The 250320-nt window shown below is 58.7% G+C and overlaps 16 protein-coding genes across 20 annotated transcripts; 8 read left to right on the top strand and 8 right to left on the bottom strand.

Annotated features, from left to right (window-relative positions):
* Positions 1-4164: 4164 nt before the first annotated feature.
* ADAM11 (ADAM metallopeptidase domain 11) lies at positions 4165-14257 on the top strand. Of its 4 annotated transcripts, none has more exons than XM_086626725.1 (26): positions 4165-4222; positions 5419-5606; positions 6984-7060; positions 7520-7586; positions 8161-8246; positions 8329-8395; positions 8563-8611; positions 8723-8790; positions 9164-9238; positions 9338-9409; positions 9816-9982; positions 10058-10142; positions 10232-10322; positions 10429-10480; positions 10899-10998; positions 11308-11379; positions 11484-11576; positions 11695-11775; positions 11862-11912; positions 12491-12554; positions 12647-12746; positions 12825-12944; positions 13030-13198; positions 13281-13395; positions 13649-13739; positions 14212-14257. In XM_086626725.1, exons 1-26 carry the CDS (start codon positions 4165-4167, stop codon positions 14255-14257), a joined length of 2304 nt encoding a protein of 767 aa, XP_086482851.1. The 4 variants fall into 4 exon arrangements, with proteins under 4 accessions (XP_086482851.1, XP_086482849.1, XP_086482850.1 ...); XM_086626723.1 differs by having other exon boundaries at positions 7520-7601; positions 8158-8246; XM_086626724.1 differs by having other exon boundaries at positions 5419-5607; positions 6970-7060.
* Positions 14258-32462: 18205 nt separating this feature from the next.
* Positions 32463-33644, bottom strand: GJC1 (gap junction protein gamma 1). The gene has a single exon (XM_009986394.2). The coding sequence runs from the start codon at positions 33642-33644 to the stop codon at positions 32463-32465; it is 1182 nt and encodes a 393-aa protein (XP_009984696.1).
* A 25908-nt stretch (positions 33645-59552) lies between these two features.
* On the bottom strand, positions 59553-83133 carry EFTUD2 (elongation factor Tu GTP binding domain containing 2). The gene is made up of 28 exons (XM_086626736.1): positions 83110-83133; positions 82639-82744; positions 81639-81804; positions 81006-81084; positions 77605-77680; positions 77317-77382; positions 77030-77065; positions 75860-75950; positions 74655-74737; positions 74008-74174; positions 72785-72909; positions 71079-71142; positions 70610-70700; positions 70061-70196; positions 69641-69768; positions 67852-68045; positions 67597-67708; positions 67244-67384; positions 66753-66854; positions 66156-66238; positions 64929-65015; positions 64513-64639; positions 63960-64047; positions 63328-63446; positions 62753-62847; positions 61814-61967; positions 60723-60830; positions 59553-60055 (listed from the first exon to the last, which is right to left on the bottom strand). The coding sequence occupies exons 2-28, from the start codon at positions 82741-82743 to the stop codon at positions 59960-59962; spliced, it is 2919 nt and encodes a 972-aa protein (XP_086482862.1). The 5' UTR covers position 82744; positions 83110-83133; the 3' UTR covers positions 59553-59959.
* Positions 83134-84022: 889 nt separating this feature from the next.
* On the top strand, positions 84023-87837 carry DNAAF19 (dynein axonemal assembly factor 19). The gene is made up of 3 exons (XM_086626679.1): positions 84023-84165; positions 85431-85563; positions 87367-87837. The coding sequence occupies exons 1-3, from the start codon at positions 84023-84025 to the stop codon at positions 87835-87837; spliced, it is 747 nt and encodes a 248-aa protein (XP_086482805.1).
* A 2205-nt stretch (positions 87838-90042) lies between these two features.
* Positions 90043-91287, top strand: FAM187A (family with sequence similarity 187 member A). The gene has a single exon (XM_009992066.2). The coding sequence runs from the start codon at positions 90043-90045 to the stop codon at positions 91285-91287; it is 1245 nt and encodes a 414-aa protein (XP_009990368.2).
* A 3042-nt stretch (positions 91288-94329) lies between these two features.
* On the bottom strand, positions 94330-98794 carry GFAP (glial fibrillary acidic protein). Its single transcript, XM_086626336.1, has 9 exons — positions 98328-98794; positions 97799-97859; positions 97065-97160; positions 96840-97001; positions 96049-96174; positions 95616-95836; positions 95360-95403; positions 94670-94755; positions 94330-94371 (listed from the first exon to the last, which is right to left on the bottom strand). The coding sequence occupies exons 1-9, from the start codon at positions 98792-98794 to the stop codon at positions 94330-94332; spliced, it is 1305 nt and encodes a 434-aa protein (XP_086482462.1).
* A 3443-nt stretch (positions 98795-102237) lies between these two features.
* Positions 102238-112193, bottom strand: KIF18B (kinesin family member 18B). Its single transcript, XM_009989848.2, has 16 exons — positions 111878-112193; positions 110609-110766; positions 110029-110133; positions 109642-109752; positions 107954-108151; positions 107567-107743; positions 107121-107195; positions 106884-106996; positions 106440-106560; positions 106070-106185; positions 105114-105328; positions 103816-104341; positions 103652-103723; positions 102956-103051; positions 102672-102763; positions 102238-102338 (listed from the first exon to the last, which is right to left on the bottom strand). Exons 1-16 carry the CDS (start codon positions 112191-112193, stop codon positions 102238-102240), a joined length of 2592 nt encoding a protein of 863 aa, XP_009988150.2.
* A 2312-nt stretch (positions 112194-114505) lies between these two features.
* Positions 114506-120464, bottom strand: C1QL1 (complement C1q like 1). Its single transcript, XM_086626619.1, has 2 exons — positions 119895-120464; positions 114506-114685 (listed from the first exon to the last, which is right to left on the bottom strand). Exons 1-2 carry the CDS (start codon positions 120462-120464, stop codon positions 114506-114508), a joined length of 750 nt encoding a protein of 249 aa, XP_086482745.1.
* A 10200-nt stretch (positions 120465-130664) lies between these two features.
* DCAKD (dephospho-CoA kinase domain containing) lies at positions 130665-139439 on the bottom strand. 2 transcript variants are annotated; one of them, XM_086626589.1, is made up of 5 exons: positions 139388-139439; positions 136472-136589; positions 133787-133990; positions 131830-131917; positions 130665-130867 (listed from the first exon to the last, which is right to left on the bottom strand). In XM_086626589.1, exons 2-5 carry the CDS (start codon positions 136581-136583, stop codon positions 130705-130707), a joined length of 567 nt encoding a protein of 188 aa, XP_086482715.1. In that variant the 5' UTR covers positions 136584-136589; positions 139388-139439; the 3' UTR covers positions 130665-130704. The 2 variants fall into 2 exon arrangements, with proteins under 2 accessions (XP_086482715.1, XP_086482714.1); XM_086626588.1 differs by having other exon boundaries at positions 130827-131349.
* A 742-nt stretch (positions 139440-140181) lies between these two features.
* NMT1 (N-myristoyltransferase 1) lies at positions 140182-157858 on the top strand. Its single transcript, XM_086626516.1, has 12 exons — positions 140182-140324; positions 147515-147626; positions 148946-149090; positions 151419-151537; positions 152100-152191; positions 152847-152963; positions 153431-153601; positions 153973-154081; positions 155138-155308; positions 155599-155766; positions 156179-156316; positions 157801-157858. The coding sequence occupies exons 1-12, from the start codon at positions 140197-140199 to the stop codon at positions 157819-157821; spliced, it is 1491 nt and encodes a 496-aa protein (XP_086482642.1). The 5' UTR covers positions 140182-140196; the 3' UTR covers positions 157822-157858.
* A 2264-nt stretch (positions 157859-160122) lies between these two features.
* Positions 160123-171287, bottom strand: PLCD3 (phospholipase C delta 3). Its single transcript, XM_086626518.1, has 16 exons — positions 171185-171287; positions 168321-168482; positions 167267-167495; positions 167049-167178; positions 166315-166540; positions 165247-165448; positions 165003-165147; positions 164777-164929; positions 164552-164701; positions 164254-164286; positions 163473-163632; positions 162437-162553; positions 162200-162348; positions 161378-161513; positions 160287-160436; positions 160123-160211 (listed from the first exon to the last, which is right to left on the bottom strand). The coding sequence occupies exons 1-16, from the start codon at positions 171285-171287 to the stop codon at positions 160123-160125; spliced, it is 2334 nt and encodes a 777-aa protein (XP_086482644.1).
* Positions 171288-177171: 5884 nt separating this feature from the next.
* On the top strand, positions 177172-185555 carry ACBD4 (acyl-CoA binding domain containing 4). Its single transcript, XM_086626624.1, has 10 exons — positions 177172-177241; positions 177350-177470; positions 177549-177633; positions 177708-177832; positions 180292-180401; positions 181614-181720; positions 182502-182652; positions 184492-184661; positions 185032-185076; positions 185331-185555. The coding sequence occupies exons 1-10, from the start codon at positions 177172-177174 to the stop codon at positions 185439-185441; spliced, it is 1095 nt and encodes a 364-aa protein (XP_086482750.1). The 3' UTR covers positions 185442-185555.
* Positions 185556-187880: 2325 nt separating this feature from the next.
* Positions 187881-188833, top strand: HEXIM1 (HEXIM P-TEFb complex subunit 1). The gene has a single exon (XM_086626651.1). It carries the CDS (start codon positions 187881-187883, stop codon positions 188805-188807), a length of 927 nt encoding a protein of 308 aa, XP_086482777.1. The 3' UTR covers positions 188808-188833.
* A 14561-nt stretch (positions 188834-203394) lies between these two features.
* LOC147526970 (myosin light chain kinase, smooth muscle-like) lies at positions 203395-206655 on the top strand. Its single transcript, XM_086626335.1, has 9 exons — positions 203395-203410; positions 203808-203898; positions 204024-204227; positions 204669-204886; positions 205261-205384; positions 205463-205615; positions 205805-205925; positions 206003-206093; positions 206504-206655. The coding sequence occupies exons 1-9, from the start codon at positions 203395-203397 to the stop codon at positions 206653-206655; spliced, it is 1170 nt and encodes a 389-aa protein (XP_086482461.1).
* Positions 206656-213027: 6372 nt separating this feature from the next.
* FMNL1 (formin like 1) lies at positions 213028-232394 on the top strand. Its single transcript, XM_086626334.1, has 29 exons — positions 213028-213192; positions 218569-218652; positions 218909-218992; positions 219073-219146; positions 219727-219810; positions 220033-220158; positions 220854-220979; positions 221253-221361; positions 221590-221666; positions 221752-221845; positions 222170-222244; positions 222563-222673; positions 222776-222925; positions 223019-223120; positions 223224-223443; positions 223670-223972; positions 224081-224202; positions 224660-224862; positions 225142-225376; positions 225516-225584; positions 225721-225801; positions 226566-226695; positions 226782-226945; positions 227204-227305; positions 227527-227619; positions 227800-227923; positions 228197-228284; positions 228646-228781; positions 232275-232394. The coding sequence occupies exons 1-29, from the start codon at positions 213028-213030 to the stop codon at positions 232392-232394; spliced, it is 3651 nt and encodes a 1216-aa protein (XP_086482460.1).
* A 1344-nt stretch (positions 232395-233738) lies between these two features.
* Positions 233739-250047, bottom strand: MAP3K14 (mitogen-activated protein kinase kinase kinase 14). Its single transcript, XM_086626662.1, has 15 exons — positions 249786-250047; positions 249144-249213; positions 247113-247323; positions 246382-246990; positions 245178-245315; positions 242918-243047; positions 242077-242208; positions 241539-241643; positions 240658-240821; positions 240146-240296; positions 239160-239510; positions 237901-238007; positions 236374-236518; positions 235708-235808; positions 233739-234823 (listed from the first exon to the last, which is right to left on the bottom strand). The coding sequence occupies exons 1-15, from the start codon at positions 250036-250038 to the stop codon at positions 234659-234661; spliced, it is 2832 nt and encodes a 943-aa protein (XP_086482788.1). The 5' UTR covers positions 250039-250047; the 3' UTR covers positions 233739-234658.
* Positions 250048-250320: the final 273 nt, after the last annotated feature.

Raw genomic sequence — 250320 nt, 5'->3', positions numbered from 1 at the left:
CACCAGGCTGAACATGGGGCAGCGGTGGCTCTGGTCCCATAACATCACCCCGTACGTGGTTTGCCCTGGGAATGTGGTCAGCAGGCTCTGGGAAGCTGTGGGACCCAGCGCAGGGATGGCCCCAGGTAAAGAGGGACGCGGAGAGACTGGACAGTAGTTGGTGGAGACTATCGACCTCACCTGGACACAGGGCCAAGGAGAGGAGGTCGACGCTGGGCTGGGTTTGTCTTGCCAAGAGGAGGCTGAGGGGTGTCTAAAAGCAGCCTGTGACTTCCTGAAGGGCGGTTCCAAGTAAGATGGAGCCAACCTTTCCGTCGGTGCCAAACGTCCCAAGTTAGGGCTTCCAAGGTGCAGGCTGGGAAAAGCCTCTCTGCCCAGTCAGCCCTGGGCCAGGCACCCGGAGCGGTGGGATCTGTCTGTCTCTGGAGATTTTCAAGCCTTGAGTGAAGGGCAACCACCCTCCTTCACTCAAGGCTTGAAGTGAAGCCCTGAGCAGCTGGATCAGGCTGCTTTGCTGTGAGCAGGAGGCTGGACTAGAGGCTTGAGAGGTTCCTCCTGGGCTAAATCATTCTCCAGGGCAACAGCCCAACTCTGGCTTTCTTTACGTCTTCATTGATGCTGGACAGGTTCCAAAGGGCTGAGCAAAGCTGCTGTAAGAGCTGAACCCCACCAGGCATGGGGCTCTGCTGTGGACGTGTCTCTGGAGCTGCTTGCTGTCCCAGCTGAAGGATAATCCCTGGAAGAGAGGTAGAAACAGGCTTGGGGCACCAACTGGCCAGCGTCTTGGCATGCTCAGTCTCCTGGGTGGAGTGGCCAGCTGCGTGCCCCTCAGACAGCAGAGGGGAGACCCGGCCCACAGGGTGAGCCAGGAATGGGTCCCTCCAGTGTGCTGGCTGTGACCAGAACTCAGAGGTCAGTTGCCCCCTGTGGGGACTGGGTTACCCCACGCAGCTCAGTGGAGGGGGCCATGAGCTCCCCTGGGGCACTGGCAGTGGCCTTGGGAGATCCGCTGCAGGGTGAGGAGGGTTCTCCTTCACCGAGCTCGGCCCTTCCAGGGAGGGGAAAGGGAGCTGGGATTGCTGCCTGCCCCTTCCCAGTGCTGACCAGTGACCTACATCATGGGGTTCCCTGATCTGGGAGGCTGTAGGAGCAGCGTGGTGCACCCTCAGGAGCCGTTCAGGCCTCAGAGCGGATGCTCTTGCTGGAGATATGCGTGATCTGGTGTAGAACCCCTCCTGTGAAGCACCTGTCCCCTTTGTCACTGTGGTCCTGAGGACCACCAGGAGGGTGCTGGTGACCTTGCAGCCTCCCTGGGGCAGAGCAGGTGCTGGATCAGCTCCTGGTGCAGGTTCCTCACCTCGTTGGCGGCTAATTATTGCATGGAGGAAGATGAAGGCCTGAGGGCAGCAGGTTACACCTTCAAAGCCGTGCGGTGCCGAGCTCCGGGATGGAGCTGCAGGGCTGACCCAGGCATGGTCACCATGGCACGGCCAAGGAGACAATCGGCGTTTCCTGGAGCCTCTTTTCCCCCGCGCAGCCGTCTGACCAAACCACCGTGGGAGATGCTCCCCACGCGCACTCGTGGCAGTGCCCGTGCCCAGGGGGGATGCTGCGAGGGGGGTGGGAGCCCCCCTGAGCCCAGTGGTGACCCCTCAGCAGCTCCTTTCTGCTAAAACCCACCTGAGCTGAACCTGCCTCCTCTGTGCTGGGGCTGCCGCGGGTTTCGGTTCGTTAAGGCCTCTGCGGTGGGGTAACGCGGGGAGGGGAGGGGAGGGGAGCGGAGGGGAGGGGAGGAAGGCTGAGGCTTATCCCCCTCCCCGCTCGCTGTCCTGCCTTCCCCTCCACCTCGAAATGCTCCTGCCCCCCCCGCCCTGCACACAAGGGGTGAAAACCAAAGTGGCTGCTGTTAACGGGGGTGTCAGAGGTGGGTTTCGGCGTGGGTGGGGAGGGGGCCCCTGGCACCGCCGTGACTCGCTGCTTCACACCCTCAGCGAGCTTCCCGGGAAGGCGAGGCCGGCGCTTCGGCGGGTGGCTCGGGGCTGCCCCGGGGGCCCCAAAGGCTTTTGGCACCAGCGGGCGCGGGAGTCCTGCGGAGAGAAGGGACGGGCGTGGGGGGCTGGAGGAAGGTGCTCAGGAAAGAGAGGGGTCCAGGGGGAGGGGGCATGTGCCAGCGTGGCATCAAGGATGATGCCCTGTGGACAGGGATTCCCTGGATTCGTCCCAGTGGCCGTGGGTGGTGCTGGGAGGAGGAAGTGGGGTGCGGCGATGCTCTGGGAGATGTGGGGAACCCCCCCCCCCAGCTCGGGGTGCAGGCTGCTCTGCGGAGGGGGCTGGAGCCTGATCCGAGGTGGCACAGGAGGGCTTGAGCTGGGGTGGTAACGCAAAATGGGTCAAGAAGGTTTGAAGATGGGATGAGTCCCTCTGGGGGAGGACGAGGGATGTGAACTGGGGGTTCAGCAGTCTTTTCAGGGGGCTCCGGGGCCTTCCTGGGTCAGGCAGCCTCTGGGATGGGCTGGAGGACACCAAGGTGCCTCAATTCCCCTGAGGAATTGTTCTGGGGCACGGAGCCAAGCCCCCTGTCCCCTGGTCAAACATGGGCGGGGGCTGCCTGTCACTGTCCATGGGGACCCCCCAGCACCTGCCTGGGTACGGCTCCCCCCGGGAGCAGGGGCAGGGGCTGACGGTCTCCAGGAGGTCTCTGTCCCACCTCCAGCATCATCTCTGCAATGGAGGGATGAATCCCACCCCCTCCCCACACTGGTCGGGGTGTAGAGTCCCCCTGTGCCCCCCAGGACAGACCCTCCTGTGGTGCATCCCCCCACGGGCCTGGGCATCACCTGGGCATGATCCTGGACCCCCCCCACATCCTGCAGTTGTGTCCCGCTGCAGGATCAGCGAGGGGTTTTTTGGGTTGGGTTATTTTTTTCCCCCAAAAAAGATTGTTCTGGTATCCCTGGGTGGGGAGTGTGGCCTTGCAACACCCCCCAAAACTGGGACAGCCCAAGGAGGAGGGGGTCCTTCTTTCCAGTACTTGCTGAGGGTGGTGCCTGGCAGTGGGTGGGGACCCCACAGCCCCCCCGGGCAACAGCACCCACCTGCTGGTAACAGTCCAGCACTGACCCGCTTCCGCGAGTGCTGGGGGTGCCAGCACCCCCAGTTTCAGCATCCTTCCCCAGGACCCCTGGCTCCGTCCAGAGCTGCGGTCCCACACTGGCACCGGCTGGGGACCCAGGACCAGTTAGGGACTAAGGACCAGCTGGGGGGGGCTCAGTACTGGTTGGGGGGGCTGCAGTCCCAGCTGTGGCTCCCAGTACTGGTTGGGGTCTCAGCACCAGCTGGGGGCCTGGTACCGCCTGGGGGTTCCAGTGCTGGTGCCGGGGACCAGTCGGGCTTGGGACCAGTTAGGGACTCAGTACCAGCTGGGGGGGGGTTTGGTATGGGCTGGGGGGGGCTTCAGTCCCAGCTGGAGGGGACCCAGTACTGGTGTGGGAGGGTTTGGTAGCAGCTGGGTGGGCCAGGACTGGCTGGGAGGGGCTGGTACTGATGAGGGGGGTCCGGTACTGGTTGAGGGGTCCGGTACTGATGGGGGGGATCCGATACTGGTTGGGGGGGTCCGGTACTGGTGAGGGGGACCGGTACTGGTTGGGCCACTCCAGTCCCAGCTAGGGGGAGGCTGGGAACTGGTGGGGGCTCCAGTAGCAGGTTGGGAGCCCGGTAAGGGACTGGCGGGGCTCCGGTACCGGCTCGGGATATGGTACCGGCGGGGGCGGGGGGGCTTCTGTGCCGGGGGAGAGGAGGGTCCAGGTGGTACCGGCCGTGGGGTGCCGGTACCGGCCGAGAGCCCGGTGCTGCAATGCCGCGGGGGTGCCAGCGGCGCTGCGGCAGCCGGGGCGGGGGGGCCCGGGCGGGGCGGGGCGGGCCCGGGGCGGGCGCTGCCGGTGCCGCTGCCGGCGCCGGTGCCGGTAGCGGCGGGCGGCGGGGGGGGGGTGGGGGGGTTGGGGGGCGGCGGGCCCGGTGCCGTGCGCGCGTGCAGGGGGCGGGGGCGGCGCTCCCGGCCCGGCGGCCGCTCCCTGCCCGGCCCGGGGCGGAGGGACGGGCGGGACGGGCAGGACGGTCCCCGGCTCGGCGGGCCCGGCGCGGCCGCGCTCGGATTATGAGGGAGCCATGAGCCCGCTGCGGGGCTGGCTGCTCGCCGCGCTCCTCTCGCTCACCCCGCGGGCAGGTAGGTCCCGGCCTCGGCCCTGGCATCGCTCCGGCCCCGGCATCGCCCCGGCCCCGGCATCGCTCCGGTCCGGCGGTCCCGGCATCGCCCCGGTCCCGGCATCGCCCCGGCCCGACATCCCCCCGGTCCCGACATCTCCCCGGTCTCGGCATCGCCCCGGCCCCGGCATCGCTCCGGTCCCGGCCCCGCCGCCGCCGCTGCGGCTTTTTCGCTGCATCGACACATTTTTCCGCAGCGCCGCCCCGCAGCGCCCCGGGAGGGGCCGGGCCCTCGCCCACCCCCCCGCAGCCGCCCGGCCCCGCACCTGCCGCCCCGCTGCCCCCGCCGGCCCCACACCCCCGCGCCCCGGGTGGCCCCTCCGGCCGTGTCCCCGCAGCAGCTCCTCGTGTCCCCTCCGGGATGTGTCCCCATAGTGGCTTCCCCGTCCCCCAGGTGCCCCCCTAGAAGGCGGCCCTGTCGCGGCCCCCCGTGTCCCCACACCAGCCCTGGGTGGCCCCTCGGACATGTCCCTGCACCGGCCCCCCTGTCCTCTCCGTGTCCTCCCTGGAGGTGCCCCCACAACAGCCCTCCGTGTCCCCTTGGGATATGTCTCCATACCGGCCTCCCGTGTCCCCTGGGTGTCCCCTCGGGACGTGTCCCTGTCCCAGCCCTCCTGGTCCCGTGGAAGTCCCCTCCAGGATGTGCTGCTGTGCCCCCCTCCCCCCCCCACCTTCCTCCAGGTGTGATGGCGTTCCTGGGTCCCCCCACATCCCCTGGGTGCACCTCTCTGGGATGAGCCGCTTTAGCAGCCACCCGTGTCCCCTGGGTGTCCCCTGTAGGACGTGCCCCTGATCTGAGGCCCCCTGAGCTTCCCCTCCCCGAAGTGTCCCCGTGCTGGTCCCCTGCATCCCCTGGGCACCCCTCGGCCTGTGCTCCCTGGATGTCCCCTCCTGGACACGCCACCAGACCTGGGTGTCCCCCGTCACGTTCCCCAGCCTTCGCTCCAGGACATGTCCCCACAGTCACCCTCTGCGTCCCCTGAGCATCCCCTCTGGGACATGGGTGGCACCTTTGGGATGTAGTACCACCCTTGGGTCACCCCCAGAGCATGTCCCCATCCCCATCTCTCCTTGTCCCCAGCCCTCCCCGTGTCCCCAGTCCCCCCCCGTGTCCCCAGCCCTCTCCGGGTCACTGCGACTGGCTCCCCTTGCCCGCAGGTCCCGCCGCGCAGGCCGGCTCGCTGCAGCGGAGGCTCCCCCGGGCTGGATGGCAGGACGGGCGGGTGGTCTCCCAAATCACCCACCCCAGCAGGCTGGTGGGGCAGAGCTCAGGAGGAGAAGTCCAGAAGCATCAGCTGGACACCAGGGTCAGGAGTGAGCCTGGAGGAGGAGGAGGAGGAGGCCCTGTAAGTGAACTGCAACCCCCCTATCCGCTCTTTTTCTGGGGTCCCCGGGTGGGTGGGCAGGCAGGTTCCCAGGCAGCTGCCATCGCTGGCCTGGCCGCACCCTGGCACGTGTGTGGCCACCGGCATCCCAAACCGGAGCCTTCATCCCCCCGGGGAACTGTGCTGCTGCTGTGTGCCACGAAATCCCATTAAATCTGGGTACCGGCGCGCGGGCGTTGGGAGAGATGAAATGGGAGCGGGCAGGCAGCGGGCAGAGCTCCCGCAGAACGAACGGGCTCACGGCTCCGGCGCCGGCGAGGATGGATCGGGGCCACGTGGGAGCAGCCCCACACGTCCCACTCGGTGCCAACCCCCAAACCGCAGCCGTTTTCCACCCCCGCCGGATTTGGTGCATCCGCACCATCCAGCGACCTTCACCCCGGGGCCAGCAGCTGGTTTATCCGGCGTTTCGGGGAGCCGGCACACGCGGCCCATCCGGCACAGGGAGGGGGGTGATGCTTTCAAGGCGGCGGCTGCGGAGGCCAACGCGCATCGATCGCCCCGTCCTCGCCGGATAAAAGGCGAAATAACGAGCTGCAATAACCGCCAAGGTGATTTAAACCCGGCGTTAAGTAAAACCACCGGACGCCGGGAAATGCCGGGGGGGCAGCCGGGCTGCCGCTGGCGCTGGACGGTTTTTAGGGAGGTGTTAAGCCCGGGCAGCGCGAGGGGATGGAGCGGCTGTGGGATCCGGGGTTGGGTACCAGCAGCGGCACCGGCAAAGCTCCGCTGAGCCTCTCCCGGCTGCGCTGCCCGGCCTGGTGGACGCGGTCTTGGCCGGGGACCCCCGTCCCTGGGTGGGAAATGGGTCTGCATCCCCACATCACCATCCTGGCAGGTGGCAGCTGGGGGACACGGCACCCCAGGAGAGGGTTGGCTTCTCCCGGCCACCGTTTTCCGCGGGGCTCTCGAGGGACACGCCGGTGGTGACGGAGCCGCACTCGTGCGGCGAGTTTGCCGGGTCTCGGGCAGGCGCTGCGGAGCGAAGCTCCCGCTGCCGCCAGCAGGAATTAGGTCAGGAGCGCCGGGCGCCGCAGGGCGGGTGAAGCGCCGGCTCCGCCACGGCCGAGCCAGGTCTGCTGGGGGGGGGATGCTCCAGCAGCCCCCACCCAAATCCGGCCCCCGAGGCAGTGGGCGATGGGACGCGGGGGTGATGATTTTGGGGCAAAACCCAGCATTTTCCTTATGATGAAATTTGCGGGGTTAAAAATAAAAGTGCATCTGTAGCGGCTGCATATTTGGGTTGGATTCTTTTTTATTATTTTATCTTTTGATTTTCTCGGGGAGGGGGGACGGTGCGGGGGCGGGTGGGGGCTGACGGCTCCGGCTCTCTCGCAGGGGCTGCACCTGGCACGGGTGAGCTTCGTGGTGCGCGCCTTCGGCTCGGCCTTCACCCTCGACCTCCGGCTGAACCAGTGAGCGACCCTGGGGGGCGGCGGGGTGGGGGACACCTGCCATGGGGTGGGGGACACCTGGCCATGGGGTGGGGGACACCCATTGTGGGGCTGGGGACACCCACCATTGGGCAAGGGACACCCACCGTGGGGCTGGGGACACCCGCCATGGGACTGCTGCTGCCCCCTGGCAGGAGGGAGGGGGTGGAGAAGTTGGGGGTCCTTGGGGACGGGGGGGGTGGGTTGTCCCAGCTCCAGTACTGGGGGATATAAGGGGGGGAAGAGGGGCCCGCGGGGTGCCAGCACCCTCCCAAAGTGAGGGATCCTGTGCCAGCGTGATGCCACGTGCATGGGTGGTGAGTGCGGGCACGGTGAGGGTGCTGCCAGCAGGGCCACGGCTGCTGTTGTCTCCCTCCTCTTCCTCTTCTTCTTCTTCTTCCCCACCACTGCTGCCTCTCATCCCCCACCCGCTTCCTGCAGCCACCTCCTTGCCTCCCACTACGTGGAGCGACATGTCGGCACAGGTGGCAACGGCAGCCACAGCACGGTAAGCTGCCACGCTGTGCCACGCTGTGCCACGCTGTGCCGTGTACCACACCGTGCTGTGCCATGCCCATGCCATGCCATACCACACTGTGCCATGCCATGCCATGTTGTGCCACACTGTATCACACTGTGCCATGCCATCCTGTGCCATACCGTGCCGTGCTGTGCCATCCCGTGCCGTGCCAGCTCTGGGGTCATGGTGACAGGTTTATAAACCCAGCAGAAGTCCAGGAGTGGCCACCAGCAGCTCAGCACCTCATCCTGGCTGGTCTCAGGGTGCCCCCCTGCCCCTGGGGTGCCCCCCGCCCCTGGGGTGCCCAGCCCGTGCATGGGGGTGCTGCCCCAGTGGGTGACGGTGGCGGTGGGGGATGCACCTCACATGGGTGCTGGGTGCCCTCCTGGGTGCTGTGGGCACCAGGCACACCCCAAGGGTGACGGACAGTGAATCCCAGTGCCACCAGCCTGGGGGTGGGGGGCTCCCAGGGATGCTGGGGGGAGGGGGGGCACAGCACCGGGCAGGGTAGACCCCGGGGCAGGGTCTGGGGGGGCTCAGGCACCTCTCCCCACTCCAGCAGGGCGCGGGGGAGCACTGCTACTACCAGGGCCGGGTCCGGGGGCAGCCCCTCTCCTTCGTGGCTCTCTCCAGCTGCCAGGGCCTGCGGTGAGTACCCCCCGCTGCCGGGGCGGCCGAAAGTGGGGGCGGGGCGGGGGCCGCACCCCGTCACCCCCATCTCTCTCTGCAGTGGGGTCTTCTCGGACGGCCGAGCCACCTACCTGATCGAGCCCCAGCTGGGCGCTGAGCACGGCCAGGTGAGCGGTGGCACCGCGACCCGCCGTGTGCCTGCCTCAGTTTCCCCGCTGCAGCGTTACGGGGCTGGCTGCGGCTCGGGGCCAGCCGTGGGGACACGGGGACGTGGTGGGTGCCCTCCACACTGCCACATCCCCGCCTGGCCGTGACACTCGTCCCCCCACGGCAGGGCCTTCGACCACACGTCGTCCAGCGCATCCCCGGCTGCGCCCGACCAGGTGAGCCTCCACACGGAGCCGGCGCTCGGCCCCGACGACTGGTGACGGTGGCCCTGGTGGCCCTGGTGGCCCCGTGTCCTGTGTCCCACCAGCCCTGCCCCTTCCTTCCAGGCTGCCTCTTCCCCGCGCTGAGCCGGCACTTCGCGGGCGGGTTACCAAAGCTGCGGCGGCGGCGGCAGGTTGGTGGGGACAGTGGGGGGCACTGGGCAGGGGACAGGGGATGTGCGGCAGGGGACAAGGACGCGTAACCCCCAGGTGGTCTCCAGCCTCACCGAGGTGGCCAGCGGTGGCCAGTGGTGGCCATCTACTCACCCATGGCACAGCTCTGCCACGGGTGCAACCGGGCTGGGCCACGGGTGCGGGGCACGTGTTTGCAGGATGCATGGGGACACCCTGGGCACCCACTGGCAATGCCACAGCCGGAGGGGATCCATCCCCGCACCCACCCAGGCGGCTTCGCCCCTCTGTGTGCCCCACATCCCCGTGGTGGGCAGCGGGGCTCAGCGGGCGCATCCTGCTGGAGCCGGCTCAGCCGTGGGTGCCCGCCGGCAGGTTCGCCGAGCCCAGCACACGGTTCACAGCGAGACCAAGTACATCGAGCTGGCGGTGGTGAACGACCACCAGCTGGTAAGTGCTGGCAACTGGAGGTCCTGGGGCAAGCGAGATGGGGGAGTGGGGGCAGGGTGCCCCCACCCCCAGCCCAACCTGGTCCCTGGTGCCCCCCAGTTCCTGCAGCTGCGCAAGTCCGTGGTTCTCACCAGCAACTTCGCCAAGTCTGTGGTCAACCTGGCCGACATGGTGAGAGGGTTCGGCTCCAGGGAGCTGGTGCCCGAGGGGGGGTGTCCCTGGGGGGGTTATCCCTGGGGGGAGTGTCCCTGGGGGGGGGTGTTGCCCCCCAGGGGGTTGGTCCCCAGCACCTGGTGCGTTTGTCCCTGGGGGAACTGTCCTCCCAGGGTTTGTCCCCAGTGGCTGGGGGTGGTTGGTCCAACTGGGGGTTTGTACCACGGGGGGGTCAATCTCTGGGGGGGGAAAAGGGTCAGTCCCCAGCACCTGGGGGGTTGGTCCCTTGGGGGTTTGTCCCTGGGAGGGTTGTCCCCACGTGAGACTGTCCCCAGAGGGCTGGTGCCTGGCACCTGGGGGGTTTGTCCCGGGGGGTTTGTCCCGGGGGGTTTTCACCCCCAGCACCATCCTCTCGCCCCCACAGATCTACAAGGAGCAGCTCAACACCCGCATCGTGCTGGTGGCCATGGAGACGTGGGCCTCGGAGGACCGGATCCGGATGGGGGAAGACTCTCTGGAGACTCTCAACGAGTTCGTGAAGTACCGGCGCGAGGGGCCGGCGGAGCAGAGCGACACCGTCCACCTCTTCTCGTGAGCGCCGCGGCCACAGCAACTGCCCGGGCCAGGAGCCACCGGCCCCCGGCCCCACCATCCTCTTCCTCGCAGGGGTCGGACCTTTCAGAGCAGCCGCAGCGGCACCGCCTTTGTGGGGGGCATCTGCTCACCCGCCCGTGCTGGGGGCGTCAATGAGGTGGGTGCAGCAAGACCCCTCTGCTGCCAGGAGCAGGTTGGGGGTGGTGGGGAGGGTCCCCCGGTGACTCCTTCGTCCCTCCGGTGCAGTATGGCAACGTGGCGGCCATGGCGGTGACGCTGGCGCAGACGCTGGGGCAGAACGTGGGCATGATGTGGAACAAGCACCGCGCGGCCGCAGGTACCCGCCACCCTCCCTGGGATGGAGACAGGGCAGGGGGACACTGCGGTGCCACCCAGGCAGCGGTGGGATGGTGGCACCCCCAGCCCCTCTCCTCTCCTCCCAGGGGACTGCCGGTGTCCGGACTCGTGGCTGGGCTGCATCATGGAGGACACAGGGTGGGTGCCCGGTGCTCGGGGTGGCACTGCCACTGTCCCCCATGTGACTTGGGTCACCGCTCCTGGCAGGGGCATCGCCGAGGGTCCTGCCACAGTTTGGGTGACCAGTCGTGTGCAGTGACAGCACCTGCGTGGCACAGGGGGGTGATGGTGGCACCCACGTGGCACAGGGGGTCACGGTGGCACTGCATGGCACAGGGGGTGATGGCAGTACCCGTGTGGCGCAGGGGGGGCATGGTGGCACCTGCAAGGCACAGGGGGTGACAGTGGCACCAGGGTGATGGTGGTACCCACGTGGCGCAGGGGGTGATGGTGGCACCTGCGTGGCGCAGGGGGTGATGGTGGCACCTGTGTGGCACAGGGGGGTGACGGTGGCACCCATGTGGCACAGAGGGTGATGGTGGCCCCCACCCCGCAGGTACTACCTCCCGCGCAAGTTCTCCCGCTGCAGCATCGACGAGTACAACCAGTTCCTGCAGGACGGCGGCGGCAGCTGCCTCTTCAACAAACCCCTGAAGGTACCAGCCCCCCCTGACCCCCCGGGCCCGGGGCGGCCATCGTGAGGCGCGGGGGGCAATGCCCCAGGGTGGCTCTGAGGGTCCCTGGGGCCTCGCGGGCTCCCCCCGCCCCTGCCACGTCCACGGTGACAGCGCTGGCACCGAACCCGGGGTCCCCAGTGGGGGACGGAGCTGGACCCTCGCACCTGCTGGCAAAAAGCAGGTGGTCCAGGGTCCTGCCGTCCCCCCTTTTCGGGGGCTCGTGGCAGCGCTCGCCATGGGGACCCCCCCAGCAGCTCTTGCTCCAGGCTCCCTCGTTGGTCCCGGCAGCTCCTGGACCCTCCGGAGTGCGGCAACGGCTTCGTGGAGGCGGGAGAGGAGTGCGACTGCGGCTCGCTGGCGGTGAGTGGGGAGCGGGGGCCGCTCGCCGTGGCCATGCTGGGGCACCCGGCTTTGCCACGGGGCTGACGTGCCATGCCGTGCCACGCCGGCCACTGTCCCGGCAGGAGTGTGCCAAGAGCGGTGGCAACTGCTGCAAGAAGTGCACGCTGACCCACGACGCCATGTGCAGCGACGGGCTCTGCTGCAAAGGCTGCAAGGTGCGGGGTCGGGGGCGGGGGGGGCCGGATCCGGCATCCCGCGTGGCCGGAGCCGGAGAGCTGCCGGGGTTCTGGTGCCGCGGGCTCCTGACACGGCGGCTTCATCGCCCGGGTGCAGTACGAGCCGCGCGGCGTGTCGTGCCGGGAGGCCGTGAACGAGTGTGACATCCCCGAGAGCTGCACCGGTGACTCCAGCCAGGTGAGCCGGGCTGGGGAGGGCACACGGCACCGCGGGACACGCTGCGGAGCCGCGCGGCATCACCCGTCGTCTCTGTGCCCCTCCAGTGCCCCCCCAACCTCCACAAGCTGGACGGCTACTTCTGCGAAAACGAGCAGGTGGGTCCAGCGCGGCATGGTGGGACACGGCCGTGGGGCTCCAGCGTGTCCCGTGGGGCTCCAGCACATCCCTGTGGGCTCGAGCTTGTCCCCATGGGCTCTGGCACGTCCTGTGAGCTCAGGCACGATCCGTGGGGCTCTGGCACATTCCGTGGGGTCAGACACATCCTTTGGGCTCTGGCATCCTGGTGCTTGGGCACGCCAACAGCTGCAGCCACGGCTGAGCCACGCGTACCTGCACGGCTGGGGGGTCGGGATGAGCCGGCTCCCGCGGCAGTCGGGGTGGCCGGGGTGTGCGAGCCGGGGCCGCGGTCCCTGTGCCACACGCTTTCCCTGCACGTGTGGCCATGGCCCCCGAGCCCGGTAATTTTCCCCATCCATGCGCTGCTTCCCCGTGCACGTGCGCCCGCAGCGCCAGGCTGCACCAGCCTCCCTCGGCCATGTGCACCCGCAGCCGTGGGCTGTGCAAACCTTCTGGGCGCGCCCGTGTGGGGGTCCTGCACCCCGAACACCATCCCATGGCTCTCCGGACCACACGGACCCTCTGCAGCCCCGTGACCCCTCTCCCCGCTCCCCAGGGACGATGCTACGGTGGGCGCTGCAAAACCAGAGACCGGCAGTGCAACGCGCTGTGGGGCCGCGGTAAGCGCCAGTGCCAGGGTGGCTTTGCCAGGGCAAGGCTGGGGTGGGGGTGGACAGCGGGGGACACGCGGGTGACACTTCTCTTCCTCCAGGCTCGGCCGAGCGCTTCTGCTACGAGAAGCTCAACGTGGAGGGCACTGAGAGGGGCAACTGCGGGCGCGAGGGCGCGGGCTGGCTGCAGTGCAACAAGCAGTGAGTGAGCCCCGTGCCCCCTGTGTCCCCCGCCCGGTGCCACCCGCCCACCCCGGTGATGCCACCGGTGCCTCGCAGGGACGTGCTCTGCGGCTTCCTCCTGTGTGCCAACATCTCGGGCACGCCGCGGCTGGGCGAGCTGAGCGGTGAGATCGCCGCCACCACCTTCTTCCACCAAAACCGCTACGTGGACTGCAGGTGGGTGCCACCGCCGCGGGGCCGGGGGGTCCCGGGGGGCGGAGGGGGTGTCCCGGCATCACCCGCTTGCACCGTCCCGGCGCAGGGGAGGCCACGTGCAGCTGGTGGACGGCTCGGACCTGAGCTACGTGGAGGACGGGACGCCGTGCGGGCCCGGCATGCTGTGTCTCGACCGCAAATGCCTTCCAGCCACCGCCTTTAACTTCAGCTCCTGCCCCGGGAGCTGGGACGGGAAGATCTGCTTCGACCATGGGGTGAGGGACGTGGCCAGGGGGTGACACGGGGGAGCCGGGGCGGGCGTCGCGGCAGCGGGAGGGTGACGCCGTCCCCGCGCAGGTGTGCAGTAACGAGGGCAAGTGCATCTGCCGGGCGGAGTGGACGGGGAAGGACTGCAGCGTCTACGACCCCATCCCCGAGCCGAAGCCGACGGGGGAGACGGAGCGATATAAGGGTCCGTGCGCCCTGCGGAGGGGGTGGGACGGGCTCCCCGTGGCCCCGCAGGTTGGGGTGTCCTGCGCTGCCCCCAGCCACCCCCCGGGGTCCAGCATCACCATCCTCCCGGGTGCCCCGGCTTCACGGTGCCCCGGCTCCGCGCTCCTGGCCCATTCCCAGGTCCCCGCGGCACTGGGGCTGCCCTGGGGCTGTGTCTCCCCCTCCCGCTGACATGTGTCCCCGTCCCCTCCTCCCTGTCCCCTCTGTCACAGGTCCCAGTGGCACCAATATCATTATCGGCTCCATCGCGGGGGCCGTGCTGGTGGCCGCCATCGTCCTGGGGGGCACAGGCTGGGGATTTAAGTAAGCAGCCACTGCATGGCACGTCCCCTCTGCTGCTGGCACTGGCACCAGCCCCCCGCCCCATGCACAGGCACCGTGCCGGGACCGGGCCCCTGCCCTCCTGGGGACACTGTGGGCACCCTTCGGTGGGGGCACTGCCCATCCCCCCCAGCTGGGCATCAGCCTGGTCCCCTGGCCCTGTCTGCATGTGTCACTTGGGGGGGTCACTGGCACCCTGACCCCTGACCCCTTGCTCGGTCCTGGCCATGGCTGTCCCCATGCATGGGGTGCTGGGGGGGGGGCAGGGGGGCTGTGTCGGTGCCCCCTGTGTGTGTGTGCACGCTCCTGCCTGGCACTGGGGCACATCTGCTGCCTGTGGGACCAGGGCCACTGGGGGGGGTGGCAGGAGGCAGATCATATGGCACTGTGGGGACAGTGGGGACACGGGGGTGGCACTAATGCTCCTCTCCTCTCCCCCCCGCCACCCCCCAAGGAACATCCGCCGCGGAAGGTACGACCCAGCGCAGCAGGGAGTGTAACCGTGTCCCCCCCCATAGTCTGCTCCTCGTCACCGTCACTGTCACCGTCACCGTCCGGCAGCCTGACGGCGTGGGAGCCCCCCCGGGCCCGTCTGTCCGTGTCGCTGTGTGTCCGGCCGTGCTGTCTCCATCTCTGTGCCCCCCCACAGCTGAAAAGAGATGGTGGTTGGGGGTGGGGGGGCCTGGCAGCAGCCCCCCCTCACCCCCCCCACCCGGGTGCTGGCTCTTTTCTGCTCAGTGTCCCCCCGTGTGTCCCTCCCCGTGTCACACCCCCCCACTAAACACACCCCACTTCTGTGTTGCAGGTCCGGGGGGGCCTGAGCGGGGCTGCTCTGCTCCCCCCCCAGCGCCTCATTAACAGCAATTAAACGGGGCGCTGCTGCCGCGAGTCGAGAGGCCGAGGAGGAGAGCGGGGGGGGGCACCTGGGACCACCACCAGGCCCCCCCTGACCCCCACCACACCGCCACGAATGTATGGGCTCCCCCCAGCCCCTGCCCTGGGGCTGGCAGCACTCCTGGCACCGGGATGAATGTACCTGCGGGGGCGAGCAGGGCCCCCCTCCCACCCCCAGCCCCACATCTCCTCCTCTGCCCCCCCACCCATCAGCATCTTCCAGCTTTGGGGCCTGGCCCCCCACCAAATGGCAGGCCAGCGTACCCCAGGATGAGGCCAGTATACCCCAGCACCCCCCCAGTGCCAGGTCTGGGGTGGGGGCTCCCTGGGGGCTGGGTCTGCACCCCAGATGTCTGTGTCGCCCCCCCTAAAAGTGGCTCAGCAACCCCCAGTGTGGGGCAAGTCCCCCAACTCCCTCCCCACCCCCTTGCAAATGTCACGGGTGCAGCCACCCGGCCACGGGACCCCGGGGTCCCCAGTGGTGGGGACTGGCACCCGTTAGGGCAGGGGTGTCCCCCCACCCTTCCCCAGCTCGGGCAGGTGAACCCCAAACTGGTGGCACTGGGGTTGGGGGGGGGGACACAGGTAACAGCAGGACCCACCCTGGGGGGCTGCAGTACAGGGTGAGCCCTGGGCCAGTAGCACGAGGGGCTGCTTGGTGGGTGGCACATGTCACCCCATCCCCATGGCACATGTCACCCCACGTGGGGTGGCCCCATGGGGCCACCCGACCCACAGAGCACCGGGGCCATGTCAGCCTCTGCCACCACTGGTGACACTCAGCGTCGGGGAGGGGGGGGACACACACGACACTCCTGGTGACACTCAGTGGGCGGGCAAGGGAGGATGACACCCCACACCCGCGGCAAGGTGGGGTGTCCCCTCCATGTCCGCTCTCACCCAGCATCCCTGCCCACTGCCATGGAGGCAGGGGGTGACCAGGGGTGTCCCCAAGCTCAGCCATGGCCAAGGCACACGGTGGCCTCTGGTGGGGTGTGACAGCACCTGTGAGTGCCCCCAGCACCCACGAGTGCCCCCAGCACCCAGGAGTGCCCAGAGCACCCAGGAGTGTCCACAGCACCTGTGAGTGCCTTGGCTATGGTGGCATCATTTGGGGACAGGGCACCGCTATGACAGGGTGGTGGCAGGTGACAGCATCGGGGTGGCTGGACGCTCCCCAGGCTCGGCTTCGGTGGTGGCTCCTCGCGTGACGTCTCAGTGACGGGCTGGGGGATGTGGGGGCTCAGAGCCACCATGGGCACAGGGGGCTCTCCACCAACAACCCCCCCCCCCATCACCGGCACCACAGTGTCCCCTCAGCTGTCACAGCCACAGTGCCGGGGTGGTCCCTGCAGCAGCGGGACACCCCTATTTCAGAGCAAGAAGCCACCATTGTCACTGGGGTTGGGGACACTAATATATATATATATATATATATAAAAAATATTGGGGTTTTTTTCTTAATGGTTTTAATGCTCTAAGGTCACGCGGTGCTGCTGGTGCCACCGCACACACCAGGGAGGGGCCGCGGCTGGGATGGGGGGTGCACCCGGTGCTTCCAGAGCTGAGAGAGCAAAACCACCACCCCCCAGACCCCCCCAGACCCCCTCCAGCAGGCTGAGCCGATGGGCCCCGTCCCGTCCCGCGGCAGGGGACAAGCACACCGGGGCGGTGGTACCCCCCCCGCCCCGCCAACTCACCGCCAGCCGCACCGCCGTCCCGCACCGCCTCGCTCCGCGCTACCGCCTGCAGCCGGGATGGGGGTCCGGGCGGTGGGGTGGGGGGCTCCGCGGCCCCCCTCGCACGCCCGCGCCTCGTCTCGCGCTCCCGCTTTGCACGCGCTGGGGAGCTGCCGTCGCCGGAGCTGCTGTCGCCGGAGTGGCCGCGTGCTCCTCGCTCGGCCCCGGCTCTGGCGCCCGGGAAGCCTCCTGCAATGTCGCAGAATTTATTTACAATAAAGATTTGGAAAATTACGGGGGTTCTGGTTTTCACCGGCGCTGGGCGTGGTGGGAAATGCAGTGCCAGGGAGGCACGAGCTGCCCCAAATTTCAGCCGTGAGGATGTTCCGGTCCCTGGTCCCCTCCGCCTCATCCCACTGGTGTCCTCCTTGTGTCCCACACTCCACCCTGGCCCGTGCCCAGGGGTTGGCACTGGCCCAGCCTTCATGTCTGAGCCAGGGGTCCCATCATACGGTGATGATGGCACACGGCAAGCGCCACCAAGCTCCCTCTCTCCAAGCCTTTGCCCGGCTAGGGACCCTGTCCCGGCACAGGGACATGTGGCTGCTCCCAGTCCCACCTTGTGCCTGTACGAGGACACGGCTCCATCCCTGTCCCGCCACATGTACCAATCGCTGTCCCTGCACGGGGACCTGTCCCATGCACGGCTCTGGGACACAAAAGCTGTTCGCCGTCCCATCGCAGGGACACACGGGCAGGATCCTGTCCCCTCCCAGACGTCCTCACCCACCCTGCAGGGAGCCGGGGATGGGTCCCCAACGCCCAGAGGGACCCAGAGAGACAGAGCATCCTCCCGTGGGACCAGCCCAGGCAATGCCCCACCAGGGCTGGCGTGGCAAAGCTGAGCACAGCCGGAATGACCGGCACAACTGGAGTCTGGCTCGGCACAGCCCGACTGTTCGGCACAGCCCGACTGTTCAGCACAGCCGGACTGTTTGGCACAACCCGACTCCTGCACATCGACCAGGAGAGGGCTCCCCCAGTCCAGTCCATGGACTGGAAGGCGCAGGAGACGCTCTGACATCCCCGAGATGCTCCGGGACCACACGTGTCCCTGCGGCCCCCAACCCCGAGCTGGGAGGACGAAGCCTGAGGACAAAGGCACAGCTGGGGAGGGGGCTGTAACACGTCCCCCCTGTTTGGGGTCCCTGATGATAACATCGGTGGCAGATGGGAGACACCACACGGGCGCTGCTGCCAGCCCCGGTGGCCCTGGCAGTGGGGGGGGAGAGGCCTGGTGGCACCTGACATCCCCCCGCCCGTGGCGGGTCACTTCCCTGGGGGACCCCTCCTCCATCAGCCTGGGACGAGGGGCGGGTGCAGGATGATGCATGCTGCAACAACTCACCACGGAGGGGGCTGAGCCCCCACCCAGTGGGGCTGGGGGTGCCCCTCGCCCTGCAGAGCCCAGGAGGGACCCGCTCTGCCGTCCCCCCACGAGCGTGGCACGAGAACGCACCCGGATTCAGCACCTCACGGCGAGATGCTGAGCACCGGGGCCCGCGCACACGATCCAGGGTGCCGGGGTGGGCGAGGACACGCGCTGTCTCCCTTGCGGTGCTGGGGGTGCCTGAGAGCATCTTGGGGTGTTCCTTGGGGTGCTGCCTCCCTCAGGGGCAGACCCAGCCCCGGTGGGGGGCTTCTCTCCTGGTTTCGGGAGGCTCAAGCCCATCTTATTAAAGCAATCACCATCATCCGCTCGCCTGTCCCCCTCAGCTACGGCCTCGCAGGAGGCGGCGTGGGGTGAGGAAGACAGTGGAGAAGCCTCCAGTTGTGGCAGGGAGCGCAGGGCGAGCACCCGGCTGAGCTGGGGGGGGGGTCTGTGCCAGGAGCCACCTCCCCATCCTCGCTGCCTCCTCGGTCACAGGGTGCTCTCCTGCCAGGGCAAGGCTCGGAGCACACCGTGATGCTGCTCCCCGCTCCGCCGGGAGCCCACCGCAGCGCAGGCGTCTTTACACCCCGCTCGGATTTCAGCTGCATTCGCTGCCGGCCCCGACTGAGACGGGTCTCGGCGAGGAGCTATTTTGGGCCAGTGGTTAGAGAGCAGCGCGACGAGTGAGCCAGAAATGTTCCAGATGCACAGACCGTTTCTGAATCGGGAGTTTCTCGGGGCCTTCAGGGTCAGGGGGGCAAAACCCATGACTTAAAGTCAGCCCAGCTCATGGGCAGCCCCACAGGGTCACGCAGCACCTACGCCACTTGCTCAGGGCAGAGTCCTGCTCACCAGCACTGACGTACGTGCCGGGGAGCGTGGCCAGCAGCTCGAGGGGATTCTGCCCCTCTGCTCTGCTCTCCTGAGACCCCCCTGCAGTGCTGCCTTCAGCTCTGGGGCCCCCAGCACAAGAAGGACATGGAGCTGTTGGAGCGGGGCCAGAGGAGGCCATGGAGATGATGCAAGGGCTGGAGCACCTCTGCTATGGAGACAGGCTGAGAGAGTTGGGGCTGTTGAGCCTGGAGAAGAGAAGGCTCCAGGGAGACCTTCCAGCACCTTCCAGTGCCTAAAGGGGCTACAGGAAAGCTGGAGAGGGGCTTTGGACAAGGGTGTGTAGTAACAGGACACGGGGCAATGGCTTTGAACTGAAAGATGGGAGATTTTGATGGGATCTAAGGAAGAAATTCTTCCCTCTGAGGGTGCTGAGGCACTGGAACAGGTTGCCCAGAGAAGCTGTGGCTGCCCCATCCCTGGCAGTGTTCAAGGCCAGGTTGGATGGGGCTTTGGGCAACCTGGTGTAGTGGAAGGCGTCCCTGCCCATGGCAGGGGGGTTGACACTGGATGGTCTGTGAGGTCCCTTCCCACCCAAACCATCCTGTGATTCTATGACACTGCAGTGGGGTTGGATGTGCCCGACACAAGGGAGATGTTCTTTGGCCAACTCCTCAGAACCACAAAACCTACGAGAGGCTGCAGGGTCCAGCGCCCAGCAGTGCCCAACACCCATCCTGCCACTCCTCTCCATCACAAACCTCTGCAGCTCCTTTCCAGCTTCCTCCACTGCATCACCCAGCTCCCCCACCTTGGAGAGGAGCTGCCCCAAAACATGCAGCGCAGACCGGCCAGATGCTGCAGCACTCCTGCCTGTCCTTGAGCTCCTTCTTCTCCTGACTCACCACTTTTATGTTAGAAACCAGCCCCCACACTCCTCATGTGCCGCTGCCAGATTCTAATGGCACTTGCTAAGGGTTAGCCACGTCGCCCAAGGCAGAAGCCACAGTCTCCCATTTCCGTGCCGGGTGCCGAGATGCTCCTCTGATGAAGGCTGAGAGGTCAGCAGCAGCTTTTCGGTTCCTGCGAGGTGCCTTGCAGAGCTCTCCCTAATCCCGGTGTGATACATCCCCCAGCACGGTGTACTGGGAAGGAGCCGCAGGGAGCAGCGGCTCGGCAGCCTGGGATGTGTCTGTCGGAGGAGCCGTGGCTTACAAGGATAAAATTAAAGACTTCTCTGCCTCTCTTTTTGCTGAAAACGCCACCGAGCCTCTAAAGGTGGATCCTGCCAACCTCAAAATCCTGCCATGTGCAAACCCCCCCAGCAAATCCCTCATTATTAGTAAAACCAAAGAAATAAGAAACCAGCTCTTCCAGAGCCACCTCTGCGTCTGCGCCGTTACGTAACGGGAAACCCCTGAACCCAAAACATCTCCGCTCCTTCGGTCACCCAAGCTGACGATTGACCATCTGGTCGCGATTTTTCGGCTCTAATCTAACGAGACAGGCCTTGCTTTTAGGGTGCAGGCAGGAAGAAAATCCTGCAGGACTCCCTGGGAATGTGGTCGTGGTGTGGGGGGGCCGCCGCGGGAGCAGCAGCTGGTGTGAGCGGGGGGGGCTGTGATTTTTCGTGCTCATGAGAAAGCCCAGACGTTCCGGTCAGCTGTTGGGAGCAGAGGGAGACGTCGGATGGTCAGGAGGCAACGCTGGCACGTGAAGTGAGACGGGGAAATGTCGTCCTGGAGGGAGTTTTCCTTGGGGGATAAGTGACAGGTGAGAGGAAGGCACACTCCAAACACCGGCTTCACAGCACCGCTTAAAAAAACCCCACGTCCTCATATCCCATGCAAATAAATACGGAGCCCGAACTGAACTCCGACCACAAACCAGGACAAGTGTTTTTCCAGCCGGGAAGCTCTCGGAAGGCTGACACGCCGGCGTGGCACAGAAGCTGTCTGTCCGTCCCTTCCCTGTTCGGAGCACTCCGGTCACCCACCCACGCCCTCGAGCAACAGGCGCTTTCTACTCCAGGGATGATGCTGGAAGACAGCGTGACTCCTTTCGGCTGCGCCACCCTCTGTTCCTGGTGGGAAACAGGTCTGGAGATGGAGAGAGGAGGAGGAGGAGGATGGGAAGCGTAGAGCTCCAAAGTCCCCCGGCACACGGTGCGGCCTGTGATGGAGCAAGACCAAAGCAAGTCCTTGCTGTGGCTCTCCGAGTCCGGGCTCTTGTTTGGTACACGGAGATTTTAGGGAAATTCACCTTTTTGTCACCATGGAGAAGCTCTGCAGGTAAACAGCTGAGAAACGGGTCAAAAGGAGTGTGAGCACTTCAAGGAAAAGCAGATCCCAGCTCTGTCTCACCCACTATGGGAATACTGGTATTTAGGCTCCAGCTGGAAACAAGAAACAAATCAGCGCGTGGAAAAGAGGCAGTTCCGGGGAAAGCAGCGAGCGCCTCCGAGCAGCTTGGGCTCCGCACGTCTTACACAACGCTGTCAGCCCAAATGGCACCACGGCGCGCTGATCAGGAACCAGGCGCTCCGGGGGGAAGGGGAGCGCCAGCGCTTCCAGCTGCCAAGGGTTTGCCAAGCACAACACTTCTGCAGTGGAGGCAACTCGAGCTTCGGATGGACCAGGAGGAGCTGGGCAGGCTGAGCTGAAACGGATGGGTCAGGGCAATGCCAAGCACAAGGACAGGCTGGGTGGAGAATGGATGGAGAGCAGCCCTGAGGAGAAGGACTTGGGGGTGTTGGGTGATGAGAAGCTCAACATGAGCCGGCACCGTGCGCTGGCAGCCCAGAAAGCCAACCGTGTCCTGGGCTGCATCCAGAGCAGCGTGGGCAGCAGGGCGAGGGAGGGAATTCTGCCCCTCTGCTCTGCTCTCCTGAGACCCCCCTGCAGTGCTGCCTTCAGCTCTGGGGGCCCCAACAGCAGAAGGACATGGAGCTGCTGGAGCGGGGCCAGAGGAAGCCACGGAGATGATGCGAGGGCTGAAGCACCTCTGCTATGGAGACAGGCTGAGAGAGTTGGAGCTGTTCAGCCTGGAGAAGAGAAGGCTCCGGGGAGACCTTCCAGCACCTTCCAGTACCTAAAGGGGCTACAAGAAAGCTGGAGAGGAGCTTCTGACAAGGGCATGGAGTGACAGGACAAGGGGCAATGGCTTTAAACTGACAGAGGGGAGATTTCCATGAGATCTGAGGAAGAAATTGTTCCCTCTGAGGGTGCTGAGGCACTGGAGCAGGTTGCCCAGAGAACCTGTGGCTGCCCCATCCCTGGCAGTGTTCAAGGCCAGGTTGAATGGGGCTTTGAGCAACCTGGTGTAGTGGAGGGTGTCCCTGCCCATGGCAGGGGGTTGGACAGGGTGATCTTTCAAGGTCTCTTCCAACCCAAACCATTCTGTGATTAGACTGAATAGTCACAGGAATTTTGGCAAACGTTTGTCGCAGCTCTGCAAACACAACAGGTTGTGGTGACCGCACTCACCTCCCAGGCTTCCTCCTGCAGCGGGGCTACCAAGCCAGCACATTAAGCTTTTTCACAGCTACTTACAGGGGCTGTTTCTGCAGCCCCTCCCACAAACCCAGCACACCCCCTACACTGTAATAGCACTGGACCCTCAAAGTCAAGGGAAAAAAGAAAAAAGAAAAGAGGAGCTGAGCCTCCAAGGTCAGCTCAGCAGGTGAGAGCAGCCCTACGGCACCAGAGGCAACAGCCGAAGTCCAGATGGGAATAAGAGGGAGCCGCTCGCAGTCAGGGGTTGCTGCCGGGCACGGCCATGCCCGGGGTGACGGGGCGGTCTGTGTGCCACAGCGCGGCCGCATCAGCAGCTGTTCGCCCGAGAGCCCCACGGGCCGGAGGCGCAGCCCTGAGCAGCCCCGGCCAACAACGGGAAGGGACGGATTTTTGTTAGCCCAGAAGCCAGCCAGTGGCCTGAAAACGTGACGGAAGGCTTCGGTGAGCTTGAACTTCAGCTGCGCAGCTGCCAGCTCCCGGGGGAGGGTGAGAATATCCTGGGGGAAACGGGGGAAACCCAATTCCTTGAGTCTGTTATGACTGAAGCGTACAACAAATTTCCAAACGCCCTTTAAGAAGCGATCTGCTGGCCAGGACGCTGGCCACACTGCCTCCTAGGCCTTTTCCAGCTCAAAGACTGTGTCATGCCAGGCGTGGGCCAGCCTTGCCCAACGGAACGCTTGAGTTCACATGTCTGCCGCCGGTGAGCTTTAACCCCCGAGCAGCCGAGGCAGAGCCTGGCCTGACTCAAAAGCGACAGCTGGTCGCTGCTGGGATGGCGCAAGGTAGGGGCAGCCCGTTTCACAGCTCCGCAGTTCAAACCCCGGTCAGCAGGATCTAACGGAGAATCCCCAGTGGGCCCGTTTCTCCTTGCTGGTGCAGTCGGGGCGGAGATGGATGGCAGCTGCTGAACTCGCCGCTCCGCGGGCGCCGCCGTCACCCGTCCCTGCGCGGCGCACGGCGGAGCGGGACCCGCATCTCGCCGGCCCTGCCTGTGGTTGCAAGCGGGACGTTAAGCCCTCGTTAGCTTACGTTAAACTGCAAGGAGCTGGGGATCAGAGATGGGTGAGTTACACTGGCATCTGACAAAGAAAAGGCTCCGTTTTCCTACTTTCCTGAGCTTTTCTTCTTCTGAACAATTTCGATTCGTAACTACAAAACAGCAATTTATTAAATTAGCTTTGAAGTCCCTCAAGATCTCAGCTCTCCTCTCCGGGATATCTGCCGTACCGCGGCACTCCGTGTCAGACCAGTTTATGTAATGATCTCCTTACGCCTGCACTGGCTACTGTGGTTTTTCTGGGATCTCCTCTCTTCACAAGAATCTTTCCTTTCCTTACTGGCCATCAAAATACTCATACAAATAGGAAATGTAAAAAAAAAAAAACCCTAGCATTGCAGAGGATCGTAACTTACCTTTTTGTTAAAAAACCAACCAGGTTGTTACGCAACACTGCCGCTCCAACCAGCTGGACAGCAAGAAAAGGCAATAGGTGGTAAGAAACCAGATTTTGGAGCCACCAATTAAACCAGAATTTCATTTCATAGCCTGGTGGTGTACTCTGAGCTCGTCCCCTCCGTGATGGTCCAGCAAGGAACTGCCCTCCCTCTGATCCCTGAAAACCGTTGGGTAACACCTCCCCAGCACGCAGGGGAGAAATGCTGAGGGACACTGTGATCTGACGGACACGCTGACACAGGAAACCTCGGGGCAGCCTCAGTTTTCTTGGAAACACCACGTTCCGGGTGAACCCCGGGGTAAAGCTTTCCCACGTCTTGCTCCGTGCTTCCAACGCTTAGGGCAAGGCGGCTGGTTTTATACCTACAGAGCGGCGTGGTCCCCAGCTCGCCCTGAGGCATCCAGGAGCCATCACGCCACACGCAGCAGCACGGACTTCCCTCGGACCGCAGCGCCAGGCACCGCACGGCATCACACTGTGCCGGGTGGATCGCGCGCCCTCCGCGGAGGCAGAACATCATCTATAGACCCTTCATTTAATAAACTCATTTTCTGCTCGGTACAACGGCATCTCTCTCCTTCATTTAAAAGTTCCTTCCTGCTGCAAGGCTCCTGGCCACGCGTCCTCCACCGCGCCGTCCCCCAGCAGGCTGCAGGTCCCGCTGCGTGATCCGGCAGCTGCCCAGCCACACTACGGAACTCCTCAATAATGCATATTCTTACCTGTTTTCAACAGAAGCACTTCTGGCCATTCCCTTTTTATGGGACTGGAAATGTTCGGACCTTCCCTTTAACTTGCTCGAAGTCAGCCAGCACCTGCAGGAGGGCTCAAGAGAGATGTCCATCAACGGGGCGCTGCGCTGAAAAGCAGTTCTGCTGGCAGCGGAGGAACACTGCACGCCACGTCTGCAGCACTGACAACAGCAGTTCCTGTCTCCAAAGCTCCACCAGCTTTGCCAAACGTCTCTCAGTTCCATGCTACATGCAAATTCCATTAGTGCATTTGACACTGGGGGGGGGGGGCCAAAATCCATGGAAATATTAAAATACCAAAAGTTACATTTTGATATCTTGGTCTTTAAACCAAGAGCACAGCTCCTTCTCCTCCAGACTGCCAATTCCCCCTTCTCCCTGCTGTGCTCCCACCACCTACGGCACTGAGTGCGCTCACCTGGCTGTAACAATAACCCACGTTACCGGCCGAGCAAACTCTTACGTGGCACCGTAAGAAACCAGTGACTGGTGTCCGGAACATTGACATTTAGTGGTTTTCTTCTCTGAATCGTGTATCTCATGACAAAGCTTACCACATCAATCCAGCCCTAATTTTCGGAGATCCTTGCTGTACATTTCCACATCTCGCATGAGAATGGATGGAGAGCAGCCCTGAGGAGAAGGACTTGGGGTGTTGAGTGATGAGAAGCTCAACATGAGCCGGCACCGTGCGCTGGCAGCCCAGAAAGCCAACCGTGTCCTGGGCTGCATCCAAAGCAGCGTGGGCAGCAGGTCGAGGGAGGGGATTCTGCCCCTCTGCTCTGCTCTCCTGAGACCCCCCTGCAGTGCTGCGTTCAGCTCTGGGGGCCCCAGCACGAGAAGGACATGGAGCTGTTGGAGTGGGGCCAGAGGAGGACACAGAGATGATGCGAGGGCTGGAGCACCTCTGCTCTGGAGACAGGCTGAGAGAGTTGGGGCTGTTCAGCCTGGAGAAGAGAAGGCTCCAGGGAGACCTTCCAGCACCTTCCAGTACCTAAAGGGGCTACAAGAAAGCTGAAGAGGGACTTTGGACAAGGCTGTGGAGTGACAAGACAAGGGGCAATGGCTTTACACTGAAAGAGGGGAGATTTCGATGGGATCTAAGGAAGAAATTCTTCCCTCTGAGGGTGCTGAGGCACTCGACCAGGTTGCCCAGAAAGGCTGTGGCTGCCCCATCCCTGGAAGTGTTCCAGGCCAGGCTGGATGGGGCTTTGAGCAACCTGATGTAGTGGAAGGTGTCCCTGCCCATGGCAGGGGGGTTGAAACTGGATGATCTTTGAGGTCCCTCCAACCCAAACCATTCTGTGATTCTATGATCTCTTTCTACCTCGTTTTAAGAGTGTCTCTATAATATTGCATATACAACATATTGCACATGTTTATATAATCAAGGTTATCTATTTTTCTCGTGCAGAATACGGAAAATACTCTCCCAGGGCACCTATGTGTTAATCTCACAGGCTGACCACGTTCCAGTGACAAGCCCACAGAATTCTGCATGCAGCTGATGTAATGAAACGGACTTTTCAACAGGTCCCTCACAGACCTTTCGAAACATGAACAAGTTTCCTACCAAATACAGCTGGCGAATCAGCCACATGTTCTGACTCACGCTTTACATGTCAGACCACGGGCTCTGGCTGGGCTGGAAGGTCACACCAGCTCCTTCCAAAGGGCTGCACCTCCTACGGGGGCTCAGAGTCTATGAAACATGCAGCACACCTGGGAACAGACCGCCGGCCTTCAATTAGCGCTGGAACCAGTTAACGAAACGCGGTGCTTTGCTCAGCAAACTCCAGGAAAGTTGATTCCTGTCCCGGCGCTCCTCGTCCTGCTCTGGGCAGGTACTCTAGATGGAGCCAAGATGGGCGACGGGTATGGTGCTTTTGGGGGTCTGTTGCTTCCATTAAAAACCATTAAAACCCACAAACTTGTCTTTGTAACGTCATATTTTCACAGGCTTTTTCACCAGCGCACCCCAGTGGGGCCCACTGTGGTCCGAGGTGTAATTCCAGCTACCGCAGACACTCAAAGGACAGGATGCAAACACACAGCGCAGCTCGACGGCGCGCTGAGTCTTAAATTCTCGTACAGGACGCAAGAATATACGCAGCGCTGAATCGCTCAACGTCGTAACAGCAGCTTCAGAGGGAAAAAATGAAATATTGCCACCAGCAATATGAAGGGAGATCATATATATATATACACAATATAATTTTGTTTCAGCCATCACATTTAAATTCAGGTATCACGGGTCAAATCTCCTCACCTTCTTCCCTGCACAAAAAGTTGGGGGAACAAGAGCCGAAGGCGACGAGGTGGCTCCAAAACTACTGAAGCACACGTACATACTGACACCCGCTAACATCAACGTCTCGCCAAAAATGGTTTCCATACAGAACAGGCTTTTTGAAAGCTTTCTGAGAGTGGATTTCAAGTCTGTGGAAAAAAAAATAAAAAGCCTGGCAAACATTCATTAACGGGAATAGCGAATTTCTGGGGACAAGAAGTACTCAGAGGGGGAAAAAAGTAACTCACTTGAGTCACAACATGTCTTTAAACGAGGGCAAGGTGAAAGCTAAGGAGTTGGTGGGATGCTTCCCAGCACTCACAACAAAGCTAAAATACATCACCGCTCGTGCGCCGACTTCTGCTCGGCCAGACCGCGTTTCGCACCGAGGAAATCCGGGGCACAAGCAGCAGGTCACAGCCTCGAGCAAGGTCACGTGTAAAACTCCCGGGGCACAACAACTGCACTTGGACGCAGCCGCAGGGGCCTCAGTTCTGATCCCGGGGAAGCAGCAGGCTCGGGCCCGCCAACGGGCGACACATCCTGCACCAAAGAGTAACTGGAGCATCCTGTTCAATCAAAAAATAAAAGGGAGGAGGACAGCAAAACCTGACCTGTACAGCAACTATTCCACAGCACCGACGAGCACTGACCGGATGCCTTTACACCCCCCTTCTAGGGCATTTTTCCCCAGCTATCAACACAGGGCTTACACGGCAACGATAATGTCACGCCGTAGAAAACAAAATGTCATTCTCCAAGCAATGAAGAACTGATATTTGAAGTCTCCTCTGATATGGAGAAAACGAGTGGCAAGCCCCGGAGCAGCGGGATTCGCTGAGCTCCCTTCCACGCTGCCGCAGAAAGGTGGGTTACGTCTACTTGCATCGTTAACAGCCGACCGTAATTTAACGGATCCGTCTTTCAGGAGCCGTTTTGCGGTGACTGCACAAAGGCAAAGCACGGCACGTCGGATTCGCAGGAATCAGGCACGCCGCAAACGCCCCAAGAGCAGCCGTGCACGTCTCGATAAACAGCTGCTTTTGCAAGGAACCTCAGAGGTGGCAAAACATGCGCCCGGTATCAAGAATTCCTGAATTATTAACAAATCGAGCTACAAGAAGAATAATTGCCACAAGGCTGTAGGTAAACTACAGGCAGGAACGTTTCATGCCAACAGTACCGAACCCCTAACCGACGCTTCCAACGGGAAAATTACTCTGCAGAGAGGCTCTAATTTACACTTGCAATGCCTGCTGCAAAATAAGTCACATTATCCTCACTTACAGCAGAGGAAAACAAGGTGGAGCCGTCAGCTGGGCTGCCCAGAGGCACAACGGATCAGTCGGGATCACGTCCAGGCGCACGGTGCTGTCGGAGAGGTCCTCGGGCACCCGAGGCATCGGCACGGGGCTGGCAGATGTGACACAGGACCCCTGGGAGACACGTCCTCCCAGAGCAGCAGCTGGAGGCCACGCGGAACACCCAGGGGCATCGCAGACAGCACCCTGCGCCTGCACGGAGCGACTGAACCGAGCCCGGGGTGACTGCGCACAATCCCAGCTTTGACCCCGGGCTTTTCCACTCCTGGCCCGTTTCTAAGCACAGCATCAAACGCAGCCATCACACAAGGACTTCCACTAGACGATTTCCCAGGAAACGTGCCGTTAGGCGAAGAGCGCTGCAGCCCGCTCGTCTGTGTGAGTTACGGTTAAACGCCTGAAGCGTTCCAGAATTTCTGGCTGCAAACTCGTCGTTAAACGAAGGCTCCTGCCCTTCGAAGCACTGCAGCACATGCTCAGCTGGATGCCTGGCGCTGGCAGCGTTGACTCACACGGAGATAATCACATGCCTGAAGATAACGGGGGAGGTTAAGTGTCCTTCTAGAGCAGCAGAGGTGACCCAGCAGCAGCCCCGGCCCCACCGCACCTCCTCGGTTAGCCGTGCACTTGAACCCGTGCTGCACGCCTCGATCCGGCGTTACCCTGCCCCGGCACGGAGCTGGCAACGGCGTCAGGGCTGAGCCTCGCTCCGCGGGCATCTCCCAGGCTGTGGAGCCTGTGGGATGCCCAGGTAACCTGGCAGTTCAAAAATCCACATGCAATTATTACAGCGGGATCCAGCCTCAGCCGCCATCCCCGACTCCCGCCGCTGCGGCTCGTGCCGAGGCTCAGGACACGGCGCGCTCCGCGAGCGGGAGCAGCGCTGTCCTTGTCTACACGGCCGCTTTTCCCTTTAGCTCCGAACAAACAGCTTTTCATCCCAAGCCCACACCACGGAACCCATCTCACTCCTGGCTTTCTCGCAGCTGCGTGACACGGCCAACCACTTCATGCCTCCGCAGACACATTTCCGATTTCCAGGCCAAACTTGCAGCGAGGGGAAAGCACGGGACACTTCCAAAAGCCATCTTTTGTGCCGGCCAAACAGACGGGCATTCAGCTGCAGTTTCTGAAAGGAGCTGGGCAGCCAGCGCCCGCATGTTCCGTCAAAAATCGCAGCGAAATTAGGCCAGCTAATGCTGCACAGTTCACTGGACAGTGTCCGCCTGCTCATCCATATGTATAAATGCAGATTTGCATGTTTTCGTAAGTGGTACCCTTTGCAAGGTCTGACTGCCAAAGTTTCTAGATTTATTTTTTCCTTTTTTTTAATGCATTTATTGTCACCAAAGAGCAATTCACATGCAGAAAGGCACGGTTAGTTTCTAACCACCTCTTTTATTACACTAAACGAGGTCAAATATATAAAAATTCCAAGTTGTGGCTCTAAGACAAATCATTAAAACATCCCTCTCTCTCACTCACGTATTTGGAACATATTCTATTGCTGGAAAAAAGCAGCTATCTCACTCAGACTGGAGTAATCCACTGGATTTAATAGATTTTTTTTTTTCCAAACCACATCCAGAACCAGAGAATGACAACACGAACCCAAGTTACGTTCAGAACTTTTTTGGTCCAAAAGTCTCTTCTGAACGTTTATTTCAGAATGGCCTACATTAAGCCAAAGAAAAGAGAGCATTTTAAAGTAATGCATGTATCATTTCTTCAAAAGGAAAAATGAAGCCTGATACTTTGAAACTGAATACAGTCACAGACATGAACACTTAGAGCTTTAACAGACATCCTCTACTAGGAACAAACACTCAGTTTCAAAGAACATGTGCACTTTATACACAATTCAAATGAAAACAAAAAACCAGTAACAGAAACAGCTCCATTACTTTGCATTTTCGGAATGAATTCAGTGCTGGGATTGGAATATTCTGTACACTCTGCTCACTAACAGGAGTTATTTCTCGGTGTGGACGAACGCTCACAGGACTGGCCTGAGATGGTGGCTCTACTCGGGTAACGGTTCAGATCATTAATTGGGGAAGGGCTAACACAAACAACGGCGGAAGCAGCTGCCAGGAACTGGTTTTATTGTCAGCCATCCATAAGGAATGGCTGCAGTTTGTGTAGAGAGCAGCGAGGGGAAAGGATTTTCACTTCTTGCCATTTGGCTGGTGAAAAGGCTGTTCCGAAAGCACCACAAAGGGTTAAGAGCATCATAACCCTTTTGGGAAGCTGAGAACAACCCCAGCATAGGGGGATAACCAGTGGGGTCGTGGCCAGGCATCGGTTTATCTCCAGGCTCCAAATGTCTTTCCCTAGTGCTTTCAGACAAGACGTTTTCCACCCAGCTTCTCCATCACACTCACGTCGGATTCGTGACGGATTCTGCTGGCAGAGCCCCTCTGCCCATCTCCGGGCAGCGTGCTTCCCTTCACACTCCTGTTCCATTAGAGGAGCACTTAACCTCCCTCTCGCCCCACACAGCCAGTCCCACCTCACCGGCGAGCTGTCCCTGCCCGCAGGCCCACTTCAGCTTTTGGAAACTGCTATGTACTTATGGTATTCACACTTACTCAAAAGACATGACCCTGGAACTTTTCTGCATAAAACTCAGAGGTTGCTCCTTTCCTGGAGCAGCGGCCAGGAGCTGCTGCTAAACAAAAAGCCAGAAAGCAAGTTTGCTCCCCGATGTCTCTGCTGGAGGTGAGCTGGAGAAGCTCTCGCTGACCTCGTGGCAGAGGGATGTGCCGGCTCCGGGCACACTTACGTCTCCCTAAAGCAGAGCTGAGAGACAGCTGGGATCTACGCTCGGCTGCCTGGTGTCCCAGAGTGAAAACAGGCTGAAAATAATTCAGCCAAATACCTGTTTTCAGCAAACGTTTGGGTAGAAGATAACTCCAAGCATGTGCTCACATCCCCTTGGTTTAAACTCAAGCCCACGCTCAGACGTTCTGCGGGACAGGAACGGAGTACAGGTTTGCCCTTGTCTTCCACGGAGCGTCACTTCTCAATCCTGCTCCTGGCCAGGCTGGAACGAGGGCACTAGGGACTGAGGTAGCCTGGAAACAGAACAGTCCCGCTTGAAACAGGCTCCAAAAACACATCAAACCGCACGAAACCCCAGCAGAGACAAGAGCGCGGCGCGCGGCCCTGAGTGCATTATAAATAGCAGCAAAAAGCAAACACACACCCCAGCGTCTCCCCAACACCACCGCGCGCCGCCGCCACGGAGACACCGCCAAAGGCAGCGAGCGCCGCGCTCCCCTTTTCCCAATTATAAATTCAAGTTTAATGCCAAACCCACAGAATGCCAAACCCGACTGGTCTCTCAAGCAGAAATCTGAATTACACACACTGCTCCGTCTGAGCTCCGTTCCTCAGACACAACGGAGGGAAGAGGGGTCTGGAATAAGGCAACATCACTGATATTCGGGAAGGGTTTGTAAAAACTCTTGCAGACAGCTCGTGTGTCCTGGCTGGGGGGAGGAAGGTTATTCCTCGAGTGTCACGCACGGAGAAACAAAATCACCGTGACTCCATCTGACCGGATTACTTTGGAGAAGACAGAAATCTTATCCAAAAGGTATCGGAAGCGTTTCATACCCCTGGGGAGCAGCGCGTTACGTAACAACAGACCTCGAACCCATCCGTTCCCATAGACATCACATAAATATGCAGAATTACTAAGTCCAGTAATTTCTATTCACTTTTTTCTCTTTTTTTGGATGTTTTACAAGAGTTTGAAGTCTCCCTTCTCTCCTTTTGCATAAAGCTCACAGGGAGGTCTGAGCCCTCTTCATACTCCGAATGCAAGTACTCTCCCACACGTACATTTTCCCTGTAAGTAATTTTCCATAGGGTGAAAAAAACCCTGTAGCACATAACAGCTGTAGTATGACAGTTCCATTTCCTACTTAGCACATCATTTTCGTAAAAGACAGAGTCAGGAGCACTATTAGCAGATGTTTTCCAAACCTTTCACCGCTCTGCCGCTGCGACGGGCACCCGTGGGCTGCCTAGATAGCCGGAGGCTCCTCTGTGCTGTGGGCACGTCCAAGGCACTTTCGAAACGCAGCATAGAAAGTTTTACGTCTAAAACAAGGAAGAACGACGACGGAACTGCGGACCACGGTAACAAAACTAGTAAAATGCTGAGAGCTACCCATTGCTTTCTCCTCGTTAATATAAAAAAGTGTAACGTCAGAGATCCAGTGTACAAATACAAAAAATTGTGCATAATAAATGTACTGAAATACTGTACATACAGCATAAACCCTTCAATGAGAACGATTTAAATACACCTATTGGTCTCCTGACTCGGAAGACAGAAGAATAAAGTTCTCTAATCCTAGAATTTGTGTATAAACCCTTTCTGAGAGGTTGAATCACTAGCCGACGGTATCCCTGAAAATAAACAGAGTCAAATGTTTACTTAGTGGAAGCCATTATTCAAGGGGTTGCTGGTTATGATAAACTAGGAAAAAAACCCACAATATATAAACTCAGCCAACGTTAAATCCAGACAGAGTTCTTCCCATCTCCTGACTTGCTACTGGCACTGCTTTTGTTTGAGCCTGCTTTGGATTTCTTCTCTCTGGAACTGCCGGGGTTGTTTTGGTTGTTGTAAGCCTGGATCGCCAGGTCCAGGTGCTCCTGAGCCACTTTAATTTCCCTCTGCAGGTTTTCCAGGTCGGCGGGAATGTTTTCTTCGTTACTTCCATACTGCTGTTCCTGAGCTATGTTGGCTTTGTTCTGTTTGTAGGCCATTTTGGCATTGGACAGTTCGGTATATTGCATCTGCTCCGGCTTGACCGCGATGTTGTAGCCAGGAGGAGCAGACGGCGTATTCCAAGTAAACGGGTAGTTATAGGTACCAGAGTCTTCCAGCTCTTTCCTCTTGTTGTTCAACGTGTCCCGGATCGTGCCAAATCCCAAGTGGAGCATCTCCCAGACATTCAAAAGTAAACACATGCAGCTCACCCCGTACATTATTAGCAGGAAAATGGTCTTTTCGGTTGGCCTTGAAATGAAACAGTCGATCTCGTGCGGGCACGGCTTCCTGCTGCACACAAATGTGGGGCGGACCTCAAAGCCATACAGCAAATACTGACCCACCAGAAAGCCGATTTCAAACGTAGTCCTCGCCAGAAGCTGCAGGACGTAAATCTTCATCAGTCCATCTTCACGGATTCGCCGCCTGCCGTCGTGCTTACCTTTGGCAGGGACCTGCTGCTCTTTATTCTCCCGCTCGTTTTCCAGCTCCATTTCTGGGTACATCATCGGGTCTTCCTCGTGGTCCTCCTCGGTCTCCTCTAAGCCACGGTGTTGCTTCCAGCGCATGGAAAAGCTTTTGCCTCTGATTCTTCTGTCGGCTTCGCTGTGTTCCACCATCCGGGCGATTTTATGAATCGCGTAGCCCAAATACATCACAGAGGGAGTGGCAACGAGAATGATCTGAAAGACCCAAAACCTCACGTGGGAAAGAGGAGCGAAAGCGTCGTAACAAACGTTCTCGCAGCCAGGCTGCTCCGTGTTGCACACAAACTTGCTCTGTTCGTCGTAATAAATGGACTCTCCTCCCACGGCAGTTAGGACAATCCGAAATACAATCAACACTGTCAGCCAGATTTTGCCAACAAAGGTTGAGTGATTGTGGATCTCCTCTAACAGACGGGTCAGAAAACTCCAACTCATGGTGGTCAAATAATTTTATCTAAAAAACAAACAAAATCCCCAAGTATTTATGAGTTTATCAGCTTGAGTCTAAACAGTGCAAACATTCAATCGAGGCAGTGAGAAAACTCTAGAATTTTACAACCAACACGCACGTTTGCAGCATCACCTGCTATCGGAAAACTCCAGCTGCCAGAATTTGCTTGAAGATCCTACGTCTCCTCCACAGGCTTTTGAGAAGTCTGCTACAAAAAAAAAGTAGCCGTTAACTGCCATTTCACAAACCAAAGTGCTCCCAAAGCTACTCCCCAGCTGAAGAGAAAGACACAGCTGCTCCGCATTTCAAATGTTAACGAAAACATTTACACTTGAGGCTGAGGTCTCCAAAACACAACGCTAAGCTCCTGTGAAGTTTTATGGGCGCTGTTGGCTACCTCCCGCCGCTAACAGGAAGATTTATTTGAGCTGCACGGAGGTGGCCAAGCCTTGTTAAAGCCTGACCTAGCGACCTCGGCCTCCAGCATGGCCCACGGAGAGAAGCTGTTCTCTCCACGGGGCAATGTCTGTCGTCTTCAGACAGAAATGAAGTACCCAGACCAAACCTGAGAAGCAGGCAACTGCTGCTATCTTGGGTTTAAAGGCAGGACAACATGACAGACTTGAGCAGTGCTACCCTGCAGGTCTAGAGACAGGGTTTGACCTAAGGAACATCTGATTTCTAACCTGATGCTCAAACTACTCTATGGATTTAGGTTCAGGCCCTTAGGGAGGTTAAAAATCTCCCTTCCAGGGCTGGAAAATACTTTTGTATGTATTTTGTAGTGGTTTTTTTGGGAAGAGTAGGAGGAAAAACTAGTTAAAAAAAGTTATCTGTCAAAAATTTTAGCAGAGATATTAGATAGAAACCAATCTAAACTTGTAATCATAACAGTAAAAAAAAAAAATCACAGCTGGCGACACTACAGGCCACCTGGAGCTCCAAGTAGTAAAATTGGTAAAATACTGAGCACAGGAAGAACTGTTTGACGTTGCTATAGCACAGGGATAAGACATCTTGCAGTCCTCCCATGATGTCAAACATTAGCTTGTCAAACATTATTAAAAGCAATTTTGACATTAGAACAACATTTGGTGAAAGATCCTAAAACCAGAATTGGACAAATCTCTGGCACTCTGATCTTAAAAGTGATTTATTCTGAACCTGGAGAAATTCCAGAGAACTGGAAGAAAACTAGTATTTGTAACTATTCAACTTCTTCCATACAACTACAGAGTTGTTCACAGGCAAAATAATGAAATTTGAGGGGATGTAATCAATATAGAATTAAAGGATATAAATGTAATCCCCTTCTGGTGGAATCCAATGTCTCATTGAAAAAGCAACAGCACAGATATAACGCGGATAGGCTGTGTAAGACATTTGATTTATTACTTCACGACAGTATGAGGAAAAAACCAGAGCAATACAGCATTAAAAAAAGCCCCAATTAAGTGGATTAAAAGTAACAAAGATCTTGACAAACGTTTCCCACATTAGAACCAAGATCAATTGCATGTAATCACAGCAGGTTCTGCAAAGACCAGGAACAGGCCTGGCAGTCAGGCTGGATTTTCCCCAGCCTCAACCAGAAAACAGCTGCTGACGAAACCTGCAAACAGCAGAGAAGTTTGCAGGCTGACAAATAAAGACAAGCGTCAGCAGCAATGCAGAAAAACACAGATTGCCCGAGAGGTCAGGTCCACTGAAACAAAACCACCGCTTAACCAAGCTCAACGCGAAGACATACAGCTACAAAAAAGAACAGCAGCCTTTTTTTGAAAGGAGAGAACAGTTCCTCTGGAGCTCGGATAACAGGGAAGGGAGCGAGGGTGCTAATGGATGAGCATCTTGACGAGAGCTGGTGATACAGCAGAGATGATTAATGCAACTCTTGGCTGTGTCACGTGCAAACAGGAGCGAGGAGGGTGATCTTCCGAGGGCTGGAGCACCTCTGCTATGGAGACAGGCTGAGAGAGCTGGGGCTGTTCAGCCTGGAGAAGAGAAGGCTCCGGGGTGATCTTATCGCAGCCTTCCAGTACTTAAAGGGGGCTACAGGAAAGCTGGAGAGGGACTTTTTACAAGGGCGTGTAGTGATAGGACAAGGGGCAATGGCTTTAAACTGAAAGAGGGCAGATTTAGATTGGATCTAAGGAAGAAATTCTTCCCTCTGAGGGTGCTGAGGCACTGGACCAGGTTGCCCAGAGAAGTTGTGGCTGCCCCATCCCTGGAAGTGTTCAAGGCCAGGCTGGATGAGACTTTGGGCAACCTGATGTAGTGGAGGGTGTCCCTGCCCATGGCAGGGGGGTTGGAACTGGATGATCTTTGAGGTTCCTTCCAACCCAAACCATCCTGTGATTCTATGATTCTATGATCTTACCTCCTTGTTAGCAAGACAGCACTCGATGCCTGTGTCTGCATCCTTCAAAAGTTGCTTAAACATCAGAGAGCGAACGTGTTAGTCTTGAAACCAGCTGAAGAACGGGGAAGATGCCTAAAAGTGAAAGATTTAGAGAGTTCAATTTGTTTAGCTGGGAAACATGGGAAGAAAACAAAGGATTACTGGTGAATCACTTCACCTAGTGGCTGTCAACTGAGCACGCCATCAATCCAAGGCTTACAATCAATGCTCTTCCTTCTATGCAACCATGCTACCATTACGTAGACGGAAGTCGCTGAAAACACACGTTTTTAACAGGAAAAAAGACCAGAGGGTTCCGGTCCCAGTGCACCATCATACTGCAGCAGGTGGCTTCCTGCTCTGAACCCCCATGTCAGAAAGGCACCTGAGAACAGCTCTGCAACCCCGAGGTCTGCGTTACAGTGAGCGGAGGGACAGTGCTTCCGGCACCCGCGCGATTGGCATTTCTGCCCAGCTCACTCCGATCAGGAGTCAAAAATGGGCGGCAGAGCAAGCCTGGGGGTACTCCATGCACCTGAAGAGTCTCCGATACCGTGAACAGAAAAGGCAGAAGAAACCCACATCTGGAACTGGGGATGACAGAGCCACAGCACCCACATTCACACCAAGCTGCACCGCCAGTCCAGTCGCCAAGCACGGACGTGTACCGGGACAGACATGATGCTAGCTGACACGCCGTTACTTGTCAATTAAAAAGGAGACAAAATGAGTTTAAGAAGGGGTTAATTTTCACTCACTGGAAATGTTAAGGCCAAACTCTTTTAGAAAAAGTAAACTATGGAGTAAATCAGAAAGTAATTAAATACTGTTGCCAGTGCAGATGTGGAATAAAAGCACGAAGCAGCCTTTACATTCTCAGGTACCGCCCACGTTTATCCATCAGCAGTTAACAAGGGACAAGTTCGAAATTAGCGCCGGTTCCAACACGAGAGGGGACACAGAACCTCCACTTTTGACGAGCTGTTACCTTGACATTTAATTAAATCCTGCGAGGTATTTATCAGCTTTCCACTGTGCGTTTCCCAGCTGCAGACCACACACCTGTGGCTGGCTCGTATCGTACCTCGCCAGCCCGAGTGACGGTGAGCCGGGCGGCTCGCGCCTCGGCCGTGGCGCGGAGCTGTGCTGCCGCTGGGAGCGGGACATAGCCACCGCAGGGCACGACACGTCTGGCCAGCTTTAGAACTTGCTTCAGGAGAAAGACAGGGATTCACGGCCCAGATCCCACCGTGGCATCAATGAGCAGCGTTGACAGACCCACAGACAGACACTGACCGTGCAGACTGGTACAATGAGGCTGACCGCGGCCCTCGGATGCGGCAGACGGGTTATCCGTGGTTAATGACCAAGACTTCTGTCGATCAGAGAGTTGTGGCTGCGGAAATGTAAAGTTGCTGAAGAGCTCTGGCTCTCCTCAACAAGAAAGCATCACTTATTCTAAATTTAGTTGTAGTCCAGAGCAGAGCTACAGATACAAATATGGGAAAATCCATCAGCAGGCAAAGAGCTTCTTTGTCTTTAAGGAAACATTCTGGTTCAGGAGAAATGACCTGTCATTAAACCTTTCTTTCACTGGAAACGTTCAGCCCATTCAAATTAAACATAGTAGGAAAGCAAAAATCTCCAGGCAGAATGACAGCATCTGAAATGGTGGCATCCTTCAGTTTCGTGAGAGCAGCCAAGGTCAGCGACTGCCCGTTCCTGCCCTTACACCAGGACCCGACTACGCTGCAGCAACCTTCACCCAACGCACGCTTGGCGCCTCTCGGATCTCTTGTTCTGGCAACATTTAACTCAATAAGTTTCCATTGTTTGAAATAAAAGTCTATGGACACTGACACGCATCTGAAAAAGGCAAAACATCAGCAATTTCAGCTAATTTAAGTCATGCCAGAAAGTGCATTTGAGAGAGACTTTCATTCCCTGTATTTGTCATAGGCTCATTCCAGCACGTCCAGAGGACGAGGCTCCTCAGAGCAGGCAGGATACGCGACGCAAATAACACGACGCTTATCTCTGACAGCAAGCTGGCTCCTGTGAATTGAAGTTTTGCAGACACTGACATCTAGAAAGAATAAAAAAAGAATATGGAGCGGGTAGATGGGAAAAAAGAAATCAGCGTTAGGTTAAGAGATTCACTGCAGGAAATCTCCGGAGTTATTTTAACACAGCTATTGTTCAGACACAGACACAGAGAGAGAACGGCCCCTCGCGTGGAGCTTCCCCCACCCGGCCCATGCGCGGGTTTGAATATAAATTTAAATATGAGATAAACTTCATCCCGTTCCAGCTTTCCTGTCTAACGGTGATGGCCTCCCACCAGGCAGGCAGGGAAGAACTGCACCTCGGAGGAGCAGTTTTCTGCAGCAGCCTTAAAAATCTGTCTTTGGATGAGACAGTTGAGGAGTGGCAGGGTTGAACAGCGGGAGAGGCAGCATGGAGGCAGCTGGAATGGCGGTTACTCCGGTGAAACGCTCCCTGGAATGCCGCCGTGCCCCAAGACGTACGGCACCGTCAGGCGGCGCAGCCTGCGATGGCCAACGCCTTCGTAACACACGGCAGCAGCACTCAGTCGTGTCATTCCATCAGTGACGGACAGCGGGATCGAGCGCACCCCCAGCAGGTCTGCAGAGGACACCGAGCCAAGGGGTGCAGCTGGAACTCCTGAGGGAAGGGGTGTAATTCAGAGGGACCCTGGCAGGCTGAGGAGCAGGTCCAAGTGAACTTCATGGAGCTCAACAAGGCCAAGTGCAAGGTCCCGCACCTGTGGTGGGACAATCCCCAATATAAGTACGGACTTGGAGATGAAGGGAACGAGAGTGGCCCTCTGGAGAAGGACTTGGGGGTACTGGTGGGTGACAAACTGGCACCGTGCACTGGCAGCCCAGAAAGCCAACCGTGTCCTGGGCTGCATCCAAAGCAGCGTGGGCAGCAGGGCGAGGGAGGGGATTCTGCCCCTCTGCTCTGCTCTCCTGAGACCCCCCTGCAGTGCTGCGTTCAGCTCTGGGGGCCCCAACACAAGAAGGACACGGAGCTGTTGGAGCGGGGCCAGAGGAGGCCACCAAGATGCTCCGAGGGCTGGAGCACCTCTGCTATGGAGACAGGCTGGGAGAGTTGGGGCTGTTCAGCCTGGAGAAGAGAAGGCTCCGGGGAGACCTTCCAGCACCTTCCAGTACCTAAAGGGGCTACAAGAAAGCTGGAGAGGGACTTTGGACAAGGGTGTGTAGTGACAGCACAAGGGGCGATGGCTTTGAACTGACAGAGGGAGGGGTCAGATTGAATATAAATAGGAAATGTTTTACTATGAGGGTGGTGACACACTGGAAGAGGTTATCCAGAGAAGTTGCAGATGGTCCAACCCTAGAAATGTTCAAGGCCAGGTTGGATGGGGCTTTGAGCAACCTGACCTAGGAGAGATGTCCCTGCCCATGGCAGAGGTGTTGGACAGGGTGATCTTTCAAGGTCCCTTCCAACCCAAACCATCCTGGGACTCTGACTCTGGCTGGAAGGACTCTACAACCGACTTCTCCACCACGGCTGACCAGCACTGCCATGAAGGCACACAGGCCAACCCACCCTTCCTAGCCCAGCTCGCCATCCCATCACAGCTGGGGACATCCCCTCCCCTGGCTAAGTCCACACCTGGGTACAGGCTTCAGCTCACAAGCTGAAGAACAGAGGGGAAGCGTGGCGCAGGAGCACACCTTTCAGCCGTGAGACACAGCTCCCAGCGGGAACAGGGAGCCGAAGCTCTCGGGTCTCTGAATTTCAACAGTTCACCAGCACCTCCCCGGACAAGGTCTGTCTTAAACAGCACACGTAGGAGAAAGACTTTGTGGCCAAAAGGCAGCCATGAAGGGGAAGGTACTTACAGGAAGGCTTTTTTTCCCTTAAAATGTATCTTACCATGTCATGCTAATGAAATTTGATTAATTTATTAATGATATATTTGCTTTGTTTTGTTTTTAAGCAGTTTAGAAAGATGTGCGCTGAGAAGAAGAAAAAATTCAAGAATAAATGCATGGCAATTCTCTTGATAATCAAAAGAGGTTTCATGGTGCATGAAAGTGAAATTGGGCCCACAGGCTAATTAAAATAGGATTTAAATTAGGATGAATGAATAATTAGCATTATTCATTCAAATCTCATTTACATTGAAATGTAAGAAACTGCATGATTTACAGTTATTTTGCAGGAAGCACGAGGGTTCTTGGTTTTGAAAAAGCTACAACGTCAACGTCAATTTGGAAGCAATTTCTGAACGGTGCCTTCAAATCCCAGGCACATTCACAAGGTTCTGCCGATCCCCAGACCAATCCCCTCCAGTCTAAAAAACCCCTCGTTGAATTGTGAGACTGCAGATCCTACGCAGGGCACAAATATAACACTAAAATCTGGGTAAGAGGTAGAGATATAATAAGATTCCTGTGCTGTCAAAAAAATAAAGATGTCAAAAATGTATCTTTTTGAAAATCAACATACATATATGCACCCGAGCATTCAGCTTAGAGATAAACCGGAATTTGCAGATAAGACATGAACCCCCAGCAGCCTCGGCGTGCCCTCTAGGTAACGCTGACATGGAAAGCCAAGTGACAATTTTAGCAACACTCCCCCGCAGTGACACGATGCCAACGGAACCGCTGTGTGTCTCATGTTGGCCAGAACCAGCGTTCACTTCACCTACAGCAGCCACGCTCCTCCAGGCAGCAGCGTTGCCAGGGCAGACACCCCAGAGCACGCGAGATCCCGACGTCGGAAGAGCGGCGTCCGTCGGGGCAGCCTGTGCACCCTGTGCTGCAGCACGAGGACGTGACGAGCTGCAAGCCTGACCCCAGTTCATCTGAGAGCAGAAGCCTGCCGTGACAACAGGCTTCGTCGAAAATGGAGGCTGGGCTGTGGAGTCTCTCATGAGATTTTTGGAGGCCTGTTTTGGGGTCTGTGTCAGCCTGAACCCCTTTACACGCTCAGCATTAGTGTCCCTTCCGAACAATGGGAATGAGGTGAACCAGCTCAGAGACTGGTACAGCCAGCTCCCAAATTTGGCATTTCCGCAGCAACAGAGGACAGAGTTGTCAGAAGCTCAGCAACCTGAGCAGACCGCGCTTCGGCTCTGCCCTACAGGCTGGAGGTATCACGAAGCAGAAGCAAGCCCCCAGTGATGCCCGCACTCCGGCGACGTGAAACATAATAATGGAGAAAACAAGGCAGGCAGCAGATCGCACGGCGGGACGCGCCGTGCTGTTGGACAGACTTTGCAAGGAAATACTGGATCCTCAGGGCAAGGAGCCACTGCCGAACCGGCACGGCATGGCGCCAAGCCTTGGTCGCACCAGCACAGCACTGGGGCTGAAGCTCGCGGGCAAACAAGCTCCCTCCCCTCACAACACAGCTCGTGGATTCGGGATAACCCAACGAGTGGAGAGCTGCTACACTGGGAGTTCTCCACGGCCTTCCCTCTCTGGTCTCACTCATCGCTTTTCTAGAGTCTTACATGCATTTCAAGGCGTTTCTCTACAAGATAGTTTAACCCTGCTATGCCCAGGCGGTTCTGAGTAGCTCCCACACGAGCTGGCCTCATTCAGCGCTGGCAGGTCCAGCACGACGTACCGACACAGGCTCTGCACTGCTCTTGGCCTCAGCGGTGCTGCGCTCGTTCCTCACCACGTAGGAGCCAACACCGTACGGCACAACTCTTTCCCTGCATAATGTAGCTGGATGTCGAAAACAAGGAATTGCAGAGTAGGTAAAGGGCAATTTACTCTTTTTTTTTTTTCCTGCAAAGAGTTTGAATCTGAAGCTCAAGCACACTAGAGGAAACACCCAACACTGCTGCTTTGAGATCAAGGCCAAGTGTTTAACCAAAAGCTGAGCTCTTGGATTGCCAGCCCAGGCTGTCTGCAGGCAACGTGGCCAGGGACCGCTACTGGTACCCTTAAACTCCAGAGATCAGGAGGGTATCCTCAAGAAAGACTGTTCCTATCAACTGAAATGACCATCAGACTGGGTGAGCATGGTCTCAGTCAGTGTTTTGTGGACCTTAATCCAGACTCTGAGCTGCCAATTCCCTTTCTTCCACACCAAGTGGATCCTGCAGGCTTTTCCACGAGATGAGCATATATACACAGCACTCATCTCCCAAACACCAGGAAGTTCTCTCTAGGAACTGCTCCCAGACTAGATATCCATTTGATAAGGTACCACGTGCTTCTTAGTTCAGGGCTACTAAACCATGGTTCAGACACATGAAGCGTTACTGCTTGCCAAAATACTTTAGAGATCAAACATTACCCTAAGAAACATAGAATATTCCACCAACTGGTAGTTTAAACTCCCAGGTCTATCTCCCGAAGCAGGGTCAACCAGAGCAGGTCAGCAGGTCCACATCCAGCCAGGTTTTAAATACCTCCAAGGATGGAGATTCCACAAGCTCTCCAGGCAACCTGTTCCTACGTCTGACCACAGTCACAGTAAAAACAGCTTTTCTTACGTTTAAGTTCTTATCTCCATCACTATTTCCTGGGTCTCACTGAGAAGGGCCTGGGACAGCAGAAGCAAAGCAATTTTTCCTGTAAAAACGAGTATAACAGAGGGGGGGGGACAAGGTACAGGGACTTGAAATACACTGCAGCCTCAGATCCTTCCCGTTCACCGTGCGGGATAAGTGCCCAAAGCAGCACCGTGGCTGCTGTGTAGTGCCCCCCGGCATGCCCTGTGCAGTTCCACTACCATCGGCGCGACACAATCACAACACGTTCCCAAAACATTACAGATATTGTACTGTCGACTGTTGCACCAACGTTCTCAGCAGTTATTGTACCAAATGTGGGCAACGGAAGGGTAAAGATGGAAAAAATGCAGTGGGGTGATGACACAAAGCAGGTATTAAGTGACCAACAGCACTCCACGGCGACAGAACACGACAGACACCAGAGCTGGGGTCACTGCACACACCTGCCAGCGCACCCCACAGGTTCAGCTCGTTCCAGGACGAGCTTGTGAGCAGCAGAGGGAAAGAAACCGCAGGACAGTGTCCTGCTTCGAAACCTGCCACGGCCCCGCGCGGGCAGGCCGGGCACCGTCACGCAGCGCTGCACCCAGAGACACGCGGGGGCAGAGCGGAGCCCAGGCGAGGCAAAACGACTGGTGCGCTCACAGGAAACGGGAGCGCGATGCCCTGCCTGACACCGCGCACCCACGGCCGGGCATTTCCGCACCCACGGCCGGGCATTTCCGCACCGAGACGCAGAGCCCTGCAGCAAGGAAAGAAGGGAAAAATCGCAGTTTCTGAGACAGACCCGACAGGTGTCTGGTCTGAACCGAAGAACACACATGTACTGTTGTGCGCTACATCCACAGCAAGGCCGCGGAGGGACACGTGCTGCCCGAGAGCGGCAGGCCCTCGGTGGGCTGGAGCGTTCGTGCGCTTACCCGGGCTCCTCCATCCCTCCCGCAGCCAGGTCTGGGTAAGGCCATCCTCATCCACCACTTCCGTCAGGCGTCGGAGAGATTCCCCTGTCTTGACGTGACCAGCGATCCGAACAACCGCAACACCGCCTTAACTACCCCTGATTTCACCGCAGCCAACAGCACCACAGCGCTTCCCCACCGGGCTCCTCCTGCACGCTCAGAGGGATGAGTGTCAAAAGAAAATGACACTCTCGAGGCAGCTGACCCAAATATCGCTCTCACGGCCATTTTGGGCATGAAGAGAGAAGCCAAAAGAGAGCAATTCTGTCGGCTCCTGTACGTCAAAAGGCTCTCACTCGCCTGAGCTGGATGCAATCGCATGCAGATGAACACCTAATTCATCCACCACCATATTACGGCAGTCAGAAGAAGCTATGATAGTGTTTGCTTCACAGACAAGCCTCAAAAACTCGCATGAATGGCTTGTAAATAAAATAGATGCCACACACACACTGTGCCACAACGTCTCCGATCAGCCATTCTGCAACACTGAAGGATGGCAGTTGTTTCACTGTGACCCAAATCAAAATAAAAAAGATTTTTCTTTCCCGGCTCTGTCATCTAGTCTAGCATGAGACGTCGCCTCACCCTCCAACCGTACCAAAGTCATCTAACATTTTCTTCACCAGCAGCTTTGCGACTGAGCTTTACAGGAGAAGGAAGGACGTTCGGAAGGCAGACGAGGACATGGCAGAGGGCGTTGCAAACGCTCACCACCGACCGCTTTACAAGACACCCAGCGCTTGGAACGGCTCTGCTAAATGTGGTCAGGACTTTCCGCTTGCTGAGACATGGAGGACCAGAAAGCTTTGCAGACCCCTGTGACTTCACAAGTGTTTAAGTGTTCAAGGCCAGGTTGGATGAGGCTTTGGGCAACCTGGTGTAGTGGAAGGTGTCCCTGCCCATGGCAGGGGGGTTGGAACTGGATGATCTTTGAGGTCCCTTCCAACCCTAACGATTCTATGATTCTATTCTATGATTCTATGATTCACACAACTGGACATCCGCTTAGGTGGAGAGCACTAAGCCCACGAGGATGGTAGCCAGCCACACCAGAAGGCCACCTTCTCATCATCAGCTACATGTACACCACAGCAATCGGTGAGGATGGTGCTGGGAACACCTACGGCCAAGGACAGAACGACAGCGCCTCGCCATCAAAACCACTCTGCATAGTGCCGCGGTGCCCAGCACGGCTGGGCACTGCACAGGGCAGATGCTCCTTCCGGAGTGCCATGCGGAGAGCAAGGGCACCACTACGAGAAGACTGCAGGGAAAACACAAGCTTGCCAGGCAAGCTCGCTCGCTGGCTCTCCTGCCAAACGCTGGCCTGCTGCTTCAACCTCTCTCAAACGCTGCTGAACTGCAGAAGTAATTGAAGTGTTTCATTTCAGTAAATTGGTTTTAAGTACAATTTGTTTGGAGAAAAGGAGCGTAGCAAATCAGAGCAGACTGCTATACTGGCATTAAAGTGTTACTCCAGCTTGAGTTCAACAGGAGTCTTAACAGCTTTATTTTGCCAAAGATAGAGTTTAGAAAATAAATACGCACAGGAATTCACTAAGTGAATTACTAATTGAAAAAAAAAGTTATTTCCTGTAGTGAAATAAGAAACCCAAAATTGTCATTTTCTGGAAGACTTGAATACTTTTCTAGACCCCCTCAGGAAGAGACCTAAAGCACTCACTGATTGAACTCCCCGTGCTCCATCACACCAGCTGGGAGAACACACATATCAACTGGTTTGGGTTTTTTCCCTCTCAGAACAGCCACAAACAACTTCTATCTTATGAGAGGAGCTTGGAGCCGTTTTCCCACCATGCCCCACGCCAAAGAGAAAGGTTCACTTCACCAAGCACAAAGCAGCAGGCGGGTCATTTTCTGCAACCTGACTGCTTTGCATGGCCATGTATTTTATCAGCCTTATTATCAACACAGATTATGACAATTAGCAGCAAATTTAAAGCCTCCCAAATGCATGGAAGCTGTTTAGGCCGGGCACGTGACTCAACATGAGAGTGCAAACAGGACGAGGCTATGGTATATCCTGCTTTTTGGTCCTGCTGGAGATGGAAAATAGCAAACAAGTGCAAGGTCCTGCACGTGGGTCGGGGCAATCCCAAGCACAAGGACAGGCTGGGTGGAGAATGGATTGAGAGCAGCACGGAGGAAAAGGACTTGGGAGTGCTGGTGGATGAGAAGCTCAACATGAGCCGGCAATGTGCGCTGGCAGCCCAGAAAGCCAACCGTGTCCTGGGCTGTATCAAAAGGAGCGTGGGCAGCAGGGCGAGGGAGGGGATTCTGCCCCTCTGCTCTGCTCTCCTGAGACCCCACCTGGAATACTGTGTTCAGATCTGGAGTCCCCAACACAAGAAGGACATGGAGCTACTGGAACGAGTCCAGAGGAGGGCCACAAAGATGATCAGAGGGCTGAAGCACCTCTGCTATGGAGACAGGCTGAGAGAGTTGGAGCTGTTCAGCCTGGAGAAGAGAAGGCTCCGGGGTGATCTTATAGCAGCCTTTCAGTACCTAAAGGAGCCCTACAGGAAAGCTGGAGAGGGACTTTTTACAAGGGCGTGTAGTGATAGGACACGGGGCAATGGATTTAAACTGAAAGAGGGCAGATTTAGGTTAGATCTAAGAAAGAAATTCTTTACATTGAGGGTGGTGAGGTACTGGAACAGGTTGCCCAGAGAAGTTGTGGATGCCCCATCCCTGGAGGTGTTCAAGGCCAGGTTGGATGGGGCTTTGGGCAACCAGGTGTAGTGGAGGGTGTCCCTGCCCATGGCAGGGGGGTTGGAACTAGATGATCTTTGAGGTCCCTTCCAACCCAAACCATTCTATCATTCAAACTGAGACACTACAGGCACAATTGTGGGCAACGCGACAGTGCCAAGCTTCCCCCAGTTTCTTATTTCCAAGCTTTCAAGATTTTAGGAAGGCGGTCACACCTTGATACAACCTTCATAGTCACTGAATGAACTTCGTGCTTCTTCTGTACTTGTTCTCTTCAAGCTCCAACCAGGAGACAGCAGACCACCACCATATCACGGAGAAATCCTGACTCGCTGTCTCGACACGAAGTGGGCGTCAGTGTGAACAGGACTAGAAAGCACTGGCCAGGGCAGCAGTCTGTCCTTGAAAGATCTTTCTTAGAAAAATACCTAGAACACCAAAGATGGTAAAAAAACTTACTTTTTTTCCTAACTAAAAGGCAATAAGACAAGTATGTAACAAAAGAACCTGTACCAACAAGAGAATCTCCTTTTAGAAAGCAACTAGTGGCCTCTGCAGTCTTTGGACCACCTGGTTCACTCCCAGGCCTGGCTAAGGCCGTGCTGCACGTCTGGATACCAGTAATTTCCCATCTGTATTACGGAACAAAACATCCACAGGAAAACACGAAGTAGAGACAAAGCCCACTGCTGTAGTGCTGACTGCAGACACGGCCTTACTGCTCCGTTTAGCACACACGTGATGATCCATCAGCAACCACGCCAGCTACGGTTTTACCAGTTCTCTGAAGGTCTGAAGCACAGGTATGTGCAAGGTCCCAGCCATTTCCTAATGGAGAGGTGAGTAGGTCCGGTTGGAAAAATATTCTTAACACAAAGGATACTTGAGCATCTGCTGAATCTCCTCATTTACTGAAAGAAAAGGGGGATGAGCTGCAAGCGAGGTAATTGCTAACACGGATCCACAAATTATTTGGTGGATTCTCTCACTAAGGCAACTCGTACCTACTCTGCCAAGATCACAGTCACAGAATGGTTGGGGTTGGAAGGGACCTCCGAGATCATCCAGTTTCAACCCCCCTGCCATGGACAGGGACACCTTCCACTACACCACGTTGCTCAAAGCCTCATCCAACCTGGCCTTGAACACTTCCAGGGATGGGGCAGCCACAGCTTCTCTGGGCAACCTGCTCCAGTGCCTCACCACCCTCAGAGGGAAGAATTTCTTCCTTAGATCTCATGGAAATCTCCCCTCTTTCAGTGTAAAACCATTGCCCCTTGTCCTGTCACTACACGCCCCCATCCAAAGCCCCTCTCCAGCTTTCTTGTAGCCCCTTTAGGCACTGGAAGGCGCTGGAAGGTCTCCCCGGCGCGTTCTCTTCTCCAGGCTGAACAACCCCATCTCCCTCAGCCTCTCTCCGTAGCAGAGCTGTTCCGCCCCTCTGACCATTATGTGGCTTCCTCCAGACCTGCTCTGCCAACTCCATGTCTGTCTTGTGCTGGGGACCCCAAAGCTGGTCGCAGTGCCCCAGGGTGGTCTCACCAGAGTGAAGCAGAAGGGGAGCATCCCCTCCCTTGACCTCCTGGCCATATTGCTGTCATCCATCCTATGACTAAAATAGTTTCTCCCCCATCGCTCTGCTACCGGTTCAGATATTGATCCACATCTTGAGGGGCCCTCCCTGCAGAAAGTCACTGCCAGGAACAGGTTAATTTCTTAATGCTACTAAAAGAGACGACAACACTGCACACAAAAAACCAAGTGACTGCTTCACACATCTAATCACAGAACTCGAGACAGACCCAGCCTCCTCGCCGGCCCCATTCCTCCGGGGACTCTGTGGGAAACCAGCTCCCGCCGAAGTGACTGGAGAGGAAGTTACAGAATAAAGAGCCCAAAGGAAGAGTAACGGGTGGGGAGGACAGGGGGGCATTCACCCAAGAGGTTAACGGAGCTCAGAGCTGGAACAGCTGACCTGGTTACAACCCTTCTGAAAATCACCTTGGTACGTGGAGGGTTGCAAAGAAAATCCTGGTGAACTGCAGGTCTCCAAACCCGACACTCGTACAGGACTAGTTAGACAATTAATTACTAAATTACTAGTTAGACAGTACAGACTAGGAGTAGTGGGCAGTTGCTACATCTGTATAAACACGACACACCAGGGGAAAAGTCAGAGTGGTGTCTGTACAGAGACTTCCAGCCTTACAAAAGGTGCCAGGCTACCTGGATTTTTAAGATCAGCAGGTCTCTCTCATCAAACGCTTCTCGTAGGGACACCAGAAGGTCCCACCGGAAAAGGGACTGTCCCTGTGCAGATAAACAACTGGGTGAAAGATAAAAAGAGTAGGAGTCGACAGTCATTTCCTGCAAGGGAGGGAGGTCATGGCGGAGTCTCACAGGGAGAGAGGCTGGGACTTGTGCTGGACGAGTAAAATGCACCAGGGAGGCGCGTGGGACGTGAGCAAGGATCCTGGTGGTAATTCTCAAGGCAAAGAAGATAAGCAACCTTGAAGAAGAGCAGAAGGACCTTGTGACTCTAAGTAACCTGGTAATAAAATGGCAGATGAAATTCCATGTAGGTAAAGTGATGGATACATTAAATTAAAAAAAAGATATCTCAATTTCGCAGCAAAAGATAAGCCTTGAGATGGCCTCAGCAAGCAGGAGAGAGATCCTGGGGCTGTCAGGCTGCTCCATGAAAGCTCCGGCACTGCTCAGCACAGTCCAGAAACCCAACAGGGTTTTACCAGCGTTAGAGAAGGACAAGCTGCTATGTCACCCTGAGCGCCCGTGGCTCACCCACACCCTGGCTGCGGCACATGGGCCGGTCACTCCCAGCCCCCGTCACGGAAACAGAGAACAGGAACAACTTGGGAGAAGAGGTACGGACCAGCTGGTGTAGGAAGAACAGCGGTAAAAGGAGAAGGCTGAGGGGGAAAGAGGGCAGGGAGCTGCAAAATCTGGAGTACCCCGGAGAAGGAACGTCCCTTAAAAACTTAAAAAAAAGAGACAGTGCTTCACACAACGGGTGGTTTCAGACATGCTTCTCCCATGCTTTTGCTGCAGCCTCTGCTTGGGCCAGTGTCAGAAACAGGACTCCGGACCGGGCTGACATCCAGTCCGACCCAGTGCGGCTGTTCCACACCAGCCAGGAGCGAGCGTCTCCCCAGGGGGCTGTGGGAAGGGCACCTCAACGAATCAGCTGAAAGCCAAAGGAAAACAAATTGGTACCTCAGGTTATCAATCACAGCCGACTGGAATTCAGTCTGTGCTTGTCGGACAAATCTCACGCAACCGGCACACTTGAAGGGCAGCAACGATTTATTTCTGTCAATAACTCTCCAGCACAATCCTCCAGGGAATCGGGTTTTGCAGGCACCCAGATCGATAAGGTTTTGCCCCAGACTGCAGGCTGAGGAATACAAATCGAGCTGGGTATTGCCTCAGAGGTGGGCGTTCCCAGTAAACAGGCCAGAAGCAGCGAACCGGGGACATAACGTGAACTTTAAATGAACCAGGGAATGAAGATCAGTTCCATATGGCTGTATGGAAGATCACTATGTACTTCCTCCCAAACACTTCAGTTTTATTATTTTTAATATCCCAGGAATCACAGTTTCCACTATCAAAACTCTTCTCCTTTTGAAAATTGTTCCACTGTGTATTTGAATACCAGCTAAGGAACTCTTGTGAATGAATACCTGCTGTAACTAAAACATCATCACTTCTCGACTACCTAAAAACGTTTACCATGAAAATCAGGAGATTTTTCGGTGGAGACACAGGTGTGCTGTCACATGTGCAGCAAGGCACACATTAAGAACCTTAATTGTTTTATTTTTATGCTGTTTAAAAACGTATTAACACCGGGGCCAAGCCCACGTGCACAACCCAGCACCCAGCCCCTCGCCTGCCCACAGACGTCGGATTACGCAGCACGACGCGTTCAGCTCGGTCACTCAATCCGTAACGGGGCACGACCCCCAGGAGTTAACGAGGAGTCAGAAACCCACCCTCACGGCAGCACAGAAACCATCCACACACAAGAAACACACCACCCTTCCAGGCTCTCGACTATTTTAAGCACGAGAAGGAGACGGAACTTTACAGACGCCGCCGTGTTACACACGAGTGCGGCACCGCTCACGAGTGTCCGACACCGGGATGTCACCGCGGGCAGGAGCCGACACTCCCGGGGCCACGACCATCATCCCTCATCCCGTAAGCCCTGTATTCCCGAGGCGCACCACAGCTAGACCCAGCCTGAGACCCAAAAGTCATTTTTCCACCCTCCTCCATCGGTTTAGCTCGATCGGAGAAGCAAAGTGGCAACAACCGGCTCCACCGTGCCGCATTTTTCAGGGTGGGCTTCCGGAATTTTTAGAAGAGAGGGAGCACCACACACCTACAGGCAAATAGAACAGCCCTGGGAAAGCGGATTGACGGCTGAGCGGCACACAGCAATAGGTGCTCAGAGGAAAATAATAAAATGTGACGGCCAGCCACCTCTCCAGCAGCCCCAGTATCGGTACTCGAAAGAACAGCAGGCACGATCTGCTGCTCATCCGTACGGACGTCTTCGCTCAGTGCTCCAGCAGGATCTCAAACGAGGTCAGGCACACACACTCAGAACTGTTTGCTGACAAATTTGTAACTCAAAAGGTGGAACTAATATCCCTAAGAGCCGAAAGCTGGTATCATGTCCTTATTTAGGCAAAAAAGCTGGCTGACTCCAATGGTTTTCATCTAAGCAAGGTAATCGGGAGAAATCCTTCACTCAGTGTAAAAATGTAAATCCCAGGTCAGCGAGTCATTTAAACACGTGCCTAAATAAAGCCTGAAAGAATCCTGCTGATCACCGGGCTGCTGGCATATTTAGTTAAGTACCTGGATGATCTGGAAAATACCCCGCAGCCCCCGGAAAAGAGACTAACCCAGGCTGGTTCATTAATTAATCACAGTGGTATGAACAGAACTGCTAATATTAAACTGGGATGGGATTGTGTGTTTGTGTGTGTCACAGCATCTGTTCAAGTTTAGGCATAGAAAACATTTTTCAGCCCAATGACTCCACAGGGAAATGCCTCGTACATCAGCTCATCCGACTCAATTTTTCCATCACATTTCCCTTAATACAATTTTGTCCATAAATACACTATTTGTTTTTTCCAAATATAGCTTTTTATTTATAGAGTTAGAAAACCCTGTAACTCGTGCTATTACTTAAAGCCCTGAGTTCTTCTTTGAAATGTAACCATTAAGGAACGATTAGTCAGTACTGAGGTACGAAACTAAGTCATGGAGGTTTGCAGAAGGAAAAGGGATTTCTTTTTGCTACAAGGGTCACCATTCTCAGCATTCCCTTCCCCAGGAAACACCCAGCCGTAGGTGGCCATGTGGCAATTAAGCCCATAGCCCACCTGAGAACTTTCACCTTAAATCTTGTTTCTACACAAAAGAAAGCCAAGTTTTTAAAAAATCCCCACCGGATCTTCCAGACAGTCCACAGTCTGGGGAGAACCGTGCGTCACTACCCAAGCAGCGATAACGGTTCGTATTTATGGCATGAGGAGGTCAGAAAAGGAAATCTGACATTGCCTGCTTTCCCTCCAAGGAGCATTTGGAAGATAAATTCTTTTTTGTGGCTTTTAACAGAAAGCGAACAGCCTACCGAAACCACGACGAAGAATGGTCAGTGAAGAGATATTTTAAACGTTTGAAAAGTATGAGTCTTTCTCAGAGGCAGAATTTAGCCACTGAGCACTGGGCAAGTGCGATGTGATTTAATCAGATTGGACCATTATTAACCACCAAAAAAAAAAGGCGCAGCACGTTACACGGCACAAGCACAGGACAGCAGAATTCCACTCCCGCTGCTGGCGGGAAGTGCAAAGACCAGCCGGGACGACCGATAACGACGCGGGGTTCTGCAACAAAACATGCGTTGGCAAAGCTTTCCCGCACGGAGGTGGCGGCGCAGCCGTCCTCAAGGGACTGACCAGGCTGTGGTCCAGCAGTGTCAAAGCAGAGCCAGCATAAAAACTAGGGAATATTAATGGAACTTTATTCATGGGGATAACTGACTTCCTATTAACTGGATTAAAAATCAATAAATCTGGAGCACAAACTCCATAAAGCACTTTGCTGAGTGGCAGAACAAAACCCAAAAGTTGGAAAGAGGGTAGGAAGAAAGGATCACCCTCTCCTAACGAGCCAGCAGCGCCCATCCTCTGCGGTGGAGGCCAGGCAACAAAGGGGTCCATTATCTGCACGGGCTTTTACTCCAGCCCTTTAACAGTCGTCACCGCCGTCCCAGTTTGTGCCGCTCTCCAGAGGACCCTGCCCGAGCAGTAAGGCTGAGGCACAAACAAGGTACCTGCCGCGACTCGCTCTGCGTCGCTGGTCTTGAAAAAAGAGGTGGTGAAAACCTGAAGCCTCGTTAGGGAAGAGTCACCAAATTGCCTCCCTCTGCCTGGCCCGATGCCACAAGTGAGGCTACAGTCCGATTTCATGACTCCTCTCAGCCACGCGGCACCTTGCGGGTACTAACGGTCGCAAGGGGAACCCTGGCAAATCCCCAAAATTCAACCTGATGAGCACAGTCTGCCCGGGTTCCCCACCGCCGGGTCACACGCGCCCTGCTGTGCTTCAGCAGCTCTGGGTTGAAAGCTCACTGCGATACAAGTCCTGGCTGTCCGGCATCGCGGCTCGGACAAAAAAATGAGTGTCAGCTGCACCACCGGCACCTGCTCCCCAGCGGAAGCACCTGAGGCTCAGCGACCCCGTCCGTAACGCGCCCAGCAGCACGGGCGCTTTCGGCATCAAACCACTCCCGACAGCGTCCTCCCAGGTCGCTCTGTCGATCGAGCACCTGTGTACCACTGCAGGCGCAACTGCACTGGATCCCATCCTTTGTTTGGCAAATGTAATGTTTTAGGAGAGTCTGGCGTTTTTTTGGACTTGCAGAAGTTCTTGGCGTTTGGTAAATTAATCAGTCAATAAGTCTGTGTTAAAATTCATCGCAAACTCTCCATCAGCGATTAGATTTCATCAGTGATTTGTTAGAATTCTGCTCTTGAATCCTGTCAGCTATAAAACCATATAAAACCAGAAAAGACCTTTTAAGAGAAAAGTTTCACCTATGCAACATAATTCCCAAACCAATTACCTTTTAAACCACAGAAAATTCTTCAGAAAAACTTTGTCTAAAATTAAAACTCTTCAGTGTATCCTGAAGTCTTCGCTAAATGCTTAGAATTGCTCTAAACTTGCCTAGCATCCGATCACTGCCTCGCCAGCCCTTCGTCCCCACAGACGCACCCCGAAACTGGTATCGAGTTTCCTTTCCACCCTCCCTTTGTGAGGGGACGGACGGGACCGCCGGAACTCCTCACTGGCAGCACGTTTTCGAACCCTTTTGGGGCTTTTCTCCAACTCGTTCAAAGCGAACCACCATGCCCTGCCTGTGATTCTGATTTCTCGTTTTTTTGCTGATATTTGCATCACTTGCAAGTTATCTGCGATGACTTTGTTCGCTTCAAAGTAACAGGCAAAAATAATCACCAATGAAGGGCTAAGAACAGGAATCCCTCTAGAAGAGATACTTCCCGACAATTTCTCATTTACAATCATGTATTCAGACCTGCGAGTTGCTTAAAAAAACTCACCACCTTAATGTTGTTGCATCAATTAAAAAAAATGCTCAGAACTAGTTTTTTTTTAAAAGAAAATGTTGTCTACTACCAATAATTCAAAGCCCACCACATCAGTGATAACACAATCTTGCAATTCTAGTCTTAAAAGTACTAAAGGTAGTTCGTTTGATAAGGGTACATCTGGTCATTAGGATTTTTTTAATAACTTTTCACAATTTAAACTGATCTGAAACTTGACAAAGCCAGTTTTAAAAGTCACCACAAGGATGAGAGGAGCTGGGTGATGAACTCGAGGAGCCACAACGAGTATCAGCTGCACACGTTTGCAACAGAGTTGAAAAAATGGAGATGGTCTTGCAAAACAAGTTTCACTTTGACCTGAAACACAAACCTTCAAACACCTGTGTCAAACGTTCCTTGCTCCGTCTCGCCCCATCCTTTGCCATTTCAATTCAGGAGTGCCAGTCAAGTTACCAGTTTTCAAGAAGCACACTGCAAACGGATCATTTTCTTACAATGAGCCACAGAAACACTCTCCAGGGCAGACACCCGCGCTCAGCAAGACCAACCTGGAGCAGGCAGCCCCGCTGCCCGCTCTCAGCACGCCACCAAGCCCAGCTCACCCGAGTTTTTGCTCCGAACCCCCTCTTACCTCGCTCCCTCCTCAGCTGCAGACATGGTCAGAAGCCCCCGGCCACAAAGGCTCCCCGGCTGCACCGTCGCACGGGAAATCCCTCCAGTCAAACCACTCTGCCCTGGCTTCCAACGTCAGCACCGTCCATTCACTCGCTAGAAGCGTTCACCGCTGACCAGAGAGAGCAGCAGGACGGACGCCGAGCCGCCTGCGCGTTCGTCAGACACAGAGAATATGTAACGGTTCACCCCACCCACCGCCAAGCCCTCCAGATCCGCTCCAGTCACCAGCGTGACATGAGAGGGAAAACAAACGTCGTCCCCTCCTGCCTTTCCAGAACTGCAGCAACGCCAGAGTTAATTTTGGGATTGGTGGAAATACAGGACTTTCAGCTGTCTGCAGTCATATGGAGAGCATAAGGAATGGTACAATAAGGCTCCAATTACCTGTGTGTTTGCATACTCGTTTTCTTTAAAAAATTCTTACATCTCTCACTTCATATAACGGAGTGGAGCTTACTTGTTGCCCCAAAAAAGCAGAAGCATAACTTTAGAATGTACCTGGAAAGAGTCAAAAACACAGAGGAGGACACCTTTCATTTTCCTAATCGTAAGCCTTGACAGAGAACGACAGTTTTCCCCTTTCAAATGACCTGAAGAAAGGTGAGTTTTGGGAACCGGACTGACAGCTGGTTTGCTGAACATCACCGTGAAACAGAGAGGGACCAACTGGTTTTCTACCCATTACCCTTGACTAACAGTGGGCAGAAGACATGGAAATAATAACAAGAATAATCAATTGTCTATCAAATGCAAGGTTTTTGTTCTTCCTCTTTATTTCTAAACACGAACTAAACGCCCAATGAAAAAACCGACCATGGCGTTACCAACTGTTGCTCGAGAATCCATACTGTACATCCATGCCCTAATTAAATCTCTATGCACTATCTCCTATTTGTAATCAATTTGACGGTGGAACAGAATTAGCCCTTCCCTGGGAAGCAAGGTCGCAATGACCAGAAAGAGTCAGAACTAACTCCTCCCAGTAAAAAAGAGAAATGGATAAAAACCTCAGTAAAAATAACTGTACAAATGTCATTCTTGTGAAATTTTACCACGACGGGTGAAAGTTAGGCTGAACAGAGGCCAAAACTTTCATTATCCGAGATAGGGGGCGGATTTTTCTCCTCATACTCTGTGCTCAGATGGAGCACAGAGAAATGTCAAACCACACGGCTGGAGACCCAGTTAGCTCAGGCTGTCAACAAAATTATAAATATCTATCCAGCCAAAGCGAGCAAGGAGCTGCTGATTTCTTAGCTCGTACTGGTGCTACAACAGCATCTGCGGCCGCGGACTGAACACTCAGGGCTGTGCTGAGCACCGTCCTGCCAGGCTGAGGATGTCCAACGAGAAGAGTTCACCAGCGAGGTGACAGCTAGTGTCTTAAAATGAAAACGAAATACCTGTTACTTGGAACTGAAAATGCAAAATTTGCCGCTGAAGGTGGCAGGAACCCCTGGCAGGCTGTGCACGACCAGCCAGCACCTCCTCCTTAAGGGCAGAAAGCCGGGGCGAGGCTCTGCACTTCTCCGCCCGGGAAAGCCACGGTAGACACGCCCGGCCCGGACGGGACCGCCGGCGGGGCCGCAGCCCGCGGGGGAAGCTCGGAGGGCCGGAGCCGACGGCGCCAGCGGCGGGGACGCGCGGGCTCGCCCGGCCCGCGGGGGTACGACCGGCACCTCGCACCGGCGGAGGAGGGCGCGGCGGCTCCTGGCGGGCCCTCGCCCACCTCAGAGCGCCCGGCTCCCGTCCGAGCGCCCGGCTCGGTCCCCTCCGGCTCCCGCCTCCCCTCCGAGCGCCCCGCTCCCCTCAGAGCCCGCGGCTCGGTCCCCCCCGGCTCCCGCCTCCCCTCAGCTCCCCAACAGCTCGGTCCCCTCGGAGCCCGCGGCTCCCGCCAGCGCGCCCGCCTCCCCCGGCCCCGCGGCTGCTCGGTCCCTCCCGCCTCCCCCGGCCCCGCGGCTGCTCGGTCCCTCCCGCCTCCCCCGGCCCCGCGGCTGCTCGGTCCCTCCCGCCTCCCCCGGCCCCGCGGGCACTCGCCGCTCCCCTCAGAGCCGCCCCCAACTCACTGCCGCCGCCGCCCCGCGCCGCTCCAGCCCATGGTCGCGGCGGGACCCCTCAGCCGCCCCCACGCGCCGCCGCGGCGGGCCCGCCAAGGCCGGGCGGGGGGCGCTGGGCGCATGCGCGCAGCCCCCTCCTCCGCCCCGCGAGCCCCCCCCCCCCCCCCCCAAACTCGCCCGGCCCCGCCGCCGCGTGCCGCCGGGCGCGCGCCCTCGTGGGCAGCGGCGCGTGTGCACGGCGGGCGGGGGGGGGGGGGGGGGCTGCGCGGGGGCTGTCACGCGTGGGAGGCCCCGAAATGGCGGGGGGTGCTGGGAGCGGGGTCCGCTCCGGAACGGGGACACTGGGAGGGGGTTCGGGATGGGGACAGCGGGAGCAGGACAGGGGCAGGGTGGGGACAGGGACACCGAGAGCAGGGAGGGGATGGGGTCAGTGGGGACAGGACGGGGACAAGGACACGGAGCAGGACAGGGATGGGGACAGTAGGCACGGGATGGGGCACTGGGAGGGGCTGAGGACATGGGGAACAGGACCAGTACAGGGGCACTGGGTGATGGGGACACAGAGCAGGACGGGGACAGGGACACGGGGAGCGGGGTGGGGGCACTGCGAGCAGGACAGGCATGAGGACACTGGGAGCAGGATGGGGACAGGGACACTGGGAGCCGGTTGCTCCGGGCGGTGCGTCCTCTCCGGGGACCTGACGAGTCACTGGGAATGGGGGACAAACAGGGACGACTGAGGGGGTCGGCACAGCGCCACTCGTCGCCGATGCCCTCGCTGCGGGTGGGGGTACTGGTGGGTCCCGGTGCTGACCCCTGGTGAGCTCGTGCCGAGGATGGAGCCCCCCAGCGCCTGCTGGCAGTTCTGCAGGCTGGCGTGCCTCAGTTTACCCGCTCCACGGCCCCAGGCGGGCACATCCCTACGGCACCCTATCCCGGGCAAAGCTCCTTTACTGCGAAGGGGAAAATTCCAACCGCTCGGAAGGGGCCGGGGGTCAGGGTCCGGCCGTGCACTGCCCCCGTTCCCAGGGGAGAGCCGTTTCCGCGGAAAATTCCCAGCCCGCGCACGCGGGGCCGGGTTTTCGGCGGCGAGAGCTCACGCGGCCGCTCGGGCCCCGCTGCGGGTCAGCGTTTTCCAGCCGCTGGGAAGAGCCTGTGTGAGAACCGGCTCCTTCCCACGCCTGCCCGGCCGTATCCTGCCACCCCTCCGGGGCTGAAAGCCGGGGCGATGCTCAGATCCAGAGGGACCAGTTGGGCATCGGGTCTCCGAAGGACAGGGGTGCCCGGCACCAGTGCCCATTGGTGTACGGTTCACCCCCGTAGGATCCTCCTGGAGAGCCCGGGGTTGGGGTCAGAGCCACCCCGGGGGATGACGGCTGTCCCCTTCCTGTGACAAAACCCCTCACCAGGGTGGGACTTGGCTCCGGAGCCAGGGTCACATTCCCCGAGCCCTGGGACGTGCTGTGCAGCACCGAGCGCACTGCCGGCCCCACCGGCACCAATCCTGCTGCAGCCCTGGAGCAAGCAATTCGGGGCTTCCACAGCTCCGGGACACACCAGGCCTGGTCCCCAGGAACCCAGTTTGGTGCTGGGCTGTACTGGGAAGTGGGAAGCATCCCCAGCGAGGCCGTGGAGGGTTGGCCCGGGTGGAAGGCAGGTCTTGCCTGCACCAGGCAGGGCTTGAGCAGAGGGGGAAGGCACCAGCGAGCCCACAGTGCCGGGACAGATGCGGGAGGCGATGGGGAACCTCCGGGCACTGCCCAGCAGGAAAGACCGAGCCCAGCGATAGTGCCGGAGCCCCCGGCACCACGCGCCCTCCCGCCAGGCGGATGGGATGGGGCAGCACACACGGGCGATGCTGCTGTTGGCAGCGGCAGGAAATCCTTCCCCTTCCCGGTTTCCAAGTCCCGCTGGCGAGTGGTGGCCCTGAATGATCCCCTGTGACAGCCAGTTTCTGTAGAGACCCGGCATGCTGCGGGAGAGCTGGACATTTTTTCCCAGTGCTGCTTCCTATCTCCCATGCCTACGTAAGCCCAGCATCTCCCAGCTTCCACCAGCAGCTGGGAGAAGGTCTGGGAGCGGCAGGGATAACGCCCTTGGCTTTACTTTCTGCTCCTGGGGTGCTGCGTGCCCCCACGAGCTGTCCCGAGCCCCTCCGAGCATGGGGATGCTCCGGGGCAGGTTCCCAAAGGTGAAGCTGGGGCCGGATCAGGCTGCCAGGGCTGAATTCGGCACGGTGGCATCAGGGTGATCCCGGGCAAGGCGCAGTCTGGGGGGGCAGCCCCTCCAGCAGGGCAGGGCCAAGAGCCAGAGAGGGCGTAAATGTCCCCAGGAGATGTAAACCAGCCCAAGTTTCACAGCACGTGCTCAGGAGCGGACGCGGGTCAGCGTCCGGAGGCAGAGCCAGGAGAGGAACGGGAGCACTAAAAACCTTTCGGAGCATGAGCAGCCAACGGGATCCCCCGAAAACACAGCAGGAGCCCAAGACCCAGGGAGGAAGGGAGAAAATCTTGGCGTGGGGCAGGACTGTCCTGGGCTGGCCGGTGTCAGCCACTGCTGGCAGGACCAGGGTGGGGTACACGGAGCCCCTGGGGGTGACACAGCACTGAGGACACGCGGAACGGGCTGAAAATGGGGGAAAATTGGGGCAGCGCGTGCTCCAAGCACCGGCAAAGGCAGAGCCTCTCCCAGCGCTGCCTTCTCTTGGCACAGACTAAGCTCCGCCTGGAAGTTTGTATTAAACGTTTACGAGGGTTCAAAAAAAGGTGTACAAAAAAAGGGAAAAAAGCCACACCTGCCTCTTCTCCTGGGGGGGCTGGTAGAAGCAACCTGCCCCCCCAGCACCCCCCATGCCCTGCCCCACGATGAGCTTTGCCCACGGGAAAACACCCCCGGCAGCCAGGACAGGGTTAGAAGGAAGCTCAAAGGCTCCGCACGCACCTTTACGCTCAGTCCTTAATCTCGACGTTGTATTCGTGCTGGGATAACCCGTGAGCCTGGAGAGAGCTTATCCAAAGGGAAAAAGCTCCTGGCTGGAGGCTCACAACTAATACAAAAATAAAGCATCAGCGCTTGGGGCTGCTCCCTACACGGGACCGGCCCCAAGTGCATAGTCCACGAATGCCCAGGGAGACTTCTCCAGCTGTGAGAGCCACCTGCGGAGCGGTTCCCTACGTGCCTCCAGCATCCAGGAGCCAGGACCGGGCAAGCAGGGATGGGGAAGGACAGACAGACGCAGCCCTCACGCTGCAGGAGCACGTTCACATGGGGTAGTTGAGAACGACGTCTTGTTTGGCCAGCTCCAGCAACATGGGGTCGTCGAAGAACTTGCTGATGCTCACATCCTCGCTCAGGCCCTGCAGGGTAACCGCGAAGCCAGAGGTTATTCCTCCACCAGCCTCACACCGCCACGCCGGCAGAGAGCCCACCAAAAAGCCCCGGTGTCCCTGCACTATGATAAATTTTTGGGCTCCAGAGGAGGCAGGAGAATTTGCAGGGATCAAGCGTTGCTCAGCAGCTCACAGACATCTAACAGCCTCTCGGGAAGCTGCAAGTGTGTGGTTGCTGCTGCTGAGCGTAACTACCAGCTCACTGCCCTCCCAAAGGGGACCTTGATTCCCTCCGCGGCCCCAGGAGCCCCTCCAACCCCTCAGTCCAGCTCACTACACCAGCACAGGAACCAGTTGTTGCTTTTTCTGCTGGATAAACGGGCTGAATCAGGCCACCAAGGGGTCAGATGGGCTGGGGAGGGAGCGGGGCTCAGCGCATGCCGCAGAACCTTGCTTTTGGGGGGAGCTGCTGCCAGATGAGCGGCTCATGAGACCATCACAGGCACTGGGACGACCACAGGCACCAATGGGCAGCATGAGGGATCAAGTGTGAGGGAAGTCCAAGGCACAAAGGACATCGTTCTGCTCTGGGCACACAGAGGGGACGTGGCAAGCCCACAGGACACCACCACAACAGCTCAGCTGCTGGCACAGATGGACTGATGGACGGTACGGGGATTACTCCCAGATGTACCTTCCTACGCCTGGTCTTGATCATGAACTCTCTGGCCAGGTGCGGGGCTGGCTGCGGCTCCAGGGGTCGGATGACGATGCTTTTGTCCAAGGGGTCACCAGGCACAATCTGAAACACAGGGCCAGGTCATAAGAGCAACACTGGGGCTGGTTCCACCTCCAGGAGAGCCTGAACTACAGCGGGAAACACTCCTGTGGACACCCTCAGCCTTGGTGTGACAGCCCAACACCCCATCTGTTCTCCTGGCACAGAAAAACTGTCACATCACTACTGGTGATCATTCCTGCCAGAAGTCGCTAATACAGTGTTGCTAACTCAAGCCAAGAGCACGTCCCACCTTCCCCACCCGCCGGCGTACTCTAAGACCTCTAGAAACCTGCTAAGCAGAACAACCCACGTGGGTCCCAGTCAGCACAACCCTCTCCAGAAACCAGGCACATTTATTCTCTCCAGAGCCAAGCCTCAGGCTTTCACATCTTGACCTTTAAGCCAGCTCTTGGGGCTCAGACTGCTGCTGCTCCCACCTGGCTGCACCACCAGTAGCTGTGCATCTCACAGGCTCGTGAGAGCAGCTCCCACCAGACCCGATTTGCCCCAGACAGGGAAGTGGCCAGGGGCCAGTATTTTGTCCCAGGCCCTGTTTGCCATAGGTTTAAACAGCCTTCTCCGAGAGGCAGAGCCAAAGCGTGGCAACCCGTGTCTTACAGCAGACCAACACGCCCGAGCCCTGCTCCAAGCCCTCTGCTCCCCAAGCTGCAGAGCCCCGTGTGCACCCTAACAGCTTCCCTGCTCCTGGATGAGGGTGTCCTCTCTCCGGGCACAGAAGGGCCATTATGCTCAGCAAGCAGCCGCATTGAGCGCTCCCTCGACAGGGCAAAGGGTGACGTGACTTGGAAAAAAGCTGTTGACTTCTGGCAGACACTAAACTGCTGGGGTGCAAAGCCTCCCCAACTTGAGATCCTTTGAGGATGTTCTCCAGAGAAGTTGTCCTACCCTGTGTTGGCCATAGCACCAAGCTTTACTGAGAGCACCTACCTGGTGCCTGATCCTACCAGGTTCCTCTTCCCCATCTCACCAGGTCTTGGACTCACCTGCCAGTGGTGGAAGACAGAGAGCGAGAAGGCTTGTCCCTGTGTGTGGGTCCTCAAGTCTGTCTCAAACCCAAATGAATCAATGGCTGGGATGAAGGCTTTGATGGTGTAGAGAGGGGAGCCTGGGATCGGAGCATCTTGCGTCACGTGGCCTCTGCAACACATCAAAAAATCAGTCTTCCTGTATGTCACAGAACCATAGAACGGTTTGGGTTGGAAGGGATCTTCAAGACCATCCAGTTCCAACCCCCCTGCCATGGGCAGGGACACCTTCCACTACACCAGGTTGCTCAACCTGGCCTTGAACACTTCCAGGGATGGGGCAGCCACAGCTTCTCTGAGCAACCTGTGCCAGTGCCTCAGCACCCTCAGAGGGAAGAATTTCTTCCTTAGATCCCATCGAAATCTCCCCTCTTTCAGATTAAAACTGTTGCCCCTCATCCTATCACAATAAAGATTTCTTCCTAATCTTTCCTGGAGGCCCCCTTTAAGAACTGGAGGCCGCTAGAAGGTCTCCCCGGACCCTTCTCTTCTCCAGGTTGAACAGCCCCAACTCTCTCAGCCTGTCTCCATAGCAGAGGTGCTCCAGGCCCCTGATCACCTTCGTGGCCTCCTCTGGACCTGCTTGAGCAGGTCCCTGTCTGTCTTACGCTGACCACAGTACTGCAGGTGTGGTCTCATGTCCCTGTACATCACCTCCTCTCTGACACTCAGGAAACACGAGGCACAAACCAAAGGCTGTGTGTGATCCTGGGTGTCTCCTCCCCACACAGCACAGGGGCTGGGATGAGTCAAGGAAGCTTTCAGCTGTCACGTCACACAGATTTCACCCTCTCTCCTCACTTTACAAGCGGAGAACATCTCTAGCAACCCAGATCTCAAGCGAGCAGTTGCTGCTTTGCAATCCTAAGGTGATGGCAGCTGGTCAGAGCAGCTCACCTTCGCCTGGCCAGGACCGTGTACACCGCAGACACGCAGTCGGCAGGAGCCTGCACCTCCACGAAGTAGTAGGGCTCCATCAAGCGAGGGGTGGCCTGTGAGGAGAAGGGGACAGAAGCCACTGAGCCTCCAGCAATGCCAACACAATTCGGTTCAAGAGTCAGGGACTGGCACGCTTTGGTCAGACAGCACCTGCCTGGGGATGAAAGGGTTCCTGCTGCCCCACGGCTGCCCACACCAACGTCAACCAGACACTGAAAGGAGCTTTTCTGCTTCTGCCATGAGTCATATGCTTCTCTCCTCCACGCCCACCCTTCCCAGCAAGCCAAACGCCAGCAAAAAGGGGAGACAGAGCAGATGCACGCAAGTTTCCAGCCAGACTGGAACGTGATCGCTTGTGAAACCCGTCTGCCAGCCCATGAGGGTGCTGGAAACATTAATGGATGAATGAGTCAGTTTAAACCAACATCCCTGGGGCAGATACCGCAGCACACACGCAACTCGCGCTCCTCGGAGCCCACAGGAGCTGGCACAGAGCAAAGTTCAGTCTTTGTCACGCTCGGCATAGTCCTCACCATCAGGAAAGCAGAATACACCACTCTCCGGGCTGTCGGGATGATCTGTCCTCCACCCCGGTGCAAGGGCTCCTGAGCAATCACTGCATCCAGGATCTTAAACTTCACGTTGCGGATCACTGAGGAAGGGCAGAAATGACAGCAAGTGACTCGAGGGGGATGTTCTCTGCCCTCCCAGCACCAGCTGTGCATCCCCAGGGACCCTGAGCACATAACTAACATCCAGATGAAGACCTAAAGCCACCAGAGGTAGTTATCCCAAATTTAACTCCAGCAGGGAAGTTGTGACCATGTCCTAACCCTGCACATCGAACACCACCAATTCAGCAGGTGACGTTGCAGGGTGCTCAGCGGTCTGCACCTGAACAATACAAGCAGAGCCAAGGGCTGGGAGAGCCAGCTTGCCAGCTACCAAGCTCTGGTTTGTGCCAGTGCCTGGGTGGCATCAGCAGCCAGGAAAAAGAGGAAGATTCCGTTATCTCCCTTGTCACCCATCCCCAGAGCTGTTCCCAGCTGCAGCGTGAGAAGGAAATGGGTCACTGAGGGACTGCACCAGCAAAATCACTTGAATTCTTAGATATGGCAGAATTTAACCGATTTACTCACTCTGCTGTTCCACAGGTCCTACTTACATTCATCACAGAGAGGCCCTTCCCTGGTGCCCCACTGAAATCCCTGCACAATGCTGTCCTTCACAGAGCCCAGCAGCGACTTGTCCACCTACAGACAGACAGACAGGCTGCTTCAGAGCCCAAATCTGCACCACCAGGCAGTAACAGACAGACCCCAGTGTTTAAAAGCCAGTTCCTAGAAGAGCAGTAACGTCCCCCTGATATCCCTAATGTCCCTCCCTCGCTGTCACAGCTCAGGAGCATCATCTTCAGAGTCTGGCATCTAGAGCTGTAAATTAAAAGAGGCTGTATTTTGGTAATCCTGAAAGGCAGGCCAGTTAGTTGCCAATTTTGAGGATGTTGGCCCAAATAGCAACACCTGAAAAATAACAGATGATGTGCTAGCCAGTGTAGGAGTATGGCAGAGAAAATACAGCAGATCTGGGATCCGGCAAAGCCATGAGCGCTCCAACACCACTAGCACCCTGCTGCAGGCTCTGGAAGGAGCGGTCACCTCTTGGCACCACCGGACAAATGTCTCACCGCAACGTAACCCCCTGCCTGTGTTTCTCACCTCTGAGGGCAGCGTATCATCTACTAGGATGTTCGGGCCGGTGGCGTCTGGCCCAAAGGCCCAGATGGAACGGGCAGCCAGCAAATCCCAGTCGTATTTGGTCTGGAAGAATTCACCCAGCTTTTTTCTGATAGAAGAAGAATGGAAGAAAGTTTAGGAAACAAGTATCCGACTGTACTCACGACAGATTTATGAACTTGCTCCCTTCAGGCACAAAATGGTTTCAGCTTTTTACCTGGAGCAACTCTATTGCTGGAGGAGGGATGCTCACGGACTAACTGGTAGCAATACTGAAGCCAGGGCCCCTGCCTAGAGGCTGCTGGCCGGTAACGTGGACCTTGCAGATCCCAGCATTCCCTTTTTTCCCCAATTATTTGCTTCTAGAAGGATTGCTGCTCTCCCTAGATCAGTCATACCTGTTCCACGTTATCTGGACCACTTCATTTTCAATGTCCTCTGCGAGTCCCTTCTCCAGAGGCTCGGCAATCATCGTGATCTTGTTCCTGAGAAGAGAGACAGTTGCAATTAGTCCACGGAATGATGGAAACGGGAGTAATTGGCAGGACCTCAGGGACCGTGCGCTCCCTCAAACATGGCTAGGGAGATGAAGCCATCTGTGTCCTTCAGTGTTACTGTCTTGCTTTTAAAGACAGCCCATGCACTGAACTTCTCTCCGAAGCCTGTTCAACTCCAGAAGCAGTTTGCTAAGGGGCAGTGTGACTCCATCCCTCCTGCCAGGTGCCCAGCACTCGTCCGGGCTGCAGAAGGCAGGCCATGGCCAGGCAATATGCCTCTGTAAGAGCCAGCACTCACTGTGTCCAACGCACGGGATGTTGCCGTGGAGAACCTCCCAACGCCAGTAACCTGCCCCCAGAGCAGGTCACTCCGCATGCCCAGCAGTTCAAAGACTGACCTAAAACTGGAACTTTTCTGTTCCCAAAAGTAAGGCTGCCAACCATGGAGAGACTATACCAGAATAAAGGAGGGCAAGAAGAACCAGAAACCAGAGGACAACACAGGAAAGCCATCTTCAGCATATGACAGATCATGATTTCCCTGAAAATTCCAGCACTAAAACGTCCTATGCTCCTAGATTTCATCCTGGTTATTCAGCCTATGTTCCCTCTCAGGTCTCCCTCTTCCAAACACGCGCATCTCATAATGCACTGCTGGAGGAGGAAGATGAAATGAGGCTGCAAGGCTCCAGTGCATCACCAGGAAGGAAAAAAATCCATTTCAAGATGAAGAATGAGTAAGAGAAGACAAAGCTTTCGTTCAGGAAACGTTTGGGGAGCTGCTGAAGGCAGCACTGGGCTCTTTGGCACCTGCTCTAGGATCCCAATACATCCAGTCTTGGAGAACTGCTGACTGTGAAATGTAGCTAAAAGAAAGGAGAACATGGATCTGTCTTTATTCCTTCTGTTCTGAGAGTTCCTACAAAACACAGAAACCTCCCTGTGACTCGAGGGCGTTACTGGAGAGCTCAGCAGAGCTGCAACAACGGCAGGCACCGACCCAGGCACGCGCCACGTGTCAGAACAACAGCCACCGAGAACAGACCCCTCGGAAGGGACGAAGTCTGGTCTCCAGGGAACCCCTGCACCTGCCCTTCTCCCATGCCCAGCTCGCCCATGGGCTCTTACTTCTTGTTGGGTGTCTCAGCAAAGCACTTCAGGGAGGACGTTTCCACCACTGTCTCGCAGAATGTCACGACTGGGTCGGCGACCTGCAATTACGACAACAAGCTTGTAAGATTTTCAAGTACTTTTTTGTTTATTAAGAGACTTTTTGAAACTTTTGACCACCTACAAGAAAAATCTCGTTCATCTGCCAGTGTTTTCATCAGCATTGTGTAGGAACCACTGAGGCCTGCACAGACAGCTTTACTAATTCCTTCGTTCAAACAAGACAGGAACATTTAAACCTAGGTCCACATATGAAAAATTCCGCTCAAATTATTTATTTGATGCTAGTCAGGCATGGCTGAAGTACAGGAAGAGGCTGGAGCATGGTCCCACATCTCCCTCCAAGCCAATTTTCAGGCTCTCAATCACAAAGGTGTGACACAGTCAGGCTGCAAGAGTTACTTTGGCATCCTAACAGCTCTTTTTTTCCCCCCTTTTAAAAGGACCTGACCAAATCCATGCTGTACATTCAGCTTGGTTTATCTTCCCGTTCTTCTGAGACAGGGGGACAAAACCCCCTCCCCAGTGGGGAAAACCCCTCCCTCATTTCATCACCTTGATATCAATCTCGGAATACATCTTCCGTAGGTCATGCATCACGCAATCCAGGTAGAGCTCCCCCGTCCCCAGGATCACATGTTCCCCAGACTCTTCCACCTGGAAAATAAAGCCAGAGGTTCGACCGACAGCGTTACTGCGCACAGGCCCTTCCCTTCCAGGTTCCTACACAAGCCTGAGGAAGTATCAGCTTTAAATAAATTGGTCAGGATCAGAGCACCCCAAGGAAAGCTCCCCCAGCCCTTTCTAGCAGAAAATGCTGACGTGCTCTGCAGAAAGCTGCTTCCCTGGCACAGCAAGGTGTGTGTTTTTCTGCTGGATTTACAGTTTTTTGCTATTCCCACATAATTTATGAGATCGACTGCAACAGCACGGAAAGAAAAACCCACAACAAAGGAAACGGCCCACAGCAAAAAAATAATTTAAGATCAGGCTACAAGGTGGCCCACAGCATGAGCTGAAAACAGTCAAGCATACACCAGAAATACCTTAGTAGTAAGCGAGGGGTAACTCTTGTTGACTTTGCGAAGACCATCTAACATTTTGGGGAGCTCCGAGGGGTTGACTGGCTCTACAGCTATTTTGATGACAGACGTGGTGTTGAACTTCAAAGGACGGAAGATCTGAGCCTGAAACCAGATATGGACAAAGAGCTGAAGGTCCACATCATTAGGTGGCCACTGGAGCTACACGCAGCGTTTGATGCTGTTCTCCTTCCCTTACTGGCTCTTGTGCCCTGGCTCCTTGGCAGAGGTTTCAACCTCACCACCGAAGCTTTTTCAGATGTGCTCCACGCCCCTGACTCCCTGTAAGGCCGAGCGATACCAGCTAGGCACAGTACCTCCTCATTGCCCCGCGGCTCCGTGACAGTTGCAGTCTTCACTATGGGCTGGTCCACTCCTTCTATCAGCACCCAGTTGCCAGCAGGAACCCGGTTGACCTCAATGTGGTACCTAAAAGGCAGTGGAGCATCACTGCAGTGCCCACTGCTGCCAGCCCCAGGCCCCTTGCAGCACTGTCCTCCTCCTCGTCCCTGGCACCAACAACTCCACGTAAGTCCTCCCCCAGATGAACACACTGCCCGAGCTTTCCATACCTCGCAACCGAGATCCAGAGGCGTCCGACAGTGCAGATTTGGGAATCCTCCTCATCTTCCAGGGTATAGTTTTCTCCAAGGACCTTCACAGGCTGCCCAGCGTGGATGGTACCACTGAGCACTCTGCCAAAGGCATGGAACTGAACACCATCATCCGTGCTGTACATTTTCGTCGTGTGACACATCAGTGGACCCTTCCCGAGAGACAGAGAGAGAGAAATGAGCCTCTTTCAAAAAACAGTCAAGAAACAGACACAGACCTGGTAGGACTCATGGATACAAAGGGATTAATGGGCTGCACTTTAGAAATACTTCTTTTGACTTGTCAAGTCCTTTATTTCCTTCCACTGGGAGTCTTGTATCTCCTTGCCTTGTATGGAGATGCCCCAAATGACTTTGGTGGTCCTTTCTGGAGCTCTCCTTCCTCCTCTTGTGGAACAGTTGCCCAGAGAAGCTGTGGCTGCCCCATCCCTGGAAGTGTTCAAGGCCAGGTTGGATGGGGCTTTGAGCAACCTGGACTAGTGGAAGGTGTCCCTGCCCATGGCAGGGGTTTAGAACTGGATGATCTTGAAGGTCCCTTCCAACCCAAACCATTCTATGGTTCTACAATAGCAAACAGTAGTCGGGACAAGGCCATGAGAAGAAATGTCATCTGCTGGCCTGCAAACCAGCTCAGGGCAGAGCACCCGAGTATCCACAGATCACAAGTCATTCCACAACCAGTGATCTGGTGAGAGCCACCACTCTACAGTTTTATGTCGGTAATCACAACTCACTAAAATAAGAGATTTATTTTCTCTCTAGACATTAGAGCAAAATTTCATAGATTTCATTTCATAGATTTCTAGGTTGGAAAAGACCTTAGAGATCATCCAATCCAACCGTCCCTAATCCCCATTAAACCATTTTCCTAAGTAGATCATCCACCCTGTTCTTAAACACACCCAGGGATGGGGACTCAACTGCCCACCTCCCTGGGCAGCCTATTCCAGTGGCTGACAACCCTTTCGAGAAGAAATACTTCCTAACATCCAACCTGAATCTCCCCTGACTAAGCTTATACCCATTTCCTCTTGTTCTATCACCCATCACTAATGTAAAGAGCCCTTCCCCCACCTCCCCACCATCCCTTCTCAAGTATTTGTAGGCCGTAATCAGGTCTCCCCTCAGCCTCCTCTTCTCCAGGCTAAACAGCCCCAACTCCCTCAGCCGCTCCTCATAAGTTTTATTTTCCAGCCCCTTGACCAGTTTAGTCGCCAAAAAAAAGTCACGGACAACTTCCTCACTGAGCTGCTGGCTGGCGTTGGTGGCTCTCGAGAACTCTGCATGACAGCTCAGTACGAGCTGGTTGAGGAGGAAGGTTTTTGCGAGGCTTTGAGAGGAAAGGTGCTGACTAACTGATGCAGGGTTATTTTTATCAGCACAGTTCAGATCAGTTTTCTCAGAGATTGGAGAGAAAATCAAACGTCCAAGGAAAAGGGAGAAAAAGGCAGCAAAAGGACACAAAATCACCCTGCCGTTCCCACGTGCTTCTGAAGTCCTGACCTAGTCCTGCTCTCCTCTGAACACTGTCAAACAATTCTTCCTCTCAAGGGCTGCCCTGGCAGGCAGCTAAAGTTTCTCCGAGTGAAGAGACTTGTTTCAGTATCGGATGAGAGGTTTCGAAACGCTGCAAGTCAAATCTGTGCAGATGGCTGTCTAGGAGGCAGCTGCCCTGCCAAGGCAGTCACAGGAGGGCATATCTGCCACGCTCTCGGACGCTCCGAGCAAAGCCAAAGAGTTTCCTTACGTCAGGGTCGCATTCACTCATGGCCTCCCCCAGGTCAGAGTCGACACCACCGGTGTAGGTATGTTCGATTTTCGTCTTGGCTCCCACCTTCGGGGAGGGGATGTGCTGCACACACATGTCCACGAAGCCTGGAAAAGTAACACTCCGTGAGAACACGATCAAGCAGTGCAGAGGAAAGAAACGGACTCCAATGAACACAAGGCAAAGCCATTCTGACTGCAGGGCACCCACAGCAATGGGGAAGATGCGAGCGGCGTCTCGAGGTGTCCTTTGGGCAAATGGCTTAATATTTTATGTTTGGAAAGCCAAGAAGGGATCTGTGCAAGCGAGCACTCCATGGCTGTAACACAGCCCTTAACTCTGCTGAGGTCAGACCAGGGTATTGGGAAGACTGTGGAGGGGAAGGCAAACAGCGTTTACCTGTGAATTCCCCAAAGAACTTCTTGCAGACAAGCCGCAGGAGGGGCCGAATGTTCAATTTCAATTCCTCTTTGGTCAGGTGGATCCCAAGTTCATCCAGAGTCCTGGGCAGAGTCGTGTCCACGTCTCCCACCACCTGCAAGACAACGAGCACCACTCTCAGCTCTACTGCAGGGGCCCAAGCCAGTAACTCCCAGGTGCAGCTTCACACACCAGCCATCCCCCTCAGGGCTCTCGACCTGCTCTGGTTTGGAGCTCAAACGAGAACGGGCCAGCAGGTTCAAATTATCACTTGGCTGGTATCAGAGCACACTAGAAGGAGCAAAGGCAGTTCTCTTAACTGGGCAAATATCGGACTATATTTGCAAGGAGCAACTGTTAAGGAGTTGCTCCCCATTGCTCTGCTCCCCCAAACCCAGAGATCTGTGAAGATCCCACTGTGTAAGGGGACGGGTGAGCCCCTCAGGCACCAGGGACACCACCACCCAGTGTCCAGCCCTTGGCCACTCTGATCTGGAACTGTGGGAAGGAGAATGAACCGCCACATACCTGAGCCAAGATCTTGTACAGCGGCTCCAGAATGAACTCCACAAAGCTGCGCTGGGAACTGCTGGTTGGAGCCTTTTTAGTGAACTTGCGGCTGTTGGGAGACCAAAGGAGAGATGAGGAGCAAGCGCTCTGCAGCCTGCAAGCACCCCTACTGCAAACACAGCCTCTGCTCTTCCCACCTGATCTTCTTCTCCCTCCCAGTCCTCCTGGGAAGCTGTCAGGGACACAGGAGTCATGCTTACTCCAAGCAAAGGCCAGAAGAGGCTCTCTGCTCCTACTTATGGGATTCAGGAGGACCACATGGATTCACACCAAGCAGGAGGCCTGACTCAACCCTTCCCAGATACTACTCCATCGCAGGACAACTCGGGCTGTAAGGGACCTTGTGTGGTCATCTAGTCTGCGTTTTACACGGAAAGGAGGGAAAAACCCAGCAATAAACTAACAGACATTTAAACAGGCTTCTTACGTCTTCGGGTTGAAGTAGATGTCACCCCACAGCCGCTTTGCAAACTCCTGATAATTGATGTCTCCTGAAGGGGAAAAGCAAACGGCAAAAGTCTCTCAGAATACACTGTATTTCTCTCATCTTGGAAATCTTTGAGTTTTGGCTTTTAAACTAGCCCTGAGGATTAAATTTAATGGACCGATGCTGGCGAGTGAACGCTTGGTTCCGATTCGGAAAAAACGATTACGCTCTGACCTGGGCAGACCAGGCAGAGAGGCGGACAGAAAACAGTCGACCGAAGACAACAGTGTGGGTTCACACACCTTCCTTCTCAGGGACATTTCAACTCTCTCAATTACACACAAGGTTAGAGTGGAGAAGAGCTGCCCTGCCAGGCGCCACGCTGCAGGAACCCGCTTACATCTGCTTCATTTTCCAAACGTTAACACCACAACCTGACGCTGTAGTGTCAAGGTGCTGGGATGGCTTACGCCCCATCCGCCCCGCGGGCTTATCGCAAGCATTTTCTGCCTTGCTGAACATCTCCAGGTTCTCCTCTCTTTTTCAGCTGATGCACTGAGTGCACAGGCAAAACACCCAAGTGCTAAAGGAACGGTGTAGTGCTCGGCTGTCATGGTAGATTTGCAAATAATAAGACAGCGGTGATAATTTACAGCAGTTTCCAAACAAGCTTTTGCTGTGGGCAGATGTGCAAGCATAAGAAATTTCATGGTGGCTGCGGTTTTGACAGTTAAACTACTGTAACTCATGTTAGTTGAAGTGTGGTGGCTGCACATAAAATCCCTGATGGCAACAATTGAGTGTTACTGACTTCAAGCACCCGTTCAGCTCATGTCTGCCCCACACAGATGACATCTACCGATCTTTATTGGTGCCCCAAAGAAGGGGTATCACCCTAGCAGGCATTGAGTTAATGCTGTGACACCCAGGGAGCTCATTTATTTCTCCAAACTCACGAGGACACACGCTAGTCCTGGCACGTCAGTCCCTGACCTCTACAACCTCACCCTTCCTCAGGCTAACTTCTTTGCAAGAGCTCGGCCAGCTGCTTTACAACATCCTTCTTCCTCTGCTCACGGCTCTTACAGATCACCCCGAAATCCCCAGTGTGAGACTTCAAAACCCTGGCTGTACAGCTGGCTAACGCGAGCAAAAGCCCCACTTTTACACGTGGCAGATTGCCCTGAGCGGGCACCTGGGGAACAGAAAATTAAATCAAAGCCAGAAAAAGACAGTTTCTTTAAAAAGAAAGAGGGCAAGAGTGCAAAACCTTGTGGGCCAAGCTTGCACCCGGCTGCAGCTGAGTCTCAGACTCTGGAGCCTTTTGTGAAAAGACGGGCAGAACTTAACTGCTTCGCTTCTGAGCTGTTCCGAGGAGGAGGGAAAGCACCACTCACACACTCGCCTTCAACTGTCATGGTGGGACTTGGTTTTTTCTCCTTAAGGCTATCTATAAAATATTGGCTTCTGACTCAAGAAACATTTATCAGGAGAAACTATTCAGCTAAAACCAAGTTAGAACTGTATTTTTGCTCTTTACCACCCAGGGCTCAGGCCTGCAGTACCTCTCAACTCCTAGAAATTCAACAACATATATACTGGTCATACAGGTGCAGTGAACGTCAAAGCTGAACGGCTTTGAACCTCAACAAAAAAGGTGAGGAAATGAGATGTTCAAGTGTACAAGGTTTCTGGATAATCCTCACCATATGTGTCTGCATAAATCTTTGCAAAAGATCCCAGCGTGAAGCAGATGCTGTACTGTGAACTGGAGAAGCACACGTTCCCCAGAAGGGGAGACAGAACGAGGTTCTCATCGGTGGAATACATGCTGAGAGGAAGAGAGTTTTTAGAGACAAGAAAAAAAAATTGAAAATCAATGTTATGAACCAAGGAAGACACTTAAACCCACTTCCCACACCAAACAGCAGTATGTGACAGGCAAGGATCCTGCATTGCCAAACAGCATCTTACAAGAAGCTGCAGCACGCTTGCCATCGGAACGTCAGGTCAGTGTCATTTTATGACTACAAACTTCAAAGCATTACTGTGCGAGGAAATATTTAAAGCCAGGAACTAAAAAATCACCAGAACAAGCGCTTTATATTTTTTGTCAGGTCCTAGTTTTTCCTGCCCTAAAAAGAGGCAGCAAAGCTGGTCACCCAAGAAAGGGGGAAAAGCTAATGCAAGGGAAAAGCTAATCCAAGGCCAATAACAGGGACAGAACTGAACCAGAACAGTTTCGATGAGCTCACAAGCGTGCCAGACAGGATAAACTACCCTGCTCCGAGCGGCTGGATGCCAGCAGCAATGGAACAGAGACACACGCAAGTGAGCTCGTGTGCAAACCCAGCCTGGGGCTGTACAGGCCACGGTGCAGACACACACACGCCAAGGGAAGAACGCTGTTCAGCAAACCACCCGCACGCAGAAGAACCCGCAGAAACGATGCGTTGCTACGGTGAAAGCTAGAGAAGATGCGCCCCCTTCTCTGAGCAGGGTCTTCCGAGGAGATGTGACCACAGCAGGATCACAGTCTCTGTTTTGGGGCTGGGACAGTGAGTTCCTGTCAGTTTAGTAACAAGTTCAGGAGCTTTGAGACGTTTCAGCCTACAACTTGGGATACGGCCTGGACAACCTCAGTGTATCTGAGACATTTGGGAGCACGGGAGTTCCCTGCTTTAGTCATATGTGCACTTATGGGGGAAAAAGAGCTTGTCAGAATTCAGGCAGGATTGGCCCCTCCTATATAATTCAATATATCAACTGAGATGAATTTCTAGTGCTTCTTCCTGCCTCGTTTTCTACAATTCAACACATATAGAGAAACTGGTGAGTTTTTAGGCGCACGCAGGGCTCACAGAGAAAAGCACCCGCGGTGGCGAGGGGACAGCAAGCCCGAACGACGCGCCGTCCCGAACACCCGTACCTGATCAGACCATTCACCTCGTCCACGATGTGCCTGAGTTTGTAGTACGCATCCGTAGGGGGCAACTTCAGCTCCAGGATCAGCCGGTCGATCTTGTTGATGCACACGGTCACCGCCAGCCTTTCCTGCACCGCGTGCTTGATCAGCCTCTCCGTGTTGAGCATCACCTGCAGGGGATCACGAGCACAAACGCCCTCAGCAAACGCCCTCCACGGAATGCTATCTAGGGCGTGACGGGCAAAGCAGCGACCCTCACCAGCGGCGCTGCAAGTCTGTAGAAAAGCCTCAACTCAGCCGCCAGCCAGCAGCTAATCTTCCGGAAATGTCAAAGTAGGTGCTAACCCAACCGAATTCCTTGAATCCCACCCCCTGGACATGTCTGATATAAATAACCTGCTCTGTTTTAGGTATCGTGGGGATGGAGATGCGAACAAGTTGGATAATCAGCCTACAGGTCACATGTATCACATCAGCCCTGGACACAGAAGGCAGAGGCTTGACTCCCTGTTTTGGATGGAAAATATTCTTGCTTCCCAAACTGTCCTCCAAAAACCCCTCACCTGGAAAGCTGAACCCATCCCAGGCAGGATCCAAAACTCCAGCAGAAGAGATTTTGAAATTAACCCGCAGGAGAACCTGGCACTCACCCCCTCAGCCGCATCAATGAAGAGCACAACGCCGTCCGAAATGCGAAGGCCGGCTGTCACCTCGTCAGAAAAATTGACGTGACCTTCAAGAACACAAAACGGTGGTGAGGACCAGGCTGAGCCCTGACGCCAGCAGCGCAGAGGGTGGAAAGTCATCCTTCTGCTCTGCAGCATGCTCTGGTCACTGGTACCCAGTGAGGCAGAACACAGATGGCTTCATCCTCAGACAGGGACCCGGGAGCTCCGCACAGGGATTCGCTTCAGCTTTAACACTATTTTTTGAGAATAAACACAACAACTTGTTTAACAGGCACTTTTCCTCACATTTGTTACTGTTTTTCTCACAGCTCCCTGCAAGTACTTTAGGAGAAGAAGGAAGATTACTTCTCACCAAAGAACAACAGATGCCTCTCCCTCCAGCCTCCTCCTGCGCTCTAACCTCCCTCATCTCGAGCTGTAACTCAACAGATGTGTCCCGAGACCCTCCTTCCTAAAGTTTGGCCTTGGTTTCTTACAAGAAGTTGATCTGTGGTTATATTCCTCCTGCAGGAGCTTGTCAGAGGCTCAAGGGAACTTGCTCGGAGTCTCGCTGTGGGGCAAAAGCATTGGAGAAAAGCACGGTCCCCACTGCGCACGGTGATACCTGGAAAATCCAACTCTACGTGTGCTTCTCGTACCTGACCAAAACATATTTCCAGCCCCATTCGCCCTCCATTAGGCCTGCTGATCAGAAACAACAGCCTAGCTAAAAGCCAGCGCCACAGTCGTTACTGCTGGAAGTGATTTCAGAAGACTGAACTCAGCTAAAGGCTCAAGACCAGGCTGGAATCACCTACAAGAAACCACAAAACCAAACACGAGTTTCTGTCTGTCAGAGAAAACTTCCCAGGGTTTCACGGCACCGAAGCAGCATTTCCAGGCGAATCAGTGAGGTTTCAGGGTACAGATCCTTTCTTTGTGTTTCTGGTAGCCAACGCTACAGAATCCCACCACTACCCAACACAAAAGGTCTTCAAAGGCCCTCACTAACCCTCACTGTACGTGCTTTTACTGCTCCACTCCCATCAACAGCACTCTCCAGAGAATCCAAGAGGTTTACTAATGAGAAGAACTTTGGTTCAAATGGTTCGGGTATCTGCTCCACACGTCAAGCTGCCTTCAGCTAAGAGCATCCCAAACCAGAATTTTCAGGATAACACAATCACCTGGGGTGTCGATGATGTTGAAGAGGAAAGACTTTCCTTTGGTGTCCGGCAGAACAATAGTCACTGGTGTGCTCTTGATCCCTACTCCCCTCTGAAAAACAGGAAACCAGGATTATCAGTTAAAAGAAAAAAAAACAAACAAATATACGTCACCATAGAAAGATGTAAAAGATGACCAAAGAAAAATCAGAAAGCTGGAAAGGAGGGTCCATCCAGGACATCCTGTTATTCCCAGGGAGAGAGTAACAACCTCGGATTGGTGCAGTATTCAGCCCAGTCCATCCATACTGGCTTAGACTGCCTCACTGCAGCCAGGCAAGTATAACATGCAACACCAGCGACAGAAGATGCACATTCTTCTGTGCTCTCGCCTTCTGCTGCCACCAAGCTATACCTCAAAGCGTAAGATTTGATCACCCAGGGCATAAAGTAGAGCATGAAGATGAGGAGAAAGAAATGCTGCACAGGATTCTTCTCGTCATGACAGTATTTAGCGAGTAACAAAACAAGATTCCCATTCACACCCAACCACATGGAATCAGAGCACTCAGCTAAGAGTTCCCATCAATGGGAAACGAGGAGAAATATGTTTATTTTGAAATTGCGGTTTTTCTCCTCATCCACCACTGCAGCGAACCCCTTCCACTCCTTTCTCTCAAAGAAAACAGGAGTTACCCATATGCTGGTGTTTTTTACATGGAGGGTGCTGAGGCCCTGGAGCAGGTTGCCCAGTGAAGTTGTGGCTGCCCCATCCCTGGAAGTGTTCAAGGCCAGGTTGGATGAGGCTTTGAGCAACCTGGTGTAGTGGAGGGTGTCCCTGCCCATGGCAGGGGGGTTGCAACTGGATGATCTTTGAGGTCCCTTCCCACCCAAACCATTCCATGATTCTATGGGATAAGGCTGCTATCAAGATAACACAGGTTATCATCTCAGATAAGTAAAATCATACATGGAGATGATGGCTGCAGGAAATGGAAGTAAGTCAGACCAGGGATCTTACTGAGGCAAACAAGAAGAGCAGATCATTTTATTGATAAAGAAAGTAATCAAAATGTGGGAGGCACAAGAAGATGTTAAAATGGAAGAGGAAACTGCCTATAGTAAACAACTGTGAGAAAAGCATCAGACAACTGGATAAAAATCACTGTCTGTTCCAGAAGACTCACTCACCTCTTGCTCTGTGAACAATATGTCAGTGTAGCAAAGCTGCAAGGACAAAACAGAAGTCAGAATATCACATTTTGGTACCAAATGTTGAGTTTGAGGCAGGACACAGTAACTCTTTATGGAGGGTTAAGGTGGCAAGGGAGAGAGACAGAATTAGGACTGAGCTCTGGCTTTCCAGCCTCACGTTCTAACCACCAAGCCACGTTTTCCCCACATCCGGTCACGCTCCCTCTGAGTGTAAAAGCCACCCCGCGTTCCCCGGGGCAGGAACACCCCAAAAGCTCACTTACGTCCTGGTCGTAGCGCTTCCGGATTTCTGGGTGCGTCTGTTCTATCAGGCAGTCCACAAAACAAGTCTGAAAAACATCAGCCCGCCAGAGAAAGGAGGTGACCATGTTCAGACAGATAATTACGAGTGCAATCCCACCCCTTGCCGTAGCAGCACAGAGAACGTGTGCTACAAACCTACAAATAACGGCATGGGCAAGAGGAGCAAGAGACCGAGGGGTCGGGAGCAGAGGTGAAAGTCAGCAACAAACAGTCATTACTGCCCGGTGTACGTCGGATATTCACACTACCTTGCCGTGGTGAAGGTGCCCACAGAGAGTCACATTTCGGATCAGCTCCGAGTTGTCCATCAGATCTGCCAGGAAACTGGAGGAATGAAACACAAAAGACCATTGGAGGCTTCTGCTGTGCCTAAGAAAAGCAGGTGCCATTTCAGCTACACTTTCTATCCAAGGTGCCCCCTGAATCCTTTCCAAACTTTCACGCTGCCAATGCCCTGCGGAGGAAGAATCCCACTTCCCAGATGGGAAGGACAAGAGAGTTGGAGTCCTAGACAGATGGCAGTGGGTGGGAAGCTACGGAGCTGGTAAAACTGCCAGCGATGGAATATTATTGAGTAGTTTTCTTCTTTTCTAGTCAGCGTTAGAGCAAAAGTCACACCCATGTACCCAGCTGGTGAAATACGTCCCCTCAGACAGTGGCGGGCACTCGGGTACACCGCGGGCACCCCATGCTGTTTTAAAAGGTGGCCACGGGGCTCCACGCACCGTTAATTCTGCTTTTCAGGTCTTGAACCCCTGATGTTCCCAGGGACTCAAGGAAACAGAAAATGGAATTTAAATCTTTTTAGAATCAGCAGCTGAGTTGGGTAACGACAGGTTGGTCACTTCTGCACGGGTCCTGGCCAAAATATAACCGAGATCCTAAATTACCAACTTCTCTGAAAAATAACAGGAGGTTATAAAACACACATCCATTGCTGGGGGTCTGGAGAAAATAAGTGCTGCCAGACAATCTTCTTTCTAAAAAGATTTCATTTTCCCTGATGCGTAGGCTTCTTAACACACAACAATTTGATTAAGAGCTAAAAACCCCCAAAATCAATAGTAACACTGATTAAAAGCTTGCTTATTGGTCGTAAAACAAGGCTAAATGGGAAATCGATACCAAGCTTGCAGGTTTCTGGCTAAGTCCCACCAGGAATTTCGTATCAAGGAAGAGGACGAAGAGGAATTCACTACAGACGGGACGCGCAGCGGACACGGGGACCGGCAAAGCGGGAGGTGACGGAGAGTGCGGGTCACCGACTAAGCGCCCAGCAGGCTCCTTGGTTTGCACCCAGCCAGATCAAAACTCTCTCCGGTAACCGAACACAGCCCCACCGCCAGCAGCAGGGCACAGCCCGGGGAAACAGCCGTTCCAAAAAGGTCCTCAGCAGCCCAGTAACCAACTGACTGAACACCAATTCCAACAAAATTCTTGTCGCTGGAAAACAGCAGGGTCCTTGATGAGGGACTGCACATGGTGGGGTCTGTCTGGCACACTGGGAACTACTGGTTCTGGGATCTACACTCGAAGATGACTACTAAAAATTGGGAAAAAGCTCTGATAGCCATGAAGTGGTGTATGGAAAGCTGAGCCTGACACGACAGCTCAATCTGTTCGTACTCATACGGAAGACGACACATGGAAACACCGGCCCCGCAGGATGCCGAGCCCTCTGCTCCCCCACAAAACACCAACGTCGATGCCAGGGCGGTATTTTTAACAGAGACAGCAAACCATCGGCTTTATTCCTTACCATGGTGGCGGGAAGTACCACATCTCGACTCTGAAATGGGGTTGGAATTTTTCCCAGGAGGTTTTCTCCCAGCCCTGGTGACCCTGGGGCTGCTTCGCAGGGTCCAGCCAGCAGACACCAGCGAGTGCAGCGCACTGCAGCGTCGCGCTGACCGACGCGCTACCAGCAGCACAAAACTTCCACCTGGAAACTTCCCCAGGAGAGACGGGAATTAATTTGAGATGGAAGCAGGCCAATGATCAACAGGATCAACCCAAAACGTCCCAGTATCAGGTGTGCCACTCACTGGCCATGTAAATATTTCCTGAGCCAGTCAAGAAAGCTTGCCCTCAGCAAATGTGCACTGGGGTTCCGAGTCTCAAGCTCTGTCTCAGCGGTCGAGGTAGGATTCACTTTCTATTTCAGAAAACTCTGCCCCGTGCTGCATACTGCAGAGGGAAAAGTCTGTACAATGGTTAGTCTTTGTGACGGTTTGATGGGGGGGGGTTCTGGTGGCAGGAGCTGGCCACCAGATCGGACTCCCATCCCCCTCGGGGTTGAGCCAATCATCGGCACCTCTGCGAATTGCCTTATTCAAGTTGGGACAAAGGAACCAGAAAGGCGTGCCTTTGCCCAGGAGCGAGGAGAGGGGAGAAGGGCGCTGCCCCCGCTCCCTGGCCCCCAGCCAGGCGGCTGCCCATGCCAGGCCGGCACCACGCGCTCAAGATGGCAGTGGCGGAGCCGCTTGGGGAACTCAGGGAGCACCCTGCTCCCGGGGTGCCCGCTGGGCTGAGTTCACCCAGAGAGGACTGAGATCTGAGAGAAATGGCCACACTGACACCGGGTCAGTGAAGATGGAGTGGGAGGAGGTGTGCCGGAGCTGAGTTTCCCCTGCAACTGGTGGCGAGATGGCAGGCGGCCCCCCTGCAGCCAGGACGGACTCAGTGGAGCAGAGACCCACTCGCAGCCCCTGGAGAAGCCCACGTCAGGGAAGAGATGCCTGAGCCTGAGAGAGGTCGTGGAGCATGGGATGCACAACGAGTAACTGTTAATAATGGAGCATGGGATGCACGACAAGGTCGTGAGGCATCTAGAGTCCGTGGGATGACCCACGCTGAAGCGAGTGGCCACAACTCCCTAAGAATCCGAGACTGTGGTAAAGCCCACACTGGAGCAATCCGATGGGGAAGGATTGCCTCCTGCGGGTAGGACTCACGCTGGAGAAGTTTGTGGATTTTTCCTCGTGAGTAGGGGATCCACTGGAGCAAGAGAAAAGGGTGTAAGGACTCCTCCTCCTTTAAGAAAGGAGCGGCAGTAACAACATGGATGAACTGACCTGCACTGCCCCATTCCCTGTCCCCCTGCGCCGCTGGGGGGGAGGTAGAGCCGGGAACAAAAGGAAAGGGGGATGGGGAGGTGTTGTTTTAAGACCTGGCCTTGTTTTCTCTTTATCCTCTCAAGTAACTGGCTTTGTTTCCCTTTGGTTTTTTTTAAGCAACTGTTAATAAATTGTTTTGCTTTAAGAAAGCCAAGTCTGTTTTGCCCAGGACCATGGTTGGTGGGTGCTCTCTCTGTTCTTGTCTCGACCCTCAGTCCTTTTATTATATATTTCTCCTCTCCATTTCACTGGAGAAGGAGTGAGAGAGCAGTCGTGTGGAGTTTAGTTGCCTAAAACCATGACAGTCTTGTACTTTCTTCCTCTTGATTTTGGTTCCAAACCTGGGAAACGGCTGCACTTTTTTCTGTTGCTGGTGTCAGTAAGAAACCAAGCCAATGCCCCCGAAATCCGCCTCCTCCACACCGTACACACCACTTTTCCTCCCTACCTCTGCCTGCCAGCAACAAAAAGGGAGGAAATCAGAGCACAGGTGGCTTGAGCCAGAGCACAGGCTTAAAACCCGACACACTTACTCCATCTCATAGACAGTGACCGGCAAGGTCTGCTCCATCAGAGAGAATTTCTTGGTCTTCACAGGTTTAATAATAGGCTCTGAAAACAAGAGAAAAACCAACAAAACATTGTTAGCAGAGACCCTGAACCCCGCAGGCTCACACACAGCCACGGGGAACAGGGACTTTGGCAGACAAACCCACGGTTTTCAAGCTGCCAGATTCCCTTTGCTTTTTACAAAAGCAGTTGATGATCTAGATGACCATGTAGCTCCCTAGATGACCGTGTAGCTCCCTAGATGATCGTGTAGCTCCCTAGATGACTGTTGTAGCCCTCTCCCAACTGAACTGCTCTATTCTGTTACAAAAGGATCAAATGAGAGCACTTAAATGCATTTTCATTTCTCAAGCCTCTTTCCAGTGTCTGTTCTTCAAAAGCCAGTTTGCTTGGCATTTGCAATAACCCCACGTGCCAAAAGCTGCACACCACTGGACAAACAAGAGTCTATGTGTTCCTGGGGCCGAGAGGGAATCCGAAAAGGGCACTGAAACCGACGGGGAGAACAGAAGGGAATATTATTTCCCCTTTTCTAAGGATTCATTAAGAGTTTTCTCCTCCCTCGGTACCCACCTCGCTGCTTTCTCGCCACTTACCAGTGAGAGGCTGCGTGTCTTCCTCTTGTACTATCGTCTCTACTTCGGGCCCGTAGACCTCCTCGGCGGTGGGATAGTATTTCTTATCCTCATGCAGCACCACCTCCATGCCAGGGTGGTCCTCGTCATGGTCCCCCATATCGTCATCATCGTCATCATCCTCGAGCTGCAAACACCAGTTTAGCTTTGCAAACACCAGTCACCCCAGAAGGCACAGGCTTGGCACCATACGGCAACGGGGAGCCACGAGCCAGCCAGGGAGCCGCCAGCGCGGCACGGGCACCCCCCAGAGCAGCTTGCAGGGTGCCCTCTGCGAGCAACACATCTCTTCCCGCTGGAAATCAGCGGCACCTTGGTAATTAACAGCGAGAGGACTTGGCACAGGCAGCGACTCCCACCCCTCGCTCACGCCCAACAGAACCGCGCTCGTGCACGACGTGACTCCGGTCACACGCGGCACCGCTTCCCAGTGAACCACAGGAACGGGAGACAGGAAGGAGCAACTTTGGTCCTCGGATGCCTTCCCCATCGTGGCACAGCCTCCCTGCCCCGTCTGTGGATCCTGCTCTGCCTCCACTACCGCGGAACTGAGCTCCTTGCAACGCTGCTGCAGCATCAGCAAGTTACTCAAGGCCGTGCCGCTGAGCGGATACGGATCCTCCGTTTGCTTGGACACAAACAAAAACGCCAAATGTGGCTCGAGCTACAGATGCTCCCGGTTCCAGCCGCCACTCATGCAAAACCTTTGTCTTTCCCTTTCCGAGAGGAACAGGAGTTGCTGCATCCTTTAAAACCCAAATCCACTCTGATCCTCAGGAGCCCAACCCCATCACTGAACAAAGTCTCCCAGCAGAACCCGAGCCCAGCACAGGGCAGGAATCACTGGCAACTTGGGAAGCCCGCGGCGCTCATGCCCTGCGTCCATGGGGGTACGGGGCAGGATGAGGCCCGTGCCAGGCTCCCACGGGACACCGATCCTCCGCCCACGCCCCCCGCTCACCTCGTCCAGATCCTTAGACTCTCTGCCCAGCTCATCGTCGTCATCGTCCGAGTCCAGCTCCGGCCCGATGTAGTTCCCAAACTCGTCGTACAGGTCGGTGTCCATGCTGGGGGCGGGGCGGGGGTCACAGGGGGGTCCCGGGTCGTGCCCCGGGCACCCACGACTCCCTGCCCAGCCATGGCCATGACCATGACCCTGATCCTGACCCCGACCCCGACCCCGGCCCCGGCCCCGGCCCCGGCCCCGGCCCCGGCCCCGGCCCGCACCGCGCGCGCCCCCCCCAGGCCCTCCCGCCCCTCACGGAGCCCCGCACCGGGACGGCCGCGGCCTGCCCGCCGAGCGCCCTCCGCCTTCACCGCGCCCTCGCCGGGTGCCTCCCCCCGCCTCCTCCCCAGGTCCCCCGGCACTCCCGGGCCCGCCCGCCCCCGCTCCGGGCCCACCCGGCCCGGCCCGGCCCGGCCCCGCTCTCACCCGCCGCGCTGCTCCCGCCGCCGGCGCCGCCGCCACCGCCGCGGAAGGCCCCCGGGCTGCCCGGGCCGCCTGTCTCGACGGAGCTCCCCCGCGCCGGCCGCCGGCGCCGAGCCCGCGGGAGAAGGGGCAGGCGGGGCGGGAGAAGCCGAGAGCGGTCTCGCCGGAGTCCCGGTGGCCTCGAGCCGGGCCGGGCCGCTCGGGGCAGCGGGGCCGTTTCAGTCAGGCGCGGCGCGGGCAGCCCCACCGGGGCCTCGCGTCGCGCCGCTCGGTCGCTATAGCGACGGGAGGGGAGCGCGCGCGGCGGCGGGAATTCGTCTGGGGCCGGTGGGGCTGTCGCGATAGAGTGAGGGTCCCCAGGGGCCGGTGGTGTGCGTGACCCGGCGGGGCTGTCGCGACAGAGGGAGAGTTCCCAGGGGCCGGAGGTCTATCGGGCCTGGCAGGGCTGTCGCGATAGGAGCGGGGTTCCCAGTTGCCATCCACGTGCACGACCCGGCAGGGCTGTCGCGACAGGAGTGAGGGTCTTGGAGGCTGGTGATCTGTGCGGCCTGGCAGGGCTGTCGCAATAAGAGTGGGGTCCCCAAGGGCATCCCTGGCAGGACTATCAAGATACGAGTGAGGTCCTCACGATAGGAGTGGATAGCCGGGGCCAGCCCTGGCAGGACTATCACGATACGAGTGAGGTTGTCACGATAGGAGCAGGATAGCTGGGACCAGCCCTGGCAGGACTGTTGTGACAGGACTGGGGTCTCAGGCCAGCCCTGGCAGGGCTGTCACGACAGGAGCGGGGTGCCCAAGGCCGGCCTTGGTGGGACCATCACGACAGGAGCGGGTGTCCCTGTGCACCCGGAGGTGACCCAGTGCCCCGTGTGCCCCGTCCCCGCAGGTCCCCGGACCCCTGCCCGGGGTTCCCAGCATGGAGGCAGACGGAGCCCTGGACTCCGCGGCGCTGGAGCGGGAGCTGCAGGCAGCGGTGGCGGCCGACGAGAGGCGGGCGAGGGAGAACGCGGCCAAGCTGCGGGCCATGCACCAGCGCGTGCCCTCCTACGAGGAGTTCAGGTGTGGGGGGGACACCGGGCAGCGGGGCGGGTTCGGGTGCTCCCCCACCCCAAAGGGCTCCGTTGATGCCATCACCGAAGCTTCGCCCGCGGCCGGGTGCTCCTGCCGCGGCGCCGACCCGAGCGCACGGCCCTGCGGCACGACGCCCTGGTCAGGCAGAGACTCAGCCTTGTCCCAGATATCATCAGGGTGGTGTTTGTGGGGTAAGATCTCAGCTGTTCCTGCCCGGAACTGCCAGCTTCAGGGCACGTCCTCATGGTGGCCAAGCTGCAGACCAGCGCTGGGATGACATGTTGTCCCCTCCCCACCGCGCCGCTCTCTTGCCATCTTCCTGGGTGCAGCACCCACCGAGGTGCTGCCAGCCTGCCCTGCCCTCCCGTTCCTCCTCATACATCCCGTGCCATGGTGGTGATGCAGAAGAAGAGGGTGACATGTGTCCCCCTGCACCCTGCTCAGCATGTTCATGCTCCCAGTCACCGCATTGTCCGAGGTGGTTTGGGTGGTGTGTGGCCCCAGGATGGCAGGGATGCTCCGCAGAGGCAGCACAGGGCACTCCCCACTCCCACTAAAGTCCTGGATCCCACTAAAGACCTATAGATCCAGCCGGGGAAGTCCCTGTCCCTTGCCATCCACAGATGGACGTGTAGGTGGATCCAGGACTTTGACCACCCTTTGGTAGACTTCTACAGGACCAGCTGAAATTCCATGCACAGCTTCATCTCTCTCAGCCTGGCTCCATAGCAGAGGTGTTCCAGCCCTCACATCATCTCTGTGGCCTCCTCTGGCCCCGCTCCAACAGCTCCGTGTCCTTCTGATGTTGGGGGCCCCAGAGCTGAACGCAGCACTGCAGGGGGGTCTCAGGAGAGCAGAGCAGAGGGGCAGAATCCCCTCCCTCGCCCTGCTGCCCACGCTGCTTTGGATGCAGCCCAGGGCACGGTTGGCTTTCTGGGCTGCTGGCGCACGGTGCCGGCTCATGTCCAGTTTGTCACCCACCAGTACCCTTAAGTCCTTCTCCGGATGGCCGCTCTCAATCCCTTCATCTTCAAATCTGTACTGATACTGGGGATTGCCCCACCACAGGTGCAGGACCTTGCACTTGGCCTTGTTGAAGTTCATGAGGCTCACGTGGCCTCGCTCCTCAGCCTGCCGAGGTCCCTCTGGATGATCCATACTGCCCAAACTCAGAAGTTCCCTCCCAGAAGAAGCTCAAAGCCTCAGAGTGTTGGATCTGACTGACTGTCCCATCCCCTTCTTGTTGCATGCAGAAACATTGTGCTGGGGTCACACCTGAAGCCCCTGGAGAAAAAGGACAAGATGGGTGAGAGGAGGAAGGTGCTGTGGAACCCCTGCGCAGCCCGCGCCAAGGCCCCGCAGACCGCCAGTGTGGAGCTACCCCAGGTGAGGGAGACGCTTTCCAGGACTTTATCCACATCTAAAAATTACGTCAGAGTAATTTAGGGATTATTTTAAGTGTGAGAGTTATTCAGAAACATATCTACATGTCCTCGAAGTCCTCGGGAACTCTGGTGGTAGACAACTACGGGCTTCTTGGCCCCTGCTTGCTGTTTGCTGAGGGCTTGCACCAGCTGCTCCCAGAAGAGTCTGCTTCAGCCTTGTGAGAACGTCAGACCAGCTGCACAGCCTCCGACCAGAGCTCCCAGTGCCCTCCTCTGATGATGGCCAGTAACAGGTTCTTGCAGAAGAGTGCCCTCCCTTGACCGTACTCTTCCAGCTGGCTGCAGTTCAGCGACCACGAGCCCGGAGCGTGCGTCAGGACCACCATGTTTGGTAACCAGGGACCACAGATCCGTGAAGGTGGCCGGTTCTTCTCCACCCTGCGGCTCAGTGATGCACGACACGGAAAAGTGCTGGATGTTTAAACCTGCTGCCCGATGAGCTCACTGGGTGCTCCTTAGTTCTCCGGTTGCAGGAGACAGCGACTAAACATTTTCCATCCGGGTTCGAAGGACGTCCATCCCACCCGCTCCGATGGACCTGCTGGAGGGCCCTGCTCACTGGACATGCAGCCAAGGATGTTTCCCGTGGATTATTTTGGCACTGAATTTCATTTCCCTGTTTATTCTGAGGTCTTTTTGCAACTCCTCTAGGCAGCTTCGTGTTTTCCTGAACTGAGCACTGATCTCCCCAGAGCGAATCCCGTTCCTAATCCTGTTAGCACCTGGGCTCCGATCTCTGGGGCTTCTCCGCTTTGTGTTTGGACGCGGCCCAGTGTTTCTGTGCCTCGTTCTTCTTGTACAAAAGCCTGAACATTTGAACCCTCCGTCAGCCTGCGTGGCGGTTAGGTCAGCGGTGACGAGTTCAGCAGTGCGATGACACGTTGTGGAACACAGGATTTCCTTTTACCCGGAGATGCCACACGGAGCTTGGCGCTCCCTTTCAGCGCGCGCTCTGCCGCAGACCCGGACGAGCGCAGCGTGTTACGAGACGGGGTGGTGGGGCCATCTGCGTGTTTTCTGGGTGGTACATCTCATCTCTCTTGTCTCCTCCCTCCTTTGGTTTGCTTCACGGTGCTTGAGGTGGAGCGGAGGTTTTTACTGAACTGCCCCCATCTCCAGGAGGTCCCTTCCCGAGTGGTGATGGTGGATCCAGACTGGGCAACGTGTCTGGTTTTGGTTGAATTACTCCACTACTGATCTGTGTTCATCCACGCTGGGTTTCATGGCTCATCCGTTCCTCCGTTGTTTTCCCCTGAAGTTCTCTGGTTTCTATGGGGCTTGAGGCCTTGGTGTAGTGACAGGACAAGGGGCAATGGCTTTAAACTGACAGAGGGGAGATTTCCATGAGATCTGAGGAAGAAATTCTTCCCTCTGAGGATGGTGAGGCACTGGAGCAGGTTGCCCAGAGAAGCTGTGGCTGCCCCATCCCTGGAAGTGTTCAAGGCCACGTTGGATGAGGCTTTGGGCAACCTGGTGTAGTGGAAGGTGTCCCTGCCCATGGCAGGGGGGTTGGAACTGGATGGTCTTGGAGGTCCCTTCCAACCCAAACCATTCCATGATCCCATGATTCCTTGTCTTTCTCTATATTTTGCCACCTCACAGGCTTTGTGCAGCCCTTAGTGCTATCAGAGCCTGTGTTAAAACCACCTTGGCCATCCGCGGGTCGATCGGGAAGGGGTGGGAGATAAAAACCTTTGAGAGAGAGCGAAACAAAAGGAACTGGCTAACTATTTTTTTCCTTCAGGAACTCGACCAACTGCCCAGAACCTCTGCCGAATTTTACAGGGATTGGCGCAGATGCTTAAAAAGCGGAAAAGAAAAATACCAGCTTTTGCTCGAGCTCGGAGGGGCGGCCTTGGGCAGAATCTTTCAGGCAGACTTGGGCTGTGGCCTCCTGGGCGAATTCCTTACGGCGCTGGCGGAGAACGTCTGCCATGGAGACAGAGATGCCGTTCTTCAGATCTTACAGAGCCTGTCGGGCACCAAGCGCTTCGGGTTAAACGTGGATCTTCTGAGCGACTCGGAGAAGGAGAGCAGCAGGGATTTGTTTAGGAAGCTGCAAAGCATGAGCCGGGATTCTCGGGCCGCTGGCCATCCCAGCGGCCCGGCTGGCTATGGAGCAGGGAAGGAAGTCCACCTCATGGGCACCAGCTTGCAAAAAGAAGCCGAGGAAAGGATAATGATGGAGCTGATGAAATGTTACCAGGTCAACTGAAGGAGCAAAAGCACCAGGGTCATGCGGAATCAGAAAAGAGGCTCAAAGCTCAGCTGTCATGTGAGACAGATAAATCTGGTACTTCTGGGGTGTTGCCGTACGTTCCCCTGTACCCGGGAGGCACCCGGGGCAACAGTTCTGCGCAAATAAAGGGTAGTTACCGAGAGGACTGTGTTGTGCTCTCTGGGCAGGGTGTCCTCACCAATCAGCTCCCTCAGAATCTCATAGCTGAGCAGAACAAGTGAGGGAAAGAAAAACTCAGCTGGTATTTTTGAAAGAGGAACCAAAAAAATAGTCCTTTCCTGTTTCATCTCGGCCCGTTGCCGTGATGGGGTTTAAGAAATGTCATCAATGATGCTTCATGTTTAACTGGGCGGCCACTGAAGGTAGAATGGGCTGGTGGAGGTGGAAATGCTGGGCGGGGTGGTATAGCTGGGACTGATCCAAGCAGCTGTTTTGTTATTGTTCTACCCAACCAGCAAGGCGTGGGGTACACCTCAGAGATCCTGTCACCTCATGGTCCTGTGATCTCAGACGCTTCTCTGACTTGAGGAAATTCCACATAAATCAAAATTTAGAAGGAACTGACAGGCATCAGTCCAACAAAGAGACTCTCCAGGACTGCCTAATACTGCGCCTAAGTTGCGCAGCCTTTCTGGTTTGGCTGCAGACTTCAGAGAGGCCCTCCTGGGATGCAGCTCAGCACCTTCCCACCGAGCTCTCTGGCAGTTCTGCTCTGGGAGGATCCTCGAGCTTCTCCCAAGTGTGCTGAGGAGCCCAGTGTATGGTACAGTGCTCACACTCCCTGGAATTCAGCTCAAAAACAACTGTCAGGTCTGATTTGTTGCAAAATCCAGCTGGAGGAGCAAAAGGTAGAGTCACCCGGACAGACTATAACCATCCCTCTCCCACCTTCTCTGCAGAAACCACTGGGCACCTCCTTGATTATTCTCTTGAATGTTGGGCTTTGTGGCATCCACCGTGGGGACATCCATGTCCCTGGAATGTTGTGGGTACCGTTCCTCTCACTTTTGCATAACACGTGCAAACCTGAGGACGAGCGGGAAGCTGAGAGCTGAAGTCTTAAACAAGACAACAAAGATCCTGGAGTTTCCCAAGGTCAGGACGGAGGATGTCGATGCAGGAACAGTCCTGGCACGACAGTTACAGGTCTGATGGGAACAGCCACAGCGCTTTCAAGCTTTTCACAATGTTCAGGGCTTGCACTTGTATCCAATGCCAACGATGGGAGCAGCCTGTGACATCCCCATTGCTTGGGGAAGGGCAAAATCCCCATGGTTTGGTGAGAAGACTCAGGAGAAATGAAGTACAGGAGAGGTGGTGTGAACGTTTATGGGAGGACAGGCTGTTAGACCAGCTGGGATTATTTTCCCAGTCACGTCAGTTCACGGTCTGATCTGAGCATCTGCTCAAGAAATGCCAAAAGCTGAGCTGGAAGTCCAGCCAGAGTCGGTGGGGAGCAGATAGCCCACCCTCACCGCAGGACAGATGCATTTAAGGCCTCCAGGGCTGGTTCCAGCATCACCAGGCAAGGGTGATGGGAACAAAAAGCCTCACTCCCTCACTCAGAGAGGGGGAATCTCAAACGTTACCTGTGCCGAGGGGCTTCAGCACACAAACCCTTGGAAAGCCAACGGGGGGGATGTAGAAGTCTCAATACCATGTTTGAAACCTCAGCTGGGCTGCAGAGGTCAGCTGCCATCACAGGAGGGTCTTCTCCAGGTTCCTTGTGCGCAGAGGGATGAGAGAAACAACATTTATTGCACGTGAGCGTTTCAAAGAGATGCCGGTGGTTCCCCCATTCCCACCGCACCTTCCATCGCTGTGTCTTCCCTCTGCGGCTGTGCTGCACACACGACCTGCTCGCTCGTGGTCACAGACAACGTTCTAGAGCAGCTGGAGAGGTTCTGGAATCCGTGTCCCAGGGAACAGCCTGCCGGGGGAGGACGGAGTGCTTCCCAGGAGGTGTTCGACTCGGATGGGACATTCCAGCCGCTGTTCGATCGCTGCTGCCCGCCCCGTGCGTTGCAGGTGGGGGGCCGTTTGCCAAACCCAGCTTGGGCGAGTGAGCTGGTGCGTCCCTGCCCAGTGCTGGCACTGGGAACCCCGTGCGGGCTCCTGCCTTCCTCGCTGAGGCCACAGTGGCCGGGTTGGTTCTGCTGGCTGCAGAGACTGCCCAGTGCAATGGCAGTGAGGGTGCTGGGGGCCACCGTCCTCCTCTGCATGGTAGATGTTCTCCAGGCCTTTGCGATTGAAGAAAAAGGAGATGTGTTCAAGAGGATGGCTTGTCCTGCATTCCTGATCTTTGACAATGCCGCGTACTTGGCTGACATGACCTTCGAGCTCCCCTGCAACTGCAAGCCCGAAGAGGTCTCCTCTGTCGTCTGGTACTTCCAGAAGAACATGGGCAGCCACAAAACCACAGTGCTGACGGACTTTGCCGGCACCGTAGTTGTCGACTCGGGCCACATTCGTGCGGGCAGCGACGTGCTGAAGCGTTTCAGTATCCGGATGTTCAGTCTTATTGTCTTCCGAGCCCAGGTGTCGGACTCGGGCCACTATCTATGCGGCACTAAGAACGGGGACTTCTTCTATGGCTACGACGTGGACGTGCAGCCCACCAAGCACATCACGGTGGCTCTTATGGACAAAGGCCAGCACGTCCAGGGCGACTTCACCCTGAAGCACTTCAGCCTCTTCACCACCTTCTGGGACTGGAGCAGGTGTGACCGCTGCGGGGTGAGAGGCGAGCAGCGGCGCATCGGGCTCTGCTACCTGCGCAGCACCGAGCTGCACCCTCGCTATCGCACCGCCGTGCCCAACGTCACGTCCTGCGGCTCCAAGGCTGTCCCCGCGCGCTTCAAGCGTCCCAGCCGCCTCCGGAGACCCGAGGTGGCCATCCGGAGCTGCCTGACCCCTTGCCTGGAGGAAGAGCTCCCCAAGGAAGGCATGCAGGCCATCTCCAATCTCATTGCCAAGCTGGGTGAGAAGCCCTGGCTGCCCCGCGTCCCCACGCAGTTTCACAAGCAGCCCGCTGGCAGTGACCTGATCATCGCGTGCCCGGGAGCCCGCCCGGAGCACGCCGTGGCCTGGGACAAAGAGAGCGTCCGGCTCTACCGCTCCCGCTACCTCATCGGTGTCAACAGGAGCATGCGGGTCTTCATCGACCACGGAAACCACCTGCACATCCAGCGGGTCCAGGTCAGCGACAGGGGCACCTACTTCTGCTGGCGGGAGGGCAGGATGGTGGCCGGCTTCCGGCTCAGTGTGATCTACCAGCACCGGCGTGGGCGGACGCTCAACGATCCCGAGACGATCTACGCCGCCAAGGCCATCGGCATGAGTTACGTCATCATCAGCATCATCTTCATTGTCATCCACATGTGCCGCTGCTGCCCACGGGCGTTCAGGTGCCTGGCCAGGATGTAGCATCCCCACCACGGCCCCCACGGGTCACTCCTATACCTCAGACCATCTTCCCAGTAGAAATTTCCAATGTTCTCACCGTTGGAAATCAAACCCTCGCCAGTGCCCACTCATCCTCCCTTTTGGGTCAAGAGTGTGACAACAAGGACCGCTGTGGAAAACTCTCCGTGCCGAAGATTGGACGGCTCGGTGGGGACAGGCAGGGATTTCTCACCGTCGCCGTTGGTTCCCGACCCTGCTGCTGGCTCGTGGTGGGGTTTGGAGCTCAGTATAGTCCTTTTTAAAAGAAGGACTTCGTTTTTTTGCGAAGGACTTGGCTTGGAGCTGTGGCAGGAATTTCTGGCCAAGCTCAGCAGAGTCCTCGAACCACATCCGTGATTTATTAGAGCTGTTTTTCTAAGAGGCTGCTAAAAAGATCCACCGAACTATTTGAATCCAATTAATTCTTGCTTTTGTTACCCTTTTTTTTTTTTAACTTGTTTTCGTTGCTGAGAACTTTGAGTGCCAATGTTGCAAAATGTTCACTGTTCCTTTGAGCTCCTTAGCTGGAGCAAACCCATTATTTTAAATTTTGGATTAAAATTTCCTCATTTTTGAAGGAAAAAAAGTAATTCATATTACCCTAGTGATTTTTTTCTGAAATTTCGCTGGTTTTTGGTCAGTGTTTTTGGCTCACCCCACTCAGCACTGGCTTGTGAGTCAATATTTATGCCTGACAGAATCATTACGCGTGTCCTCCAAAGAGAATGGCATCTCTGCAGTGTGTAGGTGACCACTTGCTTGCTCCTCAGCATGGAGAAGGAATTCCCTACGGGGCTCATCTCTGCTCCTTTCAAGGATGTGACTTGAGGATTTCAGCTTTCCCAAGAGAAATCCCGCTGTCCAGGAGGGAAGCCTTGAGGGTCCCAGCGACACTCAGCCGTTGAACCATGGAGATGATGTACCAGATCTCAAATCCCCCAACAGTCCTGACCCCGGAGCTCCCCAGGAGCTCCAGACGGGGTTTGTGTGGGGAAGGAGCTGGGTTTGAGGTTGAAGAACCCCGAGCAGATCCCTGCTTCTCCTCCCTCAATCCCGGGAAGGGGATCTCTCCCACCCCACCGCCTGGATGCAGCCCCTTATGGATGTTGACCCACGAAGCCTTGGCCATGCCTTGGTGTTCAGCACTGAGCTCTTCCAGCGAGTTTGAGCTCCTGAAGGGCTTCCCCACCCCAGCTAATCCCAAAGAACCCGCAGCACTGGTCACGGAGAGGCAGATCGCAGGCACGACCATGGAAGGATGGCGCTTACGTTTTAGCTTTATTTCTCATCTCAAGCTGCCGCGGGCGTTAGGGGGTTAATTCAGTAGCGACGTGAGCTGCAAAGTTCCAGCCGGAGGCTGCTCCTGGCGGGCAGAGTCCCCCCCCACCCCGTCCCCCCCCCCCCCCCCCCCCCGCCGGAGCCACCGCCATCCCACCCTGGGTGCCAGACCTGGACAGCATCCAGGTCTCCTATAACATCTCCTGCCCCTGGGAATGGCATTTCTGGAGTCGGTACCTGCAGAGTGCTCAGCTCCTAAGCCAGGGGCCAAGGGGGGACAGAGGGGACAAGGGGGGGTGGCATCCAAGTGACATCCTGAGTGGCATCCCGTGTCCTCATCCCAAAGGGCTTACAGGGTTCGAGAAGTGCCAGTGGGTCGTCACTCTTATGTTAGGTGGCATCTGGGCAGGTTTCGCTTGTGGTCAGTAGCTATATCGAAGGTGGGGACGGGGGCTGCGGGCGAGCACTGGGCTGGGCGATGACCTTGGGAGGTCTGGTGGCATGTGCTGGTCCGGGGGAGCATGGGAGGACAGATGGGGGGACAGGGCTCCCTGTAGCCCAGGGATAAGGGATTTCTTCCATCCCATCTTGATTGCCCATGCAGGGGTGGGCTTGGGCTCCACGAATGGCAGGACTGTGACCAGGGTCCCCCCAGTCCCTGGTCCCTCCGGCTCCGGGTGTGACCCCGGGTGGGACAGGCAGGACAAGGATGGCTCCGTTTGTCCTCCCCCATCGCTCCTGGCTCACAGGAGACACCTCCTACTGCGAGAGCACCCATGGGTGCCCCGACACCCTCCTCCTCTTCCTCTGCACTCCCCTCCTCACCATTTTCACCTGCATGGGACCCCCCCAAGGTGAGGGGGGCCACAGGTCACCCCTCACCACGAGCACCCCAGGACTGTTTTCCTCACCACAGCGATGGGGACACCTTGGTGGCGGGCACCCGGTGGGGGTCAGGACAGCCCCATGGCTCTGTGCCAGGAGAAGCCCTTGAAGCCACCCAACCTGCTGTGCCCACCGCTGCTCTGGCCTCACAAACCACCTCGAACAGCCCAGTGTCCCCAGGAACCCCTTGTTATCCCCATTTCATCACTCTTTGACACCATCCTGACACCACCCTGCATCTCCATCCTCCTCTTTCTCCTGCCTGTGCCTCTTGGCCAAGCCCACCCAATGCGTGGTGATGGGGAAATGTCCCTCACCAGCTGGTACCTTGCACCCTGCAGCACCCCCCACCCCAAGGGTGCTCAGGGCCGGGGTGCACTGGGGAGATTCGGGGTGGCCTCCCGGACCAGAGAGTGGGCAGCGAGGTGGGACGCAGGGCGAGATGCTCTTGGCACCATCATCTTGTCCGGCAACAAGACAGACTCTCTCCCTGGACATCGGAGAAGTGGAGACCCAGGGTGGACATGGGCACGGCCCCAAAGTCACCATCCCCTCCATGCCATGGGAACGCAGCAGCATCCTGGCAGGAGAACTCGGCTCTGCCTGGTACCCCTGGCTTTCCCCGGGTATCGCCCGCTGGACGGGTGCTTTGCCAACAGCCAGCCCTGAACAGGGTGTCGGTGGTCCCTGGGGCACAGGGTGACATGGGAGAGGCGAGGGATGGGTGGGAGGGAGACGCCTCCCACCAAAGCACCACCGGTTCCTCCCATGACCCGTGCCCAGCCGCGGGGCTCCCTCGCAGCGCCGGATGGGACCTACGGAGCTACGGCTACAAGCGTGCGGCTGCTGCAGCGCGCCGCCCTACGCCATCTCCTTGTGCTCCTGCTTGGACTCCTTGATCACCTGGAAGCAGAGGGAGAGGGACCATCACCCCGGGCTTGGGTGCTCCTCCCGACTGAGCCTGCCTGCGCTCTGAACGAGCTTGGGGCAGGGATGGGGAGGGGGACAGGGATGGTCCAGAGCCAGCTCGTGCCGTGCTCTCAGGGCGCTGGGATCACTGGCTCCCTGCCTGGGCTGCTCCCGAGGCTGAGGGATGGTGGCCCCATGTGCACAACGAGTGACCCCCCACCTTGGGGACACTCCGTGGGGAGGTGGGGGTGGAGGGGAGACAGCATGGGTGACACAGATGAGGACTTGCTACCTCTCCATCTCTGGTCTCCACAGTTTTGACCACGATGCTCCTCTTCAGATGGGCTTCTGACACTGATTTAGTGTCCAGGCTGGTCTCTAGGAGACATGGACAGGACATGGTGGTGACCCAGTGCCCGGAGCATGGCCCCTCCATCCACGCTCAAGTGGAGAGGCCCAAAGGAAACAGGCTGGGCTGAAAAACCCTGAACCACTGGAGATTGTGGTCCCGGGGACATGACCAGCCTCAGGGACATGGTTGGCCTTGGAGATGCGGTTGGCCTTGGGGATGTGGTTGGCTTTGGGATTGGCCTTGGGGACACAATTGGCACTGGGGACATGATTGGCCATGGGGCTATGGGTGGCTTTGGGATGCGGTTGGGCTTGGGGACAGGGCTGTCCTTGGGCACACAGTTGGCCTTGGAGATGTCCTTGGCTTTGGGGATGTGGTCAGTCAGTCTTAGGGACAACATCGGCCTTGGGGACACGCTTAGCTTTGCGGGTGTGGCCATGGCACACTCCTCCCACCATCTTGGGAGAACCCAGGAGTCCTGGTTCCATGAGATTCACAGGAAAACCTCCTGGTCCTGCTGGATCGGGTGGGAACAGCTGAGACAGCGTCTCCTCCCATGGAGCCCCAGAAGTCCCTCCTGCTCGTGCCACCATCCCAGCTCCCCCGCCCCACACATGGCCATGGCCTCACCTCGGATCTGCAGGTTGGAGAAGCTCTGCACAGGGATGGTGATCCTGCGGGAGTGATGGAGGGTGTTGGGAAGAGCATGGGGTCCTGCTGCCCACCACCCACCAGCTTCACCCTGCCCAGAACTGGGGCAGGAAGGCTGGAGGATGGTCTCCAAGCAGGTCGGACGCCCCAGAGGGACCATAAGGTCTTGGGCTTGGTTTGGGGCATGGCTGGAAATGGGGAGAGGGACAGGACGGAGCCCCTGCTCTGCTGTCACCTGCTCTCCTCGCCCTCCAGCAGCTTGCGGTACGTGGCAATCTCGATGTCGAGGGCCAGCTTGATGTTGAGCAGATCCTGGTACTCCTGCAGGTGCCGGGCCATCTCCTCCTTCAGGCTGCGGATGTCCTCCTCCAGCCGCACCACCGTGTCCTGGTAGCCGGCTGTCTCCAAGGCATAGCGCTCCTCCAGCTCCCGCAGCTGCCTCTCTAGGGACTCATTCTGGGGGGCCACGAGGGGACGTGACACCTTCCATGGCCACCTTCTCCCAGGAGCCAGGGGCTCTCTGCGGTGCCCATCCATCTCCCACCCTTGGGGACCAGCCATTCCCCCAGCTCTGGTTGGTGGTCCTCATCACTGTGCCAGGGATCCCCGTGGTGGTGGCCGCTCCCCAAGGCCGTGTCCTCCCCTTGGACCTCACAGCCAGCACCTACCGAGCCCCGCAGAGCCTCCAGGTCGCAGGTGAGGGCCTGGAGCTGACGCCGGTACTCGTTGGCCTCCTGCTTGGCCGCGCGCAGGGCCTCCGCGTGCCGGGCGGCCGCGTCCGTCAGGTCTGCGAACTGGTGGGGAGACGCGCCATGGGATGGGACCACTCAGCAGGGATGCGTCCCGGTAGCATGTGGCATGGAGACACGACCCTGCTCTGCTCCACGGGAAGGACGTGGCCCTGGGAGCATGTGGCATGAGGGAACGTCCCTGATCCTGCAGGGGGGTGGGATGGTGCACACCGGATGTGCCCCCAATGGCACGTGGCACTGGGGACGTGTCCGTGCTCTCGTGGGTGGAAGGGACAGTGCGCATGGGGCATGTGGCTGATGGCACGTGTCTTGGAGGGATGTTGCTTGGGGTGATGGGACAGTGGACACAGGACACATCCCTCTTGGCCAAGGGGCACGTTCCTGCTTTGTGAGTGGGAGGGATGGTGCTGTGGGACGTCACTGGGGACATATCCCTGCTCCTGTGGGACGATGGACGTGGGCCATGTCGCTGTGAACACAACTCCTTGGGGACCGTGCCTACGTGACCCACCACAGGGGCACATCCCGGCTCCCCATGGGGACCAAACTAGGACACTGGACACGAGTGGGGACAGCGGGGATGCCAAACGCCATGTGCCACCACCAAGAAGAACCACGCAACGCTGGGGTGGTCAACCAGGAGAAGGTGACATCCCAGGAGGGGCCAGCCAGGCCACCCATCCGTCGGGTGACATCTCCCCCCGCACCTTGGACTTGTACCACTCCTCAGTCTCCTGGACGTTGCTGGCGGCCATGGCCTCGTACTGGCTGCGGATGTCGCGCAGGGCGGCCGTCAGGTCCGGCTTGCTGGCGTCCACCTCCACGTGCACCCGCTGCCGGGCCAGCTGCTCCTGCAGCTCCCGCAGCTCCTGTGGGGAAAGCGGGCGTCACCCCGGCCCCCCGTGAGCCCCGGACCCCCCGAGCGGGGTTACCTCCTCGTGGACCTTGCGGAGGAAGGCGATCTCGTCCTGCAGGGTCTCCACCCGCCGCTCCAGGTCCAGGCGAGCCAAGGCGGCGGCGTCCACATCCTGCCACCGCAGGGGACAGGAGGGATGGTCCCCAGGGTTGGCCCAGGGGCCGTGCTGCCTGCTGAGCTGCCTGATCCTGCCTGCTCTGCCCAGCACTACCCTGTCCTTGCCCATCCCTGCCCATCCCTCGCCCCATCCCCGCCCATCCTTGCCTCTTTCTGCCCATCTCTGCCCACTCCTGCCCATCCCTGCCAATCCCTGCCCATCCCTGCCTCATCCCTGCCCCATCCCTGCCTCTTTCTGCCCATTCCTGCTCCATCCCTGACCAACCCTGCCCATCCCTGCCCCATCTCTGTCCAACTCTGCCCATCCCTGCTTCATCCCTGCCCCATCCCCACCTCTTTCTGCTCATTCCTGCTCCATCCCTGCTCCATCTCTGCCCATCCTGCCCATCCCTGCCCATCCCTGCCCACCTGTGCCCCATCACTGCCCATTCCTACCTATTTCTGCCCATCTCTGCCCCTCTCAGACCCATCCCTGCCCATCTCTGCCCCTCTCAACCCATCCCTGCTCATCCCTGAATCCCTGCCCCATCCCTGCCCCATCCCTGCCCCATCCCTGCAGGGCAGCTGAGCTGGGGGCTGAGCTTCCGTCACCGCTGCGGGATGGGGGGTGCAGGATCCGGCCCCTGCCCTCACCTGCCTGTAGGCTGCCAGGTTGCTCTCGGCCTCCAGCCGCAGGGTCACCTCGTCCTGCAGCCTGTGCCGGAGCAGAGGCACCGTCACTCCTTCGCCATCGTTACCCGTTCAGCATCGGCACTCGTTACCCTCAGCCGCACGGACAGACCCTCCGAGTCGACACAGCCCCACACAGGGTCACCCTCATCCTGGTGGCCACCCTGGTTCCAGTTCCAGTGGCCACTCTGATCCCTGGGGACACCCTGGTCCCCATCCTGGTCCTGGGCTCACCCTGGTCCTTGCCACCACCATGGTCTCCATCACCACCCTGGTCCCCAGGACAATCCTGATGACCATCCTGGTGGCCACCTTGGTCTCTGCTGCCTCTCTGGCCCCAGTGGCCACCCTGGTCCCCATTCCAATAGCCACGCTGGTCCTGGTAGTCACCCTGATAACCATCCCAGGGACCTTCATTCCCATCCTGGTGACCACCCTGGTCCCCATCACCACCCTGGTCCCCAGGACTACCCCAAGCAGGGCAACACCTTACTTCTGCTGGAGGCTACCAAGGTCCTCTGCAAGATTGTCCCTCTCGATCTCCAGACGGGCCTTGGCGGTGGTCAACTGCTCCACGTGGCGCCGCAGGTCACGCAGCTCCTCCTGGTAGATGTCGGCCAGCCGCGAGGGCTCCTGGTCCCGCGCTTGGTTCAGCTCCACCACCAGCACCTTGTTCTGCTGCTCCAGGAGCCGGACCTTCTCGATGTAGCTGGCGAAGCGGTCGTTGAGCTCCATCATCTCCACCTTCTCGTTGGTGCGTGTCTCTCGGAACTCCGAGTTGAGCGCCGCGGCCAGTGAGAAGTCCATCTTGCCCGACCCCAAGCGGGCACCCACGCGGGGACCCGGCTGGGTGCTACGGGGGACCCGGAGCCGGGCTGGGGGGCTGGCGGGGAGCACCCGGTACATGGGGGTAGCGGGGCCGAAGCGGCGGCTGTAGGAGGACAGTCGCTGGCTCCCCATGCCGAAGGGGTGGGCGCGATGTGCCTGGCCCAGGGGGTTTTATGGAGCCCAAGGGGCTCCCGGCCCCGCCAGCCGCCCCGGCGCTGGCCACTGGCCAGGCAGCCAGCGGGCCGGCACAAAAACCCGCCTTTGTGGTGCCCGGTGGGGGCGGAGGAGCCCTGGCACCCAGCCCTGGCGCCGCGGCACGGCCCCCTGCCCACTGCCTGCCCCCCTGACAGTGCTGCCAGGGCTCGGGGGGGTCCCGGGGCAAGTGCCAAGGCGGGAGGTAGTGCGGTGGCCACGGGCACCCACGGGTGTTGTGGGGTGCCTCTCGCAAGGGCCTGGGCTGCGCCCACTCCCCAGGGGTCCGTCCCCACGACACCCCCGGCCCAGCAACGTCTCGAGGCGCTCAGGGCAGAGACACCCTGGGCAGGCACGGGTGCACGGCCACCCCTCCGTGCACACACACCAACACGCGTGCGCGCGTGCCCCGCTGTGCACAGGGCTGGTACGGATCCATGCATGCACACACCCCCCGTCCTGCGCACGGATCCATAAAGAGGCATCCACACATGTGCACGCACGTGCACACACACACCTAGAGGTGCACATACGTGTCTACCCGTGTCCACATGCACACACCTGCCACGTGTAACACACACACGCCACGTGTAACACGCACACGCATGTCTACCCCTGCGTGTACACATCTAAACACACGTGTAACATGCACAGATACGCACACGCGTGCCGCCTTCCCTGAACATGCGTGTGCACACACCTGCACGTGCGCACTGACCCTTCTGCGTATCCACGGCGTGCACCGCCATACGCACACACGTGCACACCCACACGTGCACACACACATGCATGCACACCCACACATGTGCACACCTATGCATGCACACCCACACACGTGCACTCCCACACGTATGCAGACCCACACGTGCACACCCACCCGCGCTCCTCGTGTCACGTGCCCCCCCGGGACGAGCCCCGGCACGCGCAGCTCAGCACCGGCCGCTGCAGCCCCGTCTCCCCAGCGCGGGCAGGCTGCTGATTAAGGCGGGCTGCTAATTAAGGCAGGCTGCTAATTAAATGGCTGAAGCCTCCCAGGCCCGTTCCACCCCAGCGGGTCTGTAAAGCTCTGCTCGGGGCTCAGGACACCGGGTCCCCTTCCCAGCCCGGAGGGGGGGCCCAATCCTGCCGCGGCTGCAGCTGTGTCTGCGTGGCCACGTCACCGGTCACACGTGCACTGAGTTTGGGGGGTCTTTGCGCCGCGTTGCTCCATGGAGGTGGGGAAAGTGAGGGCTGGGACCCCTGCCCGAGCGGTGCCCGGCTGCCAGGGGCTTTCCCCAGGCAGCTGAAAGGGGCTTTGTGCGGGGCTGGAGCCGGCGCTGCCCGGCACAGCCGTGGGGTGCCTTTGTGCCAGTGCCGGGAAACTCGGCAGGACGGATCCAGGGACGGCGGCGGTGATGGGCACCGGGCCACCGCCAGCCCTGTTCCCTCCAGGCTGTGGCATCACGGCCACAAATTGGGGCACGGCCAGGCTGCGGGGACACCCCAGGCAGGGGATGGGGGTGTGTGGGGGATGTGAAGACATAAGGGACACGTGGTGGCATCGAGTTGGGTGCCCAGAGAGGCCGGGACAAAGCCAGGGGCCAGGGGTGCTGGTGGGGATGGGGACAGGGACAGGCCCGGAGGGCTGGCAGCTAGATGGCAGCCGATGGTCGGGAAAGGCTGCTCGGGGACAGGGCCATGTGGCCAGGCCCCGCGAGGCCACGGCCACCATCGCTGGGCCACCAGCAGTGGCAGCCAGGGAGGGCTGCGGCGATGGCTGTGCCTGTGGGTGCCAATCTGCCAGGACCCAGCAGCACCGGGACTGGTGGCACTGGGGCAGCGCTCAGGGACAGCTCCTTGTCCCCATGCTGGGCAGCTCCACGTCTCTCCAGCTGTCCCGGGCCAGTGTCACCAGTGACAAACTGGGGTTTTGTCCACAGAAACGCCCAGTTTGGGGCACCATGTGCCCCACACACGCTGCTTGGCAGCCCCAGCCTGCCCAAACGGTGACATCCGTGGGGACACGCACCGCGTGACAGCCCGTGGTGCCAGGGGACCTCCATCCCTTTCCGAAGTCCCCGAGGGACGCGGGCCAGGCGGAGGGCAGGGCACAGCGCGGGGGCTTCGGGGCGCTGCGCGAGCCCCTGCGCCGCTCCCCAGGGATTTATTTTCTCCCGGCTCCTACGCAGGCGGGATCAAAGCAGGGAAAGCTGTCACTCCCGGCGGCTGCGGGGAAGGCAGAGCTGGGCTCTCCCCCCTCCTCCTCCTCCTCCTCCCTGGCTCCCCCCTTAATGAGACAAACGAACTGGGAGCGAGCTGGAAGTTTTAATTAGAAGCTTCCAGCCTTTGAGAAGACAAAGGCGAGATCTGCCGCTGCCAGGCAGGAAAGTAGGGCAAGAGAAGCCGGTGACCCCGGTCCCCGTGGGACAGCAGCGCGCCTGGAGCTGGGTCCACCCTCCCTGTCCTGCTCCTGCCACGCTTGGTCACCTCTGAGGGTGGGAACACGGAGCTGGTGCAGGCAGGCAGGCGCATTATGGTGCCCAGATGTGCCCCAGCACCCAGATGCGCCCCAGCATGGCAGGAAAAGGGGGCCACAGGGGTGTCAGGGGACAGGCACGGGACCCAGGTGGGGACACTCAGAGCTCGCTGCCCCAGGACAGGGGGTTCAGAGGCAGCTGAAGTGGGGAGCCCAGGGGGACAAGGAGGCGGGGGGGCAGCGACAGGGTTTTAGCAGGGGGAAACAGCGCAGAAACACTCTCCCCCCTCTCCAAGCAAAGCAGCAGGAGCCAGGAGGGCTCCACCACCACTCCCCTGCACTCTGCGACAGTGGGCGAGTGTCCCAGACCCCCCCCAGGCACAGCAAAGGGGCCACAGGGCACCCACGGGGCCCCTACGATGATGGGAGATGAGGAGCAAAGAGGGGAAGCCACGAGTGAGCCCACCCCCAGGAGCAAGGGCCTTTTCCAGGCCCGCTCAGACAGGAGCCGCCCCCCAACCCCAGCTCTCCGCGCGAGGAGGCGGCGAGAAGAAACAGCCGCACGTCTCCCCTCGCCCCTCTGGTTTCAAACGAACAGGGTTTATTAAAAGCGCGTGTTATTTCTTAACATCACCCATCTGTTAGCGCTCGACACCCGGCGCGGAGTAGAGAGGGGCTGAGAGGGAACAACAATAACCCATCTGCTGCAAAAATATACAAGGCTGAGCCGAACGGGGGGATAACGCAACGGGGGAAGCAACTGGGAGTGACCCGAGGGGCAGAAGAAGGGCTGGAGGGGATCCTTGTAACGCTGGGAAAAGGAGGGGCTGGGGCTACCAGGGGGAACAACAACAACTTTGGCACCCGGGATTAGACAAGGGGAGGGATCCTGGGGACGGTGGAGCCAGCGGGGTAAGGATGGCATTGACTAAAAGGTGGAAGTAGAGGGGCCACTTCTGGGTGCCGCCAACGCTTTAGTGGTCCTCTTGCTGCCTTTCCAGGCAGCACTGCTGGAAGGACGTTTTGAGGCTGGAAAGAAGAGAGAAGCAGGTGAGGCAGCTCCGGGTTCAAAGCAGCCAAGCCAGGTCCTCTCCTGCCAGAGATCTGGGCACTGCCAGCTCCCTCCTCCTTCCCGCCCCTCTCCGAGCACCCGCTGCCCTTCCCCAAGGCTGTGGAAGCAGCAAACCCCAAACAGCCTCTTCTCCCAGCACCAAACTTCCTGATTCCAGGTATTTTCCCTACTCTGAACTGGAAGCAGTTTGCTGCCTGCCCCCAGGCACGGATCGATCGCTCAGCCCATCGTGCCGCAGGGAGGGGGGTTCCCCGGGCACGTGGCCGGGCACAGAGGGGCATAAGGCTCACCTGGGATGTGGGAGAGCTCCGCAGGTCTCTGTCTGCTGCTTGGGAGTTGGACAGTTCGTCTCTGGAGCCCACCCAGAGAGGAGGAATTGGTGCTGTGAAAGAGAAAGGGGCCGTTTTAAACCCCAGAGGCTCAGGGCAGAGACCCCCCCCTTGTCGCCAGATGTCCCAGGATGTGACATTCCCTGTCCCGGGCAGAGATGGGGGCTTGAGCCCCAGAGCAGAGCACAGGCAGGAGCTGCCAGCACAGAGTGCTCTGGGGCACGGGCTGCTGGTGGCCATCTCACCTCTTCACTCGCCTCCGCTTCTCCGCAGGCGGTTTGGAGATCAAGGAGGTGCTGGGCATGGAGGAAATCCTCTTGACAGACACCGGGAAGTAGGATCTGCAGCCAAGGAAAAGAGGGTTAGTGCCAGGGCCAGGTCCTCACCGCCCGCTCTGACAAGTTTGGGGGAGACCGGGCCAACGCCATCCATCCACCTGCAAGGAGCGTTTCACAGGAAACCTGCCTGGTTTTGTAGGGGAAAATGGTTCAAATAGGGATAAATCCTCAGGAGATATGAGCAGGTGGCAGCCCCCCATGTACTGCTGCTCCCTAAGGTGGTCGGGCCGTTCCCCTGTACCTCAGTTTCCCCAGTTACCCACTACAGGAACTAGAGCTATAGGAGGAGACAGGGAGATCTACGAGTGTCCTGCATTCCCAAAGGCGTTCCAATCTCTGGGTTTAGGTGGTTACAAAAATTCATGCAGCTCTGTAAAAGCCAGAGCCTCTTCGAAACACCAGTAATTAAAAAAAAAACAAACCCCAAAAACTTCCACACTGGCCAGTCCTGACCCCCACTCCAGCCTCTCCAGGAGCAGAGGTGATGCCCCACACACTCCTCAACCAGCACTTAGGGCTCCAGAAGCCATCCAGAGGATGCTCCTCCATGTCCAAAGGGAAAAGGAGAAGGAGAAATAGATTTTCTTGAAATGGTTTTTATACCTTTTCCAGCGGTTCACACAAGCTTGGCCCCCTGGCTGAGCGTCTTCTGCCTTGTCTCCACTCTTAGCTGAGCTGCAGGGATCAACAAAGGGTTCACCCAGTCAGCAAGATCGTGGAGGGCAGATCCCCAAAACCACGGGTAACCCGCCCAGGGCAGCACTTACTTGGGCATGACGGGGCCATCCTGCTTGTTCAGGCTCTGGACATTCTCCGGGACAGAGAATTCGGGCAGGACGACAGCTGGCAGGGTCGGGTCAGGAGAAGTAACGTTCTCGCGCACCACGAAAGTCACGTTCAGGTTGCGGACAGGCAGGGCAGGCTCGCTGGAGTCGTGTGGGGCAGTCGACATGGCCAGGGGCACGTGGCTTTTGGCGACTGTCAGCAGGCAACACAACGGCAGCTGGCAGACGGCAGGTGCTGCCTGGGGTGTTGCTTTGAGGCAGGAGGTGTCTGGGCTCTGCAGCACGCTGGGAGTCTCTGCTTCTTTCCCACTTCCCTGCTGCCATTTCATCTGTGTTTTGAGGCTGCAGGGAGTTTCCAATTGGGAACCGTAGTTCATCTCAGTCCTCCTCCTCTTCCTAATGGGGCTGGGAGCCACGGATGTGGGACTGCAGAATGGAAGGATCTTCTCCAAGCACTGCAGAGTGGGACTCACCATGGGGGCACCGGGCACAGCGACAGATGCCTCTGCTAAAGGAACAGAGAAGAAACAGGCTCACCTCCCTGTCTGCAGTTCCCAGGCACCCCCAGACCCTGGGGCACCCCTCTCTGCCCCCCCGCCTCAGCTCAGCAGAGATGTGCCCAGCAAGCTCTACAGCAGCCATTTGCCAGCGGGTGTTTCCATCAAACCGCATTAAACCCAGAGGAGAAGAGCCAGCACAAATAATCCTGTGCCTTGCCAGCCTAAAGGCACCAGAGTTGTCCCAAAGCAAGTGCCCTGTGGCAATGCCCAGTCTGTCCCCAGAAAATGGGGACCACAGAGGCCACAGCTTTGCTGTCGGGTTCGTGCGTTGGCACTGAGGATGAGGAGGAAGAGCTGAGCCCTGGTCAGATGCAGCTGGGGAGGCTACAGCTGGGCTGACTTGGGCAGATGTACCATGGAGGAGTAAACAAGAGAAATAAAAATTCGGATCAGAACTGCTGCTTTGGTCTCCTGGAGCAGAACTATCACTCACTTTTAAGCTGATTTGCACACACATGCGGAGCTCCCTGGAGACGAGGGCTGCTCACGGCTCCTGCCGTGCCCCGGGCTGCCGGATACGCCGGCTAGCCCGAATCGCTCCTCACAGCCGGGCTGGAGCCGCTCTCGGCATAACCCGCTAGGCACCACGTCAGGAGAAACTCATCTCCCTGCCCTGTGACCACGGCTGCGAGCTGCCCCCCACCATCACCAGCCCCTCCAGCACACGCCAAAGGAGAGGGGACGGCACCGACTGTCCCAAATCCAAATCCAGATCCTCACCATCACAGTCCAGCTGCCTCTTCCAGACTGAAGTGGACTCCCTGACCTCCACAGGTCTGTTCACAGACGTGGCTTGCTCCAGGCTTACACCAGTCTCCTGATGGACCAGGCGCTCCAGCTCCTCAAATTCAGAGACCATGTCAGGAGTAAGGAGGCTGGCATCCTTCAGGAGGGAATGCTGCTTTCGGGCAACGCGCAGGACAGCAGCTACAAGCCTGGGACAGAGAGAGAGACCCAAGAACCAGCTAGCAGGTGAGCTTGAGCCAGCATCACCAGTAATAGAGGCTCAGCACCACCAGCGTCACCTCTGAGACATCTCCTCAGGTGGGGCAAAACCTGTTAGCAGAGTTTTGGGTGGAAAGAGGCAAATTTCGAAGCTTTGAGATACCCAAGCTGTAAATCTCTCATTGGAGAACCTGAGCTGTGAGTTGTGTGTTCACCTGTTGGTTACCACGGCATGCACAGACTTTTTGTCGGGCTTCACATACTCGTTAGCTTGGCTAGAGGCAGACAGAGATCCAGGCACACGTCAAGGCCAGCCTCCCTCAAGAGATCTTTCTAAAGAGGTTCATTCTGCCAAGGTGCTTTGGGCAGAGACATCAGCAGATGGTGCCATGGGAGCCCTGCCAGGGCAGGACCTGGGGGAGCCGAGGCAGAAGGAATGACTTCACGGAGGTAGTTTCAGGACTAACAACGCTCACTTAAGGCTCACGCGGTTGCTGTGCCTGGAAACCTTCACTGTTGGCATTTCCAGGAGAGATTATCCCATGGGATTAGATCCCCAGGAGCCAAATCCCTTGTTTTACAGTGCAGACAGTCATCTGCAAGCGAAGACCTGATCCCATGTCCATCTACACCATCCCTAGGACAACTATGTACCATAGGAGGGTGGACAATCCATCCTCCACAGGCAAACCAGAGAAAGCGGCACGTGGGGAGGGCGTAAGGACACTCACGTCTCTGTCCGGCTGCCGGACAATCCCTGTAGAAGGCAGCTTGGTTTCTTGGGTTCCAGCTGGAGATCTGTCTGGTGGGTCGCTCTGCTGCTGCTGGGAGGCATTTCCTCTAGATCCTGGAGCAACCACCCAAAAGCCCAGGATTAACCCATGTCTGAGCTGAGTTCAGTCCCCAAACTCCCTGTTAGCTGGGAAATTAAGGGGTTCCGCTAGCAATCCCCAGCCCAGCACATGCTGAGCCACAACCCCACGGACCGGCTGAGCTCCCAGCATGCCCATTGTATCCCACGAGGATATTTGAGCCCCTCAGCTTCTTCTGGGCCCTGCTCGTCATGCCAAGCCCTCCTGTGCTGCCCATCCCTTCTCTCACCTCCTCCTTCAATTCCAGCTGCAGCTGAACAGGCCACTCAGCTTTCAGCTCCTGCTGCTCTCCACCACTCTCCCTCTGACCATCCAGGGCCAAGCATGTCTTTGGGACAGCTTCCTCCGACCTACAGAAGCCAGAGAAGAAGCCACTGAGCCAGAGGAGACCCTCTGGGGAAGCCGTCATTTTGCGTAACAAGTTTTGGGATGGATGGGACAGAAGACTTGGCCTTTGCAGCCCAGCTGCCCTGGGTGCTTGCGTGCTGTGGTCCGTCAGGTTCACCAGTACACCCGACCGCAGTCGAGATGATGGTGCACACCAGCAGAGCACCTCATCCGCTTTCTGACAGACACCAAGGCTCCAACCAGCACTAAAACCCTGCAGGCTCCTTGACCCAGGGGACACCAGGAGGTCACACCAAGCTCTGTCCCTGCTCCCCACCAGCCTCACCTGGGCAGCCCCACTTGGCTCGAGTTGAGGGGAGCCGGCAGTGCCGGCGCCTGGTTCTTTGCTTCCAAGGCAGCGTCCTCGTAGGCACGGAGCTTTGCCTGCAGATTTGCCACCTGCGAGGAAGGTTCATCTGTTGCTCAGACAGTTTCACGACCCCTGGGAGCTCAGAGGTCCGTGTCCCAAGCAAATTACAGCTAAAGACAAAGCCCTCTCCTCTCCTCCTCGCCAGCATCTCACCTCTGCTTTCAGCTGCTCGCGCATTGCGGCACATGCACCGCTGTGGCAATCCACGTTGAGCACATTCCTCTTCAGCTGCAGAGACAGGGATGAGGGAGAGGTTAAAGAAACACTGGGGCAGCACATACCCTTCTCCCAGTGTTGGAGCAGGGCAGCTACTTGGCCTCCTCCAGGTTCCAAGGTCCCCAGGGCGGCTGCAGCGGACATAATTGTACTCAGGGGCCTGCTGTCCCAGCCACAAGCCTTTCTGGGATCTGAGCTGAGAGGCTTTAGCAGAAGACCAGTGTGCAGCTTCACCAGCTTCTTTCTGCCCAGGGCTGGAAAACTCAAGCTGGAGAAGGAAGGCACCCACTAACCTACACCCACCATGCGCCAGGCTCCTTGCCGCCCATCCCCAGCAGCTCCCAAGCATGCAGCAGATCACCACTGCAACGTGAGGTTCTCACCAACATCTTGATCTCCTTGGCCCGGTTGGCATACTTGAGCGTGTTGTAGGTGTCCTCGTAGGCTGGCAGAGAGGGACTCACGGCAGCAATCATGACGGTGCGGCAGTTGCCACCGATGGAGTCCTTCAGCAAGTGCGTGAGCTTGCTGTCCCGGTACGGGATGTGGGTTTTCTTGCTCTGTACCAAGAGATCAAGGGTCTGCTCAGCTTCTGGCCCTTGGACTCTCAGTCCCAAGTTGTGCATCGCAAGTGGATGGCAGCGTCCATCCCACGGCACCTCTCATAGCCATCCTTGCTGCACCAGTGGGACCATTGCTCAGGGACACCCCTCCTGTTCACCACCCCAGAGAGCCAGAGCCCAGCAGGGCCACAGGAGGAACAGTGTTACCTTTGTGTCAGCCAGCGCGTTGATGACGTTGATGAGGGCCAGCAGCGAGCGGTTGATGTTGGCACCCTCCCGCAGCCGCTCTCCCTTGGCGTTGGTGACCGAAGCTCGCTCCGAGCCTGCCAAGTCGATCAAGCTCATCTTGGCCACTTGCAGTTTCCCAGCGAGGTCACCAACGCGGTCCTGCTGCTTCACGTAGATCTGGGAGGACAGAGACGGGTGAGGCTGCAGCTCTACAAGGCACGCGGGGTTGCTGGTTGGAGCCAGCATCACCAGTTTCAATGTTTATAAAAGGATGGCAAAGTGGATCAAGCACGTTGTGAGATTGGGCAGGGGGAAGAGAAGAGCCTGGCACACTGAGAAGACACGCCAAAAACTCGGCGATGATACAAGTAGCAAAGCCACAGAAGGGATCTCGCAAGAAATGACGGAGCTACAGAAAATAAGCAGCATCTCCAGTGCCTTGGGAGCAAGCTGGGTCCAGCTGGTCAGGTCCCCAAAGGGCAACACACCAACCCAGAGCCCCGGCGTGACCCGGGAAGTGCTCACACATTGTGGCAGCTCCAGCCCACACTCTGACTGTGGGTTTTGCCAGCAAACCCAGGCCCCAATGGGGGCTACAAGCCCCCAGACAGAGCCTCGCAGTGCCCCCGGGGCAGCATCCAGCCAGGGCTTTTGGTGTCCAGCTGAGTTCCCAGCTGGCGCGGATGAGGAGGGACACAGCCACCAAGACTCACTTGACAGCATCACTCTGTGACTTCCCCTTCTGCATCCCTAAAGATGTCCCGAGAGACGCAAACACTTCCCTGACACCTGTTATAACACACTCAGCCCCCCAGCAGCAACTCCTGCACGGACTGGAGGTGCCATGGAGATGCTGGAGGCCGGTAACTGGTCCTGCATCCTCACCAGACTGCGGTTTGCCTGCTGAGAGGCAGAGCCGGCAGCGGGAAGGGCACATTTCCAGCACAGCTAATGGATTCGTGGCAGGCAGGAATCCAGCAGCCACCGACAAGCCCAGCTGGGAAGCCGGCTGGGAAAGCATCCAGACACCTGGACTTTCCCCCTGCGAGCAACAACGGGCAAGGCAGGTTCAGACTGAGACTAAAGTCAGAGCCCTCTGTCTCCCCACACAGCCATGACCGCCCTGCTAATTCGGGGAAGGGCCTGGCTGGAATTGAAATCAACTGGCTGGTTTGCCTAGGAAAGCACCGAGAAACCAGGGAGCAAATCCGCCGAGTCCTCAGAGGAGCGTAATTCCTGGCTCAGTGCAGAGGGGGACACGACAAGGAGACAGCCTGCCCACGGCACCCGGGGGGAGACACCAGCACGAGCCAGACAGGATCGGGCCCTCTGCTCTGGGTCAGGTTTAGGTACGGCTCCCACATGCCAAGTTGATGAGAGTCGAAAGCACAAAGTGAAATTGCAGCCCCTGGGAGATGTAACACGAAACTGGGAGTACCGGGCTGTCCAGAAGATGTGGCCACCACCATGACCAGTATGTGCTGTCCTGCTGCAGCACTGGCTAGCGGCCTGCCCAGACCCTTACCCCTCTTTTTGCTGCCACAACCACTCTGATTTTCCTCGTGGCACATCAGGAACAGTGGCAGGAACGCCACGATGCGGGTCCTTTGCTCCCTAGCCCCTTTCTGACGCAAACCCTGAGCAACATCGCGACCACCAGCTCTCACCTGGAAGATGGCGTGCGAGCGGGAGGAGGTGGCATTGGCATCGGTGGGATGCTGCGTCCGGTTTTTGTTGCCGTTGGCCAACATCTCCAGGAGCTGCTCTGCCGACTTGGGCTGAGAGAGAACGGGCAGAGAGCTGGTATCAGCGTGGCTGGCACACAGGCACCACGACAACCCCGCGCCGAGCCGCTGCGGTGACTCAGGCTGAGGCACCCCGCAGCGCTGCAGGTCTCATTGCAGCTCGGGGTCACGTTTGCTGCCAGGCTGGAGCCGTGCAGATGGCACCTCTGTATCTTCACACCCCACCCTGTGCCCTCAGGACACGCGTTCACTTTCAGAACTGGTGTAGGTGTAGCGTTGCCCAGACCCTGTGCCTGGTTTTATACTCACCTGGTGGAAGGAGAGGCCCTGAACCACGACTCCTTTCTCGGGATCCTCACGGATAGCCAGTGGGCCCCGGGGCTCCAGCAGGTCATAAATCTGCTCATTGTACACCTGGCGCAGAGAACATGATGTAAGGCTGAGGTCTGGTTCCCCGGCAGCGAGCAGGGAGAGGAGGGTCACACACAACCTGGTGTCCCCACCACAACACCTCTCTGGGACCTCGTTACACCAAGAGCAGCCGATGGTGCTCCCCAAGTGCAGAGGACAGCTCGGGAGGGGGTGACCAGCATGTCACTGGGCACCGCTCCTCGAAAGCCCTTTCAGTCAGGAAGCCTTCATCACTGCGTGGACCACAGCAAGGGAGAGAAAGTCCCCTGACTCCAGATGTGAGAAACCAGCAGCACTGGTTCAAACTGGGTGGGTGAGGCTGGTTCCAGTCGGGCTCTAGGGCTGCCCTGGGAACACCAGGCACAGCTGGCAGCACAGCAGCCTCCCCAAGCTTGGCGATACAGCATCCAGATCAATCCCAAATCCTAGAGAAGGTGACCCAGAGGTTGAAGGGGAACGTGGCTCAGCCCCCGCATACCTCCTGGTAGGTGATCAGGACCTCGCAGCTCTTCTCGTCCTTTCTGGCCTCGATCATCCTGTACAGCTCCACCATGGTGAGGTACATGATGCCGGGGCTTTTCTCCGAGCCCAGCATGGTGTAGGTTTTCCCTGCTCCAGTCGCGCCATAGGCAAACACTGGGAGGAGAAAGAGCAGACAGTTGAAATGATCATTAATTAACGGAAGCGGCATAACTGCCCGCTCCTGGCTGGAGAGCTTCCCGCAGCAACCCCTGCGGCGGGGGTCGCTTGCAGGCTTCATGGAGACGAGGCAAAGATAATTGTCCTCCCTGCTCGCCACGCTGTCCTGCAGTGCAATTTCCCCCCCCCCCCATTTCAGCCTCTCTAATTTAGCAGGCAGAGACAGAACAAGCCCCCAGACCATCACCTGCTCAGGTGATGGAGTCACCCCTGAACCTTCAGCCCTGTTCCCCCGCCTCTCACCAGAAGGTGTTTCTTCTTCCAGACCTTGTAATTCACCCCATTTTGCCCCCACCATCTTTCAACACCCTCTTTGAAGCATCGTCATCAGAGCAGGACTAATGCAGAGAGCCTCAGCCCTTCTCCCCATTAGCAGCACTGGGTGCCTCGCCACTCTCTCGTTTGAGGATCCTGGAGTTATTTTATGCAGATAGAGACACGAGACGTGCCTGCCAGGTGGGCACGGTGACAGAGGCAGCCTTCAGCAGCTCGCAGAGCATGCCGGAGAGCCAGGAATAGCATCCTCCGGTCCCAGTGCCCGGCCCGGCACACGATTCGACAGGAGAGCGGTCGTCTCCTGCTCGGTGCCGGCCTCGCAGCAGCGATGTGCTCGTTAAGCCGCTCGTCTGCTGACAGCCCGCGAACAGCACCGGGGTCTGCGGCGTCAGGAGAGGAGCTTTCAAACCCAGCAAGGAGCTTTATGGAGCTGCCAGCCTGGGAGATGCTCACGAGGGGCACGGCAGTCCCCAGAACACCCCAAGACGTGCCTGCTTTACCCCAGATCCCACTCCAAAGCTCGGCATCCTCCCAGAGCTCTGGCTGGGAAGCGATGGTGAAACCAAGGTGTTCTTTATGCCACGGACCCACCTGATTTCTTCCCATCCTTCCCACCCCAGCAGAGCAGACAGCAATGTTTTTGCATTGCTGTTGTGCCCCTCCCATCTCCCCAACTACTCAGGGGCTTCCAAAATAAATCCATGGCTCTGCTGAGCCCACCCAGCCCAGGAGCGGACGGGGCAGGCGCCCCTGCAAGGATCAAAGGTCTTACCAGAGCAGTTGTAGCCATCGAAGATGCTGTCCAGCATGCCAAGGGTGGTGTGCTGGAACACCTCTTCCTGCGTGGCCGTCTCCCCAAAAACCCGGTCGAAGAAGAACTTCAGGTTTTTGCCCTGGTGCCTGGGCCGAGAGGTGGGCAGCAGGCTGTCGAAGGGGTCGCTGGGCTCCTCGGGGTCGAAGACGACCACTTGCCGGTCGACGACACACAGGATGGGATGCTCGGCCCGCCCTCGCTCGCCAGGGGCGAGCGGCCGCACGCGCACCACAACGGCCACGGTGCCCTCCTCAGGTGGGGCGCCCGTTGCCATGGGAACAGCGGGCAGCTGGGGGGGGGCCATGCTGCTGGCTGGGGGATACAGCTCTGGGCTCGCACGTCCTGTGGGTCTCACACACACTGCGGGGGGGACGGGTCAGCCAGGGGGAGCCCGAGGCTGGGCAACGCCTCACACCTCACCCCCCCATCCGAACCCCTGTCAGTGCCCCTATAGCTGCCCTAACACTCCCCCCAGCCCTGCACCCCCCGACCTCCCCAACGACCCTACACCCCCCTCGGGGCACCCACAGCCCCTTTCCACAGCCCTGCTCCATCTCGCCTTCAGGCCCCCCCGGGCCCCTATAGCCCCCCCCAGCCTCACCCCCCCCCCCCCGGGCCCCTATAGCCCCCCCCAGCCTCACCCCCCCCCCCCCCGGCCCCTATAGCCCCCCCGAGCCCCTATAGCCCCCCAAGCCTCACATCCCCCCCCAGGCCCCTATAGCCCCCCCCAGCCTCACACCCGTCCCGGGCCCCTATAGCCCCCCCCAGCCCAACATCCCCCCCAGGCCCCTATAGCCCCCCCCCAGCCCCACACCCCCCCCGGGCGCCCATAGCGCCCCCCAGCCCCCTATAGCCCCGCCCCCTCCCCCTCGCCCCCCGGCCCCTCCCGCCCCCACAGACACGCCCCTCTCCCGCACCGCCCCACGGGCCGCCCCCCCCGCCCCTCTCCGCCCCCTTAACCCGCCCCCCTGACGCCGCTCCCCGCCCCCGGCCATACTGGGCGCTTCCGCCGCTCCGCTGCCAAAGCACCGGTAAACGGTCCAGCGCGCGCTCCCTCCTGATTGGCCGCTCTTCCCGCCGCCCCGCCCATTGGCTCCGCCCTGCCCCGCGCTCGCCGCGCCCCCCGCAATGCCCCACGGGAGTTGTAGTCCCGCCGGGACCCGGCCCGGCCGCCATATTGCTGCCCCATCCTCCTGCTTGCCGCGGTCAGCGGGCCGGGGCGGCGGCTGAGGGGCGGGGAACCGGCGGGGAACCGGCGGCACAAGCGCTGTGTGGCGGAGAGAGCGCAGTGACAGGCGCGGGGCCCTCTCCGGGTGCCCGCTGGGGCGGTGGCTGCGGCCACTGCGGGCCCTAATGGCGGCCTTGTCCTCAGAGCCCGGGGCTGGCAGCCCCGGCCCCACCGAGCCGCGCTGCCCACTGCCCGCTGCCGCCTCATCCCGTTAATTAGTGCTGAGAGACGAGCCCCGCGGGCTGCCAGGGCCCAAGGGGACACTGGCCCTTCGCCCCATGCCCAGGGCCACCCACGCGTCCCAGTGGCTCCTGTCCTCCAACCCCGCTGCAGCCGCTCGGGAGGCGGCCAGTGGCCCCCGGCACCGCTGTCACCTCTAATTGGGCCACGTCCTGCCCGCGCCGCGGTGGCGGTGACGGGTGAGCATGCCGGAGGGTCCCCACGGCTCTGCCCGCGTCCTGCCCCTCGCAGTGGGGACGCCGTGTCCCGGGGAGGACACCCCCTCCATGGCGACACCGGGGCTCTGGGCACAGGGACGTGGCGGTGGCACCCTCAGCGTCCCCACCGGAGGTGGCAGAGGGGACACTGGCGCTTGGGGACGGTCGAGCCCATCCTGGTACGCCCCGGCTGGGCTGATCTGGGGTCGATCGGGGAGCGGGCGGCAGGAGGACCCTGTCCCCAGGGTGGAGGCCGTCGGCTCAGCCCCAGCGCGGGGACACAGACAGCAGACGGGGAGAGGTCACAGCTCTGCTTTACCAGGGAGTCGCCCCGGGGTCGGGCAGCAAGACGGCTCCCTGCCCCCAGCACGGCCCCCCAGCACGGGGCCGGGGCACCTGTATCGAGACATCTGCGCGTCCTGTACATATATACACGCTGGCGGGGACCCCCCGGCGTCACCCCGGCTGTGGGGAGGCAGCAGGCAGTGGGGTGCCGTGGGGCTAAGCGGGGTGCAGAGCCAGGGGATGGGGGTGCAGTGGGGCAGCGCAGGGGGGACCCCCAGCCTCTTGCTGGCCCCCAGCCCCATGCAGCCCCCCCAGCCCCGAATTAGTGAGGGGGGTCTGGGGCATCGTAGATGGCCTGGACAACCGTAGGGGGATGCCGTGGGGCTGGACAGTAGCAGGTAGGCTATGGGGCTGGAGAGCAGTGGGAGGGGATGCTGTGGGTCTGGACAGTGGGCGGGGGGATGCTGTGGTGCTGGACAGCAGCGGGGGGATGCCGTGGGGCTGGGTGGTCACTGGGGGATGCTGTGAGCGGACGCCATGGGGCTGGGTGTCTGCAGGGGGATGCCGTGGGGCTGGACAGCAGCAGGGGGATGCTGTGGGGCTGGGGGGCCATGGGGCGATGCCGTGGGTCCAGGCTCAGTCCGAGTAGATGATGAAGCCGGAGAAGGTGCTGTACTTGTTGTTGTTGCCCCCGTGGGCTTTGCCCCCGTCCAGCTTGATGAAGACCTCGTCCCCCGCGTCCAGGTGCAGGATGACGCTGTTGCTGGCGTAGTCGTAGTTCTGGTCGGCGTCCTGCGCGATGGCGCTGGCCCGCACCTGCGCAGGGGACACCGCGTTACCCAGCTCTGGGGGCAGCTCAGCCCTCGGATCCCACGGGACACCCAGGGTCCCCGCTCACCCGCAGCCAGGGAGGCTGTCCGCCAGCTCCGGGGTGGCGTGGGGTCCCCACCCGCGGCTGAACGGCTCCCGGATGGAGGTGGCTTCTCAGGGCATCACCCAGAGCTCTTGCCTGAGCTGACAGGCTCAGACGTGGGACCATGGCTCTGGGTTTGGATGTGGGACCACGGCTCAGATGTGGGACCATGGCTCTGGGTTTGGATGTGGGACCACAGCTGAGACACGGGGCCCACCTCTTGATCCAGATGCATGATGATGGCTCAGATATAGGACCCTGTCTCCCAGTTTGCATGCAGGACCACAGCTCAGACACGGGACCACAGCTCTGAATTCAGACACGGGACCACAGCTCAGGCACAAAAGCCCATCTCCAGATTCAGATGTGGGACCACAGCTCCGACGTGGCACCCCGACTCCAAGCTTGGATGCAGAACCACAGCTCAGACATGAGACCTCATCTCTGGATTTGGCTACAGGACCATGGCTCAGACACTGGACCCTGAGTTGGTTCAGATACAGGACCATGGCTCAGACATGGGATCTTGAGTCGGGATTCAGATGCGGGACCACCGCTCAGCTGCAGAACCCCGGCTCTAGGTTCGGGTGTGGGACCACCGCTCAGACCCAGGATTCCGAGTCCAGATTCAGATGCAAGACCACAGCTCTGATATGGGACCATGGCTCAGCCCCAGGACCCCAACTCCCCATTTGGATGCAGGACCATGGCTCAGCTCCAGGACCCCTTATCCCAGCCCAGCCCAGCCCCGAACCAACGTGACAAACTGGGCGCATCCCCTCACATCTTCCCACAAGCTTCGCAGAGCCCACGAACGTGGGGCGAGGGCTGAGCTCAAATCCCCCCCAAACAGCTTCGCTGCTCACCCGGATCCCAGCCCGCCGCGGGGCGGGATGCTCCCCCCAGTAAATATTTCCTCGGTGCCGGAAAACAAGGCCGGGAGACACTGGCAGAGCCGGAGGTACCGTAACCGCCGGGAAGAGAGGCTCCGTGGCTGGAGCCCGCTGCCGCTGCGGAATGATGTGGGTAATGAAATCTGCGCCGGCACCTCACAGGGAGATCGCGCGGCGCCGGGTGACAGTGACAAGCCAGCAGGTAGAAGCCCAAGTGAAATGTGAGAGCGATGCACCAGGGAGAAGATGCTCCTAATTACAGCCGACAAGAACGGGCTCTTAATTGGCTCACGCCTGGTGAGGAGGCACCGCCGAGTGGCTGCAGGGTCTCAGAGCCAGCAGAGGAAGGAGGAATGTCCCCATGGATTGCTGTCCTTTGCCCCCAGGACAGGGCTCCCAGGGGTCTTCTCCTCCTTGGGAACCCAGCTGCATCTCCCCGAGCCCACAGGCAGCCTGCGATGGCATGGGCAGACACTGTTAACTCTGGAACCTACTGATGGCCCAGCAGGTGGTCCCATAGGGCTTGCTGTCACCCACGCAGCCACATTCCTTGTGCCATCACCAACACTGTCACCCTGTTAAAAGTCACCCTGCTCTACCCCGCCACCAGGAGGGTCCCCGTCCCCAGGAGGGAACACGGTGAATCTCAGTCAGCCCCAATCTCCAGCGGATGCTGCCTCACCTGGGGTCGTGCTGAGGAAGAGGAGGGGGGGGAAGAAGCAGGGGGGAAGGAGAACCAGGAAAAGCCACTTGGCGCTAGGCTTTGCCACCATCATCTCCCTGTGCTGCAGCCAGAGCCACCCGGTGCCATCCGTCTTCCCTCGTTAAGGAGCCGCCTCGTCACCGTGCGCCCGCCAGCCCTTCACGCTAACCAGGGAAGATAAATGGCAGCGCGGGGACCGGGCTCAGCCACTCCCGGCACCGCGGCGGCAGAGGAGGTGGGGGCTGCCACCACGTCCCTCCCGCCATCGCCTCATCCCCCTCATCCTGCTCCATGCCTCAGTTTCCCCATGCCACAGCCAGGCGCAGCCCCCAGAGGTGGGAGCCACAGGGGGGAGGGACACAGGCCCCGGCCCCAGCAGCTGGCTCTGCTGCAGCCACTGTCACTGGCTGCGGTGACACCGCTCGGGGGGGTGTCGCTGGCCCCGGTGACACCGCTCAGGGGGGGTCACTGGCCCAGGCGACGCCGTGGGATGGTCCCCAATGTGGCCACCTGCACCCAAGGGCCCTGGGCTGTTGGGGGGATGCGGGCAGCGGGGTGCCAAGCCACTCGCGGTGACGCCCAGTGCCTTGGGGCCACGGCCACCGTGGCCACGACGGCCCAGGACCCCCAAGGCCCCTCAAGTGCGGTGGCGGGTGCCCCCCCAGGATCCTTGGGCACGGCAGTGGGTGCCCACCAGAACCCCCTGGCAGGTCCCTGTGTCCCCACAGCCGGGGTCGCTCGGGGACCTCCCTGCGGCTGTGGCCCTCTTCAAGCCGTGGCACGGCCACACGCCCCCTGGGCTACTCGGGGCGGCCGGGACGGCCCTCACCCCCCATGGGGACCCCAAATCCACCCACTTTCAACCCCCACCCTGTCCATCCGTCCATCCAGCATCTCCACTTTCCCCCCAGTCCCACTGCCCTCGCTACAGGCTAATACAAATAAGAATAATTAATGCTAATTAACCACCAGGAGCAGCTCCGGGCTCCCCTGGCTCTCATTAACTCCAGCCCTGACGCAGGGGTGACGGCCTGCGCCCAAAACCCGCAGTGCCCAGAGGAAAGTGGGGGGTCAGAGGGGCACCCCGAAGTTCTAATTCCCTCGCAGGATGCCGGGATCGATCCTTTTCCACCAGGAAATCCCTCAGCCCCCCCCCAGCCCTGCCAGGGATGGGGGATTTTTGGGGACAAACCCCTAATTAACCCCATTTTTTAATTTTTGGGGGTATTTTGGGGGTACCTTTTTTTAAACGCTCCCGCCGGTGCCAGCTCGCCAAAGCGCTCCCCCGCCTCCTGAACCGCTTCGTTATAAACACGGGAGCAGCGATCCCTCGTTAGTAATTAACAAGCGGTTAATTAAGCTGCATCGCGCGCCCGACCGAGCGCGGTCCCTCTCGACGAGGGGCTCCGTAGCTTCTGGAAATTCATCCAATAGCGCCCAGGTGCATCGATCCCCCGCCAAGCTGGGGGGGTCAGAGCTTGGTGGGGGGTGGGTGGAGGTGGGAAGCTGGGGGGGGGTCCCAAAAATATTTTGGGGGTGGAATTTTGGGGGAGGAAAAAGGGGGTGAGGTGGTTTTTTGGGGATGCTCAGTCCAGAGTTACATGGATGTTGCTTGGGAGAAAGAGCCGGTGGTGCCAAGCATCGCCAGGACCCCCTAAAATTTGGGGCTGGAGTTGGGGGAGAGACAATAAAAACCAAAAAAGAAGAAAATTTAAACTGTTTGGATGGAGAAAAAATGCTGAGCGGCTTCTGCTCCCGCTGCGCTCCCGGCTCGGAGGGTTTCAGAGCCGAGGGGTGAAGCGCGGTGGCCGTGTCAGGGCTCCCGCTCCCCCCACACCCCGGGCTGTTTTTGGGGGTTGATAACTCAGTTTTGGGTTAATTCGGTGTCGCACGTCCTCGGGACGGGGATGGACCGCAGGGCTCGGTGCTGGGAGAAAACGATGGGAAGCGGGAGCAGGGTGGGATGAATCCCGGTGAGGATGACAGCTGCGGTGACACCTGAGGGAGTTGAGCTTGGGTGACATTTCGGGGGTCACGGCCATGTCTTGTGCCTCGAGTTGTCACTGCTGGGGGGACATGGTGTGGGAAAGGGGCAGCGTTTCGGGCATCGCCCGAAAACCACGGGGAGGGAGGGGCTGCAACTTGGGATCCGGAGGATTTTCGGATGGATGGGGTTCAGGCGGCGGATGCTGGAGCGGGGTAGGGGGACAAGGATGGAGCCAGCCTCGGGGTGTCCCCCCCTGTGGTGTCTCCACGCAGCCCAGCTGGGGATGGGGACATCTGTCCTGACACAGCAGCAGCAAAACCAGCTCCGGGCTGAGGGTGCAGCACCCCAAAATTGGGGCAGGTGCTGCCCCCCTCTAGGCCACTGCAGACACTGTCCCCTGCAGACCAGCCCTGTCCCCCCCAGGGGGTCCCAGCAGGGATGATGGCACGGCCAGGGAGGGCAGGGCACCCTGGGGACACAGCGGGGACACCCCAACGCACCCCAAAAGCATAGCGGGGCACGCCTCTGGAGCCAAGGAAAGGACCGAGGGGACCCTTGGGGACACATCAGGCAGCACAGTGACAGCTGCCGAGCGTGTCCCCAGCACTGGGAGAGGGACAGGGCACCCGGGGGAGCATCTCCAGGGATGGGAGAAGGATGGGCACCCCGGGGATGTACCCGGAGCCCATCGCTGCCACTGGGAGAAGGATGTGGCATCGCGGGGGGGGGCATCTTGGGGGCTGGGAGCAGGACAGGCCACCCCGGGGGTGCACCCAGAGCCCCTCATCGCTACTGGGAGAAGGATGGAACATCCTGAGGGTGCATCTCCAGGGCTGGGAGAAAGACAGAACATCCCGAGGATGCATCTCTCGAGCTGGGAGCAGGACAGGGTACCCCAAGGGTGCAAATGGAGCCCGTCATGTCACTGGGAGGGGGACAGAGCACCCCAGGGGTGCATCTCCACAGCTGGGAGAAGGACAGAGCATCCTGGGGATGCACCCAGAGCCCATCATTGCCACCGTGAGAGGGACAGAGCACCCCGGGGGTGCGTCTCTCCAGCTGGGAGAAGGACGAAGCATCCTGGGAGTATATCCCTGGGGCTGAGAAAAGGATGGGGCACCCCAGGGATGCACCCAGAGCCCACCATCGCCAGTGGGAGAAGGACAGAGCACCCTGGGGTGCATCTCCAGAGCTGAGGGAAGGACAAGGCACCCCAAGGGTGCATTTCGGCGGCCAGGGGAGAAGGATGTGGCACCCCAGGGATGCACCCAGAGCTCATCACCACCACCAAGAACAGGATGGAGCACCCTGGGGTGAGACCGAGCAAAGGACGGAGCACCCCGAGGAAGCACCCAGAGCCCAGCATCACCACTGGGAGAAGGATGTGGCACCCTGAGGATGCATCCCTGGGGTTAGGAAAAGGACGGGGCATCCTGAGGACGCACCCAGAGCCGTTCTCCGGGGCACGAGGGGCAGTGACAGCTCCTGTCCCCGCGGCGGGGCTCGTAGCTGGACGGGCCAGCCCTTACCTGACCGTTCTTGCAGAGGTCGGCCCACATGCTGGTGCCATCGCCGCCGCGCATGAGGACGTGGTAGGTGAAGAAGTAGGTGCCGGGGATGGCGCAGGTGAACTTGCCGGAGGTGGCGTCGTAGCTGTTGCCCAGGTTGGTGACCACGTCGTCGAACTTCAGGACCTCGTAGCCCTCGTGGGGGTTCTTGAGGCCGGCGTAGAAGGCGACGCGCGGTACCGTGCTGTAGGTAGCCGCGCTCACCGCACCCGTAGCGCCCGGTCCTGGTAATCCCGGGGGTCCCGGTCGTCCCACTTCACCCCGCGCCCCCGCCGGTCCAGGCGGTCCCGGTTCTCCCGGCGGTCCCGGTGGTCCCGGTTTCCCCGGTCGCCCCGGTTTGCCTTGGGGACCTTGCACCAGGGTGGAGGGCGGTGGAAGGGGTCCGCGGTCAGCCGGTTGCGGCGGGGGAGCGGCGGCGGCGGGGCCGTAGGGCTCGCAGACCATACGGCAGGTCCCCAGCATCTCGTACCGGCCGTCGGTACCGGCCGAGCTCACCAGTACCGGGATGAGCACCACCAGCACCAGCACCATCACCACCCCCGCCGCGGCCGCCAGTAAAGTTTTCCGGCCCAGGCTGAGCCGCCGCCCGGCCGGGGCGCGCTGTCGCCCGGGGGTGGGAATGGTGCCGGTGGGGGGGAGCAGGGCGGCGGCGGCGGGGGGGCGGGGGGGGCTCGGGGGTGGCGGCGGCGGTGGCCGCTCCGCTCCGCTGCGCTCCGCTGGCTCCGGTGCGCCCCGCGCCCGCCCAGGCCACGCCCACGCCCTCGGACCCCGCCCACCGCCACGCCCAGTCCCGCCCCGGCCACGCCCCGTCCCGAGCGGGACACGCCCCCTCCGCCACGCCCCCCCCTGCGGCCCCCCCCGGCGGTGCCGCCCGCGCCCTCCCCACCCGTGACCGCCGGTTTCTGCGTGGGATCCCGGCCCCGCCGGCCCCCCCCCCCCCCGCCGGGGACCCCTCCTCTGCCCCGGCCCCGCGCGGACCGTCCTCCCCCCGGCGTGGTCTCCCCCCGCCCCCGCCGCCCCCGAGCACCCAGCGGCCGCGTCCCCCCCGGGTCCGGGAGCTGGGGCCGCCACCGGGACCCGTCACCTGCGCCCCCCCGGGGGCGAACCCGCGCGGGACGGTCCCCAGAGCATCCCCAGAGCCCGTCCCGCCTCTCTGCCTCAGTTTCCCCTCCCACGGGGGCTCAGAGGACCCACAGTTTGGGACACCCCAGCTGGCACCCGCCTGGCCAAGCACCCACCACCCAGGAGCACCCATGGGGGTCAACCACGGGCTGGCGGGACGGGATGCCACCGCCAGTGGCGAAGGGCGCAGTGACAACAGGGCACCCACGGGTGCCACCGTGGGCACAGCTCCACCCAGGGCCACGCGAAAGAGCTGTCCCCGGGGGGCCGAGCACCCGCGGGCTCGTGGCACAGGGCCACGCGGCTGCGCCCGCTCCGTCGCCCGCCATCTCCGTCAGCCTCGGTGGGGACAGCAGGACGCGATGGCAAGTGACAGCCGCCGCCAGCGCTGGGGTGAGCGAAGGACGCAAGGCCGGCGGGGGGGACACGCAGCGGGGACAGGGACGGGGGGACACACAGGCATAGAGCAGCCCGGGGGTGCCGCTCCCGGTGCCACCCGCTGCGGGGGTTCGGTGGCCCCAGGTGCCACGGCCGAGGTGGCATCAACCCCAGTGGCACCCACGGGTGAGCTTCCCAGCAGGGCGCATCCTCATCGTCACCCCCTCCTCCCCAAAAACACCCACCCGCCTCGGGTGCCACTAGGGGACACGTAGGGGACGGACCTCAGCCCCCCCGACCACAAAGGGGGGGACACGGGGGACACTCGGCAGCCCATCGATTGCCCCCACGTCCCCCCCCAGCTCCTGCAGAGGCTTTAATTTAATCAGCGTGTAAAAATCAATTAGTCAGCTTTAAGGAGGCAATTATTCCTGGGGGCTTAACGAGGCTTGGGGGGGGCTGATTATTTGCGGGTGGGTGTGCTGCCAGCCCCGCGTCACCCCCCCAGCTGTCACCGTCATGTCACCAGCAACTTCCCCGGTTCTTTTCTCCGTCGCTGTGTGTCCCCCCTCCCCGTTCCTTCCTCGTTATCCTTCTTTTTTAACGAGCGCCTAAAAATACGCCTTGCCGAGGTCGCGGGCTGCGTGAGTCACCCACCGGCACGGGGCTGCGGTGGCCCCGGTGGGCAGGGGGCTCTGCGTGGGGCCAGGGTGGCCACCGTGGGGACACAGGTGGGTCCTGGTTGCATCAGGGCACCCGTCTCAGCTGGAGGGTCAGGGGACGTCCCTGGTCCTGGCCACCATGTTCTCGTGGTGGGGCTACAGCCCCAGGTCACCTTATTGCCATGGGCTACTGTGTCCCCGTGGCATGGCCACCACCTTGGGACACTGTGTCCCAGTCCCAGGTCACCTCGTTGCCACGGGCCATTGTATCTCCGTGCTGCAGCCACCACCCCAAGCCACCTCACCACCACGGGCCACCATGTCCCTGTGCCATGGTCACCACCCCAAGCCACTTCACCGCCATGGACCACCATGCCATGGCCACCACCCCAGGCCACCAAGTCCTCATTCCAAGCCACCTCACTACCATAGGTCACCGTGTCCCCATGGCATAGCCATCATGCTGTGCCACCATATCCCCATCCCAGGCCACCTCACTACCACAGGCCACCATGTCCCCATGCCATAACCACCACCCCAGGGCCACCCTGTCCCCATGACACAGCCACCACCGCGGCCCACCACGTCCCCAGGCTGTAGGGACACCGCAGAGCCAGGATGGCTTCAACGCCACCCTGGGGCAGCAGCACCCTAAGGATGGGGACAATCCCCCAGGTGACCCTGGCTGGTGTCCCCGGGGTGCTCCCTATCCCCGTCCGCAGTGCAGCCCCCCCCATTCCAGCTCCATCCACCTGGGGACAACCTCCAAGGGCCACGTTTGGGAGCGCAGGAGGGGAAAAAGGGACAAAGGCGGGAGGTGGCGGCGGTGACAACGGTGGCAGCGGTGACAACGGTGGCTGCGGCGGCTGCAGCGGCTGCGGCGGCAGCTCTGCTCGACGCCGGCCGCCGCCGCTCCTCTGCAAAGGTTAAGCAAACAGCAGCTCCGGCAGAATCGATGCGCGGCCGAGCCCGCGGCTGTTTGCTTTGGCAGCGTGACGCGGGCAGGTGGGTGGGTGACGCCGAGGGGACGCCGGTGCTGGGGTGGGGGGGGTGAGGGTTCAGCCAAGGGGGGTGGCCGTGTCCCCCCAGCACTGGCTCATTAAGAAGGATTTGGGGAAGGGCGAGGGGGGTCAGGGCAGGATGGGGGTGTTTGTGGGGTGGACGTGGTGCCCGTGCCTCAGTTTCCCCTCCCGGCACTGTGGCCAGGCAGGAGTCACCGCCACTGCTGCTGCCTGTAGGACCACGCGTGGCCAGGTTGGACACGGGCACTGCGCCCACATGGCACCATGGCACCCGCAGCCTGGTCCCACCGCCATGGGTTAGCCCGGGGCGGGGAAGGGGGTGCTGATGGCTCAGCAGTAATTAGGACTCAGAGCCAGAAATAACTAACGACCCCGATGTCAGCCCACGCCAATGATTTTGGGTGCTGTCCCCCAAAATCATGTTGTGTCCCCAGGATGGGGCCTGGGAGGGGCCATGGGAGGGTGGGGGCACTCGGCTGTGGGCAGCGAGGGCAGAGCTGGGCCCTTGGTCCCCCCTAGCTGGGGTGGGCAGGACACCCTGGGGTAGTGGGAGCCTGGTCTGCACGGGCTGGAGCAGAGCTGGGAATATGGCCAGGGCTCCTGAGTTCCCACTTGGGGCTTCTGCTGCTGGTTCCCACCACCCTGGGGGCATCCATCCATCCATCCATCCATCCATCCATCCATCCATCCATCCATCCATCCATCCATCCATCCATTCTTCACCCATCCTTCATCCATCTGTCCATCCATCCATCCATCCATCCTTCATCCATCCGTCCATCCACACATCCATGCAGTCATCTGCACATTGCTCCTTCTACTCATGTACTTCCATCCGTCTTCACATCCATCTATCTACACATTCATCCACCTGTGCATCTACACATCCATCTGCCCACACATCCCTCCCTCCCTCCCTCCCTCATCCATCCATCCATCCATCCATCCATCCATCCATCCATCCATCCATCCATCCATCCATCCATCCACCCCGCCGTGTCCACACATCCATCCATGCATCCTGCCACCCACAGGAGAAGGGCTGGAAGACCAGGCTGGGATCTCCTCTCCCGCTGTCCCTTGGTCCCAAGGAGGGACACCACTCGCCAGACCTGCATCACCTCCGTCTCGGAGAAGACACAACAGCCTCGTTGCGAGGCAGAGATGACTAAAAGTAGGAATTAATGAGTTTCCCAGGCTGTGGATGCCGGGGGAGATATGGCACCAGCATGGATCAACACAGGAGCAGGGAAAAGCCCCCCGCAACAATCCTGAGGTGGAGATGATCCTGGCAGGAGCCAACGCTCACCTCTTGGTGCCAGGCTGGGGAGAAAACGGGCTTAAAAACCCCAGGGCTGGAGGTGCCTCTGGTCAAGGGTGGGCTGGGAGGTGTCCAGTGCCCACGTGCTGTGATGTGTGCCAGAGCTCAGCGGGGCAGCAGGGAGGTGACCGGCATGGGCACCCGGAGGTGTCCCCACCCAACATGCAGCCCAGGAGAGGAGGGACACGCAGGGACAGGGCTGCAGGACGGAGGCGAGGGCAAGGCAGGTCCCAGTGCCTGGCTGGACCTGGGCAGATGGTGCTCCTGGTTGGCTGCCTGCCTGCTGGCTGGTGGCCAGATGGCTAGCTGGCTGGTCAGTCACATGGATGACTCATTGGCTGGTTGCACGCTTGTCTAGAGACCTGGCCATTTGGCTACCTGGCTAGCTGCACGGCTAGATGGCTGGTTGGCTGGCTGGCAGGCAGATGACTGGCCAACTGCTTGGCTGGTTGGTTGGCCAGCTGGCTGGTTGGTTTGGAGGCCAACTAGATGGCTGACTGGCTAGCTAGCTGGTCAGTTGGCTGGCTGGGTGGTTGGTAGCTGATTGGCTAGCTGGCAGGTGGCTAGCTGGTTGACCAACTAACTGGTTGGCTGGTCAGTAGATGGCTAGGTGGTGGGTTGGCTGGCTGGCCAGTTGGCTGGTTGATTGCCTGGCTGGCTGGCTGGCTAGATGGCTGGCTGGTTGCCTGGCCTGTTGACCAACAGGCTGGTTGGCTGGTCAGTTGACCAACAGGCTCTTTGCCTAGCTGGCTGGGTGGCTGGCCAGTTGACCAGTTGGCTGGTTGGCTGGTCAGTTGACCAACAGGCTCTTTGGCTAGCTGTCTGGGTGGCTGGCCAGTTGACCAGTTGGCTGGTTGACCAGTTGGCTGGTTGGCTGGCCAGTTGACCAACAGGCTGGTTGGCTAGCTGGCTGGTTGGCTGGCCAGTTGACCACCAGGCTGGTTGGCTACCAGGCTGGTTGACTAGCCAGTTGACCAACAGGCTGTTTGGCTAGCTGGCTGGTTGGCTGGCCAGTTGACCACCAGGCTGGTTGGCTACCAGGCTGGTTGACTAGCCAGTTGACCAACAGGCTGTTTGGCTAGCTGGCGTTTTGGGTGGCCAGTTGACCAACAGGCTATTTGGCTAGCGGCTGGTTGGCTGGCCAGTTGACCACCAGGCTGGTTGGCTACCAGGCTGGTTGGCTGGCCAATTGACCAACGGGCTGGTTGGCTACCAGGCTGGTTGGCCAGCTAATTGACCAACAGACTGTTCGGCTAGCTGGCTGGCCAGTTGACCAGTTGGCTGGCCAGATGACCCAAGGGACTTGGTGGCTGGCCAGCAGCAGGCTGATTGGCTAGCCGGTTGGCCAGTTGACCAGTTGGCTGGCCAGATGACCCAAGGGACTTGGTGGCTGGCCAGCAGCAGGCTGATTGGCTAGCCAGTTGGCTACTTTAGCCCTGACCACGCAGACATGCCAGCACGTCATATCCCAACGCTGGGCACCGTCCCTCGCCCAACGCAGGGAGCCCAGCTGCAGGCGGGGGGGCAAGGTGGGGGTGCCACATCCCCCCATCTCTGTCCCCGTCACACTGCCTCTCATGACAGGCGCGGTGGGGACTGTCACCCTCCCACCACGCGGCAATTAAGGGCTGCCAGCCCCGCTAATTAATTACGTTGATTGGGCCAGCCAGTGAGTGATGGGATACGGCTGCTCACCTGGCAGCAGAGCTGGGTGGCAGGAGAGGACAGGCTCGGGGACGTGTCCGCCCAGGAGGACGTGGGGTTGGGAGCAGCGGGGACTTGGGCTGCGGTCCCCAGGGTGCCCCATGGGCAGGGGGCCGGGGCGTGACACGGTTGGGGGGTGCGCAGTGACACGGGGCGGCATGCCATGGGACGCGCAAGTGGCGGCACTGGGGGGTATCGGTGTGCGACACCCCGGGGCGTGCAGTGACGGTGACACCGGGTGACACCCCGTGGGCCACACGGTGCCAGCGACACTGGGTGATGCACTGCGGGATGGCAGTGACAGTGACACCGGGTGACACCCCGTGGGCCATGCAGTGACATAGCGCTGTGTGACATCCCATGCACCGGGCACTGACGGTGACTCCGGGTGACAACCCACGGGAGCTGCAGTGACAGTGCGTGGCAGCCGGCGGCCCTGCGGTGACAGTGACACCCCGCACGCTGCGCAGTGACAGTGACACTGTGTGACACCCCAGGGAGCGACGGCGACGCTGTGCCACACCGCGGAGCTGTGCAGCACGAGTGGGACTGTGCAGCCACGGTGACACGGTGTGACAGCCCGGGGGCCGATCAGTGGCAGTGACACTGTGCCACAGCCCAGGGGCCACGCAGGGACGGTGACACCTGTGACACCTGCAGCCGTGCAGTGATGGTGACAGTGCCACAGCCCAGGGGCCACGCAGGGACTGTGACACCCGTGACACCCCAGGGACCACACGGGGATGGTGACACCCGTGATACCTGCAGCCATGCAGTGATGGTGACACCGTGCCACACCTCAGGGGCCACGCAGGGACTGTGACGCCCGTGACACCTGCAGCCATGCAGTGATGGTGACAGTGCCACAGCCCAGGGGCTATGCAGAGACAGTGACATCTGTGACACCTGGAGACATGCAGTGACAGTGACACCGTGCCACACCCCAGGACCACACCAGGATGGTGACACCCATGACACTGGGGGCCACGCAGGGACAGTGACACAGTGCCACACTCCAGGGACCACGCAGGGACAGTGACACCCATGACACCCCAGGGACCACACATGGACAGTGACACCTGTGACACTGGGGGCCATGCAGGGACACTGGTGACACCACACTCAGCCCGTGTGCCTGTCCCCCAGGGGACCCCTCCTTCCTGGGTACTGGGGCCCCCACCCAGCCCACGCCTGGAGACAGTCCCCACCAGGTGATGTCACCGTGTCCCTACAGCCCCAGGGAGGGCGGACACACCTGCCAGCTCCGGGATGTCCACCCTGACCCCACCTACATGGTGGGTGCCCCATGATGGGTGCTGGGGTGCTCTGGGGAAGGGGTGCTCCAGGTGCAGGGTGCTCCAGGAACGGGGTGCACTGGGGAGGGGTTACTCTGGGGACAAGGTGCTCCAGGGAAAGGGTGCATCAGAGAAGGGGTGCAGCAAGGAGCAGGGTGCACCAGGGAGGGGGGTGCTCCAGGGAGGGGGTGCTCTGAGGAAGGGGTGCTCCAGGAGTGGGGTGCACTGTGAAGGGGGTACATTGGGGACAGGGTGCTCCAAGGCAAGGGGGTGCACCAGGGAAGTGGGTGCTCTGGGGAAGTGGGTGCTCCAGCAGGGAGGGGGGCTCTGGGGAAAGGGTGCACTGGGATGAGGTGCTCCAAAGAGGGAGTGCTCTGAGGAAGGGGTGCAGTGAAGGAGGGGGTGCTCTGGGGAAGGGATGCCCCAAGAATAGGGTGCTCTGAAGAAGGGGTGCCCCAGGAAAGGGGGGCACTGGGATGGGGTGCATCAGGGAGGGGGTGCACTCAGAAAGGAGTGCTCTGGGGAAGGGGTGCTCCAGGAACGGGGTGCTCTGAGGAAGGGGTGCAGCAGGGAGGGGGTGTTCTGGGGAAGGGGTGCCCTGAGGAAGGGGTGCAGCAGGGAGGGGGTGTTCTGGGGAAGGGGTGCCCTGAGGAAGGGGTGCTTTGGAGAAGGGGTACAGCAGGGAGGGGGTGCAGCGGGAAGGGGTGCAGCAGGGAGAGGTTGCCCCAGGGAAGGTGTGCAGCGGGGAGGAGTTGCACCAGGAGGGGGTGCAGGGGGGGGGGTGCAGCAGAAGGGGGTGCAGGGGGGGTGCAGAAGGAGGGGGTGCAGTGGGGGGGGTTGCAGCAGGAGGGGGTGCAGTGGGAGGGGGTGCAGCAGGGGCGTGAAGCAGAAGGGGGTGCAGGGGGGGGTGCAGAAGGAGGGGGTGCAGCGGGAGAGGGTGCAGCAGGAGGGGGTGCAGGGGGGGGGTGCAGCGGGAGCGGGTGCAGCAGGAGGGGGTGCAGGGGGGGGGTGCAGCGGGAGCGGGTGCAGCAGGAGGGGGTGCAGGGGGGGGGTGCAGCGGGAGCGGGTGCAGCAGGAGGGGCGGCCGTCTGTCATGATCGCCCCGACAGCCGCAGCGCGATTGATCCAGCCGCCAATTTGCAGCAGTCAAATATTTGGTGTGCTGGCAGCGCAGCGCCCGGCTCCCTCCGCAAACAGCCCCCGGTGCCAGGGGCCGGACTGGCCGCGGCCCGATCGATGGTGGGAGGTGCAGCGAGTTGGGGCGGCCTCAGCGCAGGGGGTCGGGGGGCCATGCTGGCGTTAGGGGACACGGTGCAGCACCCCCGGGCCTCTGCCAGCACCCGTGTCACGAGCACAGGGGTCTCAGCTGGGGCGTCTCCCCTCCCAGCTGGACACGCGTTGCCCTTTGGGCCCCCTCCACGGCCACCGGTTGAGCTGTCGGTGCCACCCAGCAGCCCACGGAGCCGAGCCATGTCACCGGCAGGGGACAGCTGTGGGCTGGGCCGTACGGCCATGGGGGTGGACACGGGGTGTCCCGTCAGCTCGTCCCCACGGCAGGTTCGCCCGGGAGCGGGACCCAGATGGGTCTGCGGATGCCAGGGTGATGCCAGGGCAGCTGCCACAGCTGGGTACCACACGGCACCCACCCATGGGAGGCTCAGGAGCCCTTCCTTGGTGGGTGTCAATGCCTGGGGACACAGCCCACCCAGGGAGCTCAACCCCCAGCTCAGCCGACACCCTCAAACCAGGCACCCCACGGCCACGCCAGCCCCAGCGGGCACCGTGGGGCCCCCCCTGCGACCGCTCGGCTCCCTCGGCCCCGCTAAACGCGTTAGCAGCTGGCAAACGTCAGCAGGGCAGGAGCGAAGCGCCAAATGCGATTACAGACCTGTCTCGTTTTCTCTTTCCCACCCCCCGGCCTCGTCGCAGCCCCATTTATCGCGGAGGCGGCGTGCCGGGGGGGCAAAGCAATCGGAGCTTATCGCGGGCTCAGCCCGTCCTGCTTCAGCCCTGATTTATGGCTGCTGCAAGGGGCTCCTGGCATCGCCACCGCAATTAGAGAGAATTAAAAAGCAGAGGAAGGGACTGGCAGAGGGTTATCGCTTGCGTACGGCTGCCCCCCAGCACGGCTCGAAAAGCTGGGGTACCTGGGATGGGTGCCCCAGTTTGGGGGTGCTCAAGCTTTGTAGCTGCACAAGGTCTCCCAGGCGAGCGAGACGCGGGACCTTTGGGTGCAGGGCCTGGCTCAGAGGAGGGTGGAGGGGGTGGGAAGGGTGCCCAGCCCTGGAAAGGGGCACGTGCTGGTTGGGGAGGGCTGTGACGCCCTGGGAAAGGGGCCTGTGCCCAAAAGCTGGCGCTGGGGACAGGGAGGACGCTGCCTCACTCTGCTGTGGCCCGGCATGCTGGGCCAACCAGCCCAGGCAGGAGTGTGGGGAGGGGGAACGGGAGCTCAGGTGGCCCGGAGGGTCTTGGGGAGGCAGGCAGGAGGTGGGCAGGGGCTGGCAGCACCCACCTTTCTCAAAATGCTGGGACAGGGGAGTGGCAGCAGGACAGGGCTGACCATGGAAGACCACAGCAAGTCCCAGGATTGCATCCCAAGAAGCCAGACCCGCACCGTGGGGTGTCTGGAGCTGACACAAAGCCCTGGTGCCCCAACGCCAAGGAAGCTCCCGGCAGAAGCCGACGCTCCGAGAAGCTCCCTGGGACTGCCACAGGGATGTGTAGCAGGGCAAAAAGCACGAGCGCGCACGTCAGCTCCGCTTGCGCGCGGTGAACTTTACAGAGCGCAGCCGTGCCCGGGCATAGGAACGATCTGGGAACGGGAAAAGAGCAGCGCTGGCAGCCGCAGGTAGCAGCGCCGCGGGGAGCCCGCTGCTGTTTAGCACTTTATTAAAACAAACGCGAAGAACCAGCACCCGCTTCGCCCGGGCTCCTGCGCTCCCGCGGGGAAAGTGCTGCCGAAGGAAAACTCAAACAGCAGTAAATGAGTTTCGACGAGGCAGGTCCTGGGGCTCGGCGCGCTCCGGGGATGGATCAGCCCCTTGGATCCAATCCCAAGGGTGAGCCACAAGTGATGATGGCAGAAATAGGGGGCAGGAGGGAGGGCGAGCAGCCGGCTGAACACCTAACCCATGTGAAATGAGGTGCTGTCTGTCCCCCTCCCTGGAATATTTAACATGTTTCCATGAAATCAACGTGAAAGAAGGGGTAATCCCTAAATTCAGATTAGCTGGGGCTGCGAGCGAGGAGGGGATCAGAAACAGGAGCTTAGAGGCCACCACCAGCTAAGAGATTGTCCTGGAAGACACTAAAGTGCCTAAATTCACCGTACAGATCCATGGGGGAACAACGAGGGTCTCGGCCCCTCCACGGGCCGCAGCCGCGCAAGGGGAGCGCTCCCATCCCACAGGCACAGCTGGAGGGCAAGAACCTGAGCAGGAAGAAAGGAGAGGGAAGACGGTGCAGAGGAAAAAAACCCGTTAAGTTCACCTTGGGAAGTCTGCAAGGAGACGCCTCACCCCACTGTCTGCATTCTGCTGGCACAGCTCATTAGAAGAGGTGGCCTTTCCCTGCCCTTTTCAAACCTGGAAATTCAGACCTCTTCCGCGACAAAAAGAAAAGGTGAATTAAGAGCTGAAATGCCGGAGGAACAGATACACCAGCCCTCCAAGCCCGGCGACAGCCGTGCCCACCGCCAGCCGTGCCCAGAGGAAAGCCAGGGAATCCTCCAGGCGGGCGTGAAGCCCCAGGACCTGCCGGCGCGTGCTCTCCCGGTCCCCGGAGTTGTCGATGACGTGACTCGCTAACTTGAGCTTCTCATCCAGAGGCAGCTGAGAGGCGACGCGAGCTTCTGCCTCCGCCTGGGACAGCCCGTTCCTCTTCATCAGCCGGGAGAGCTGCGTCGGCGGGTCGCTGCCGGGGCGGGAGGGTGGTTCTGAGATGGGGGGGGGCGGGAGGGAAGAGGGGGTTTGCCTGCCTTCCTCTGCACGAGGGGGAAAAACTGGGGTAAAGCGTGGGGGAGAGACGCTCCCCGCTTCATTCTGGAGCTGGTGCAGGCATCCTGTGCTCAGAGCCATGGAGCCAGCACCTGCAGCACTGCCCAGGCTGACCCCACTGCGGGATTTCGGCATTCCACTGCCCGGAACGCCAAGGCAGCACCCCAAACCCTGCCCCAGCCAGGGGAGTGGAGGTTGTGGAAGGCCCAAAGACAGAGATTTCCCCCGTACGGTGGTGCCAGGTTTTGGGAAAACCCCAGTAAGAAGCCCCTCGGACACTAGGACAAAGGAAGGTGTCGCTTCTCACGCCTTCAGAAAAGCTAAATCCTCACCGGAGCGAGAGGGACGTGACGGGCCCCTCCAGCATCCCAGTCCTCGTGGCTCACATGGCACTTACCAATACACCAAGACCGTGTATTTCATAAACTTGGTCAATCTGTCGGTCTCGAAGAGCAGAGGGATGTCGAGGATCACGTAGCGGTACCCTGCAGGAATGACAACACCCCCTCAAAAAAAGGGAAGAGCGTTACTTGGATTCCCAAATCCCTCGTGCTGCACACGCGCCGTGGCCATGGCTGCCCCAGCAAAGCAAGCGGAGAGCTCTGCAGCTCCGCGATCACAGCCGAGAGGAGAGCAGAGCCGGCTGCCCTCCTCCCTCCCAGAGGGAGGAAATGGTTTCGTTCCAAGTTTCCAGAGGAAAAAAAAAAAAAAAACAACAAACCCTAACCTGGATGATCTCAGACCAAAGGTGAAGCTGCAGAAATATAATGAGGAGCTGAAACGAGAGGCTCGGATGGAAGCGGCTGTGCCTGGCTGGCGAGGGCGGCAGCCGCGCCGTCGCTGCTGGCCTCTCCAGGGAAGCAGTGCCCACAGCAGAATGTGCTCCTCTCTTTCACATGTCCAAGACTTGGCCAGGCTGCGGTCCTTTGAGCCGGTGTTTCCCAGCTCAGTGTTCTTCCCTTTTTGGAAAGCTTTGGTTAAGCTGTTCCATTTTTCCAAGGGGAGCAAGGCAATCCTTGCAGACCTCTCACAGCCGTGACACTGAAACACAGGGATGCCTCCGGGCACCGCCCCAGGGCTCAAAACCTCACCAAAACTGGTCAGTTTGGTTTAAAACCACCAGCACCACACAGAGCAGCCGGTGGAGGGGAGCTGGTGACTGCCAGCCACGGTTGTCCCGGACCCTGGCAGCCCACCCCAGGCTCTCCACATGCCTCTGCCCTTCCGAAGTGCCGATTCTCCGGCAGACGGCAGCATGTGGGGACGTCGGAGTACGAGCTGCAAGTCAGGACCTCGCTCCCCCACGTGTGTCCCAGACGCAGGGACATTTCCAGTTTGGCTGGTGTCCCCTCTTTACAACCCAAACGCCCTAACCGAGCCGGTCACGGCAACAAAAGCCTGGACAAAGACATCATCATCCAATAAGCCACCATTTTACCAGCATCTCCGCCCGGAGAGACTTCTTGCTGCCCTACAGCTTGATCGATAAGAGCTTTCCTTACCCAGCGATCCTCAGGGACAACATCCAGCTATCCCAAATCATTAAAACCTGACTAATGAGGACAAAGCAGCCTGCTGGAGACACGCCGTGCTCTCGCCGAGAGGCAGGACAGCATCCGCCTCCTGAGCCTGCAGCCCCGGGTTCAAGACTCCATCTCTGGCTCCCGGCTTTCCGGCCTGTTGCCTCCTTCATGCTTTCTCCTCCTCCTCCTCCTCGTCGCCCCGCAGCAGAGCGCGGCCCCTGCGGTGCCCCTGGCACCGGCCTATTCAGCTGTCACAGGGCTCGGCTTTGATAAGCGCCGCAGAACCAGACTGACTCTATTAAGACATCCTCCTGTCTACACGGAGACCTCCCAAACAGCTGGTGATCTTATCTGGCGTTTGATTAGACCGAGTTTGACAGCTGTATTTGTTAGATTTATCAGGGGAAAAGAGCGGGACTTTGGAAACCACAGCTGTCAGCCCGTTTCTCACCTTATCTAAACCAAAAGGGCTCCGCAGCTTTCGGCGAAGCCCAGGGAGGTTGGGGGCAGGGAAGAACGTTTGGCCATTTCGGAAGGTGTGACATTATCCAGCAAGTAATCTCCGGAGAGGCCTCACAATGCTTTTCTCTGGCCCTGCAGATGTACCTTCAGCCATAGAAGAGGAAGAAGGTGAAGGGCAGCAGTGAAAGGCAGGAAGGAACCCTCCGAACGCCGATGCGAAAGGCCACCAGTGGCAGAGCACAAAGGCTGTCACTCAACGTCCGTTCCCTTTCTCCTTCCCAGTCCCTCTCCCCACTTCAAAACCAACGGCAGAGCAAACAGGGACAGCTCCTGCCTGGGCAGGAGTCCCGGGGCGCTGGCACCTCTTACCTAGCACAAAGTACTTCAGGATTTGCTTCAGCATCTCCTTCTGGATCGCTGGGTGGGTGATGGAGTTGAGCAGCTGCCGTTTCTCCGGGTGGGAGAAGATGATGTTTCCCAGAGCCTGGCGATTTATCTCTCCGTTCTCCAGGAGGATCTCAGGGCCAAAGCAGCGCACTATCTGCCGATGGGCCGCGAAGTGGGGCTGCACCACTGACAACACCAAACAGCCGGAGGTTAGAGCCGGTTGTATGGCACAGTTGGTGTCTGCACCAGCCCCAAACGAGATTTGTTCATTAAATAACCCAGCTCGTTCCCCTCGGTGGGCAGCACACCCACCCGCCAGCATGCGCCGAACCGAGCCTGGCGTGGCTCAGCACTGCAGCCTGGCAGGCACCTGGCATCGGTGCCGCAGGAAAGTGTCTGCAAAAAAAGCCCTCTCAGCCCAAGGTCCCTTTGAGGGCTGACACCCGAGAGATCGAAGCGTCTCACAAAACATTAATTCAGCGCCACAACCCTCCCGTGGGCGTGCTGCTGCTTGGGGTCAGAGGGCAGCAGGGCGGGAGGACTCGCGGACGGCTACCAGCCACGGAACGGGCAGCAATGGGGCTGAGCCGATTCCCACTGCCTGCAGGACGAGGAGATGAGCAGGGAGATCCTACAGGGACCAGGACCAGCATCAGGTTTATTTTAGCTGAAAACTTCAGCGCTAGGTGACCACAGCGCTGACCCCATGTTGCTGCCCTACTATGTCTGCCCCTCTGCTCTGCTCTCGTGAGACCCCCCTGCAGTGCTGCCTTCAGCTCTGGGGTCCCCAACATCAGAAGGACATGGAGCTGCTGGAGCGGGGCCAGAGGAGGCCATGGAGATGATGCGAGGGCTGGAGCACCTCTGCTATGGAGCCAGGCTGAGAGAGTTGGGGCTCTTCAGCCTGGAGAAGAGAAGACTCCGGGGAGACCTTCCAGCACCTTCCAGTACCTAAAGGGGCTACAAGAAAGCTGGAGAGGGGCTTTGGACAAGGGTGTGTAGTGACAGGACACGGGACAATGGCTTTAAACTGAAAGAGGGGAGATTTTGATGGGATCTAAGGAAGAAATTCTTCCCTCTGAGGGTGCTGAGGCACTGGAGCAGGTTGCCCAGAGAAGCTGTGGCTGCCCCATCCCTAGAAGTGTTCAAGGCCAGGTTGGATGAGGCTTTGAGCAACGTGGTGTAGCGGAAGGTGTCCCTGCCCCTGGCAGAGGGGGTTGGAACTGGATGATCTTTGAGGTCCCTTCCAACCCAAACCATTCCATGATTCCATGATTCTACAGCCTGGCTGCTACAAGTTGGCTCTGGCCGCCACTAACGGTTTTTACTACCTTTTGCCTCAGTCACCAAATCCTTCGTGAGAATGAACACAGAAACCTTCCAAGAGATCAGGTCCCCACAGGTATTTGCAGGGACTCTGACGTTACACGAGTGTGTAATTTTAAAGCCACCAAAAAATCACCAACAGAAAGGACGCAGTAATAAAACCATAATTAAGATCAAGCTGAGGCTAACCACAGAGAACGACAGACCGTATATAATTTCCTCTCCCAAATCCAGGAACGTTGCCACAGGTTGTAACCTCAGGCCAAGCTAATAAAAGTCTTTAAGACCAATTTCTCTCTCCCATGGAATTTCACTTGGAGGCAGTTTCAGGATGGGTGAAGTCCATATAGTCAACAAACACATATAAAAAAGGAATTAGAGAAGAATGAAGCGACTGGCAGAAAACCGACACCGACTATCTGTAGTGTTGTCCCATCGTCTCCCAGGGCTTTTAGCACCTCCAGCACATTTTCTGCACCTCGAGGGGAATCCCGGTGCAATAAAACACTAAGAGCGTCGCGGCTTTGCGCGGCGGCACGGTAAGTCCTTCACCAAACAGAACAGCGCCGGCACTTCAGAACGACACCGCCTGCACCACCGCAGACCCGAAACCCTCCGCCTGCGGGATCGGCGGCCCTTCCCGAGCGACTGCTCGCCTGGTCATCTCGTGGGACGGAGGGATTGGCATCCTGCCCTGCGGCACGCAGCTCAGCGGGAGAGCAGGGGCTGCTCCAGTGCTGCCGGGACAACACAGCTGGAGTTCTGGGTCTTTTCTGCAGCTGGAAGAGCGCACTGGGAGAGCAGGTGGGCAGTGCACAGGCACAGACTGAGTTCCCTTTGGTCTGGGATACTTGGAGCCTCTTTTTTTTTTTTTTTTTTGAGAGCATGAAGGCACAAGTAATTTTGTGGACTGATCCCTCGTATTGCCAAACAAGTGACACCCAGCACAAAGGGAAATTCCCACCTAAGTAACCGAGGTACGGGCTGGGTGTGCTGGGGCACGCCAGGTTAGCTGAGGGAATCGGCTTTACAGAGAACCCTGTTTATTTCACCCGGAGTCGACTTTCAAAGCTGGGAAGCATCACACTCCAGGAGAGGGAAACTCGGGGCAAGATCTCCCCACAGTGTTTGTTATCAGGACAAGATCTTAATTTTTTTTTAATTCATTAAAAATGTATCCTAATTCCAATCCCCCTGAGACAGCTGCTCCACGAAGCCTTATCGACATGGGAGGAAAACACTTCTCTAACGTAGCCAGAGCACCCTCTGCTGTCTGCGCTTCCCCCATCGATCCCAGTCGTCAGGGGAACCTCGGAGAGAGATCAGCTATGCCAAACTCACCCTCTCTGGCAATAACATCGGCATCAATCACGGCACAGCCCAGTTCCCGGAGTATGGCCACCACCGTGCTCTTCCCTGAGGCGATTCCACCCGAGAGTCCGACCAGGAACATTGTGCTCTGAAATGGAAAGAAAAGAGCTTAACATCACACCAGGACAGGGCCGTTTTGTTCATGCTGTGCACATCAAATACTCATCCCAAACATTCAAAGCTCATTTTCCTACGTTCTCAGGGCGTCCCTGAGACATCAGCACAATTTTGGCACCCCCCTCAGTTGTGCACCCCTGTTGTACAGGCTGAAGAACAGTGTTGGGTTCAATCAGGTTTCCCTGGACCCTCCTAACTCTGGATGTGCAACCTGAGCCAGCCCTAAGCTCCTCCAGCTGGTTTATCCGCAGCTCCATGCAACTCATTCCGCTTTAGCACCCGCACCCATCGAGCCACAGCCTCACCTACAGCACCCGAAATCAAGAGGAAATTTCTGGCAGGGTTAAGGGCGACTCAGGATCAGTGACAAAGGGGAAGAATTCAGACAACATCTCAGCCGGGACCGGGAAATGTGAGGACTACGAGGGAGAGCCTTGCTTGATCTCGACAGGGGAAGAGGAGAGAAGCCACCTCCAACAGTCGGGACACAAAGCACACAAGCCAGCGAGTAAATCGCATCCCCACGCTACCCAGGAGCCAGCTCGGTCACCGGCAGCCCAAAGGACCCAAGAAATCCCGGCTCCGAGCAGCAAACATGTGTCTGTGAGCTTGCAAACATGGCACTAACCACAGAGTTGGCACTCGCTGCCAGCCCTGGGGCTGGGAGGGAGCCAGTAACCCCTCGGCCGACTTCTCTCTGTTTCTGCACCGAGATCCCTCCCCACTCAATCCAAACCCTGCGACCCTCTCTGCGACCCTCTCAGTCTTGCTTGCGCCCTTTCCCAACCAAAAGGCTCAGCGATGCAGAGGCAGCTGCGGGCGGGAGCGGGGACTCTGGTAAGCAAGGTGCTCTGCACCCCCAAAAAGGCAACAGCCACAGCAGGGTTAGAACAGACCCCAGTGCCCCCTCTGCAGCCCCCATGGACCAACACCAGCCCCAGCCAAGGGCATTTAGGGCTTTGTGCAGCCAAGTCCTGCAAATCCCAAAGAACAGAGGCCCCAACTTTGCTGTCACCTTGTTCGGGGTGATGCCACACTCACAGGCAAGGAGCCTGAATCTCCCAAATCCCAGCTTAGGGCTGTTGCCTCTTGCATCTGAGAAGAAAAAGGCTCCATCATCTTTGGCCAGGAGCCACAGGCTGCTGGTAGGCACCACTCAGCTTCGTCTTGCCCAGAGGAAGGGAGACTCAGCTCCCACCACCTCTCCCAGTGAGCCACATACCCCAAAACCCAACGATCTCTGCCCAACCTGGTTCCTGTGTCACTTCTCCATCCAGACACCAGAGCTGCCAGCCTCAAAAAACTCTGTACATACAGCACGTGGGTACCGACTGCCTGCACCGTCCCCCACGAACAGGGACCACGCCGCTTGGCACCCAAGGGCAGCTGTTAGATGCTGCAGGGTGGCTGAAGATGGGTAAAAACACAGCACCGCTTCCTTTTTGCTAGAAAAAAAAAAGCCACTTTTTTCCTAACTCAATCCTGCCAAAAAAAGCCACTTTTTTCCTAACTCAATCCTGCCAACAGGACCCAGACCCACAGTCTGGGGCACAGGGAGGAGGAGGTGGACGAGTCCTGTGGCAGCTGGAGGCAGTTCAGTACAGGGAGGAAGCAGGAGTTAGAGCAAAAGCCAGCAGCACCTGCCAGCGGCGTCGCAAAGCGCCTTCGCTTCGTGGCTGCCGAGAGCCACGGCCGGCCCGCAGCAGCACGACGTGCTCTCTTCCCTTCCAAGACACCAGACAAACAGATGGGGTTAATTGGAGCAATGAGGACGGGGAATTCAAAGGGAATCAGAAAGGGCACTTGTAATAAACATCGGAGCTTTGCAAGAGGCTGATTTAAATCCCAGGCTCTGGAGCCTTTCCTGGTGTTAGGGTGGGCTCGGCGCAACAGAGGGGCTGTTGCTCTATTTATCACAGCAGGTTAACATCCTGCCTTCCTTGCCAAGGTTTTATACGTCCTCTGCAAGAGCCTGCAAGGAGGAGAATCAGGCCTTTGGTGCAGGGGTGGAGGCTCCACTCACACGTTTCCTTAAAAATACATAAAATCCTCTCCTGCCCATGTAGAGTAAATACCGGGCTTTAACTGCAGTAACCCTGACGCTCTGGCCCTCCCCTCAGCTGGGACTTGCTCCCGAAATCCCTGCTATTTCTGTCCCTCCATCACATACCTCGGCAGGCAGGCGGCTGCTGCGAGAATTACTGCAGGGGTGGAGGAGCGTTTGGAAGGGTTACTCTAGAAACCACGGCCAAACGGGGTTTGAGAACACTTGCGCTGCCACAGGGCCTGTGCAGATGTAAGACCCACGGTACGAGGTATAAATATTTCACGAGCTTGGGTTTGAACTACACACAAGGGGAGAGAGTCCAGCCCGCTCCTGCAGATGTTACAGGCAGGAGCCAGAACGAGTTTTTCCCAAAATACACCATTTTTTGGTGTATTTGGTCTGCGCAAACTAAATCAAATGGAGCGAAACCCGAAACGTGAGCCATGGGGGGCTAGTCAGACTGGAAAACTGGGCGAGTTATTCCTGCTGCGAGGATGGTCCCCTGGGAGATGTAACCCAGAACCCTGAGGAAGACTGAGGTGCCCAAGTTTTCCCCGTGTCTCGACTCCTGGGGTTTTTGAGCATGGCACGAGTGGCTCGCCTCGAGCCACCCAGCCAGCACAGCACGGGGTTGAGGACGGAGCCCAGAGGCACCACGCGACAGCCAACCCTCCTCCTGCTCCCGTCCTCCGCTCCGACCGGGGGCTGGCGCAGTGACAGACCTGGCGCTTGGCTGGAAGAGGCTGCGATAAAGAGGAAAAATCAGAAACTGCATCATTGTCTCGGTGTGGAAACACCCATCCCCCCGTCTGCCGCCATGAACCACCCCCCAGGCCCTCTGGGGCTGAATCGAGCCCCACGTGCTGACGGCTTTCACCGGACACGGCCTGACTGCAACAGCGGCGCTTCCCCGGTTGTCCCGAGCCCGGCCCCGGGCCGTGGCCACCGCCGCGGCTCCTGCCCGGGGCCCGGCGCACGGCTGAGGGGGGCGGGCCGGGCCGCGGGGCCGCTCGGGGAGCGGAAGGGCCGCCCGCAGCGAGCCGGGCCCGGCCGCCGCCCGCGGGCTGCGAGGGCCGGAGCGGGTCCCCTCACGGCGCCCTCACCCACTCACCCTCTGCCCGGCTTCACGCGCGGAGCAGTGTCCCGCGCGCCTATTGGCTGACGGGAAGCGAGGGCCCTCTCCTAGCCAATCGGCGCCGCCCTCATTGGACTCGGCCCGCCCCCTCAAGCGGGAAGCGGGTAGGGGAGCGGATACCGCGGCCTCGGCGAGGGACGGGCGGGACAGTCCACGGCTCTCCGCCACGGCGGGTGGCTCCGCGCCGCCGCCCCGGTGTGAGCGAGCCCTCCCGCTCGCGGAGCCCCGCCCCGGGGTGCCCGCAAAGGCCGACGGGAACTGTAGGCCCGGCACCGGCGCGGCCCGGCCCCCGCATGTCCGCACAGACTACCGATCCCGGCATGCCCCGCTGCCCGCCGCCCAATCGCAGCGCGCTTTGTTTCGGGGGTGCGGCAGGCGCCGAGGCCCCGTTTCAAGATGGCGGACGACAGTGAGACAGCAGTGAGGCGGCCACCGGCGAGGCCTTCGCGGCCGTCGGCGGAGGAGAACGACCACGAGCACTGCAGCGACTGCGAGAACGAGGCGGAGCACGGCTCCAACCGGGGGTGAGCGGCGGCCGGGGCCGCGCGCCGCGGCGGCGGCCGGGCCCATTGAGGAGGGCAGCGGCCGGGAAGTGAGCGGCGTCCCGCCCTTCAGGCACGCTGATTGGCCGCCAAGCAGCATCTCGCGCTGCGATTGGTCGAGCTGCCCGTCAGTCTGGCTAGGGGGGACGGGCCCGCTGGCTCCCATTCACGCCTGGTGTGGGAGCGTGTCCTGAAGCTAAGCTTGGTCGGGCCCGTCCGTGGCTGGATGGGTGACGGCCAGCGCGGTGTCTGCGGGGCAGTCAGAAAGGGGCTTCGAGTGCCTTTTTTTTTCAGAAATGAGCCCAATTCGCAGCTTTTCGTGTCCGGGCGTTAGGGTGTGTCTTCCCACGTTCCCGCTGACCTGCAGCACAAGTCCCGTCCCCCTCCCAGCACAGCCAGCACCGTGGTGGCACCCAGGGTGGTGGCACGGTCGGGCGCATTATCTCACTCCCCGGAGCCTGTGGCCTCCCGCGGCCACCCCTGCACCCTGGACAGAGCCCAGGCTTCTGCACACCCGTCCCATTGTTATCCTAAACACCACCCAGGGTTTTGCAAAGCTCAGCTGATGTCATCTCGTGGCTCGAGGAGCGTGGCATCCAGAGGTAGGAAATGGTGAAATAGCAGCAGTTAGGCTGGGAGCGGGTGTACGTGGCGAGGCAGGGCCTTATCCGGGTAGGAATGATGTAAAATCCCTCATGTAGGAGCTGCGTTACTCGCTGCCTTAATTAGTGAGGCGCAGAGCTGCCTCGCCATGCCTGTGGTTTGCAGGAGAGGCTTCGTCCTCGTTCCCGCTGGCTTTGCACGCGGCAGGGCACGTCATTGTGTGTTTAATACCTCATCACGTGTTTCCAGAGATTTCCAGAGGTTTCACGCCTCGTGCTTCACGCACCTGAGCCTCTCCGGGCTCCTATTCCTGCTCGCCCAGTGCCCCAGCAGCCACTTTTCCAGCCCTGTGACACGGGGACCTTCATCTTGAAGAGCTCTTCTCCCTCCGTCGGCAGCTTTCCGTAGGCAATCCCACCTGTCTGGTAACCGAAGTGAATAAAAGGTCACGCAAGAAATATCACAGAGGCTTTTTTTTATGACAGCACAGATGCCCACTTATATTTTATTTGCCTCCTGGGTGTGGCACCATGTCTCACTTTAATAGGTTTAGCCATGCTGGGGGAGATTTTTCTTTGCTTTCCCTTTGACGTGATTAGGTTTGCAGAAACCAGAGCCAAGCAGAGAGGAGATGTGGTGCTTCATCACCGTTATTTCCCAGCCCGGCCGGCCGGCCTGCCCTGTGCCAGGAAAAGGTGTGTTCTTGGGCCCCTTAGCACGGGCATCACACCTCCTGCAACCCCGAGGAGGTAAAATACCATTACCTGCCCCAGCTGGGGCGAGTGTGGAAGTGCAACAGGCTGAGCCTGGGAAATGTCCGGTAGCAAATATACTGTAAGAGTTCGGATCGCTCGGGAGATAACGTTAAAAGCATTTCCGACGGGCACAGCGATAACGAGCGCAAGCCAGGGAGGCTTTGGGGCTCTCCAACAAATTTCCTGTCCTCCCCCAAAACCTAATGGGGGATCCAGCTAGGAGAGAGAAGAGCAAGTGGTAGGAAAAGCGGTGGTTTTCTTTCTTGGTGCACATGGGTGCCTCTGATTTCGTACCGTCGCGTTACGCCGGGGTGCGGGAGCGTTTCTGGTCACCCCAGCTGAACGCCGTTCCCGAAAAACGGGGCAAGGGGGTGCTTTGAGGCGCTGGGCGCGGCGCTCGGAGTCCTGCCTCTGCCCAGGGCGCCTTGAGAGTCGCTGGATCTTGGCTCTGAGATGTAAAACATAAAAAATATTCCTTCGCAAGAGTGATACTTCCTTTCCTTTTAAGGACAGGAAAGAGGAATTGAGTTTCCTCCGCCTCAGTCCCGTGTCAGCACTGGGAAGTGGCTGCACCGCTCTCCGCTGCGGCTGTCCAAGTTGGTTTCCAAAAGGGAAAAAAAAAAAAAATCTCACTTTGGTATTTGTCGCGCTTTCCTTTGTGCTGAGAGGGCTTCCGTTGTGTCTCTGGTGTCTGCGAAGGGTTCATTCCTGTTGTAGATAAAAGACACTGGAAAGGCAGGACACCGGCACAGGCTCTGCTCCCGGAGCTGCCGCGAGCCCGCTGGGATTTGTCAGTTCACCGGGATTTGAGTGCCCCAGCCCCAGGAATGGGTCTGTTGTTGGCAAAACCACATGGAGAGGCTGTTTTGGGTGGGAAAAGTTCAGGGATGATCCTGCGGCACGAACTGGGCTGTTGCTGGATGGGACGGGGGGAAAGCAAAGGGGCTTTTCTTGGTGGGACGGCGGGCAGGTGCCTGGTGTGGCAATCCCTGCCTGCGCTTGCCCTGCGAGAGGGTGTTCCTGGGGCAGCTGGGTGTGTTCTGACATGGAAATTTAGTTTTCGGGGTTGTATGGAGCGCAGCAACGGTGCGCTCTGCGTCGGGACCTGCACTCTGCCATCTGCAGAGCCGCGCTGCCCGCTCCGGCCCTGATGAGATTACAGCCTAAGCATCGCCCCAGCTTAGCCCCAGCAGGATTTTCCAGCACCTAAATACGGAGCAGATATCTACTGCTCCTCATCTGACGCCGTTCGGGGTAGGAAGCGGGGCTGTGCGGTGGAGGAATGGCCAACAGCACAAGCCCCGCTCCAAGCCTGCCTTTCCAGTGAGTTTTGAGGAAGAACCAGCAGCTTTTGGCACCGAGACAGTCCGGGAGCCGCAGGGAGCTGCTCACTGCCGGAGTTGTCTTCCCTTGTGCTTCCTTCTCCCACTTTGCAAAAATAAAGCTCTTAGATCTGGGAATATAGCAGGAGGGCGCATGGATCCAGGCGGTGGATAAGTGGGTGCCGAGCACCAGTTCATTACTGGGTGCGTCTGGTGTTTCCCAGCCTCCAGTCTGAGTGTGTCTCGCCCTGAACAATCCCAACCATTTATTTAGGTGCTTCCAAAAGTCTGTTCTCGAGATTGCTCTGGTTATGGGAATTATTTTCTGTGCCGTGGTGTGTGCCGGCTCCTTTCTCCCAAACTCCAGAAGCCATCCGGTAGTGGGGACGGGAGGCTGTGGTGATAGATAGTGGCCATGACGGCGGCGGTGCCTTTCCCAGGAGAAGGGAAAAGCGTTTTCCTTCCTCAGAAGATGAACTGTCACGGATAATCGGAAGACGTTTTGCGTAGCGCAGCCAGCGTGCCCTTCTCTGCCCGCTTTATCTCTCAGAGCAGCTCGGGCTGGAGAGGAGATACTGGAGGAAAAAAGGGAGGAAAAAAGGCTGTGGGCTGTGGGAGAGGAGCTGGCCTCAAAGTTAACCCCTCCTGGGGTGAAACCGGCTTCAGCCCTCGCAGCATCGGCTGCGGCAGGTGGGATTTTGGACAGTGGTGGCTCATCCCAAGACATTGGTGGGATGTTGCCGTTATGTGGGGAGCGTCCGAGGGGCTGCAGCTACACTGGAGCATAAAGAAGATATTTTTTCCTATCGCTTTCCTACATTTCCTTTGGTGGTGACTCCTCTGCCAGGTTGGTTTTCGTCTCCAGGCTGGAGTGGAGCCCTTTACACCACGGCACCTGGGAATGCAGAACCTCATCCCGCTTTATGCCATCCTGATTTCTTCCAGGTCACGCCGGCTTGGCTCATAAATCAGGGGGATTTTTCTCGGCGCGTTTGCCTGAGCCCGGCGTGGGGCTGAGGCGATATTGGCTGGGCTGAACTCATTAGCGGCAAGTTGGGAGTTGGCAGCTCTGATTTATGAAGCCAAGCGACGCCGACGGAATACACAGGGACAGGGAGGGTTTTGGTTGTCACATCTGACACCCGCAGCATCCCAACACAGAGGTGACCCGAGAAAATGTGTCTGTCTCCTTTGGAAGGGGCGGTGTCCAGCGTCTGCCCTCGGACGTGCTCGCAAAACCCCCTCGTGCCGTCAGTTTGTGGTGGTAAGATCGGTAAGAAATCAGTTGGATGCGTTTGTTGCAGCTCCACGGTGGATAGTTTGGCTCATCCCAGGGCCTGGATGTGGCTGTCCGGGCTGGCTGGGGATCCGCCAGGTCTCATCCGCACTCCTTCGCGAGGAGTTAAAAAAATAAACCCCTCCAGCCCCTGGCCCGTTTGTCACCGAGATCAACAGCGGTGTCAGCACCGCTTTGCTGGGATTACTGGTGCTGTCGTGGCCGAGCGTGCGTCTCCTGGAGTGGAGACAAAGCCCGTTCCCGGCAGTGGGAGGGAAGGTGAGGTGTGCTGAGATGTCCTCCCGGGCCATTCCCGCTGGGAGGGAAGGTGAGATGTGCTGAGATGTCCCTTCCCGGGCCATTCCCACTGGGAGGGAAGGTGAGGTGTGCTGAGATGTCCCCTCCCGGGCCATTCCTGGTGGGAGGGAAGGTGAAATGTCCCTTCCCGGGGACGGTTCCGCAGTGCTGTGGGATGCTGATCCCTGCAGAGCCACGGTTTCGCAGCTGCTGCTCTCTCTGCTCCGCTGCAAGTGCCGGCAGCGCTTCTGGAGAAGAGGAGGGAGCTTTTGATCGAGCCCCCTTTTACGGAGCAGCTCAGCCTACGTGGCTGTGTGTTCCAAACACTTCCCGGCTCCTGGTGTTTCACGTGGGGCTCTGCTGATAGCCAGGAAGCTTTTCTCCCCAGAAATGCCATCTGCAGAGGCTCTGCTGCTGCTTTGTCCGGAGGAAAGCCTTCCCCGGCTCAGCTGCTCCGTGCCCTGCGAGCCAGACGTCTCTGCTCCGCGTGGCGACGGCTGCCCGTCGCCTCGGGCGTCAGCGGCTCAGCACCCAGCCCTCCCGGCTTCACCCTCAAAAACATTTCTCTATCCGCTTTTCCCTGGTTTCAAAACTCGCTTGCTGCTCAGCCCAGGGATTTTTTAAAACCTTATTCCCCTCCTGACTCTCTCCTTTTCCTGGCCTTGCCGAAATAAATAGTTGGATGTTGCTCCAACATATTTTTCGGGATATTTCTTCTTTGCTTTTTCTGCTCCACCCTCTTCACCGCGATCTTGTGTTTGGTGAAGATATTAAGCTGGTCCGGGATCGAGCGGCACTCGGGGGATGTTTCCAGGCTGGCCGGTGCCTTCGGTTCACCGTTGGCCTCTGGGCAGGTCAGAGCCGTGCGGCTGTTCCCGCTGGGAAAGCGGGGTGCAAGGGGGGAGCCGCCTCTGCATCACAGAGTAAGAAAAATATACTGGCTTGGACCCCTGAGCTGAGATTGGTGGAAAGAAGAGGATGACGTCTCCAGGCGCAGGAGAGCGGGGACACACGTCTCGTGCTGTCCAGGCTGGCTGGGGTTCCTGCGGCAGGTGGGGCAGACCCAGTCCCACAGAGCTTGTACTGGTTTCCAGCCAGCCCTGCTCCGGTGCTGTGGATGTGCCGCTTGATGCAACAAGCAGCTCCCACCCAGGGGTCCTCATGGCTCTGTCATCTCCCGTAGAGCCAGACGCAGGCTGTTGTCATAGAATCATGGAATCACAGAATGGTTTGGGTGAGAAGGGACCTTCAAGATTATCTAGTTCCAACTCCCCTGCCATGGGCAGGGACACCCTCCACTACACCAGGTTGCTCAAAGCCCCATCCAGCCTGGCCTTGAACACTTCCAGGGATGGGGCAGCCGCAACTTCTCTGGGCAACCTGGTCCAGTGCCTCAGCACCCTCGGAGGGAAGAATTTCTTCCTTATATCTAATCTAAATCTGCCCTCTTTCAGTTTAAAGCCATTGCCCCGTGTCCTGTCACTCCACGCCCTTGTCTAAAGCCCCTCTCGAGCTTTCTTGTAGCCCCTTTAGGCACTGGAAGGTGCTGGAAGGTCTCCCGGGAGCCTTCTCCAGGCTGAACAGCCCCAACTCTCCCAGCCTGTCTCCATAGCAGAGGTGCTCCAGCCCTCGCGTCATCTTGGAGGCCTCCTCTGCACTTCCCCTCCCTGCTCCGGGGGCAAGGCTCACCAGAGCAGAGCAGAGGGGCAGAATCCCCTTCCTCGACCTGCTGCCCACGCTGCTTTTTGTCCTCGGTGAAAACAGAAGAGGAAAGATGTGCGGTTTTCCTGCAAAATGAACTTGCCACCATCAACAGGGATGGGGCAGAGCTGAGCGACGCTGGTGGTGTGCGCACCATCCCCCAGCTCACTTTGCAGAAGACCCCTCGTACATGTCGGCCGCTGGCAAAGCACCCTTGACCCGGTGTCCCCCTCTCATCCCTCTGCTTGGTCCCACTCCAGCCATCTGTGGGGTTGAATTTCCACCTGACCCGTGACCCTCTCAGAGACCGTAACCTTGTTTCAGGGCCCGTTGGCACTGGGCACACGGCTCAGGGTGCCCCAGCTCCACGGTGGTAACGTCGCCTGTCCCACGTTGGGATACCTCACGCGGGGTGAGATCACACACTCGGTGCTGGGGGCGGGCGCCTCTCCTGCGTTGTGCCATCAGGTCCCTGCCAGTCCTGCCCGTCGGCGAGACCGGGCGCAGCGCGGGGTTTCACGGCTGCGGCTGCTTCGGGGTGATCATCGTCTGGACGTCCAGGGCTGCCACACATCCCTGGACGGGGAGAAGCGATGCCCTGGTGCAGGCGCTTCCCACCCTGCGCTCCCAGAGATTTGCTGCCCGGTCTCAGTTTTCCAGCTCCAGCATAACAATATAATGATTTTCCGATGTAACAGGTACCCGTCTCCCTGGATCATCACCTCTGCAGGTGAGGTGATGTTTGGTGCAGTGTCCTTGGCCACCGGCCCCTCCATGGTGCCTGGACCTGCTGTGGTGCCTTATCTCCAAGGCTGGACCAGCGTTCGCTGCTCCCATGTCCATCCTCGGGCTCGGAAAGGAGAAAAAACCCTAAATTGGGCATTTCTAGTACTCCATGGACTGGATTTGGGCCCGTGAGGCTGAGCGGGGTGATGTGACAGCAAAGATGTGGTCACCTGCAGTGCGGGCTCACTCCTCACCGCCGAGCAAACCTGCGGGGTGGGAGATGTTGGTGCTGGTCCCCTTTTCGGGAACTCACTGCTGGGAGGGATGCCTGGGAGAGGACGCGTGGCTGCACCCCCCGTGCACTGGGTGTTCCTTCTCCTGGAGATCTGGATTCTGAGCAGGGAGCTTGTATGTTCTTTAGAGAGCTTCAGAAACCCTATAAACGTCCTCCAATAAAAGAAAGGCTTCAATGATGTTTCTTTTGTTCCCCAGCGGCTTCAGTCCAGCAAATGACAGCGGAGCCAAAAAGAAGAAAAAGAAACCGAAACGGAAGAAAGAGAAAGGAGGAGATCAGCCCGACCAGGCGCAGGACCAGGCGGTGAAGGTGACCGAGCCCTTCCCGGAGTCGCGGCCCCGCACAGCAGCCAGCTCCATCCTGAACCTTTCCCATGTAGCTTAGGGCAAGGAAAGAGTCTCCCAGTCCTGGTTTTAGGCACTTGGCAGCTTGAAAATCTTAAGGTTTTGAGTAATTTCCCAGCCTGGCTCCATGCGTGGGAATTCCCGGTGCTGCGGGAGGTGTTTGTGGAGCGCTCCAGGCTAAACAGGGTCCTTGGCTGGATATCCCAGCCAGTTCCAGCGCTGCGGTGAAAGGGTCAGACTGGCGCCGCCGAGCAATTCTTTCCGGGCACCAGCCACCTCCTCACAGGCAGGGAACCGCCACGCTGCCACCTGCCAGCTTCCTCTCGTGCCCGCAGCCAGCACAAGGAATGTGTTCTCCTACTTCTTGGACGAAGGCTGATGATTTTTTTCCCTGATTAACACAAGAACAGGAGCAGAGTCTGTCTTACCCCTCTGGACTTTGCCCGATCCTCACTAGCAGCTGGTGCTTGGCGAAGGAGCATGGCACACGCAGCGTTTGTCCCTCCTAGCGCTGGAGTCACCACTTTTGTCCCCTCTGGTCCCGCGACAGGACACACACACAGATCTGCACGTCAACAGAGGCTGTTTTCTGCCCAATGCTCAGTTCCCATCCAAATATTTCTGCTGTTTTGTCCTTCTGACCGTGCAGAGCATTACATTGGGGCTTTTGGGTGTTTTAAACTAACTTCACCAGGAATTAAGGAGGAGTTGGGGTTGGGAATTCAACACAGAGCTGACCACCTTGCCAAAGTCTGCCTGGCTAGGAGGAAGAGGAAAGTGTCTTTCACCTTGACTCAGCCTCTCTGCCTTGTCCTGGGCCATGGTGCCCAGGGACTCCTCTGGAAGCTGCAGTTTGGAGATACAGATCCAGCTTAGATGGAGGAGGCTGAAGCAGAGACAAAAGCCACCACAAGAAGCCCAAACGCTGGGTGTGGGTTGAGCCAGGATGTCTCTGCGTGGATGTCAGCCAAGGTGAGGCAGGGAGGTTTGCTCTTGGCGTTCCCAGCGCCCTCCTGAACTGAAGCGTAAAGCACTTGAAGGTATCTCTCCCCTTTGACCCAGGAGTGCCTAGGAACCAGTCTAGGTGTGTGGTAGGTGTCTAGTAAAAGGGTTCATCCATCTCATAGAGGTTTACAGGAGGATCTAGTCTGGGAAGTGAGTCTTCTCCTTGCTTTCCCCTTCCTGGCCGGGTCAGCTCCAGGTTTCCCTAATGAGGAGCTGAAATACAGACCTGGTGGCTCAGCTTACTCATTTTGTCTTTCCACTCTCCTTTTCTGCCCTCAGGTGAACTCTTTACCTGCTGAGAGGATCCAGGAGATTCAAAAAGCCATCGAGCTCTTCTCTGTAGGTCAGGGCCCTGCCAAAACCATGGAGGAAGCCAGCAAAAGGAGCTACCAGTTCTGGGACACGCAGCCGGTGCCCAAGCTAGGTACGTACAGCCCTTTGATGTTTCATGCTCCTTGGGAGAAGCCTTGTGGTCGCCAGGCTGCTCAAAGAAGCCCAGAGAAGCTGGTGTCTGGCCAGTGAGTGAGTCCCTGGATGGCCCCTCACTGCTGTCCTACCTGGGCTTCAGAGGCATCAGTGACACTTGTCCACTGTTGGGCATCATGGACCGAGCAGCCAGCGCTGCCGCCGGAGAGCTGTGCAGGTGGCTGGGGGGGTCAAAAGGGATGAGGAGCCATTTCAGACATGTGATTTGATGCCTTCTGCTTTTGAGCATCCCTTAATCTCAGTCTTCAGCCCTCGAACTGGGTCTCCCCAGCCCTCTGTACCCAAGTTCCATGCAGGCTGTTGCCAGCCTTCCTCTTGCCAAGTCCTCAGGGACTGGGAGATAACCAGCTCTCCTCTTCCTGGGGGTTGAAGATTCCCAGCAAAGGATCCTTGGTGGGGAATGTAACTCGGGATGAGATGGATCCAGCTGATGATGGGAGCTGCTCAGGGAAGCAGATCCATATGCTGAGCTGCTGCATCGTTGGTTTGGGGGGCTCTCGTCAGCCTCTGGCACGGGCAGGCACTGAGGCTGAGCCAGGAGAGCTGGGAGAGGGAAGGCACAAACCTCACAAGCATCTGCACCCCCAAACTGCTGTGCCCGTCTAAAGACGGGCAATCCCGTCTCTTCGTTCCCTGTTCCCCCTGCGAGCGGCCCGGCTGTGCTTCCCAGCTCTAGTCCTTGCTCCAGCCCGTTCTCCAGTTTGCTCCTGACACGGTCAGCCTGCGTCAGAAGCGATCTGCCGTCGGTAACGGGGCGTTTCTCGGCGTGGCAGGAGCGCTCAGCAGCGGAGCAGCTCGGAAAGGCAGAGGGATGTGCTGCTGCAGAGCTGCGGGGATGGAAGGTGCTCCTTCCTGAGCTGATGAGGAAACCTGCAGCGCTCCCGGGGTGCCTGGGATTGCTTCTCTTCTTCTCTCCGCCCCTGCATCCACCATCAAAATCCGTGCAGAGCTCAGGAGATCTGGAGAATGAGTCCAAGCCCAGAGTTTCTGGATTTACCCAAGTCTTGTCATGGCTGCAGGTTGGCTGCTCATCAGTAATTTCCTTCATGGGGTGGTGTCCGACCCCTCTTGCAGCAAACACTGTGTCTGCTTCCCTTTTCCTGTTGTCAGCACCCGGCTGAGGCTTGCTTTGGCCTCAAAGACCATTTACTGGGAGCAATGGTCTCTGCTTTGTGCAGGGAAAATCACAGTGAGGTGGCACAGCAAAGCCTGATCTTGCATTTGCCCATTTTCCCAGAAGATCCTGGATGTGGCAAACAATTTCTGCTTGGGTAGACCCTGGAGGAAGGGTGGAAGATGTCTTCTGGGGAAGGAGAGGCACAAAACAGCCTGTTCCTCCATGCACCAAATTGCTGGCTGTGCCCTGGCTGCCAACTGCCCTCTGGGTCCCAGCATCTTGTGGTCCTCGCTCCAGAGCACGCGCTGGCACACAGCGTTATGTACTCGAGGCTATTTAGGGTCGGGTACCAAAAGTGCTGTGGGATTTTGGGGCTGGATTTCAGAGCCGTTCAGCACCTGCTCAAAACAGAGAGGACAGCCAGGGGTGAGCGTTTCTGGAAGCCGCCCTGGATGGGTGTGATGGGGGCAGCTCTTGCTCTGGGCTTTTCTTTACCTCCCCATTGCCTGGAAACCTTTTCAGTCCCTTTTTAAGGGAATTCCTAATTAGTGCAGCTTGCTTCTCTTGGCAGCACTGAAGCGATGCCGCTGTGTTGACATCCCCGAGAAAGCCAGTGCTTGAACCATCGTCTCTTGGCTGAATCGGAGGCTTTAGGAGTCAGTGGTTTCTCAACAAAAGTTGTCTTGTTCACCACAGCTCTTCTTTGAGCGCAGTGGGAAGGAAACCCTGGTCCTTGGCAAACGGCAGAGGCCGGAGCTGGCAGGGCCAGAGCCGCTGTCTGATGGAGCGGCTCATGGGAAAGTGCTGGCCGAGGCTGGGACTGTGCGGATGGGGAAGGATAAGGCATCACGTGTGGACCTGGAGGACGGAGCTCTGGAGCTCTGCTTGGTTTGGTCACCTCCTCTCTGCTGCCCGATCAGCTCCGCCATCACCCCTGAAACAGAAGTTTTGGTTCTCTGGCCCCTCTGCCATGTGGCACATCCCAAACCGGGTGGGTGAAATGATGATCCCTGGCTGCCCGCACCAGGGACCGGAGCTGGGAGATCACTCTGGGGAAGTGGGGCATGTTGGCCACCGGATTGAGGTGTCATGGAGACTCTGCCTTGAACAGCAGAGAGCATCTTCATGACTCTGCTCTCTCTCTTACAGGAGAAGTGGTGAACACCCATGGTCCTGTTGAGCCAGACAAAGACAACATCCGTCAGGAGCCATACACCTTGCCCCAGGGCTTCACCTGGGACGCCCTGGACCTGGGGGATAGAGGCGTGGTGAGTACAGGCAGCTCGGCACACACGTGTTGGGAGGGCATCTCCATTGCAGTTAGCAGTTCCATGCTTGGATTGCCGAAGATAGTTTTGGGGATGGGAGCAGATCTTTCACCACACCAAGCAGCTCTCCAGCTCAGTGATCATGCCATGGAGTTAGACGGGTCTGACTTCCCTCACCATGCAGTTACCTCTCACCCATCCTGTGTTGGCCTGGTTTCCTCATGGGTTAGAACGGGGGCTTCTCCACGTGCTCTTTAAGCATAAGGATGCCTGAAGCCAGGAGTTTTCCTTTAGGGAAACCGTCCAGACTGTGCCCCACCTGTCTGGGAGATGACCCAAGGGCAGCAGGACTTAGCTGTGTGTCCTGCAGCTTCCCCTGCCCTGCAGTAGCACTGGTTTGGGAGCCCGGAGCCAGGAGCACGGAGCAGGGGACGTGCCGGGAGCAGGGACATGGCTGCACGCAGCTCCTGTCGCTGCGGCCACGCAGAAAGCGTTCAGGGTTCCGTCTCGGGGCGCGTGATGGCCGAGTAACTCTTGACCTGCTCGGTCGCTCCTGCTTTAGCTGAAGGAGCTCTACACGCTTCTGAACGAGAACTACGTGGAGGACGACGACAACATGTTCCGCTTCGATTATTCTCCTGAGTTCCTGCTGTGGTGAGTGGCACCGCGGCGCGGAGCAGAGGGGGCTGGATGCTGCCAGGCCTGATCCCGGTGACAGCGCTGCAGCTGCCTTTGCTTATCCCGTCTCACTTCTTCCCGAAATCTCCCTTCCCCATCTGCCACCGTGCGCGTGTGCGGCGTCGCAGGTTCACTGCGAGAGGGGTGTCTCTCCCAGCCCTGCCTGCCTCCGGCTTCTTTTTGTGGGAGCCTAAACATGGATTTTTTTCCTCTTTGATCCCTTGAGTGTTGGTAAAAATCCCAGTAGCTGAGGCGCTTCCCAGTGCCCTGGAGCTGTAGGTTGAAGGCGGCTGCCAAGTAATGCTGCCAGCAATAACGCTTGGAGACCTGTTGCAGCAGAGCTGCTGTTTCCTCGAGGTGTTCACGAATTGAGGAACATGGCTTTCCTCCTGTGTCGCCAGCAAGAACTTGACCTGGCCACGGAGAGCAGGAATTGCCCTAGATCCCGGCGGTCCTGCCTTGTCACATCACTGTCACCCTCTCATCCTCCTGCCTGCAAACCCGCGGCTGTGTTGGGCAGCTGGAGCAGGACACGGGGCATCCCAGGGCAGCGTGGGGAGGCGGGAGGCAGGAGCAGGTTCACAGGGGACCTTTGATGGGACGTGACTTCTGAAGCGTCTCTCATCTCCAGGGCGCTGCGTCCTCCAGGCTGGTTGCCCCAGTGGCACTGTGGAGTCAGGGTTGTCTCCAGCAAGAAGCTGGTTGGATTTATCAGCGCGATTCCAGCCACTATCCACATCTACGACACGTGAGTGCTGCTCGGCTGCGTTTCCCACCCTGCCCCTTGATGGCACGTGGGGCTTCCTGGGAGTGCTCAGGAGGTCTGGCTGTGTTGTCCTCCTTGACATGCCGTTCAGCCATGGAGATGCTTAGAGGAGAGGATGGGGGATACTTGAGGTGGGCAGTGAAGTTCTGTGCAAGGACATCTTGTAGTCAGCAGCCATGAGGGCTGTTTTCCTCAGCGAGTGGGGTCAGCTTAGAGCTGTGTCTTAAAAAACCCCTCCAGAGCCAGATGGAGACTGTTCTCACTGGGAAAATCTTGGGTAACAGCTTAAAGGAGAGTTCTCCAAACCCAGCCCTTGCCCCTTGGCCTTCCCCCAGGCTTTGACTCCTCTTTCTCTTGAAGGGGCTGGAGGTAAATTGCCCAGGGCGTTGGACGGATCCTCCCAGGTCAGGGCAGTCGGGTCTCATGCTCTGCATTGTTTCTTTCCCAAGAGAGAAGAAGATGGTCGAGATAAACTTCCTGTGCGTCCACAAAAAGTTGCGCTCGAAACGGGTGGCTCCGGTTCTGATCCGCGAGATCACGCGGCGGGTTCATCTGGAGGGGATCTTTCAGGCTGTTTACACTGCGGGAGTGGTGCTGCCAAAGCCAGTGGGGACTTGCAGGTGAGCGTCTGGGCTTCCCCAAAGAGACTTTGCCCTGCAGACCTTCCCTTGCCAGGATCCCCTCTGTGGCACATAGCGTGTGTGGGATTCCCTGGGGCAGGAGAGATCGATTCCAGCCCAGGTTTCTCCTCCTCACCCCGTCCCTCCAGGATTAAGTCCAATAGCTTTGCCTAAGCTGCTCATATATCACAAGACAGGAGACTTTCTGCTTCAGGCCGCCCTTGTTTTTCTCTGCGGGAGCTGGTGGCCTCTTCGGAGCCGGCGTGATGTTCTTGCTTGCCCTCTCATGGCAGCTACGAGAACCTCGTGCCCGTGCGGCCGTCTGGCTGCCCGAGAACAAGTCTCCCACCGCGAGTGTGTTTTTTCTGCAGGTACTGGCACCGGTCCCTGAATCCTCGGAAACTCATCGAGGTCAAATTTTCCCACCTGAGCAGGAACATGACTATGCAACGTACCATGAAGCTTTACCGGTTGCCCGAGGTAAAGAGCTCACGAGTTGCTCCTCGCCGAGCAAGGGCTGAGGCTGGGAGCTGGAGACACAAACATCTCGGCCGAGGTCGAGTCCTCTGCCTAGAGAACTGGGGCTGGTTTCATGTAGAAAATGACTCTGTCGAGCCATCGCGCCTTATTTCGTCTTTATTTTTGCCTGGGTACCTGCAATTTAAGGGCAAATTCTTGCAGCTAGAGGACCCTGTGAGCTTTTGTTTCATGGTGAGTCATATCCCGTCCTCCTGGTAGAACGAGAACGCAGATATGACAGCCTTCATCTGTCCAAACACAGCCTCGGAGTGACCTTGAATTGGGTTAGTCCCTCATTTTTCAGTCAAACTGATGGGTTCTGTCACTGCAGTTGTCCTGCTGGGGAAGTTCCCCAGCTGGATATGGGAGAAAAGACAAACAAAGCATTAAAATTGCCACCACCTTCCCCGACCTTGTTGGCTTCCTTCTGTCGGTCGGAGCTGCTCGTTTCGGTTGGAGAGCGTTGCTGTAGTGCGGGGCACCGCACGGCTCCTGTCTCCTGCCTCCCACCTCTGCAAAGGCACCAGCTGCTGGATTGTAGCTACCGATTTTTGCGCAGATACCCAGACCCAGAAGCAGTTGGTGCTGCTTGATCCGGGCTTTGCTGAGCAATCCCAACCCTAGATTAGAAATCGAGTCCAACTGGAAACACCAGGCGGTTCCTCGCGGTGCCTGGGACACGTCTCCCGGCCCGGCCCTGCCGCGTGTGGGAGCAGAGACCCACAGGGAAGCAGAGATCTTGTGTAATTGGTGGGTAGGAGGCCACTTCCAGTGGGATTTGACCTGGCACATGGGGCTTTGGGACCCACTGTGCTCCTCTGCGGTCTGCCATCGGTGTGACGGCCGATTGCATCCGTCCTGGCAGGCTGCAGGGCTGGGCGGGGAAGGGTGCTGGGTTGTGGGACTGCAAATGAGCTGATCTAAGCAGAGAACATCTCCATGGCACTTGTCAGAGAGCCTTTGGGTGATAAAAGCCGCCGTGCAAGCAACACAAACGATTTGTCCCACTTTTTGTAGATTCCCAAGACTCCCGGCTTGCGGCCAATGGAGCACAGAGATATCTCCGCGGTGCACAAGCTCTTGACCGAGTACCTGAAGCAGTTCCACCTGACGCCTGTCATGAGCCGAGAGGAGGTGGAGCACTGGTTCTTACCTCAGGAGAACATCATCGACACCTTTGTGGTAGAGGTGAGGGGCCAGGAGCAAGACGGCGGGGTGTTTTCCTGGGCTTCTGCCTCCACTGGAAAAGCATGCGGTGAGCTGTGGGAACGATCAGGGAGGTTGCTGCCGTGGACAGCAAGATGCTCTTCCAGGGTGGGAGGTTTGAGCTGGTGGAGAATGATTCCTCTCCATCCTGGGCTGCCCTGAGTCTCCTCGCAGGGAGGCTGCACATCGCTCAGACTGGCAAAATCCTTCTAAGGCTCCAGCCAGGCTTTAAGCTGGTTCTGACGTGTCACCGTGTCACTTCTGGCTTCCAGAGTGCCCCAGGGGAGGTGACAGACTTCTTGAGCTTCTACACGCTGCCCTCCACCATCATGAACCACCCGACTCACAAGAGCCTGAAAGCTGCTTACTCCTTCTACAATGTTCACACCAAGACGCCTCTCATCGACCTCATGAGTGATGCTCTCATACTGGCCAAGTCGGTGAGTGATGGCAGAGCCGGGATGGCACCACTGGGCACCGGGCAGCTCAGCGGGCAGCTCGCCTGGCCACCCTCGGGTTTACAGGGAGGGCCAGCCATGGGGCAGGGCTGTACTAACCCAAATCCTACAGGATCTACCGCCCAGGAGAGGGACACAGGCGTAGCCTGAACCTCCTGGTGAGCATTGAGCTGGGCTCAGTGTCTACTTGTTTCTTCCAGCAAATTATTTTGCTGTATGTCCGTAGTGCTTGAACTGAGGGTGGGTGCATCGGTGCCAAGGTCTTCCCCACCAGCCTCGCTGCCTTCTGAGGGTGCAGAGCTGGGCAGGAGAGGGGGCAGGCAGCTCACGGGTGGGATGAGCTCCCCAGCACGTAAGCAGGAGGAGCTGATGGCTTCATGTCTTGCCCATGCAGAAAGGATTTGACGTCTTCAATGCACTGGATCTCATGGAAAACAAAACGTTTCTGGAGAAGCTGAAGTTTGGGATCGGGGACGGGAACCTGCAGTATTACCTGTACAATTGGAAGTGTCCCAGCATGGCACCGGAGAAGGTCAGTGCCTTGGGGTGATGGGATCCTCCAGCGCACAGGAAGGGGTCTTGTCCCCACAGCCCCCAGGGAGATGAGTTTGCTGTCACACGCACCTTGGCCACCAGTACACACAGTAACAGGTGAATCCAGTGACGGCTCCTCTGTGCTGTACCTGCACAGAGGGTGTTCCTGAAAAATCCCTCACCACTTCTCTCCCCAGGCTCATTTTACTCTTGGGCTAGCACAGGTTTAGAGTCCTTAACCTCACGCACGTCGGCATGGACTTCTTCCCTCTGTGGAAGGAGGCCGGGTACAGAGGAGACAGGCAGAGGGCTGCAGGGTGACAGATGTGACACCTGGGAGGTGGTTGTTGTGCCCTGTGAACCTGCCCAGGACCCGGGTGTCACTGTGCAGCCCTGTAACCTGCGTGCCAGTCTGTCGTGGTGGGGTGAGACAAACCAGAGCCCCTCCAGAGAGAGCAGATGAGCCGTTGGGTGGGTCTGGAGCGGGACCCCGTGACAACTGGGAGCTCTGCCAGCGCAGTCACTCATAGCATGTACGGAGAGGCTGAGCCATGGGATCTCTGGGGTGTCACCCTGTCCCCACAGCCAGCAGCTCCCTCCCCACCCAGCTGCGCCTGCAGACACCCCGTCTGCCGTCCCTGGGCCGTTTTTAGGGAGCACCTGGTTGCTACCGTGTCTCCACCCTGAAGATGCAGTCCAGCATCTGTCCGGTTCACAGCCGCCCGGGATAGAGGGGTGCTTGGGAACCAGAAGCAGCCTGCCTGCGCCGCGTCGTGACAGCTCATTAATGCCTTAGCGGCACTGATGGGGCTTTGGTTCCCCTCGTAGACCGTGTGAATCCAGGTCTGGCTCTGGGTGCAAGCCCACATGCCTTCAACCAACCTTGCTGTGCCGCTGAGCCTTGCAGAAAGCTCCAGGAGGCTGCTGGGAAGTTTAAGCAATCCCTTTTCGTGCTGGGAGAGCTGGTGGGTTGGAGAGCGGTGCTGGGAGCCGCTCTCCGGCCTTATCCTGCCGTGGGGCTGCCCGTGGCTCCAGTGGGTCGGAGCCCAGGACTGGCCACCAGCGTGTCCTGTCATGCAGTGGCCGGGGAGCACCCAGCAGCGCCGGCTGTCGGCAGAGGGGCCCAGCCCGGTGTGAGGCTCTCTGGAAGCAGCTTCTCCCAAATCCGTTCTTATTAGCTTAGAAACAACCTCAGCTCCTAAATCAAGGCTGTCTCACAGACTGCCTGGGCATGTCACACCCCAGGCGTTGGTCACCTCCCCGGATTGGAGCTGGGCAGGGTCTGGGCGCCCTTTTGGCCGTGCACCCAGGGCTCCTGCTGCTCTCAGATATCCCAAAGCCGGTGGGGAAACTGGCCCAGACAACACTGAGCCCTCGCAGCCGGCGCGGCAAGGGAGCTGCGTCCGCCCCGAGCCGTGTCTGGACTGGAGGACACTGGTGCTGGAGCACATCCTGACCTGCCGTCTCCGTTGGCTCCCCCAGGTCGGACTGGTGTTGCAGTAAGCGAGCCCTTGCCAGGAGAGCGCGGCGCTGCCGAGGAGCCGGGATCTGGCGGAGGTGCCGCCCTCATCCTTTCTGCCGAAGCCGGACCTGCGCCGAGAGAGGTGGAAGCGGAGCAGCCGCCGACCGCCTGGATTCACCGCCCGCGTCCCGCAGCGCCGGCTGCCGCTCCCCCGCTGGCATCGGCGGTCTCCTTTGTTTTGATTTAATTGCATCCTCGTAAAGACATGATCAAGGGAATGTAACTGCTGAAACTAGCTCGTGATTGGCATAGAATGGAGTTAACGGGTGAATAATAAAAGTATATATTATATATATTTTAAATCTCTCCTGTTCCAAACTGACGTGAGTCGCATTCGTCTGCCGAAGGCCACCTCCAGGGCACCGCACCGTGACTTTTCTCAACGGCGCCAACCGAGGTAGACGCTTGGCAGCGCCCGACGGCTCGGCGCCGGCGTGCTGGAGCACCGGCGTGCTGGAGCACGGGGACGCAGTGGCCGGGCTGCCGAACCCTCCCGCCTGCCCGGAGGGTGTTTTGGGCTCTGTCCCCTGCTCGGCTGTTTGCCCCTGGTTTGCTCCCTGCTCCATTAAACTCGGGTGCCTGGAGAGGGAGGATGGCACCGTCCCTCCCTGCGGGCTCGAGAGCACGTCGAGATTTGTTTCCAAGGGCTATTTGTGCAAGCAATGCCTTGTCCCTTCTCCTCCCCAGCCTCGGGGACTCGGACCCTCTCCGCTCGACGGGGCCAGCGCCGAACTGAGGAGCAGCAGCGCCCAAAGATGCGGAGGGACTCGGCTCCTCGCTGCCGCCGGAGCTCGTCCACCGCACCCCGCTCCGCTCAGCCTCCTCGGGGTCGTTCCTCTCCGCCACCCGTCGTGACGCCTGCGGGCATCGGAGGAATGATCCATCACTGCTGCTTTTCTCTGGAAGCGTGGAACTATGGATACACACGCAAGTGGCTGCCCTGCGACGTGCCATTGGCATCGCCCCGGGGCTTCAGCATCTCCGGCCACCCCGGTGTCTCTTCCAGCGGGCTCGTCCTCTTGTGCTGCGGGAACCTCCGAGGTAAAGGAATTGATTTCTTTCGTGGAAACCCTTTATTCCATCGCAATGTTTTGGGAAACAAGCACCCGGGCAGCCTGCTGCCTCCCGCCGTGACGTGAACCGTGCCTGCGAAGAGCTTCTGAGATGCTCCTGCCCTCCCAGCCAAAGGTTTCCAAAGCTGCACGCCAAGGCCAAGACCCCATCTATGCACTCCCACGCCACCTTGTCCTTCTGTGTCCCCCCCCGTCATGCCCCGTGGCACACCGTGGACCCCGAGGGGCTTTGCCCACCCTGACCTGGACCTGTGGGGCATTGGTGGGGGGCCGGGAGCCCATCATGTCCCGCTGGCAGTGCCATCGCGTCCCCCTGCTTGGAGTCCCGTGTCACCTATGCAAGTACCTCCGTGTCCCCTCTGGTGTCCCCGGTGTCGGAGGCTGGGGGAGGCTGGGCAGGGGCAAGGTGTGGGGAGGGGGTGTCCGGTGGGACCCTCGCCCTGTCCCCGTGGCAGTTTCAGGGGCTGCTCTGACCAGCCCCTCCCTGGTCCTCATGGGTGCAGCACTCATGGGTGCTTGGCAGCAGCCCAGGGCAGTGCTGCATTTGGGGTTGGGGCTCAGTCTTTATCCCCCCCGCCAGCCTCTTCCCCCACCCCTACCCATCCACGGGGCCCCGGGAGGTGACAGGGACACTGGGACAGGCTCTGTTAAAATAAAACCTTTATTTGACTGGCTCGACACGGGGGTGTAAATCTGTGACCGTTGCCGGTGCTGGAGCAGGGGCTGGGGACGCGGCCCCAGCCGAGCGAAGCCTTCACGCTGTGGGCACGATGCAGGGCGTGGTGGCAGGGTCCCCTCGGGGACCTCGTGGTGATGGCACCGTCCCTGCAGCCCCAGGTGGGGCTGGGATCCAGCGTGGCCGGTGGCAGTGGTGACATTTGGGGGTTGCTGTCACCCATCTCACCCCCCCGGGGCTGCACTGGGCTTTCGGTGGCCCGACCACCCCGTCCTGGTTGTCACAGCATCCCTGTCCCCTCGGGTCCCACCAGGGAGGGGAAGAGCGGGGCACAGAGGCTGGCAGATGGGGTGGCACTACAAGACACGGAGAGGGTCCCCCGACTAGCCCTGCTGTCACTGCGGCCGGGCGAGCGGTGTCCCCAGGCTGTCCCCACCCAGGGAGCGGGGTGACTCTGGCACAGGAGGGTGCCCACCCCATGGGGGACCGTGGTGTCCCCGACACGGGGACACGACGTCCCTCCCCCGGGGACCTCACAGGCTCTTGCATCGCACATGGACGAAGAGCGTGGCGGGGGACAGGGACGCCCCGTCCTTGGAGAGCAGGTGGATGTGGCGATACCCTGGGGACAGAGACGGGGGCTGAGCGGGTGGCGAGGGGACCGTCCCCGTCCCCAGGGCGGGGGGCACCCACCCACCTTCCCTCATGCTGGCCAGGGGCAGGGTGAACTGCCCCACGAAGTCGTTGGAGGACGTGCTGTCATAGTCCTCCACCACGAAGCGCACCAGGGCCAGCTCGGGTGCCCGCAGCTGGAAGCTCAGCGTCTCCTCCCAGCGCGGGTTGAAGCCTACAGCAGCGGGCGGGCACGGCCACCACGGGCACCGTGGGACACGGGGACTGGCTTGACCCACCGTTGCACATGCCCCTGCACTGGCTTAGGGGCACTGGGGTGTGTGGGACTCGGGGAGTGGGGGTCATACTGGGGCTGGGTTGGGGTGTACTGGGGGAATGGGGGTCATACTGAGGCCAGGCTGGGCTATACTGGGAGAATGGAGGTCATACTGGGGCTGGGCAGGGTCTTACTGGGAGAGTGGGGGTGATACTGGGGCCAGACTGGAGTATATTGGAGGAATGGCGGTCATACTGGGGCAGGACTGGGCTGTACTGGGGAAACAGGGATCTTACTGGGGCTGGGCTGGGCTACACTGGGGAAACAGGGGTTATACTGGGGCTGGGCTGGGCTACACTGGGGAAACAGGGGTTATACTGGGGCTGGGCTGGGCTACACTGGGGAAACAGGGGTTATACTGGGGCCAGGCTGGGCTACACTGGGGGAATGGGGGTCATACTGGGTCAAGATGGGGTATACTGGTTTAACAGAGTCAGACTGGTTGCCGTGAAGGGCTGTACTGGGAGAACGGAGTCACACTGGTACTGGGCTGGGTACGCCGGAGGGAGCAGCACTGGGGAGAACTGGGACATGCTGGGGCCCTGCTACTGGTGCGGGTCAGGCTGTGCTGGGGACAGGGCACTGAGGGTCTGGGGTGCACTGGAAGGACTGGGATGTCCTGGGCAGTGGCTCAGCTGAGGTGCAGGGGGCAGCGGGTGCCCTGGGGTATTGGGTGCCCGAGGACTCTGCCACCCCCTGGGTGTCAGGGTGCCCTGGGGTGTCCCTGGGAATTAGGGATCAGTGTGCCCCTGGGTGCCCCTGGGGACCGGGTGCCTCGGGGATCTGGGTGCCCTGGGGTGTCAGTGGTGCCCAGGCCGTGGTGCCCGACGAGTGCTCACCGTTGTTGAGCTTGTGGTGGGTCTGCTGCTTGCTGCAGTCGCCCGGGACGCCGTGGATCTCCACCCGCACGAAGGGGTCCACGATGGAGCTCCCCTTCTCCTGGTTCAGCTTGGGCAGCTGCTGCGCCGTGATCACCTGGGGACACGGGGTGGTGGGAGCCGGTGGCACGGGGCACCGCGGGGTGGCGGAGCCCGGGAGAAGGGACATGGGTGGCACGTGGCTGGGTGTGGGGACAGACTGGGGAGGAGGGAGGTGGTTGGTGCCACCTCGGAGAAGGGACGTAGCTGATACTAGCAGGGTTTGGGGACAAGGTTGGTGTCACCCAGGAGAAGGGACATGGGTGGCACTTGGCCAGGCACAGGGATGGCTTCAGTGTCACCCAGGAGTAGGGACATGGATGGTACCCAAACATATGTGAGGACAGGGTCAGTGTCCCCAGGAGAAGAGAGGTTGGTGGCACCCGGGAGAAGGTGTGCCAGTGGCACCTGGCTGGACGTGGGGTTGGCATCACCTGGAAAGGACATAGGTGGCACCTGGCTGGACGTGGGGCTGGCATTACCCAGAAAGGACATGGGTGACACCTGGCTGGACGTGGGGTTGATGCCACCCAGATGGGATGTGGGTGGCACCTGACTGGACATGAGGTTGACATCACCGAGAAGGGACATGGGTGGCACTTGGCTGGATGTGGGGTTGGTGTCACCTAAGCAAAGGGCTACAGGTGGCACCCTCCAGTCATGGGAATGTCATGAGTGTCACCCAGCAGCGATACCAGTGGCACCCACGCAGGCATGGGGCTGGGGGGAGTGGGGTTGCCTCACCCTGACGTGCAGCGCCAGGTGGTGGGACCCCTCCCCGGGGGGGCTGCGCAGGCAGGGGGGCTTCAGCACGTAGCCACAGCCCCCGTTGCCCAAGAAGCGCCCGGTGTTCAGGTCCATCTCGTAGCCCGGCGTCTGGAAGTTGAGGGCCACTGTGGGGACAGGGTGACGGGGCGTCAGGGTGGGTGATGGCTCCGGGGAATGGTGCCAGGTCATGGGGTGCCCCCCGGGGGCCCTCACCCAGCTGGCAGCCGGCGTTCCACATCTCCTGGGGGTTGTAGTTGGAGGAGTTCATCTTCAGCCCCAGCGGGTAGACGCGGCTGAGCTGCCGGGCGTTGTAGCGGACCAGTGCCGAGCCTACGGGGGGAACGGCTGAGCGGGGCCGCTGCACCCATGGGTGCTGTGCCAGCGGGTGACAGTGTCCTGCCTGCACCCATGTGCCCGGGGACGTGGACGGAGCCTGCCTGGCTGGGTGGACCCAGAGCCTGAAACATGACCCAGACCCTGGGGTTCAGACCCCGACCCTGGACCTTGACTCTAGACCTTGACCTTGGACCCCTGACCCCAGACCCTGACCCCAGACCTCAGCCCCTGGAGGCTGACTCAGATCTTAATCCGAGCCCTGGACTTTGGACCCTGACCCTGGATCCTGACCTTGACCCCACACCTTGACTTTAGACCCCGACCTTGGACCTTGACCCTGGTTCCCAGACCCTGACCCTGGACCTCAGACTCCAAACCCAAACCCCAGATCCTGGACCTTACCCAGGTCTTAATCCTGGTGCTGGACCCCAGACCCCAACCCTGACCCCAGACCTTGACCCTGGTTCCTAGACCCAGACCCCAGATCCTGATCGTGGACCCCAGACCCTGACCCCAGATCTGGACCCTGGTCCCCAGACCCTGACCTGAGATCCTGACCCTGAACCCAAACCCCAGACCTTGACCCCAGACCTCAGTCCTTGGACCTTGGCCCAGATCTTAAGCCCAGTCCTGGACCCCAGACGTGACCCTGGACCCAGATGGCACATCCCAAACCCTGACCCTACACCAGACCCTGATCCTGGACCTGTGACCCTCACCCCTGACACCAGACCCCAGTCCCACCAGACCAGAGCAGCCTGACCGAGGCCAGCGTGCCCTCGACCACCACCCATGGAGCCACCCCAGTGACAGAGCCCATCTATCTCAGCCCCATCCTGCACCTCGGTGAGGTCAGGAGCATGGAGCCGCTCTGTCCCCATCCCCATCCCCATCCCCATCCCATCGCACTCACCCGCCTCCTTGATGAGCTTCCGAGCCTTCCTCTCGCTGAAGGAGGACATCTCGCAGGGCCGGGGGTGGCGCAGGGCGTGGGTCAGGCCAGGGAAGGGCACAGCCTGGCAGTACACCACCACGGCTGACAGCTCCGGGGCCACCTGTGACGCGTCCTTGGCCTGCGGGAGCTGCTGTGGTGTCAGGGCCACCCTGGCTCTGATGGTCACCTACCTGCCTGAGGGTCTACAGACCTCCCCTACCCTGCTAGTGCTGGGACCCCTGAGGCCATGGAGACCCCAAAGCGATGCAGAACCTGAGGCAATGGAGACTCTAAGGTGATGGAGACCCCAAAGTGGTGGAGAACCTCAGGCAATGGAATGATGGACCCTGAGATGATGGAGAACCCAAACAGGTTGAGACCCTGAGGTCATGGAGAACCCAAGGTGATGGACAGCCCAAGACATTAGGGACCCCAAGGTGATGGAGAACTTGAGGTGATTGAGAACTGACGCAATGGAGAACCACCCCCCGCCAAGGCAATGGAGACTCTGAGGAGTCACCCTAGAAGTGATGGAGACCCCAATTTGATGGAGACCCAAAGTCATGGCGTTCCTAAGGCAATGGAGACCCTGAGGTGATGGAGACCCCGAGGTGATGGAGACCCCAGAAATGGAGCACCCAGCCCAATGGGGGAAGAGGGAGACACAGCCGAGGAGTCCCCTCTGCTGCCCAGTGACAGCCTCTCACCACCCCCACGGTACCCGACCTGTCAGCCCACCCAGCTCCACCACACGACTCACCTGCAGAGGTTTGATCTCCTGCAGCGACTGAGACTGGAAGAGGAGAGAGCAGGGCTGCATCGGGGGATGCTGGCAATGCTCACCTGCCCCATGCCCAGCAGTCCTGTGGCACCACTGAGATGCCATGGTCCTCCAGGACCATCAGGACGCCATAGTCCCCCAGCACCACCAGGACACCATGGTCCTCCAGCACCACCAGGACACCATCGTCCTCCAGGACCACCAGGACACCATGGTCCCCCAGCATCACTGGGATGCCATCATCTCCTGGCACCACAGCCCTGGGAGACCCCCTTACCCGCCGGCTGCTTCTCTCCTGCAGCTTCTCCTCCTCTTCCTCCTCCTCCTCTTCCTCCTCCTCAGGGTCCGGAAGGGAGGTGCCATCCTGGGGCTCATGCCGTGGCTCTGGCAGCTTCTTGCCCTTAACCAGGACCTTCCCCTTCAGCTGCTGCGGGAGGAAGGGCCGAGCTCAGGGCTCGGAGGGGACATGGGGACACCACGGTGGGCAGGCGGGTGGCCTTACCTCCGGGGACGGGAGGTCGTGGGAGTCCTGCCCCTCCAGCGGCCGTGTCAGCAGCATGTCCCCCAGGATGGCCTTCATGTGCCGGGCCATGGTGGCCTGCTGCTCCAGCCCACAGTGGTTTTCCAGGGACAGGATGACGGGGTAGGGCGATTGCTGGGACGGGGACGGGCAGCGCTCAGCACCCGGCACCCAGCACCCGTCCCAGGGCTGTGGGCACCCGGCTCACCTTGAAGGCGTAGTCACGAATGCTCTCGATGACATCACGGAAGAGGATTTTGGAGGTGAGCGTGTGGCCGTGGTAGACGATGGGTTCCCCGTCGGAGCCCTCCCAACAGTCCAGCTCCACGCAACGGCATCCAGCCATCAGCGCCCTGCCGCCGCCCCGGCACCGGGTGAGTCCCTGCACCGCCCTGGCACCCTCGAACCACAGGGACCATCCGGGCACGGAGCATCTGAGCAGGGGCACCCACCTGACGTAGGCTTCGGTGCTGCTGGTGCCACCGATCTGGTTGTGGGTCAGGTAGGTGTTGTGGGAGGAGGAGATGAAGTAGTGGCACAGGGGCTGGCTCATGTCCTGGTGCACCTTGGTGTGCTCCTGGTTGAGGATGTCACCAGCGGCTGAGAGGAGGTACATCATGAAGCCATCCAGCATCATCAGGTCCTGCTGCCTGGCTGCGGGACACAGCGGCGGGGTGCTGCAGAGGACTGGCACGTCGCTGGCGCGGTGGTACCCCGGGGGCTGTCCCCACCTGGATGTCCCCTGTCTCCCAGCAGCTCCTTGTTCACCCCAGACCTGGCACTGCAGCACCCAGGGCACGTGTAAGTTCCCTTGAATGTCCCATCTCCATCCTGATGGCGCTCGTCCTGCTAGTGCCACGTTCACCCTGGACCTGGCATGGTGGCACCCATGAGATGTGGAGGTTCCCTGTCCCCACCTTGCCGTCCTCTGTCCTCATAGTGCCATGTTCACCCCAGACCTGGCACTGTGGCACCCCGGAGATGCGGAGGTCCCCTTGGTGTCCCAGCTCCACCTTGATGTCCCCCATCCTGCTAGTGCCACGTCTACCCTAGGGGTACTACTGTGATACCCAAGAGACGTGGAGGTCTTTCATCCCCACCATGATGTCCCCTGTCCTCCTAGTGCCGTGTTCACCCTGGACCTGGTGTGGTGGGACCCAAGGGACATGGAAGTCCCCCAGTAGTGTTGCATTCATGCTAGGGCTGGCACCACATCGCCCAGGAGACATGGAGGTCCACCTGCTGTCCATCCCCACCTTCACGTCCCCTGTCCCCACAGTGCCACATCCACCAGAGACCAGCAAGGCCACATATTGGACTGCTGGCACCCAGTGCCACCCTGGGGAGGGGACACGAGGGCACTCACCTGAGCCTTGGAGGACCCCATACCAGCTTGGGGTGTGACACCACCAAGCAGAGCCCCATCCCCACATCATCCATGAACTCCCTTGGCTCCGGCAGTGCCCATCCCACCATCCCACCATCCCACCACCGCCCAAGCTGGCTGCCCTCAGCCCTACCCTTCTCGTTGAGCTCGTAGGTGCGGATGACGGCGCGGGCCTGGCTCAGGCTGGCGTCCTCGCCCTGGTCCCGGAGGAAATCCCGCAGCTCCTCGGCCGACAGGACACAGTCCTCGCCCGAGTAATGCCCAAAAAGCTCCTCCAGCTCTGGCCGCCGCAGCAGCCGTCGGCAAAACTCCTCCACTTCCCAGCCCTCCAGCCGCTCGTCGCCCGAACGGTCGCACTCCTGATGGGACCACAGCCCAACCTTGGGGACCGTCCCCTGCCCACGGCCACCCCCTGCCTCGTCCTGCCTGTCCCTTGCGGTTGGCAGCGTTGTGATGAGTTTGGGGGGGCTCGGCTACTGGCATGAGGGCTCGGGGTTGGGTGGTGCCTAAGGGGGTACAGTGGCATGTCCCCTCTGATCCTCCAGTCTGAGATGGAGCAGAGCAGAGCGCCGTGCCTCAGTTTCCCCAGGTGGAAAGGAACCCTGGGAGATGCCCATGGGGACAAAAATGTCACACCTTGGGGACCCACAGAGCAATGGGGGGGACAGTTCACCCCACCCCATCATGAGCTCCTGCTCACGATGGGACCCAACCATTGGTGGTGGACCCAACTGTTGGTGATGGTGGGTGGCTTTGGGTGTGATGAGTTTGACAGTTCTCTGCGCTCGGGAAGGCAGAGAAGGAGCTGGCACTCCTTCCCGGTGACAGCAGCGGGGCACAGCGGGTGATGGAGCACAGGATGGGTACCTTAAAGAGCTTGTAGGCGTAGCCGTCATCCATGTCGATGTTGATCATCCTCAGCATGCTCTTCACCTCCCGGAAGGACATCTTGTTGTCCTTGTTCCTGTCTGCTCGCTGCAGGACCCCATGGATCCAGCTACGCCGAGGTAAGGAAACCACCCGACGTCACCTCCATGGTCATCCCCAACCTGTCCCCGAGCCCCCAGAGCTCCAACAAAGGATACTGGTCGAGCTTCTCTGGTTGACTCATGGCTTGGAGGCGCCCCATCAGCTTGCTGAGCCCGTGCACCCAATGACGGGCGTCCTTCTCATCCTGGGCGGCCAGGTCGAGGTTCTTGCGCTTGCCCTTGAAGACAAGGGTGAAGCAGCGCTGCTCGGGGAAGGCGGCACCGTACTTGCGTAGACCCTCCGACTGGTGTCCCTCGCGCACCCCCTCGATGTGCATCACCGAGACTGTGGGGACACGCGTGGTGATGGGGCCACCCCAGGGACGGAGGTGGCCCCTGGGCGTTTCCCTCACCCATGAGTGTCCATCCTGGCTGCTGATGGACACCCTACGTGTCCCCAGGGGCACCCCAAGGGACCGGGACTCGGCTCCTGTTGATGCTGCAGCCAGGCTCAGCCCACTAATCCCAGGCGAGATGGGAGCGGTGGCCGCTGTCCCCTGCGGGGACGGGGATGCCGGGGGTGGGGGGATGGGGCTGTCTCGCAGCGGTGCCGGATCTGGGCACCCGTCCCAGACGAGAGGGTGGAAAGAGGCGGGTGACGCCGGGGAGCGGAGACAGAGTGTGGCCAGGATGGAGATGGGACCTCGTGCTGGTCCGGAGGGTGACAGGGAGGGTGTGGGCTCTGGGGGCTTGGCCTGGGAAGCACTGGGTGCAGTGGGTTGGGGTCCAGGTCCTGGGTGGGGGTCTGGGTCTTGGGTTGAGGTTCAGGTTCTGGGTGGGGGTCTGGGTCTCAGGCTGTGGGCTAGATCCTGGATTGGGACCTGGGTCCTGGATTGGGATCTGGGTCCTGGGTTGGGATCTGGGTCCTGGGTTGGGATCCGGGTCCTGGGGTGAGGTCTGGGCCCTGGGTGGGGGTCTGGGTGAGGATCTCAGGTCCTAGCTAGGGGTCTAGGTCCTGGGTGTGGGTCTGGTCCCAGCTCACACCCAGGTCCCCACGGGCAGGTTCGGGGCACTGCCCAGGTCTCGCCCCCTCGCTGCAGCTCAAGGCTGGGCAGGACGTGGCCCAGGGTCCCCAAGCCCCCAGGGGACGGTCCCCAGTGCCGGCACTCACAGCTCTGCTGGGAGCGAGCGCGCCTGAAGCCCCCCTCGAAGCAGACGGTCGCCCCATCCTCCTGCAGACGGAAGAGCCGCTCCCTGGGAACCCCTCGGGACTTGATCTTCCGGAGCAGGGAGCCCTGCAGCATCCGTTGGATGTCCTCGTCCTCCGTCAGGCCTGCGGGGACCAGTCCGTGGGCACCCTGGGCAGCTATGGGGGTGCTGGGCGCCATTGGGAGGTACTGGAGGCTCTGAGGGGATACTGGGTGGGAGCGGGAAGGGCTCGGTGCACATCCGTATGTACATCTGCATGTGTACAGTCCTGCACATCCCATGGGATGGGATGGGATGGCATGGGATGGCATGGGATAGACAGGACAGATAGGGACAGGACAGACATGATGGGATGGGATGGGATGGCATTGGCATGGGACAAGATAGAGGGATGGACAGGACAGGATGGGATGGACAGGAGAGGGCAGTGGCATGGGATGAGATGGGACAGGACAGAGTAGGACAGACAGGATGTGATGGGACATAGTGGATGGGACAAACATGACAGGACAGGATGGGATGGGACAGGACAGATCTGATGGGATGAGACGGGACTAGATGGGATACCATGGGATGGGACAGGACAGGACATGGCAGACAGGGCAGGATGGGACATGATGGGACAGATGGGATGAAACAGAACAGATAGAATGGAACAGGACAGGATGGGACATGACAGGACAGACGGGATGGGACAGGGCAGGATGAGACATGATGGGACAGATGCGATGGGACAGGGCAGATGGGACTGGACGGGATGGGACGGGACAGGATGGGATGGGATGGGATGGGATGGGATGGGACAGGGCAGGGCAGAAGGAGAGGACAGCCAGGCCAAGCTGCTGCCGTCAGGCCCCTCGGGCACGGCGCAGCCGGCCGGGGGTCAGGGCACGGCAACGCGGCAGAGCCCAGCTCGCATGGCAGAGCCCGGCTGCTAAATCCCAGCAAAGCCGCCCAAATCCCGCCTGGGGAGCGCCGGGACGGTGCTGGCAGCGAGGTCAGGCCAGGAACGATGACAGGGCGGCCTCAGGGGGCACGTGGGCTCACGGCCGGGCTGGGACTTTTCCATCTATTCTCCAAAAGTCAGTTATTTCCTCCCTTTTTTTTTTGGCAATGGCTCCTTATGAACAGCCCCAGCGCCCGTGTCCCGACTCCGGCCGGAGACGCTGCTCCTGGGCCAGGAAATGGCGGGTTTGGGGCCAAGCAGGGAATCGAGGGCACCTTCAGAGGGTGGGTACGGACACAGGGATGCACAAGCACTGGGATGTATGGGTACGTGGATGTATGGACACAAGGATGTATAGATACATGGATATACAGATGCAGGGATGTATAGATACATGGATAGACAGATTCAAAGATGTATGATACATGGATAGACGGATGCAGAGATGTATGGATACATGGATATATGGATGCAGGGATGCACTGATGCAAGGATACATGGACACACGGGCATACGGATGCATGGATGCACAAGCATATGGATGCATGGCCACACAGACACATGGACCTATGGATGCGTCGATGCACAGGCACAAGGATGCATGGACATATGGATGCAAGGACAGATGGATGCATGGACATGTGGATGCACCAATGCATAGACACATGGGTGCATGGATATACAGATACAGGGACGTATGGATACATGGACACATGGTTGTGTATATGGATGGATGCACTGATGCAAGGATGCACTGATGCAAGGATGCACAGGCACATGGATGCACAAGTGTATGGACGCATGGACATACAGCTGCACGGACATAGGGATGCACCGACTCGGAGGCACACGGATGCACGGACACAGGGATGCAGGTGGGCCTGGATGCACAGACACATGGATGCAAGGACCGATGGATGCATGGACATATACACGCAAAGATGCAGAGACACACGGTCGCATGGATACGCAGGGATGTACAGGCACAGAGACGCAGGGACAGACGGATGCACGGATGCGCTGATGTGAGGACACATGGACATACAGATGCCCGAGCATATGGGTGCACAGCCCCACGGATGCATGGACACAGGGACACAAGGACAGACCGACACATGGACACAGGGACACACAGAGCTGTGCAGTTCCGGGCAGCTGCACGCCCAAAGCCCCGCACGGGCCAGCGCAGCAGCGGGAGCAAAGCCCAACCTCCATGGCACCGGGCCAGCTCCTGCCCTACCCACTGCTCCCACGCAGGATTGGGCCCGGCCACTCCGTCAAGCGCACCCTGACCTTCCTGGGCACCCACTCCTCCTGCCCACACCCCACGGGCAGCTCTGCCCCAAGGTCAGCGGGGACCGGGGCCAACAGCAGCACCGTCATGTGGGGAAACTGAGGCAGGGGGTTAGGTGAGGGTCCCGGGGGGCTGGAGCTGAGCCTTGGGGACAATAAATGCCCCAAGCGCGAGGGCTCATGTCACCTGTGGTGTGGCCACTCCTGACCCTGCCACCCCCAACATCCGGGGCAATATGTAGCTATTCTGGGGTTAACCTGGGGACCCCTCCCTGTCATGGGGACTCTCCCCTGCTCTGGGGGACCCCTCCCACGGCGGGCACCCTCCTGGCCATGGGGACCCTTCCCTGCCATGGGGACCCTCCTGGCCATGGGAGACCCCTCCCACCGCGGGCACCCTCCTGGCCATGGGGACCCTCCCTGCCACGGGGGTCCCCATCCACTTCGAGGACTGTCCCAGCCACGGATCCCCCCCTCACCCCCTTCGCCACTGGCACAGCCCCCCTCGGTTTTCTGCCGGGTTTCCCCCCGCCCGCCCCACCGGGTTCCCCCCCCCCCGCCCCGGCGGGACCGGCCCCGGGACTCACCCATTTTCTTCAAGGCTCTACCGGGCCGGCGGGGGCCACCGGAGCCGTCCGACGGGGCGCGGGGCTGCTCGGCGGCGGGACGGCGCTTCTTGCCGCAGATCATGGTGCGGGGCCGGTGCCCCGGTAGCCCCGGTTCTCCCGGTACCACCGGAGCCCCCGGTACCCGCGGTGCTCCCGGTGTCGGCGATGCCCTCGGTGCCCCCGGCCGGTGCAGCCGTGCTGGGCGGTGGCGGAGGACGGAGCTGGGGCTGGGCGGCCCCGCCGGGACCGGGGCCGGGCGCGGGGAGGTGCCAGGAGGAGCCACAGTTCGGCCCCGGCGGTGTTAACCGTTTGTGCCGGCCCGGGCCGAGCGGCGACGGCCCGCGGCGATTTGTAACGGGGTGGGCTGTACCGGGACGGGCCGGCACCGGGGGTGGTCTGTACTGGGACAGGTCTGTACTGGGATGGGTCGGCATCGGGATGGTCTGTACCGGGACGGGTCAGCACCGGGGGCGGTCTGTACTGGGACAGGTCTGCACCAGAGACGGTCTGTACTGGGACGGATCGGCACCGGCGTTCGGTCTGTACCGGAACAGGTCTGTACTGGGATGGGTCTGTACCGGGATGGGTCGGCATTGGCGTTCAGTCTGTACTGGGACGGGTTGGCACCGGGACGGGTCTGTACTGGGATGGGTTGACACCAGGGTTCGGTCTGTACCGGGATGGATCGGCACCGGGGTTCGGTCTGTGCCAGGACAGGTTGGCACCGGGACAGGTCTGTACTGGGATGGGATGACACCAGGGTTTGGTCTGTACTGGGACGGGTTGGCACCAGGACGGGTCTGTACTGGGATGGGTTGACACCAGGGTTCGGTCTGTACCGGGATGGACTGGCACTGAGGTTTGGTCCACACCAGAGGTGGGTCTGCACTGGAGTGCATTTACACCGGGATGAATCTGTACCAGGATGTGTCGGCACCGGGGTCCGGTCTGCACTGGGGTCCCGATGTCTGCCCAGGGAGTTGTTCTGCACAGGGAAATGGCACACGGGGGTCCCGCTGTGCACCGGGTATAACCCGAAGGACCGGTTTGCCCCAGAGGTCCTCACCTCCTCCTGGGGGTCCTCCTGCACTGGGGACCAGCCCAGGGGACACCTCGGTCTGCACCAGGACACCCCCCTCTGCCCGGGGGGCACAGCTACCTGTGCCACACCGGTACCACTGATGGGGACCCCCTCCTGCAGCCTGGGGACAGGGGCACACATGGGACTCCCTCGGCCATCACACCTGGGGACAGCAGGGACCCATGGGACCCTCTCGGCCATCACACCCAGGGTCCCAGCCATGCTGTGCCCACTCTGTCTCCAGGCCATGGGCAGGGTGGCACCAGGGCCCAGGGGCCGCGGGCAGCTAGTGGGACCCCCAGGTGACCGTCCCCACTGGTGGGCCAGCAGCAGGAGCTGGGGATCAGCAGCAGCATGAACCAGGCAGAGAAGAGGACAATGTCCCGTTAGTCCCCAGTCCCAGAGCCCCACACGCGTGTGCAGGCCTGTACACGTGTGTGTGTGTTCACCCAGGTGTGTGCAGCCATGTGCATGTGTGTGCATGTGTGTAACCATGGACACACAGGCATGTGTGTGCATGCAGGCACGCACACGCACATGCAGCCACATACACGTGTACACATGCATTTATGCGTGTGCAGACACACGGGGGGGTGCATGCGTGCGTGCAGCTATGTACACCACGTGCACGCACACGTGCACACCCTGCTGCGTGCACACACGCCCGTGCAGCCCTCCTTGCACACTTACCCATGCCCTTGCAAGCACACGCATGGATTTACCTCAAATCCCTGCGATTTTTACCCAGCTCCACCTTTCCCCCAGCCACTGCCTGCTGCGGGCAGGTGGGCAGGGGACAGAGAACTGGCTGCGGGCGAAGACCCCCCGTCACCCTCCCAGGGTCCCCGTCCCTGCAGCCCAGCCAGGACGATGAGTGATGGAGCAGAGGCAGAGCCAGGCTTTGATTTCAAGCCCGTAGCCGGGCTCGGGGCCACGTCTTTGCATCGAAGGGTCATTTTTGACACCCAGCACGGTGCCTCCCTGGACGTGGAGGCCACTCCAGGCCTGGCCAGGCTGTGGGGACAAGGAGCTGCAGCACAGGGAGAGGAAACTGCAACCACAGGCGGTGACTTCCCCCTGGGGCGTTGGCACTGCCAATGGCTGTGAGACCTGGCGTGGGATGGTGGAGCAACCAGGGCTGATGACAGGGCAGCTGGGGGCAACATCTGAGTACCTTGAGGCAACATCTGGGCACCCTAGGTGATTCCTGAGTGTCCTGGGACAACATCTGGATGTCCTGGAACAACATCTGGACACCCTGGGACAACATTTGGGCATCGTAGGTGACAATCTGAATATCCTGGAGAAGGACTTGGGGCTATTGAGTGATGAGAAGCTCACCATGAGCCGGAACCATGCGCTGGCAGCCCAGAAAGCCAACCGTGCCCTGGGCTGCATCCAAAGCAGCGTGGGCAGCAGGGCGAGGGAGGGGATTCTGCCCCTCTGCTCTGCTCTCCTGAGACCCCCCTGCAGTGCTGCCTTCAGCTCTGGGGTACCCAACAGCAGAAGGACATGGAGCTGCTGGAGCAGGGCCAGAGGAGGCCACGAAGATGATGCGAGGGCTGGAGCACCTCTGCTATGGAGCCAGGCTGAGAGAGTTGGGGCTGTTCAGCCTGGAGAAGAGAAGGCTCCGGGGAGACCTTCCAGCACCTTCCAGTGCCTAAAGGGGCTCCAGGAAAGCTGGAGAGGGGCTTTGGACAAGGGTGTGTAGTGACAGGACATGGGACAATGGCTTTAAACTGGCAGAGAGTAGATTTCCATGAGATCTAAGGAAGAAATTCTTCCCTCTGAGGGTGCTGAGGCACTGGCACAGGATGCCCAGAAAAGTTGTGGCTGCCCCATCCCTGGCAGTGTTCAAGGCCAGGTTGGATGGGGCTTTGAGCAACCTGGTGTAGTGGAAGGTGTCCTTGCCCATGGCAGGGGGGTTGGAACTGGATGATCTCTGAGGTCCCTTCCAACCCAAACCATTCTGGGATTCTGTGATTTTACCACCTCAGGAGCCGCAAAATATGTTGAATTTATTTACACAAAAGTGGATCTTACTTTGCCGAAAACCCTCAGGGAAAGCAGCTGCAGCCACCCCAGAAATGCACTTACAACCCCATAACTGGGCTCTGCTCCAAATCCTCTTCCTCCCTGGGGAATTGCATGGTCAGGAATTCAGCAATGGACGCATCAATCTGGTGAAACGACCGGCATAAACGTCTCTCGCCGCAAAAATCCACCGTGAAAATAAACCCTGGTTGTGATTCCCCCCCTCTCCCGCGGCGTTGCTATTTTTCTACCGGCCGCGAGCGATTTTGGAAGGAACCCCACGGAAAACAACAACTCGCATTCCCGGCCGCTTATGGCACAGCACGTGTCCTCGTGAATCACCGCTCGGGACTCGGGCCCGGGTTTTGCCGTGAGTCAGAGGCGGCCGAGGCTCCACCGTGCCGACCCGGAGCAGAAATCCTGAGTCAGAGCTTGGAAACGGCAGGAGGTTTACAAAATTGCTGCTTTTTTATTATTTTTCCTGCTGGATTTTGACTTTTGAGAGGAAATTTTTCCCCAAGGGACATGGGGTGATGTCCCCTCTCACTTGGATTTGGGATTTGAAGGGTGGATTTTAAGGGGAATTCCCCAAAATGTAGGAAAACCAGAGCATGGGGATGGGGCGGAGTGTGGCACAGGGCTGCCGAAGGCTGCTGTGCATCCCGCTCCCAGCACCCAGCCCGGGGCACCCTGTACCTCCGGGACGCCCATGTCCCTGTGTCACCCATGTCCCCACGGGAAAGTCCTCGGAACAGAGGGTGATGGAGCTTCATACTGGGGGGCACAGGGACCCCAAATTCTGCCCTTTCCTTACCACCATAATTAATAAAGTTTGATAATAATTAACAGTAATCAAAAGACCCAGCTGTCCCCCACCCTGTGCAATGGGACCGTGTCCCTGCCCAGTGCCCTGGTGCCACATCCCAGTGCAACGTCCCTGTGTCCCAGTGCGTGGCCCCGGTGTCCTGGTGATTGTCCCAGTGTCTCAGCCCTGCTGCCCCACTGCGTCATCCCACAGAATGCCGTGCCGTCCGGCTGTGTCGTCCTGCGGCACAGTCCCCGCGTGCTGTCCCAGTGCGTTGTCCCTGTGCATCGTCCCGTGGCCTGGTGCAACGTCGCGGAGCACTGGGGCACTGTCTCCGTGCGTTGCACCAGAGCACTGTCCTGCTGTGTTGCTCTGTTGCACTATCCCAGTGCACTATCTCTGTGCATCATTCCTGTGCACTGTCCTGGTGCACTGTCCTGGAGCATTGCCCGGTGCACAGACTGACTGTCCTGGTGCACTGGAGCACTGTCCCACTGCACTGACTCGGTGCACTGGAGCACTACCCCACTGCACTATCCTGGTGCACTGGTGCAGGGGCTCGGTGCACTGGTGCCCTCTCCCTGTTGCACTGTCCTTGCGCACTGTCCCGGGGCTCCCAATTCACTGTCCTGGTGCACCATCCCAGTGCACAGGCTCACCATCCTTATGCACTGACCCAGCGTTCTAGCACACTGTCCTGTTGCACTGCCCTGGTGCACTGGAGCACTGTTCCAGCACTGTCCCAGTGCACTGGTGCATCATCCTGGTGCACTGTCCTGTTGCACTGCTCCCTTGCACCATCCGGGTGCACTGGAGCATTGTTTCTGTGTCTTGTCTCTGTGCATTACCCCATTGCGCTGCCCCATTGCACCCCATTGCACCGTCCCTTTGCACCGTCCCCGTGCACCGCTGCACTGTCCCTGTGTATTGCTGCAGTGCAGCAGAGCACTATTCCTGTGCACTCTCCCAGTGCATTGCTACCATGCACTGGTGCACTCTCCCTGTGCACCGTCCTGGTGCGCTCCCCTGGAGCACTATCCTGGTGCAAAGGTTCACTGTCTTGGCACATTGGAGCACTGTCCCAGTTCACTGTCCCTATGTACTGGTGCGCTGTCTCAGAGCACTGGCCGGAGCACAGTTTCACTGTCCCTGTGCACTGGAGCACTATCCTGGTGCACAGTCCCATTGTTCCGTCCCCATGCCCTGTCCCTGTGCACTGTCCCAGCACTGTCCCGGTGCTCCCGGTGCACCGTCCCGGTGCATTGCTCCCTTGCACTATCCCTTTGCACCAGAGCACGCTTCCTGTGCTGTCTCGGTGCGTTACCCCGTTGCACTGTCCCGTTGCAATGTCCCGGTGCGCTGTCCCTGTGAGTTCTCCCGGTGCACCGGAGCGCTATTCCCGTGCACTGTCTCGGTGCGTTGCCCCGTTGCAATGTCCTGTTACACCGTCCCGGTGCACGGACTCACCGTCCCGGTGCAGGGACTCACCGTCCCGTTGCACGGACTCACCGTCCCGGTGCAGGGACTCACCGTCCCGTTGCACGGACTCACCATCCCGGCGCACGGACTCATCGTCCCGGCGCACGGACTCACCATCCTCGTGCACCCACTCATCGTCCCGGCGCACGGACTCACCATCCTCGTGCACCCACTCACCGTCCCAGTGCACGGACTCACCGTTCCATTGCACGGACTCACCATCCCGGTGCACCCACTCACCGTCCCGGCGCACGGACTCACCGCCCGCCCGGTGCCGGGTCCCGCCGCGCTGCAGTCCCCCCGCAGCCCACACGGGGGCGCCACGGCGGCGCCTAGCCCGCGCTGCGGCGCGATCGCTCCGTTCATCCAGCAGGGGGCGCGCCGGGAACGCAAAGGTGGGAAAAGGGGCCGGAGTGCGGCCCGTTTCGAAAGCGGCGCTCTCATTGGACGCGGCGGGGAGTGGCCGATGGAAGGCGGGCGCTGATTGGTCCCCGCGCTCTCCGCTCACGGAGAGAGGCGCAGCCCGGTGTCGCGACCGGCGGCGGTGTCGCGACGGGGGCCGGCGCTATGGAGGAGGCGGGTTGCGGGGCTCAGTTCCGCGCCGCCGTTCAGGTTATCCAAGGGTTGCCCCGGAGCGGTGAGTAGAGGCCGGGAGCGGGGCCGGGGCGCTGCGGCCGCGGCGGCGGCCGCGGCCGCAGCGCCCCGGCCCCGCTCCCGGCTCCGCTGAGGTCATGTCGCGCCATAGGTTCGTACCGACCCTCCTACGAGGAGATGCTGCGGTTCTACAGCTACTACAAGCAGGCGACGGCGGGGCGCTGCCAAGGCCCCAGGCCGGGCTTCTGGGACCCCATCGGGCGGTACAAGTGGTAAGGTACCCGGTGGGGGGGGGGTGTGTGCCCGAATTGCCCCCTTGCCCCCCGCCTCACGGCCGCTGTCACCCGCAGGGATGCCTGGCACAGCCTGGGGAGGATGTCCAAGGAGGAGGCGATGGCGGCTTACGTGGCTGAGATGAAGAAGGTGGCCCAAAAGGTAATGGGGAGCGGCGGGGGGGGAGCGGGCGGGGTGCCCCGTGGCGCCCGTGGCAAAGCCGCGTCCTTCCGCAGATCATTGACACGGTGCCCATGGACGAGGCGACGGAGGAGATGTTCAGGTACTTCGAGCCGCTCTACGAGGTGATCCGCGACATGCCTCGGCCCCCTGAGGCCTTCTTCAAGAGGAAAGGGGGTGAGTGGGAGCCACTGTGCCCTGCTTGTGCCCAGTGCGTCCCTCACTGCTGTGCCACGCTCTTCTCTCCTGGCATGGCACTCCTGCTGTTCCCTGCTTGCTTCTGCTCCGATACAGCCATCACCTCGGGGCTCTGCTCTTCACCAGGGCACGTTGTTCTGCTGCAGCCTGAGGAGGGGACAGGATGGATGCACCACATCCCATCCAACTGCCCTGCCATGGCACAGCTGAGGTGCTTGCTTGGGCACCACCAAAGTGTCTCTTCAAGTGACGGAGGTGTCTTTTCAGGCAGGGCTTTCTCTCTGCAAAAGTTGGAGCAGAACTTGAGATTTGGCTTCCAAATGCCCCTTGGCCCAAATCCCTGTCCACGGTGGAGCAGGGCATCAGCTCCCATGGCACGTTGCAGCAGGGAGGCTGTACTTTCTCTTGGCGCTGGCCCACCTCCGGGCAGGGCGGGCTGTTAGCAGGGAGTGCGGGTCACCTGATGTGAACATCTGGATAAGTTGGGTGGTTTTCGCAGCGGAGTGGATGTGGAGAAACTTAAGGTTGAGAAATGGGATTAGTGGGACTGCCTTGTGCTAGAGAAGAGCCCTTCCCAGCCCTTTCCATGCTGCTGCTTCACGCTGAGAGGTGGCTGGGGCCATGTCCCACCCCCACAGCAGGGCTGTACCTGACTTGTGAGACGCGTCCGAGTGCGTGAGGGGCTGGTTCCGAACGGTGTCGGCTACTGCAGAGCAAACGTGCTGGTTGCACGCCTGGAGGTTCGGCTGTGCGAATGAGCTTCCGGAGTATATTCGCAGTGGGAAGAGCGCTGACAAGCAGGCTCGCTCCCTGCCTGTCCCCAGGCGTCTGTCCCGCGGCTGACAGCGACTGTCACCCGCTGCTTCCAACAGGGATGCTGAAAACACGTTGCCTGTGTAGGGCTTGGCCTCAGGCTGGCTGCTCCTTCACGTGGTACCCAGGTGCTTTTGTTCTCTGTTTTGATGCTGGATCCCTTTAAAAGGCAAATAGACTTAATTTTTCTCTGGAATGTAAAAGCTGGGTCTAAACTCCTCCTTGGGAGCATCATCGTCCTGCACTGGTGACTCTTTCAAATGATGCCGTCGCTTATATCTGAACCTGGGTGAGCCCGAGGTGCCTGAAACGGGGCCTGGAACGGCCGAACTCCTCAACCTGTTGAGTCGTTTGTGTTCGAGGTTCTCCGATTTTGGGTGATGGCAGCTTTTATTGCCGGTAACCCGGAGGAGAAAGGCGACTCTAGACGCTGCGGCAGGTGAGAGGGCAGCATGGCGGGCATGGGGCCCTCGGCGGCCACGGAGCTTTTGGAGAGCGGAGGTGCTGCCGGTGAGAGCCCGGGCAGGTCTGAGTTTGTTTATTTAGAAAGTCAACAGGCCGTGCAGTGGCACTTGGCACCCAAGTTGCGAATGGTTCAGGGGCCCAGCAGTGCTGCGGCCAGCGGAGCTTACACCAGCGTCGTGTACACATAGGCACCTGGGAACCAACGCCTGATGCTGCCCTGCCAGCCCCACGGGGGGGCTGGTGTGGGAGCCAGGCAGTGATGCCCGAGGTGACAGGAACCTGCCTGCGCCCACCCACCCCATAGGGTGGGCTCAGGGGTCACAGGAAACACGCCGAGGAGGGATTTGGGGGCAGTGATGGTCCCTGAGCAGAGCAGCCCTGGCCCTAACTCCTCGTCCCCCTCAGGGGGTTCACCCACCTGGGCTGGGCTCGGGGGGGTCCCACAGCCTGGACCTGCCGCGATGGCGAAGGCAGGTTGGGAATGGTGGAGATGTGCGGGCAAGGCGCGGGCAGGGCAGCGTTGCCACGTACCTGCCTGACCAGGAGCAGGGAGCAAAGTCCTGGGGGCCACTGGAAATGCTGTGCCTTAACCCCGTGGGCACCGGGGGGCAGTGGGGAGGGCTGGATCCCCAGGCAGGCAGCTGCCCCAGGCCCTCTCTGGGGTGGTGGTGCCTGCTGAAAGCCCTCGCAGGCAAGGGCAGTGTGTGCTGCCCGGACAGGGCTCTCCCCAGTCAACGCTTCTTGCGTTGGGCACTGTTTGTTGCCGCGGGTGTGCCGTGTGCCCTGCCAGGGGATGAGGACGGTGGCCGTCACCCGTCGGTGTTTACCCAGCAGTTGGCCAGCGCTGATCCCTCCGCCTGCTGCCACAGGGGTCGGGGCACAGGGACTCCCCTGCCACCGCCGGGTGGGCGAGACAGTCTGCACGGGGCAGACCCTGCTGACCAGCGGAGCTCGTGTTGGTTCCTGGGCCTTCGGCAAGCGGAGCTGATCCCTCTCCGTCTCTGCCAGCCGCTGCACGTGCCCGGAGGCTGCTGGCCTGCCTGGCAGACGAGTGGCTCCACATCCGTGTGTCCGTCCCCGAGTCGTGCTGGCAGGGGAGCAGTGCTGCGAGGAGCACCCGCATCGCTGCCGTTCTCCTCTGCCCCTTCCTCTCCGTGCAGGCAGGCAGGAGCAGCCGGCCGACCCCAGCCAGGATGATCCAGCGAGCAACCTGGCTCCGGAGCGCCCTGAAGACGCCATGCCCAGGGAGGAGCAGAATGGGCAGCATGTGCCAGGTTGGTCTCCTTGGTGTGGCCAGCACCCAGCTGAGATCCTGCAGAGGGGGCACCGGTGACAGGGCTGGGCCTCCGTCCACCCGGAGAGTTGTTGGCGTCGGGCATGGCCAGTCTGACCCTGCTGGTGTTGGAGGTGTTGCCGGAGTCACGGAAAGCCGGAGCTTTTTGTGGGTCCCAGCTCTTGGTGTCGTTCTCGACCCGGGGTAACCGTGGGCATGGTGGTTGGACTGCGCTGCTCTTGCCTGTGCGAAGGGGCCCGATTCTGCCAAACCGCCGTGAGGAGGTGAGGGGGTTCCCCTTGCACTGGGGAGACGTCGCCCTGGAAGGTCAGTGCTCCAGGAGGGATGTTCTCCCTCGGCTCAAGCCAAGTTCACCCTTCTGTGGCACCAGGAGCCGCGGTACCGAGCCCCGGCCCTCCCTGTCTGTGCCATGGCTAATGCCTGTGCCGTGGCTAATGCCTGTGCCGTGGCTAATGCCTTGGTCCTCGTGTTTCTTGTACAGCCCCTCGTACACTCACCCACCCACCTCCTTGTGCCTCCCTCGAGGGCACACGTGCTTTCCCAGCCCAGAGAGGCCTCTGGCTGTGCCCTGGGGTGGGTAGGGTGCTGCAGGGAGGCATTCCTCCCGCCGCCATCCCAGCCCTCCCCTGGGGATCATACACGAGCGAGCGCCTGTGTCCAGATCGTGCCCATCCTTGAATGCGCCTGGGCTGGCAGCGGGCAGGGAGCTGGGCAGCGTCCCTGCCTGGGCGACACAGTGTGCTGCCACCCCGGTGGCAGTCGGCATGTGAACGGAACCTGCTCTGTGCCAGAGCAGCCGGGGCCGTGGGTCCCACCGGAGGGGCTCTTCCCACCCCTCTCACCAGGTGAGAGCTGCACGTGGGCAGAGAAACCTGCCCTAAAATGGCACCGTGTCAGGGCGTGCCCGCCCACCAGCGAGGCTCTGCAGCACTGTGGGCAGGAGAAAGGGGAATTCGGTCCTTGGAGTGATGGCCACGATCTGGGTGACAGTAACGGGCAGTTCCTTCCCCCTCTGTGCCTCAGTTTCCCTCTCCTCCTGCCGCGCCTTCTGCGTGCAGACGCTGCCTTCTTGCCTGCTTGCAGACCCGTTGCCGTGGGGCTGCACGGAGCTTCTGCTGCCCTCTGGCCGCTGCTGAAACGCCTCCCGGCCTCCCTGGCACTGCCCGGGCTGAGCCGTGCGCTTCCCTTCCAGGAGGTGGGCCAGCTCCTGCCACCGCTGCGCTCGAGGGCAGCCAGGTGACCAGTGACTCCGAGGGGGACGTGTACTGCGACACCCTGGAGCAGATGGACCCTGAGCAGGTAACGGAGGGCTGGGAAGCGCTGGCGTCCTGCCACGCCGCCACGAAGGCTTTGCCTGCTGCCAGCCCTGCGCTGCCCGCACCACCCAGGCTGAGCTCTCCGTATTGTCAGCTCCCCCAACTCTGCACCGTGGCGCACTGCCACGCTGCCGCTAGGCACTGCCATCCTGGGAGCCCAGTGAGACTCCTAAAACCTCCGGGGCCACCCAGTTGCACCCGTCTGTGCTTTGTGTCCCTCTTGGAGCCTGGGCCCCGTCACCGAGGGGAGGCTGAGACGCCCTCGGTGTGCCCCAGCACCACCCACAACCCCCCGCGTTCTTGTGGCACAGCTCTGGTGGCGCACTGGTGGGCTGAGTGAGGCCAGTAGCCCCGAGCAGGGCTGCTGTGGGCACCCTGCACCCTGCCGCTCGCTCTCTGCTCCCTGCTCCGAGCAGCTCGGCTGCCACCAGCAGCACTTGGCACTTACGGTGCTACGGCAAGGCTCGGCGGATCCAGTGGGCAGGAGGGAGGAGGCCACCCGGCTGCCTGGCGTCTCCCTGGAGCTCTTTTGCCACCTCGAGCCTGGGCACCTCACTTGTCTCTGAGTTTCTGCCCTGTCACCTCCCAAACCACGTGCTGACTGGTGTTTCTGGTGGGATTCGGCTTCGCTCAGCCCCACGCACCCGCCACCACCAAAAATGCCACCACGGGGCAGGGGGGAGAGACACCAGCACCGCAGTGGCGTTGCTGCCCCCGGGGAGGGGAGCGGGGTCTCAGGGCCCGTTTTCTCTCCCCTCGCACAGGCTGGGCAGCCGCCGGCTCTCTCCCCGACCGGTGCCCAGGCCGGGCCCGAGCCCCCAGTGCCCCACGGCGCTGGGCAGGGAGAGCGGGGTGAAGGCAGAAGACTAGAGGGGAGGAGCAGCGCTGGCCTGGCAGCCCTTGGCTCCCAGAGAGGTGGGTGCAGCGTTTGGCCCCTGCGCGCCTGCCCGCTGCTCCCCCCCACCTCCCGGCGAGCAGGGCCGGGTATCGGGGGGCTGAGCGGAGAGGTGAGGGCTGCGACTGCCAACGGGCAACGGGGTTTGGCCTCAGCGCCCAGGGGTGGGTTCAGTAGCCACGAGGAGTCCCGAGCGTCCCCTCTCTTCGTCCCTTCGTGCCCCAGCAGGTCAGTGACGTCTCTAGCACAGGTGCCCTGCGCTGCCAGTCTCCCGCCGTGGTGCTAAATTGCCTGAATTTGGGGGATGCTCGGGAAGGGAGCACGGATCGCCGGCTGCCCGCACCCAGCTCCTGCCCGTGGGCCCCGCTGCCAGCATCTGCCTGGTGCCTTTGGATGTGGGTGCTGCTCGGGGGGGTGCGCCCTCCCCAGGAGGGGTGTGGGTGAAGCTGGTCCTGGGGACGCCCTGCTCTTGCGGTACCACTCCCCTAACACCACCCGCCACTGCTGCCGCTGTCGGGCCAGCCAGGCCCCGAGTTGTGCCACTGCGGAGAGAGGACAAGGAGCCTCCTGCCAACCTCCTCTGGCTCTCCCCGGACACATCTGGGGGGCTTTCTGCTCCAGGGTGGCATTGCCACCTTCACTCGTGGGACAGCAGGGGTGGTGCCACCATCTCACCTGGGCACAGCCCACCCATCTCATGCTTATGTTCCCCCCCTCCCGTTAATGTTTCCGCAAACGCTCCCGGGCTGCTTGACCTTGGGAGTTAACTTGTAACGAGGCTGATAAAGCCGGCCAGGCTGTGCCCCAGGGGTGCCGGGCTGTGCCCCAGGGGTGCTGGGCTGTGCCCCAGGGTGCCAGGTTGTGCCCCGGGGTGCCAGGGGTGCTGAGCTGTCCCCCAGGGTGCTGGGCTGTCCCCCCGCGTGCTGGGCTGTGCCCCAGGGGTGCCGGGCTGGGTGCCGGGGGTGCCAGGCTGTGTCCCGGGTGCCAGGCTGTGCCCCGGGGTGCTGAGCTGTCCCCCGGGTGCTGGGCTGTGCCCCGGGGTGCCGGGCTGGGTGCCGGGGGTGCCGGGCTGTGTCCCGGGTGCCAGGCTGTGCCCTGGGGTGCTGAGCTGTCCCCCGGGTGCTGGGCTGTGCCCCAGGGTGCCGGGCTGGGTGCCAGGGGTGCCGGGCTGTGTCCCGGGTTCCAGGCTGTGCCCCAGGGTGCTGAGCTGTCCCCCGGGTGCTGGGCTGTCCCTCATGTGCCAGGCTGTGCCCCGGGGTGCTGAGCTGTCCCCGAGGTGCTGGCGCACGTAGGGGCTGGCACCAACCCCCTGCCTGTCTCCCACTCACAGTGTGGATTATCCGGGTGTTTGCCGGGCCGCAGCCAGGCCGGTTTGGGGCCGTTGCTGAGCCTGAGGGCCTGGCAGAGAGGCCGCAGCGCAGGCAGGGCATCCCATCCCGCCTTGGCGTTTGGCATCCCGCCTTTGGTGGGTGAAGCGAGGTGACTCACGCCACATCAGTGGGCTGGAAGTCACCCACTGCCACCGCCACTGTGCTGGGGGGACGTGGTGTCCCTGGGGACAGACCTTGTGCCGGCTGGTGCAGGGGGATGTGGGTGGCACGGCTGGGTTGGGCACTCGCGGCTCTGGCTGGAGCAGCTGCGGTGTGGGCAGAGCCAGCGGCCCGTGGGCAGCCCGCGGTGTGGTGCTGGCACCCGAAGAGACCCATCGCTCACCGTTGGGCGACAGCGCAGAGTGGGCTGTGCCAGCGCTGGGAATCCTCGGGGAGGGTGAGGGGTGCCCAGGCTGCCCTGCCTGATCCGGCCAGCACAGTGTGCCTGCCCCGCTGCCTCTGAGCAAAGCCCGACTTTGTGCCCCGCAGGCCTCCGACTCGCTGCGGAGCAGCAGGATACCAGGAGCACCCTTGAGCTCACCCAGGGGCTGCCAGAGGAGCTGGATGCCCACGTGGCTGGCACTGTCCGAGCCCTGCAGGACAACATGCAGCGAGTGCTGGAGCGCCTGAGCGAGCTGGAGATGCTCACTGCCGCACAGGTACGTGCCATGCTCCGCAGGGAGCTGCCACACGCCGGCTGGCAGGGCCATGGTGCCCACACCGGTGTAGGCCAGGCTGGCAGGACTTGGCTCCAGTCCCTGCAAACGGGCAGCCCCGGGTGGCCCAGGTGCCAGATCCCAGCGGGGCGCAGGCTGGCGTGGCTCTGATCCGTGCCGAGGTGCAGGCAGGGAGCTGCTGCCCCCGTCGTTCCCATTGCCCCTGGGGTCCCGGCCCGGCTGCGCCATCCAGGCCCCTGGCAGGTGCCTGGAACGGGCTCACTCGCCCCAGTCCCTCCCTCTCGTGGGGATGCAGGGGCTGGAAGGGGGGTGCCCAGCCCTGCCTGCACCCCAGAACTCTCCTGTCTTGCAGGGGGACGCAGCTGAGACCAACCCTGGCCAGGTTGTTGCTCCACAGGTGAGTCGGAGGTGGAGGTGACGCTGCGTGGGGGCCCCGCCGCCCCACGCCTGCCCACCCCGAGGGGCTGGAGACACGGCGTGGGGGCAGGTCGGGGAAGGGCCCTTCAGCTGGGAAGCAGGTGACATCCCTGGGGACGTGTCGCCAGCGTCTGGGCACCAGGGAGAACAGCGGATGGATGAGGGGGGGGTTTGGTCTCAGCGGTGACACCTTTGTTCCCCTCCCCACGTCACCTCTCTCTGTCCCCTCGCCAGGACACGTCCCCGTGGCCCCTGACCATCTCCCCGCGCACTCTGCTCTTCCTCATCACCTGGCCCTTCGTCACCCAGTGGCTGCTGCGCCGCTGGCAGGGCGGGAAGAGGTGACCGTCGTGTCCCCAGCACCACCGCCGCCACCCCGGTGGTGACCGGCTGCCACCACCCCTCCTTCCCCATCCTGCTTAGCACGAGCCGGGGAAGCGCCACGGGATCGCCGCGGAATCGCCTCACCCAGCCACGGGGGTCTCCTGCAGGCCGGGGCCCCAGCCCCGAGGGAGGGGGAGCCACCGCGCACCGCCGATGCCACCGTCACTCTCAGGGTCTTGCCAGCACCGCCAGCATGGCACAGGGACCGGCCGTCCACACGGAGCGGGGAGTGGGATCGCTCCTGCCCCCCGAAACGGGATCCTGGGATGGGGGATCCCATCGCTGCTGCGCACAGATGGACTGGCTGCTCGCTGGCACCGCGACCCTGGCACTGGGCACGTGGCAGGGGACAGCCACCGGCCCGTGCCCGGAGACCGCTTCCATGAAGTGCTTGAACGTCCGAGCCTGCCTGAATTAAAGTTGCCTTTTCAGTGGAGCGCGGGCTGCCGGCTGCGCTGCCGCGGGGAGGGCACAGCGGGTGGCACTGCGGCCCCCCTACTGCAGCCTGGCCACCCCGGTGGGTGGCAGCTGCCAGCCCTGGCTGTGGCTGCCAGGTCCCTGGTGCGGGGGGGACTGTCCCCAGACCCCGACCTGTCCTCCCAGGCCGGGTCCCATCCCCATCCGCAGGGTGCCCACCTGCCACGCGACAGGGGTGGCGGTGCCACGGCAGGGAGGTGGGTGCGGGCAGCTGCCAGCCCCCAGCGCGGGCAGGATGGGGCGGGCCAAGGCTCCAGCGCTGCCAGACCACCTCCTGCCCCGCGCTGGGTCACCCTACGGCGGGGGCTGTCGGGGGGCACCCCGGGGACCCACCGCCCGGCCCACCCCACCTGGTCGCGTTTCCGGACGGGCTAACGGCAGCTTCCTGCCCGCGGGGGGGGGCGGGGGGGTGTAGGGTGGGTGTTGGGGACCCCCCCCCCCCCCCCCCCCGCCCCGGGGCCTGGCAGTGCCACCCCGAGCAGCCCAGCGCTGCCACCCTGGGGGTCCCCAGCAGCCGCTTCCCCCCGGCCTTCCCTCCGCGGCCCCGCTGCCGTCGGGCCGGGGGGGTCCGGCCGATGCGGGGGGGGGGTGGAAGGGCCCCCCTGTGCCGCTGCCACAGCGGCTGACCCAGCCCCTCCGTGGCCCGCGGATCTCCTGCGGCCTGGCCCCCCCGCCCGCGAGCCCCCGGCCATGTGTCGCACAGGGTGACCCCTCCAGCCCCCCCCGGCCCCCACAGTCCAGCCCCGGCCCCCCAGGGCTGCCCCCACCCTGGGATCCCCCCGCTCCAACCCCCCCGCCATGGCTCCCCCATAGCCCAGACCCGCCCCCGGCCGTGGGACCCCGAGGACGGCGGGGGGAAAGGGGGGAACGACACGCTGCCACTGGAGGGGGACATGACCGGGCCCAGGTCCGCCCTACCTCCCCCCCCCCGGGGACGTGGGCAGCCCCAGGCGTGCGGGAGCACAGCTCCGCACCGCCCCTAGCAAAAAGGGCCGCGGCGCCTTTAAGGACGGACTTCTTCCCGCTCAGGTTTGTTTACATCTCCCTCCGCGCGGCCGCAGCAGCACCGCGCCCGCGCACCGCGGAATTCCTCCGCTCGCCCCCGGCCCCGTTGCCGCCCCCCCCACCCCCCGCGGCCTCCGCGCCGCCCGGCCCGTTCCGGCCCCTCCGCTCGGGGGCCGGGCCGCGGCGGGGTCGGGGGTCGCAGCACCGCCCGGCGACTGCTCCGCGCTGCGGGGACTCCTTTCGGGCCGCGCCACGGGCTCGCCGCGGGGGGGGCGGGGGCGCTGCCCTCGGCGCGGCCCTGAAGGTCGCCGGGCGCGCGCGGCGGGGGCGCCCCTCCGCGCGTGGTACGGCCCGGGCCCGCCCCCGCCCCGTTCGGATTGGCGGCACCGCGCGTGAGTGACGTCCGGACAGGCCAATCGCAGCCCACCTCCTGCAGCAGCCAGGGGGCGTGGCCCGGATGGCGGGCCCGCCCCCCGCGCCCGTCGATTGGCCGCGGGGCGGTGCCGCCCGCTTGCGGGGGGCCGTAGCGGCGGCGGCGGGCGCGCGGCGGGGGCGGGGCACTGCGGGTCCCGGCGCGCGGCGGGGCGGGGCGGGCAGCGCGCGTGCGCGGGGCGGGGCGGGGCGCGCGCGGGTACTTAAGGCGCGGGAGCGGGCGGGGAGCGGCAGTCGGGAGCGGCGGCGGCGGCGGCGGGTGGCAGCGCGGGGCGGGGCGCGGCGGGGGGGAGGTGGCGGCGGCGCGTGCCATGCGCGCGGGGGGGCGGGCCCGGCGACGTTAACCCCTCGGCGACCGGCGGCGGTGACCCCCGGGGCCTCGGCCCCCGCGCCATGGCCCGGGCGGCCTGAGGGGAGCGGGGAGCAGGGGGGCGGTCCCATGCGGCGCGAGTAGCGCCGGCGGCCGAGGGAGCGGAGCGGAGCACCATGGCCGAAGCGGCGCCCGCCGAGCCGGGGCCGGGGCCGGAGCCCCGGTGCGAAGCGGAGCCCGAGTCGCGGCCGGAGCCCCAGCCCGAGCCGGAGCCCGAGCGCGGTGACGCGCCGGCGGCGGACGGGGAGGCCGGGCGGCTGCCACCCCCCGGGGCGGAGGAGGAGGCGGCGGCAGCAACGGAGGGCGCGGGCGGCGCCGAGGGGCGGCCGTCGGCGGGCGGAGCGGCGCGTCCCGGCCTGGGCCCGCGCTACCGGTCGTCGGTTGGCCGCACCGAGGAGTGGCCGGTGAAGAAGAAGCACCGGCGGCGGCCGTCGAAGAAGAAGCGGCGCTGGAAGCCCTACTCGAAGCTGAGCTGGGAGGAGAAGCAGCAGTTCGACGAGCGGCAGAGCCTCCGCGCCTCCCGGCTGCGCGCCGAGATGTTCGCCAAGGGGCAACCGGTGGCCCCGTACAACACCACGCAGTTCCTGATGGAGGACCACGACCAGGAGGAGCCCGACCTGAAAACCGGCTTGTACCCGCGGCGAGCGGCCGCCAAGTCGGACGACACGAGCGAGGAGGATTTCCTGGAGGAGGCGGCGGACGAGGACGGGGGCAGCGACGGGATGGGGGGAGACGGCAGCGAGTTTCTGCAGAGGGACTTCTCGGAGACCTACGAGCGGTACCACGTGGAGAGCCTGCAGAACATGAGCAAGCAGGAGCTGGTGAAGGAGTACCTGGAGCTGGAGAAGTGCCTCTCCCGCATGGAGGAGGAGAACAACCGCCTGAGGATGGAGAGCAAAAAACACGGGGGGGACGCGGCGGAGACGGCGCGAGTGCGGCAGCTGGAGCTGGAGGTGGACAGGTTGCGAGCCGAGAACCTGCAGCTGCTGAGGGAGAAGGACCTGCCCGGGCAGGAGAAGGGCCCCTGCCAAGCGGGGGAGTGACGCTGGGGGGGCCGGGGGGGTTTTTACAGTGGTGGGGTGGAACGTTGGACACATCTGTACAGACGCCGCGGACCCTTTTTAACGGGAATAAAGGGCGGGGGCGAGGGGGGCTGCCCAGGCCTCTTCCCCCTTTTTTAGGTGGCTGGGATGGGGGGGGGGGAGGGGTTGATGTCTCGGTGATATTTGGTTTAATGATTTTAAATATTTTTTTTTTGTGTCTAAACCAAAAAAAAAAAGAGATCCCCAGAAAAGCTGTAAATTGGCCAAAACTGACTTATAAAAAAAAAATTATAGAGGTCTAATAAATTTAATTACTTGTAACTGTAACGGTTTCAGTGTGGTTTCTAGAAAATATTCAAAATGCCATTCCAGAAGGGAATACATTTTGAATTATTTTTGTGATATAACTGGTCTGGGGGAGGGGGGGGGGTGATAAAAATTACCTGTAGTTTCCCGCTTAACCCCTTTTTGTTTTTTTTTTTTTTTTATTAGTGAAATTTTTTTTTGCAATTCTAATCGTGCTCCATGAGCTGAAATAGTTAAAATACCTGGAAGAGGGAGAACAGCTCTTAATATCATTTGTATAATGGATGCTGCTTACACCTCCCTAATGCATTAATAAGGTAAAGTAGATTTATTTGCCTGAAGGCTCCTAAAACTTAACTCTGTTTCCTCCCAGGTCTGTAGGAACCCAGGTGAGTGAACTGGAATTGGGAAAAAACTGCCTAAAAACGTACTTTAAGCTACAAGTGAAGGGGGAGGGGGAACAAAACTTCAAAAGTTTTGGAGCAGCCCAGGGAAAAGTTTTGGTAGTCAGCACTCGGGCTCCGAAATGGCTGACGAGGAAGGAGCAGTGGAAGGTGAAGGCGATGGTGGAACCTTTCCTTTCCTGGCTGCTGCACCTGAGGGGAGGAAAAAAAGCAGGAGAAGCTCCAGGGAGGTGTGGGGAGGGGGGTTTGGGGGAAAACAGGTAAATTAAAGGGTGATGTCATGGAGGGGCCTGAGCCTGCTCTGGTTTGTGGTGTGGCGTAATTGAGGGTGTCAGGCTCAGAGTGGGGGTGTGATACTGGAACTTGTACCTGGGGAGCCAAGGGATCAGCTGGGGTAACCCCCCAGGCTATGGGGGGGTGGAGATCAGCCTTTTATACAACAATGGGGGGGTTAAGGTCTGGGGGGGCAGTGACGGTGCTCCCAGTGTTGCACAGCTTGGGGTGGGCAGCGCAGGTGGGTTCATACCAAACCGGGGGGTTCAAGCAGGTTCGGCTCTAAGGATGGCAGTGAGCCTGGCAAAACCCACGCTGGCATCGAGCCTCAGCAGTGGGGAGGGGAAAAGGAAACTATTCGAGGGCTACTTGCTCAAGAGCCCGGTAGCCAGCCATGTTGCCTTCCACTCTGCCATGACATCACTCGGCGGAGCCCGCGCCCGGTGCGGCGGCGGGGGGACGCACTGCCGTGCAGCCCCGAGCCAGGCCGGCGGCACGGCGAGAGGCAGCGAGTTCGTCAGGATCGCGCTGGCTGGGAGGAGCAGTGCTGAGTCCTCCTCCTTCGTCCCAGGCGCTTCTTTCCAGTGATTTCTTTGCCCGAAGGAGCAATTCCCTCTCCGTATCTGTGCTGCCTGTGATTTTCGTTTTTCTTCTGGGGCAGGACAACTGTGGGTTTGTGTCCGGTGGCACCAGTTCCAGCAGCGGGTGCCACACTTCATGCGTACCACAAAATGTGGTTCTCAGCACCTGGTCAGGATGACAAGCTTAACATCAGGAAATGTTATTAGTCAGCTGGAGCATGATGGTTGTTCCTGTTACCAGGCTTGGTGCACCCAGAGGGTCTGCCCTCCGTTTACTTACCCCAAACTCGTTACGCTTAAAGCCTAGGAATAAATCTTTTGAGTTATCTGCAAATGTTGTCAATAAATAGAACTTTAAAAAAAACCCAAAAACATGTAAAAGTACCGTAATGATCAACTCTCCAACCTGCTTTGACTCCACTGACTCTTCCTGCTCTATTCCATGCTCTGTTTTAATCAAAATGAGTCTTGATATGAACCAGGCGACCCCGACCGCTGCTTCAGGAGGTGTTGAAGAGCGGCACATCTCCTTGCAAAGCCTCGTTCCAGCTCCTGTGTCCCAACCTCCTGGCAGACCGATGGCACTCGGGGACCTTTGAAACCTCTGAGTGGATCAGTAACGGACAGGGAGCTCATCCTCACCTCCCTGGCTGAGGGAAAGCTCACCCACCTGAGCGTCCCCACAAGCCCTGCAGCTGCGTTCGGAGTGGATTTGGAGCAAACCAGCTCGAGTGCGGCTCAACTGTTTGAGAGAAATAAATAAAATGTTAAGAGATGGCCAGAGATAAAGGTGCCGCGGCGCTGGCTGTGATGTGGTATCAAAGGGCAGCAATTAGTCCCTCCCGACACGGCAGCACTGCGCTGTCCGGGCTAGTGGAGGGCAAGTACCTCCCTGGAGGGCAAGGCAGCTGTGCCTGCCAAACCTCTGAAGCACATCCCTCCTCCCCATACCACCACTTTGGTCTTTCCCAGGTTGGCTGAGCCAACTGGCCTTTATGCTGGCTCCTCTGGCGAGCCCAGGAACGCCCCTGGCACAGCAGCACCCCTCCGATCTCCCCGGACGGGCCGTGCCTCAGTGCTGAGCCCGTGGCGGCAGGAATCCGCCTGTCGGAGCTCCTGCCTGTCCTGACCATGCGGCTCAGCACCGCTGTGCCGGCTGTGGGGGGACAGCACCGATGCGGGGTGCAGAAGGGCCCCTCTTGGATTTCACAGTTCCTGCCCTCGCAAGGATTTTCCCCTTGCTGAGAGGAAAGGACGCGTTTCTGTCCTGAAATTCTCGCCCTAACGCAAAGGAAAAGGGGACTAAACCACCCAACCTGCGGTTACAGGCGGTCCCCTTCGACACAGGGGTGAAGCGGAGTTAAGGACAGACCGAGCTCCCTGAAAATGCTGCAAGAAAACCAAAAAAAGGGAAGTGTCCATCTTAACAGCCCCGTAATGCCACAACTTTGGTGTGAAGGAAACCCGAATCCTGCCCCTTACCACCGGCTGACGGGAACGTGCAGCTCGTCCTTCCCTCACACCCTGACATTTCAGGAGCGCGCTGCCGGTACGCACCGGCACGGCAGTGAGGTGCTGGCGTCCGTTAAACCCAGCTGTTTGATGTCCCGGGTTCCATAAAGCAGGAACACGGTGCTGCCAGCAACGCTGTTGTCCCGCCCATGACTTGCCTCACACTAATTGTGTTTCATTTCATTAGCTTTACGTTCTGAGGTCACACTTACACAGCTGGGACGTCCTGGTGCTTCTCGTGTCACGTGGCGAGCGGCATTTTGATTAAAATTTAAAAAAAAAAAAGGAGAATCTGCAGCAGAGTGAGCCCTGCACACGGAAGAGGTTTCACAGCACTCGCTGACGAGGCCATCACTGAGAAGCTGTTGGCTTTTGGTCCATCTGCAAGACAGCAAACCCTGGCTGTTAGCATCAGGCCCTTGGCGTGCGCTCCCTTCCTGCTTCCCTCTACCAAAACACCTTCAACAACCCAGGCAGGTGCAAGGCACTTGGCTCGAAGTCAGCGTAACCCTGATTAGTCTGGCCAAATCAGCTTGAAATCAGACCTTCAGCTGTCGTGCACACATGAAGACACACACAGCAATAAACCTCCCAGCTTTCATCACACAGCACTTCATAAAAATCTGCAGCTTTAGAGATCGGGACCTAATAAAGCAACATGAGTCCAAAATGGCCAGGGGAGTCGTTTCAATCAAGCAGCATCTTCACAAAAAGGACACCAAGTGCATAAATGTAAAGTAATCCTGGTTTTAACTGGAAGAAGCCACATTTGACAGCGCGATGTGAACCAAAACCAAAAGACTCCAAAATCTGTTTTACATCTAAACCGAGTCCCGCCAATACCAGGGCACGAGCCGGTGGTACCTGCCTTTTGCAGAGGGCAGAGAACACGGCTGAGGCACTTGCTTAAAGAAACTCAGCCTGTAACACCACTGGGAACTCGCCCCAGCCTCACCAGCTGCCCCAGACCTCACCACTCATCGGGGAACTGAGCACAGAGGCTGCTGTCAGCTCAAAAACTCCCCCGAACTGAGCTTTTTTCAAAAAAAAAAGTTGTTTTTTTAACCCCAACAGTCTTTTTTCGACTTTGCACAGGAAAAAAAACCCACTCAGTTATTTCCACAGCCCTTGCTTCCCGCAGCCACAGGAGTGGCGTTTATAACTCAAAGCCAAGGTTCGCTCCAGTTTATTATCAGCTTGGAAAGTTACCCCTTGAGCCCCGGCCACGGGCAAGCGCTTTTGTTTTCCGTCTCTCCGAGCCCCAGCAGTAACCGCTGCCTCGGGCGCGGGGAGGCCGTGTTCACTGCGACCCACTGGATCCCAGCAGGGAGAATTCCCTGCGGGAATCCGGCTGTGGCTGGGCTGAATCGTGTGAAACAAAGGATGACATTCGAGGGATTATTTTTTTTCTCCAGAAAACAGCGTTGTGCGCTGGCGCGGCGGACGGTGAGCAGCTCTCGCCCTTCCAGGAAACATGTTTGCTAACCCAAATTTCACTTTCGGTATAAACCTGTGCTGTTGCTCTCCGTTTTGCTCCCACCGCGGGCCGGTCTGGAACGAGCCCCGCAGCGCCCGGGGCTGCTGCTGTCGGGCAACGTTCAGATACCGGTTAACGCGGGTTTTTGCTAGAAAAATCCTCCCCGACCCCTCCGCGGTGCTCCAGGTGAGGCCGCAGCCGAGGCACCGCCTGCGAGCGGAGCAGCGACATGACAACCCGCGGAGGCCGAGGCGGGGAGGGCCGCACCGGGCCGGGCCTCCCCCCGCCCCACCGCGCACGCAGAGCCCGGGACGAGGCCGCGGCGGCCCCGGGCGAGGCCTCAGCGCCGGTCCGGGCCCCCTTCGGCTCCAGACGGAGCCCTCCCGACAGGGGAAGGGCTGTTCCCTGACGGGGAGAGCGGCCGGTGGCGGGCGCGGCGCCGCCGCCGCCCACCTCAGGGCCGGCGGGAGACCCGCGCTCCGCTCCCGGGGAAAGGGAGGCCCGGCCGGGCCGCCCCGCGCCCCCCGCTCGGGCTCCCCGGCGCCGCGGAGGAGCCCCCCCCGCCAGCCCCCGGCCGCTCACCGGCCCCGCCGCGCCTCACCCCCCCGCCTCCGCGGCGGGCAGCGAGGCCCAGAGCCGCCTCCGCACACACAAAATGGCGGCCGCCGCTCCCCCACCGCCTGCCCGGCCGCCATAGCCGGCGCCTCGGTCCCGCCGGCCTCCCGCCAATCAGGCGCCACCGTGCCGCTGGCGGACGGCTGGGCAGAGCCAATGAAAGCGAGAGTCGTAGAGGAAGGGGAGGGGCGCGCCGCCGCCGCGGGGCCTCATGGGGGCTGTAGTCCACTTCCGCGGGGGGTTGGCGGGGACGGGGCGGCCGCGGACTCGCTGGCCCATGATGCTGAGCGGGGAGAGGCGCTTCCGGGCGCGGCGCGTTGCCATGGCGATGGCTTCGCCGCGCGGCCCCGGTTCCGCCCTGCCGCCGCGGCGGGGGGGGTTCCCGGTGCTGAGGCCTCCGCTGCCCCGGGGCGCGCTGCCGCCTCCCGCGGGCCCTGGCACGAACCGGGCGCTGCGGGCCTTCCCCGGAGCCCCTCGGCGGGGGCAGCGCCGCAGCTGGGCGGTGAGGGCCCGTGGGGCTCCGGGGAGGAGATTTTTGGCGGGGGTGGAGACACCGAAATCCCGCCCCGGGCGCTCCCGGCCCGGTGCGGCGGTGGCAGAGGGGGCCGAGGCCTGCGCGGGGCGCGGGGGGCCGGCTTCGGGAGGGCGCCTGGATGGACTGGGGGGACCCCGGCTCCGGGGGGGGGGTCCCGGCTCCAGGCCCGGCCTGCCGCTGGTGTTTAACCCTTTAACGCCTCTCTCCTCCTCCAGAGCCGCTCCCGGAGGGTAATTAGCAGCCCCGGATCCCAATTAGCAAACGAGTCTCCCCGCGGGGAACGCGACCCCCTCGGCCGGCGCGGTGAGAGCCGAAGGCGGCGGTTCTCGCCCCGAATTGCTTCTCTGCTCCATTCCAGCTCTGCCGCCTCCTCCCTGGGTGAGCCTGGGCTCCGGCTTGGAGCTCCAGCAGAGGAACGACCCCAAGAGCAAAGGCCATGAGCTTTTCCAAGCGGCTCCTTCGGATTTTTCCAAAAAACCGTGGCGCTGCTAACGCTCTGCACCGGCGGCCTCGCTGGCTGGGCTGTGGGTGTTACAGTGTGTGAAGGATTAATGTGTATTTTGGGGATCGGGGCACAGAAAAGGCAAAAAATAAGCAATAAATTTTGCATAAAGGCCAAAATAAGGCTCTCAATACGAAGGCAGACGTCTGGGACTTTCGTTTCTTGGGGGGAAGCATGGGACAGGCCATGTCCCCGTGTGATTTTGGGGAAGAACAAGGCAGGGAATCAGCCTGCGGAGCCGCTTGGAGCTTTTTGAATCGAGTTCTGCTGTTAGGAAAAGATAAAAGAGGTTTTTTTTCTGGGCTGGTGAACCCCCAAATCACCACCCCCTCCACGTTGTTTATGGTTTTGGTGAGGGGGGGTTAATTGTGCTGATCGTTTGCTGGCTGGAGGGTTGGTGTTGGAAAATGGCCTGGCTGTTCCTGAATGGAAAAGGAGACGAGGAGGTGTAAAATGGGTCAAATCTTGGTCTTTGGGCAGGGAGGAGGGGGAAAAAATCCACCTCTGCCCCTCTGTCTGTCCCGGTATGCCCCTGCGGTGGATTTGGGGTGCAGCGGGGGGTCAGAAACTCCCTTTGCAGAGACCATGGGGGGCTGTGAAGGAGGCTGGTGGCACTGGTGTCACCTCCTGGGGAGGGTGCCCCCGTCTCTGCCGGGCACCGTGCCGGGGAGGCAGTGCCAGGCCGTGCCGGGAGATGCCGGCAGCCAGCGAGAGGCCCGGGCTTGCCCCGCTCCGTGGTGGTGGCAATGGTTGACACGGCGCCAGGGAGTGCGGGAGGGGCCCTGGCGCAGCCACTTGCCTCCTCCGGAGGGTTTGTCCCTGTCCCCTCCCTGGCTGGGAGATGACGGGATGTTCCCGGGGGGACAGGAGGGAGGCAGAGCTGTGATCCCCAGCTTGCTCCCCGGACGCAGACGTTGCTCCTCGCACCTCCTCGGACACACTGAGCCCATGGGGAGCAGTCGGATGTACTCCCGTCTGCCAGCCCACCCTTACAAGCCCAGAGGACCCCCCTTTTGGGGGGGTTCTGTGCCAGGAGCGAGGTTTTGGTAGCTATGACATCAACAACTCGAGGCCATGGCAGTCCCCGCCTAGCGCAGGTGGGGTTTCCTTCCCTGCATGTCCCGTTTCCCTGGATTTTGTGCCTTCAGAGAGTCAGAGCCCAACGGCAGCCCCCTCGGTCCCGGGCGTCCGTGCCGTGTGCCCCCCCCCGCCTGCTCCTGCCCTTCCCTCGCCGGCTGTTGCCCGAAGCAGAGCGCAAGGCGAAGGCACGGGGGGGGGGTTTGCAGGAGCAGGAGGGCAGCCTGGCGTGCCGATAACCCACACCCCGTGGCACATGGAACTTATCTTTCAGCCCGGAGCCGTCCCGGCACAGCTGAGCCACACGCACACGTGTGCCGAGTCCGCCGGTGCTCAGCTCCGGCCCCTCCGTCACTCCATACACGACACGTTTTCCAGCGGGAGCCACGACGAGGTCACCCTGTGCGCTTGTTTTTCAGCCCTAGGTAGCCTGCGGGGTTGTGTCAGGATCCAGAGGCAACCCCGCTCCCCAAGTGCTCCGTGAAAGTGCCGGCAGCCCCATCCCGAGCTGCTTCGCTTTCCCCGGGGCTGGAGGAAGAGGCTGGGCGCAACATCCCGGCAGTGCCGGGGGCTCAAGGCTGCACGGAGGAGCTGGAGGATTTGGCAGCTGATCCCTGAGCTGCTGGTGCCAGAGGTTTTTATGTCTCATAGGCCCAGATTTATTATTTTTTCCATGTATTTTGGGTGTTTTCCAGCTGTGTTTTAGCTTCCTCCACACCTTGGGGTGTCCAGCTGAGCACAGCCAGCTGGGGCTGGGTGCAGCCATCACCCCATCTGCCACCCATGGGTCTTGCCACCCTTCATGCACCCGGTGCCGTGGCCCTTTCCACACCTCTCAGGAATATTTTGGGGATATCAGATGTCATTTTACACCCCTGATCCCGCAGAACTGGCCTCGCTGGGGGCTGGCAGACCTGGCTGGGTTTGCCCCCAGCTGCCAGGCAGGAGTTCAGCGGGGAGAAGTGCCTCAGGCTGGGTTTAAACCAGTGACATGGAGGGGTGGCTCCTTCCAGAGCAGCTTTGGGTCTGGATTTGCAGTCGGAGAGGTGGGTTATATCACCGTAGCCCCGGGATAGCTCTGCCCTGGCTGAAGCAAGGCAGCTGTGGGGCTGACTGGGGCAGGGAGCTGCTTGTTGGGACCAGCCTGAGCGGGAGCAAAACCTGGGGCAGAGGTGGAGCGAAGGGAGCCCAACGCCCAGCGAGGTCTGCAAAGAGCACTCGCTACCCCGGAGCCGGTCCCAAAGCCCAGCCCCAGCTCCCAAATGTGCCTCCCCTGGCATCGGTGCAGGCAAACGGGAGCCGTGGGCAGCGCCATGGCCAGGACACGTGGCCCTGCACTGGGCACAGCCTGCACGCCCTGCCTGCACGCTGCCCGTGGGTGCCCTTGGGTGCCCTCACATCCCTCCGTGCTGTCCCCAGGGCACTCGAAAGTGCCATGACTCCGCTGCCACCTTCTGTGGTTTGCTTTGCTCTACTTCTCCTCGGGTCAAAGCTGGTGTGAAACATCCCCCAGCACCAGCACCGCTTTCACACCCACTGCTCCACAGCCGCCCAGCACCCAGGTCCTAGAAGCTCTCAGCTCCCAGCACCCCAGTGCCCAACAACCATCTTTCCAGCACCCATCATACCACCTCTCGTCCCAGTGCCCAGCACTCATCTCTCCAGCACCTGAGCACACAGCATCCCAGCTCTCAGCACCCACCTCCCAGTGCCCAGCACCTAGCTCCCAGCACCCATCTCCCAGCTCCCAGCATCCAGTGTCCATTACCCAGCACCCATCTCCCAGCATCCATCTCCCACCACTCATCTCCCAGCACCCATCTTCCCAGCACCTATCTCCCACCACCCATCTCCCACCACCCCAGTACCCAGCACCCACCTCCCCGTCTCCCAGCGCTCCCAGTACGAAGCTGCTCCCGCAGCTCCGCCCGACCGCAGCGGGGCGCCAGAGCCGCTCGCGGGTGCCATCGTTTGGCCCCGCCCACTGCCGGACACGGCCCCGCCCACCGCCGATGACGTAGTTTGACCCCGCCCACTGCCCTGCGCACCGGCCTGGCCCCGCCTCAACCCCGCCTCCCGCCCGCGCGTGCCCGCCCGCAGCCTTAGCCCCGCCCACAGCGCCTGCGCGAGGCATCTGGCCCCGCCCACAGGCGGCACGAGCGGGCGCGGCCTCCCGGGGTGCCGGATGTGTCCGGGTTCCCGCGTGTCCCCCTGCGTGTCCCCCTGGGTGTCCCCATGTCCTTTGGGTGCCCCCACATGTCCCTGGGTGTCCCCGTGTCCCTGGGGTGTCCCCACGTGTCCCTGGGTTCTCTCCAGGTCTCCTGTGTCTGCTGCATGTCCCCAGGTCCCCTGTGTGCCCCCCATGTCCCTCTGTGTCCCCAGACCCTCTCAGGTCCCCTGTGGCTTCTGTGTGCCCCCATCGCTGGTGTCCCCCTGTCTCTTGTGTGTCCCCACATCCTCCGTGTCCCCATGGCCCCTGTGTGCCCTTGTGGCTCCCACGTCCCCCCCCATCCCCAGTGTCCCCTGCCTCTCCTGTGTCCCTTCCATGTTCCCCTGGTCCCCTCCCGTCCTCTGAGTACCTGCCTCTGTCCCCGTGGCCATGGTGTCCCTCCATGTCCCCCATGTGTCCCCATGTCCCTTGAGCACCCCATGTCCCTCTTGTCCCCATGTCTCCCATGTGTCCCCATGTTCCTTGAGCACCCCATGTCCCTCGTGTCCCCATGTCCTCCATGTGTCCCCATGTCCCATGTTCTCCACATGTCCCCAAGTCCTCTGTGTCCCCATGTCCCTCATGTCCCCATGTCCTCCACGTGTCCCCACGTTCCCTTGAGCACCTCATGTCCCACATGTTCCCATGTCCCCTGCACACCCCATGTCCCTCCCCACATGTCCCCGTGTTATCCATGTGTCCCCAAGTCCTATGTGTCCCTCATGTCCCACATGTCCCCATGTTCTCCACGTGTCCTCATGTCCCCTGTACACCCTATGTCCCTCTCCACATATCCCCATGTCCTCCGCATGCCTCCATATCCCCTGTACATCCCGTGTCCCGCATGTCCCCATGTCCTCCATGTGTCCCCTGTGTCCCCCAAGTCTTCTGTGCCCCCCATGTCCCACATGCACCCATGGCCCCCGTGTCCTCCATATTGCCATGTCACCCAGGTCCCCACACGCCCGGCCCCAGCGCACACGCTGAACATGGCACCCCCTGATGCCAGGGAGCAGGGACCGTGTCCCCCTCTGAGGGATGCGGAGTGGGGACTGTGTATCCCCCCTGGAGTCATCGCGCCCATCCCCCGGGCACAATGGGATCACGGACAGACGGACACCCAGACCCAGGACCCAGTGAGGTGACCCCGACCCCCTCAAGCCACGCTCTTGCCCAGCGGTGGGTTCCTGAGCCCTGCAGTGATGGTGTTTTTGTAGGGCCTACAAAAAAGCAGAGGCAGCGAAATCTGCCCAGTGCCCTGCGCAAAAGGGGGCTGACTCAGCCCAAAGGCTGGGGGGCTGCACGGGGGGGTCAGGGTGAACTGGGGGGGCCCAGTGGGGCACCCCATGGGATGAGTGGGTTTGGGATGTGGCTGGGGGGTCATCTGGAAATTCCATTCAGGCTTTGCCAGGGGCTCCTCCGGGCAGATGGGGACAACTTGATCATCCGAGAAGGAATCCATGGGTGCCTGGGCATGAGTGCTAATGATTTGTTAATTAATTTTACTAATTAATGTTATTAATAAATTAATTTTATCATGCATGAGAAAAGGATATCCATGGCGGGTAACACACCGTGGGACATTTCGGACGGGCCACGTTCCCAAACCTGAAAGCAAAGGTGCAAGAAGGGGCCAGGGGTCAGTGGCCGTTTAACGAGGTGCTGTCGCTAAGGAGGTTCATTTTGAAGGCTGGAAAATACCGAAGGACAGACCAGCTTGTTCCACCCTTGCTCCTTAAAATCCTGCCGTCTTTTCCTACTATTGACCTTGAAATCCTGGGGCTGCTCCAGTGGATGAGATCGAGGGGAAATTTGGTTTGGAGCTTGAAAATCAACCGTGCCCTGGGCTGCATCCAAAGCAGCGTGGGCAGCAGGGCGAGGGAGGGGATTCTGCCCCTCTGCTCTGCTCTCCTGAGACCCCCCTGCAGTGCTGCCTTCAGCTCTGGAGGCCCCAACAGCAGAAGGACATGGAGCTGCTGGAGCGGGTCCAGAGGAGGCCACGGAGATGATGCGAGGGCTGGAGTACCTCTGCATGGAGACAGGCTGAGAGAGTTGGGGCTGTTCAGCCTGGAGAAGAGAAGGCTCCAGGGAGACCTTCCAGCACCTTCCAGTACCTAAAGGGGCTACAAGAAAGCTGGAGAGGGATTTTGGACAAGGGCATGTAGTGACAGGACACGGGGTGATGGCTTTAAACTGAAAGAGCGGAGATTTCGATGGGATCTAAGGAAGAAATTCTTCCCTCTGAGGGTGCTGAGGCACTGGACAGGTTGCCCAGAGAAGTTGTGGCTGCCCCATCCCTGGCAGTGTTCAAGGCCAGGTTGGATGAGGCTTTGAGCAACCTGGTGTAGTGGAGGGTGTCCCTGCCCATGGCAGGGGGGTTGGAACTGGATGATCTCTGAGGTCCCTTCCCACCCAAACAATTCTGTGATTTTATGAAAATTAAATGCTGGGCTTAGCATCTAGTTCCTGGTCCTGCAGGAACTAAAGGCTGGGAGCAGGACAACCACCAGTGCTGCGGGATGGAGGGATGGTGCTGGGAACGGCCATGCTGTCCCACCCCAGCACTTGGCCCTGAGCCGCTTGTTACCCTCATCAGATGCCGGGAAAAAAAATATTTATGTCTGTCGGTGGCAAGAAGCCGAGTCCAGGTGGTGCTCTGGGCGGTGGCCGGTCACTGCACAGGGTGGGTGGCCGAGGTGTCACCACGGCGTCCCCAGCGACTCGGGGCTGGTGTCATGGGGTTGTCCCAAGGATGCGACTCTCCATCCCGGCTGGTTCTGGAGGGGTGGGACGGGGATGGGAAGCAGCTCCCGAGGGATTTGCCCTCCAGCTGAGCGCTGGATCCCGGCACGTCCTCGCGAGGACAGCGGGTGCTGCCACTCCTGCCCAGGTCCCCCCGCACCCCAAATCTTTTTTCCTCCCTCCCGGCGTTTTCCTACGAGCACCAGGACAACACTGACATCAAGTGGCTGCTGCGCTCCCTCGCACCCCCGGGCCGCATCCTGCCTCTCCCTGCGCTGGGAGCAGCCCAGCATCACCCACAGGGCCCCATCCTGCCCCGGCGAGGAGCTGGAGCCCAGCGGAGTCGGGAGCCACGGCCGGCGGGGCAGGACACCAGCCTGGCGGGGTGTCCATCCCCCTCACCGGGCAGGATGTGGGCAGCCGGCATCCGTCGCCATCCCACTGCCCGTCCCCAACCAGCCCATCACCGTGTCCTACTCCTGTCCCCAGCGTCCCCAGCAGTCGATATCCCAGCGGGGCCGAGCCGAGCGCGCTGCCGGCATCGCCGAGCCGGGAGCACCCGCTGCATCCCTCGCCCACGGGGTGCTGGTGGGGACCCCTCCGCTGCGGCACCCTGCCGGTGGCAAGGTCACGGGGACGGGTGAGCAGCCAGGCCGTGGTGGCCCTGCCACCACCCCAACGCTGGGGACACTTGTCCCTGATGCCCTGCCGGAGGCTGTGGACTTTGTGCGGATCGTGGGAGCGGCAGCGGTGACGGTGACGCATTTGCCGGTGCTGGTAGAGCCCCAAATCGCCCGTGGGACCCGGCTTCGGACAGCAGGTAACACCGGGGTGACATCCCTCAGCTCGGGGGGATGCTGGGACACGGGGCTCCCGGGGGAGGACGGGCCTCCCTGCGGTGCCACTGCCCCATCCCCGGATCCACAGGCAGCTCCAGGAGGAAATCACGGCATTATTCCCATTCTAAAGCAGGGGAAACTGAGGCACAGCAGCACACCTGGTGCCAGAGGGCTCACGCAGTCCCACTTTTGCAGGAGAAAGGCTGGAAAACCCTATTTTTGCTCCAAACCTCAGGGCTCAGAGGAGATTTGAGATGCCCCGTTCCCCTTCATCCTGGTTTCCCTGAACCCGGAGCAGAGCACACCCGGGGAAGCCCGAAGCTCAGGGTGGGTTTCAGGGAGAGCGATGGCTCCGGTGGGATATTGGCTGCAGGTGGAGCTGCGAATAGGGGAGCAGGTGTGGGTGCTCAGCCCCTCTGTGGGAACCCACCCATGGGTGGGGAAGGAGGTGGGGGTGTTTGCCAGGGCTGGGCTGCCACTGGATTTAGCTCCCGAGAAGCTCTGAGGTCTGGATGGGTGCTGGGATTGCTGAGCTCTCGGCTCTGTAATGAGGTGTGTATGGTCTCTGCAGACCCCCGTCCTTGGGATTTCTCTGGCTGAGACCCTCCCCCCCACGCCCAGTGTAGCAGACCTGTGACCCTGTGTGGTGCTGAGTGGGATGTTGGGTGGTTTGGGACGGCGGTGCTGGACGGGGTTTGGGGAGGGCTCAGTGGTAACACCGGTGGTTGTTTATCCCCAAGTCCGGAAACTCTTTGCTGGGAAGGAAAGGGAGGGGAGAGACAGGGCTGTTCCCAGCACCGGAGCTCAAGAGATGCTCCTGACTATGCCAGGAGACAGCCCTGGGACATTTCCACCTGCGGGGTCCCAGCGGTCCTTGACCCCCAGCATTGCCCCTTCCGCCCCCGCTGCTTCTCCCCCAGGTCTCTGACAGCTCCGCAGTGACTGGGAAGGATCAGGGACCTGCTGGTGGCCTGGGACAGGACGAGACCGGACAGTGACAGGTCAGTGTTGTGGCTTTTGGGTTGGAGTTTGGGTGCTGCCGCCCAGCAAGCACCCATGGGTGTCATCACCCTGTCCTCCCCACCTTTGCGTGGACGGAGTGGGGAGGGGACGTGCATGAGGAAACAAGTCCTTTGCCTTAGAAATGTGGCTTTTCCTGGGGATTTCCTGGTCGAAACAAGACGGGGCACAAGAAAAACGGTGGCCTTTGAGCCTAAGGCGCTGCTGGAAGGACATTGTCCCCGTCTGAGAAGGGATCTTGCTTTGGGATCGGGTTTGACCCCTTGCTGGGGCTCTCTGGGTCCATCAAGGTGTCAGCTCTCGGGTAGGATGGGGAGCGCAGGTGGAGGTGGAGAGATGCTGGTGGTCTCCCATGGCAGGTAGAAGGTGCAGGACATACGGCCATCGCCTGTCTCAGCACCCTCACCCCAGCACGGGACTGCTGGGAGCCTCGGGGCTGCATCCAGCACCTGCCCTGACCGCGCTGGCACCCAGCGAGGAGCTGTTGGTACCACTATGTCCCAGGCAGAAGGTACGGCTGAGTCTTTGGTCCGTCCTGGGCTGGGGGCAGGCTTTGCGTCGGTACCCCGGTGCTGGTGTGACACCCCCCACCCCAACTCAGCACTGGTCTCTGTCCCATGCTGGTTAACAGCCCTGTTTCGCTTGGATTTTTGATCCTAAAAACACCTTTCACCCCCCTAAAACCTGATTTCCAGGGTGCTGGGCTGATCCAGGAGCTCCTGGAGCAGCAGCCCCTGTTCCCATGTCCCCCCTGGGTCCCACCCACACCATGTGGGGATGGTGGTTGCACCTGGATGGAGCTGGGGAGGAGGATGGGCACAGAAATAAGCACTGGAGTGGAATGTAGTCAGCTGGTCCCCAAAGCATGAGGGATCCATGCATGGACCACCCTGCTCCATCCTTCCCAGGAGGTGAGGAGACCTTTGAATACTGTGATGTGGTCATCAACAGCCAGGAGAAGGTTTTGGATGTGTACACGCAGCTTGAGAAGCTGGGAGAGTAAGTGGGGGGGGTCCCGTGTCCCCACTGCTTGGGGATGGTCCATGGCTGTCCATGCCCAGCCATGGGTGGGATGCAGGGTGGTGGTGATGGCTCCTCCATCCTTCATCCTCGCTCTGTCCCAGGGGAAAATTTGGGACAGTTTACCGGCTGCAGGAAAAAGCCACTGGCAAAATCCGAGCTGGGAAATATTTCCGGACGCGGACGGCTAAAGAGAAGCAGGCGGCTCAGGCCGAGGTGGAGCTCATGAACCTGCTGCATCACCCACGTCTCGTGCAGTGTCTCGCCGCCTTCCAGGGCCCTGCTGAACTGGTGATGGTGATGGAGTAGTAAGTGGTGGGGCAGAGTCAAGTTCGGGGGTGGTGGGGACAGTGTTGGACCCCACAGGGAAGAGTGTTGAAGGTGGGAAGGGGTCTCTGCACCGGGAGGGGTGTAGGATGGATGGGGAACCTGCAGAACCTGGAGATATGGGCGATGAGATGTTCCCAAAGCACTGAGTCTTGGTTCCTTGGTGCGGCTTCTCCTCCTTGGGGTTGGTAGACCCGAGCAGGGTCCCCAGCACCTTGTCCTCCCTCACGGTGGTAGGTGAGGAAGGGTCCTGCACCATGAGGTGCTGGCATGGGTTGTAGGATGGATGGGGAACCTGTAGACCCTGGAGATATGGGTGGTAAGATCCTCCCAGAACACTGAGTCTTGGTTTCCTGGTGGGGCTTCTCCTCCTTGGGGCTGGTGGACCCCAGCAGAGTCTCCAGCACCTTGTCCTCCTCCAGCGTGGCAGGTGGGGAGCTCTTTGAGCGCATTGTGGACGATGACTTTGAGCACACGGAGCCCAGCAGCGCCCAGTACATGCAGCAAATCCTGGAGGGGCTGCAGTTCATGCACAGCCAGGCCATCGTTCACCTTGACCTCAAACCCGAGAACATTGTCTGCGTCAGCTCCACCAGCCACTGGCTCAAGATCGCTGACTTTGGCTTGGCACGGAAGCTGGGTGAGCAGGAATGGGGGTCCTGGGTGAGCAGGGCAGGGACTGTCACCATCACAGGGACCTGATCTGGGTGGGCACGTCAGCAAGGATCTTGGCATCCTCCTGCCTGTGCCTCTGGGACAGGCAGCCCTGCGGCACCCGGTCAGGGCCCTTTCTGGTGACCATAAGATGCTTTGAGGAAACCTGTGTGTTCCCAACCTCGCCTCTGAAGTGGAGACCTCTGAGATCCCTGTGTCTGTGGATGACCTGTGATTGGTCCTGGAGGGCAGAAGCTCCAGCTGGACGCAGAGGCTCACCCAACCAGCATGTGTTGATGTACACCTGGGCTGTCTTAGGGAGATCCCAGCTGGACACCTGCCCCATGGTCTTCTCTGCAGCTCCAGACACTCCCGTGAAGGTGTTGCATGGCACCCCTGAGTTCATGGCTCCAGAAGTGATCGCCTTTGAGCCCGTGGGCTTCTCCACGGACATGTGGAGTGTTGGTGTCATCTGCTACATCCTGTGAGTGGCTTCCTGGGAACAGCAGGTTGGGCTGGAGGGGGCTGAGCTGTCACTGATGTCCTTATGTCACCTCTCCAGGCTGAGCGGGGAGTCCCCCTTCCAGGGGGACAACGACATGGAGACCCTCAGCAACATCACAGCTGCCCGGTGGGACTTTGAGGAGGAGACCTTCTCGGAGATCTCCCAGGAAGCCAAGGACTTCATCAGCCAACTGCTGCAGAAGGACCCCCGGTAGGACCTGGAGATGGCTGTGGGGTGCCTCTCCATGGTGAGAGCTGGGCTGGGTTTTGGGGGGCCAAGGGAATGGGCAAGGAGAAGAGCTCAATGCAGTTGGTGGAGGGGATGCTCCATGGGGCCATGCCAGCTGCAGAGGGTCTGGTGGTGGTGCAGCCCCCCCATGACCACCCCATCTGCCCACAGCTGCCGGCTGTCCAGCGCAGGGGCTCTGCTGCACCCCTGGCTGCAGCAGCCCCAGCCCCGCAGCACAAAGGCGCTGTCGAAGGAGAGGATCAAGCAGTTCCTGACGCATCGGAAGTGGCAGGTACCTGGGGAGGATGATGAGGATGTGGGGATGGGGATGGCTCTGGTGAGGCTCAGTGCTCCTTCTTTTCTCTCCAGAAAACAGGCAAAGCCCTGCTGGCCCTCAACAGGCTGACCCTGCTCTCCCAGAGCCCGGAGAGGAAAGTGTCAGAGACTCAGGACGAGGAAGGTGATGGCCCCTGAAGCATCATCCCCAATGAACGCCGTCAACCTGTTCTCTCTGCTTTGCCATCCCCAGCTTGTTTTCCTGAGCAGCTTCTCCCACTTTTGCTCCCACCTGTCCTGGTGTCACTAAACACCGGGGTATGCCCCTACAGTGGCATTTCTGCTCTGAGACCAGGTTCAGTGCCCCAAGGTTCTCTTCACCCTCATCCCTGAGGGACAATCTCTGATGCAGCCTTGGAATGGGCATGTCCAGCTCTGTATGTGATCCAGATCTTTGGGACCCAGCACTGGTCCCATGAGACTTGGCCCCCGGGTGCCACACGTGTTCCTCCAGCAGAGGAGGGAGGTTGAATTCAGCCAGCTCCTCACTGTTCCCTCTGTCCATCCCATCCTCACTGTTCCCTCCATCCCCAGACCTGGGCTGCAGCCTGCAGGAGGACCAAGCCTCCAGGTCTCTGCCCGGATGGGATCCCAGCTTCTCGAAGCTGCCAGCAGACCAGGAGGAGGAAGATGGAAGCACAGGCAGCATCAGCATGACTGTGCCACCCCAGTCCTGGACCACCTAGAGCAGCTGGTGAGAGAGGAACAGGGAGTGATGGGGATGAAGCCTCCTCCAGCAGCTCATGTGATGACCTGGCCAGCCTGGGGTAGACCCAGACCCCAGGGCTGCTCTCTCATGGGTGAACTCTGGGGTCCTGCGTTGTCCTTGAGCTGGTATGGGACAGCCATGGCTGTTGTCCCCAGCAAGGAACCGATGTTCCTGTCTGCATGGGCTTGAGCTCTCTCCAATAAAGCACTGAGGATCTCTGCATTCCCTGTGCTGCTCCTTTTTCTCCCCCAAATCACTGGGAGGGGTGGGAAAGAGCTGCCCAAGCTGTGACCATCCTTTGGGAGCTGGTATCAGGCTCTCCGCTAATGTGGAGAGGGGACAGAGAGGATGGAGCCAGGCTCTTCTCAGTGGTGCCCAGAGGCCATGGGCACCAACCAGAAGACAGGAGGTTCTATCTGAACCTCCAGGAAACTTGTTTGCTTGTGATGGAGCACTGGCACAAGTTGCTCAGGGAGGTTGTGTTATCTCTGTCCATGGAGATAATAAAAAACTGTGTTGGCATGGTCCTGGGCAACCTGCTCTAGATGGTGCTGCTGGAGCAGGGGGATGGACCAGATGACCTCCAGAGGTTCCTTCCAACCTCAACCATCCTGTGATTCTGTGAAAACCCGCCTCCTGCTGAGGAAGGCTGGGGGCTGCTCTCCTCCAGCACACGCTGGCGCTGGAGGATTTGCTCCTGGTTGGAGCGGTCCAGCCCTGTGCCCGCTGCCAGGATGCAGCTGTGCCAAATAACACATAGCTGCTGCACAGCTTTGACCCTTCATCCTCCTCTTCCTCCACATCTGCTGGGTGAGGCCACCAGGGAGTAGGAGGAAAGTGTTATTTTTATTAAACAGAACCAAATCCACCCACTCTCACAACCACAGCCGGGACACGCGTCCGAGAGCTCTGGCTGGGATCACCCATGGGACACAAATGACAGTGACACCGACCATCAGAGCTGCTGCTGGACTGGTGACAACAAACCCGCTTTCAGATAGTCTGCTGAACCCTCTAAGAAGCTGATGGCCAGCACGGCAGGAGGTTTCCATATCAGGATTTGGCATCCTGCTGCCTCCGGAGATGGGAGACCAGCCAGAGTGCCTGTGGTCCCTTGGTTGGGGGATTCATGGTTCTTAACTGCTCTTCTCTTTGGCTGACAGGGAGGGATGCTGTCACTGTCCTGTCCTGCTACGGTGGCATCGAGCCTCCAGCTGACCAGGCTTTATCAGCACCCAGGCCTGACGTGAATTTTTGTGGCGAAAGCCTGTTCCTGTTAATGAGGTCCATGGCTGACGGCTGCTTCTGGGTACATCTGACCACGGGAAGCAGGAGATGGCTGTGGCGTGGCAGCGTTGTGACACGCTGCGCCCAGGGCTTAGTGGCCTCTTCCTTTGTCGGAAACAGTAGGTGCAACTTGAGAAGGAACTTAGTTGGGAAGCTGGTGCATGGACCTCCAGCTGGAGCATGTGGCGCCCTTTTGGGGACCCTCAACGGTGGTGAGGCCACCTTGGTGTTTTCATCGCTTGGCGTCGCTGTAGGTCACTCCCCATGTGTTCGACCAGGGCTCTTTAGTGGCCAGGTGAGACATCTCCTCACCAAGCTCACCTGCTTTCCGTTCCTCCCATATTTTCAGTGGGAGAGGTGGCTTCACTGCTCTGAGCTGGAGTAGAAGCTCCTTAGAAACAAGGAAACAAACAAAAATATTCCATATTCTATCCACGGCTCTTGTTTTCCTTTCCCAGAGGATCAGAGGGAGGCTGAGGAACCCCCTTCCCTTCCACTGCTCTTCCCTTGATGTTCGCACACACCATATCCCGATTTCTGCCCGTTATTTATTCCGTGTTTTTCCTCATTACACAGACTCTGAACTCACACGCGTCCCTTGGGAACCTGGCCCGATGCCTCCAAGCTGCAGCTGATAAGCAAACACCAAGTTACGTATAATCAAGCCCTTGATGAGCTATTTGCCATGTGACATGACCAAAATATTTCTGGTTGGGAACTATGTTTATCTTCATCTGTTTTCCAAACTCTGCGCAGCCCTGAAAAATCCATGTCCCAGGACTCCAGACATGAAGTTTCTCTCTATAATCCTGTGGTTTATGCTCTAGAAACAGATTTAACTACGGAAGAAGCTGATTTACCCACAGAAGGCACACTTCTCCTTCCACTGCTTCCCATGGCTTGACGCGTTAAAACGTGCGCTTGAGAAAGCTATGAAGAGTGGAGTTATACCTGGAACTCCTTAAAATCACCGAGAAATTCAGCAGCACTGAAAAGAGAAATCCAATCTCAGCATCTCGGAGGCAAAGGAATTAAGATCTTGATCCTTCCATCGAGAAGCACTCTTGGGTTAACCTTCACCTCAGCCACGCAACTTCAGAGTAGGTCCTCAAATCATCAGAAATCCTCCATCAAGGCAGAAAGGAAGAGTGATGCCCTTGGAGAACCTCAAGAAACAGGTCCCTCCTTATCTCAGACACCCCTAGGTCCAGCTCCTTGGAGGTTTGTGAGGTGGGGTCAGCTGTCCAAACACCCTCGGGCTTCCAGAGCTTAGTCCTTCACTGCCAAGTTATCATGATGATAGTCTTGGGTTTATTTTGGACTGAACAATCTAGGTTTAGAAATGCTTTTTTTGGATGAAGAAATATTGCTTAGGTAGCTCTGACATCAAGAAATCGTTGGGGTTTTTTGTGGACCTGCAAATTCAGGGGAAAAAACCAGACGAGTACGATGGTGTGTTTTCCAGCAAATTGAAAAGAATTAAGAATACAAACCTAGGTCTGAGGTTGACCTTAATGTAAAAAAAAAATAGCCTTGGGCACATATGGAAGATGATTGTTTGAACACGTTGTTTCCAGAATGCTCTTTTTAAGGACTATTAGAGCAGGGGGCAACCAGCCACTGTGTAATTCAAATTGTCAGATAAAAACCTTCACGTATCGCGAGTCAAACACCAGAAAGGTGGTGAGAGAAAGGAGAGAAGACACGAGAGTAGGAGGACTTGGTGGCAACAGCTGCAAAGGCGGTTAAACAAGGACAGAAACTGTAAGTGCTGAAGGAACATCAATAATACCTGAGTAATGATGCACTCGTCCCTCAGCAAAGCTCCTAGAGCCAAGAGGGGTGTCCTCATGTCTCAAAGGACATGACCAGGCTCTGGGTAGGGGGTTAGGAGGCTCTTTGTGGTCACGGAGCTCAACAACCTTCACCCCAAGGTGCAGTGCCAAGGATGGGTCGTGCAGGGCTGGCTCAAGAGCAGAGCAGATCACAGGCATGAAGTCCTTCAAACAAGGGACCACAGGCTTGTGATCTTGTGGACCATCTCCAGAGATGGTCTACCGTCTCTGGAGACATCTCAGTCTCTGGGGTTGGGATGAGTGGTGAGCAGGATACTTCCTTGCCTCATCCTCCTGGTGTCGCTGGTGCAAGGACTATCAAGTCCAACCTGCACCAAGGACCTCCAGCACTCCAAAGACCAGGACTGGGTTCCCTCTTTGCAGCTCGGTTTCGTGCCTGCAAGGATCAGCCCAACCCAAATCTCTCCATGCACAGAATGCTACAAATCCTGTCCTCCCCAGTGCACCACCCTCGCTTCACACCCTGCTTTCACGGCCTTCGTCCCACCATCGCAGCCCTCGTCATGGCCAGGAGAGGGTACCATAGGCCTCGTCCTTGCTTCTCCTGGGGATGGAGAGCCACAGCTGTCCCTCAGGTCAACCCCATCCTGCCCAGCCCTACCTGCTGCTCTGATCGCACTTGCCCTTGACATGGGACATCCCACCCCAAGTCAGGAGGGGCCTGGTGAGACCTTTGAGGTTTCATCCTGATGTGTGGGCAGGATGCTGAGGGGGGGGATCGGGACCCTGGGGGTTCCCACAGTCCCCCCCGCACTATTTCAGAGCCTGTCTGCAATGTGGGACAGCTCTGGGTGAAAGCCCTGGTCCTCACACATGGTCCTGGTGACATCTGCCCTCCTGGGCACACCTCTGGGACAGTGTCGGGGTGGCCGTCCCGGTCCCTGCAGAGGGTCGCAATGCCCTTCCCTTAAAACCCGGGATCTTAGGGAATTAAATGCTGAGATGTTTAATGAAATGCTGAAATATTTAATGGAATGAAGAGATTTCGACTGCAAAATTGAGCTTGGGAAAATCAGAACGAGCCCAAATGTGGGTGACCCCGATTTCGGTGCTGCCGAGCCGCCCGCGGCTCCTCTCCAACCTCCCAAATCCCCGGGAGATGCCGAGGGAGGACGCGGCATCGCTCCGAGGGCAGCTCGGGAATGGGTGGCAGCTGCCCGCTTGCGTTGCGCATCGCCCGGCTGGGGTTCGGGGTTTGGAGAGGGCGGTGGAACAGGTCCAGCACGTTCCCCCGGTCTCCGCGGTGCCGAGCGCTTTGCCCCGACACCTCGGCAGGTCTCGCCGAGCAGGAGATGCCACAGGAGACAGGTGGACATGGTAACGCTGGTGCCCGGCCCGGGAGCTGCGTGGGGGGTTTCCGGATCACGGTAGATCCTGGTGGTCCTAGGTCCCATCTTGATCCATCCTCCATGTCAGCAGATGTCTCCTTGAATCTTAAATCTTGGCAAATCTTGGCAAATCTCATAAAATCTCACCAAATCTCAGTAAATCCCATCAAATCCCGCCAAAGCTCAGTAAACCCCATCAAATCTCACCAAATCTCAGTAAATGACACCGAATCTCGCCAAATCTCAGTAAAACCCATCAAATCTCACCAAATCTCAGCGGAATAACGCGCTTCGTTGTCCTGGCAGCGGTTCGGAGCTCTGGCGGTTGATGTGGGCACGGCGGGAGCCGGGGCAGATGCGTTCGTCTGTCCACGCTCGGTGCGCATCGGTGGGGTGAAACCGGCCGCCGCGTCCCCAGCCGCGCACGGAGGGTGCTCTGCCGGCGGCGGTGGGTGCCGTGGATCCCGGGGAGAGCCAGCGCCGGCTCCGTCCCCACGTGGCCCCCACCCGTGGCACCCTTGGGGGAGACGGTTCTCGTTGGCTTCATCCCGGCCCAGTGGCAAAGCGGGATCATCCCGGGGTGTCTCCGGGCATCGTTGTCCCCCTGCGCTGGCACTGGACATGTGTCCCCACCCGAGGACCCCCCCAGACCCGGTGTCACACACTCTCGGCCTCAGCTCTCCCTGCTGGGGAGGCTGAGGTGGGGAGAGGGGGGAGGAGGGGAGGGAGCCCAACGCCTCCTGGATGCCATCTGCTTTAAAAAAAAAAATAAATTGAAGAGGAAATAAAATAAAATAAAATAAAATAAAATAAAATAAAATAAAATAAAATAAAATAAAATAAAATAAAATAAAATAAAATAAATAGAATAAAATAAAAAATAGAATAAAATAAAAAATAGAATAAAATAAAATCTAAATAAGAGAAAATTCAGAAGAAAATAAACTAATAAAATTATTAATAATACGCAGAATAGAATAAATGATAAAATACAATTATTAATAATAAAGGGCATAGAATGAAAGAAATAATAAAATAAAATTATGAATGACAAAGGAAATAGAATGAAATGAATAAAGGAAATAACCAAACAGTAATAAAGAAAAGAGAATGAAAGAAATAAAATAAATAATAAAATAAAATTAATAATAGCAGAGAAAACAGAAGAAAATAAAGAACGAAATAAAATAAATAATAAAATAAAATAAATAAGGAAAAACTTAAAGTAAAATAAATAACTAAACAAAAAAAAACAAAATAAAAATGGAAATTAAGCAACAAAACGTGTAATAGACCGAAATAAAAATTAAATGAATAAAGAAATAAAATAAATAAGAGAAAAATTAAAGCAAAATCAATGATGAAATAAGCAGAATAAACTAAAAACGGGACTTAAAACCCAAAATTAAGCCGCAGACTGAAAGAAAAAGTGAGGAAAATATCAAACTTAAATAGAAATACTAAAAGAAACCCGCATAAATAAATAAATAAATAAATAAATAAATTAATTAATTAATTAGATGAAAAATTAAAAAAAAATTTCACAAGAAGCTAAACCACGATAAGAGCAGCTCAACAAACCGAGTCACCCCCCCCCCCCAAAAGGCGGCGGGGCCGCGGGCGCGCGCGGGGAGGGGCGCAGGTGCCGCGGCCGGGGCGCGGCCCGCGGGGGCGGGGGGGGGGGCGGGGGGGGGCGGGAGGCGTTCGCGGCGCGATAACGCCCCGGAGAAGTTGCAAACGGCGAAGAGCAGCGGCGGCAGAGGAGGAGGAGGAGGAGGAGAAGAAGCGCGAGGGGGGGGGAGGCGGGTAAAATATCCCCCCCCGAACCCCCGACCGGCCCCGAGCCAGCGGCTCCCGCGCCCCCCCGCGCCCCCCGCCATGGGCAACGCGGCCGGGGGCATGGAGGGGGGGGCTGCGGGGCGGGAGAGCCGCGAGCCGCGGCTGCCCGGGCCCCCCCCCAGCGTGCCCGCCGCCGCCCCGCCGCCCGCCCGGCAGCCCATGCCCGGCGCCGCCGAGCTGGAGGAGCGCTTCGGGCGCGTGCTGGTGAGTCGGGGGGGTGAGGGGGGGGGGTACCCCTGGGGGGGGGGGGGGAAGCGCCAAAATCCTACCTGGGCTTTTTATGCTCATCATCATCATCATCGTTCTCTTTACTATTTTAATGCTCATCGATTATCCTCGTTATTATTTGATTATTAGTATTTATTAGGAAGAAGAAGAAGAATTTTCCCGCTCCCCCGTTCCGATGCCCGGGCGTGCCCCGGGGGATCCCCCGCAGCCGGTGCTGCCTCCCCGGTGCTGGGGGGGGTGGGGGGGGATCCAGCCCTAAATTGTCGGGGTGATCCCGGCTCCCCGGTGCCGCGGGATGTCGGGGGGCCGGTGGCGGCGGGGCCCGGAGCGCCGGCAGCGTGCTGCAGGAGCCGGTGCTGCGGCTGGCGAAGCGTTCGGCTTCACCTTCCTCCTCCTCCTCCTCCTCCGCGATGCCGGGGAAAACCACCGGCATCGCTCCCGGTTTCCCCAGCTGCAGCCGTGGGGTGAGAAACGGGCGATGGCGAAAGCGCGTTCCCATGGGATGGCAGCTCGGAGCTGCGGGATCAGCTCCCGCTTCCGTCCTTGAGCAGGGCCGGCCGGCCGTGACCTTCGCGCCAGGCCGGCCGCGCTCCCGCCGCCCGAGCCAGCACAGCCAACCTGGATCCATTGCCCTCCCCAAAAACGCTCCGTGGTGGAGGGTCAGGTTGGGAAGGGGGGAAAAAAAATTCCTGCTTTAGTCTCTTGATTCCCCCCGGCGGGAGATAGAACCCGTTTGCCAATGCCATGCCAGGAGCGGCCGCCGGCAAAACCTCCCACCGATGCCGCTGCGCCGGGATCTGCTCGGTGGGATCCCTCATCCCAGCCCCCAGCGCAAATGATTTGGAAGTTTTTTTGGTCTCATGGTGTTTATCGGAGGATTATTTGGGGACGGGCATCGCAGCCGATGCCGCTTCTCTACTGCCGGTGGCATCCGCTCCGGCTTGGCGCGGCCGCGAGAGGATGATGGCGAAGGGCTTTGCGAGGTGGGGATCGGCGTGGGCGCCCCGAAACCCCCAAGGAAGGGGCTTCGCCGGGGGCCACCCGTCGCCGGGGGTGCGGTGGGTGGCTGAGCTGGGTAGCGGCGCCAGTGCCGGCTCCCGGGTGCCGCGGGGACAGTGGCGGGAGGGGACGGGGACCTCGGGGTGCTTCCGCCTCCGCGAGGCCTCAGGAAATGGCGCTTTCCACCTGGCTACATCGGAACCGCTGAGCTGAAAAACGGTCGGAAAAGGGCAAAGTGATGCTCCGGACCCTCGCCACCACCCGAACCTTCGGCGTCTCCAGGGAAAACCTTTTCCCGGGAGCCGGGGGGAGCAGTGGGGTGGGTTTGGGCAGACGGGAACTGGGCGTCTTGTGAAATCGGCTGTCCCAATCTCGCTTCCGCCTTTCGCGGGTTCCCTTCCCCCTTTCTCGTGGGTGGGGGAGCAGCGGGACCCCTCAGGGGAAAACGGGATGAGGACGGGTCCCTCCACCATCACCCACCCCAACCACGTTCCTGGACTTGGGATTCAGTTTCTCCACCTCCTGAGCTGGGGAGCTGGGTGATGGAGCAGGAGGTGATGGGATGGGGAATCTTCCAGTGGGGCATGGTCCGGAACCAGCACGTCGCCATGGTGACGGTGATGCTGTGAGAACACGTAAACAAGTTCCAGGCTGGACATCCCGAACTGGGAGAACTGGTAGGGCAAAGCCTGGCGGAAAAGCTGATGGTAGAGCTTGGAGTAGCCAAACTGGCACCGGGAAAGGATGGATAAACCCATTGTGTGCCAAGAAATGGGGAATTTCGGTTTATTCCCCGAAATTTGGCGTCTTCCCAGCTAGGGCAGCGTGGCAGATGCCGCTTTGGCAGAGCGATGGGAGGGTTGTCCCTGTGCCAAGTGGTTTGGGATGTGCCGAGGTGGCTTTTTCGGTGACGGAGCGGAGGAAAGGGAGCAGTTTTGCTGCCGGGATGGGGATGCTCGGATGCTCCTGCTCAGAGCAGTCGGGATTTATTTTTTTTTTCCCCCCTTTTGAACATGAAGAGGTAAAAATCAGGGAATATATAAATAAAATTATGAATCGAGGGTGTGGTGGAGGTGAAGCCGAAAATAGCCGGGAGGGTCCGGCTGGAGCCGATGGGGCCGGGGGCTGCTCCGGCTGGGAAGTTTTGCTGGTGGCGGCTTCGCTGCCGCTTCTCCCGGGACCTGGGGGAGAGCAGCAAACGTCACTGCTGCAGATGTTTGCAGCTGTTTGCAGATGTGCCGTTGGCTTCGGCGGTGGGACCGGTGACCGGCGAGTCCCGGCTGTAGTGTTGGCCTCGGCTCAGCCGGGAAAGAAACCTGAGGTTCGGCTTTCTACTGGATCTGTCCACAGGCTGGTTCTGGGAGCGTTGCTCGGCCTGGTTTGCCACACGTTGGGGTGTGGGAGAGCCCTGGGTGGACCTGATCCTGCTGGGTGCCTGGTGCTGAGCCTCGGGAAGAGGCAAGAGGACGGGTCCGGTGGCAGTTGGGGTGGCTGAAGGGGACACCGTGCTGGTGCTGCAGGGCTGGGTGAGTCCCCAACCCCCCATCACACTGCACAGCCACGAGGGATGGAGCATCCTGGGATTGACGTGGTCCATCGGCCACCAACTTGGGCACCCACTGACGTCAAGCCTTCCTGTGGCCAACCGGGCGGTGAAAACCCCGAAACCATCACGCTCCGACCCTTTCCCTGTGGCAGACGGGATTGGTACCCCGTATCTGGACGGGGATGCTCTCCCATGCCCACGTGCCATCGAGGTTTTCCGTGGATGTGTGTCCCACCATGTGCTCCAGGCGTGACGCTCGTCGGCTTCAACCTGTTTTTCACTGGAGCCCGTCGGCGTTTCGCAGAGCCAATGCTTCCCTCAAGGATGTTTTGGATTTGATTCCGTGCGCCAGGGTGGGGGCTCGGTGCAGAGCTGGGCTCCGCTCGCGGGCGGAACAAAAAGAAGGTGTCTGGCACCCAAAATAGCTCCCTCCCCCCACCTCCGCCGGCGGTGGCCCCGGCGCTGCGGGTGCCGCGATATGGAAAGGTCTTTTTTCATACCGGAAAATGATGTCGGCGCCGCTTCGCCTCCCCCACGGTCATAGTTTTAGGGGTGGATGGGGGGTCCCAGTTGGCCACATCCTGGCGCCGGGCACAGGGGTGGGTGGCACCGTGGGCTCCGTGTCACCTTGTGTCCCAGGAGGGGGATGTTTGGTGGCATCAGTTCCGTAACGTGATGGGCTGCCATGGTGCTGGGAGGTTGGGTGGGGGGAAAGTGGGGAAGCCCTACGCCGGGGTGGGATGAGGGTGCTGGGTGCCAGCTGGAGGGTGCTGGATGGTGGCAGGTGGGGTAAGTCCCCGTGGCCCCTCCATCCTTGTCCCCCAAGCAGGAAGAGGAGGACTCAGATCTTCCTCTGCCACCCTGGGGTGCTGAGCTGCCATGCCCCATGGCTCCCACCCGGACCTGCGGCTCCCACCCAGACCCACAGCTCCCACCCAGACCCACACCTCCCGCAGCACCCATCATCCTCCCCCCCCCGGCAGGAAATGAGAACGAGTTTCTTCGTGCTGCCGGGGACCACAACGGAGCCACTTCCTGCCCCCTGGCCCCATGTGCGCGCCCAGGGCCGCCGTCGGGCGCAGCCACGGCCCAGTTCCTGCCCGAACCGCGGGCACATCCCGCCGCCCACCCAGCCCCGCTCACGCGGGAGGGACCGTGGGGCTCGGTGGCAGAGCCACTTCCATAGGGACGTCCCCAGCATCCCCCCGCCATGTCTGTGTCCCCGTGGCAGGGTGCCTGCAGGGAGTCTTGTCCCACTGGTGACGCTTGGTCCTGGTTTTTCCAGGTCTCGCACGTGGTCCCTGGAAGAGCTGGTCCATGCGGTGGGTGCCACCAGCCCCTCTCCGCTGAGGGCACCCAACAGAGCATCCCACGGAGGGTGCCGGAGCCCTGGGTGGGGTGTTTGGGTGCGTGGGCCCCCTCGGCACAGCCCTGTCCCTCCTGGAGGGTCTCACCCATCCTGAGGGTGGCAGCATGGGGACCACCCCCAGCAAAGGGGACACCCGGGTGCTGCTGTCACCTCACCCATCCCAGCGCCCGCCCGGCAGCGCCGGTGGCTTCGCAGGGTGGCTGTTTCTGACCCCAAACCCTAATTTTCCCGGCTCTCCGTGCGAGCCATCCGCTGGCCACATCCAGCCGGGCGCTGGCTGCTCCCCACCCACGTCTCCCGGCTTTGGCTTCTTGCGAAAGCAGCTCGACAGGTCCTGGGGGCAGGCGGGCACTGAGGTTTCCGCTCCTGCTGGCCACCGTGGCACCTCTCCTCTTGGACCTGCTCTTCTGTGGGCCACTGAACCCTTCCAAGATACCTTTTCCCCAAGGATGGGGGTGTCCCAGGGGGTACGTGCACCCCTGCCATCCTCATCCTCAATGTCAGGGGACCCCAAAACTGGTGGTTAAAGGTGATGCGGGGCTGCGCGTCACCTCCACATGCCGTTGTGCCCACTTGCCCAGGCTCTCCAGGGACCAGACCACCAAGAAATGGGTCTTCTGGGCAATTAAATCCACCATGACTCGAGCTGAGGTCCCAGTGTGACCCAAGCCACGGTGGGTGCCCCGTTAAAGGCTCTGCCGGTCACCCTAAGGTGTCCCTCGGGGGTCCCCCATGTCCCCGAGCGCTCCGGAGGCAGGAGCTGCACCCGGGCCCTCCCGGAGCCGCCGGCTGCGGTGCGGAGCGGTTTCAGCAGCCACCTCGTGCCGTTCGGAGAGCGGAAACCACGTCCCGTCCTGCTGGGGCGGCCCCGGGGGGGGTGGGGGCCAGGGTTGTGCAACGGCGGCACGGAAGGACGCGGTGGCATGCCAGGCTCTACCCTGACATCATGGCTCTAAAGAAACACGGATGTTACCGGCCGGGCTCGTCACGCACCCGCGGCGGTGGGACCCGGAGGTGACCGGCACCCTCGAGCGGGGCCCGTGGCCCTGTCCCTCACCCCGAGCAGCTCTGCTGGGGACGGGCACTGGGCTGGCTGAGGCCGGGAGCGCCACGCGCTCGTGACATGGATGGACAGGCACAGTTTTTCCTCTTGTCCTCAGGGACCCCCAGGTGGGGACATCGCTGATGGGTCCGTGGCTGGTGGGATGTCAACAGCCTGGGGATGGTGATGTCCCCATCCTCCCACCAGTGTCCCCATCCTCCCACTGGTGTCCCCATCATCCCACCAGTGTCCTCATCATCCCACCAGTGTCCTCATCATCCCACGGCTGAGCAGGGACACTGGGTGCTGGACGAGCAGTGGGTGCCACAGCCCCAGGGGAGAGGTGGGGGATGTTTTTGGAGGTGACCTCCAACCCTGACACCCATCACCCCACAGAACTCCATGAACCTGCCCCCGGACAAGATGAAGCTGCTCAACCAGTACGACAATGAGAAGAAGTGGGAGCTCATCTGTGACCAGGTGAGGTCAGGGCATCCCCAGTGCCATCCCTGTCCCCGGGTGCCACTCGCAGTGCGGGCACCAACCTGGCACATGCCGAGCACTGATATACATCTCCGTTAGCGAGATGGTGCCTCATTAACCTGATTACACATTGATGCGCGACCATCCGCAGCGCAGGGGGGGCACAGGGCTATGGTGGCTGCCACGGGGCTGGTGGCACATCCCCGTGCCGTGAGCAGATGACCCAGTCTCATCCTCTCTCTGGGGCTCGTAGGAGCGTTTCCAGGTGAAAAACCCGCCGGCCGCCTACATCCAGAAGCTGAAGAGCTACTTGGACACGGGTGGCGTCAGCAGGAAGGTGAGGGACCCCCTTTCATCCCTTGTCCCTGTGGTGGGTCGGGCATGGGGACGATGCCAATGGCTCTCCCCATCCCCCAGTTTAAGAGGCGAGTGCAGGAGTCGACGCAGGTGCTCCGGGAGCTGGAGATTTCCTTGAGGACCAACTACATTGGGTGAGGATGGGGGAGCTGGGGGTGTCATCCTTGTCACCTGGGGCAGGGACTGGCGCGGTGGTGACTTCTGGCTGTGGGGATGACCGTGGGACGTGGGGGTGACTGTGGGACATGGGGCCGGTGGCCTTGTCCTGCCCCTCTGGGGGGCTCTGGTGGGAGGACGGGAGTGAGGAAGCAGCCAGCTGTGCCGTGGGTGCTGCAGGACCTCAGTTTGGCTCTGCCAGGTGGGTGCCACCCTGGTCCTCCCGGGGTGCCCTGGCCCTGCGTGGCATGGCGGGCGCTGAGCCATGGGTGCCTGTGGTCCCACCACCCGGGGCTGGGCTGTCCTGTCGTGGCGGCAGTGGCACCAGCAGTGGCAGCGGAGCCCACAGGATGTGTGCCCTGGGCACCAAGTGTGGGGGAGGTCACCATGGCACCCACCTGCCTTGGAGAAGTGCCAGCTTGTGGTGCCACCTCGTGTCCCCGGCATGTCCCACCCTCCCTGGGGACCTCTGGCTGGGGGTCACTCTGCTCGGGGGGGACACCAGGGAGGGTGAGGAGGGCTGGCGGAGCCCACTGACCCCCTTCCTTCCCCCTCCAGCTGGGTCCAGGAGTTCCTCAACGAGGAGAACAAGGGCCTGGACGTGCTGCTGGAGTATCTCGCCTTCGCCCAGTGCTCTGTCGCGTACGTCCCCCTCGCATCCCCCTTCCCCAAGGGATCCTTCCCCAGGATCAGCCACCCCCGGGACCCTGGGAGGGGGCTGGCGGGGGGGTCCCTGTGGGTGCTGTCTCCCATCACGGCAGCAACGGAGCTAAGGACGGTGTTGAGCAGAACATCCCCACCCCCGGGCACCCCAGAGCGGGGGGGTGCCACGTCATGTCTCACCCGTCCCCGCGGCCCCCCCAGGTACGACATGGAGAGCACCGAGAACGGCAGCCCGGGCTGCGACAAGCGCTCACTGGAGGACCTGAGCAAAAGCAGCTCCTCGTCCCCACCCCAGGGCTCCTCCAAAGCGCGACACCTCACCGCCAGGTACCGCCTGGGGCCCCCCCGTCCCATCCCTGGTCCCCGCCACGCTGCACCCCCCGGGCTCGGCGGGAAGACGCAGGCCCGGTCCCAAAAATGCATCCCCAGGGCTGGTTTTGGGGGGGGGAGGACGGGGACACAACCCCGCCAGGGGCCGGGCTGGATCAGTGTGTCCCTCTGCCCCGGAGCCCGGGAATGAGCAAAAATTGGCCATTCCCGAGATTTTATGGGAGCAAATCGCTCCCCCCCAGCCCCGCCATGATGTAAAGTCAGGACGGAGGAACAGGCCTGCGCCCCCCCCGCCGCAGTGACCGGGGGCTCTCGCTTGTCACCGCTCACCCCTGCTGCCCCCCGCCCCCGCTAACCCTGCTCTTCTCTTGCACGCTGCCGGGGGCCGTGCTGACGGTAGGTGCCAGGGCCGGGGGACCCCACGTCGGAGCCGATGCCTGTGGGGTGTCCCAGGCAGGTGGGGGGTGGGGCCCAGGGGACACCCCAGGAGCCATAACGTGGCACCTCGGGGACCCACCCCAGATGGTGTCTGCAGCTCCAGCCCCAGGGACAGCTCAGGGGTGACGTGGCACCTGTGTGTGGGGGGGTCCCAGCTCTTGTCCCGTCCCTCCCCCCCAAAGCCAGGGTGTCCCAGGGGCCACGCAGGAGCCCCGTTTCTCCCTCCTGTCCCGCAGGCTCTAACGTGCCTCCAGCTGCTGCCTCTCGAACCAGCACATCCACACCCTCCTCCGCCACGTCCACCCCGGTGTCCCCTGCGGCGCCCCCGGCAGTGATGGGCACAGTACCCCCCGGTCACCCGGCAGCTCCTGCCCACCCCGGTGAGCCACCGAGACTACCCATTTGCACCAGGTGGTCCCTCCATCCCATTCCATCCCAATTCCATCCCATTCCATCCCACCACCACCATCACCCCAAGGGCTTGGAGATGGGGATGGACACGATGGGGTCTCTCCCGTGGGGGGCGGAACTGCCCAGGTGCCCCCCGCTGTCCCTGCTGCCACCCCCCGCCGCGCTGCCCGCTCTCTGCTTGCGCTGCGCCCGCCGGCCACCTCCGCCGTGGCGCCCACTCAGCCACCCTCTCTCCCGCCCAGGCTCAACCCCTCGCACAGCAGGAAGGCGCTGAGGAACTCCCGCCTCGTCAGCCAGAAGGACGACGTCCACGTCTGCATCATGTGTCTCCGCGCCATCATGAACTACCAGGTGGGATGAGGTGACTGGGGACCCCCCTGGCACTCCCCAAAACCAGCTTCGGGGTCAGGGTTTGGGTGGGGTGGGATCCGTTCTCCAGCCCCTTGCTCTGAGATGGCCTCACTCAACATCTTGGCTGGTGGGGACGTGGCGTGGGGATGTCCCAGGGTCCTGGAGCATCCCTGGGGTGGAGACAGGAGGATGAACGTTGCCGTTAACACTCCTGTTCCCCGCCCCAAGTCTGGCTTCAGCCTGGTGATGAACCACCCAGCCTGCGTCAACGAGATCGCCCTCAGCCTCAACAACAAAAGCGCCCGGTAGGACCTGTCCCCTGTCCTCCTGTTCCCCCCGGCCCCCCGCCTGCACCGCGGCCCAACCCCCTCATGCCCTGTGGCTCTGCAGGACCAAGGCACTGGTGCTGGAGCTGCTGGCCGCCGTCTGCCTGGTCCGGGGTGGCCACGACATCATCCTGGCTGCCTTTGACAACTTCAAGGAGGTGAGGCACCCAGCAGGGGTGTGCAGTCCCCACCCTGACCTCTGGCTGGGTTCGTGCCTCAGTTTCCCTAAGCGTGGCAGAGCCCTGTGTCATTGGGGCATCCTCTGTCCTAAAAATGCCCATCCATGTCTTGCTTGTGGGTGCTCCAGCCGTTGGGCTTGGTGGCCCCATGCCACCGCGTGTCCCCAGGGCCATGTCCCAGTTGGACTGGGCACCAGGCAGCACCTGGCAGGGTTGGGATGGTGTCACCAGCAAGTGCCTCCACCCTGGGTGCCCACCCTGGCTGTCTCCCTCCCGACCCTCAGCCCCCTCCTCCCACCCCAGGTCTGCGGGGAGAAGAACCGCTTTGAGAAGCTGATGGAGTATTTTCGAAACGAGGACACCAACATCGACTTCATGGTGAGCAGCTAGTGGGGCTGGTGCTCCAGTGTCCCCAGGGCACTGTGTCCCCAGGGACGGCTCAGCCACCGCGATGTCCCCAGGCCATGGTGTCCCCAAGGGCTGCTGGTCCATCCAATTCCAGCTGGATGGAACCACCATCCATTCCCCCGGGGCACCATGTCCCCGATGGCCACCGATCCACCGCATGGTCCCCGGGGCACCATGTCCCCGATGGCCACCGATCCATCACATGGTCCCCAGGGCACCGTGTCCCCAAGGACTGCGAGGCCACGGTGCCATGCTGGTGGCCGCGCTGAGCCCGTGCCCGCCCCGCAGGTGGCCTGCATGCAGTTCATCAACATCGTGGTGCACTCGGTGGAGAACATGAACTTCCGCGTCTTCCTGCAGTACGAATTCACCCACCTGGGGCTGGACCAGTACCTGGAGGTGGGTGATCCCGCACCACCGGTGCTGAGCCGGAGGTGGGTGGGTGGGTGCTGGAGGTGGGTACCACTGGCCGTGACGGTGCCACCGGCTCCCCTCTGGCAGAACCTCCGTCTCACCGAGAGCGACAAGCTGCAGGTGCAGATCCAAGCCTACCTGGACAACGTCTTCGACGTGGGGGCCATGCTGGAGGACTCGGAGACCAAGACAGCCGTGCTGGAGCACATGGAGGAGCTGCAGGAACACGTCAGCCAGGTGGGCCGTGGGCGCGTGGGCAGGAGCCGCTGACGCCAGCCCCGAGGGAGGGACCCGGGCCGGGGCTGAGCGACGGCGCCGCGTTCCCCGCAGCTGACGGAGAAGCTGCAGGATGCGGAGAACGACTCCATGGCCAAGATAGCGGAGCTGGAGAAGCAGCTGAGCCAGGCGCGGCGGGAGCTGGAGGCGCTGCGGGTGAGCGCCCGCGGGTGCCGCGGTGCTGGAGGGAGGGATGGGTGCCGGGGGGAAGGGGTGCGGTGGGACGCCGGTGACGCGCCGGGGTTTGTCACCGCTGCAGGAGCAGCTGAGCCCACCGCGGCCCCCCAGCCCGCCGGCCCCGCAGCCCCAGGAGTGCTACCGGCTGGCGCTGGAGCGGCGCTTGGCCGAGCTGGAGGAGAAGGGGTTGGTGCACATCCTGCGTGGGCCCGACGGAGACGTCGCCATCGAAATCGTCCCCGTCGTCATAGAAACCCCCGCAGCCCCCGTGGTTACTGGGGAGGACACGGCCACCGGCACGGGTACCGCCGCGCAGGGGGGATGGGGACAGCCCGTGACGGCCCCTTCCCTTCCCGGCGGGGACACCCGGTGGGAGGAGGGGTGACGACGCGTCTCTGGGCAGAGAAACTGAGGCAGGGCGCGGGGACGTGCCCGGGGACGCAGAGGCACTCGGTGGCAGAGGAAACGCGGCGGTGGCACTGCGCCCCGCAGGGCCACCACCTCACCCTCGTCTTCTTTCTGTTGCAGATGCTCCGGCTCCGGCTCTGTCTGCCCCCCCAGCACCCGCTGCCACCCCACCCCCCCCACCCCCTCCACCCCCTCCGCCGCTGCCGGGGGCTGAGCCCGGCCCCCCCCCGCCCCCCGCCCCCCCTCTGCCCACAGCCACCACCCCACCTCCAGCCCCTCCACTCCCGGGTGTCCAAGTGCCACCTCCACCCCCGCCACCCCCGGGGGGGCTGGAGGGGCCCGTTCTCCCCCCCCCACCTCCCCCACCCCTTGGTGGGGTGCTCCCCGCCGGGCTGGGTGCCCCCCCCGCCACTGGCCGGTCAGGTAAGTGTGGCCCAGGGCTGGTGGGGACGTCCCCCAGGTGAGGGCTGGGGGCACCCTGGGGTGGGTTTGGGACCCCCCGCCCCGTGACGTGTTCCTGTCACCCCACAGTGAAGGTGAAGAAGCCGATCCAGACCAAGTTCCGCATGCCCGTCTTCAACTGGGTGGCACTGAAGCCGAGCCAGATCGACGGCACCGTCTTCACTGAGCTCAACGACGAGAAGGTGCTGCAGGTGAGGACGTGGAGGGGCCTGGGGGGGGCAGTGACCTAGTCACACCCGCGCTGAGGTTGCCCCCGTGCCCACCTTGCACCCGTCCGGGGTGTCACTTGGCTGCCGGAGGAGCTGGAGGTTGGAACTGCTGCTTGGTGCCATGGAGAGGGACAACGTGAGATCTGCTGTCCTTCTCCTGGCACCCCGTCCTTGTCCATGCTCCATCCTCACATCCTGTCCATGTCTTCTTCCTCGTGCTCATCCTCTGGTCCGCTCATCCTCTCCTTACCCCCTCCCTGTCTGCTTGTCCTGTCCTTGTCTCCTTGCCCCATCCTCATCCCTTAAACTTGACCTCATGCCCTTCCTCCATCTTCATCCTCTCCCTCCTCCACCCCTTGTCCTGGTCCTCTGGTCCCATCCTCGTCCCAGATGTCCTGCGTCACCTCCCCGCTGTGCCCTCAGCCCTGTCTCCCCGCAGGAGCTGGACATGAGTGACTTTGAGGAGCAGTTCAAGACCAAGGCGCAGGGCCCCGGCGTGGACATCAGTGCCCTCAAGGTGAAGGCCACGCAGAAGGCTCCCAGCAAGGTCACCCTCATGGAGTCCAACCGAGCCAAGAACCTGGCCATCACCCTCCGCAAGGGTGGCCGCAGCATCCAGGACATCTGCACAGCCATCGAGACGTGAGTGTCCCCTCCTCTATGGGAGAAGGTTGGGAGAAGGTTGGGTGAAAGCCTGGCTACACCGAAGGGTTGGGATGGCGTGGGGTGTGCTGGGATTGGAGGAGCGATGACACCAGCCATGGGGATGGAGGGATGTGGGGACTGGATACGGAGAGATGGAGGGATGTGGGGACCAGCTGTGGGGGTGGAAGAAGGTGGGAACCAGTTATGGGTGATGGGGGCGTTGAGGGACCTGCTGCAGGGTCTGACTGTGCTGGGGGGGTCTCCCACCACCCACAGGTACGACCAGCAAGCCCTGAGCCTCGACTTTCTGGAGCTGCTGCTGCGCTTCCTGCCCACTGAGTACGAGCGGACGCTCATCGGGAAGTTCGAGCGGGAGCAGCAGCCGCCGGAGGAGCTCTCGGACGAGGACCGGTTCATGATCCGCTTCAGCAAGATCCCGCGCCTGGCCGAGCGCATGAACGTCATGATCTTCCTGGGCAACTTCAGTGACACGGCCCAGCTGCTCATGCCGGTGGGTGGGGGGCGGCTGTGGGGGCTGGGGGCAGCTGCGGGTGCTGGGGGTGGCTGTGGGTGCTGAGGGGTGGCTGTGGGGCAGCTGTGGGTGGTGGCATCCTGCAGCGAGACCCACGCGCTTCTCCTCCCGCCCGCAGCAACTCAACGCCATCATCGCCGCCTCCATGTCCCTGAAGTCCTCCAGCAAACTGCGCAACATCCTCGAGGTGAGGAGGGCTTTGGGGTATGGTGGCCCTGACGGGGGCACACTGGGGGTGCCAGGGCGCGGGTAGGCACTGCGCCCCCACCCCGGGGTGCCACATCCATGCCGGTTTGTGTCCCTGAGCCGTCATGTCTCCGCAGATCGTCCTGGCCTTCGGGAACTACATGAACAGCAGCAAGCGTGGGGCAGCCTACGGCTTCCGGCTGCAGAGCCTCGACGCGGTACGGGTGGTGGGGGGTTCCCGGGGACCAGCCTCGGGGGTGGGGACACAGGGAACGGCCGTAGAGGTAGAGGGACATGGGGACCTGCTGTGGGGATGGAAGGATGAGAAGACCAGCTTGTAGGGATGTAGGGATGAAGGGACCATCTATAGGGTTTGGAGAGGCATGGGGAGCAGCTATAGGGGTGTGGGGAGCAGCCATGGAGATGGATGGATGAAGGGACCATCTACAGGGTTTGGAGAGGCATGGGGAGCAGCTATAGGGATGTGGGGAGCAACCATGGAGATGGACGGATGAAGGGACCATCGATAGGGTTTGGAGAGGTGTGGAGCAGCTATAGGGATGTGGGGACCAGCCGCAGGGATGTGGGGGCCAGAGGAATCAGCTGTGGGGATGGAGGGGTGAAGGGACCATCTATAAGGTCGGAGAGGCACAGGGAGGAGTTAAGGGGCTGGAGATACACAAGAACTAGCTGTGGGGTTGGAGGGATGCAGGGACCAGATATGGAGAGATGGAGGGATGCAAGGACCAGCTTATAGGGATGAACAGACATGGAAGTCAACCATGGGGCTGGAGGGATGCAGGGACCAGATATGGAGAGATGGAGGGATGAGAGGATGAGCTGTGGGGATGGAGAAAGATGGGAACCAACCGTGGGGCTGGAGGGGTGCAGAACCAGCCGTGGGGCTGGAAGGTCACCAGAGCCCGGAGGGGTGAGGTGTGGCGGTGGGATGTGGGTTGGGGTTGATGCTGCCCTCTCCCAGCTCCTGGAGATGAAGTCGACGGACCGCAAGCAAACGCTGCTGCATTACCTGGTGCGGGTGATCATGGAGAAGTACCCGGAGCTGACGGGCTTCCACACCGAGCTGCACTTCCTCGACAAGGCGGGCACAGGTAGCGCCCACGGGCGCCGGGCAGGGGGTGCCCACAGGGGCTCTCCAAGCCTGTCCTGACCCTGCTGCGTCTCGCCCTCCCCGCAGTCTCCCTGGACGGCGTGTTGCAGGACGTGCGGAGCCTGCAGCAGGGGATGGAGCTGACCCGCAAGGAGTTCATGCTGCAGGACGACAGCCGCGTCCTCAAGGACTTCCTCAAGGTCAACTCGGAAGTGATGGAGAAGCTGCAGGCTGACAGCAAAACCGCCAAGGTGGGTGCCGGGGGGGGAGCGTGGGGTTGTGGGGCAGGATCGGGTGCCCCCATTCCTGCATGGGGACACCCCGGGGTGCCCTCTGCCCCGTGGGAAAGGCTCCAGGTGGGCCATGGCTCCGGCAGGAGAGCTGGGAGCTGGGGGGGATGCGGAGGAGGACGGCAAGGTGGGAGAGGCTGGGAGGAGGGGGTGGGCAATAGGGTGGGTGACGGGGTGGGCAATGCAGCCCACCCTGCACCGGGGTGTCTCTGCCCGCAGGAGGCGTACGAGTCGGCCGTGGAGTATTTTGGGGAGAACCCCAAGACCAGTCCCCCCACCACCTTCTTCCCCATGTTCATGCGCTTCATCAGAGCCTACAAGGTAGGAGGGGCCGGGGGGGTGTGCCCTGTTTCTGGGGGGGTCGGAGGGGTCGGACTTCACTTTGGGGTGACCAGCAAAAGCCACACGCAAGGCTGGGGCTTGGTGGGAGATGCTGGAGCTGGGTTGGGGCAAACTGGGGGCTGCCAAGGAGAGGAAGGGGGGGGGGAGCTGCGGTCTCAGACCCCCCCCAGCTCAGTGCATCCCCCCTGTGTCTCTCCCAGAAAGCAGAGCAGGACATCGAGCTGTGGAAGAAACAAGAGGCCGCGGCCAAAGAGGCGGAATCCGCCCCCCCCGGCAGCGGGGAGCAGCCCGAGGTGAAGCTGCCCCACGTCTCTGTCCTGGGGGGGCAGCCCTGAGGGGGCTGTGTGGTGGGGAAGGGCAAAGGAGGTGGTGGGGAGGGAGAGCTGGGTGGGGAGGGGAGACGAGGGAACCCCCAGCCCTTTTGGGGGGCAGCGAGAGGCCACGCCGTTCACCCCGTGCCGTCCCCACCGCAGCTGCCCGCCCAGAAAGCCAAGCGGCAGCAGATGGACATGATCGCTGAGCTGAAGAAGAAGCAGATGGTGAAGGAGCCGCTCATCTACGAAGGCAAAGACGGGGCCATCGAGGACATTATTTCAGGTGGGAGATTATTTCGGGTGAGGGGCCGGGTGCCCCCCTGCAGCAAACCTGCGGGCAGACCCTCGCTGATGGGGGGCTGTCACAACCTGGAGCTGGAGGGCCACCGAGCCCCATGGTGGGGACCAAACCCCCCTGGAGCACCTTCCCGTCCCACGTGGCAAAGCCGCCGAGCGCTCTCTGCCCTGTCTCATAGCTCTTCCTCCCTCTTCTGCTTCTTCCTCCTCCCTCCTCCTCCTCCTCCTCCTCGCTGTCTCTCTGGATTGCTCTGCTCAGCTCTGAAAACTGTTCCTTTCACGGCCCGGACGGGCAAACGCTCGTCCCGGCTCTTCTGCGACGTGAGCTTCAACGAGGAGAGTCCTCTGTAGGTAACGTGGGGGCAGCCGGGCGCGGGGCGAGGGCAGGGGCTGCCGACTTTGCCACCCTCCTGCCTTTCTTGGCCTCTTGACACCTCTGGTTGCGTGGCAGATTGGCTGACTCTGCCCCATGCCAACCCTAAGGGCACCGTGGCATCAGCCCCGCGGTACAGTGCCAGGCAGCGAAAGGGGGTCCCGTGGGCTGGTGGTTCGTAGCTGCTGCTCCTCCTGTCTCTGCCTGCAGTGGGTCGGGCTTCTCCCGAGCATCCCTGTACCCAGACGGGGTGACCCTGGGCGGTGATGGGTGCCAGGCAGTGCCAGGGTGGGCAGGCGGAGCTCAGGCAGCCTCCGCGCGTTCTCCCGGTGCAGATCTGCGGAACAACCCTTACCGGCGCGCGGACAAGGGCCGCGGCAGCGCCAAGAAACGGGCTGCGGGGCAGAACCTGCAGACGACGCCGGACATCTCGCTGTGACCGGCGCCGGCCCTGCAGCTGCCAGGACCGGGGCAGGACCATCCTCCCGACGCAGATGGAACCGCAGGACGTCATCCCGCCGGCCCGGAACGATGCGGGACGCAGGGACAGGGCCCGCTCCTAGTTGCTCCAACCGCTCAGCGTGCCAGCTGCCGCCCTGCATGCCCTGGGGTCCGGCACTGGGATCCCCTGGCGCTTGCTTAGCGATGCCTCCGAGCTCCTCTCCTCCAGGCTGGCGAGGCTGGGGGACCGTCTGGGGTACGGGCAGGGAGGGGGGAGCACAGAATGGGCCCCAGCTTGTCCTGGAAGGAAAAGAGGGGCTGCCCCATCCCTACCCCAGAGCTGCTCCATCGCACGCCCGTGTCGGGGCCAGCCCTGCGCACCCGCGTGCCCCGCTCTTCCGCTTGCTGGTGCCTTTGATTTCCCGCCGCGGGAGGGGAGGAGGGTTGTTGAGCCGGGGCCGCCGCCGTCCCTGCGCGTCTCCCCCGGCCTTGCGGAGCCCATCGAGACCCGCGTTCTCCGCCGCAGAGCCGAGCGGTTCGCCGCCTCTCCAGCGAGGAGCCTGCTGCAAAGATCCCACCCTGGGCGCTTCCCGTACCCCAGGAGCTGGCAGGGGTGCTATTTTACAGTCATTTGATACGTCTTCCTTCAAACACCTCTGTGCTGTGGTGCAGGGGGCTGCAACACCCATGTACAGGGTCTCACCAGGATCCTAAGGCTGCGGCAAGTTCCGCGCCGCAGGGGAGGCTCCGGAGCTGCGACAATCAGCAGCAAGGTCAAGCACTTTACTGTCCTCGAGTCTCTGCGAGGTGGTACGTAGCTCTGCCCACCTGCATCCCCAGCATCCGCCTCCACTGTCGGGGCTGGAGCCTCTGGGAGCCACCAGTGCCCATCAGCCCTCGGGGAGCACGAGGCTGCGCCCCGTTAGCCGGCAGCTGCAGGATGCGACATGCAGCGGGCGCTGAGCAGCCCCCAGCCCCTGCAGCCGCCACCGCCATCCCAAAACCGCTGCAGGGTCGGTGCTGGAATCACGCAGAAGAGGTCAGAGCCTCTGGAATAACGCACCTGCCCTGCTGCTGCCCAGTGAATCCCAGCCCCGCGCTGTCGCAATTAACCCCTTAATGCATTTACTTCGTTAACCGGCCCCCGCTCGCCCTGCGGCGAGGAGCTGCCGTGTAGGTTCTCACCAGCCCCAGCTTCTGACCGGGATAATCCTCGCTGTGAGCCAGATTCCTGCTGTAATTACGCCGCCGAGCGCTGACCGGCTCAGCATCGCACACAAGCTCGAAGGGGAGGGAAGGGAAAGGAATGTGTAACTTATAGAAATGCCTTTAAGCCACAAATGTAAAAACATTAACTGCTAATTTGTATACATTATTTTTGTATCCTGAAGGCCTGTCTAATCTAAAGCAGAACTGGTAATAAAATGACTCTAAGGATAAAGCACTTGTCTGGGAGAAGGGGTGAGGCTTTGCTTGGGGGGGTGATGCTGCAATGGAGGGAAGGGATGCAGGGAAGGGATGCAGGGAAGGGATGCAGGGAAGGGATGCAGGGAAGGGATGCAGGGAAGGGATGCAGGGAAGGGATGCACGAGCTGCTGCTCGTTGTTCCTCTACCACCGCATGATCTCCTGTGCAAGGACAAGCTGTGACCGTGCTCCTTTGAACATTTTTAAGTGGCAGATATATTTCTGACTTGCCCATGACTGCAGCTGGGGGTAGGGTAACGTCAAACTCAGCCCTGCAGATCCTTCCAGGACCAGCAGCAGTGATCTAATGGGTAAAGACATGAGGAATAAGAGTGCCAGAGGAAAACAGAAGGGAAAAGCCAGGACTTGTGGCTCTTCCGAGGGGCAGTCCCACTTCTCATTACACAAGTGTCCCTGAGGAGGCACCTACCAGACCCCAGGCACCTGCACAGGCACGTACCCATCTCTGCTGGGCTACCTGGGTGAGGAAGCCACAGCTTCTGCCACCCACAGCGCGGAGGAGCAGCCGGCTCGGGGAGAGGCTTAGGTCCAGCACAAAGGCCCAGCACAAGCTCTTTCATGCCACTGCTCAGCAGGGCCACCCTCAGACACAAGAGGTGGGCTGGTGCTTCCCTGAGCCCGTCTGTACCTTTAGAGGGAAGTCTAGTGACAAAACACCTTGTTTTGTGGACGACTGATCCGACTCCTGTGGTCACAGTACAAACATGGCTATGTGACAGCAACGCCCTCCAAACTTCAGTTTGGGGTTTACATTTCACGTTAGCCGCCGACACTGGCTCGCCAGCGATGCCACAGGCGCATCTCCAGTCCCCGGCGCTGATTTAACAGACAGGCACCACCCCAGTGGGGCCAAACAGCTCCCGCACCAACAGCGAGCAGCTCCGGAGCTCCACCAGCCTGACCTCGTACCTCAGGATCCCAGACCCACCTTCCCACCACTGAGGGCAAGACCCAGCAGCTCCCAGTACAGCGAATCCCACTGCCCGCAACGGGACAGGAGGAGGAAAAGGGACCATCTACTTGGAATCAGAGGGAGATGCCAGTATGTTTAGTGAATTCTGCGCTCAGATCCAAGTTACTGCTGTCTCTTCATACCCAGAAAGGAATTATCCCTGCATCCCCCAAAACCAAGGGTAATACATAGCACAGTTTCATCAGACCAGGCTTCCCTTCTTGAAAAATGTCTTATTCAGCATCACTGTCTTGTTTCCTGGGACAACGTATCAAACCAGTAGCAATGAGAATGAAGACTCTTTTTTTTTTCAGCTTTATTTTTTTTTCTCCCTGTGAAAACGCAGGTCAAAAAACGTTAAATTTCAAGAAATCACAGTTTTATAAAGTGTCATTCGTTCAATACAAGCTAGTCATTCCATCGCCTTCACCCACGCCAGTACTGCCCATCCCAAAGAGTTTATCAGCTTCACGTTGCTTTGCCAACAGTGATTTTTCCAGACTTTCAGAAGGAGCTGCACAACAAGAGCCATCTGTGTTTATCACTCCTACCACTATTTGTCCTCCTTACCCTGAACTGGGGTTCTGTCCTAAAGACTAGTTATGCTGTTATACACTGTTTCAGCCAAATTTTAACATGGATAACGAAAACCTTCCCTGACTTTCTCTTTTGTTGGTATTGCCCAGCCAGCCTTGATCTGGAAGCTGGACTTTTCATGCCCGTCACAGCAATAATGACCAGCCAAATTAAGAGGAAACTGTCCCGGCAGCAGCAGAGAGTCGAGGAGATCCCAAGCTGGTAGGTAGCAAAACCAGGGAAACCCTGGAGATACTCCTGAGAGCAGAACCGTATTTCAGGACAGTAAGAAAGCACCAGTGGTTTGTGGTATGAGCTGAAGCATCTTTCCCAGGCGGCAGGGACTGCCGACGCCGTCGCCCACTCGGCCGGCCACCACGGAAAAGATTTGTTAGGTGGAAATCTGCAGCCTCGCTTTCTCACTTGAGGTGGCAGCAAAATAGGATTGAAGGTTTTGGGCAAAACAAACAGGATGGAGATACTGGCTAATGCTGGTGTGAGAGTACAGGAGAACATGGACATCTCCATCGACCCAGCAAAGACATTCCGGGCTCGCGAGGGTTTACTGCCCTTCGCCCATTCGCGCCGGTGGCCCGAGATCAACGTTAATGCTATGGATGAAGCGTGAAGCTCCGCAGTCCTGCAAGCCGAGGGCTGGCTGCTGCATCCCGCCCTGCTGCTCGGCAGAACTCGAGTCGAACACCAACGTGCCAAACCCTACACCTGTGCATCGAAGCGGTTTGCAGGCAACAGTGAAAGCCACGAGCCGCAGCCCTGGGGAAGGGAACAGACCATGCTTTCGTACTGACGCATCGCCGACAGCGATGTGTCACAGACACATCACCAACAGACTCTTCTTAGAAACAACCAACAGGTTTTTCTCCTCCCCCCCCCCTCAGAGGAAGCCCAGGAAGGGTGCCAGGCGTGGGGAGAGTGGTTGGTGCACTGAAGATGTGCTCGCGAGCTCCCAGGAAGGTATTTTGATCCCTCCCGCTCCAGAGCCTACAATTCTTAGTTTATGGCATCTGAAAAACCAAAATTGAGCCAACCTACCCATTCCCCCCACTCCTTCCTGGAAGAGATGTGCGTAATATGTTAATTGTTTACTAAAAAGGCTCTTAATGTGGCAGTTATAATTAGGTGTCTATTTTGGACAACATATTAAGTGCTTCAGAACAAAAAGTGCTATTAAAAACTACACCCATAGCGGTGACAGGTTTAATTTTTCTTCAAGAGTTCCACTTTTTTATTGCATCGCAACTCGAGTTTTCTGATCAGGGATGTCACTGCCTAGTGTACCAAAACCGGCCGATGTTCTGGGAGACCAAAGGCAGAGACTACCAGTTGCTTAAGGAGCACTGGTCCTCAAAAAGGGAAGCCCAGAGTACAACTTTTCCCAGGTATTTTCCAAGCGAACTTCACTTGAGAGAACTGCAAACGTTCCTGCTTCATTGTGTCTCCCAGAACCAGCACGGATCCAGTAGGGCTTACCCTGCTTTTTGGGAGCTGATTATTCAGTCTGGATGCAGAAAGCCTCTGCTCAGAGGCCGCTGTAGTCACAGCACTCTGGAAGAGCCACAGCACACCCCGGAGTGACCGTGATTCCGTGATTTCCACGGACTGTGAGCAGCCCTGAACAGGCACGCTCATAGCTTATGCCTCCCTCTGCTTTTGTTCGGGGTTGCAGAAGGGCTGTCAACACCTGCCCGTCTGCATTTGACCCATGCAGTTTCAGTACATTCCACACAACTCACAAATCTGTTAAAAAAAAAAAAAAAGTTTAAAGCTTAAGGCATTTTTGGGCCCAGCTGCCCGTCCCACTCCTCTAGCACATCCCGACGGAAGCGGAGCAGCACGAAGCCTCGTGCCGGTCTGTAACGTCAGCGCAGACGGGCCGAGCAGAACTGGGGCACTGATCTCCAGCACAGGGGCCGAGCGGCCGCCGGAGCGAGCGCTGGGAGTGACATTTGGTTGTTTTTTTTTATAAACAACGTGGCAAAACTCAGACCTGTCTGAGCTGACCGAGCCACCGTCCCTTCCCCCTCCAGGGGAAGCTGCCTGGATGGGACTGTTCATGTGACGTCCCAAGACAGCAGTGGAAACAGGATGGAGGAATGAAAGCCCTCCAACCTGCCCACCAAGGAATACCATACCCTGCCCTCCTGCCCCACCTGCCAGACAACGCTGGCAGCAACACCAGAGAGAAAGTGCCAGCTCCTGAGTCGGGGAGGAGACCTGCAGACGAGAGCTGCAAGCAAAGCTCTTTCTGGGAACAAAGTTCTTTTCTGATTCAAGAAGGAAGCGTCTGCGGGGAAGGGTGGGAGGTGAAACCAAGAACCCAGCCAGTTACTGCTGTCGACTTTCCCCATGCAAAAGGCTTGAGGTAGAGATGATGCTACCCAAAGCCTACAGAAACGTTAAGTTTTTCCTCCAGCTAGAAGGAAGTCAGCCAGCTCCCCTCGGTACAAACAACCACAGCTGCACTGAAGATACCCAACCTCCTCCTTTGGGCAAGCCCAGCAACTGCCGGCCTCACCTCGGAGGCCGAGCAACAGGAGTTCTCACCCAATCCCCCTACTCTCCTGAAAAGCACAATCGCATTCCTCTGAAACGCAGGAATTTCCACCCACCATTCTCAAACTCAACCTAACACTCACACCCAAAACGAGTAACTCCCACTGTTCTGGGGAACATCTAAGCTCAGGACATGTCTTGGAACTGGATCAGAACAGACAACAGAAGTGAGGCCCGAGAGCAGTGAGCTGCTGAGTCGCTATCCTACTTCAGCACAAAACACCAGCAACTGCACTTGGTGCTCCGTGGCAGGGGTGGTTGGAAGCTTTTGCAATTCCTTCTTTCAACAAGGTAAAAACCTCCACAACAGGAATGGCTTCAGGGCCTGTTCTCCAGTTGACCGTGTTTGACTCGCCATGTCCAGCTGACGCTGCAGTCAGGGGCAAGGGTGCACTGCAGCTCAATTCCGGAGTCGGGCACCTCCATGTCGTAGTGAACTGGTTGGCCTTCTTTAGTAACCAGACTGAAAGCAGGGACTGGTATCTGTAAGCAGAACAAACAGATCCGAGTGGCACTTCGAGCCTCTTTGAGAACATAAAATCCCTCTATCAAACCCAGCAAATAGCTTCCCAACCCAAGAAAAGCTCCAGGAGAGAGGCTCGTGCTTGGCACAAGCATCGTAACCTTCTCTTGAAAGAAAGTGTCTCAGAAACTGGACTAGGCAGCATTCACCCCACTGCCCAATTGCCCCACCTGAGTTTCTGACCATTGCTGGTGGTTCCTGAGCTGCCTATGTTTGGGCATCACAAATTCCTCCGCAGGCTACTGATATTTTGCCTTGTGATGTCCAAGAGAACCAAGTACACCAAAGAGAACCAATACCACTAAAACACTTTCTGGACTTCTGCAACCTCTTTGTTTAGAGATGATCACAACATTTTACACTCAGATGAGTCACAGTCCCACAAACACTCAGAAGTTTCTTTCAGGGACCGCCAAAGAGGCCCACAGTGAGGTTCGCTGGAGTCTGCCAGCACCTTCTCCAACCTAACAAGTTAGAAACATCACAGCCAAACCACCTGTTTCCCTTAGCTGACATTACTGCTCTTGATAAAAAAGTCATATAGTCATTCTTCTTTAAGGAGAGAGTTATAGTCAAGGAGAAGGATTTTTAAGCTGCAGCACAGGTACTCTCTAAGATGGAGATCCCTGTGGTCCCTATGACAATCAGCAACAGCTTATGATTCAGAAAACATCACCTGGTATCACACTCATAACAGCAGCACCGCCGTTACGTCACTAAATGTGTCATAAAGATCCTCGAATGGGCTTCTGGGTCACTGGTTTTACGGCATTATGAGGCTGTGCTATGGAAAAAATCGCTGCCAGACAAAACGCTCTACTTCACTCCCAGCTTTGTGTCTCACCTGGCTGCTTATCCCAGTGGCAATGTCTCCCACCTTTGTCCTGTGGAAATCCCTGATGTGTAAGTTTTCTCCGCTTAGCAACTGGATCTGGATTTTCACTCCTGAAACGCGCAAGAGAAGTCAATAACTTCTGCTGTAGGCACCGTGACCTCACAGCCCCACACAGAAGAATCGACTAGCAAGGCACACGCATCCAAAGAACTCGGTTTTGTCCTTAAGTGTTTCATTTATGTAGGTCTTTTGCTGAGCATGGAGGCTTGAGAAGACAACAGTGACTCACAGCAGAGCTGGATTTAGCAAGAAAACAGTTGAAGAGATGTGTTGATTTGCACGACATGCCCTCAGAATCACTTTGGAGACGTTGACGGTTATAAAGCACGTATTCTCGCACGTGGCAGTTGCACGAGGCAAGGCAGGCAAAGCTGAACCAGACTCTGCGTTCAGGAACTTCTCCAGCTTTTACTGGACTATGCAGACTTGAGTGCCTTCCACCATCTACAGCCAGGGCAGACTTGGCCTCATGACAACCCATGTGCTTTTAGGAGGGTCTGTGCTGGCACAGCAACTGAAGGATAAGAAGAGCTCAAAGACTCCATATCCCAACGCCCTCTAGATACTGAGAAAGTTATACCTAAGTTTACCCAAACTTTAGAAATCCAGACTCACCATTGAAATAGCTGGGAGTGTCCGTGTGCCGACTGCGGTTCAGCAGGTTGTTCCAACTGAAGCTCTGTCCATCTGCCTGGCTGTTCCACGAATGAATCCCAGAGCTCATAGTGTCCCTCAAGCTATGAGAAGCCTTCATGGAGTTCTGCAGAAGTAAGCACAAGTTTGTCAAAGGCTCCTAAAGAACATCAGCTTGCACGAGATAAACACGAAAACAACCCCAGGAAGAGCAAAGGAGAAATCCAGAGATCTAAGGCTGGGCCTTGCGTTATTCAACATTTCCCTGCCACCTGGAAAAGGGGATGAACAGCAACACAGCAGTCTGCAGACATAGCAAGATATTCCTAATAGTGAAATCAATAATCGGCTGAAGAGTTGGATGGGAAAGAAGGGCTTTATCGTACTGAGTGACAGGAGAATGAAGCATCAGATAAAATTCTGATGGCAGTAAGTGACAAGTAACACACAGGAAAAACAGTGAACTGTGCATAACTACGGACCCTACACTGCTGCGCAGCTCGGAAACGTCTCTACTATCTTAGAGTCATAGGAGTGATGTCACTCTGACAACATCAGCATAGCAGTAAGCACCAGGCAAAAGTCAAATTAAATGTTAGGGGTTGGGTATTAGGGTTAAAAGAAAAAAAAGGCAGTCTCATCCCATGCTGCACACCATGCTGTGTCAACGGCTCAACTACTGTACAGAACTCTGCTCAATTCTCCTCAAAAAGCATTAGAAGGCTGAGAAGAGGAACAGAAATAGGAAACAAGGATGATCACAGACAGAAGTGACTCCTGCAGAAGGCAGGCTGCACCATTTCGGACTCTGTGTCCCTGAAAACAATGACTGAAGGGCTCATGCGCTTCCCTGGTTCAACAAGGCTTATTCAGTGTTCCTCACTGGTATTCCCTACCTTATGGACACCAGAGATAGTCCAAGTTACTTAAATACTCAGTTTAATTAATTGTGTTTACTCTATGTAAGTCATTAGTATGAATGGGTTAACAGGAGTTCATGGAGAACAGATCTATAGGCTGGGAATGAATATCCCAGCTTAGGGTCTGCATTCTTCTGCCCTGTTCTTCTGGTCTTTCCCCAGACATCCCTTTAGTGGCCATTGCCAGGAAGACCCCGGGCTGCACAGCTGTTTCATCTGGCTTAGTACAGCTCCTACGCTCACCACCGCTTCTTCAGCTCCTTTCTTCTGCATAGAGAGGGTCAAGGCTGCTGAGCCTTTCCATATCCACACCCTTGATGCTTCCGCTGAGTACACAGCACAGGAGAGCAACTGGAGGGAAGGGATCCACACTGGACAGTAAACTAAAGAACAGCTACAATCCTAAACACCCCACCGTCCAAGAACGAAGATTTCTTCCCAAGGCGCCCTCCAGCAAACTGCGTGTCAAAAAGCAGTAACAAACGTGAGAAACTCCACATGTCCGTTGGTCACAGCTTCCAGTTCCGCAGAGGTGGTTGCCTGCCACCTCCACCCCACAACGACACGGCCAGCATCCACTGATGCTCACCTTCTCGCTGGCGTCCGACACAAACGGGCTGTCGATGCTGAGACAGGAAAGCATTTGTTCTTGCTCTTCCAGTGAGTAAGGCTGCGAAAGGCTGTTCAAAAACAGTTCTGCAAGCAAAAGGAAAGAGAAGGAAGATGTTTCCAGTGTTTCCCTTCATGCCTCCCTGCTCCAATCACAGTTACTGCAAGGAATACCCAAAGCTTCTTCAGCATTATCTAACGAACATTGATATTAGCGTCCGCAAACACGACACACAATTCCTCCGCTAAGTAGAGGTGATGGCCACCACTGTGAAAACAGGGAAACTGAGCCAGAAAGGACAGATGAGTTGTGCAACGACATGCAAAATGCCAGAGACAGGCCTAGCACCCAGAATTTCCCAGTTCTTGCCTATTATGTCACTTAGCAGCTTTCACTCTAGATTTCCCATGTTATGCCCAGGGAAAGGTCAAACTTACACGCTCAACTCACACTGGTCACAACACCCAGACCCTACAAGGCTGCTGAAGATCCAAAGCCATTGGAGAAGAAAGCTGATCTTCAGCAACCCCTGAAATGCCATTCCTCAGTTTTGTCACAACAGTTACATTTCAACATACTTTTTCCCTTGAAGTTTTGAATTGAAGGTTTCAGTTCATTTACAAAGATGAGAAAATATGGGATAAAAAACATGAAAGGTTGAGTTATACTGGGGCAATGGAACTGGACTATTGCTTCACTGGTTTTTTCACTGAACTTACTGCTGGTTTTCAAAGTCTGGATTGCTGCTGGTAATCGAATTAGTTGGCTGGTGGTTATAGGTTTTCTGATGCCCAGAACAAAACAGTTTCAGACTGATTTTAACTATACTGCTTCATTCGACATCTCCCATCCAAGAGCTTTATCCCTTTATTAAAAGGATTATGTTTGAAACCCTAACATTTCAGGGGAAGTTGGAACTGCAGATACTGTTTACGTGGTGCACATAAGCACAAGTCTGAAACTGGCTGGGTTTTGAGGGGTTCCTGCACCTCCCACAGAAGTTCCCAGAAGGAAATCCTGACCACTACCTTTGTGGCATATTTAATTGATTAAAAACTACTAGTTTTGGGAATTTCAAGGAAGGCTGAGCAATTCGTGTAACGAGAGAGGAACTGTGACCAAAACGACATCCAAGCTCAGAACCCAGAAATAACTGTCAAGAGGCCAAAATAGAGCAGCTGTATTTTCATCACACTCTCCAGCAAAAAGCTGAATTCCCTACATAGCCCATCGCTTACCTATTTCCAGCTGCTGAAGCTCTTGCTCGGAAATGGTGGTTGCTCTCTCCACATGGCTGCAGCTCTTCAGGGGGAGAGGAGTCGAGGAGAGAGGTGGAGGATCCCAGGTCTCGGATAACTCCTTGCACGCGTTCCAAGGGGTTCCCTCGATCTCCTCCGTTTGCTCCAGGGATGGTGGTGGTAGGACTGGGCTCGCACAAGAAACTTTGACTGCCAATTTTGGGTCAGAACCAGTCTCAGAAACTGGGCTTGCTGTGGGGGACAGGGATGTCTGCTGATTGTTTTCTTTGTTCAAAGATAAATGTCTAGGCTCTCTGTATTCACCTTTCCAGGGGCTTGTCACACCTCCCACTACAAAAAAAAAAAAGCATATAAACATTATCAAACAAAGACAAAAAGGAGGCAAAAGTTTTCCTCCACAATAAGAATTTCTGAACTGTATCTTGCTGTAAAATGCCCAGCTTCTTCAAAAGACAAAATCAGATCACCCCTACAAATTCTTGCTGTAGAACAGAACCTTTCAGCAGGATTAAGTTGAAATCAATGATGGATAATCTGAGAGGCAAGACTGGATCACAAGTACGGGTGACAGGTCAGGATGCAACACGCCTTCGCTGCAGGCTGCAGCTTTGCTGAGCAGCAGGGTGTAGCTCAGAAGATGCAGTTGGTGCCTCAGCTGAAGGTGAGCCCAGCCACAGCACGCACCGTAACGAACCCACAGAGAGCACAACGCCGTCTGCTTCGAGGCGAGGAGGAAGGACGAGCATGTGACAGCACACAGGAAATTTTAATTTATTTGGGTGAGAAACACCCAGCCGCAGGCAAAAACTATCAACCCCAAAATACACCTTGATGCTGAAGCCCGTGCAAACGATGCACTGAGCAGCACAAGGTACTGGTATTTCCCACAGGACCGCGCTGACGTAACGAGCGACCGGCCGCTTTACCCGTGCGGATAAGGAGCTTTAGGTACAGGACATTTCTACCTTCTTCAAGTGCGACACTGGTCTTAGTTTTCAGTTCAGATGCAGATGCTCTCTGAAAAGGCTCTTTCTCCAGACCCATTTTAATAACCTCAGCAGTGAGAGGGTTGCAGGAAGGTGGAATTTCCCTCAGAGGAGGCGGCTCCTTAGCTATCTGTGCAACAAACAGGAAGCGAAAGAGGTTCGACCAGAGAGCCTTCATTTGATTTCAGAAAGGTTCTTCCCACCCCGAGAGCGTTTCCAACTGAAATTACACCATTAAACGAGAGACCTGAGCAGTGACTTTATTACAGCTGAATGGCTCAAAAGTCACACCCAAGTCAGGAGCAGGACTGGAAAGAAACAGCCCCAGTACGTGTAACACGCGGCAGGAAGCTTCCAAAGCAAGGTTGGCATCATCTTAGATGCCCAGCTGGCTCTCAGCCAGCCTTCCTGAGATGACTGCTCTCTAGCTAGGTATAATGAGAGCTTACCGGCTTACATACCTTCTACTGGAGACACGTTGAGTCACTTACCTTCAGACAGAGCGGGTGGTTGTAATACTGGGTCCAAGGGTGGCACCCATTAAGCATGTGCAGCATCATACAGCAGCTGCTCCAGACATCCACTTTGGAGTCACAACGCTTTCCCATGACCACCTCCGGAGCCATATGAGTCTCCGTGCCAGGCACATAGTTCCCTAAAACCATTCAAATGAAAACTCACTGCATGTAAACTAGAGAATTGTTCCAATGCAACTGCTGGGAAGCCCATGGCAGCCCCCTTGTCTTTTCAGTTAAAGTGAGAAACAAGTCACCTTAACCCAAAAAGCAGCATTGTGGGCTCTTATAAGCTGTTCAAAGGCTACATCTCCGTATCAGTCCTACCCCTTATACACAGAACAAGTATTAAATTCCCCTTCCAAGTGAATCTGGGAGGCAAAACATGATGCTTCATTGGCGAGCTCAGCTTTAGAAAACATATCCTTCTTTTTCAACAGCTGCATTAAGAAGCACTGTCAAGTTTAAACGCCCAAAATTCAGTGAGGAATTTTGCTTTGGCAGAGGTCAGGATTCTTCCCCAGCTGTTTAGTGAGGTTACATGACAAGTCAGAGTTAGATTTTTAAGTTTCGATGTGGTTTCTTGCAGGGACAAAACACTGAATGTAGTAAGCTGACGTAATCGTACAAAAAAACACAACAGCCTTCTAGACTGGGAGATAAGGACCACCTTCCAACCTTAACTTCATTTTAGCTGTCAGTGGGACACATCACAGTGACAGCAATAAACACAACACTACGAGCAACATCAAGTCTGGAAAATACAGTTGCTTGCAAATTAGCTGTATGTAAATGTTCAAAAAGAAAGAATGAGTCAGTAAAGGCAGTTCTTTTGAATCGCGGCAGAAGATCCTTACCTGTGACCAAGCACTTTCCCAGGCCATCCGGATGAAGGTGAGCAGAGTGACCAAAGTCGCACAGAAGAGCCCTGCTTCCATCATCAGACAAAAGCACATTTTCCGCTGGCAATGAGAAGTTTTTAATGAGTCAGTCTCCTTTGTATTATGGTCACCAAGATGGAAAAAAAAGTCAAAACCCCACAGAACATTTTTTCTGAGCGCAAACCAATGTCTTTTACTCCTATGGAGTGTCACTGGCTTAAGCAAGTACACAACTATAGCTATCTCTGCTTCTAAGCTACCAATTATCTGGCCTGGAGATTCCCCTACCCCAGTGGTGGGGCAGCCTGGGCAAACAGCCTGTCAGACCCACCGGATGACAGCAAGAGGTGACAGATATGATATGCCCAGCTGTTTACAACCAAGTTAAGTTCTAATCTCAAACGTAGAGCTGAAAATCTAGTAAATAACCCTTTGCCACTCAGTAATTTAACCTCCAAGCAGTTGTCTCCTGTAAGAAAAAGGGGAGAAGAAGGTACCTTAAGTACTGTCCTACCTTTTACATCTCCATGGAGAATGTTTTGAGCATGAAGATACTCCAAGCCCTCTAATGCCTGGCCCAAATAACTGAGGGCTCTGTCCTCTGGCAGGCAGCCGCTCTGTTTAATTAGCTGACCTAGTGAGCCACCTAGAAAGGAATCCAGAGAGTCCATGTTAGCTTATCTTTAAATTCTTCCCAGCATCATCATCATTCCTCATCATTTCTGATGAAGAAATGAGAACTGCCAGGTCTGACAGCCCGTATCTTCCACACACGGGTCTGTTCCTTTTGTTTATTCCTAGAGTTCTTACTGCCCACAGAAACCGGCCTCTTGCACGAAGCCTTTTGCTTAGTGCCAGTTTAACTGCGTTGCTTTGCAACAAAAGCAGCTACTCTGTGATCAGATCAGACACTTCTAGGTGCTACTGAGCACCAGCCAGTTCTTCACAGGCTGTTTTCCATGGTCCTGTCTGGAAAAAGGAGCATCAGGCACCAGAAGCATCTAGGTTTGCTTATACAGTATCCCCCGTTCCCGTACAATGTGCTTTATACGGTGCCATGCAAATAAACAGGAAAGCACAACCCAGCACCAGCTATGTGTTTTAATCTGCAGAGACAAACACCTTGAACTGGAGCGAGGCAGGACTGGAAATGATTCCCCCCAAGAAAGACCACTGCTACACACCAGCAGGGGTTACACACACCTATCCCACCCACTCAGGAATTAACGCTAGGAACACTCTGGATAAACCAAAGAATTAACAGATTTAAAATTGGGGCAGGAGGAAGAGGAGATCAATGTCCACTGCATTTAGCAGCTACAATGGTCCTTCCATTGTGGTTGTTCCTTTCTCACCCTCCATCAGCTTCATGAAGATGGTCACCCAAGGTCCCTCCTTCACAGCTCCGTACAAGGGGACGACTTTAGGACTTGTTATTGCAGCACATGTCGTCAACTCCTCTGCACGGAAGTGTTCAACTTGCACCTAGAGAAACAAAGAGGCAGCACTCAACAAATTTTGTGATGAATCCTGACAGAATCGTCCCTCCCTGATGCTTGGGTCAGTGTCCCGCACTGTGCAACAGCAGAGGCACAAGGACAACCTTTGTGAACAGGAATCAGCAGGTACAGCAAGAAGTGGGAACACTCCGAACGATTCCGGACAAGGACGATGAGAGTCTCTAAATCCTCAGTGTCTGAGTAAAGTTAAGATTTGTCAAAAAAGATGTCAGGCTGCAATGCCTCTGGCTTATGGCTGAGTACTGGTAATCTTCAGGAGGAAGGCAATTTCTGCCTCAGTTAAAAAGATAATACTGACAACTTAAGCATTCTGCTTTCGTGAGAGAAGGAAAAAAATAATCTATGCAGTAGATGGTGCAGTACTTGGCAAGAATAAAACATTCCCAAAAGAGAAGGGAATATGAAATATGGCCAGAAGCAGTGACTGACACTATCACCTTTTTAGGTGACACTCAGCCTGCACAGAAAAATGGTTAAAGAAAAACTCCATTCACTAAGTTGGGCCAAACAAAATAAAACAAGAATTTGCTAGAGACCAGAAGGAAGAGATGAGTCATTAAGATTCTGGTGGGAAAAGGATGCATCTCATGTTTCTCCACTGTCAGCAATCCAGCTATAGCTAGTTTTCTTTAATCTCAAGAATTTGGAGAGCAGGTGCTTACACCACCAAGTATGGTGAAAGAAGGTCGGGTAGTTCCCGTGTAACACAGGCAGACAGCAGTAATTCCAGATAGTTACTGATGCAAAATGAAATACATCCTAGTTATGTGTTCAACTTGCATGTTAGAACTCGCAGGTTTAAGAGTTTGCTCTGAGAAGATAAATTTCTGACCTACAGAAATATCCTTTGAAACTCTCCAGTAATTGGGAAAAAAAAAATTGACATTTTGACTTCTCCTACTCTCATGTCTGTCTTTTCAGCACTACCACTCCTCCTTCCTGAAAATATACTTGACTAAAACCAGCTGTTTCTCCTAAGAGTGTGTATTTGCAAAATGGATAATAAATTTAAGTAATTACCTACTGTCAGAAAACAAGCTGGTCATGTTGCCACAAAATTCTGCATTGAAAATGTGAGGATGCAGAATAGGAAACAATTTTCTACACCCTTTAAATATGTTTGCTTCTATACAGCTGACAAATGAAATGGTTAAAAAACTGGACGAGCTGGCTTAGCCTTGCCACTTACATCCTTCCACAGGCAATCCATCAAGTTGAGACCAACGTAAACAAGAAAAAGTCAACATTTTAAATTGAAACACGCAAGTTCCAATTCTTTTTGTGTATAATACTTCTGCACTCGAGACAAACGCTTCCCACACACTTGCTGAAGTTTTCTATTAGAGTAATGTGAGAAACATCAGTTCACGGAGGTGATGAAACTGTTCAAGTGTTAAGTTCAAACAAAACAGTTCACATTCTCATCATCCACTTGCATTATCACTCTGCCTTCACCTCGGAGGCTCCCCACAAATCCATACCCTGATTCAAGTTATATTCCACACACTTCATACATTGTACGACAATGCCACATCTTGGTGTACAATAGATTATTATGCCAAGTTCTGCAGAAAACACACAACCTTTGCTGCATCTGTGACAAAATAACCTCATTACAACATGCCAGTGTTGCATATGACACTCCCTGAAGAGATGAAAGCTCTCTCTGTGCTAAGTGCCTGCCAACTGCCTTACTTTTTTTCCTACTTCATTCCTTTTTCAACAGAGAAACACCTGCCATGTCACCGTTCACACTCGCTGTGTTTTAAGATGAGAACAGTTAGATAAGCAGACAACTCACACGGCCCTTTCTCCCCCGCAGTCACTAGGAACACACTTAAAATCTTCCCGAAATCTCGACTCTCTTGGCCTATCTCAGCACAAACCCCAAGATCCAACTTCTTTCTGGCTGCTGAGCATCTGCTGCTTCTCTCCATGCCATCATCTTGAAGTCTTCCCTTGGACCTAACCACAGCAGCATTTCATGGTGACTGTACAACAAGGTACCTACAGTCCACGGTAGCCGGAAGGGGAAAACTTTTTCTCTCTATGCCTTCTTGCGTCAGGAAATCCCCACTTTCTCACACATAATTACCTTTTTGGCAGCACACTGAAATCCTGTCTGTTTGTCCTCTATTTTGTACACTTCTCCAAAAGAGCCGATGCCCAAAGAACCGTGACACTTGGTCCAATGCACCTCTTCTCGGTACTCATAATCCACTGGCTTTAGTTTCTGGAAGTGAAAATCAGACAACAAGATGAAGCTAAGGAAAGAAACACTTAACTGTTGAGCTCCACAGACAGAGAGCAACATTTTCAGGAAAAGCACAATGATAGATATCACTGCACCTCTCAAAATCCCTGTTCAAAATCACTTCTGTCCCAGGCTTGAGATGAAGCTATACGGGAGGACCCTCCTGATTTGTGTGGGCTCTGTTTGATCTAAGCGAGCACACCGCATCGTTGTAAAGAAAGGCCTCCAGTATTTGGATAGCTTTGGAGCTCCAAACCATTCCCTCCACAGGCAGGACATAACTACAGAGCTAAATCCCACAAACAAAAGAAGATTCACGCGAGCAGATGTAGACACCTAGGTGTGAGCTAAACCCTTTCTATGGTCAGTAGATTGAGACTGTGCCTTAGGTCTCAGTGTAAGTATATCCAGGCAGATAAGTGACATCCGGAACTCCAGTGACAACACTGACAGGGTCACACTGATTCCGGAGAAGAGGCCTCTAAGAGGAATTTAAGGTGGCAACAGAGAACTGAATTCAGAAGAAATGAATCATGCCTCTAAGATTTACACGCATTTGCCTGTGCCCAAGCCCTGCACTTGGCAAGGGATCCCGGGCGAGTTGCTGGCTTCCTCCCAGAGGCAGCAGACATGCTCTCTGCACCTTCCCGATTTACGTGTCCCTGGTTTCTGTCTGTGTCACAGTCTGGGTCATCTACAGCCAAAAAAATATTGCAGCCCGTTCACCTGAACGGCCTGGGTTCTTTTACAGCTAAGCAGAGAAGACATGGTTGAAGATTAGCAAAGCACAGAAACACTTCTCATGGACAAGCACGCGTGTTTTGTGAATGAGCGAGCAATGAGAGCCGCCGATCTAAGGCAGGGCTCCATATCTTTGAAAACACAAATCCACATCTTTAACCGATGGTCTTCAACCATATCAAGAACCATTCAGAACACGCAGCCTCCTTACGGAAGCTAACACATGGATGCAGATTATCCCTCTTCTGAAGCCAAGGAGAAATTCTGCCTTCCACAACACCAGGGTGTAGGGTCAGGAGATCACCTCGTTAAGTAGCACGCCTTCATTTTCATCTGCTTCATGAAATTGTTCCTTCGGGTCCAGGGCACCTCCTCTCCACGTCTTGGCTAGGCTGGCTAAATTCTGCGGTTCGCCAAGACTCACGCTTCCCTTCAAGGCATCTACCAAGTATTCTTCCACGGAAATCTTGTCCGAACTGGTTTTCATCGACTGGTTGACGCATTTGGGGAAACCATATTCTAAGCTTAGGCCAGACAAGCGATGCTCACTGTCTGGATAGCCGACATCACCACGGAAGTACGTGTCCAGAGGATTACGTTTCAGGGCATGGAGAGGACTGTCCAGATGTGGGAAATGAGGGGGTATTATGTTGTAGGGAAAAGGATGGAGAGTTTCGGGCTGCGGAACACTGTCCCTCTGATGGTGTCGTTTCCAAACATGATTAAGGCACTGAATTGGGCTTATCAGCTTGTGCAGTTCTGTTTTGTATTGGCTCCTCGGGGAATGAAGTTTGCCCGTGGACAGAAGTTTCTCAGGTTTCTCAAAGGGAAGCGGATCATAGACCAAGTCCTTGCTAAGTTCTGAAACCCAAAAATTGTTTCTGTAAAGAGTATTTTGGTGTGATTCATCTTCCTAGAAAAGAAAACAAAACAGCTGAGCAGGAACCTCAATATAGCCACCCAAAATTCAAGCAGGAATTGTCAGGAGTTTGCAGGGGTCTTAACAGTACAAAAGGAAGGTTTAGGGATTCTCACCTGGACAGGAATCGGGGTGCAGCTCTCTTGTTCAGGAGTTCTGGGACCGCGCCTGCCAGCAGCCACTGTTTGTATTTTCAGCTTGGATCTTTTCTTGTGACGTTTCTTTTTCGTCTTACCACGATGCCTCCCTCTCCAACAGGTAGGTGCCATCTTCCCCTCCGTTGCATGGGCCACATTGTTAGGGATTTGATCGAGACTGTCTGACCGGCTAGTGGAAACCAAAACGCATGAAGTCTCTTAGATGTGACGGTGAAAGCACACCTCCAGTTAACAACGACCCACAGAACAAGAATGAGAACGAGCAATTCAGCCTTCTGAGATGTAAAGACTAAAGAACTACAACACAGCTTCTTGCCTTCTAATATGCAGCGTTTGGAACTTCAATATCAAGGCACAGCAGTACATCTGGCATCGTAAGAAAGAAATACGCAGGAAGGGGGGAAGCAAAGGATTAAGTCTCCCAGTATTTGCAAATTCTGCAAGGAACAGCAAGACTGGATGGCAAAGTTGAAGGAAAAGCACTGAAATGTCTCCAGGTGGCTTTGAGACAGTTTGTGTCCATGGTTTACAGTGAACACGGAGATTATATGTAAATGCAACCTGTTTTTAAAAACTGTTAGAATTAATAAAAGTGCTCGTAAACAGGCTTTGCACCAAAGAAAAGGGATGACTAAGTGCACTCCAGTAAAATAGCTTCAAAAAGCCAAAACATTCTGGCATGCAAAGCTCACTACTACCATATGATTTCTAGGAAGGCATAGACACACAAACCAGCACTGGCCAGCACACCAGCTGGGGGTCTGCACAAACAGAGCCAACTCAGCAGGAACATTTGCCAGCAGTTATTCAATACCAATCACAGTAGTTCGATTTTTTTTTTAATCAAGTCGTAAGAGAAAACAGGATATTTGATCTTCAAATGAAGAAATCATAACTGTTCTGTTGATTCAGAACGATTACGATATATCCATCTGCCTTTACGGAACAGGGATGCAGTTCACAGCCAGCATTGTCTCTCCATCTTTTCCTGCTGCTTCAGTGCACCGGGTGCTAAAGGATCCAGTGAGTAGAGTTTAGGTGATGGTGTTACCACATTGCCTGGAACCTGAACGTAAAGCCCCTAAAAAATGCATTTCCTCAGCTGGTTCATGGAACAACGTCATGAAGTCAGGGGGCAATGTCAAACCATACACCTCCCAAGGCCAGATGCAGGGTCTGAAAGTCGCCCGGAAACAGGCAGTACCTAATTCTGTATCCCAGCCCCTCACTTTAGAGAGTGCTGGAGCTGCCTGATGAAGCTCCAGCACTTAATAAAGCTCCAGTATGTCCCCAGTAAGGCCCATATTATTCATGAAGAAAACGTGGCTCCCTGCTACACGACTTCAGAAAAGCAAGTCCCAGGCCTCCATTTTTCTATCACAACCGTCACTCTCCCTTCACCACTTTTGGCTCCTCTTCACAACTCGACTTCTGTTGCTGATGCTGTCACTGAGCAAAGGTTCTCCTCTCACCCCCTTTCATTTATCCTCCCCACAAACAAAGCAGTTCCTTTTTCTCGGGACTACTAGCAGCAGCCCAAGTTTCCCACAACTTTTCAAAGACGGTGCAAGAAGGTTTCAAAAGCATCAGGACGGTTCAGTTAAGAAAGACTGAAAACTTTCCCTTGGATCCTTCTACTTCAACCTCAAGAACCTCAAAAATTCACTCAGCCATTTCAAAACAAATTTGACCACACAGAAAGAGAGGCAGAAGTCTACACGGGCCAGTAAATCAGCAGGCATTGACAATAAGACAATGCAAGGTGTTTCAAGTGGTTTGTGCTTAAATTTATATTTTCTCTTAACACAAAAAGTTTTTGAGGAAGATGTTTGGGGAAAGACACGCTCTTCCCAAGCCTCAGACAGAAAAGCTAGTCCAAGCAGGAGTGCTTTTGGAAAAAATCCTGTAAGCACACAGAGGCAGGGTGATTTGGAACAAGTCAGCACACACAACAGCGAAGGTGGGTATTCATGTTAAGAGATCTCTCACCTGTAACGCTTACTATGAGCAATAAAGGATCTCTCTGACAAAGTGGGGCTGAACTCCTGACTGTTTTCACCTGTGTGAAAGAAAATAGGATCATCACATGTCTTCAATATCAGGCAAAGTCTCTCCTGGCAAACAAGTGGACTAAGAAAAAACTCTACCAACTTGCTAAATTAAACAGTGATCCAGACAATTCACCACACTGTTGTGCCACATCACCCACACTACGTTCTTCCTCCCCCAGCACTAGAGAGCTTCCTAGCACTGTGATCTCCCGATCCCCCAGCTCTTTCCCACTTGACAGCTTTATTTTGGTTTTCTTCTCTTTTCCTCTCTTTTAAATCACCTTTCAGAAGTCAGCCAAGGACAGATGACCCAGCAGGACACAGATTTATAGGCAAAGCAGCTAGGTGCAACGGCCACATGCTGTTCTGCTATTTATGCTTTATTCAGTGGATGCTGCCACATTATTAGGAGATTTCATGAGCTTCCTAAATAGAGACTGGGATGTGTCACCAACTCCACCCCACTTGGGATTACAAATAGATTTCGGCTCAGCTCTCCAGGAGCGCAAAGTGAGTGAAATCTCATACTGCATTACACATTCCTTTTTCTCAATGAAGAGCAGACTGCCCTGCTACTTACATTCTGCTTGGGCAATAATAGAAATTGATGCACAGCCTCCTTCTGTTTCTTCTTTTGCTGTTCCTTTGGTGATTACATCATTCAGGATTTTCCACTGATTGTGAAAGATGACCTTCTTTGAATCTTCAACTTTGCAAACACTGCTCTGCTTTTCACTCACTGTCTCGTTCAGTCCCTTCGTAGCTGTGAGCTCCTTCTTGTGCTTGACGGTTGGATCAGGAGCTCCTTGGCATGTAATTCCCATCACTGCCATTTCACAGGTTCAGAGAGTCCCTGAGTAAGAACAAAAAACCAAAGCAAAACACTTGTCAAATGCTTCATAGGCAGAAGTAGCTTCAAGTTCATGAGAAACAGGAGCCTGCTGAGGTATCAGATTACTAAATAATTTAAACCAAATCAAGGTCCTGCCCAACCTCTGAGCATGGAGCTGAAAAAGAAGCCAAGACTGCCAGCTCTTCATCCCTCATTTGTACCACTGAAGATCTGAATAGCCAATGTTATTCTCAGTACTAAAAACATGAGACTGCACAGGTTT

Source organism: Tauraco erythrolophus, chromosome 25 (genome assembly GCF_009769465.1).
Source record: "Tauraco erythrolophus isolate bTauEry1 chromosome 25, bTauEry1.pri, whole genome shotgun sequence".
NCBI classification, from domain to species: domain Eukaryota; kingdom Metazoa; phylum Chordata; class Aves; order Musophagiformes; family Musophagidae; genus Tauraco; species Tauraco erythrolophus.
Note: the sequence above shows the minus strand (reverse complement) of the source record. Positions and strands in the feature narration are given on the sequence as shown.

What these genes read in the sequence shown, in the direction of transcription:
- NMT1 (XM_086626516.1), top strand. Translation starts at nt 140,197, where the DNA reads ATGGCGGACGACAGTGAGACAGCAGTGAGGCGGCCACCGGCGAGGCCT. An exon ending in GAGCACGGCTCCAACCGGGG is followed by an intron (nt 140,325 to 147,514) that starts GTGAGCGGCGGC and finishes TTTGTTCCCCAG; the next exon opens with CGGCTTCAGTCCAGCAAATG. An exon ending in CTCTCATACTGGCCAAGTCG is followed by an intron (nt 155,767 to 156,178) that starts GTGAGTGATGGC and finishes TTGCCCATGCAG; the next exon opens with AAAGGATTTGACGTCTTCAA.
- DNAAF19 (XM_086626679.1), top strand. Translation starts at nt 84,023, where the DNA reads ATGGAGGCAGACGGAGCCCTGGACTCCGCGGCGCTGGAGCGGGAGCTG. An exon ending in CCCTCCTACGAGGAGTTCAG is followed by an intron (nt 84,166 to 85,430) that starts GTGTGGGGGGGA and finishes TGTTGCATGCAG; the next exon opens with AAACATTGTGCTGGGGTCAC. An exon ending in CCAGTGTGGAGCTACCCCAG is followed by an intron (nt 85,564 to 87,366) that starts GTGAGGGAGACG and finishes TTTTTCCTTCAG; the next exon opens with GAACTCGACCAACTGCCCAG.
- C1QL1 (XM_086626619.1), bottom strand. Translation starts at nt 120,464, where the DNA reads ATGGTGCTGGTGCTGGTGGTGCTCATCCCGGTACTGGTGAGCTCGGCC. An exon ending in ACCTCTGCAAGAACGGTCAG is followed by an intron (nt 114,686 to 119,894) that starts GTAAGGGCTGGC and finishes TCCCCTGCGCAG; the next exon opens with GTGCGGGCCAGCGCCATCGC.
- GJC1 (XM_009986394.2), bottom strand. Translation starts at nt 33,644, where the DNA reads ATGAGTTGGAGTTTTCTGACCCGTCTGTTAGAGGAGATCCACAATCAC.
- DCAKD (XM_086626588.1), bottom strand. Translation starts at nt 136,583, where the DNA reads ATGTTCCTGGTCGGACTCTCGGGTGGAATCGCCTCAGGGAAGAGCACG. An exon ending in CCTGAAGTACTTTGTGCTAG is followed by an intron (nt 131,918 to 133,786) that starts GTAAGAGGTGCC and finishes TCATTCCTGCAG; the next exon opens with GGTACCGCTACGTGATCCTC. An exon ending in TACACGGTCTTGGTGTATTG is followed by an intron (nt 131,350 to 131,829) that starts GTAAGTGCCATG and finishes CCGCCCCGGCAG; the next exon opens with CGACCCGCCGACGCAGCTCT.
- FAM187A (XM_009992066.2), top strand. Translation starts at nt 90,043, where the DNA reads ATGGCAGTGAGGGTGCTGGGGGCCACCGTCCTCCTCTGCATGGTAGAT.
- LOC147526970 (XM_086626335.1), top strand. An exon ending in CTGGTGATGGTGATGGAGTA is followed by an intron (nt 204,228 to 204,668) that starts GTAAGTGGTGGG and finishes GTCCTCCTCCAG; the next exon opens with CGTGGCAGGTGGGGAGCTCT. An exon ending in TGACGCATCGGAAGTGGCAG is followed by an intron (nt 205,926 to 206,002) that starts GTACCTGGGGAG and finishes TTTTCTCTCCAG; the next exon opens with AAAACAGGCAAAGCCCTGCT.
- GFAP (XM_086626336.1), bottom strand. Translation starts at nt 98,794, where the DNA reads ATGGGGAGCCAGCGACTGTCCTCCTACAGCCGCCGCTTCGGCCCCGCT. An exon ending in TGGAGGCTCTGCGGGGCTCG is followed by an intron (nt 95,837 to 96,048) that starts GTAGGTGCTGGC and finishes GTGGCCCCCCAG; the next exon opens with AATGAGTCCCTAGAGAGGCA. An exon ending in CTGGAGGGCGAGGAGAGCAG is followed by an intron (nt 95,404 to 95,615) that starts GTGACAGCAGAG and finishes TCACTCCCGCAG; the next exon opens with GATCACCATCCCTGTGCAGA.
- PLCD3 (XM_086626518.1), bottom strand. Translation starts at nt 171,287, where the DNA reads ATGATCTGCGGCAAGAAGCGCCGTCCCGCCGCCGAGCAGCCCCGCGCC. An exon ending in AGCACCGAAGCCTACGTCAG is followed by an intron (nt 165,148 to 165,246) that starts GTGGGTGCCCCT and finishes GGGCGGCGGCAG; the next exon opens with GGCGCTGATGGCTGGATGCC. An exon ending in AGGAGAGAAGCAGCCGGCGG is followed by an intron (nt 164,287 to 164,551) that starts GTAAGGGGGTCT and finishes CTCCTCTTCCAG; the next exon opens with TCTCAGTCGCTGCAGGAGAT.
- KIF18B (XM_009989848.2), bottom strand. Translation starts at nt 112,193, where the DNA reads ATGGCAACGGGCGCCCCACCTGAGGAGGGCACCGTGGCCGTTGTGGTG. An exon ending in ACGCGCTGGCTGACACAAAG is followed by an intron (nt 107,744 to 107,953) that starts GTAACACTGTTC and finishes CTCTTGGTACAG; the next exon opens with AGCAAGAAAACCCACATCCC. An exon ending in TGTGTGAACCGCTGGAAAAG is followed by an intron (nt 103,052 to 103,651) that starts GTATAAAAACCA and finishes CCTTGGCTGCAG; the next exon opens with ATCCTACTTCCCGGTGTCTG.
- MAP3K14 (XM_086626662.1), bottom strand. Translation starts at nt 250,038, where the DNA reads ATGGCAGTGATGGGAATTACATGCCAAGGAGCTCCTGATCCAACCGTC. An exon ending in CAGTGTCGCACTTGAAGAAG is followed by an intron (nt 239,511 to 240,145) that starts GTAGAAATGTCC and finishes TTTTTTTTGTAG; the next exon opens with TGGGAGGTGTGACAAGCCCC. An exon ending in CACTCCCAGCTATTTCAATG is followed by an intron (nt 235,809 to 236,373) that starts GTGAGTCTGGAT and finishes TGCGCGTTTCAG; the next exon opens with GAGTGAAAATCCAGATCCAG.
- ADAM11 (XM_086626721.1), top strand. Translation starts at nt 4,165, where the DNA reads ATGAGCCCGCTGCGGGGCTGGCTGCTCGCCGCGCTCCTCTCGCTCACC. An exon ending in GCAACGGCAGCCACAGCACG is followed by an intron (nt 7,587 to 8,160) that starts GTAAGCTGCCAC and finishes CCACTCCAGCAG; the next exon opens with GGCGCGGGGGAGCACTGCTA. An exon ending in TCTGCTGCAAAGGCTGCAAG is followed by an intron (nt 11,577 to 11,694) that starts GTGCGGGGTCGG and finishes GCCCGGGTGCAG; the next exon opens with TACGAGCCGCGCGGCGTGTC.
- EFTUD2 (XM_086626736.1), bottom strand. Translation starts at nt 82,743, where the DNA reads ATGGACACCGACCTGTACGACGAGTTTGGGAACTACATCGGGCCGGAG. An exon ending in GGAAGCGCTACGACCAGGAC is followed by an intron (nt 77,066 to 77,316) that starts GTAAGTGAGCTT and finishes TTGTCCTTGCAG; the next exon opens with CTTTGCTACACTGACATATT. An exon ending in TGTATTCTGCTTTCCTGATG is followed by an intron (nt 62,848 to 63,327) that starts GTGAGGACTATG and finishes TTCTCCTCACAG; the next exon opens with GCCACCCCTCGCTTGATGGA.
- HEXIM1 (XM_086626651.1), top strand. Translation starts at nt 187,881, where the DNA reads ATGGCCGAAGCGGCGCCCGCCGAGCCGGGGCCGGGGCCGGAGCCCCGG.
- ACBD4 (XM_086626624.1), top strand. Translation starts at nt 177,172, where the DNA reads ATGGAGGAGGCGGGTTGCGGGGCTCAGTTCCGCGCCGCCGTTCAGGTT. An exon ending in AGCAGATGGACCCTGAGCAG is followed by an intron (nt 181,721 to 182,501) that starts GTAACGGAGGGC and finishes CCCCTCGCACAG; the next exon opens with GCTGGGCAGCCGCCGGCTCT. An exon ending in AGATGCTCACTGCCGCACAG is followed by an intron (nt 184,662 to 185,031) that starts GTACGTGCCATG and finishes CCTGTCTTGCAG; the next exon opens with GGGGACGCAGCTGAGACCAA.
- FMNL1 (XM_086626334.1), top strand. Translation starts at nt 213,028, where the DNA reads ATGGGCAACGCGGCCGGGGGCATGGAGGGGGGGGCTGCGGGGCGGGAG. An exon ending in GGGAGCTCATCTGTGACCAG is followed by an intron (nt 218,653 to 218,908) that starts GTGAGGTCAGGG and finishes TGGGGCTCGTAG; the next exon opens with GAGCGTTTCCAGGTGAAAAA. An exon ending in CGGGTGGCGTCAGCAGGAAG is followed by an intron (nt 218,993 to 219,072) that starts GTGAGGGACCCC and finishes CCCATCCCCCAG; the next exon opens with TTTAAGAGGCGAGTGCAGGA.